At 39.2% G+C, this 288358-nt stretch overlaps 2 protein-coding genes and 1 non-coding gene across 4 annotated transcripts; 1 reads left to right on the top strand and 2 right to left on the bottom strand.

Moving 5' to 3' along the window:
• Window positions 1-64457: 64457 nt before the first annotated feature.
• Window positions 64458-64671, bottom strand: LOC137766856 (small nucleolar RNA U3). Its single transcript, XR_011074390.1, has one exon. It is a non-coding gene; the product is annotated as a small nucleolar RNA U3 (small nucleolar RNA).
• Window positions 64672-73136: 8465 nt separating this feature from the next.
• Window positions 73137-188207, top strand: COL6A6 (collagen type VI alpha 6 chain). Its single transcript, XM_068545896.1, has 36 exons — window positions 73137-73214; window positions 75534-76121; window positions 77396-78016; window positions 79103-79663; window positions 80820-81377; window positions 84371-84946; window positions 86781-87350; window positions 94614-94957; window positions 95041-95119; window positions 99875-100029; window positions 102732-102824; window positions 104270-104323; window positions 106153-106224; window positions 106311-106337; window positions 106669-106713; window positions 106804-106857; window positions 107939-108001; window positions 113628-113693; window positions 115285-115338; window positions 123056-123091; window positions 124704-124766; window positions 126799-126861; window positions 134532-134594; window positions 138698-138760; window positions 139540-139590; window positions 141239-141274; window positions 141985-142047; window positions 146791-146853; window positions 147916-147951; window positions 148065-148101; window positions 150339-150350; window positions 153813-154306; window positions 161686-161782; window positions 164532-165203; window positions 167854-167947; window positions 187736-188207. The coding sequence occupies exons 1-36, from the start codon at window positions 73148-73150 to the stop codon at window positions 187986-187988; spliced, it is 6843 nt and encodes a 2280-aa protein (XP_068401997.1). The 5' UTR covers window positions 73137-73147; the 3' UTR covers window positions 187989-188207.
• Window positions 188208-191579: 3372 nt separating this feature from the next.
• Window positions 191580-265151, bottom strand: PIK3R4 (phosphoinositide-3-kinase regulatory subunit 4). 2 transcript variants are annotated; one of them, XM_068545897.1, is made up of 21 exons: window positions 265032-265151; window positions 264644-264770; window positions 263149-263919; window positions 255727-255860; window positions 253997-254579; window positions 249916-250050; window positions 248082-248303; window positions 243138-243311; window positions 235117-235262; window positions 232983-233186; window positions 226076-226277; window positions 224147-224334; window positions 223160-223370; window positions 220690-220855; window positions 202468-202632; window positions 198548-198759; window positions 196785-196916; window positions 193819-193919; window positions 193107-193195; window positions 192693-192801; window positions 191580-191825 (listed from the first exon to the last, which is right to left on the bottom strand). In XM_068545897.1, the coding sequence occupies exons 3-21, from the start codon at window positions 263879-263881 to the stop codon at window positions 191655-191657; spliced, it is 4077 nt and encodes a 1358-aa protein (XP_068401998.1). In that variant the 5' UTR covers window positions 263882-263919; window positions 264644-264770; window positions 265032-265151; the 3' UTR covers window positions 191580-191654. The 2 variants fall into 2 exon arrangements, with proteins under 2 accessions (XP_068401998.1, XP_068401999.1); XM_068545898.1 differs by lacking the exons at window positions 224147-224334; window positions 226076-226277 and having other exon boundaries at window positions 264644-265151.
• Window positions 265152-288358: the final 23207 nt, after the last annotated feature.

Genomic DNA, 288358 nt, shown 5'->3' on the forward strand with positions numbered 1-288358 from the left:
CAGTTTTACCCCAAAACCAATAGGGGATGGATGCGACTAACATAGAATCAGATTTGCTTGGTTTCTACCAGAAACCAGCTGGAGCTGATGTCCCAGCAATATTGTGGCTATTTTCCAGACATGTGTTTCTCAAAGTGGGGTCCAAGACCACTCCCATCAGAATTTCATAGGTCTTGTTAAAATAAAGAGTTCCAAGGCTCCCCCAATTCTATTAACTTGGAATCTCTGGGTGTAAACATCAAAGCTTCATTTTAACACATTTTTAGGTGATTCTTATGCATGTTGTATTATATTTTTTAAATTTGAATTGCTATAAAAGTATTACTAGCTCAAACTTTTAAAAAATCAGATAACACTAAAATATTCATAATTAAAGTCAGCCATCACTTCCTTTCCCCCGCCCAGATCCACTTCCCAGAGATTACTATATAAACTTTTCTTTCTTCTTTTATTTTTTACCTAGTTCTAAATAATGTGCTAATACTGCAACTGTATGTCATATTGATTTTAGACATTATCTGCTGACTTCCTATAATGATTGATGAATATTTAGCAATTTATCCAACATAATCATCCATCCTTACCTTCTTCATATAGTCCCTTAAGTTAAACAAAGAGTTAGAATTGTTAGTTTATGACTATGTAAAGATCACTTAGTATTGAGCCAAGAAGGGACCATGAATATCTCTTTCTTACTCGACTTCTGTTTTATCTTAGACTTTCAGAGCTGTCAAAAAACTGTCAATTTTATTTTACAAATATTCAAATATATCACATACTTAGCATTTTCTTTTCCTTGCCCTGGGAGACATCACCCCCAGAGTACCCCATTCTTCTGCTATGTGTGGACTCTTAATTCTGCTTTCCTTGTTAGATTTCCTTTTACCAGGTTCCATGCCTTCTACTTTCTTAGTCTACTTACTGATTTTGAAAAAGCACATCCTCCAGTAACTTCCCTAAGAACCAATGCACTGGAGATACAATTTTTCAGTCCTTACATGACCCCAAATGTCTTTATTCTGACCTCATACTTGGTTCATGGTTTGCACTGGGTTGAAAAGTGTCCCCCTCAAAGTTCATGTCCATGTCCACCTGGAACCTCAGAATGTGACTCTATTTATAAATAGGGTCTTCACAAACGTAATGTAATTAGTCAAGATGAGGTCATACCGGATTAAAGTGGGCCCTAAACCTAAAGACTGGTGTCCTTATAAGAAGGTCATGGGAAGACACAGAAACACACACAGAGGAAAGAAGTCCATGTGAAGACAGAGGCAGAGACTAGAGTGATGCATCTATAGGCCAAGGAATACTTGCGATTGCTGACAACCATGGAAGCCAGGAAAGAAACATGGAACAGACCTCTCTCAGAGCCTCCAGAAGAAATCAACCTGCCAACACCTTGATTTTGGACAGCTGGTCTCCATAACTGTGAGAGAATAAATTTCTATTGTTTTAAGGTACCCAGTTTGTGGTGCCTTGTTATGGAAGTACTAGGAAACTAATCCATGGTTTATCTGGGTGTAAAATTCTATGTTGGGCATAGAATTGAACATAATTTACCTCCAAATTATGACAGCACTATTCCATGGCATTATAACTTCCAGTATTGGTTTAAGGAGTCGAGTGCCACTTTAATTCCCATTTCTTTGTATGTGTAAGTGTTCTCTGACCACAAGCTTTTAGGATGTTTCTTTATCACTGGTGTCCTAAAATTCATAAAGATCTTTCTTAGGTATTTCTTTTTTTAATTAATTGAGGTGGGTACACAACGAGCCTATCAATCTGGCAAGTCAAGTCTTTCAGTCCTGGGGAATTTTCTTGTGTGATTTCCTTGCAAATTTCCTCTTCTCTATTTGTTGAAGATTAAAATCTTCCAGATTGACCTCCCCAAATTTCTTATCCCATTTCCTAGTCTCTACTTCTCTTAGAGGTTTTCTTGGCTTTATGCATCTATAAGCCAAGAAATACTTGGAATTACTCTGCTTTCTTAGAGCAAGTTCTACTTTCTTAGAGATTTCCTTGGCTTTATGTCCTCTATTTTCTCCATGTTTCTTTTTCTGTTTGTTTGGGTCTTTGCCATACTGGGAACTTCCCTCAGATGCCCAATGATCCTTGGCTGTCTGTTTGTATTTAAGAGTGCAGCAGCAAATAAGTGATTGAAAATTTGTTGTGAGGGAGAGGTTTGTCAACCAACTCACTCTTTCTCTCTTTCTTTCTCTCATATAAAGTGTTTGTAAGAACAGAAGTGTGTGTGTGTTCATCCACCATGATGAGCCAGAAGTTATTTTCTAATGTACAACACACAGCAAATATGTCTATTATAATGTTGTATTTAGTGAGAAACCTCTAGTTAAATTAGAACACTGGCATTGGAATTAGAGAGATATAAATAGACACCAGTTCTGTTATTTACTACACACTTAAAGTTCCTGAAACTCAGCTTCCTTGTCTTTGAACCACCTGTGAGTAGTCAATGCTAGTGCATTGTGTTCATGATTTCCACTTTGGAGATTACTTACAGTTGACGGGATCACCAGTAGGAAGAAAGTCACAATTAGTTTAGGCTAATTCCTGCAATCCCTGCAGACCCTCAGCATTCCCCCCACCCCCCGGTGTGGAATAAAAGAATGACGATGGGGAGTGATCGTTTAACTAACATAACAAAATCATCCTGTCTCAGAAATCTTATGATGGAGAACAATCCTCATAGATAACTCACAAACTGTTACAATGCAAAGGAAAGGAAGAAAAATGTCAATGAAAATTGTAAGCTCTCTCTTCTTTTGGTCCAAATATGACTTCTTCACAAGAATAAGGCTGACTGAAAAGTTAGTCTTTTACATAGTTTCCAGTGACAGTTTATATTTTTCAAAATCTAACTATAAAATCCCTCAGGAATTTGAAAACATTAACTCAGAGTCAAAATTCAGAAAGATAGTAACAAATCATTCATGGCTCAAGAAAAGAGTTTAACAATAAAATGTGTTGTGTAGTTGTATTTGAAATATTAACAAATGTTCTCAAATTCCGACATGTACATTCAGACTGACTGATTTCCTCAAAACTTAGGTACTGCCTGATGATGTATTACTCCGCCAACAGTCTAGAGACTCTTATTCCTGAAAAGCAGAATATTTGTATTGTGATACAAGCCGCTCATGCAGCTCAATATCAAAAAAAATCAACCCAATCTAAAAATGGGCAGAAAACCTAAATAGACATTTCTCAAAAGAAGATACACAGATTGCCAACAAACACATGAAAGGATGCTCAACATCACTAATCATTAGAGAAATACAAATCAAAACTGCAATGAAGTATCACCTCACACCCGTCAGAATGGCCATCATCAAAAAATCTACAAACAAGAAATGCTGGAGAGGATGTGGAGAAAAGGGAACCCTCTTGCACTGTTGGTGGGAATTTAAATTGATACAGCCACTATGGAGAACAGTATGGAGGTTCCTCAAAAAACTAATAATAGAACTACCATATGACCCAGCAATCCCACTACTGGACATATACCCTGAGAAAACCATAATCCAAAAAGAGTCATGCACCACAATATTCATTGCAGCACTATTTACAATAGCCAGGACATGGAAGCAACCTAAGTTTCCATCAAAAGATGAATGGATAAAGAAGATGTGGCACATATATACAATGGAATATTACTCAGCCATATAAAGAAATTGAGTTATTTGTAGTGAAGGGGATGAACCTAGAGACTGTTATACAGAGTGAAGTTAAGTCAGAAAGAGAAAAACAAATACCGTATGCTAACACATATATATGGAATCTAAAAAAAAAAAAAAAAAAGGTTATGAAGAACCTAGGGACCAGACAGGAATAAAGACACAGATGTAGAGAATGGACTTGAGGACACGGGAAGGGGGAAGTGTAAACTGGGACAAAGTGAGAGAGTGGCATGGACATATATACACTACCAAATGTAAAATAGCTAGCTAGTGGGAAGCAGCCACATAGAACAGGGAGATCAGCTCGGTGCTTTGTGACCACCTAGAGGGGTGGGATAGGGAGGGTGGGGAGGGAGACACAAGAGGGAGGGGATATGGTGATATATGTATACATATAGCTGATTCACTTTATTATACAGCAGAAACTAACACACTGTTGTAAAGCAATCATACTCCAATAAAGATGTTAAAAAAAAAAGAATATCTGTACTGTGAATGTCTTGAAAGGCACATTGGAAATATTGTCATTATTTCTTGCTGCTAAAGATGACCTTACTTTTTCTTTTTGAACTAATATTCTTCTGATTATAAAAATAATGTGTCCATTATAGAAAATTTAAAAAACGCAACTTACACTAAAATCTGCCATTACAGTTAAAGCTTATCTCAATTTGGATGCTCAATTTTCATTTAAAATAGTTATAAGTATTTAAATCTAATAAAATTCAAAGTTAAGAAAAGTAGATTGAGTCAGGGAGGGATGAATAGATGGAGAGAGATTTTTAGAGCAGCGAAAATATTTTGTATGATACCATAATGATGGATACATATTATATATTTGTCCAAACCTATGGAATGTACAATATCAAGAATGAACCCTATATATGGAATCTAAAAAAAAAAAAAAAAAATGGTTCTGAAGAACCTAGGAGCAGGACAGGAATACAGACACAGACATAGAGAATGGACTTGAGGACACGGCAGAGAGGAAGGGTAAATTGGGACGAAGTGAGAGAGTGGTATGGACATATATACACTACCAAATGTAAAATAGATAGCTAGTGGGAAGCAGCCACATATCACAGGGAGATCAGCTCGGTGCTTTGTGACCACCTAGAGGGGCGGGATAGGTAGGGTGGGAGGGAGACGCAAGAGGGAGGAGATATGGGGATATATGTATACGTATAGCTGATTCACTTTGTTATAGAGCAGAAACTAACACACCATTGTAAAGCAACTATACTCCATTAAACATGTTTAAAAAAAAATGAACCCTAATGTAATTTATGGATTTTGGGAGATTCTGATGTGTCAGTGTAGGTTCATCGATTGCCATTCTAGTGAAGGATGCTGATAATGGGAGAGGCTATGCATGTATGGGGCAGGGCAAATGTGAAATCTCTGTACCTTCCTATTAATTTTGCTGTGAACCTAAAACTACTCTAAAAGATAGTCTTACGTTTTTAAAAGGGAGATAGAAATACCCAAGTTGTTTCAAACATGTAAAAGTTTTCCAATACCTGAATCGGACTTTTTTTTATATTTAAATTTAAAGTAATTAAAGTTAAATGAAATTCAAATTTAACTTTAAATTTAAAATTTAAAGTTTAAAAAATTTAAAATTTTTTAATTTTAAATTTAAAAATTCAGTTTCTCATTCTTACTAGCCACATATGAAGGGCTTGAAAGCCACATGTGGTTGGTGGTGACTGTATTGGACAGCACAGATATGGAAGGATAGGTACATAGATATATAGATATAGGGATAAGTGTAGGGATGTGGATATGTCACAGATGAGCATTTCCCCATATCAATATCATATCAGTTCTTCCTAACTTGATTTAGGTTCAACACAATCCCAATCAAAATCCCAGCAAGTTGTTTTGTAGATACTGACAAACTGATTCTAAAGTTTATATGGAGAGGCAAAAGATCCAGAATAACCAACACAATATTAAATGAGAAGAGCAAAGTTGGTGACTGACACTATCCAACTTCAAGACTATACTTACTATAAAGCTACAATAATCAAGACAATGTGGTACAGGCACACCTCACAGATATTGTGGGTTTGGTTCTAGACTAACGCAAAGTGAATATCTCAATAAAGCGAGTCACACAAATTATTTGGTTTCCCAGTGCATTTAAAAGTTATGTTTAGGCTATACTGTTGCCTAAGTGTGCAATGGTATCATACCTAATATATATATATACCATAATTTAAGAATACCTTGTTGCTAAAACATGCTAACCATCATCTGAGCCTTTGGCAAGTCATAAACTTCTTGCTGGTGGAGGATCTTGCCTCGATGTTGATGGCTGCCAACTGATCAGTGTCGTGGCTGCTGAGGTGGGGGTGGCTGTAGCAGTTTCTTAAAATAAGCCAGCGGTGAAGTGTGCCACATCAACTGACTCTTCCTTTCATGAAAAATTCCTCTGTAGCATGCAGTGCTGTCTGATAGCATTTTACCCACAGTAGAACTTCTTTCAAAATTGGAGTCAATCTTCTCAAACCCTGATGCTGCTTTATCAACTAAATTTAATATTCTAAATCCTTTGTTGCCATTTCAACAAACTTCACAGCATCTTCACCAGGAGTAGTTTCCGTCTCAAGAAATCACCCTCTTTGGTTATCCATAAGAAGCAACTTCTCATCCATTCAAGTTTTATCATGAGATTGCAGTAATTCAGTCACATCTTTAGGCTCCACTTCTAATACTAATTTCTTTGCTATTTCCACCACAACTGCAGTTACTTCCTCCACTGAAGTCTTGAACCCCCCAAGGTCATCCATGAGGGTTGGAATTCAAATTCCTGTTAATGTTGATATTTTGACCTCTTCCCATGAATGACAAATGTTCTTCATGGCATCTAGAATCGTGAATCCTTTCCAGAAGTTTGTCAATTTACTTCACCCAGATCCATCAGAGGAATCACTATCTATGGCAGCTATAGCCTTACAAAATGTATTTCTTAAAGAATAAGACTTGAAAGTCAAAATTACTCCTTGGTTCATGGGTTGCAGAATGGATGTTGTGTTGGTAGTCATGAAAACAACATGAATCTTGTGGTACATCTCCATCAGAGCTCTTGGATGATTAGGTGTGTTGTCAAAGTACAGTCATATTTTGAAAGGAATCTTTTCTTCTAAGCAATAGGTCTCAACAATGGGATAAAAATATTCAGTAAACCATGTTGTAAATAGATGTGCTGTCATCCAAGCTTTGTTCTTCCATTTATAGAAAACAGGCAGAGTAAATTTAGCATAATTCTTAGGGGCCTTGGATTTTAGGAATGGTAAATTAACACTGGCTTCAACTTCAAGTCACCAGCTGCATTAGCCCCAAACAAGAGAGTCAGCCCGTCCTTTGAAGCTTTGAAGCCAGGCATTGACTTCTCCTCTCTAGCTATGAAAGTCTTAGATGGCATCTTCTTCCAATACAAGGCTGTTTCATCTACATTGAAAATCTGCTGTTTAACTTTCATTAATGATCTTAGCTAAATCTTCTGGATAACTTGCTGCTATTTCTTCATCAGCACTTGCTGCTTCACTTTGCACTTTTATGTATGGAGATGGCTTCTTTCCTTAAACCTCATGAACCAACTTCTGCTAGCTTCAAATTTTTCTTCTGCTGTTTCTTCACTTCTCTCAGTCTGAAGAGAGTTAGGACCTTACTCTGGATTAGGCTTTGGCTTAAGGGAATGTGGTAGCTGGTTTGATCCTCTATTCAGACCACTCAGAGTTCTCCATACCAGCAATAAGGCTGTTTAACTTTCTTATCATCAGCGTTTTCACTGGAGTAGCACTTTTAATTTCTTTCAAGAACTTTTCCTTTGCATTCACAACTTGACTTACTGTTTGTCACAAGAGGCCTAGATTTCAGCCTATTTCAGCTTTTGGCGTGCCTTCCTCACTAAACTTAATCATTTCTAGCTTTTGATTTAAAGTGAGGGATGTGCAATTCTCCCTCTCACTCGAACACTTAGAAGCCATTATAGAGTTTTAATAGGCCTAAATGCAGTATTATTGTGTCTCAGGGAATCGGGAGGCCCAAAGAGAGGGAGAGAGATGGGGGAACAGCTAGTCGGTGGAGCAGTCAAAACACACACAACACAGGAGGAGATCATGATGTTAGAGTAGGAAGACATTGGGCTCACCTCCCCTCACAAACACATCAAAACTACAACTATCAATACATATAGAGAGACACTCACCGAAACTGACCTGGGAACTGGCAGTATAGCTCCTCTACAACCAAGGCTGTGAAGAAGGATCCACATGGAGTCTGGTAAGAAAGGAGAAAAAGCAACCTGGCCAGGACCCACTTTTCTAGCAGGGGACCCAGAAGAGGAGGGGATATCACAGGCTCAGGGATCCTCCCTGGGGGCGAGGTGTTCCATACTGTATTTCCATATTAGGCACCCCAGCCCTGGAGTCTGACATCAGGAACATGAGCCCTCTAAGCTGGTTTGAAAACCAGTGGGCCTTGCTGGAGGACTGTAAGAGACCAAGGTTGTGCTGTTGAAGAGCATTTGCATAGACTTACTGACTACCAGTCAGAACATGGAGGCAGCAGACTGAAAACTGCCTGGGGCTCTGGCTGGCTTGCCAGGACCACCCTAGCCTGCCCCTCAACCTGCACCAGACCCCTGCCTCAGCCCCTCTGGCTCCAACACTGCTCTGCACTAAGGCAGAGGCTGCCATGGCCAACAAGAGTGCACACAGTTGGAGGCAACAGAGCCAACTTGGACCCCAGCCCTGCCTCTGACCAGAGTGAAGGCAGCCATTGCAGTGTGCATTTTGGTGCACATACTCAGAAGGGAGAGAGACTAGCTCCAGGGTAGAGCCTGTCACCTCCAGAGTGCCTGTCCCTGTGCACATGTGGGAGGGGTTGGGGACAACTTGGTGGTGTGGCACCAACACCTCTGGCCACAACCCAGTCTCTAACTAAGGCTTGCACACTGGGGTAAAAAGTAAAAGCAGCATAGAAGTGCAGCCCCAAGCTCTCAGGTCCCAGTCATGCCCCAAGCCAAAGAAGAGACTGCCATCACACCCAAGAGAAACCCAAAACTCTCAGGGCTCCAGGGCTCCTCTTCCAGCCCCATGGACCCCAACCTCACCCCTGATAGGATGGGGTTGGCCAGTGAGCATAAGAGAAACCCCAGATTGCACCTGGCTCTGGCTCTAGCCCCTCAAACGCCATCCCTACCTCCTACCAAGGCAGTGACTGCCAGCACACCCTGGAGAAAGACACAGCGTGTGCTCGCTTCAGTTCTAGCTCTCCTACCAAGCCTACCAGAGCACATTCTCACTGTATAGGGATGCTCCCATACAAGGACACACCTTCAGGACTGGGGTAGATAACTTTGCATCTAATTTCATAGAGACAGAGAAAGTTAATTCTGTGTTTCTAGGAATGATCTATTTCTTCTAGATTGTCCAGTTTGCTGACATATAATTGTTCATAGTGGTCTCTTATGACTCTTTGTATTTCTGTGGTATCAGTGGTAACTTCTCTTACATTTCTAATTTTATTTATTTGGGCTTCATTTTTTTCTTGATGAGTCTGACTAAAGGTTTGTCAATTTTGTTTCTTTCCGAAGAGCCAGCTCTAGTTTCATTGATCTTTTCTTTTGTCTCTATTTCCTTTATTTCCACTCTGATTTTTATAATTTCTTCCTCCTACAACTTTGGACTTCATTTGTTCTTCTTTTTCTAGGTCCTTTAGGTATAAAGTTAGACTGTTTGTTTGAGAATTTTTGTTTGTTTTTTTCTTGGGGTATTGCTATGAACTTCCCTCTTAGAACTGCTTTTGTTGCATCCTATAGGTTTTGTAATGTTGTATTTCCATTTTTGTTGTCTCAAAAGTATTATTGTTGTCTCAAGGTATTATTTGATTTCCGCTTTGATTTCTTTATTGATCCATTGGTTGTTTAGTAGCATGTTGTTTACTCGCCACATGTTTTTGATTTTTGCAGTTTTCTTCTTATAACTGATTTCTAGTTTCATACCATTGTAGTTGGAAAAGATGCTTGATATGATTTCAATCTCCTTAAATTCATTGAGACTTTTTTCGAGGCCTAACATTTGATCTATCCTGGAGAATGTTCCATGTACACTTGAGAAGAATGTGTATGTTGCTTCTTTTAGATGGAATGTTTTGTAGATATCTATTAAGTCCATCTGGTCTAAAGTGTCATTTAAGGTCAATGTTTCCTTACTAATTTTCTGTCTGGATTATCTATCCATTGATATAAGTGGGGTATTAAAGTCCCCTACTATTATTGCATTGCTGTTAATTTCTCCATTTAGTTCTGTTAATATTTGCTTCATATATATTTATGTGCTCTTATGTTGGGTGCATAAATATTTACAAAAGTTATATCCTCTTGTTGGATTGACCTGTTTATCATTATGTAATCCCCTTCTTTGTCTTTTGTTAGTCTTTCTTTCAAAGTCTATTTTGTCTGATATAAGTATTGCTACCCCAGCTTTCTTTCTGTTTCCATTCGTATGAAATATATTTTTCCATTGCTTCATTTTCAGCCTGTGTGTGTTTTTAGATCTGAAGTAAGTCTCTTGTAGGCAATATATAGATGAATCTTGATCTTGTATTCATTCAGCCACCTTATGTCTTTTGACTGGAGAATTTAGTCCATTTACATTTAAAGTAATCATGATAGTATGTATTTATTGCCATTTTGTTAATTGTTTTCTGGTTGTTTTTGTAGTTCCTCTCTGTTTCTTTCTTCTCTTGCCTTGTGATTTGATGACTTTCACTAGTGTTACGTTTAAATTTCTTTCCCATATGTTTTTATGTATCTATTATAGGTTTTTGCTTGCAATTACTGTGAGGTTCACATATAACAGCCTATATATATAACAGTCTATTTTAAGTTGATAGTCACAAGTTCAAGTGCATTCTAAAAGCACTAACTTTTTACTCCCCTTTCCCATATTTTACGTTTCTGACATCATATTTTACATCTTTTTATATTGTATATTCCTTAACTAATTATTATAGTCTCAGTTAATTTTACTACCTTTCTCTTTTAGCCTTCTTACTAGCTTTATAAGTGGTTGATCCTCTGCCTTTACTATATATTTGCCAATACCATTGAGTTTTTCTTTCATATATTTTCTTATTTCTATTTAGGGCCTTTTCTTTTCAGCTTAAAGAAGTCCCTTTAAAATTTCTTGTAAGGCTGGCTTAGTGGTAAAAAACCCCTTTCACTTTTGCTTCTCTGGAAAACTGTCTATCTCTCCTTCAATTCTGAATGAAAACTTTGCCATGTAGAGAATTTGGGGTTGGAAGTTTTTTTCTTTCAGCACTTTTGAATAAATTGTACCACTCCCTTCTGGCCTGGAAAGTTTCTGCTGAAAAATAAGCTCATAGTCTTATGGGTGTTCCCTTGTGTATAATGAGTTCTTTTTTTCTTGCTGCTTTTAATGTTCTCTGTCTTTAACTTTTGACATTTCATTTATAATGTGTCTTGGTGTGGATCTCTTTGGTTCATCTTGTTTGGGACTCTCTGTGCTTCCTGGACCTGGATGTGTTTTCTTCCCCAGGTTAGGGTAGTTTTCAGCCATTATTTCTTCAAATATGTGTTCTGCCCCTTTCTCTTCCTCTTCCCCTTCTGGGACCTCTGTAATGCAAATTAGTACACTTGCTGTTGTTCCACAGGTCCCTTAAGCTATCATCATTTTTAAAATTCTTTTATTCTTTCTGCTGTTCTATTTGGGTGATTTCCGCTACTCTGTCTTTCAGGTTGCTGATCTGTTCTTCTGCTTCATCCTGTCTGTTGTTGAATCCTTCTAGTGTATTTTTCAATTCAGTTATTGTATTCTTCAGTTCTGTGACTTCTGTTTGGTACTTTCTTATGTTTTCTATCTCTTTGTTGAAGTTCTCACTCTGTTCATTCATCCTCCTCCTGAGTCAGTGAGCATCTTTGTGACCATTTTGAACTCTTTAACAGGTGAACTACTTATCTTCATTTCATTAAGGTATTTTTTCTGGGTTTTTTTGTGTTGTGTTTTTTTTTTTAACTTTTTGGCTGCACTGTAAAGCATGCAGGATCTTAGTTCCCTGACCAGGGATTGGACATGCACCCCCTGCAGTGGAAGCATGGAGTCTTAAACACTGGACCACCAAGGAAGTCCCTTTTCTGGGGTTTTATCCTTTTTCTTCATTAAGAAAATGTTTGTTTCCTCATTTTGTTTGAGTCTCTAAATTTGTTTCTATGTATTATGCAAAGCATCTGTCTCTCCCTGTCTTCCAGGAGTGTACCTAGGTAGGAGATGAACCTTATCATTTAACCTCGTCCTAGTTCTTTGTTGTCTCTTGAACAGTCCCTTTAATTGTTTCAGACTTATAGTGCCCAGAAATGCAATCCCTTTGGGGCACCTGAGTCTAACACTCAACGGGCATTCCCTGTGTAGCCTACATGTGCCTGCTGATACTGTTGGGCCACGCAAGCAGCATAAGGGAGCAGGGCTGCTCTCCTGCAATGTCTGGCCATGTGAAAATCCAACTATTACTAAACTCCATTCAGGAAATACTGACAAATGCAATGAGCCAATAAAACAAAATGAGAAAGGAAGAAGAAAAATTGTTATTATTTTCAGATAATGTGGTTATCTATCTAGAAAACCCAAGAAAAATATAATGTAATGCTATTAAATTGAAAAGGATGTTCAGTAGGATGACTGGTTATACAGACGTACAAAAATCTATAGTCTTTTTTATACAAATAATGAGGGGATAACATTTACAATAACAACAACAATATAAAATACCTAGGCATAAATATAACAAGAAATATAGAGGAACTATAAAATCCCACTGAGCAATAAGAAAGAAAGCAAAAGTAGATACATTCTATATTATTAAAAGATAGAATATGTTAAAATGTCATTTCTCCCCAAAGTATGATATAATTTAAAATTTTAGGAAGGGTGGGCAAGGAACTTGAGATAATTATTGTAGATTTCATCTGGAAGAATTGTTTTAAAAACTAACGTTGGGCGATTTGTTTACCATATAGTAAAACATACTATAAAACCATAAAATTTTTAAATAGGTACACAAAGACAAAAGTGAATCAATGGAGTGAAACAAAGTTCCAGAAAAAGATCTAAATAAATATATAATTTTAATATACCATCACTTTTAATAGCTTGCCTGAATTCTGTTATGTGGATGTAGAGTACCCTCAAGGTACTACCCCCTGACCATTGGTTATATATAAGGTGACTATGATCATACTGATTTGCCTCTTGGTTTATGCCTCTTGTCTTGGTATAATTTTAATAGTGCCCTATTTCACTCAAAATTGTCCCCTTTTGGATAATACATTGTATGGTCACCCAAGTTATGAATATTGTTTCTAATTTTTCCCAATTATAAATGGCACTTTTATAAATATCTTAGCAGCTAAGTCTTTATACAGAATTTTTAAATGACTCAACCAAGGAATGTAAACATTTATAAGTTTTTTCATATATATTGCCTTGTCTTCCAGAAGGATTGCACCAATTTACACTCCAACCAGCAATCATGAGCAGTCATTCTTCCCAAATCTTAACAAAAGTGGGTAGTACCATTCATTTCAAAAAATCTTTGCCAGTTTAATAAGTGAAATTGTGTCATTGCTTTAGTATAGATCTATTTCATTACTGTTGTGAGCAAACATGTATATAGTTGAATGTTCTTTCATTGCAAGCAACAGAAAATAATCCTGGATGGGTTAAATCAAGAAGAATGGAGAGGAAAGACATTAGAAGCCCATAGAATTTTGTGGGGGCCACCTCACGTGGCTTGTGAGATCCTAGTTCCCTGAAGAGGGATGAAACCTGGGACCCCTGCAGTGAAAGCATGGAATCTTATCCACTGGACCGCCGGGGAATTCCCTAGAGGCCCATAGAATTGATGGGAGGCTGGAAAACCAGGCTTAGAAATGGACACAGGCATTTCTGGAGGTGAGAAAGCAGGAGATCATAGAGAGATCAGGGGAACAGTAGGTTGGGGCTTATGCCACCAACTGCTATGTGACCTTGAATGCCTTCTCTGCACCTCCATTACTTCTCGAGGAAAAAGAAGAGGTTGGACTAGATAATCTCGAAGTATTTTTTTAAGTTCATCATCTGTGAGTCTGAGCACAGACATAGAAAAAGCTTCATTACTGGAAAAAAATGGAAATAATGCCATGATATATACTTCTGATTGCTAATTAATATTCTCCTCTATTCAGTAATCCACTCCTCAAGACAGTTACAGTGGGAACTGTGAATTTTTTCCACCTTTGAGTAGTGTTTCCTTAGTAACAACAGTAACAGAAACTGCTCTGAACTTTAATACTGATAAAGAGACATAGTTTAGAATTCTCCCCAAGGAATAGAAAATCACTCCCAGCTTAGAATTCATGAGAGTCCACAATTTCAACAGAAAAAAAATGTACTTATATAATTTCCTCCTCACCTTCCTAATTTTAACTTGAAGAGATCAGCTGAAAAGGGGAGAAGGGCATAGTGTGTGTGTAGGAGGGAATTACACTTGCAAGTTCTGCATCTCTTCTCAAAGTTTTAATTAAGAAGAGAAAGTTTTCTGAGGCCCTGCTCTTGGCAAAATACTGACCAGATAAACCCCAAGTTTAAGTCATAGGAAATAAATCTTGCACTTTGGATGCATTTACTGAGTGTTCCATTTCTTTAGAAAAATTTTAATTTTATATATGGCAATAAATATTTTTCACCCGTCATTCCTGCAACTACTGAAGAGAGAAATTTTGGTTTTGTCCCGAGAAACTGCAGCCTCTGAAAACTGAATCTCTATAGGGAGTGTGTGTGTACATGTGCGTGTGTGTGTGTACTTGTGTGTGTCTATGAATATGTGTAATTCTGCACCCAGAGAATGGGTGACTAATCACAATACATCTAAACTTCTTCAAAATCTGGGGGAAAAGAGTGGGAGAAGAACACCATATCCAAAGTTTAATAACAACAAAATCTAACACAAGAGATCTTGGGATGAAAATAATATACAAGAAGGAGTGCATTTTGTGAGACTTTGGGGTGAAATGCAGATTATTCCTTAAAAGAGCTTTGCTGAAAAGAAATTTTAAACTGAGATGTTTATTTATTTATTCACTCTTTCTTACAGAAAAATTACCAGTTGCAGTAATGTCAATTGCTGTTGCTCCTCTAACAAAGTTCATTGAAGTTCTCCATTTACTAATTGCCTTCTGGATCTCATTCCAGTCTGTTATTAAGGTATTAAAAACTGCTAGAAACATAGAATTGCTATATACTTTACACTAAAAGACTCAAAATGTATGCCAAAACTTGGCCTTCTCTTTCCCATCTCACTCCCTTAGCAGTGTTTCCCAACATCATCTCCCAAACAAACACCGTGCACATGATTCCTATCTCAGAGGTCTGCTTTTGAGAGGAAGGAGGAGGGCAAACCAGGACAGTATTCACGCTTGCATAGAGGAGACAGTGCAATGGTGTCTACTCGAATTGCAGAGACAAAAACGTGAGAGGTATGGCTGAAACCACCTTTAGAAACACAATCTACTCCCACACCTCATATGTCGGGTTGCTTGGTTGTTTGTACATTGTGCCCAAATTCACTTCCTGACTCATTTCCTGAATTGCAGTCTTGGCTTCAACAATCTGTACTCGCACAAGTAAGCCTTGGCTTTCCATGTCTGTCTCCCCCTCTGTAAAGGATCCTTACCACCTGGGGTTGACTACTTGTTGATGTTATTTTTACTTCTCCTGAGTCTTTAGACAGCCCCAAAGGGCTGTCTTGACCTTTCTTGAATGTGATCCAGAAATTAATTTGGCCCTCCTCCTGGGCCAAAGGGTTAAGATGAGGCACTTGGTGGTGACAGCTACATCTATAAGGGAAAGTTGCCACAAGATAAACGTTGGGGTGAGTGGTCAGATTCACAAAGCCCAGCTGCTCCTCCCTTGCCATCCTTGGAGAATTATGGTTTGTCTTGATTAGAGGAGATACTGGGTTTTCTTCAGGAAGATGAGAGAAATTTTCCTCCATCATGGGTTTTATTTTCTATTCCTGTAAAGATGAATAACATACCATTCAGTCTTGGGAAGAGGATTTAGAAAATTTCTGCTGAATCCTTTTTCTATCCTAATGGCCTATAAGAGGGAAATCACATCTCACAGAATTGTACCAGAGGAGGAAATCAAACAATGAGAGAATCTGGCTTAATGGTTCCAGCTTCTAAGCATTGAGACTGAATGAGGAGAAAAGTCTTCCTCTAGTGTGACTTCACAGCTGATTCAAAACCTCCAGGCTTGTAAAAAAAATCTCTCTCTTTGTCTGGTTCAACACACACCCTAAGTAAGTAATCATACCAGTAAACACCTGTGGGGTCTGAAAACCAACTGCATAAAATTCAGGGTTACATTATGGTGAAGTTAATGAAAACCAGTGTTTATAGGCATTCTATGTGGTCTCAGAGGGCACAAAAGTAAAGACAGTGAAAATGATACGGTTTTCAACTGACCATGTAACTGGAAAATTCCCCAGTGACCACAAAACAGTCATTTCCAACTGGCTTCTCCCTCCCTCTCATCCCCATCAAGAGAATCTGAGCCTGCACTTGTCCGAGAGTCAGGATGGGTGGGGGACAAGAGCCAATCACCAATGATGATAGACCCAAATTTGCCTACCCTACTTGGGGTTTTACTGTACGGCTTTAGAATCCCTGAGGTACAATTAGAGATTGCCTTAGAATTCACCCCACTTCCTGACTGTTTGCTGTAAGCCTATTTAGTGTCCTTATTCTTAAATTTCATTTGAAAGATTAAAAAAAAAAAAAAAGGTAGCAAACTCTGAAAAGTGTGGACCCAAAATGCCTGTAACGTGATCCCATCCCTGGTCCCTTTGATGAACACAAAAATTCTCCTCCACTTGTCTCCAGGTGAGAAAAGCCATGCTACCATCAACAAGATGAACATTCCCTCAGTACCAGGCCTTGGTGAAGTTACTGCCCTAGCTCTTCTTTTGCCGCCATCTTCTTGAAAGATTCCACTCTCCTGCAACCCCTTGTCTCCCATTCACTCTATGGACCACCAAGTTCTGACTCCACCCCCACCCACGTTGCTATGGCAGCAGTCACAGGGCTCCCTGCACTGCCAAATCCCAGAGATGCTCCTAAGCCTTCTCTTTCCTGACCTCTCTGACCCACGGCACCATCCACAAGTCTCTTCCTACACAGCTATCCTCTCCTGGCTTTGAGAGACAGCTCCTCCCTGGTCCCCTCTTGCCTTGTTGGCCATTCTTCCACAACTAGTCACCTTTTCCTGAAGAGTCTTAAGATCTTAACATCCTTAAGCTCACCTGAATTTGACCCTTCAACAACATTCCCACTGCCCCAAACAACCTTTGCTTCTGCTCATCCCTTCAATGTCAGTTATTTCCCAGGGCTCTGCTCTCAATCCCTGTACCCTTACAGTCTATCACCCTTCATAAACAGGAATTATACTATGTCACTCCTCTGCTCAAAACCCTCCATTGTTCCCCAATAACTGTCCCCCTCCCATTACCTTTCTGACATCATCCTCGTTCTCCTCCTCTTACTAACCCTGTTTCATCCACACTGGTTCCTTCCCTTTGCTCCAATGCACCAGCCATGCTCCTGCCTCACGATCTTTGCATTGCCTGTTCCTTCTGTGTGGAACACCCTTCCTTCAGATATCACACAGGACTTATTTCTCATCTTCATTCAAGGCCCAAAGTCACCTTCTCACTTTATTAAAATTGTAATCTTCCCCTGCCATCCAATAAGGTGCTCCCAATCTTCTTTTCTCAAACACCAGGACAGCAGGAATCTTTTTTGCTTTGGTCCCTGGTGTATCCTTAGGTAGAACAGGGCCTCCCGCATAATAGGTACTCAATGGATCTTTCTGCAATGAGTGATGAATGAATGAACTGTTCATATATCACCTCATACACTCCTGTGGCTTCAACTACCGATTTTATGATGAACCCAAATCCATGTCTCCAGTTGAGGCCTCACTTCTAAGCTCCAGACCTATATGTATCCATCTGGCCGTTGAGCCTCACCACTGGTACAGCTCTCAGGCATCTCAAACTCAAAATACCAAAAATAGAATTATTCCCCCCCCCCCCGCCACTCAAGCCTCCTCCTCCTCCTGTGTTCACTATCTCAGTAAATGGTGTTGGCCCCATATATTTGCAAGTCAGAAACCTGAGAGTTGTCCTAGACTCCTCGTGCACTCACCCATATCCAGTCCATCACCTGCCCCACCTCCTTCTCCATCCTCACTTCATACCAGGCCCCTCCATTATCCAGCCACCACTGACTTCTGTGCTTTCATACATGCTGCTCCCTCCATCTTCCTCACTCAACCCCAGGTCCAATATTTATCCCAAGTATCACCTTCTTCCCAGGATTCCTCCTGTAGTGCCCAGTGCATACAAACCCCTATCACACTAATAATTAGCTTAGTTATTCATCTCCAATACTAGGCTCTGAGGTCCTAAGTTTGGAGACCATGGCTAATTGCATCCTGGTGACTAATACAGTATCTACCACATACTAGGTATTTCAAACATGTTTGGGAATTCCCTGGTGGTCCAGTGATTAGACCTCTGTGCTTTCACTGCCAAGGGGCCACGTTCAATCCCTGGTCAGGGAACTAAGATCCCACAAGCCACACAGTGCAGCCAAAAAAACAAACAAACAAACAAAAAACCCAAAACAAAAACAAAAAATGTTTCATAAATAAATAGATCTTAGTAAACCAAGTAAGATGCCTGCATTAAGTATATTATTTTAATGTATGATGAAAAAATACAGATTATCATTACAAAACTGATTCCAATCCTTCACAGTGCCAGACCCATAGTAAATATTCAATACATATTTTGCTGAATGAATGGGGAAATAAAAGCAGAGCAAACAGCCTTGGCAATGGCAAGGAAACAGGAAAGCAGCATGAGATCAAGCAATGGGGATCATTTCTAGGGCACCGAAGTTCATAGTTAGTGGTGGGAGTGGGGCAGGAGGACAGGAGAGGAAGCCAGATAGGAAGAGAGATAAAGGGCCTTGAATTTGGTTTCAGATCTGCAAGCAGTGGGGAGCCCCTTACGGTATTAAGTCAGCAGTGATTGATCAGATGTGTGGTTTAGAAAGGTCCCTCTGTCAGAAGAATGAAAGATGAATTGGGTGGGGTGGAGTGGTGAAGGAGAAGATCGGACTTTGGAAGATCAAATAGAAGGCAACTTTAGTACTTGAGGGTTTAAGCTGTGAAAGTCTAGCTGGACTGAGTTCTGGAGACATGTGAGAAGTCAACAAGGATCTTCCCAGGCTAAGGGGAAAGTCATTGACCTTCTCCCAAAGACTGAACTATAAATGGACAAGGGCCCCATGGTCCCAGCACTGTCATGGTAGACCACTCATGTCTATGGGTTAGGTGAAGTGTTGTCCATGTCTTCTAATGAAATTCCTGACCAGTTTGATGAGGTAGTCATGGGTTCCAAAAACCCATTCAAGCACATATGCTACCCACACTTCCACTAAGTTACTTAAAAAGCTCTGGAAATCCAGCAAAGAACACCGGCTACTTGCCCATCATTTCTCTGGTTCAGAAATCAAGGGTTGCACAATGGGAAAAACTGGGGTCATTTTCAGCAACCACTTGCATTTACAAGATCCAAGGACCTTTCTTCTTTCTCTGTCTTTTTGCTCTAGTCTATGTGAAAGGAAGCCTTATTCTTTGGGTGCTGGTCAAAGTTTGATCCAGTTGTGAAAACTGTTTGGGCATCAAAAGATCCAGGATATAAGATAGTGTTTTGAGATACCCCAAAACAATATGTTGGGGGAACTTGACTTTTTGTTAAGGCAATGCTATCAAGTCTTCACATTATTGAACAGACATGATCATTGGTTCTGGCTGGGCCATAAGTCAGAGGCTTATGAATCCCAGAAACCATTCTATCAGACTGGTATTTCCTACGGGGCTATAATAAAATGGGTACTGTTTGTATGTGTGGTACACTTTTACAACTAGCTCTGGGTGAGCTAGCAACTGGCTAGAAACCCTGCTAGCTGGAATCACATCTGCCTCTTTCAATAATGATCCTGGGATGAGGAAAGTATACTTGTGTTTTGAAGAGTATTTTAAACAATATTAATGCTATATGAGAATATGAAAAGTTGAATTACTGAATCTTAGTAATTTTAGGTAAAAGAAGCAGTAATTTGAGATGTTCCAAAGTTTGCTTGCATGGGGGTGGGGGTGGGGGCTTCCAATGTTATCGCACTCTCCCTTGTACCAAAGCCAAGGGACCCAGAGAAGAGTCACCATTCTGAAGCCACCTGCTGTACCAAGCCTATGGACCAGAACATGAACACTCAATGGGGGGCATAAGAAGTGTCTTTATTATTTACATTCCACTGGGGCAGAAACTAAAATTAACGACCTGGCCAAAATTACAGTTGGTAATGGTCTAACTGAGTCTTGAAGTTACGCCTCAGATTCCAGAGGAATCCCCACTCTATGGGAACCATCTCTGTTTTGAACTTGTCAACTTGCCAAGTTGACACTCCATGCTGTAAAAGCACCCTCCTGGGCTAGACTGCCTGCATTCAGTCCCAGTTCTGCCAGTTAGAAGTTTGTCTTTCTTTGCATTTAAAACTTTTTTCCTTTACTTAGGATGACAGTAAATAGCAAGTTTTTAAAAACAAACACTCAGTTCCCGTGAAGAGGGACAGTGCTTCCTCTGTCTTCCCAGTCTTTGCAGCTGCTGTTCCATTTGTCTGGGACCCTCTTTTCCCCACTTTCCTGCCTATCTCACTCTTTAGATTTTAGTTTGAATTTAATTTCCGCAGGGAAGCTTCTTTTGGCCTTCCAAGGTTGAATTAGGATCCCTTCTTCTGTGTTCTCATGGCCGCGCTTACCCTATCTAGCAATTACCACCCTGGTTCCTGTTTCCACGTTTCCCCAATGAGACTGCGAGCTGAGAGGCCGACTTGCATCCCAAGCACCTAATTAGTAGCACATACTAAGTGCTCAGATATTTGTGAAACAAGTACACGGACAGACAAATGAATGGACAGTCAGCGAAAAAAGGTCAGTGGACGATAGAGTCAAGAATACTCTCCTGTGGACCCTGAATTCCAAGTGGGGACCCCGATGGCGCTTGGCCTCCATCCTGAGGCGTGCAGTTCCTGGGGCGTTCACAGGCAAGAGGGAGCAGTTCCCACCACCGAGGACTCTCAGGCTCCCTTGCACGAAGATCCTAGAACACAGGCAAAGCCGCCAAGAGACTGCAGTTCCAACAGTCGGAGCACAGCTTGATCTTCGCTACGACTCAGAGCGCGCGCCCTGCCCGTCGTCTGTTGGGCGCAGAGAAGGCGCGCACCTCGAATGCCCCAATTTCCCCGCCCTCAGTTTCCTCCCTAGTCCGCAGCCGTAGGCACAGGTTCCATATAGGGAAGAAGCTGGCAGGGCAGTGACAGCCCCAAGAACCCGCCATCCCGCTTCCGTCACCTCCCTGCCGCTGCGCCCCCTTCCCGGGGGACGCGCGCTGCGAGGGGGCCGACGGGGCGGGGAAGGGTCGGCGCGGGGCGGGGAGAAGCGTTTATATAGCGGCGAGGAGGGTTGGGAGTTGCCGCCCGCCTGCAGGACACCAGGAGGCCAGAGTCTGCCCTCGCCGCCTCACGTCCCTCCCACGGTCGCCTTTGGCTCCACGGTCTCTCCGGTCGGCGGCACTCGGCGCTGCGCTCCCAGCGGTGCGCTGCGCTCTGGTCAGTGCGCTGCGAGGAGACCCGCCGGGGGCTTGGGAAGTGCGGGGCCGGGAGCTGCATGGACTTTTCCCCGAGGTAAGTGCTAGAGCCGCTGTTGGCTGGGCCGGCCAGAGCCAGAACTAGGTTTGCAAGTGGTGAGTGACTGCCCGGGAAGGACGTGCTGGATGGACGGGGCTGCGTGAGGATCCCGGTAAAGGGAAGAAGGGATGTCAGGAGCTCAAAACCGCCTCGTTCTGTTTTTCACCTCCTCCGGGCAGGGTTAGCTGACCTCACTGCGTCTTTCTATAAGTTCCCCGCATTCTCCCCTTGGCGAGCTCAGAGTACACTCTGGTCACTCTCTGCTCCGGGCTCCGTGTCCCCCACCGCACTCCTGAGAGCTTCGAAGGCTGAGAGGTGCCTCACTCAGCACCGTGTCCCCACGCCCAGCACAGGGCCTGGAGGGTGGCAGGCACCCAGGATGGCATGGGGAGCGAATGAATGAGGTTAACCAGCCGGGGTCAGGAGAAGTCCCTGCCAGGCCGGTCCAGACCCAGCCTATACTTTTGCTACTGCAATCACCCAAATTTATTAAAGATGGTTGGAGTTTTATTGTTAGCTGAAGGGAGGGGAGAAGGCAGAAAAAAACCCACCCCTTTATGAATGCCCAGTAACATTCTGCAATGAGTAGAACCCCAGCTACCTGGCTGAGTGTCACCTGTGCAAATAATTTCGATGAGCCGGGGAGGCCGGTAGGAAGAGGAAAAACAACTGGCACTAGGAAGTGATTTCTTCTCTTCTGTGTCCTTTAGTGATAAAGATTTCTCATTTCTCTTTTTAGAAGTCTACTCTATGGAGATATTTAAAGATGATCTTTGCCAGTTGGGGGAAATTTTTCCATAGGGGAAAAGGGTGGTGATTGTTGATTGGGAATAACTGAGATGTCTATGAAAATCATAAGACTTAAGATAGGAAAGATATTAGAAGTCTTTTGTTAAGAATTTCTACAGTTACAGAATCTGCAATCACACTGCTTTTTAAAAGAAGGATCTATTTGATGAGTACTATTTTTAATATAAAACTTTCCAGTATGGCCTTGTCTAAATAAAGTGTTCCCAGTAGCTATCTATTTTATGTTTGGTAGTATATATTAGTCTATGCCACTCTCTCACTTCATCCCAGCTTACCCTTCCCCCTCCCTGTGTCCTCAAGCCCATTCTCTATATCTGCGACTTTATTCCTGTCCTGCCCCTAGGTTCTTCATAACCTTTTTCTTTTTAGATTCCATACATATGTGTCAGCATACAATATTTGTTTTTCTCTTTCTGACTTACTTCACTCTGTATGACAGTATCTAGGTCCATCCACCTCACTACAAATAACTCAATTTCATTTCTTTTTATGGCTGAGTAATATTCCATTGTATATATGTGCCACATGTTCTTTATCCATTCATCTGTCGATGGACACTTAGGCTGCTTCCATGTCCTGGCTATTGTAAATAGAGCTGCAATGAACATTTTGGTACGTGACTCTTTTTAAATTATGGTTTTCTCAGGGTATATGCCCAGTAGTGGGATTGCTGGGTCGTATGGTAGTTCTATTTTTAGTTTTTTGAGGAACCTCCATACTGTTCTCCATAGTGGCTGTATCAGTTTACATCCCCACCAGCAATGCAAGAGGGTTCCCTTTTCCCCACACCCTCTCCAGCATTTATTGTTTGTAGATTTTTTGATGATGGCCATTCTGACTGGTGGGAGGTGGTGCCTCATTGTAGTTGTGATTTGAGCATCCTTTCATGTGTTTGCTGGCTATCTGTGTATCTTCCTTGGAGACATGTGTATTTAGGTCTTCTGCCCATTTTTGGATTGGGTTGTTTATTTTTTTGATATTGAGCTGCATGAGCTGCTTGTAAATTTTGGAGATTAATCCTTTGTCAGTTGCTTCATTTGCAAATATTTTCTCCCATTCTGAGGGTTATCTTTTTGTCTTGTTTATGGTTTCCTTAGCTGTGCAAAAGCTTTTAACTTTCATTAGGTCCCATTTGTTTATTTTTGTTTTTATTTCCATTTCTCTAGGAGGTGGGTCAAAAAGGACCTGGTTGTGATTTATGTCATAGAGAGTTCTGCCTATGTTTTCCTCTGAGAGTTTTATACTGTCTGGCCGTACATATAGGTCTTTAATCCATTTTGAGTTTATTTTTGTGTATGGTATTTGGCAGTGTTCTAATTTCATTCTTTTCCATGTAGATGTCCAGTTTTCCCAGCACCACTTATTAAAGAGGCTGTCTTTTCTCCATTGTATATTCTTGCCTCCTTTATCAAAACTAAGGTGAACATATGTGCATGGGTTTATCTCTGGGCTTTCTATCCTGTTCCATTGATCTATATTTCTGTTTTTGTGCCAGTACCATACTGTCTTGATTACTGTAGCTCTGTAGTATAGTGTGAAGTCAGGGAGCCTGATTCCTCCAGCTCCATTTTTCTTTCTCAAGATTGCTTTGGCTATTCGGAGTCTTTTGTGTTTCCATACAAATTGTGGAATATTTTGTTCTAGTTCTGTGAAAAATGCCATTGGTAGTTTGATAGGGATTGCATTGAATTTGTAGATTGCTTTGGGTAATAGAGTCATTTTCACAATGTTGATTCTTCCAATCCAAGAACATGGTATATCTCTCCATCTGTTTGTATCATCTTTAATTTCTTTCATCAGTGTCTTACAGTTTTCTGCATACAGGTCTTTTGTCTCCTTAGGTAGGTTTATTCCTAGGTATTTTATTCCTTTTCTTGCAATAGTAAATGGGAGTGTTTCCCAATTTCTCTTTCTGATTTTTCATCAGTAATGTATAGGAATGTAAGAGATTTCTGTGCATTAATTTTGTATCCTGCTACTTTACCATATTCATTGATTAGCTCTAGTCGTTTTCTGGTAGCATCTTTAGGATTCTCTATGTATAGTATCATATCATCTGCAAACAGTGACAGCTTTACTTCTTCTTTTCTGATTCGGATTCCTTTATTTCGTTTTCTTCTCTGATTGCTGTGGCTACAACTTCCAAAACTATGTTGAATAATAGTGGTGAGAGTGGGCAACCTTGTCTTGTTCCTGATCTTATTGGAAATGGTTTCAGTTTTTCACCATTGAGAACGATGTTGGCTGTGGGTTTGTCATATATGGTCTTTATTATGTTGAGGTAAGTTCCCTCTATGCCTACTTTCTGCAGGGTTTTTATCATAAATCGGTGTTGAATTTTGTCAAAAGCTTTTTCTGCATCTATTGAGATGATCATATGGTATTTATCCTTCAGTTTGTTAATATGGTGTATCACATTGATTGATTTGCATATATTGAAGAATCCTTGCATTCTTGGAATAAATACCACTTGATCATGGTGTATGATCCTTTTAATGTGCTGTTGAATTCTGTTTGCTAGTATTTTGTTGAGGATTTTTGCATCTATGTTCATCAGTGATATTGGCCTGTAGTTTTCTTTCTTTGTGACATCTTTAACTGGTTTTGGTATCAGGGTGATGGTGGCATCCTAGAATGAGTTTGGGAGAATTCCCCCCTCTGCTATATTTTGGAAGAATTTGATAAGGATAGGTGTTAGCTCTTCTCTCAATGTTTGATAGAATTCACCTGTGAAGCCATCTGGTCCTGGGCTTTTGTTTGTTGGAAGGTTTTTAATCACAGTTTCAATTTCAGTGCTTGTGATTGGTCTGTTCATATTTTCTATTTCTTCCTGGTTCAGTCTCGGAAGGTTGTGCTTTTCTAAGAATTTGTCCATTTCTTCCAGGTTGTCCATTTTATTGGCATAGAGTTGCTTGTAGTAATCTCTCATGATCGTTTGTATTTCTGCAGTGTCAGTGGTTACTTCTCTGTTTTCATTTCTAATTCTATTGATTTGAGTCTTCTTCCTGTTTTTCTTGATGAGTCTGGCTAATGGTTTATCAATTTTGTTTATCTTCTCAAAGAACCAGCTTTTAGTTTTATTTACCTTTGCTATTGTTTCCTTCTTTTCTTTTCCTCATTTATTTCTGATCTGTTCTGCTAACTTTGGGGATTTTCTGCTTACTTTGGGGGTTTTTTGTTCTTTTTCCTTCTGCTAACTTTGGGGGTTTTTTGTTCTGCTAACTTTGGGGGTTTTTGTTCTTTTTTCCCTAATTGCTTTAGGTGTAAGGTGAGGTTGTTTATTTGAGATGTTTCTTGTTTCTTGAGGTAGGATTGTTTTGCTATAAACTTCCCTATTAGAACTGCTTTTGCTGCTTCCCATAGGTTTTGGGTCATTGTGTTTTCACTGTCACTTGTTTCTAGGTATTTTTTTATTTCCTCTTTGATTTCTTCAGTGATCTCTTGGTTATTAAGTAGTGTATTGTTTAGCCTCCATGTATTTGTATTTTTTACAGATTTTTTCCTGTAATTGATATCTAGTCTCATAGTGTTGTGGTCGGAAGAGATACTTGATGTAATTTCAATTTTCTTAAATTTACCAAGGCTTGATTTGTGACCCAAGATATGATCTATCCTGGAGAATGTTCCATGAGCACTTGAGAAGAAAGTGTATTCTGTTGTTTTTGGATGGAATGTTCTATAAATATCAATTAAGTCCATCTTCTTTAATGTATCATTTAAAGCTTGTGTTTCTTTATTAATTTTCATTTTGGATGATCTGTCCATTGGTGAAAGTGGGGTGTTAAAGTCCCCTGCTATGATTGTGTTACTGTTGATTTCCCCTTTTATGGCTGTTAGTATTTGCCTTATGTATTGAGGTGCTCCTATGTTGGGTGCATAAGTATTTACAATTGTTATATCTTCTTCTTGGATTGATCCCTTGGTCATTATATACTGTCCTTCTTTGTCTCTTGTAATAGTCTTTATTTTAAAGTCTATTTTGTCTGATATGAGAATTGCTACTCCAGGTTTCTTTTGATTTCCGTTTGCATGACATGTCTTTTTCCATCCCCTCATTTTCAGTCTGTATGTGTCGCTAGGTCTGAAGTGGGTCTCTTCTAGACAGCATATATATGGGTCCTGTTTTTGTATCCATTCAGCCAGTCTGTGTCTTTTGGTTGGAGTTTTTAATCCATTTACATTTAAGGTAATTATCAATATGTATGTTCCTATTGTCATTTTCTTAATTGTTTTGGGTTTGTTATTGTAGGTCTTTTTCTTCTCAGTGTTTCCCACCTAGAGAACTTCCTTTAGCATTTGTTGTAGAGCTGGTTTGGTGACACTGAATTCTCTTGGCTTTTGCTTATCTGTAAAGGTTTTAATTTCTCTGTCGAATCTGAATGAGATCCTTGCTGTGTAGAGTAATCTTGGTTTTAGGTTTTTCCCTTTCATCACTTTAAATATGTCCTGCCACTCCCTTCTGGTTTGCAGAGTTTCTGCTGAAAGATCAGCTGTTAACCTTATGGGGAGTCCCTTGTATATTATTTGTTGTTTTTTCCTTGCTGCTTTCAATATTTTTTCGTTGTATTTAATTTTATAGTTTGATTAATATGTGTCTTTTCATGTGTCTCCTTGCATTTATCCTGTATGGAATTCTCTGTGCTTCCTGGACTTGATTGACTATTTCCTTTCCCATATTAGGGAAGTTTTCAATTATAATCTCTTCAAATATTTTCTCATTTCCTTTGTTTTTCTCTTCTTCTTCTGGGACACCTATAATTCGAATTTTGGTGTGTTTAATGTTGTCCCAGAGGTCTTTGAGACTGTCCTCAATTCTTTTCATTCTTTTTTCTTTATTCTGCTCTGCAGTAGTTATTTCCACTATTTTATCTTCCAGGTCACTTATCCATTCTTCTGCCTCAGTTATTCTGCTGTTGATTCCTTCTAGAGAATATTTACTCTCATTTATTGTGTTGTTCATCATTGTTTGTTTGCTCTTTAGTTCTTCTAGGTACTTGTTAAACATTTCTTTTATTTTCTCCATTCTCTTTCCAAGATTTTGGATCATCTTTACTATCATTACTCTGAATTGTTTTTCAGGTAGACTGCCTATTTCCTCGTCATTTGTTTGGTCTCAGGGGTGTTTACCTTGCTCCTTCATCAACTATGTGTTTGTCTGTCTTCTCATTTTGCTTAACTTACTGTGTTTGTGGTCTCCTTTTCGCAGGCTGCATGTTCGTAGTTCCTGTTGGTTTTGGTGTCTGCCCCCAGTGGCTAGGGTTGGATCAGTGGGTTGTGTAGGCTTCCTGGTAGAGGGGGCTGGTGCCTGTGTTCTGGTGGATGAAGCTGGATCTTGTCTTTCTAGTGGGCAGGACCACATCTGGTGGTGTGTTCTGTGGGGTCTCTGTGATCTTATTATGATTTTAGGCAGCCTCTCTGCTAATGGGTGGGTTTGTGTTCCTGTCTTCTAGTTGTTTGGCATAGGGTGTCCAGCACTGTAGCTTGCTGGTTGTTGAGTGGAGCTGAGTCTTAGTGTTGAGATGGAGATCTCTGGGAGAGCTTTTGCCATTTGATATTACATGGAGCTGGGAGGTCTCTGGTGGACCAATGTCCTCAACTTGGCTCTCCCACCTCAGAGGCACAGGCCTCACACCTGGGCAGAGCACCAAGACCCTGTCAGCCACACAGCTCAGAAGAAAAGGGAGATGAAAAGAAAGAAAGAAAACAATAAAATAAAGTTATTAAGATAAAAAATAAAAAATAATTATTTTAATAAAACAATTAAAAAGTAATTTTAAAAAGGAAGAAAGAAGAGAGCAACCAAACCAAAAAACAAATCCACCAATGATAACAAGTGCAAAAAACTATACAAAAAAAAAGAAAGAAAAAAAAAAAAATGGACAGACAGAACCCTAGGACAAATGGTAAAAGCAAAGCTATACAGACAAATCACACAAAGAAGCATACACATACACACTCACAAAAAGAGAAAAAGGAAAAAAATATATATATATAATTGCTCCTGAAGTCCACCACCTCAATTTTGGGATGATTCGTTGTCTATTCAGGTATTCCACAAATGCAGGGTACATCAAGTTGATTGTGGAGATTTAATCCTCTGCTCCTGAGGCTGCTGGGAGAGATTTCCCTTTCTCTTCTTTGTTCGCACAGCTCCTGGGGTTCAGCTTTGGATTTGGCCCCACCTCTGTGTGTAGGGCGCCTGAGGGCATCTGTTCTTCGCTCAGACAGGACGGGGTTAAAGGAGCAGCTGATTAAGGGGCTCTGGCTCACTCAGGCCAGGGGGAGGGAGGGATACGGAATGCTGGGCGAGCCTGCAGCGGCAGAGGCCAGTGTGACATTGCAACCTGAGGTGCGCCATGTGTTCTCCCAGGGAAGTTGTCCCTGGATCACGGCACCCTGGCAGTGGCGGGCTGCACAGGTTCCTGGGAGGGGAGGTGTGGATAGTGACCTGTGCTTGCACACAAGCTTCTTGGTGGCGGCAGCAGCAGCCTTAGCATTTCATGCCCGTCTCTGGTGTCCAGGCTGATAGCCGCGGCTCATGCCTGTCTCTAGAGCTCATTTAGGCGGCGCTCTGAATCCCCTCTCCTCGCGCACCCCGAAACAATGGTCTCTGGCCTCTTCAGCAGTTCCAGACTTTTTCCCAGACTCCCTCCCAGCTAGCTGTGGCACACTAGCCCCCTTCAGGCTGTGTTCACGCAGCCAACCCCAGTCCTCTCCCTGGGGTCTGACCTCCGAAGCCCGAGCCTCAGCTCCCAGCCCCAACCCACCCTGGCAGATGAGCAGACAAGCCTCTCAGGCTGGTAAGTGCTGGTCGGCACTGATCCTCTGTGCAGGAATCTCTCCGCTTTGCCCTCCACACCCCCGCTGCTGCGCTCTCCTCCGTGTCTCCGAAGCTTCCCCCCTCCCCCCTGCCACCCTGTCTCCACCAGTGAAGGGGCTTCTTAGTGTGTGGAAACTTATCCTCCTTCACAGCTCCCTCCCAGTGGTGCAAGTCCCGTCCCTATTCTTTTGTCTCTGTTTTTTCTTTTTTCTTTTCCCCTACCCAGGTATGTGGGGAGTTTCTTGCCTTTTGGGAAATCTGAGGTCTTCTTCCAGCATTTAGTAGGTGTTCTGTAGGAGTTGTTCTACATGTAGATGTATTTCTGATGTATTTTGGGGGAGGAAGGTGATCTCCACGTCTCACTCCTTCACCATCTTGAAGGTCTCCATCATAGAGTCCAATTTTAGTCCATGTTTTGACCTCACTGAAATACCTTGTCTCCATGGAGTAGAACATGATTCCAAGAAATGTATAACTCGCCCAATGTTGTAATCTCCCTTTTCGCCTGGAAGTGTTCCAGTTCGTAGAGATCATTTAAGGAAAGACCCATCACTCAGGCATGCTGCCATCCTGGAAGAGATGTTTGGGAGTTATGGCTATTCTGATTTCACTCTGTGTCTCTTCATATCTTCTGTTTTACAGTTTGGGGAGAATATTTTGTACACATGCTGTCCATTATGATGATCACAATGACAACCATACATACCTACTGAGTTTTTGTACTGGTGCTAATGTGCTTCTCATTCTAGAGAAGTCAAATGGTTACTTCAGGTCAAAGGCTTTGAAAAGTGAGCTCAGGGTTTCAGTTTCTTTGTATAATGGTTTTGTGATAATGAAAATATGTTTCTGCCTTCAGCAGAAAGGTAATAAATTTGTGTTTTCAGAATTTTAAAATAAAGGCCGGCAAAGCAAACTTCAGTTCTTCAAGGGAATGGAGAATTTAGAAAACATAGAGAATACTTTACAGAACAGTAAAGGCCAAACTTTTTAAATGAAGAAATAGTAGTAGTTAGAGACTTGGTGTCACTTGCTCTCCAGATTCCTCACCCTCTTTCCAAACTTGTCTTTTCTTGGGGTGACCCCAAGGCACTGACAGGAAAATTTGGACGAGGTTACCATGAATAAAAATGGATACTGTTTGGCTAACATAAACCATGTGCAGAAGAAAAGATCTCCTGTGGCTCTTGTATCCCTAGTGTTTCCCATAGTACCTGGCACTTAGTAGGTACTCAATAAATATTTGATAAATGAATGACTTAAAATTGCAAAAGTCTGGCTGAAGTATGCTTTTCATGTAAATCTGGAGCAGTTGCACTTAGAAAATCCAGACAAGATAAAAGAGGTAGTATCACCTCTTGCTTGCTTTTGCTAAAGGAAGAAATAGAGTCTAAATCTTACCTTTATGACTCATCTTGATTGACTGAGACAACCCTAAAAGCTAACACTTTTTATGATTCTAAATAACAAGCCCCAGGAAATTTGCTGATTTAATTTTGCCAGGAAGAGAAAGTTTTCCCCCAAATGTTCAAAAGGTGGAGTGGAGGGAAGAAAAATAAAGCATACAAACTAACTCCATCTTAAGCCTCAGCATTCCCCTCAAGGCACAAAGAGATAATAAATATACATTTAACCATTTATAATTAAGGATGGGGTATTGATTTGACATGAACATGTTTTTGTAATGCTTTAAGTACTGTATCCTAAACTTTAGAGGGGAAAGATTTTGCCAGAGTTAGTTGGCAAAGGCATTTGTGTTGGCTTGAAAACCCATAAGCTAATCACGTATCGAGTCCTTTAAAAACATGATTAACGTCTGGCAAGACATTGTGACTGAAATTCTCCATTGCATGAGTCCAAATACAATAGAACTTTGAAGATCATGAGCGAGTCAGAGTCACATTTGGCTATTTTTGTTTGGTGGAAAATATTTCCACAATGTATCAAATGGCCCATATACCATCTTTTGGTACCCTTAACTCACCATAAGCCAGCAGGTGTGGATAATGCTATAATCAATCACATTTACTTACATATTTCTCTGGGGCTATAATACAGGGCAAATGGTGTTATATGTTGTAACAGATTTCCCTAATGCCCAGGCTTTTTTCTTCTCTGCTGGCTAGCAGAGGATATCAGAGCCCTGTCTGCATCCCTTCTGCATTCAGTTTCAGTTCTCACTGCAGGCTTCTTACTTCAAGCACCAGTGTAGGCCTGAGGGCTTTCTCTGGCCTTGGGAGCATGGGTGACTCACGTGGAGTAGGCCAGAGGGACCTGAGAGTTAACACCACTGGGAGCAACCCCTCGCTCAATAACAGATGAAAGCCGGTGAATAAGTATCCTCAGCCTTCTCACACCTTGGTGGAGGCCACTCTTGAGGTCTGATCTTTACATTCTTCCAGAGGTGCCCAAGGGGATGAGCTCCAGCTGCCCAGAATGCTAACCCACTTGCTCATTAACAATTCTACCTGGTTCCCTGTCTCACTTCCCTGCCCCTCTACTAGTGCTTCCAGGAATCCTCTCCTCAGTAATCTGGTTGCACAAATTCTTGTCTAGAGTCTGCTTTGGGGGAACCCAATCTACCATGAGCTTGTTAACTATTTCAGTTAAGGCAGTGCTTTAGCTCTAAGTATCCTGTAGATTCCGTTCTGGCCAAAAAGTGAATCAAAAATGGAATTCTTGCTTTCCACACTGGAGAACAGAATTTTGTCCCCAGCCAGTGCTGTTTCACTTGTGTCTGGGTCAGTTGGCTTGTTGGTTATGACCTGATCCTGAATTCCCATCAGCTCTCTGAGAATGTATCAGGAGCACGGGGAGGGAGGTATCGGGGAGGGCTCAGTTGCGACTCCATCGTTAGAGAAATAGCACCTTCCGCAGGTTATGAGAAGTGGCTCAAACACATGCTCCGTAAGGATGGAATCAGCCTCACAATATTTCTGGTGGGTGTTCCTATCCCCCCACTGCTTTGATCACCATTTCTTTTACTGTAGTAGGGTTCTCCAATAGGCTATAGAGAGATATGTATAAGAGGATATTATTATAGGAATTGACTCACATGATTATGGGGGCTGAGAAGTCCTCTGATCTGCCACTTGCAAGCCAGGGGACCAGAAAAGCCAGTGGTGTCATCAATCGGAGTCTGAAGGCCTGACAATCAAGAACCCCAGTGTCAAAGGGCAGAAGTAAACGGTCTTTCCAGCTTAAGCAGAGAAAGCAGATTCACCTTTCCTTTGCCTTTGTGCTCCAATCAGGCCATCAATGGACTGGATGATGCCTACTTGCCTTGGTGAAGGTCATCTTCTTTATTCATTCTGTCAATTCAAATACTAATCTCTTCCAGAAACACCCTCACAGGCACACCCAGAAATAATGTTTTACCATCCCTTAGCTCAGTCAAGTTGACACAAAATTTACCATCACATTTACCAATTACTTCCTAATCCACCCCTCACCCCAAACCAGACCTCTCCTCGGAACTCAGACCCAGACATCTAACTGCCCACAAGGCACCTGAACATCTTCCACCAACGTAGCCTTGAAGCCCTGTCCTCCCCAGCCCTTATCAAGAATCCTATCTAATCGGTCTCCACATCCTATGATTATATTTCCTATTGATTTCTGCAAACTCCTCTCCATCATCTCTGCTCCTGGTCCCCAAACACCATTCTCTTTTTCACCCAGACAACAGCTGCGACCTAGACCACCTCCCTGCTCTAGTCTTGCTCTTCTTCTAGCATTTTCCATAGTTCAGCTTTGAGTGAGCTCCCTAAAACTGTCTGCTCATACTTTCCTCTGCTTAAAATTCTCCAGTGCCGGGACTTCCCAGGTGGCATAGTGGTTAAGAATCTGCCTGCCAATGCAGGGGACACGGGTTCGAGCCCTGGTCCGGGAAGATCCCACGTGCTGCTGAACAACTAAGCCCATGTGCCACAACTACTGAGCCGGTGCTCTAGAGCTTGCAAGCCACAACTACTGAGCCCATGTGCCACAAATACTGAAGCCTGCATGCCTAGAGCCCATGCTCTGCAACAAGAGAAGCCACCACAATGAGAAGCCCGTGCACTACAATGAAGAGTAGCCCCCGCTCTCCGCAACTAGAGAAAGCCTTTGCACAGCAACAAAGACCCAACACAGCCATTAATTAATTAATTAATTAATTAATTAATTAATTAATTATTCTCCAATACCTTTGGGTAAAATCCAAAATCCTTATCATGGTTGAAAATCCTCCCACGATCCAATCTTTATCCACCTCTCCTGCTTTTCTATTTCTTTGTCACCACTGCCAATCCTTTGGGTCTTTAAGCAGACCTTGCTCTCTCCCTCCTGCCATTTGCATTTGGAATTTCCTCTACCTAGAATAGTATTCTCTGGACTCTCAATCTGGCTGATTCTTTCTCTCCCTTTAGGGCTCAGCTAACATGTCCATTCCTTGGGAAATTATTACTGAGCCCTGCCTACTAGGTAAGGTACTTTACCCTGAGTCCCCACTCTACCCTGGGCTCCCACAGTTCCCACTGAAGCATGGTTGCTTTGTCTTTCATGTTCACCAGGCATCTTCAGTGCTAATCATTTAGTAGATGCTCAATAAATATCTGCTGTAGAATAAATGAACTGAAATCAGCTTCCTTACTAGCTGATGACCAAGGGCAAGTCACATAAGCTCTCTGAACTTTCATTTTCACATCTGAAGTAGAAATCATATCCAAACACAGAGATTGAGAGGTTTTGGTTAGTTGGTGCTGAATAAATGATTTTTCTTTTAGAGTCATCAAAATGAGTATTATGCTTGACTTGACCCTGTGATATTATGAGATAGTAAAGCCCACATTCCAGGATGTCTAAGTTTAAAGGGCACTCTAATAGAGGGGCTTTGGGCAGAACCCAGAGGGAGGAAAGTGCCATGTAGCTAGAAGTATCCTGCTTTCAAACCTTGCGTGGAGTGTGTGTTTGGAAATGTAAGTGGTATAATAACATATAATGGTGTCTAATTTCCTCACACAGTTTCTTTCAAATAATCCTCCAGCTTCAACATCTGCATTTCCTGGGTTAATGCCATGAATCCAGTTTCTAAACTGAGGAGATTTTTCCAAGAGTTTTGCCTTAAATTATTCTCAACTGCAATTCCTGCTCAGTTTCCCCCCTTCTACAGGATTGCTGTCATCGTTCTGAAACACACCATTAAGCACCTCATTCTTGGGCTTCCAGGAACTTGTCGTGAAAATGCTGACAAACCCAGAGACACATTTGCAGGTGATTTAACTGGGTGGAGGCAAGCACTAAACAAATTAACAGACCTGCACTGGTCAATGATTAAGGCAAAAAACTTTTTAGATTTTAGTAATGGGGAGCGGGTTAAGTACATAATTTGGGTGAAAATTAGGATAATAGCACCTCCAAGAGCTGTCTGCACACGTTCAAGACGTTTATTATTTTTAATTTTTATTTTTTAAATTTTTATTGAAATATAGTTGATTTACAATGTTGTGTTAGTTTCAGGTGTACAGCAAAGTGATTCAGTCATGCATGCATATATATAGATTTTTTAGATTCTTTTCCATTATAGGTTATTACAGGATATTGAATATAGTTCCCTGTGCTATACAGTAGGTCCTTGGTTTTTTATCTATTTTAAAATATAGTTTGTATATTTTAATCCCAAACTCCTAATTTATCCCTCCACCCCACCCCCCACTTTCCCCTTTGGTAACCATACATATGTTTTCTATGTCCTTATTTCTGTTTTGTAAATAAATTCATTTGTATCATTTTTTTTTAGATTCCACATATAAACAATATCATACAATATTTGTCTTTGGCTTACTTCACTTAGCATGATAATCTCTAGGTCCATCCATGTAGCTACAAATGGCATTATTTCATTCTTTTTTATGGCTGCATAGTATTCCATTGTATATATGTACCACATCTTCTTTATCCATTCATCTATCAATGAACATTTAGGTTGCTTCCATGTCTTGGCTATTGTAAATAGTGCTGCTATGAACATAGAGGCGCATGTATCTTTTCAAATTATAGTTTTCTCCAGATATATACCCAGGAGTGGGATCCTATAGTCCCACTCCTGGGTATATATCTGGAGAAAACTATAATTTGAAATACATATATATTATGGTACCTATATTTTTAGTTTTTTGGGAAAGACTTTTAGGTATTATTTGGTAAGTTACTGCTTTGGCACACCTACCTAAGTTTATGGCAATCCAGTTTTCAAGTTCACTGGGCCAGGGATGCCCACCCCACTCTGATACACAAAGTTTGTTGCCCTTTGTTTCTACATATCCCCCAAATTTGGGCACACTTAGTCATCTGTAATTAACAATCATTGTACTAAGAAAAATAGGTAAATTGGTAGTTGACAGCATTGCCTATGTTCGAGACCCACCTCATAAATCCATAGTTATGTAGCCCTAGATGCAAAATACTTTAGATAGATGATTGTTTTCTCCCCAAAGCTTGAGGGTTTTCATTTATCTCTTCATTTATTTTATTTGTTTATTGCTCCATCAGTTCTTTCAATTTCTTCATGGAGAAAGTTGCAATTAGGCATAGATATTCCACTGTCATCTCAATCAGCAGCTAGCAAAGGGATTGAGTAGAGTAGCACAGTGGACACCAAAGGAGAAGTTGTGATTCCGTATTTGCAGATCTGTAACTCCCCATGGAGAAAGGAGATTGTGCCCTGTGTGCAGAGCGGTAGCCATGCCACCAGCTTCAGCCAGGAGCAATAGGTGACCGGGCTAGAACCACCCAGGTAGAAAGAGATGGTTGACTCCAGATTTTTTTCACACAGTGGATCTTTGAATACTCCAATACTCTATGTCAATTACCTCATCACTTATTAAGCACTTTATATATATCATCACATTTAATCCACAACAACCCAGTGAGGAAAGTGGTACTATCATTATCCCCTTTTCACAGATGAGAGTCTGAGGTTTCAATATGCATCAAGTGCTCAAAATCACCGCTGGCCCATGGGGGATTTGAATTCATAATGTGGTAAAACCCAGGCCTTGACACTGCTACCTGTCTATTCTGCTTGGGTCAGCTAGAAAGTGTGTGCTTCTAAAGCCTAAAAGCTTCTAATGCTGATGCTCAACTTAGATCCCTGCATGGTCAGAATAATTGTACAGAAGTCAGGTTTCTCAGAGTAAAAGGAAATTTTGACTCACTATTATTTGGGGGAGGGAAGAAAGGGAGAGTACTAAACTCAGCATGAACATAAAGTCTCAAAGTAGTGATGTGGACTTGCTACAAAACTCAAGGGACTGAATCTCTGTCACTGAAATTGACTTTGATTAATATTTTCAAAATTTCATTCTCCTTTTACTGTTTGACTTTTTGTAGGGTTCAAGAATTTCAGAGCAAAAATGGGTCTTACGAATCATTTCAAGTATGTTTTATAAACAAAAGTGATTGATTCTTCCCCCCATCCTTCTCCACAATTAAAATCTTTTAATGACTTCCCACTAATCTTGGAATAAAGACAGAAATCATTAATAGATCCTACAAAGCCATTCATGGCCTGGCTACTTCTTTTCCAGCCTAAACAAGTGCCATGCTCCCCTTCGCTCTGTGTTCTAGTCATACTGGACTTTCTTTGCTTCCAGGACCACTCTGCTCTCCTTCCTGCCACAGGACCTTGACAAGAGCTCTCCTCCCTCCTGGCACTCCACACTCCTTTTGGCCTGGTTAACTCTCACCATTCTTCCAAATATCACCTTAAATAGCAGTCCCTTAAGGGAAACTGTCCTGACCTCTGGGTTAATCAGTTTTCTGTATTACATGTCATCCCAGTATATAATAATTCAACAAATAGTTATTGAGTATCTTTTTATGTGTAAGCCTTATTTTAGGTGCTGGGAAACAAGATGGGAAAAGTTCCCACCTCCAGGGAGGACATAAATAATAAAGTCAACAAATGTGTGTTAAATGCTAGGGAAAAAAACAGAGGTATTTAATGGGGCAGTGGCTGACGGTAAGGAAGCGGGAAGTTATTTTGGATGGAGTGGTCAGGAAGGCATCTCTGAGGAGCTGACATTTGAGCAGAAACCTGAGTGAACTTGGGAGCAAAACGAGGCTGCTTGGGGGGAAAGGACATTTCCAGGCAGGAGCAATGTTGGCATGAGAAAATCAAGGAGGCCAGTATGGCTGGAGTGGGGGAGTGAGAGGGAGTATAAAGAAGATGAGATCAGATCATGGGGCATGGCCGGTGGCCTAGAGAGGCTTGTGGGCCATGCACACGATATTGGAATTTAATCTAAGTCCGATGGAAAGTCATTGGAGATTTTGAACATGGGGATATTGATCTAATGTATGGTCTTCAAAGATCAGTCTGACTAATGCCTGAAGAATATATTAAGAAGGGCAAGAGTCAAAACGTGGAGATCTGTTAGTGGCATAATCCAGGCAAGAGGCAGTGGTGGCTTGGACGTGGGTGGGAAGTGGTGAGAAGTGGTTAGATTAGCAGGTACTGTTGCCCAGACTCACTGATGGATGGCCTGGGGAGCCTTAGAGAAACCTTTTCTTTACAGCCTGTGACACTGCTTATTGTCACACTTATTGATGTCATTCTTTCGAAAATATGTTGCTCCCTCAGTGGATTGGAAGATCCATAAGGACGAAGACCACATCTGATTTTACTCTTCATTGCCCACCTGCTGCCTACACAGGGCCTCGGATAAATATATGAATGGATAAATACGTATTTTAAAACCACCTAGTTTACGGATGAGGAAAATGAGTCTCTGAGAGTTTAAGTTAAAAGAGTGGCCTAAGGCCTCTCAGTCTGGACTAGAACCCTTGTCTCCACACTCTTCATACAAGCTACTTTCTCTTTTGCAGTGGAGCCTCATTTATTTGAGAGAGGAGGGGATTACCAAATGTACCTCAAATACTCCTAATGGGAGACGCGATACAAACAACAGCCAGCATTGTTCTAATCCCCTTGGTGAGGCTCTGTTGAGGTAACCTGAGTCTGTGACATTTCTTCTTTCTTTCTTTGAGCTTGTTTTCTTCTCCAGAAAAAAACATTGATCTTATCTCACTATGTTTCTGTTTTTATTTATTTTATTTTATTTTATTTTATTTTCATTGAAGTATAGTTGATTTACAATGTTGTGTTAGTTTCAGGTGTACAGCAAAGTGATTCAGATATATGTATGTATATTCATTTTCAGATTCTTTTCACTTATAGGTTATTACAAAATATTGAGTATATTTCCCTGGGCTATACAGTAGGTCCTTGTTGGTTATCTATGTTATATGTAGTGGTGTGTGTATGTTCATCCCAACTTCCTAATTTACCCCCCCCTTCCCCTTTGGTAACCACAGATTTGTTTTCTATGTCTGCAAGTCTATTTCTGTTCTGTAAATAAGTTCATTTGTATCTTTTTATCTCACTGTTGGTGAGTGTTATGCCTAGGACCCGAAGGAGGTCAGCCTAAGCCATCTGATTTATGCTCTGTTTTAGAAAACGCTACAGCTTCAGACAAGAGCAGCTGGTGTGCTTAATCTTCATACAAGAAGTTTGCCATTCAAAAATGTTCACTCCCCAAGGGCATTTTGGAAAAAAAAGTCAGTTGAGGCAAGCTGTGATTAAGAGGGAAAAAAAGAATAAAATGCAATTAAGAGTTTCCTTGGTTCACTTGGAAGGGAAAAGCTGCCTGAAATGTAACTTTCTCAAGCAATGATGACATGCTTGGACCTCTGCCTTTCTAATTAAATTCCTGAGATTATATATATATATATATATATATATATATATATATATATATATATATATATATATATATATATGTGTGTGTGTGTGATTTAATGAACAACTGGTAAAATGGATCCTTACTCTGCGGAGCTTTACCAAAGCACTTCAGTGTTTCTGTGTGATTGCATACTAATATTTAACCCTGGAATACAAAAAGAGGAAATTAGATCCTACCTAACTGCTCATCATCTGGGAGCTTCTACACTGCACCCTTCCTGATCTGCATAGTGATTGGTTCTGTTTCCATGTTGACTGGAAAACACACACACACACACACACACACACACACACACACACACAGAGTAAGAACTGAGAGTTGAGTTTTATTCAGTGTCTTACTGAGGACTGTAGCCTGGGAGGTAGCCTCTCAGTAGCTCTGAGAAACTGCTCTGAAGAGGTGGGCGTTGAGGTGGAGGCCAGTATATGTGTGATTTTGGCTAAAGAATATGTGCAATCCAGCGTGCACTTTGGTAGAAGGTCACTGCTAGTCACAAGGAACAGATATTTCAGTTAAGGATCTTAGTGCTTTTCTAAGTATGGGACGATGCAAGGATCTGGGTTCATAAAAATTCCTCCTGAAATATATCTAATATCTAAGGGCCTGTTTGGCCTGTTTTCCCAAAGCACAGAGTGCCTTATTCTATTCTTCGTTCTTGAACTCCTTTCAGAGTGTACTGTAGGTCAGCGAGTGCAGTGGCTAACGGCTTAACCCTTATAGAACCAGATGGTGAGCGACATTCCTCTGGTTTACACCCACCAGGTCACTTCCAACGTTGTCTGCATTCCTCTTTCCATTGCCACCACCCAGAGTGATTTGTACCTTTCTGAGCTCTTTCTCATGCCCTGAGGCCCAGCTTCCACCCTTGGGAGGCTTCCAGTCTAGCAGAGGGATAGACATTAATGAGATAAACACTCAAATGAAGGTTTAATCACAGACTTGTGACATGCTATGAAGAAAAATAATAAGGTGCCATGGGAGAAAAATCTAATTTGTGAGGACAGGAGAGGACCTCCCTGAGAAAAGAGCATTGCAGTAAGACCTGGAGGATGAGGACTGAGCAGGAGGAAGGGTAGGGGGCAAGAAAGTGGCCAGAGAGAATAGCAGTGGTCAGAGGGCACCAGGCAGGGCTTCTCAAACTTTGATGTGCACACACACCACCTAGAGATCTTGTTACACTGCAGACTGATTCACTAAGGCTGAGGATTCTGCATTTCCAGCAGGCTTTGATGGTGCTCTGCTGGTGCTGCAGGTGCTGAGCTGAGAACGACACTGAGTAGCAACGGTATCTGGCAAAGTTTGGCAACGTTTTTCTGTAGAGTCAGATGATGAAATTGTTAGACTTTGTGGGTCCTACTGTCTCTGCTGCAACTACTCCACTGTACCATTGTGATGAAAAAGCAGCCATAGATAGTATGTAGATGTATGGGTGTGGCTGTGTTTCAGTAAAACTTTATCTAACAAAATAGAGTCAGATTTGGCTCACAGGTGGTAGTGTTCTGACCCCTGCTTCAGGATCAGGTGGTATCAGTTGTCAACCTTGGCTGTGCATTAGAATCACCTAGGCTTCCAAAAAATCCCACCAGTTTCCTCCTCCAGATCAATGACATCAGAATCTCTGGGGATGGAGCCAAGGAACTGATAGAGTTGAAAAGCTCCCAAGGTGATGCTGAGAGCCAGTATGGGCCTTAATCTTATTTGATAGTCCCATATTCTTGTGACCCTAGGAGAAAGGTAAGGCAAAAGTGGTTTCAATTTCCTTAATTCCAGAACACCATCAGTTGCCCAATAGCTTTCAAGGAAGGGAAAAAAAAAAAAAACAGCAGGAAAAGTACAAATCTATAGTAACACCCATCCTGATTATACGAATGTTAAAATGGGGGGAGGGGGTAAGTGCGGTTTGAATCCAGGGAATATGGTATTTTCATTCCTGTTATTCAGATGAGGAAGATGAGGCCCCTGAAGATGTATTGTGCAGATTGTATGATGATGTGCCAAGGAGCTACAGGCAAAATACTGTGACAGCTTCTGAACTGCCTTCAGTTCCCCAAATGTGAAGCCCCTCCTTCCCCTCTGGGCCCTTGCAGGTACCTGGTAGTCTCCCTGCCCTGGACATGCTTCCTCTCCTCAGAATCCTCTGTCTAATTCCTGCTTCTCCCTCAGGTCTCAGTTTAGCCCTCTGCCTCTTCTGGGGTGTCTTCCCTGGCCCATGCCCAGGGGAGGGGCCCCTGCTGGGAGCACCTCCCATCCCTAGTGGTTCCCCATCACAGCCTGGTCTCTTTCTTTTTAACAGACTTATTCTCCAGGCCCTGGAGAATTCAGGAGGGCAGGACCATGACTACCTGGTCATCATTTTATCTCTATCACCTGGTGTGATACTGTGATTTATAATGGATATATATTTTGGTCCATGGTTCCTGGCTCACAGCTACCAAAACTCTGGGCATTTCCTGAGAAATAAGATCAATGGGAGAATCTTTGGTTACAGTATTTGGTCTCTGGTCCTCAGTTCCTGAAATGGCTTTGGAGCCATCAATGTGAGATGGGTGTCTTGTTATTCATAATAAGTCCCTTTCCACCACAAATGGGTTTACGTTAATGAGGTGACTTTTGGAAAACACCTAAAGATGAGGGCTGGTTGCCAGGGGAACCAACTGCAAATAGAGAGTTGGAAATTTCAGTCCCACCCCCTGATTTCCTGGGAGAGGAAAGGGGACTGGAGGTTGAATCAATCAGCCCTGGCCAATGACTTAATCCATCATGCCTGTATAATGAAGCCTCCATAAAAACCCCAAAGGACTGGGTTTGGAGAGCTTCCGGGTTGGTGACCAGGTGGAGATGCTGGGAGAGTGATGTGCACATGCTTGGGGAAGACATGGAAGCTCCACGCCCTTTCCCTACACCTTGCCCTGTGCATCTCTTCCATCTGGCTGTTCCTGAGTTATATACTTTTATAATAAGCCAGTCATCTAGTAAGTAAAATGTTCCTCTGAACTCTGCCACTCTAGAAAATTCATCAAACCTGAGGAGAGGGTAGTGAGAACCTCTGATTTGTAGCTGTTCAGTCACAAGCACAGGTGACAACCTGGAATTGTGATTGGGCTTTGAAGTAGGAGTGGAGGGTTGAGGGACTGAGCCCTTAACCTGTGGGACCTGACACATCTACAATTAGATGGTGTCAGAACTGAGTTGGATTGTAGGCCACCCAGTGGTGTTAGATCATTGTTTGGAGATGTAGAACCCCTGACACACCAGAATCGGTGACTAGAACCACTACATCTGATTTATTGAAGGGGCTCAGGAATATCTGCACTTGGAATGTATGCACTTTGGCCCAGTTCTGCTCATAGATACTTGAAGCAGAGAGCAGTACAGTGGTTTAGAGCACGGATTCTCAAAGTGTGGTCCCCAGGCCTGTCACATTAGCATCACCTGGGAGATTGTTAGAAATGCAAATCCTTGGGCCCATCCCCAGCTTACCAGATGGGGCCCAGCAATTGGTTTCAGTTAGCCCTCCTGATGATTCTGTGTGAGGACCACAGGTTAGGGTATGGGGTCTGAGACAGCCTGCCTGGCTTCAAATTCTGGCTCTGTTGCTTAAAAATTGTTTGGCTCTGGGATATTTACAATGCCTTTCTGTGTCTCAGTGCTCTCATCTATAAAATGGAGATAATAAAAATAATGTTAGCTGCCTCAACTGGATTAACAACATAGAGCTGTTAACACAGCGTCTGCTCACAGTAAGTGCTCCAAATAAGTTAACTGTTAGTAGTGTTAGCTGTACAACCATGGGAAAATTCATTAACTTCTCTGAATTTTACTTCCCTTATCTTTGAAGTAAGAATAAAATCTTTGCCTCTCATGGTTTTGAAAGTTAAATGTCTGTCATGATGAATTGTATGTGTCAACTTGGCTGATCTATGGCGTCCTTTATTTGGACAACCAACCAATCAAGATGTTGCTGTGAAGGAATTTTTAATAAGTGACTAGAATTTAAATCAGTAGACGTTGAGTAAAGCAGATCACCCTCCATAATGTGGGGGGCCTCATCCAGCCACTCAAAGACTATAATGTAACAGGGAAGAACAAAATATGACTCCGTGTTGGATCTGTTTCTTTTACTTTCACCTTTGCTTTCCATTGCTTTTGTTCTGTCTATAGCTATAGGCATACATAATGGCCTGCCTCCGGTAACTCTGCCCCTCTGCCTGAATGTTAAAGTGCCTTTGTTCAGCTCACAGGGAAACACCCTGACCCTGCCCACCTGTGAATGGCTGCAGAAAAGAAGAAATTAACACATCCCTCCCTGAGGCTGGCCAAAACGAGGAGATATTTTGCAAAACTTATGGCCTTTTTGCTTTACTTCCTCACCTCCTCCCCCTCTCCGTTCTATAAAAGAAACTGGCATCCAGACCCCGATAAGATGGGACTCTACAATGCTAGTCCATCATCTTCTCGGATGCCCGGCTTCCTGAATAAAATCACTATTCCTTGCCTCAACACCTTATCTCCCGATTATTGGCCTGTCGTGCGGCGAGCAGACCGAGCTTGGATTTGGTAACTGTAAGACAGGACTGAGGTCTCCCAAGTCTCCAGAGAAGACTGCCTTCAGTCTCAAGACTGCAACCAGAATTTCCAGCCTGCCTCACAATCAAAGGAGCCTGTTCTTTACATCTCTCAATCTCTCTCCTTCTCCTTCTCCCTCTCTCTCTCTCTCTCTCTCTCTCTCTCTCTCTCTGTCTAGATATACAGATACACACACACACACACCCTATTTGTTGTATTTCTTTTGAAAGTTCTAGTACAATGTGTTATATATGTGTAGGTCAGGAATTCTCAACCTATATAGTTTCCCAACTATTGACATTTGAGCCAGATGATTCTTCGTTGTGGAGGACTGTCCTGTGTATTGTAGGATGTTTAGCAGTATCCCCGGCCTCTACCCACTAGATGCCAGAAGCACTGCCCCCTCTCCTATCAGTAAAAAGAAAAAATCTCTTTAGACATGGCTAAATGTCCCCTGGGGACAAAATCTCCTTCAGTTGAGAACCACTGGTATAAATAACTGTGAAATGCAGGCACCATTGCTCCAACTAAACCAGTGCCGCACTATTGCCCATGTAGCCGCCATCAAAACAAGTTAATCACTTCCCACAAAATCAGGCTCAAAACCCACTGCCACCAAAGGTGGCCCTAATGTCCTCCCTCCTCCTGCAGATCCCACTTCTGTGCCTGTCTTTCCCTTGTGCACATTTCACTTGATCACACTATTTTCCAGTGGTCTTTTCGTAGCCTCACATATGTGTACTTCGCCCACTTCCACCAAACCTCCTCGAAAGAAGGGGCAGCCCTGGTAAGAGGAGTAAATAATTGTATCCAAGTCCAAATCCTGCTGTTTGTCACCTTATGACCTTGGGATAGCCACTCATTCTTCCTGAGTTTCAGTATTAGTATCTATAAAACTGGAAGAGTTGTGTCTCCTTCATAGAGTGGTTATAAAGTACAAGCACTTTTGAACTATAAAAATACAGGCTTTTCTTTCAAAAAAGCAAAACCATGGCTTTTATATTTTTTTGTAAGAGAACAGCCAGTTCAGGGGGGTTTAGGATGAAATATGACCTTGAAAAATGCTAAATGAACAAATAAATACATGAATTTGCATGTCATATTTTGCTTTTGTTTTATTTTCTTCTTCTGATAGCCTTTAAAGTAATGTAGGCAGGGTCCTTTCTGTGTCCTTCTGAGATTAATATATAAATTACCTAATTGGGCAGTTGCCAAGGCAATGCAATTTGCCTAGTTATTGACCTCAAGTCCCTGGAAATGATGGCACTCATCCATAATTCTACCTACCCCCATTGTCTATGTCTTTATTTCCTTAGGGAGCACCCATACTTGAGACCAAATATTTGTCCATCAGAACGACTGAAGCAGTCCTCTTCCAGAAAAATCATCTCTGCACCCTTCAGCCTTCTCCCCTGCCAAGGCATCCAGATGATGCTTTTCTGACTTCCCACAGCCTTTGGGGCTTGCTCACCTGCATCATAGCACAGATCTGCCTCCCTGCTTCCCCTATCAGACTATGAGCTCACAAGGTGGAAGGCTGCGCTTACTGGATTATGCATTCCCAGAGGCTGGTGCACTGTGTGCCAAAGCAGGTGACCACACTCATGAGTATGACGATGACTCATTAGGTTCCAATACCATGTGCCCACTGCCTGCAGGATGTCTCCACGTCCACGATTTGCGGACAACGGCAGCTCAGCTTCTCAAAAAAGCTAAGCCTAGATCTTCCTTCCTAAACCAGTTATTTAATTTTGCAAAACAAGCCATTCCAAAACACTGTGGCCTAAAAACGACAATTTATCTCTCATGGTTCTCTGGGTTGACTGGGCTCTCCCGGGCAGTTCTTGCTCAGGGTCTCAGTCAGGTGGTGGTTGGAGCTAGAGCCATCAGAAAGCTTTTTCAATCACGCATCTGACACCTGGGCTGGGGCAGCTGGATCATCTGAGGGCTGGCCAGGTGTCTCTTTTTTATTCCCCACTTAACACCTCCATGGGGCTAGCTTTGGCTTCCTCATAACATGGTGGTCCCAGATTAGCAGAACTTCTTACATGGTGATTGGTGGCTGCTTCTCCAAGAGCTCCATGAGCCTGGATGGAAGCTGCAAGCTTCTTAGACATAGTACTGAAAGTCTCAAGACATCACTTCTGCCACATTCTACTGATCAAATAAGTCATAAGGCCAACCCAGATTCAAGGGGAGGGAAATTAGACCCCCCTCTCAGTGGGAGTAATAGCAAAGAATTCTACCATGTTTCTAACAAGTGCAGTTTCTTGTCCCTGGCAATGATTTATTTTGTATTCTTACATCTCAGGAATTTTTTAACAGAACATATAGTGGAATGAAAATAGAAATTCATTTATTCACTATTTTGGGATACTAAATGTTCTTACCAGACTGGTTTTCATAAGACATGAACAGTCCCTTTTCAAGAGCCTGCTGGTTCCTTCTTAATTCCTGCGTTCTATTGTTAAGCATTCTTTTTTCCTTTCTTATTTGTGATTTCTTTGAAATATACAGAAAAGAATAATGTAATAAATATTCCCGATCCAGATTTAATACTAACACCATGCAATGTTTGTTTCAGCTGGATTGGTGTGGGGAGAGGGGGTAAGAAGGAGTTGGGGTCAAAGGATTTATAGGACTCAGACACTGTAGGGCCTTGATGGACATGGTAAGGATTTTGAGTAGATGTATGATGTGATCTCATTTTTTAGTTTAAAATAAATCACTCTAGAAGAATCTGTAGTTCGGCAGAAGTGGAAGCAGGGAATCCAATTAGGAGGCTTTTGCTATAATCCAGGTGAGACGATGGGATCTTAGATTAGGGTAGAAGTAAAAATGGTGTTGAAACATGGCTGGATCTGAGACCTACTTTTTAAAATAAAAACACTCTTGCTATGGGTGTGAAAGAGAGGAATCAATGATAACTCCCATGGTTCTAGCCTGGGCAACTTTGTGGAAGTCGTGCCCTTTACAGAGATGGCAGCTATAGTCAATGTGCATCATTTAACAGTTAATTGTTCTTTAATTATTGTACTTGTTAGAGCTCAGCAATCAGATTGTAGGCCTGTGTCCCTCAACATAGGCAAATACCGTATTCACATTTGATAGATTAGTTGATTCCACTTCTATTAGTTAATTGCAGTGTGACTTTTGGCAAGCTTCATAACCCTCTGACTCAATCTCATCTGTAAAATGAGTGTAGTATTTATTGATGCTCATTGGGTTATTGAGAGAGTTAAGTGTAGCCCTTAGAACATGCCTGGCACATAGTAAGTGCTCAGTAAATACTAGCTCTTCTTATTCATTCTGGGAATCCTCTCACCAACTATAGTCAGTCAAACCAGGATCTTATGAGTTACTCTTTACTGTATTTGCTCAGTGCAAGGTCAGAATATTTTTCAAAGGTACCTAATATTTTGCAGAGCTGATAGAGAAAATCCATGCCAACTTTAGAACGTTACTGTGTCTGAATCTCTTTGGTTACCTCTTGATTTTCAAAACCTCAAACTTAGGAGGCCAAAAATGCATAGATATTTAACTGCTAGGATATTAAAGAGGACCAGTTAGGCCTAATCCCTACTTCCTGCCATCCTAAGCCATGCATGCTTTTGATTTAGCTGCAATGAATAAAAATATTTTATCAGTGACCCAATATATTTCATTGCCTCTCTGGTCCTTCTGGGTATTGCTGGACAGATCTCCAACTAGCTGATGTCATTGTTGGCTTTTGTGAATTGTGTCAGTGTGGCTGCCCTTTTGCAGCTTTAGCCAAAGAGAGAAAAACAGCAACTTGGAGATGAAGAGCCCTTATTCAGAGTTAATGGGATCAGCTGTAAACAGCAGAAATTCACAGCAGTTGATATTCATTGAGAAAGAAGATAATGTAAAGAAATAATTTTTGGTAAAAAATAATTACAAACAGATGATCTGGTACATTCTAACACGCGAGATAAAATTCCTCCATCCTTAGAGAACTGGATAGCATGCAAGGCTTTGACTCAAGGAAAGCACTGTGAGGTAGTGGAAAAAGTCCTGGACTTAGAACACAGGGACTGGCTGGGACCTGGAGATGTTTCCTTTGTAAAGTGGGAATATAATTCCTATCAACCTCACCGGGTTGCTATCAAGATTCATGGAGATAATGGCTATGACAGGACTTGAAAAGGTGCAGAATATTATTCCTCAGCAATTGTTACACCTATACAAGCCTATACAAGTGTTAAGATTTGAAAATATGTGGGGGAGAAGGGAGAGGAAGTAAATACAGTTCCCTTCCAGGGTATTCCTTAGCCAGTGTCTTTTCTAGATTGCTCTACTTACAAGCCATTGTAAAGATGGCAATAACAAGAGTAAAAATAATGACAACAGCTAACATTTATTTAATCTCGACAGCAAAGCAGTGCTACGCCAACTGCTTTACACGTATCAGTTCATTTAACGGCAACAACAGTTCCTTGAAGTGGGTGTGGCTACAAACACCGTTTTATGGATGAGAAACGGGTTCACAGGGATTAAATTACCTGCCTGTCGTGCAGTTAGTGGGTCACACGAGCAGGATTTTAATCGAGCAGCCTGATGCCAGAACCTGCAAGTGTAACTACTAGGCTACACAGTCTACAGCTGAGTCGTGGTGTAACTGGACTGTGACCTCAGTGTTGGGGGTGCTGAGTCATCTTTAGTGGCATGAGTCCCTCTGTGCCTCAGGAATTTGTTCTTGTCCTCCTATGCCCTGGTCACACCCTCTCCAGTCCCTGCTGTTTCCTGCACACAGGAAATAGGTGTGGGGCTGCATTGGTTTGGGTGATACTCGCTGCTGTAGCAAATACACCCCAAAAATGTATACTGGAGAACACAATGATAAGTTACACTATTACTGATGTAACAAAAGCAAGTGGATACACACAATCATGGGGCAGCCCCTCTCCACAGTCATTCCGTCCCCGGGCTGAGCATAGCTCCGCCATCTTCAGCATTTGACTTTGAGGTTGTCTCCATTCCAGCCGACTGGAAGGGGAAATGGGGCGGAGGGCCACCCTGTGGGAGGCATAAGGCCAGCCGGAAGTTGGTGACGTCACTTCTGCTCACATTCCACCGGCCAGGACTCCGTCGTTCGCTACTGCAAATGGGTCTGAGACATGCAGATCCCAGCGGGCAGCCGTAGCTCGGTGACATCTCTGCAATGCAGAGCGGGCAGCACAGATTTTTGGTGAACAGCTAGAGGTGTCTGCTACCAGAATCATGATGATGCTAGACGGTTTATCATGGGTGAAAGTTTATTGATTTCAGTTCCTTTAATTGGGTCCTGCAGGATGCCAGGGGGAGTTATGAATTTGGGGAAAGGTTTTTGGTCAAAACATGTTCTTGTTTCCCTGTTTCTCATACCACTAATATAAAACTTATCACAGATGACAGTCTCAGGGGGAGAAATTTCTCCCTGCAACTGTTCCATATCTGCCCTCAACATTGTCACTGAGCTCTTGGCTTAATTGCCTGATTTTTTTTCTTTCCTCTAACTGTATTTAATTTTAAAACTTGGTTATTCTTTTTCTATACATTTATTGGATCTCAGGTACCCAGAATTAGATTAATTCTAAACTGTAGTTCATTACACACATTCATCCATGGTTCCTTGTACGACTTTCTATTTATTTGCTTGCTTACTGATAATACAACAAACCCATGAAACTCTACGCATATGAAAACTGGAATATTAACAATAACTTATATCTGCAATAAGTTCCCTGTCAATCCCATTACTCTTCCTCCTATATCCTATGTAACCACTATCCTGGATCTTATGTTTATTATTCCTTTGCTTTTTCTTTTAATAGACTCTATTTTTTTAGAGCAGTTTTAGATTCACAGCAAAATTGAGCAGAAGGTACAGAGATTTCTCATATGCTCCCTGCTGCCCCTGCCACACACGCATACATAGGCTCTCCCGTTATCAACATCCCCGACCAGAGTGGTACATTGGTTACAACTGATGAATCTACATGGACACATTATTACCACCCAAAGTCTATAGTTTACATTATGGTTCACTCTGATGTTGAACATTCTATGGATTTGGATAAATGTATAATGATAGGTATCCCCCATTATCGTATCATAGAGAGTATTTTCACTGCCCTAAAAATCATCTGTGCTCTGCCAATTCATCCCTTCTTCCCCCGTACCCCTTGGCAACCACTGATCTTTTTACTGTCTTCATAGTTTTGCCTTTTCCAGAATGTTATATAGTTGGAATCATAAAGTATGTAGCCATTTCAGATTGGCTTCATTCACTTAATAATATGTATCTAAGTTTTCTCCATGGTTTTTCGTGGCTTGATAGCTCATTCTTTATTGTGCTGAATGATATTCCATTGTCTGGATGTCCCACAGTTTACTTATTCATTCACCTGCTGATGGACATCTTGGTTGCTTCCAGGTTATGGTAATTATAAAGCTGCTATAAACATCCATTTGCAGGCTTTTGTACGGACATAAGTTTTCAATTCCTTTGGGTAAACACCAAGGAACAGGATTGCTGGATTGTTTGGTAAGGGTATGTTTAGTTTTGTCAGAAACCACCAAACCGTCTTCCAAAGAGACTGTGCCATTTTGCATTCCCACTAACAGTTTGTGAGAGTTCCTGCTGCTCCACATCCTCACCAGGATTTGGTGTTGTCACTGTTTTGGATTTTGGCTATTTTAATAAACAGCTAGTAGTATCTAGTTATTTTCATTTGCAATTCCCTGATGATAGGTGATGGGGAGCATCTTTTCATATGCTTGTCATCTGTAAATCTTCTTTGAGGTGTCTGTTAAGGTCTTTGTACTACTTTTTAATCAAGTTGTTAGTTTCTTTACTGTTGAGTTTTAAGAGTTCTTTGTATACTTTGGATAACAGTCCTTTATCAAATATGTCTTTTGCAAATATTTTCTATCAGTCTTCAGCTTGTCTTATTCTCTTGATATTGTCTTTAACAGATCAGAAGTTTTTATTCTAAGAAAGTCCAGCCTCTCCATTATTTCTTTCATGGGTCATACTTTTGGTGTTGTATCTAATAAGTCATTGCCAAATCCAAGGTCATCTCAATTTTATTCTATGTTGTCTTCTAGTGTTTTATAGTTTTGCATTTACATTTAAATTTGTGATTCACAAAACTATAATGCGGTATCACCTCAAACCAGTCAGAATGGCCATCATCAAAAAATCTACAAACAATAAATGCTCTAGAGGGTGTGGAGAAAAGGGAACCCTCTTGCACTGCTGGTGAGAATGTAAATTGATACAGCAACTATGGAGAACACTATGGAGATTCCTTAAAAAACTAAAAATAGAACTACCATATGACCCAGCAATCCCACTACTGGGCATATACCCTGAGAAAACCATAATTCAAAAAGAGTCATGTACCACAATGTTCATTGCAGCTCTATTTGCCAGGACATGGAAGCAACCTAATTGTCCATAGACAGATGAATGGATAAAGAAGATGTGGCACTTATATACAATGGAATATTACTCAGCCATAAAAAGAAACGAAATTGAGTTATTTGTAGTGAGGTGGATGGACCTAGAGTCTGTCATACAGAGTGAAGGAAGTCAGAAAGAGAAAAACAAATACTGTATGCTAACACATATACATGGAACTAAAAGGGAAAAAAAATGGTTCTGATGAACCTAGGGGCAGAACAGGAATAAAGACGCAGGCGTAGAGAATGGACTTGAGAAAACAGGGAAGGGGAAGGGGAAGCTGGGATGAAATGAGAGAGTAACGTTGACATATATACACTATCAAATGTATAATAGATAGCTAGTGGGAAGCAGCTGCATAGCATAGGGAGATCAGCTCGGTGCTTTGCAACCACCTAGAGGGGTGGGATAAGGAGGGTGGGAGGGAGACGCAAGAGGGTGGGAATATGGGGATATATGTATGCATATAGCTGATTCACCTTGTTATACAGCAGAAACTAACACAACATTGTAAAGCAATTATACTCCAATAAAGATGTTAATAAATAAATAAATAAATAAATAAATAAGTAAATTTGTGATTCATTTTGAGTTACTTTTTTGTGAAGGGTAAAAAGTCTGTGTCTAGATTTTTTTTTAAACTTTTTTTGTGTGTGTGAATGTCCAGTTGTCCCAGCACCATTTGTTAAAAAGATTATCTTTTCTCCATTGTATTGCTTTTGATCCTTTGCTAAAGATCAGTTGACAATATTTATGTGGGTCTATTTCTGAGCTCTATACTCTGTGCCATGGATCTGTTTATCTTTTCACCAGTACAGGCAAACCTCATTTTGTTGCACTTCACTTTATTGTGCGTCACAGATACTATGTTTTTCACAAATTTTGAAAGTCTGTGGCAACCCTGTATCAAGCAAGCCCATCAGCTATTTTTCTAGGAGCATTTGCTCACGTCATGTCTCTGTGTCACATTGTGATAATTCTCACAATATTTCAAATCCTCCAGCAGCAAAAAGATTATGACTCCCTGAAGGTTCAGATGATGGTTAGCATTTTTCAGCAATAAAATGGTTTTTATTAAGGTACTTACATTGTTTTTTTAGACATAATGCTATTGCACACTTTACAGACTACAGGACAGTGTAAATACAAAATTTATATGCACTGGGAAACCAGAAAATTTACGTGACTTTCTTTATTGTGGTATTCACTTTATTGTGGTGGTCTGGAATTGAACACATGATATCTCTGAGGTATGCTTGTACCACATTGTCTTGATTATTGTAGTTTTATAGTAAGTCTTGAAGTCACACGGTGTCAGTCATGTAACTCTGTTCTTCTCCTTCAGTATTGTATTGGCTGTTCTGGATCTTTTGCCTTTCCATATAAACTTTAGAATCAGTTTGTCAATGTCCACAAAATAACTTGCTGGGGTTTTCATTGCGGCTGTGTTGAATTTATGAATCAATTTAGGAAGAACTGATGTCTTGACAATATTGAATCTTCCTATCCCTGAACATGAAACATCTCTCCATTTATTTAGTTCTTCTGAGATTTCTTTCATCATAATTTTGACATTTTCCTCATATAGATCTTGTACATATTTTGTTAGACTTATTACTAAGTATTTAATTTTGGGGGGTGCTAATGTAAATGGTATCATGTTTTTAATTTCAAATTTCACTTATTCATTGCTGGTTATATAGGAAAGTGACTTTTGTATATTAACCTTGTATCCTGCAACCTTGCTATAATTGCTTATTAGTTTCAGAAATGTTTTGTTGATTCTTTTAGATTTTCTACATAGATGATTATTTCATGTATGAACAAAGACAGTTGATTTCTTCCTTCCCAATATTTATATTTAAAATTTTTTTTTCTTTGATTAGTTTTTAAAATTCTTAAAAGATAATACCCATTTCTCCAAACCCTCACCCCTGAACTCTTGCAACCACCAATCTTTCTCTGTATGAGGTTGGTTATTTTTTGTTTGGGTTTTGTTTGTTTGTTTGGCTGGTTGGTTTTTTTGTTTTTGTTTTTTTTAGATACCTCATATAGGAGAGATCATACAGTATTTGTCTGTCTGTATCTGACTTCTTTCAGTTAGTATAATGCCCTCAAGTTTCATCCATATTATTGCTGCAAATGGCAAGATTTTACTCTTTTTTTAATGACTGAATAATATTCCATTGTGTGTGTGTGTGTGTGTGTGTGTGTGTGTGTGTGTACTCCAAAATTTCTCATTCATTCCTCCATCAATGGACACTTAGGTTGTTTCCATATCTTGGCTATTGTGAATAGTGCTGCAATGAACACAGGGGTGCGTATATCTTTTCAAGTTAGTGTTTTCATTGTCTTCAGTTAAATACCCAAAAGTGGAATTGCTGGATTGTATGGTAGTTCTATGTTTAATGTTTTGAGGAACCTCCATACTGTTTTCCATAGTGGCTACACCAATTTATATTCCCACCAACAGTGCACAAGGGTTCCCTTTTCTCCACATCAACAATTTGTCATTTCTTGTCTTTTTGATAATAGCCATTCTGACAGGAGTGAGGTGATCTCATTGTGGCTTTGATTTTCATTTCCCTGATGATTAATAATATTAATAATATTGAACATCTTTTCACATGCATTTTGGCCATCTGTATGTCTTCTTTGGAAAAATGTCTATTCAGATCTTCTGACCATTTTTAAACTGAATTGTTTGGTTTTTTGGTGTTGCATGAGTTCTTTATATGTTTTGGATATTAACCCCTTATTAGATACATGATTTGCAAATATTTTCTCCCATTGGGTAAGTTGCCTTTTCATTTTGTTGATGGTTTCTAAATACATCACCTCACACATATGTGCAAGAGCTTCCGCAGGAGTAGAATTGCCAGGTTATAGGGCTTGAGAATATTCAATTTTATAAGATAATGCCAAACTGTTTTCCAAAGTGGTAGTACCAATTTGCACTTCCACCAACAGTGTAAACTGAGGCCCTGCTCATCCACATCCTCTTTGGTACTTGATTTTGTCAGACTTTTTAATTTTTGCTGACTGTAAAATTATATTTCAATGTGATCCTGATTTGTATATCCCTGAGCACAAATGAATTTTAATATTTCTTCATATGGTTAGTGCCCATATGTTTTTGAGTTATATGTTTTTCATTCATGTTTTTTGCCCATTTTCTTTTGGATTATTTAGTTCTAGAAATTCTAGGAATATTATATATTTTTGATATCAATTCTCTGTCAGTATTGTGAATATCTTTTTCCAATATGTAAACTATCTTTCCATTTTCTTTCAGATATCTTTGATCAGAAGTTCTCATAATAATATAATTTATTCTTTTTTTTTTGGTATTTTCTGTGTCTTGTTTAAGAAATGCTTCCCTAACCCTAACCAAGGTGGAAATATATCCACCTATGGCTTTTATTTAATATTTTAAAGTTCTGCTTTTAACATTTAAGAACTTTAACCCTCTGTAGTTGACTTTTGTGTACAGTGTGAAAGAGAGATCCAATTTCACCTATTTCCATGTGAATAACCATTCCCCTCCCACCCCACTGGTCTACCAAGGAAATGATGCATGGGCATTTCTGGGCTGTCTATTCTATTCCCTTGGTGTATTGTACTTCAATAAAGTTTTATAAACTTTGGTATCAGTCTTTTACATATTTTAATGTTTATTTTTTGGTATTTGACATGTTGATGCTATGTTAACGTGACTCTTCTAAGAAGATGGTTAAGTTTTCTAGTTGCTTGTTGTGTACATATGGAAATGCAATTGACTTTTTTTTTTAACACCTTTCTTGGATTATAATTGTTTTACAATGGTGTGTTAGTTTCTGCTTTATAACAAAGTGAGTCACTTATACATATACATATATCCCCATATCTCTTCCCTCTTGCGTTTCCCTCCCTCCCACCCTCCCTATCTCACCTCTCTAGGTGGTCACAAAGCACTGAGCTGATCTACCTGTGCTATGCGGCTGCTTCCCACTAGCTATCTATTTTACATTTGGTAGTGTATATATGTCCATGCCACTCTCTCACTTTGTCCCAGCTTACCCTTCCCCCCCACATATCCTGAAGTCCATTCTCTAGTAGGTCTGTGTCTTTATTCCCGTCTTGCCCCTAGGCTCTTCATGAACATTTTTTTTTTTTTTTTTTAGATTCCGTATATATGTGTTAGCATACAGTATTTGTTTTTCTCTTTCTGACTTACTTCACTCTGTATGACAGATTCTAGGTCCATCCACCTCACTACAAATAACTCAATTTTGTTTCTTTTTATGGCTGAGTAATATTCCATTGTATATATGTGCTACATCTTCTTTATCCATTCATCTGTTGATGGACACTTAGGTTGCTTCCATGCCCTGACTATTGTAAATAGAGCTGCAATGAACATTGTGCTACATGACTCTTTTTGAATTATGGTTTTCTCAGAGTATATGCCCAGTAGTGGTATTGCTGGGTCGCATGGTAGTTCTACTTTTAATTTTTTGAGACACCTCCATAGTGTTCTCCATAGTGCCTGCATCAATTTACATTCCCACCAATAGTGCAAGAGAGTTCCCATTTCGCCACACCCTCTCCAGCATTTATTGTTTGTAGATTTTTGGATGATGGCCATTTTGACCAGTGTGAGGTGATACCCCATTGTAGTTGTGATTTGCATTTCTCTAAAGATTAGTGATGTTCAGCATCCTTTCATGTATTTGTTGCCAATCTGTATATCTTCTTTGGAGAAATTTCTATTTAGGTCTTCTGCCCATTTTTGGATTAGGTAGTTTGTTTGTTTGATATTGAGCTGCATGGAGCTGCTTGTAAATTTTGGAGACTAACCCTTTGTCAGTTGCTTCATTTGCAAATATTTTCTCCCATTCTGAGGGTTGTCTTTTGGTTTTGTTTATGGTGTCCTTTGCTGTGCAAAACGTTTGAAGTTTCATTAGGTCCCATTTGTATATTTTTGTTTATATTTCCATTTCTCTAGGAGGTGGGTCAAAAAGGATCTTTCTGTGATTTATGTGATGGAGTGTTCTGCCTGTGTTTTCCTCTAAGAGTTTGATAGTGTCTGCCCTTACATTTAGGTCTTTAATCCATTTTGAGTTTATTTTTGTGTATTGTATTAGGCAGCGTTCTAATTTCATTCTTTTCCATGTAGATGTCCAGTTTTCCCAGCGCCACTTATTAAGGAGGCTGTCTTTTCTCCATTGTGTATTCTTGCCTCCTTTATCAAAGATAAGGTGACCATATGTGTGTGGGTTTATCGCTGGGCTTTCTATCCTGTTCCATTCATCTATATTTCTGTTTTTGTGCCAATACCATACTGTCTTGATTACTGTAGCTTTGTAGTATAGTCTGAAGTCAGGGAGCATGATTCCTCCGGCTCTGTTTTTCTTTCTTAAGATTGCTTTGGCTATTCGGGGTCTTTTGTGTTTCCATACAAATTGTGAAATTTTTTGTTCTAGTTCTGTGGAAAATGCCAGTGGTAGTTTTATAGGGATTGCATTGAATCTGTAGATTGCTTTGGGTAGTAGAGTCATTTTTCACAATGTTGATTCTTTCAATCCAAGAACATGGTATATCTCTCCATGTATTTGTATCATCTTTAATTTCTTTCATCAGTGTCTTACACTTTTCTGCATACAGGTCTTTTGTCTCCTTAGGTAGGTTTATTCCTAGATATTTTATTCTTTTTGTTGCAATGGTGAATGGGAGTGTTTCCTTAATTTCACTTTCAGATTTTTCATCATTAGTGTATAGGAATGCAAGAGACTTCTGTGCATTAATTTTGTATCCTGCTACTTTACCAAATTCATTGATTAGCTCTAGTAGTTTTCTGGTAGCATCTTTAGGATTCTCTATGTATAGTATCATGTCGTCTGCAAACAGTGACAGCTTTACTTCTTCTTTTCCGATTTGGATTCCTTTTATTTCTTTTTCTTCCCAAATTGCTGTGGCTAAAACGTCCAAAACTATGTTGAATAATAGTGGTGAGAGTGGGCAACCTTGTCTTGTTCCTGATCTTAGTGGAAATGGTGTCAGTTTTTCACCATTGAGGATGATGCTGGCTGTGGGTTTGTCATATATGGTCTTTACTATGTTGAGGTAGGTTCCCTCTATCCCGACTTTCTGCAGGGTTTTTATCATAAATAGGTGTTGAATTTTGTCGAAAGCTTTGTCTGCATCTATTGAGATGATCATATGGTTTTTATCCTTCAATTTGTTAATATGGTGTATCACATTGATTGATTTGCATATATTGAAGAATTCTTTCATTCCTGGGATAAACCGCACTGGATCATGGTGTATGACCCTTTTAATACGCTGTTGGATTCTGTTTGCTAGTATTTTGTTGAGGATTTTTGCATCTATGTTCATCAGTGATATCGGCCTGTAGTTTTCTTTCTTTGTGGCTTCTTGGTCTGGTTTTGGAATCAGGGTGATGGTGGCATCCTAGAATGAGTTTGGGAGAATTCCCCCCTCTGCTATATTTTGGAAGAATTTGATAAGGATAGGTGTTAGCTCTTCTCTAAATGTTTGATAGACTTCACCTGTGAAGCCATCTGGTCCTGGGCTTTTGTTTGTTGGAAGATTTTTAATCACAGTTTCAATTTCAGTGCTTGTGATTGGTCTGTTCATATTTTCTATTTCTTCCTGGTTCAGTCTCAGCAGGTTGTGCATTTCTAAGAATTTGTCCATTTCTTCCAGGTTGTCCATTTTATTGACATATAGTTGCTTGTATTAATCTCTCATGATCCTTTGTATTTCTGCAGTGTCAGTTGTTACTTCTCATTTTTCATTTCTAATTCTATTGATTTGAGTCTTCTCCCTTTTTTTTTTTTTGATGAGCCTGGCTAATGGTTTATCAATTTTGTTTATCTTCTCAAAGAACCAGCTTTTAGTTTTATTGATCTTTGCTATCGTTTCCTTTATTTCTTTTTCATTTATTTCTGATCTGATCTTTATTATTTTTTCCTTCTGCTAACTTTGGGGTTTTTTGTTCTTCTTTCTCTAATTGCTTTAGGTGTACGGTTAGGTTCTTTATTTGAGATGTTTCTTCTTTCTTAAGGTAGGATTGTATTGCTATTAACTTCCCTATTAGAACTGCTTTTGCTCCATCCCATAGGTTTTGGGTCATTGTGTTTTCATTGTCATTGTTTCTAGGTATTTTATGATTTCCTCTTTTATTTTTTCAGTGATCTCTTGGTTATTAAGTAGTGTATTGTTTAGGCTCCATGTGTTTGTATTTTTTACAGATTTTTTCCTGTAATTGATATCTAGTCTCATAGCGTTCTGGTTGGAAAAGATACTTGAAAGGATTTCAGTTTTCTTAAATTTACCAAGGCTTGATTTGTGACCCAAGATATGATATTTCCTGGAGAATGTCCCATGAGCACTTGAGAAGAAAGTGTCTTCTGCTGTTTTTGGTTGGAATGTCCTATAAATATCAATTAAGTCCATCTTTTTAATGTATCATTTAAACTTAGGTTTCCTTGTTTATTTTCATTTTGGATGATCTGTCCATTGGTGAAAGTGGGGTGTTAAAGTCCCCTATGATGACTGTGTTACTGTCAATTTCCCCTTTTATGGCTGTTAGTATTTGCCTTATGTATTGAGGTGCTCCTATGTTGGGTGCATAAATATTTACAATTGTTATATCTTCTTCTTGGATTGATCCCTTGATCATTGTGTAATATCCTTCTGTGCCTCTTGTAATAGTCTTTGTTTTAAAGTCTATTTTGTCTGATATGAGAATTGCTACTCCAGCTTTCTTTTGATTTCCATTTGCATGGAATGTCTTTTTCCATCCCCTCATTTTCAGTCTGTATGTGTCCCTAGGTCTGAAGTGGGTCTCTTGCAGACAGCATATATACGGGTCATGTTTTTGTATCCATTCAGCCAGTCTATGTCTTTTGGTTGGAGCATTTAATCCATTTACATTTGAAGTAATTATCAATATGTATGTTCCTATTACCATTTTCTTAATTGTTTTGGGTTTGTTATTGTAGGTCTTTTCCTTCTCTTGTGTTTCCTTCCTAGACAAGTTCCTTTAGCATTTGTTGTAAAGCTGGTTTGGTGGTGCTGAATTCTCGTAGTGTTTGCTTGTCTGTAAAGCTTTTAATTTCTCCGTCAAATCTGAATGAGATCCTTGCTGGGTTGAGTAATCTTGGTTGTAGGTTTTTCCCCTTCATCACTTTAAATATGTCCTGCCACTTCCTTCTGGCTTGCAGAGTTTCTGCTGACAGATCAGCTGTTAATGTTATGGGGATTCCCTTGTATGTTATTTGTTGTTTTTCCTTTGCTGCTTTTAATATTTTTTCTTTGTATTTAATTTTTGATAGTTTGATTAATATGTGTCTTGGCGTGTTTCTCCTTGTATTTATCCTATGTGGGACTCTCTGTGCTTCCTGGACTTGATTAACTATTTCCTTTCCCATATTAGGGAAGTTTTCAACTATAAGCTCTTCAAATACTTTCTCAGTCCCTTTCTTTTTCTCTTCTTCTTCTGGGACCCCTATAATTCGAATGTTGGTGTGTTTAATGTTGTCCCAGAGGTCTCTGAGACTGTCCTCAATTCTTTTCTTTCTTTTTTCTTTATTCTGCTCTGCAGTAGTTTTTTCCACTATTTTTTCTTCCAGGTCACTTATAAGTTCTTCTGCCTCAGTTATTCTGCTATTGATCCCTTCTAGAGAATTTTTAATTTCATTTATTGTGTTGTTCATCACTGTTTATTTGCTCTTTAGTTCTTCTAGATCCATGTTAAACGTTTCTTGTATTTTCTCCATTCTATTTCCAAGATTTTGGATCATCTTTACTATCATTATTCTGAATTCTTTTTCTGGTAGACTGCCTATTTCCTCTTCATTTGTTAGGTCTGGTGCATTTTTACCTTCCTCCTTCATTTGCTGTGTGTTTCTCTGTCTTCTCATTTGCTTAACTTACTGTGTTTGGGGTCTCCTTTTCACAGGCTGCATGTCCGTAATTCCCATTGTTTTTGGTGTCTGCCCCCAGTGGCTTAGGTTGGTTCAGTGGGTTGTGTAGGCTTCCTGGTGGAGGGGACTAGTGCCTGTGTTCTGGTGGATGAGGCTGGATCTTGTCTTTCTGGTAGGCAGGACCTCGTCTGGTGGTGTGTTTTGGGGTGTCTGTGACCTTATTGTGATTTTAGGCAGCCTCTCTGCTAATGGGTGGGGTTGTGTTCCTGTCTTGCTAGTTGTTTGGCATGGAGTGTCCAGCACTGTAGCTTGCTGGTAGTTGAGTGGAGCTGGGGCTTGGCATTGAGATGGAGATCTCTGCGAGATTTTTGCCATTTGATATTACGTGGACCTGGGAGGTCTCTTGTAGGCCAATGTCCTGTACTTGGCTCTCCCACCTCAGAGGCAGAGTCCTGACGCCAAGAACCTGTCATCCACACGGCTCAGAATAAAAGGGAGAAAAAGAAGAAAGAAAGAAGAAAATAAAATAAATTAAAATAAAGTTATTAAAATAAAAAATAAGTATTAACAAAAATTTTTTTAAGTAATTAAAAAAAAGAAAGATAGAATAGAGCAACCGAACCAGAAAACAAATCCACCAATGATAACAAGCGCTAAAAACTATACTAAAAAAAAAAAAAGAAAGAAAAACAAAAAAACCCGGACAGACAGAACCCTAGGACGAATGGTAAAGGCAAAGCTATACAGACAAAATCACACACAGAAGCATACACATACACACTCACAAAAACAGAAAAAGGGGAAAAAATATATATATATCATTGCTCCCAAAGTCTACCTCCTCAATTTGGGGTGATTCATTGTCTATTCAGGTATTCCACAGATGCAGGGTACATCAAGTTGACTGTGGAGATTTAATCCGCTGCTCCTTAGGCTGCTGGGAGAGATTTCCCTTTCTCTTCTTTGTCCGCACAGCTCCCGGGGTTCAGCTTTGGATTTGGCCCCTCCTCTGTGTGTAGGTCGCCTGAGGGCATCTGTTCTTCGCTCAGACAGGGCGGGGTTAAAGGGGCAGCTGATTCGGGGGCTCTGGCTCACTCAGGCCAGGAGGAGGGAGGGGTACGGAGTGCGGGGTGAGCCTGCAGCGGCAGAGGCCAGCGTGACGTTGCACCAGCGTGAGGCACACCGTGTGTTCTCCTGGGGAAGTTGTCCCTGGATCACGGGACCCTGGCAGTGGCGAGTTGCACAGGCTCCCTGGAGGGGAGGTGTGGATAGTGACCTGTGCTTGCACACAGGCTTCTTGGTGGCTGCAGCAGCTGCCTTAGCATCTCATGCCCATGTCTGGGGTCCATGCTGATAGCCCCGGCTCACACCCATGTCTGGAGCTCCTTTAAGTGGCGCTCTTAATCCCCTCTCCTCACGCACCAGGAAACACAGAGGCAAAAAGAAGTCTCTTGCCTCTTCGGCAGCTCCAGACTTTTTCCTGGACTCCCTCCCGGCTAGCTGTGGTGCACTAGCCCCCTTCAGGCTGTGTTCACGCTGCCAACCCCAGTCCTCTCCCTGGGATCCGACCGAAGCCTGAGCCTAAGCTCCCAGCCCCCACCCGCCCTGGCAGGTGAGCACACAAGCCTCTGGGGCTGGTGAGTGCTGTTCGGCACTGATCCTCTGTGCGGGAATCTCTCTGCTTTGCCCTCCGCACCCCTGTTACTGAGCTCTCCTCTGTTGCTCCAAAGCTTCCCCTCTGCCACCCACAGTCTCCCCCTGTGAAGGGGCTTCCTAGTGTGTGGAAACCTTTCCTCCTTCACAGCTCCCTCCCACTGGTGCAGGTCCCACCCTTATTCTTCTGTCTCTGTTTTTTCTTTTTTCTTTTGCCCTACCCAGGTACGTGGGGAGTTTCTTTCCTTTTGGGAAGTCTGAGGTCTTCTGCCAGCATTCAGTAGGTGTTCTGTAGGAGTTGTTCCACATGTAGATGTATTTCTGATGTATCTGTGGGGAGGAAGGTGATCTCCACGTCTTACTCTTCCGCCATCTTAAAGCTCCTCTGCAATTGACTTTTATATCTTGATGTTATATGAAGACATCTTGAATATTTGTTCCTTTTAATAATTTGTCTATAGATGTAGACAGTCATATCACTTGCAAACAGTGATAATTTTATTTGTTCTTATGCTTTTTTTTTTATCCTCGTTGCTTTAATTTTGCCAGAACCTCAGAATGAAAGAGGACCACCTTTCTGATTCTTCATTTTAAAGAGCACTTCTAATATTTTCCTATTAGGATGGTATATATTGCAGATTTTAAAAATATAGCCTTGGGGCTTCCCTGGTGGCGCAGTGGTTGAGAATCTGCCTGCCAATGCAGGGGACACGGGTTCGATCCCTGGTCTGGGAAGATCCCACATGCCGCGGAGCGACTAGGCCCGTGAGCCACAGTTGCTGAGCCTGCGTGTCTGGAGCCTGTTCTCTGCAACAAGAGAGGCTGCGATAGTGAGAGGCCCGCGCACTGCGATGAAGAGTGGCCCCCACTTGCCGCAACTAGAGAAAGCCCTTGCACAGAAACGAAGACCCAACACAGCCATAAATAAATAAATAAATAAATAAATAAATAAATAAATAAATAAATAAAAATTTAAAAAAATATATATATCCTTTACCAAGTTAAGTTTCCTTCTACTCCCAGTTTGCTAAGTTTTTTTAAAAATTATGAATTAATGGAGTGCTTTTCCTTTCATATTTATAGTATATCTCTTTTAGTGTGTTGATGTGGTAATATTTATGTATTTTCTAATTTTTTTGACCATATTCATTTCTTTAATCTTTAAATTTATTTTCCCTCAATACTGTATTTTTTATACAATTTTAAAGGTTACTTTCATTTACAGTCATTACAAAATGTTGACTCTATTCCCGTGTTGTATAACACATCCTTGAGCCTGTCTTATACCCAATAGCTTGTGCCTCCCACTCCCCCATCCATATATTGCCCCCCTGCCACTGGTAACCACTAGTTTATTCTGTGAGTCTGCATCTTTTTCTGTTATATTCACTATTTTGTTGTATTTTTTAGATTCCACATACAAGTGATATCATACGGTATTTATCTTTCTCTGTCTGACTTATTTCACTTATCATAATGCCCTCCAAGTCCATCCATGTTGCTGCAAATGGCAAAATTTCATTCTTTCTTATGGCTGAGTAGTATTCCATTGTATATATACACCACATCTTCTTTATCCATTCATCTGTTGATGGACACTTAGGTTGCTTCCACGTCTTGACAATTGTAAATAATTCTGCCATGAACATTGGGGTGCATGTATCTTTTTGAATTAGTGTTTTTGTTTTTTTGGTTTTTTGTTTTTTGGATATATATCCAGGACTGGAATTGCTGGGTCATATGGTAGCTCTATTTATAGTGTTTTGAGAAACCTCCATACTGTTTTCCATAGTGGCTGAACCAATTTACCTTCCTACCAACAGTGTACAAGGGTTCCCTTTTCTCCACATCCTCACCAATATTTGTTATTTGTGTTCTCTTGGATGATAGCTGTTCTAAACGAGTGTGAGGTGATATATCATTGTGGTTTTGATTTGCATTTCCTTGATGATTAGTAATGTTGAGCATCTTTTCATATGCCTGTTGGCCATCTGCATTTTTTCTTTGGAAAAATATATTTTCTAATTTTAAAACATCCTTGCATACCTGAGATAAACCCAGCTTGATAATGGTGTATTATCTTTTTTATACACTAAAGGAGTTGAGTTGCTAATGTTTTATTTAGGATTTTTTTGTATTTATATTCATGAGTAAAATGGGCCTTTAATTTCCCTTTCTCATACAGCCCTTAACTGGTTTACATATCAAGATTTTACTGGTTCCATATAAATGAAAAGGCTAATATTCATCTTTTTCTAGTCTCTGAAATAATTTGTAAAAGATTCAGATGATCTGTTCCTTAAAAGTTTGGTGGAACTTGCAATAAATCCATCTTGTCCTGGGGTTTTCTTCCTGTGAATATTTTAAACTACTGCTTCAATTTTTTAAAAGTCTTTGCCTTATGTATAGTTATGTCTTCTTTTATACAGTTACCAACTTATGTCTTCTCTCTCTCTCTCTTTTTCTTTTTTTGATCAGTCTATTGTGAGGTTGGTGTTTTCAAAACTTAATTTTCTTTATCTTTCTCTTTTTAATTGAAGTATAGTTGATTTACAATGTTGTGTTTGTTTCAGGTGTACAGCAAAGTGATTCATATATATATATATATATATATATATATATATATATATATATATATATATATATATATATATATTTGTTTTTCAGATTCTTTCCCATTATAGGTTATTACAAGATATTGAGTAGAGTTCCCTGTGCTATACAGTTGGTCCTTGTTGTTTATTTTATATATATAGTAGAGTGTTTATGTTAATCCCAAACTCCTAATTTATCCCTCCCTCTTTATCTTTGTTTTTTGTTTGTTTGTTTTCTCATTCAAATCCACTCAGACAGCGTTCTCTCCCTCTTACTCTCCCAAAGGAAGAGAAGAAGGATTATCACTGGCTAATGGCAGTTGCAGAAGCAACACCTAGAGCCGGCTTCACGCTCAGGAGAGAATGCTATACCTCTTCCTTGTGGTTTCGGGTGCTCTACACATTCAGAGAAACTTGTCTAGTAACGAAATACACAAATGATTCCAAAAGTATTTTACCTTTGTGTTTTAATTTGCTGATTTCTGCTCAAAGTTTTAGTACTTCAGTATCCCTAAAGTACTTTTAGATTTATTCTGTAATTTTTCTAACTTCTAAATTGGGCACTCCGTTCCTAGTAGATTTGCCTTGTTGGAATTTTAGTTCTCTTAAGTTTATGTCGTGGGGTCTGGGAGGATTCCAGCAGTTTCAGACATGGAAAGGATCAATAGTCAAGACAGGCTCCTTCTGTGGCTGCTATGGGCCCCTCCTATGGAGGACCGGCAGGGGCTCTGTCTGGGGGCAGCTTCTTCTATGGGATTGTTTCAAAATGTGAGTTCAGTATTTCAGTGTGCTTTTGGCTAAATTATTCATGTTTGTTTGTTTTTCTTCTAGTACTATTTGTTAGATCACATAACTGTTAACGTGTGTGGAGCTGCTAGAATTTAGAGAGAATGTAGTCCTTGGGCTTTAGATGAGAATCATACAGAAGTGAAGTGGTGTTACCTAAAGTCACACAACAGTTTAGGAACCACGTGAAAGCCAGGTCATGAGACTGTATAGCCTGTGCTCTTCCTGCTGAGCCAAGCACCCCTCAACACAGAAGAGTGTGCATTTTACAGTGTCAAGGTCACCTGCATGAACTTGTTCAAATATGATCCTCATACAGCCTCTTTTTGTGGTTCCAGAAAATGCATTTGGGGGAAAGTGTGACATGAACAGTAAAACTATGAAACTGGCTTGGCTGGCGAGTGCTTGCTCATGTGTTTTGTTTTGCTCACCATCATTGATCCAATGTTTATTTGTTACCATTGTGTGCCAAGGATTTATCCCGCAGCATTTCAATATGAAATGAAGTCTCACTTTGAACATTTTTCTTTTTACCTTTTGACTTCCGAGAAGGGAGGAAGGGAAACAGTAAAGAGATGAGGGGTTTACTAAGCAAAAAACCATTTATCTTGAACTTTGTGGCTCAGATTCCGTGTTGCTTCTTACAATACAAAAGCTGACAATATTCATGTTTCTGAAGAAACGTAAAATCGGTACTTAGAAATGATGTTTCCTGCATGCTTATTTTAAAGGAAAGAAATAGTGTTTATCTTAATTCTGCTGAAGTCATTTTTGTATCCCTTCTGGGCTTTTAATATTTTTTCAAAGACATGTCCTAGATTATGAATTGGCTCATAGGGGCAGAGGTCTCCCCGAAGCCCCTGGTTGTTAATAGCCTTAAGAGAGGTGTTGCACAAGTTCTAAACATTCTGGGGTTGAAGCCAAGTATTGGGTGCCTGTATTGCTTTTGCAGCTGTAGCTTAAATTAGAAACATTCTTCCTTCTTGACAGAAAGTTTACAGAGATCCAGATATTTTTCACTTTCTTTTTTTAATTGGATTATTATTAACATACAATATTATGTTATTTTCAGGTGTACAACATAGTGATTTGATATTTTTTATACATTATGAAATGATCACCACTGTACCAAAGTTGTTACAATATTATTGACTATATTCCCTATGTGTGTGTACATTACATCCCTGGAAGTTTGTACCTCTTAATCCACTTCACCTGTGTCATCCATTCCCCACCCCCCAGGTCCCCTCTGGCAATAACCAGTTTGCTCTCTGTACCTATGAGTCTGTTTCAATTTTGTTTTGTTTGTTCATTTGTTTTGTTGTTTATATTCCACATATAAGTGAAATCAGACAGTATTTGTTTTTCTCTGTCTTATTCCATCCATAGACGAATGGATAAACAAGATGTATATATACAATGAAATATTACTAAGCCATAAAAAAAATAATGAAATCTTGACATTTGGAACAACATGGATGGACCTTGAGGGTATTGTGCTAAGAGATTCAAATTTTTTAAAAGGCTTTTTATAGCGTATAACTTCTGGGAAAAGTGTATTAGCCTCAGCTTGCTTGAATCAGAATGAATGGAGTACTAAAAATTCTGATTAAAGAGATCTGTACCATTGAGAGTGAGAGTGTTTCTATAATAAGAAGCAATCAATCTGACTGTTGTTATATTAAGCTGAGGTGTGCCATGAATTAAAGTTTTATGTTGTTACTTTATATATGTATCTCCTTCATTCTCCCCTCATGTCTTTGAGTATTTACAATTTTTATTTTAAATATTGAGATATTTAAAAAATTTTAGTATGTAAATCCATAGGCAATCCATCCATGTTTTGATGTGGTAAAATTGAACCAAAGCCTCCCCAGCATCAACTTAGAGATTTATTCCCCCCTCTCTCCATACTAGTCCTTTGTGTGGTTTGGCACACACACAAAACAAGGCACATAAGAACTTCAAGAGCCCCTTCCACTGGGCTTCCACATTGTATAGCCATATAGCACACCAGATTTTGCATTCCATTTAAAGGCTTCAAGAAAATTTTTTTACAAAGTTAGCAGAAGGAAAGAAATCATAAAGATCAGATCAGAAATAAATAAATGAAAAACAAATGAAGGAAATGATAGCAAAGATCAATAAAACTAAAATCTTGTTCTTTGAGAAGATAAACAAAATTGATAAACCATTAGCCAGACTCATCCAGAAAAAAAGGAGAAGACTCAAATCAATAGAATTAGAAATGAAAAAGAAGTAACAACTGAAACTGCATATTACTATATGCCAATAAAATGGACAACCTGGAAAAAATGGACAAGTTCTTAGAAAAACACAACCTTCTGAGACTGAACCAGGAAGAAATAGAAAATATAAACAGACCAATCACAAGCACTGAAATTGAAACTGTGATTAAAAATCTTCGAAAAAACAAAAGCCCAGGACCAGATGGCTTCACAGGTGAAGTCTATCAAACATTTAGAGAAGAGCTAACACCTACCCTTCTAAAACTCTTCCAAAATATAGCAGAGGGAAGAATTCTCCCAAACTCATTCTACGAGGCCACCATCACCCTGATACCAAAACCAGACAAAGATGCCACAAAAAAAGAAAACTACAGGCCAGTATCACTGATGAACATAGATGCAAAAATCCTCAACAAAATACTAGCAAACAGAATCCAACAGCACATTAAAAGATTCATACACAATGATCAAGTGGGATTTATCCCAGGAATGCAAGGATTCTTCACTATACGCAGATAAATCAATGTGATATACCATATTAACAAACTGAAGGAGAAAAACCATATGATCATCTCAGTAGATTCAGAAAAAGATTTTGAAAAAATTCAATGCCCATTTATGATAAAAACCCTCCAGAAAGTAGGCATAGCGGGAACTTACCTCAACATAATAAAGACCATATATGACAAATCCACAGCCAACATCGTTCTCAGTGGTGAGAAACTGAAATCATTCCCATTAAGATCAGGAACAAGACAAGCTTACCCACTCTTACCACTATTACTCAACATAGTTTTGGAAGTTTTAGCCACAGAAATCAGAGAAGAAAAAGAAATAAAAGGAATCCAAATTTCAATAGAAGAAGTAAACCTGTCACTGTTTGCAGATGACATGATACTATACACAGAGAATCCTAAAGATGCTACCAGAAAACTACTAGAGCTAATCAATGAATTTGGTAAAGTAGCAGGATACAAAATTAATGCACAGAAATCTCTTGCATTCCTATACACTAATGATGAAAAATCTGAAAGAGAAATTAAGGAAACACTCCCATTTACTATTGGAACAAAAAGAATAAAATGCCTAGGAATAAACCTAACTAAGGAGTCAAAAGACCTGTATGCAGAAAACTATAAGACACTGATGAAAGAAATTAAAGATGATACAAACAGATGGAGAGATACCATGTTCTTGGATTATCAACATTGTGAAAATGACTCTGTTACCCAAAGCAATCTACAGATTCAATGCAATCCCTATAAAACTACCACTGGCATTTTTCACAGAACTAGAATAAAAAATTTCACAATTTGTATGGAAACACAAAAGACCCTGAATAGCCAAAGCAATCCTGAGAAAGAAAAACGGAGCTGGAGGAATCAGGCTCTTGGACTTCCGACTATACTACAAAGCTACAGTAATCAAGACAGTATAGTACTGGCACAAAAACAGAAATATAGATCAATGGAACAGGATAGAAAGCCCAGAGATAAACCCACACACATATGGTCACCTTATCTTTGATAAAGGAGTCAAGAATATACAATGGAGAAAAGACAGCCTCTTCAATAAGTGGTGCTGGGAAAACTGGACAGCTACATGGAAAAGAATGAAATTAGAACACTCCCTAACACCATACACAAAAATAAACTCAAAATGGATTAAAGACCTAAATGTAAGACCAGACACTATCAAACTCTTAGAGGAAAACATAGGCAGAACATTCCATCACATAAATCACAGAAAGATCCTTTTTGACCCACCTCCTAGAGAAATGGAAATATAAACAAATGGGACCTAATAAAACTTAAAACGTTTTGCACAGCAAAGGAAACCATAAACAAGACGAAAAGGCAACCCTCAGAATGGGAGAACATATTTGCAAATGAAGCAACTGACAAAGGGTTAATCTCCAAAATTTACAAGCAGCTCCATGCAGCTCAATATCAAAAAAACAAACAACCCAATCCAAAAATGGACAGAAGACCTAAATAGAAATTTCTCCAAAGAAAATATACAGATTGGCAACAAACACATGAAAGGATGCTCAACATCACTAATCTTTAGAGAAATGCAAATCAAAACTACAATGAGGTATCACCTCACATTGGTCAAAATGGCCATCATCCAAAAATCTACAAACAATAAATGCTGGAGAGGGTGTGGAGAAAAGGGAACCCTCTTGCACTGTTGGTGAAAATGTAAATTGATACAGGCACTGTGGAGAACAATATGGAGGTGTCTCAAAAAACTAAAAATGGAACTACCATACGACCCAGCAATCCCCCTACTGGGCATATACCCTGAGAAAACCATAATTCAAAAAGAGTCATGTAGCACAATGTTCATTGTAGTTCTATTTACAATAGCCAGGACGTGGAAGCAACCTAAGTGTCCATCGACAGATGAACGGATAAAGAAGATGTGGCACATATATACAATGGAATACTATTCAGCCATAAAAAGAAACAAAATTGAGTTATTTATAGTGAGGTGGATGGACCTAGATACTGTCATACAGAGTGACGTAAGTCAGAAAGAGAAAAACAAATACCGTGTGCTAACACAAATATGTGGAATCTAAAAAAAAAAAAAAAAAAAAAAGGTTCTGAAGAACATAGGGGCAGGACAGGAATAAAGACACAGACGTAGAGAATGGACTTGAGGACATGGGGAGGGGGAAGAGTAAGCTGGGACGAATTGAGAGAGTGGCATGGACATATATACGCTACCAAATGTAAAATAGCTAGTGGGAAGCAGCCACATAGCACAGGGAGATCAGCTCGGTGCTTTGTGACCACCTAGAGGGGTGGGTTAGGGAGGGTAGGAGGGAGACGCAAGAGGGAGGAGATATGGGTATATATGTATATGTATAGCTGATTCACTTTGTTATTAAGCAGAAACTAACACAGTATTTTAAAGCAATTATACTCAAATAAAGTTGTTTAAAAAAAAAACTACATAGGATTTGATAAGTAATTAAATACAGAAAGTATTATTATAAAGAAAAAGAAGATGTGGCACATATATACAATGGAATATTACTCAGCCATAAAAAGAAACGAAATTGAGTTATTTGTTGTGTGGTGGATGGATATAGAGACTGTCATACAGAGTGAAGTAAGTCAGAAAGTTCAAAACAAATGCCGTACACTAACACATATATATGGAATCTAAAAACAAAAAAAAAGGTTCTGAAGAACCTAGAGGCAGGACATGAATAAAGATGCAGACATAGAGAATGGACTTGAGGACACAGGGAGGGGGAAGGGGAAGCTGGGACGAAGTGAGAGAGTGGCATGGACATATATACACTACCAAATATAAAATAGATAGCTAGTGGGAAGCAGCCGCATAGCACAGGGAGATCAGCTCAGTGCGTTTTGACCACCTAGAGCGGTGGCATAGGGAGGGTGGGAGGGAGACGCAAGAGGGAGAGGATATGGGGATGTATGTATATGTATAGTTGATTCACTTTGTTATACAGCAGAAACTAACACACCATTGTATAGCAATTATACTCCAGTAAAGATGTTAAAAAAATTGTTTTACAAAATGCTATCCCAAAGAACTCAACTCTTAATGTACCAGTAGTATTGACCACCTGCATGGGGAAATTTCTGGATGCTGCATACTGTTTGGGACTATTGTGGCCTTACGTAACCCTCACTTTTCTTTCCAGGTTTTAACTTCCATTCAGTACTATTTCTTCCCATCTTTGGCGTTTATCCTATGGAGTAACCTAAAGTCTCTTATCTCTCATAACTCCTAAAGATAACACTCATTTATAAAGTTCATAATATAAACAGAAAAGAAGTGAAGAGCATAAAGCCCTGGTTTGAAAAGCAAAAATAAAAAGGCATGAAAACAAATACCAGTAACCCCTAATACTTAGAAAAAAAGACATAGAACCAAAAAACTTGGAGACACTTTTTGTGTTCATAATGTTGAGTTTGGTATTATGTATAGAATGGATAAACAACAAGGTCCTACTGTATAACATAGGGAAATATATTCAATATCCTGTAATAAACCGTAATGGAAAAGAATATGAAAAAGAATATATATGTATAACTGAATCACTTTGCTATATAGCAGAAATTAACACAACTTTATAAATCAGCTATACTTCAATAAAATAAATTTTAAAAATAATACTGAGTTTGGGATGCAGAGGAACTAAGTTTGAGAGTCCAGATTTTAGAATTGGATAGATGTGGGCTCTAATCTGAACTGTGGCCCATTTTATCCGTGTGACCTTGAATCACATTCCCCTTTATGAATCTGTTTCCTTATCTGCAGAATAGGAACAATAATATGACCTGCTTCTAGGTTTCCTATCGATATCAAACAGGAGAACAAGTATAAAGCTGCTAGCACAGGGCATGGAACATGGTCAAGACTGACCAAATGGTAGACTTTGTTATTATTGTTATACACATTAGTAGAAAATTTGTACACATAGTATGACTTGGTTTTCACTTTGGACAATCCACTTTGGGACCAAAGTTCCTCTAAAATGAAAGGTTGGACTAAAAACAACCTCTTAAAGGCCCCTTCCAGCTTACTGATTTCCTCTGAAATAGGATGGATAAATTGACTGAAAAGCCTGAAAAGTTTAAATCATCTAGGCTTCCTATGAAGGAATAGAACAAGTCCCAAATTCCAGAATGTCAGAGGGACGATGGAGTAGATGAGGAAATGGGGATGGAATTTTCATGGCAAAGGTCCCTTTTCTGAAAGGGTGAAATATTACACAATAGGAGGCTGCCTGACAAAGAATGAGACAGCCATTTGTATCAAATACACGTTTGGGTACGAATTAAGCAAGAAAGAGAAATAGTAGTTTATTAACACGGATCAATTCATTTTTTATTCAATGGATGAATGAGTGAATGAATGAGCCCAACCTGCTTAATTGAAATATTTATTGTCAATATCTTCAATATCCTATTTTATCCCATGAAATGAATAATTCAAGGTGGCTGAAAATGCTTTAGGCCAAACCAGAATTGGAAAACTTTGCTTCATGCAGTTCTAGATTGTTGGAATAAAAATGGTACCAATTGCGTCATTCTGAGGACCAAGACATCGTATGCAATATGGAGGGTCACTACTTTTTTTTTTTTTTTTAATTTTATTTATTATTATTTATTTACTTTTGGCTGTGTTGGGTCTTCGTTTCTGTGCGAGGGCCTTCTCCAGTCGCGGCAAGTGGGGGCCACTCTTCATCGCGGTGCGCGGGCCTCTCACTATCGTGGCCTCTCCTGTTGCAGAGCACAGGCTCCAGACGCGCAGGCTCAGCAATAGAGGGTCACTACTTATTTCTTTATGTCTTCTCCCAAATTTAAGAATAAAGGGAAATATTTACCTTTCTAATCATGTAGGAAAAGGAGAAAAGAGAATTTTGACCACATCTAGAAATACTTCTCAAGTATGAAACACACCTACATGTTCATGATGGAAGAATTACAAATCAGCTCTTAGACTGTGTCCCAACTGTGAACTCTGAATTGTCTTGGCAATGAGTAGACAGAGGGTGACACGAGGCTATAGGAAAATTGATTAGTAGGAACACATAATATTGGTGGAACTAGAATGCATCTGGCTGCTTCCATTGACAATCTAAAATCTCATGTTTCTACAGGGTCTGGGGACCAGGAGAAGCTTTTGTGATTCTGTAAATGTTGACGGTTCATTTTTCTCCAAGGCACTTCACAGAGCCGAAGGTCAGGGAACCTCAGAAATTCCTTGTCTTCTGTTGCACCCAATTTACTATATAATTTTGTGTGCTCATATGTGTTTGAGTCTTGATTTCCAAATAATATCCACAATAATTTTAGATGTTTATATTTTTGCCTTTTCAGATTTCAAGTTGGTGATTTTTCAGGTTATAATATGAAAATGCTGCTCACTTTGCTCCTTATGATAATTTGTTCCCACGTTTCTGTCAACCAACATTCTGGTAAGGAAAAAAATGAAAAGAATTCTTTTCCTTAATTTTCATTATGGAAAATAATATATGGGTTTGACTTGCTTAAAAGTTAAGAGTTTTGTTTTGCTTTGTTTTGATTTTGATGATGGTAAGGGTGGGAGTGGCAGCTCAATTTCTTTTGATGTCACCCTGTGTTCCTTTGAAGATCATTTGTTTCTGGATCTTATTCCTTGTTCACAATAGGAAGATATGAGAGCTATTTTCTTGTCCTCAGTTTCAACTCCTTCTAGGTCTTCTGGGAGGTTGCATGAAAATTCTCTTTTAACATTAGGTTCAGGCCTGGAAAATTTGAAATGTCTCTTTCTAATTCGTTTGTGGCGAAACATTTGTCTTGGTTAAGCATCCAGATTTTGCTCCAATTTAAACTGAGTGTCTGATTATTGTAAAGAAAGTGCTTTTACCCTGAAGAGAGAGCCTCAGAGCCATCCACTGTCAGCAATCTATGTCCAGTGGACTTGAAGTCAAAACACTGGCCAAGCCTTCACAGCCTCTACCACCTCCTAAATAATCAGTTCTTATATTGGTCGCTTCATGTCCAGGGCCACCTAGATTGACTTTTACAGTTTTCTCAAGGACTCTGACCTTGGAAGCAAGTTTTCTGGAGAGACAGATTAGACTTTGCCCTGCAAACATCTTCCTTTGATGTCTCACTAGGCCTGTTATTAAGCTTTCTAAAGAAAGGCAATGCTTTTTCCCCAGTTGTTCTGTGGTTCAGATATAGTGATGGGCCTGGTTAGAATCTAAATATGCCTCCTGTGCCAGTGGCTACATTTCTTTTCTCCATACAAAATGTGGGGATTTGTCCATGAATAGAAAGGTCACTTTTGGTCACAAGTCAAGCCATCCTAGGCAGTACTCACCTGACAGTCCTCAGAGGGGTTACAGCCTTCTCTTGGAGGAAGATGTTGATCCCCCCTCAATTAGTTTTTCCCCTGAGATGCTGCTGGCTATATGATCATCGAAGCAATCTCAAACTGGTTGAAATCAGGTTGTTTAGAAGAAAAGAAAGAATGATTTTGTCCACTATGCCTCGATCAGACTGCTCTAAAGAGAATGAAGTAACATGCTGGGGTGCCAAAGCTGATTTCCTCGCAGTTGTAGACAGGAAAAGATCGAAGTTCTTTTAATTTGATTAGAATTTATCTTGTGACTATTTCAGATAATCAGAAACTCAGAGTGAGGAGAGACCTTAGATGTTTTCTAGTTGAATCTACTCATTTTAAATATGAGGAAACTGAGGCCCAAGTATACTGAATGGCTTGACAGAGCTGGAAGAATTAGCTGATAACAAAGTCAGGACTCACATTGCTTGTTCAATTACACTGTATTTTCTTAAACATACACCATCCAGACACACACAAATATTTCCCTCCCTTCCCTGGACTAGAAATGGATCTTACAGAACAGTGGTAAGAGCTCTGAATTCAAACCAGCAGACAGACCATGAGTGAATGATATTTTGTGCTTGAACCAAATAACTCTCTATCACATAAAAATATAATTTTACATACCTAGCATTGAATCTGGCATCGAATGAAGCCTTAAAAGCTCAGCAAAGTATTGTATTCCTCTATAAAAATTATATTCTTAATAGAAATTAAAAGTTTCATCCTATTCCTAGCTTAAGGTAGGAATGTTAATGTTAATGTTTCTATCACATTTTACATTTGTGAGAATAAATTTACCAATTATAATGCCCACTCATCAAAAAATATTGTAAATAACTTTAAGATAGATTAATGCAATCTCATATTTATGATTTTTAGGATTTTTTTTAAACTTCACCAATTTGACACTTTGAATACAAAACTAATATGTTTATAAGTTAATCAGATCACTTGTTGTGTTGCTTAAGTGGAAATCACAATGAAAGGCTATTTTTTAGATTTCTCCATTCACACAAATTTGATTAGATTCTCAATGAAAATGTTTATCCTGTTGATATAAATTGAGGTCAAATTCTGAAAGAAAAAAAAAGACACGGGGACATTATCCGCTAAACATATAAAAACCCATGATTTTTTACTTCTTTATATTTACCTATTTCTACTTAATTCCTTACAAAAGTGATGCTTAATTTCATGATCAGTTCAAACGAGAGGGTGTATAAAGAATCAGCCCAAGAAACAATATTTTTCTTGAGAGAATGTGTATTATTTTCAGTGCATTGGAAAGATATTACAAATACAAGCAAAAGAGGGAAGTAATGTTTTTCCCATATGGTTGGCATTAAACTTGGTAGTAAATTTTTGAAGTTTGCTTTGTTTGTGTTTGTCTATGGGTTTGTAGGCCCTGAGTATGCCGATGTGGTGTTTCTGGTGGACAGCTCTGACCACGTGGGAATTAAATCCTTCCCGTTTGTAAAGACGTTCATCAACAAAGTGATTACCAGCCTCCCCATAGAGGCCCACAAGTACCATGTGGGCCTGGCCCAGTACAGCGACGGGCTCCACGGAGAATTCCAGCTCAGCACCTTCAAGAGCAGAGGCCCCATGTTGAACCACCTCAAGAAGAACTTCATGTTCCTGGGTGGCTCCCTGCGGATTGGGAATGCTCTCCGGGAGGTGCACACGACCTACTTCTCAAACGGGAGGGACAGGAGACAGTTTCCCCCGATCCTGGTGGTCCTGGCTTCGGCCGAGTCCGAGGATGCCGTGGAAGAGGCCTCCGAGGTGCTGCGTAACAAAGGGGTGAGGATCATCTCTGTGGGGATGCAGGGGGCATCCGAGGAGACCCTGAAGGCCATGGCCACAGGCCAGTTCCACTACAGCCTCCGGACGGTCCGAGACCTCAGCACGTTCTCCCAAAACATGACGCAGATTCTCAAGGATGCGGCTCAGTACAAGGAAGGAGCAGTCAATGACATTCTTGTGGAAGGTGGGTTCAGGGTGCCTGTGTAGGCATGATGATAAAATGCTTTTGGAAGATCAACAAGAAGAGAGGATGGAGACTCTATGAACATCCCCTTCCCCAAAAGCTGGGCTGCATTTTCAGATGTTAAATTCTGCATGTGGAATGATTGTGGCCTTTTTAAATCCAGTGAACTTGGTGAGCCTTGGTTTTCCATGTTTCACTTATTGCTCATCATTCACAGGCTGCCTCCACCCTGCTACCCAGCTGCCTGAGCTTTCTTCCTGGGCTTCAGTTGCTATGTAGTTTTATTCCTGGTTCATTTAAAAGGTCGATTTGCTCCTAAAGAAATCCTTGGCTCCAGAAGCCATATAATGTCATCAAAGGATGTTAGAGCTCGAAACAACTTCAGGAAGTCCAAAACCTCTGTTCTGCAGAGAGGAACTTGCGGGCACTCTTAGAGGTGATGTGACCTGGCCCTGGACGAGGCTGCAGTCTGGAGTCAGAGCCACGCCTGTGTGGTTTCAGTCCTGCTCTGCCCCTTCCTGCAGCTGTGTTCTAAATTAGCTTCCCTGTGTTCTGCTCCAACTCCAACCTGCTGTCCTGGTCTGTCCCCTTGTACTCTCCTATTAGCAAGAAGGGCCAAGAGTTTATGAACATCATTCAAGAGAGGGGCAGGAGAGAGCCAGTAAAAAACAATTTGCTCAAAGTGTACAAGTCCAAACAAGTGATGTAAGAAACTCACATTATGTCTGGTTAAGTCAGTTTGAGTGAGATGACATATATAACTGTCTATTGATACTGGAGAACGCTGCTTTTCCTGTAGCAATCTATGAAAATATGGGAATCCTATTAATAGCATCTTTCCCAAATAAAATATTGGAATGTCAATTGCTATTCCATTACCATCCTTTAAGAATGTTTGGACTATAACTACTGATTTTATTAGTGATTTTAATACAATAGCAGTAGCTTCTGTTCACTGAGTGACTTTTATGTGCCAGGCCCCATGCTAAACACATGATCTCATTTAATCCCCATAACAACTCTATGAGATCAATATTATGGTTACCTATATTTTACAGGTATGGAAATTGGAGCTGGAAGATTAGCTAAGCTACCACCTTTGAACCCAGGAGCCTCTGATCTCAGCTTCATAATCATTTTGTACACCTTCTTCCATCTTTAAGGGCATAACTAAGTTTAAGGGCATAACTAAGTTCTGGTTGAGTTCTATGTGTATTTTAATGCTGAGCAGAGATGCTGAATTGAAACTCTGCCTGTTCATTCCTTGCCCACAGTTTGCCAAGGCCCTTCTGTGGCAGATGTTGTGTTCCTGTTGGATATGTCCGTCAACGGCAGCTGGGAGGACTTTGACTATCTTAAAGAATTCCTGGAAGGAAGTGTATCTGCTCTGGACATCAAGGAAAACTGCATGAGGGTTGGCCTTGTGGCCTATAGCAATGAGACGAAGGTGATTCACGCACTGAGCAGTGGCATAAACAAGTCAGAGGTTCTCCAGGATATACAGAGCCTCTCTCCCCAGGCCGGGAAGGCCTACACTGGAGCTGCCTTGAGAAAGATCAGGAAGGAGGTCTTCAGCGTGCAGCACGGCAGTCGGAAGAATCAGGGGGTACCACAGATAGCTGTGCTGGTGACCCACAGCCCGTCTGAGGACAACGTGACCAAGGCTGCTGTGAACCTCCGGCGCCAGGGGGTGACCATCTTCACCATGGGCATAGAGGGGGCCAGCGACACCCAGCTGGAGAAGATCGCATCTCACCCTGCCGAGCAGTACGTCTCCAAACTGAAAACCTTCTCCGACCTGGCTGCCCACAACCAGACGTTTCTAAAGAAATTGCGGAACCATATCACACACACAGTCTCTGTCATTTCCGAAAGGACTGAAACCCTCAAATCTGGTAAAGCCTTTTGCTGAGAGAAGGATTATTCCCATTGTTTCGCTTTTTTCTTGTCTTGCAAGTGTTCTGTCTACAAAAGGGCTTGGCAGGCATGATGTAGGGAGGGAGAGTGAGTTCCTGACTTTTTAATTTAACTTGATAATAGGAAATGTAAATTGGAGGAGAATAAAAGCTATTGAGGTGTTGGAATGGGAAGAAGGGATTTCTTTTTTTATTTGCTCTTTTGCACAGCTTTACTTGGATTCTTTGTTACTTCTCAACACTCCAGAATACCTTCCTTTGTTATTTCCCCCTCTGCACTTTTTCCTTTTTCACCTTTGCCTCTCATGTTTCCTTGCTCTTTCCTTTCTTTTTTTTTTTTTTTGTGTGTGTGTGTGTACTTTTCTCTCCCTCCTCTTCTTCCCTCAGCTTCAAATTCCAATCTAGCGAATAAACAGGAAGCATGATTTGGATTGAGGACAGAGTAATGAATTTATTGGGAGGTGCTATTCTAGTATCAGTGAGTTTAGAGAGAGACAGAGAGCAATGTATTTCATATATTTCATACATACACATGTATTTTTCATAAATTATGTGTGTGCATGCAATACGTATATATATCTGCATCCTTCAACAAATATTTAGAGCATGTCGACTACAGAAGTGTCACTGCCTGACATAAATAAGGCCACTGACAATACCCCTGGTTGTGTTAACTGACCAGGAGTGGATGAAGAGTAAACACTTTGTTCAAGATTTCAAGAAAGACAGCGCTTTGTCCACCATGTCCAGTTAAATGCTACCTTCTCTAGCTCGCAAATCACCACTTAACATTTTGCTAAGCAGTTACTCCCTGCTAAGAGAAGTGACTTGTAAAAAACATCTTCATGTTTTCTTTCTGATCTTTTACTACATCCAGATTGACTCTGATTCCTGATGTAAATCATCTCAAACTGTCACAGACAATTCATTTGGGTCTTTAACACGGAGAAACTGTTTCCCATTTTTCTGTCTGACAAGGCTGGTGTTTGCCCTTCCTCCCACCTGCCCCTGTGTCTCTGTCCCACTTGCCCCAATGCCACACTCAGTTTTTGTGTTGCATTTTAGGTTGTGTGGACACTGAGGAAGCAGACATCTATCTGCTCATCGATGGCTCTGGGAACACCCAGGCCACGGACTTCCAGGAAATGAAGACCTTCCTTTCAGAGGTTGTAGGGATGTTCAACATCGCTCCCCAGAAGGTGCGAGTTGGGGCTGTCCAGTATGCTGACCGCTGGGACTTGGAATTTGAGATCAATAAATACACCAACAAGCATGATGTGGGAAACGCCATCAAGAACATCAGGCAGCTGGGCGGGAACACAAACACAGGCGCAGCCTTGAACTTCACCCTGGGGCTGCTGCAGAAAGCAAAGAGGCAGCGGGAAAACAGAGTGCCATGCCACCTTGTTGTCCTGACCAACGGCGTGTCCCAGGACAGCATCTTGGGGCCCGCAAACAGACTGAGAGAGGAGCTCATCCATGTCTATGCCATCGGGGTCAAGGAGGCCAACAAGACACAGCTGCGAGAAATCGCAGGCGAGGAGAAGAGGGTGTACTATGTGCATGACTTTGATGCCTTGAAAGACATAAGAAACCAGGTTGTTCAAGAAATCTGTGCCGAAGAAGGTAGGACTCCTTGCCTTTGGACTTCAGCTCCCAAATTGCTTTCCTGCAGTATTTTTTTTTTTAATTGAAATATAGTTGATTTACAATGCTGTGTAACTTCTGCTGTACAGTTATATGTATATACACATTCTTTTTCATATTCTTTTCCATTATGGTTTACCACAGGATATTGAATATAGTTTCCTGTGCTGTACAGTAGGACCTTTTTGTTTATCCATCCTATACGTAACAATTTGCATCTGTTTCCTGCAGTGTTTGATGCTGCAGGTGTGCAGAAACAGCATAAATGACCAAGCTGAGATTCATTGACTCGTGGAGCTGTTTATTATCCAGAACAAAATGAAGGGCCCGTTATAGTGTTGCTCTAATTATTATTATCTGAAGCATAAAAAGAATATTTCAGATTTATTTAAGTTGCTTTTTAATAAAATTTGTATGAAATCTTCTAGAGCTAGGTAAGTAATTTTCAACTAGGGGTGATTTTTCCCCCTCAGGGGATGGTTGGCAATGTCTAGAGACAATTTTGGTGGTGATAACTAGGGGGTGCTAATTAATTAGCTTCTAATAAGTATTAATTAGCTTCTCCCCACAAATCCCTGTGAGGATAGATCTATGATTAGACACTGCCTGTGTAATATGATCGAATGATTTCTGATTTTAAGGAGTACTACAGGTTTATTTAAACTGCGTTTTGATAAAACGTGTATGAAATCTTCTAGAGTTAGATCAGTAGTTTTCAACCAGGGGTGATTTTGCCCCCTTAGGGAATAGTTGGCAATGTCTAGAGACATTTTTGGTGGTCATAACTGGGGCAGCACTACTGGCATCTAACAGGTAGAGGGCAGGGATACTGCTAAACATCCTACAGTATCCTACAGTGCATGGATTGCCCTCCACAATACAAATTTTCCAGCCTACAATGTCAGTAGTGCTGAGGTTGAGAAACCCTGAGTTACATATTAAAGCAAATTACTAAATAACAAAGAGAATAGGCTCCCTCTCATTGCCTTCAATGCATTATTTACCTGATAACAGCCCTTACTAAGTACATGCTTAACTTACATATAGAATTATTTGTGTTTTGGGTTTTCCTGTTCACTCTTAATGTTTTTACACGAAGCCAACTTGAATAACCCATCTCCTTTCTCTTGTGTAGCCTGCAAAGAGATGAAGGCCGACATCATGTTTCTGGTGGACAGTTCTGGCAGTATAGGACTTGAAAACTTCATCAAAATGAAAACATTTATGAAAAACCTGGTGAGCAAATCTCAGATTGGGGCAGATAGGGTGCAAATCGGTGTAGTCCAGTTCAGTGACATCAATAAGGAGGAGTTTCAGCTCAACAGATATATGTCCCAGGGGGAAATTTCAGATGCAATAGACCGAATGGCTCACATTGGAGAAACTACCTTGACCGGTAGCGCCCTGACCTTCGTGTCTCAGTACTTCAGCCCTGCCAAGGGGGCCCGGCCCAACGTCAGGAAGTTCCTCATCCTCATCACGGACGGTGAGGCTCAGGACATAGTCAAGGACCCAGCAGTGGCACTTCGGCAAGAAGGCGTAATTATCTACTCCGTGGGGGTGTTTGGCTCCAATGTCACCCAGCTTGAGGAGATCAGTGGGAGGCCAGAGATGGTTTTTTATGTTAAGAATTTTGACATTCTGCAGCACATTGAAGACGACCTTGTTTTTGGAATATGCAGCCCCCGTGAAGGTAGGCGTGGGCATGTTCACTATAGGGGGATTATCCAAATGCCACACATACATGTTAGTCGTTGTTTCTTGAACTAAGCAGACTACTATTTGAACATTGTATCCTAGTGGCTTTTGACCTGCTTATAGAAAGGAAAGTTTCCTCAACAGAACTGTTAAATTAAACCGTAAGGAACAATTCTGATCCACCTAGATTCTTTCCCTTTTGTAGACAAAGCACTAGGGTGATGAATCCTCCATTTAAGGAAAATAGTATCATACTGGATTTTAGGTCTGGTTCCCTAGAAGCAGAAGCTGAGTCAGGGGTTCTTGTGGAAGCGATTTATTTATTTATTTATCTATTGCTTTTCCTTTTTAAAAAATTTTATTGAAGTATAGTTGATTTACAATGTCGTGTTAGTTTCAGGTGTACAGCAAAGTGATTCAGTTATACATACATACATATATATGTTCTTTTTCAGTTTATTTTCCCATATAGGTTATTATAAAATATTGAGTATAGTTCCCTGTGCTATACCGTAGGTCCTTGTTGGTTATCTATTTTATATATAGTAGTGCGTATATTTAATCCCAACCTCTTAATTTATCCCTTCCCCCCCCCCCCCATCTTTGGTGACCATAAGTTTGTTTTCTGTCTCTGAGTTTGTTTTGTAAATAAGTTCATTTGTATCTTTTTCTTTTTAAATTCCACGTATAAGTGATATCATATTATATTTGTCTTTCTCTGTCTGGCTTACTTCACTTAGTATGATAATCTCTAGGTCCATCCATGTTGCTGCAAATGGTATTATTTCATTCTTTTTATGGCTGAGTAATATTCCATTATATATATGGACATTTAGGTTGTTCCTTGCCTCAACTATTGTAAACAGTGCTGCTATGAACATTGGGGTGCATGTATCTTTTCGAATTATGGTTACCTCTGGATTTATGCCCAGGAGTGGGATTGCAGCATCATACGGTAGCTCTATTTTTAGTTTTTTAAGGACTCTCCACACTGTTCTCCATAGTGGCTTCACCAATTTACATTGCCACCAACAATGTAGGAGGGTTCCCTTTTCTCCACACTTCTCCAGCATTCATTATTTGTAGACTTTTTGATTTATTGAGGAGGTGTTTTCAGAAGAGAAGTAAGGAAGGCAGCATAGGGCATGGGTAAGAGTTAAGCAAGGAGGTGGTCTCAGCTGGAGTCCAGCTTCAGCCTCATCCCACGGGGAGCACTGAAGCATGAATTACATCACAGAGTCGGTTCCACCTTGAGGCAGGGGCTCAGCCTTGTATAATCTGAGTTTAGGGGCTATGTGTGGTCCACTGAGACAGGCAATAGAGGGGTATAACCTCCTGGGCAAGGTGTCTCCCCTTTGACCTAACATCCACTATACATGTTTGTTCATTTTGCAATTTTTAAAAATCAATACTTACATAAAATGAGATAATCTTTGTAAAAACATGTTGATATTTATTAAATCCTATAAAGGAGGAATAAAATATATGAACTTGAGCAATGGATGCTTCCAAGGAAATAAGTAGGGTAGTCACCAATGTGTTCCTAGGAGACTGCAGAGTAAGGGAGGTGATAAAACTTAGGTTCAGCAGAAATAAGAGACTGATTTATACTGCGACCCATGGGACTTGACGACAGGGGCATTCTGAAAAACCTCTATGAAGGAGATGGATCTTAATGGAATTTTGAAGGAAAAGAGGGACATTGTTCTGTTGTTCAAATAACAGTTCTGGTCAACCCCCACTGGAAGTCTTGGTGACTGCGGTCTATGTTTTGTGGCAAGAGGAATACACCTGGATTGCATGTCCTGGTAACTCCACCCAGAACAAATCTGACCTTTTTGAAGGGTGCCAGCTACTGAGCAGTCTACCCCCCAGCCCCCTGGGTAATCCAAGCAGGTCCCCTGGGCAGCCGAAGGCCAGAGGGACATAGTTTCTTCTTGTGTGGACCCAGACTTTCTGGAGAATTTGGTTACGGCTCTGTACACATGGTCTCTAGTTAGGGGAAAAGTGCATTGGCTTTAGGGTTTGCAACAGCCCTACCACGGAGCAATAAAGAGGCTGTCAAGGAAGGGAATGTGGTGAGCCTTGGAGGGGGTGGGGGGAATCCTCTCACAAGTCCATTTCTCCAGAATGGATGAGTTAACATTTGGAACACACCTTCCTAAAGCCTGTAGAGAGATGGTGCTACATAGAGACTAAATCATTCACCATCTTACAATTCCACTTCTCCAGAATGAGTGAGTTGGAGTTTGGAACTCTGTACCTTGAGTTAGAATGTGATACACACATGGACTAACTGGGTCTTTCCTGCTTTACTTTTCCATGGCATTGACCCCACATTCAAAAAGTTAACGCGAAGTCATGCTAGGACCACTTGGTTGGGCCAAGTGTGAAATGGGCTTATTTTTATGACGAGGCCCAATCATGAAAACAGATAATGTCTTAAGAAAGTCAAAAAGGGAGAAAATGTAACCTTGAAAAGTTAATCATGAAAAAGTTATACAGTGTTGCCAAATTCATTTTCATCTGGTCATTTCCCCAAGGTTCATCTTAAGAATAAAATCTCATGATCCCTGTGGCTTAAAAAAAATAAACAAATTAACGTAAATGAAAGCACATGTTGAATGTACCACTTACACAGGAAAATTCCCTCGGAATTTTGATTTTTTTTTTTTTTTTGGTCCAAAAGCACTTGACATGTTTATCCCTGATGATCCTGTGACCCACCTTCCCACTCCCTTCCCAACCCCTGCAGTAGGCTTCACGTCACATCTGCCTTGTCCTAAAAGCCACCTACATGAGCATTACCATGTACTGGCAGCACAAATGCATGTGTGTTGTGTCTGTTGTCCAGGGAGCGGACATGCCAATGTACAGCTTGATCCTATGGAGAGGAGACACTGGCATTTAAAAAACAGATGGGGGAGGGGAGTCCTGCATGATGTGCAAGCTAATCTCGTCCAGTTTTCCTTTCTCCTCCTCCTTCAGAATGCAAGCGCATTGAAGTTTTAGACATCGTGTTTGTAATTGACAACTCTGGCAGCATTGACCATGATGAGTATAATATCATGAAGGACTTCATGATTGACTTGGTGAAAAAAGCTGATGTGGACAAGAATCATGTCCGGTTTGGGGCTCTGAAGTACGCGGATGACCCAGAGGTGCTGTTTTATCTGGATAAGCTTGGCACAAAATGGGAGGTGATCTCGGAGCTCCAAAATGACCAGCCCATGGGGGGCAACACTTACACCGCCAAGGCCCTGGGCTTCTCAGACCACATGTTCACTGAAGCCCGGGGCAGCCGCCTGCACAAGGGGGTCCCCCAGGTCCTCATCGTAATCACCGATGGGGAATCCCATGATGCCGATAAGCTCAATGCCACAGCCAAGGCCTTGCGGGACAAGGGCATCCTTGTCCTGGCCGTGGGGATCGCTGGTGCCAACCCCGTGGAGCTGCTGGCCATGGCAGGATCGAGTGACAAGTACTTCTTCGTGGAAACTTTTGGAGGTCTGAAGGGGATATTTTCAGATGTGTCCGCCAGTGTGTGTAACTCTTCAAAAGTAGGTAAGATTCGTCCATTAAGTATTTAATTATCAGCAGAGGTCCAAATAAGGGAGAAACCAAAGAGAAGGGGCACTGAGGGTTCTGCAGAAGTTCCCACATTGTGGAATCTCAGGTTGGAAAGACATCAAGGATGTTTCATTTGGCCTTCCACAACATTCCCACTCACTTCTGCTAAAACTCTTCCAACGATGGAAAATTCGCCATTTCGAACAGGCTTTATTTATTGGAACACAAATGTGTTTACATGCACTTTCACCCACTAGTTCTTCTTCTTGTTCTTTACACAAGAAATCAAATCCCTCTCTTCCTAAGAACCAGCGACCACTGCTAGAAGTCCTCTCTCCTCCATTCTGGAAGTCCCCTGTGCCTTCACCCATTTCTGTTATGGCACAAGGTCATTTGCAATATGGAGCCCAATGTTAAGCACTCGGTTTTAGCCTCAGATGTTTCCAGAGAAGAGTGTGAGCAGGACTTCTTTTGCCCTGGATGCTGTGTTTCTATTCCAGCAGCTGGAAATTGCATTGCTGTATGTATGTGTGTATGTATGCATTCATTCATTCATTAAGCTGCCACTTTACACTTTTGTTTCGAAGGGAGACTGTGGTTTATTAAAATTCCTTAGTATTTCTATTAGGATGTGCTTTACTAAAAATACCAAGTATTTTTTATTAGGTGAATAAATATTAATCAAGGATTTCAATATCTTGGTGCAGTTCCTTTTAAAATTTATTTAACTTTCCTGTTTTTCACATGCCTTGCCTCCTGAGAATGCAGCTACTGTCTTTTTCTTTCACAAAACTAACAAAATCCATCTGGATCTCACTGAAAACTGGGATGAATCTCTTACTTTCTGTTGGCCAATGTCTAAAAATCAATCTGCCCTTTTCAGGTCCACTGTAGAAGTTGAAATTGAATTTTTATACTGAAGGTTTTCCCTTGGGCACTGAAACAAAGGAATTTAATGAACTAACCAATTCCCGAAGGATCTGTTTACTCTATATTTTATCTCTTCCTTGCTTATCTCGGCTACAGGAATCTCAGACACCTTTAACATTTTCTGAGGTTAAAATGAGAATTAATAAAGTTAGGTCAATGGTGAGCTCTCTGGGGAATTCAAGGAAATGATAATGCTTTCCAGAAGACTAAGGAACACACATGAGCTCGTGCCAAGCATAACTCATTCACTGGCAATGGCCTTTCACATTCTTTTTGTTAATTTGCTGTGTTAAGACAAGGGAAGCCTCTCTAAACCACAGTGCATTGTTCAAAAACATTTTTCTCAAGTAGACATTTTTGCCTGTATACACCAGAAAGTGGGCTGATTAAGAAACAAAACTGACTAGATATAGTCTGGAAGTCATGATTCTCAAAGCTCAATTTGCCCTAAGAAACTAGAAAAGCACTTATTGGCTCAACTGGCCAGCAAGGCCAAGCCAATGATACAGACCATCTCTCTCTTGTTTGCATCCCTAAATGGAGGTGTGTTTTTTCTTGCTATGCTGCTACTGTCACTGAGCTTTCTGGAAGAGTTAAAGCTAGATTGCAGGTGAGAACAATATTTCTGTGACACCACACCCATTTCTCTGACATCTCGGTGTGAGACCAAATGGAGAAGCCAAGAGAAGCCTAAAAGGACGTGGGGATTGTATATGCCTCATGCTGCCTTTATAACCAATTGTTTGTTTTTGTTTCCTCTCCAATTAATGGGACCACAGGGTGGCTTAAGCTAAGAAACCACCTTCAGAAATAGCATTTCTCTGTAGCTGGAAACGTTTGACTTCTGCTGGGTTAGAGAAAGAATAAAAATCTGATTTTGTTGCTGTGTACTTTGTAGATTGTGAAATTGAAAAAGTAGACCTCGTGTTCCTCATGGATGGTTCGAATAGCATTCATCCAGATGACTTCAAGAAGATGAAGAAATTCTTGGCATCTGTCGTTCAAGACTTCGATGTCAGTGTCAACAGAGTGCGTATAGGAGCTGCCCAGTTCAGCCACACTTACCGGCCAGAGTTTCCACTGGGAACTTTCATCGGCAAAAAGGAGATCTCCTTTCAGATTGAAAACATCCAGCAGATCTTTGGATACACGTACATTGGCTCTGCTCTCCAGCAGGTAGGGCACTACTTCCAGCCGGACATGGGCAGCCGGATCAACACAGGTACCCCGCAGGTGCTGCTGGTCCTCACAGATGGCCAGTCCCAAGACGAAGTGGCGCAGGCCGCCGAAGAGCTGAGACACAAAGGGATCAACATTTACTCCGTGGGCATAGGGGATGTGGATGACCAGCAGCTCGTTCAGATCACCGGGACCGCCGATAAAAAACTGACAGTTCACAACTTTGACGAACTGAAAAAGGTCAAGAAGAGGATCGTTCGCAACATCTGTACCTCGGGGGGTGAGAGCAGTGAGTATTGAAAGTGTCCTTCGTGTTTGTTCCTTCCCTCGGGCTGGTGGGAAAATGTAGATTTGTGCCTCTGGATTTCAAATGAAACTTTTCACTGTTATCAAGTATTTTGTGTGACTTGTGGATTAAGAAACAGGATATTGGAGAGACTCTGTCCTTTTTTCTCCCCGTCTCCTGGGAGTATAAGCCCCTTCTGTGAATGGGAATGCCTCAGCTTCCGAAGGTGTGAGGAGAAGGCCGTTGTTTACACTCTGGTTGGTTTCAGAGGCTGCGGAATGTGTTCCAAAGAAATGAACTATTTGACAGACTTGGGTTGCCTGGCAACGGGGCTGCCAAGTGCTGCCACAGGTAGGGAGGGAACATACGTAGAGGTTTAGAGCTTTGTTATGAAACTTTACTGCAGGAGTTGGTGAATATCTTCTTAAAAATTAGCACATTTTGACATTTTTCCAATAGATGGAAAGAAAGGTCTTCAAGGATAAATAACTGTTTCTATTTTTATAAAAGTTCTGACTGAAAAAAAAAAAAAAAAAGTTCTGACTGGGTTAGCTGTGATTCTGTATAACTACCTGTGGATTATAACTAACCCTGGATTTCCACCCGGGAGAGGAAGGCTACACGGTTGCTAAGAGGCAGCTCTGGAAATGGTCAGTTAACTGGGCTGCAAATCCCCACTCCATGGCCATTTTTTCTTGGACAAGTGGCTTAACTTTTCTAAGTTTAAAATTTTCTCCTCTGTAAAATGTGAATGACAGAACACCTAGTTCAGAAGATCACTGTGAAGATGAAACGAGAAAATGCATATGTAACGTTACTTTGAATAAGCATGACACCTGGGATGCCATTATAGAGTTACTTCACTTTTGTCTACCGTTGACCCATTCAGTTTATTCATGGGGGTCAGCTCTTCCCTTGCCCTCAGTCACTTTCAGGAAATAAGTGAACCTCTTCTTGGTGATGAATGTGTCCATCCCCGTGGGACTATTCAAACTTCACGCTCCATGAAGTTTACTGCGCTTTCCCTGCCACAGGCCACTCACCATGACAGAAGCGACTACACACGGTTGGCATTTTATCCATTGTTCCCCACCTCCCACTTCTGCCCCCTTCTCCCAGGCCCTGCCTTCTTCTTACTGACCATGGTTTTTGGCCTCTCCAGAATGGGCTGGGGAAGGGAGAGGAGCCAAAGAGATTCAGGAAAGTTCCTACTTGATGGCACTTTTCAGGACTTCGTTTTCTCAGTAACCCATGTCTAAAGCTGGGCCCATTCATGAATGTTTCAATGACTTCCCCTCCTGCCCCCCCACCAAAGCACATTTGTCAGGGCATCACTGTCTCTCCACCATAGCTCCCTTAAGGACGGTGAGCATCTCTCAATTCCAGATGTTCCCTTATGCTTTTCTCAGCCTCTGGGCATCTAGTGATGCCTCCAGCTTTATCTGCTGCCAGCTCTTTGCCCCTCCAGGTGGCCTTCTTGGATGGGAGATCAGAGGAGCCCAACACAGCTCTTTCTTACATACAGCCATATCACCTCCATGGGAAACAATTATATGTCAATTTCCCCAGTAAAGACTGGAAGTTCCAGCCCCCCGGTGTGGGTGCCTCTCCTTTGCAGAGAACAGCGTGCCATCGTGTCTCATTCTTTAGAATTTCTAGGCCGTGTCATCTCCAAGTTACCTCTCAAATCTCCTCTCTCTTGACTTAAAGAGGACGTTACCTCCTCTCCTTGTGTGTGTGTGTGCTTGCGGGGAGAGACCTCATGGCACACCAACCATCCTCTCCAAAAGTGCTCCTCTAAACTCCAAGCTCAAACCTTTTATAAGACCCAGTGTGTGAGCCAAAGGTTAAGAGTCCTGTCATTGGTCAGGAACTATTGCTTTTGTAAATCCCACTCTACTTTCCCCCCATACTTTGGAATGTGCCTGGTGACCTCAGCCAAACCTTCCACATGACTTTCCGTTTTCACATGAAATACCCATTTCCAATTATTAGGCAGAAAATGATCCTGGAACCATCTAGTCTGTCCTAGAGAGGGTGAAAGAAAACCATGTGGAAAGTCAAAACAGCAGTCATGAATGTATAAATAAATAAATAAACAAATAAGGAAAGTACCCTATAAAGATAAACTTGAAGTGATTACTGTAGCAAACAAGAATGTGTGAGGCCTTTGTAGCCAAGCCTGGGCTGAGGACTAATGAGGCTAGAGTGATAAAGCTGATAAAGCTTCAAAAGGCTGTGCAGACATAGCAGAGGATACTAGCTCCTCTTAAACGATAAACCCCTAAATCAAGGAAATCAGACAGTAGCTTGGTGTGTCTCAAAGCAAACCAGTTTCAGAGCCTGAACATCCAGCTTTGCTTCTTATTAAAATATGCACCACTTTGGAGAGGTCACTAGCCTTTCTTACTTTTCTCATTTGTGCAGTTAAATCATCTCTGTTTCTCTGATTGTGCTTAGGATTCAATTTATGGGAAAGAATGGTCAGCTGCATGGAGATATGAGGGAAGAATCAGTATTTCTTGTGCATCTGTGTAGGCTCAAGCATTTTAAAGTGTTTTAAATGCATTATCTCATTAAACTCCCAAACCCTCTGTGGTTTGGTTTCATTCCCATTTATAAATGAGAAACTAGGGCTCTAAGGAATATTGGTAACCTGACCCAGATCATACAGGAGGCAACAAAGTAAGCAAATTTTGAAACCTAGGTCTGTCTGATTCCAATCCATTTGTGGGTTGTTAAATAAGCTGCCAGTTCTCTTGATATAATTGCTGTCTAGGTTATCTGATGCTTACATTATAAATGATGTGCTTCAACAGTTAATAGCTGAAACTTATTAAGACATCATGGGTTTATATCTCAAAAGCTGCTGCTCCCTAAGGAAGCCACTCGCTGCTAAGCTGTCACTTCCAACAGCACAATCTAACACTTGTAACCTGCATGATCTGGCATCACTAGACACCCTGGAGGTGGTGAAATAAGGTCGTTCAGCGTAGGAGCTCCAGACAGGCCTGGATCTGATTCCCACATGCGAGATCCACCATAATAACTATGAGACCTCGGGCCAGCTTCTCTAAGTCACAGCTTCCCCTTCTGCAAAATGAGAATTAGAAGCACTTCTACTTATTCTGTGTTTCATAAGGACACGTGAGGAATGCATGGGAAGTGTGTATAAATGTTCAGCATGTCTTGTTTACTCTCACAGCGTATTACAGAGGGTATCTTGAAGTGATCTCATTAATACAGGTACATGGAGTGATGGGGTAGTTTAGTTCACAGAAGGACAGTGTACCAAGAGTTCCTTGGTTCAGGAGCTTTAATAGTTTAGCAACATTTCAGAGCCATATTCCAATTTAATGCCTCAACATGCATCAAATTCCCCTAAACAACTAAACTCCAAAGTCTGTTTTCTTATCTTCATTCATGCTTATTCTGATTTTTCTTGGAGTCTGCCTATTCTGACCACCCAAAGGAGACCCCAGGCAGTTTTCAGGATATGGACTTGCTGCCTTTTCTGGTGTGGAGCCATGACTGGGTAGCAAAAGAATCGAGAGTACCTCTCATCTTTTACATCATCATGGAAGATGAGTCAAAAAGGAGATTCAGCAAAAGGCCAGTCTGATGAAGATGAAGTAGACACACCCTCAGGAACTGACTCAAGGAATGTGGGAAATATAAGGAAAAAATAGATGGTCATTTCCAACTTTTCTTGACAACTCTCTTTATGTTCCTGTCTTAATAGCGTTCTCTAGAAAGCAGAGCTTAAAACACAGTTTATGTGCTAATACTCCAGTGGGAGTACAGTCCCAGGGAAGTAAGAGTGAGTGGAGGGAAGTGATACAGGAAAAAGAAAAGTACATACAAGATGTACATTACCAAGATAGCTACAGCTTTTGAGAAAGCATCACTGGTACATTGGTCCTGCAGAACATCACCCAGGGAAGCCTCAGAACCACTGCACAGACCAGCCCATCAGGGGGAATAAAGGCTGGTTATCGGCCGGTTCCTTCCTATCTACTGCCTCTCACTGGTCAGAGTTCACCCCATGGAGACTTACTCTCCCACCCTACTGCATCGCACTACCAGCCCTTTAGAAAACCAGATATGGGGCCAGCAGTGTGTTGTATCTGTGGCTGAAGTAGTGGAAGGGGCCAGAGCTCCCGTGAGTTCAGTTGGGTTGGACGTGGGCACCAGAGTCATTGAGGACCTACAGCAGTGAGAATGATGGAGGCCGTGTCAAAGCCTGCCCACCCCCCATAGTGTGGGAGACCCAGCGATGGCGGCTGCCGAGGCTCTCCAGTGGACAAATGTCCAACTCCTGGGTGTGTGTGCGGCCGGGGCCGGGGGAGGGGTAAGGCAGAAGCAATCTGGGAGGTATATAAACTAGGTCTTGACCTAACTATATTTTCTAGATCATTCTATCTCTTTTTTTCATCTAAGATATCCCCTTCTTTCAAATCTCCAAAGAAATTTTTCTCTTATCCCAAGTAATAACAGTCAACAGCCCGACTTTGCCCTTTTCTCAAAAATCTTTTGAGAAAAGGGCAAAAATCTCAAAAATCTGTCTTCTAATCTTATAAATATACCCTACCATCTTGACAGTATTTCTTTCTTTTCTTAAAAATTTTATTGAAGTATAGTTGCTTTGCAATGTTGTGTTAATTTCTGCTATACAGCAAAGTGATTCAGTTATACATACATATATATATATATTCTTTTTCATATTCTTTTCCATTATGGTTTATTACAGGACATTGAATATAGTTCCCTGTGCTGTACAGTAGGTCCTTGTTGTTTATCTACTTTATATATAGTAGTTTGTATCTGCTAATCCAATTTATCCCTCCCCTATCCCCTTCCCCCTTTGGTAACCATAAGTTTGTTCTCTGTGTCTGTGAGTCTGTTTCATAAATATGTTCATTTGTTTGACAGTATTTCTTAATACTAAAAATCTGCCATCATTAATTCCAATTAAGGACTTTCTTTATAAGTCAGATAATTAAAATCAGCTTTGGGGTTTAGCAGGAGACCATTACTGTCTAGTTCAATCCTTTTTTTTTCTGTTCTTTTGTATTTTTATTTTGAAATATATAATCTTCTTATTTTTATAGACAAGAAAATTAATGCCCGGAGAGGTTAAGAGATTTGGCAGAAGTTATTTGGTAGTAACACAGCAGTGACCTGTACAGGACTAAAACTAAACTCTGCCTCCCCAATCCAGGGTTCCACACTGCTATTTGGCAAATTCTCAGAGTACTGGTTTACTTGTGTTTATCACCCTCTGTAGCCAGTCCCATGGATTACCTTCTTAATTTCCCTTGCATTTATTATCCCCTTTTGATTCCCACTCCTGCTATTCTATTGATACTACAATCCTTCATTATTTCTCTTTGGAAATCCACTTTTAGCCTTCTTCCTAGCCCACTTCCAAAATCATCCCTGCCTCTTCAAAGGCCTCTTAATTTGAGGGCAGATGTCCTGCAGAGTCTGCAAAGCCATTCCATGATTTGCATGGCCCACTCTCTCTAATTGTATGTACTTGTAGACATATGACTGCCACCTCTGGACTTGTTCCCCAAATTCCATTCCTTTGATCACATTATCATGGACTCATTTGTCAATTTGAATTAGTTAAATAAACACCAGGAACTTGTTTACTAGAGTTTATAATCTCAGTAAACTAAACAAAAAGTTAAAACACTTTATTTTTAAAGGGGACAGTTCCCAGGAACACTCAATGACATTTTGGCATATTTGCCAATGTTTGTTTTTTCACAAGAGACTGTTCTCCTTGAAGGCAGTAATGTGTTTTGGTAAATGAATGGTTTTCTGTTCAGGGATTAAAACAATGTTCATCCAAGAGTGAAACTTTCAATCTCAAAATAGAAATGAAAGGATATAGATTTAAGAGGAAGCTTGGAAAGGACATATTCTAGTGCTCCCTTCTGACTAGTTTCTTTTTTTTATCTCACTTTCTGAATATTGGAGAAGACATTTTCCAATTAAGTACAGTAAAATAAGAACACTCACCTTTCAGATGTTTTGGTGACTTTGATTTACCTCAAATGTCATGGTGAAAATTGATTATCAAATAAGGTTTCTTCTCCCTCACCCAACTCTTTTATCATTAAAAGTGAATCAAGTTCCTGTCCGTTGTTTTAAGAACTGAAACTGATATTTTGGTTTCAAAGACTTGCAAATGCCCAACTGACCAGTGTGTCTGGAAGGCAGGCATTTGTCTACACAACAAATATCTGAAAAACTGCTTCTCTAAATAATGCAAATTAAAAATAAACATCCCTATGCCTTATTTTACCAAGCAAGCTGTGTGTGTGTGGAATTTGCTGGAAAAGGTTGAAGTTTCTAGTCAACCTAAAAGTTCTTGAAAAAAGAGTATATATGTCATAGGATTTTACCCTTCTCATTATCTTCCTGTTAGGAGGCTCAGCTTAAAATTTCAAGCCCTTGTAGTTTCTCCGGTGCTTAAATGTCTCTAGAGTTAATAAGGATGAGAGCAAAGCACTTTAAACGCAATGCTTCTCTAAGTATTTCTTAAACTCCAAAATAGCAGTGGCTTTGGCTTCCTGAGTGGCTGAGCTCTGAACACAAAGCTTTCTTTGACATGGTTGAATATGGGTAATTCGGTACCCAGTTTCTTCACTTGAAGGACTCCAACCAAGCAAGATCTCAAAGGATCTCACGGGGTCTCTGTTTTTCTTTTTACTTTTTCTTTTCTGAGTGGATGTTAGGAGACAAAAAGAGGAATCAAAGATTCTTTTCAGAATGATAAATCATCAAAATCATTCCTTTAGGAGTCTTTTGTGTTTTATTTTTTCTAAATTACTTTCTCTATTCAAGTGTTTTAATATTTCCCTTATAATTATAATTTAATATTTGTTGAATGACCTCAGTTATAAATAGCATGATATGAATTTCCTATTTTAGACTGTTAACATTTCCACAACATATTTCAGCTATTTAAGTGACTACATAGCTTTTTCAATGGACACAATGAAATCTTTCAGAACTTCATTATAGAATCATCTAGATTTTATAGATGCTAAAAAAATAACACTTTTTTTATGAAAAAAAAGTGAAAGAGTGATTCTGAGCCTCTTCCATTATTCACTCATGCTCTTTCTTTTTTTCCAACTTTATAACTGGGACAGAAACAAGAATTCCAAGTCCTGTGATTCAGACATGACATCCAAGTCAAATAAAGCTATTTGTTAGTCTAATAAGATATGCTTTTCCCTTGAATCCTAGATTGCTTTGTGGACATTGTGGTGGGATTTGACATCTCAACTCAGCAGGATGAGCAGACTTTGCTTGAAGGTCAGCCTTGGATGGAAACTTACCTTCCAGACATCTTACGTGCCATCAGTTCCCTCAGTGGGGTAAGCTGTGAGGTGGGCACGGAGACTCAGGTTAGTGTGGCTTTTCAAGTGACCAATGCCATGGAAAAATATTCCCCCAAGTTTGAGATCTACAGTGAAAACATACTGAACAGCTTGAAGGATGTAACAGTTAAAAGACCATCTCTTCTCAACACAAACCTCTTGAGTTCTCTGTGGGGTGCATTTCAGAATAAATCAGCTGCTCGGGGAAAGGTAACTTGGCTTTATTTTATTTATTGGCCTTTGGTGCAATGACTTCCTTTTTACTCATTTTTCTTTTTTGAATACTTTCCTAGGTGGTTCTCTTATTTTCAGATGGATTGGATGATGATGTTGAAAAACTTGAACAAAAATCTGATGAACTTAGAAAAGAAGGTACCAAGCCTGGGGAGGACTGGGAAAGGAGTGTTGATGAACGTTATAATCTCAAAACTCATTTCTAACTCTTACATTTCCAGACACTCAAATAGCACTGAATTTGCCAGCCTCTCCACTCTGGATGCACTTGGCAGAGCAAATGAGCTCTCACAGCATTTTGGCATCTACTTTTTCCTCTCCCCATATGAAACAGCACTGAATACAGTGTTCTATCCTTTCTCTCATATCACTTTATTTCTTCTTCCTAAGCTTTCCTGGAGGATGTTCCTGTCTCCCTTGCCCCGCATTGTCTAATATTGCTATGTCTGTAGTGTCAGCAGAAGTGAGCCAGGTATATTTCTCCTTGACTAAGGAATGGGAGAGTTGGATTATTTTCTTCTAACACTCTTAAAGTTTCCAGAGTTACAAGCAGTGTTGGACAAGTTTACTTATGTTTCGGGACTTCATAATCAGTTCCTTCCTTCAGATAACAGATGGACCAACTATGGTGTTTATGAGTTTGTAAAGCTCTGGCACCAGGCTTTCGGCTTTAGAAACCAATGCCCATTCTGACTCATTGTCAGTTCATACTAAAATATGGATCAGTGGAAGAAAAATGCATTCACATGTTCCAGTTTGACTGAAAATAGAAATACTTTTTTATAAGTGGATGTAATTGGTACTCCACCCAGACCCCTTTACAGACAGGTTTCCCCATCCTCCAGCTGCTAACACGTTACCCACAGGTTCCACTTTCTCTGAGGAACTGCCCTTTGCCAGTGGGAGCCACCTTACCTGGAATGTTACTCCCCATCCCACCCCTGGGCAGCAGGTAGAGTACAGAGACTTGGACCTTTGCCTCAAAGTGGCGCCAGTTGTGTAGTGTAACTCATGCTCCAGAGTTCCCAAGGGATCAGGATGAAGCTAGATGTCAGCTGAAACACTGTCTTGCTCAGATCCTTCCCCAGCCTTACCCTGCTTACCTTTTGCCCCTTTCTTTCAGAGAGTGCTTCAATAAATTGTGTGTGTCCAAATTGTTATCTCAGGCTCTGCTTCTAAGGAATTTAGCCTAAGACATCTGTCTCCCAGGTTAACTATTAGAGGCTGATTAGATTTTGTCTTTTCTGTCTGGTTCTCTTTCCTCCATCTTAAACAAATTGCTGAATTCACTGAATTCACAACTGAAGAGTAAGGATTTTTATTTTATTTACTAAATCTGCTTCTCTTTATTCTGTCAAGTCTTGACCTTTTTTCCTGATCTGAGGTGGAGATATTAATGAAGACTGAGAACAGGACCCTAGAGTGGGTGGGTAGGGTTTTTTCAATTTCAGCTTTTCTTTCATGGGGGAAAGATGTTTCTCTTGCAGACAACATCAGAGTTTTCTCCAGGAAGTTTCTCTCAGAACACCCAGATTTCTAAGACCAATCTTCTTTCTTCCAACTCCCAAGGAAAAACTAATAAATGAGTTTCAACTTCAGAAGCTAGATTTTGAATATCCTCAGAAATTTAGAATCTTTTTTCAATATTCAAAAATCAATTATATTTCCAAATGCTAACGAAAAACTGGAAAACAAAATTTAAAAAGCCATTTACAATGTACACACAACGTGAAATACCGACATATACATTTAACAAAATATACTTGTTTGCTTGCTGAACATTACTAAACAATGATAAAAAGACTCAATATGGTTAAATTTCAATTCTCTCCAAACAAATCTATAGATTCAATTAAATCACAGTCAAAATCATAGCAGGATATTTGTTAATATAGAAAAGCTGGTTCAAAATGTATGTGGAAATGCAAAGGAGCCAAAATAGCCAAAACAACTTTGAAAAAGAGGCAAAAGTTGGAGGACTCACACTAGCTACAATTTTTGAAAGGGAAAGGTAGAGGGGTGTGGGTCATAATGTTCTTTGAAAAGTGTCGAATGTCTCTTAATAGGAACAAAGAGCACCTCTGGTTCTGGCTTCCCTTATTTAAATATAGATGATTTCAGTTGATGCTGGGCCCTATGATCTGTTAACCCAGGAGAGCCTCCCTAACTTGAGGCCCAGAATCTATACACGTAAACTGTACCATCACCGTGGAACAAGAGGAGACCAGGAGAAAAGTATCCTCAATGATGGATATCACTTTAATCCATGTGGATTGGGGTATGAATCAGTTTCTTCATTTTAAAAAATCCAGTACTCTAGAATCTTCTCAGTGATTCTTTATTCTCCCAATTTTTGAAAACTTTTCTTCTTAATTCATTTTTTAGGAATTGAAGACACTGTATTTAAGATCATATGACTCATGTACTGGATGAGTCTGAAAGGATCAAGTCCTCCATCCTGAGAAAAGCAGTTACAAATTATAGTTATATGCATATTTTCTGCAAATAAACAATCCCATGGTTCTAATAACTCTTAAACTTTTACATTTCCTGGAACTTATAAGAAAAATCAGATGTGAGATCTTTTCCCCTTATAGATAGACCCACTGGCATGCTTTCTTTTGATCATTAAATGCCAGTTGATGAACTCAGCATTCCTCATTGCCTCTCCCAGCCCTCATCACTCTGCTCCCCATCCTTCTCACTCTTGGAAGAGTGACAAGCTGTCTTTGTTTGCTTGAGACAAGCCAGAGACTGTCAGCACTAAAACCAGGAAAGTTCGGGCAAACCAGGACAAGTTGGTCACCTTACTCTTTGGTGATTCTTCCTTTATTCTACTTCAGCAACCACACTGTTTGTATCTCGTAGAACTTGAGCCTCCCCACTCTGTCCCTGAAACTGTGTTCTCTTCCTTCTCCTCTTCCTCTCAGAGTCATATAAGAAGGCACTCTTAACTCTGCCAAGTCCTTGAACATGCTTTATCTATTCTGGGTCATTGGTTTTTAAGTCCCATCCAAAGAATTCTTCACCTATCCCTAATAAAATGAGAAAAGTTATGCTAATATAGTCATGTTTTCATAAAACTAAATTTCTTCAACTTTAGGACTGCTCTTTATGATTATGTCCTTAGTACATTTTTGTTATTAAAATGTACTTTGAGTGTAGGCTTTGGAGTCAGGCTCTCTGGGGAAAACCTTTGCTTGTTTGTAAAATAGAGCTATAATCACACTTATCTATAACATTGTGCTTGTATCTTACAAATAAGATAATACATGTAAAGTACTTAGGCAACTTCCAGGCACAAGGTAATTACTAATAAACAAGAGCACAGTTGTTGCTATGGTTACCTCCACCCTAATGATTGCCAGGTTTATTACTATCATCATTTAATGTCCTTATTTTGCAAAATAAGTCAACCCTTTGTCAGTCTCTAAAAGTTTTATTTGAAATATTCTATAAACTTCCAAGCCTATGAGCCACAGCTCTGGTTGGTTATATGACATTTGTTCCTGATTGCCTGACAAGAGGTCTTTTACCGTCTCTTGTACCTATAATTCCAACTGGATTGTCATTTAGAGCTATGCTTCTCAAACTTTAATGTGCATATGAATCACCTGGGGATTTTATTAAAATACAGATTCTGATTCTGTGGGTCTAGGGTGGGGCCTGAGATTCTGCACTTCTGATAAGCTTCCGGGTGAAAACTGTGCTGCTGCTCCAAGGATCTCCCATTCAAGTGGCAAAAATTTAGAACACTTACTTTCTTGACATATGAATTCCTCTGTGCTTTAGCATGCTCTATGGACTCTTTATTATTATTATTATTATTATTATTATTATTATTATTATTATTACTGAAGTGTAGTTGATTTAAAATGTGTTAGTCTCTGGTGTACAGCAAAGTGATTAGATATATATAGATACAGATATATAGATATATTCTTTTTCAGATTCTTTTCCATCATTGTTTATTACAGGGTATTAGATATAATTCCCTGTGCTATACAGTAGGACCTTGATGTTTATCTATTTTATATATAGAAGTTTTACCTGCTAATCCCAATCTCCTAATTTATCCCTCCCCCACCCCCTTTCCCCTTTGGTAACCGTAAATTTGTTCTCTATGTCTGTGAGTCTGTTTCTGTTTTGTAAATAAGTTCATTTGTGTCATATTTTAGATTCCACATATAAGTGATATCATATGGTATTTGCCTTTCTCTTTCTGACTTCACTTAGTATGATAATCTCTAGGTCCATCCATGTTGCTGCAAATGGCATTACTTCATTCTTTTTTATGGCTGAATAATATTCCACTGTATATATATATACCACATCTTCTTTATATCCATTCATCTGTTGATGGACATTTACGTTGCTTCCATGTCTTGGCTATTGTGAATAGTGCTGCTATGAACATTGGGGTGCACATATCTTTTTGAATTAGAGTTTTCTCCAGATATATGCCCAGGAGTGGGATTGTTGGATCATATGGTAGCTCTATTTTTAGTTTTTTGAGGAAACTCCGTACTGTTTTCCATAGTGGCTGCATCAATGTACATTCCAACCAACAATGTAGGAGGGTTCCCTTTTCTCTGTGGACTTTTTTAAACTCACTGTCTTACTTCATATCATCAGAGGGCTCAAGGATCTGTTATAATTTATTATATAAATTATTCTCCAATTCAGTTTGTTTTGAAAAATGGAATTCCTTTTGTTCTCTGATGATGGTCTTGTCACTTGTCAGTTTTACAGTGTGTGGTTGGGGGAAGTGGACAGTAAAATGAGTGTTCCTCTTGCAACTGGCTTCCTGGAATAACAACTTAGATACATATGCAAAAAGATTAAAGTAACCAAACTCCCCTCACCTGGAGAATTGTCAACTGTGTTGGCTAGGCCTGAATGCCCTCATCACAGTTGCTCTGGATGGAGCCACCAATTCCAATGACCTGGCTGACCTTCTCTACATTGAATTTGGGAAAGGATTTGAGTACAGGATACAGCTCACTCTTGGGATGAGGGATCTTGGGAGCCGATTGTCTAAGCACCTGGTAAGTTATTCAGAAAAAGCTGGTGAGTTTAAACTTTCTATTTGTTTTGTATATAGGCTTCATATTTAGGCTTATGAATTTGAACTAATTTTGTTCATTTGGGAGTGAAGTCAGGCTTTTCTGATTTCGTGCAAAGACCAAATAAGAGGGTGTTTTGAAAGAAATGTACTATAGTAGAGAGATGTCAAAGCATGTTTCTTTTTGTTGTTGTTATTTATTTATTGAAATATAATTTATGTACAATGTCGTATTAATTTCACGTTACAGCAAAGTGATTCAGTTATATATATATATATTCTTTTCAGATTCTTTTCCCTTATAGGTTATTACAAAGTATTGAGTATAGTTCCCTGTGCTATACAGTAGGTCCTTGTTGGTTATCTATTTTATATATAGTATGTATATGTTAATCTCAAACTCATAATTTATCCTTCCCCCCCACTTTCCCCTTTGGTAATTATAAGTTTGTTTCCTATGTCTGAAAACATGTTTAATTTATATGCTTGGGGAAAAAAAAGAAGAAGAAGAAACTAAATAGCACCTACAATCCTGCCCAAATTACAGTCAATAAACATAAGCGCCCAAGAGTGTCTGACCAGTAAGGGTGACTCGGCTGCTCCTTCAGCCAGCCAGTTTTCACGTCCCTTGCAGATCCTAGGTGCCATGACTCACCACACTGAATATCATTCTGCTGTTTAAGATGTGTGTTTTCTATATAAAATAGATACCTAATAAGGACCTGCTGTATAGCGCAGGGAACTCTACTCTGAAGATTCTTTTCTATGGGAAAAGAATCTTAAAAAGAATGGATATATGTATATGTATAACTGATTCACTTTGCTGTACACCTGAAACTAACACAACATTGTATGTAAATCAACTATACTCCAATAAAAATTAAAAAAAAAAAAAAAGATGTGTGTTTTCTCTGCAACATGGCCTGTGAACGAGAGCCGAATCCATTGAGAGTTCAACTAAGAGAAGAGCATCTCATCCAATCTTGGAAGAAAAACTAGTGATGTGATGATAGACCTCCCGTGATGTACTTCAGAATGGAAAGTTTTTTAAAGGTTGTCTTGACTGACAGAGATTTTTGTTTTATGGAGATTTTTGCTTTATGATCCATTTTTAGAACCTAACACCTAGATAAAATGCATTGCAATCCTATTTCTTTCAGAAATGTACAAGAGTTCAACTAGCTTGGTGAAATGTTACCAAGATATCTATCACTACTTTCACCTTTAACGAGTGGCTGATAATTTGTAATTTGCTTATAATTTATAAAATCTGTAATCAGCATATCAAGACACTTTCCAATAAGGTGCTAGCTCCTCCTACTTTCTGCCTATAGAGTTTGTATATAGATATGTGAACAGTGTGTTCAGTGTAGTAATTATGTAAAAATAATTACTTAGAGAATTTGGAAGTTTTGTTGTAATTCCTTTCTACATGGGAAGAGGGTGTCTACTTTACAAAAAAAAATTTTGTGTCTCCTACTCTTTGAAATGTGTAATTTCAAATTCGTAATTCATAGAGGGAGGAAGTTATTCTTCAAACAAGCCTATCACTTTTTAGATATTACATAAATGCAACACTGTATAAGAAAATTTTAATTTTAGAAATTACAGTTTTAATGTTAATAGTAAAAGAGTTGATGCTGTAGGGTTTTAGTGATGCAAAGAAAATTGATATCATCTAACATGAAATCACAGAATCCATTTTGTTGTTGTTATTTGGTTTCACACATTTCAAGTTTTATTGGGTTTTCTGAGGTTTTCAGGGGGAAAAAACAGAGTTTTCTAATGTCAGAAAAGAAACATTATATAATAAGAAACAACTAAAGAGGGGAAGTTGCTAAGTGGTTATAACAAAAGATTTTCACTTTTCATCACACTAGAATTTTGACGGGAAACTTCTCAACACAAAGATTGATTCTACCCCACTAAGGCAAAGCATAATATTTATTTCAAGCAGAATTTTCCTAAAAATACATCTTGTGGGTTAATTGTAAAAATGCAATGGAATATGTCAATTTTTTAGGGGATGACTAACTAGGTGCAGGATGAAATTCACTCAAATTTTTTTGCCAAAAAAACATTTTTTTTGGCCTGACTATAAAATGTGACCAGAGTATAAAATCTCTTCACGTGCTCACCCTCTACAACAAGTGCTTCTGAAATGTTGAACATGTAATTGGTGTCTTTGAAACCCTGTCCCACACAAACTGTTCTGGAAGTGTTGACCATTGAACTCCATGCCAAGCAGTGTGATATTGGACACTGTCTATATCCTCCAGCATACAAAGATTTCACAAAACAGGAAAAGGAGAAAACAGCATGTATTCATTTTACTGAACAAAATATTAGGGGCAGAATTATATAGGGTAATTAACAATATCGTGGTCAGTGCTGGGATGATGTGGGCACAGGAGATCTCATTAATAACTCAGTGTGCAATGAATTGGCCATGGCTAAACTGATGCCTTTTTGAGAACACAAAACGTCTTTGAGTTGATTCTGAATTCCTTGTATGGTGCAGATCACAGAAGGAAAGATGGAAGGTAAAGAATGTCTCCTGCATCCTCTCCAGAGCACTGTCACTTGAGTGGTGAACAGCCTTCTCAGATCACATCCCTGAGCTTGTGTGGTGTGTGATTTGGGAAGCGATGCCACCAAATGTAATGTATTCCTACCCTTCCCAAGGTCAGTGTTGCAGAAAGGACATGCTGCTGTTTATTCTGCAAGTGCATTGGAGGAGATGGCACAGTGGGAGACCCTGGACCAGCAGGGAAAAAGGTGATTTTAGTTACGATCATGGCTTACTTTATTTGAATACAATATGTTTTTCAGATCCAAGTTTAGGTAGAAATAAGGGATGTTTTTAGCTTCTAGGTAGAAGCTCCTCTTCTTATGTGTCATACTCGTCTTCTTATCGTCCTCCTCTTCTTATATGTCAAATTAGATAGCTTTTTCTTGGCTTTCTAAATTGGATACTTTTAAAAACCTTTCTATACAAGTATCAAGAGAAAAACTGCAGAGATCATTGATTATCCAGTGTTCTGGCAGTGATGACCATGATGCGGAAAAACAAACTGTGATCTCTCATGTTGAATAATGAAAACCTCCTGAATACTGACGAGTTATTTCAATTTCCACTTTTAATGGAAGCAGAGTAATTTAAATAAAGTAGGAAATAGGTTGTGCAGTCTGCTGAAAAGCTAGATCAGATCACCCGGTCATAGCAAGAGACACTAAGATGTTTCATTCAGCTGTAGCCAGACCAAAATGTTGCCAAGTAAAACAGGCCAGGCATAAAAACGATAACTAACAACAGATTCGTGTATTTCCTAACCCAAAGAAGTTGATGTATCCTTATATAAAAATATGATTTGCGGCTTGAGGAAATGTTTAAATATGTATAAACATACTATGGGTGTGTTTAACAATTTCAATACTGCTTATTTACATATGTGTTTGATTTTTGAGTAATTTATAGATAGCACTATAACTTTCAAATCACCATGGCTGTCTCTCTGAAGAAAGTTTTTGGACTAATTATTTCCTGAGTGCTTTGATTTCATGTAAAGAGAATGATAGAATTTTTAACTTTTTTATTTATCTATTTATTTAATATTTATTTATTTATTTGTTTGCACCGGGTCTTAGTTGCGACATGCATGTGGGATCTAGTTCCCTGACCAGGGATCAAACCCGGGCCCCCTTACATTGGGAGCAAGCAATCTTACCCACTGCACCAACAGGGAAGTCCCAAGAATGGTAGAACTTTTTTTAAACAGGTCTCAGAAAAAAAAAACTGGAAAGAAATGTGTGTGGTCTATTTTATGTGTAGTATAAATCCTCAAAAAGAACTTTTTAAAGAAAAGAGGATAATTCTAGTCTGTCAGAGGCAAATATAGCTGTATTCATTTGAATGTTTGTCTAGAAAAAAAAAAAAAACTCCAGCTCTATATATAACATCTGTGAGAGTTATGGAAAATATTATGATACACACACACACACACACACACACACACACACCCTTGAGTTATCTGGATACTTGTCTCAAAATTCCATTTATTTTTATGTGTATAAGTGCAACTTAGGTTGTGGAGGGGGAACGTTTTTTTCAAACTCATACTATTCTACATAAAGTAAAACTGTAAAGTTGAAGAATTTTGCTTGATTACCTCTGGGTTTTGGTCTATGGAGTGCTAACGTATCCTTCCTTTCCTTATTTCCAGGGACCCCCAGGTTTTAAAGGCAGTGATGGCTACCTGGGAGAGGAGGGCATTGCTGTAAGTCAAGGTTTTTTCCAGCTCCATTTATTCCTAAGAACATATCTACAGTATGAAATCATTTGTGTCAATTCAGAAGGAAGCAAGAAAAGTCAAGTTCTAAGGATTCGTAGGCAAAGTCTGAGGTCTTTTAATCTTTATCAGGCTTCTGGTGGTCACGAGTGTTTTATTAACCTACTGTCTCCTCTTTGACTATCCACCAACACTGTATAATAAACTCAATGCAAAAGTTATCTTTTTCACTGAAGGAGTCAAATCACTGCCATTTCCCCCTTTCTGATCCATTTTGCATGAGTAAACCAACTCACCACACTGCTTATCAAAGACTTCGCCCTTTCTTGCATCTGTTCATCCATTTATCTTTCCTTCCTTCCTTCCTTCCTTCCTTCCTTCCTTCCTTCCTTCCTTCCTTCCTTCCTTCATTCCTTCCTTCCATCCATCCATTTAACAAGTGTATATTAAACATCTTACAATTTACCACATTATTTATCAAAGACCTCACTCATAAATGTACTCATCATTCATTTAACAAATATATATTAAGGTGCACTCATCATTCATTTAACAAATATATATTAAGGTGCCTTACCAAGTGCCAGGCACAGTGCCAGGCCCTAGAAATAAAAATAAAGAAAGAGAAGAAAAACTATGGCTCCTATCTCAGGTAATTTCCAGACTAGTGGAAAGGCAAAAGAGACAACAGTAGTTACAGTTGTTATACACAAGGACTCTACTAGACTGTACTAGAGGTATAATGTGGTGCAATGTGATAGAGTGTGGCTGTGCAAATACCTAACAGCATCAGGTAACAGCCCTGGTGACAGTTAGGGCTTGGGAGAGGAAGACTGTAGACAGGGGTTGATGCTTGGACAGGCATCTGAAGGACAGATAGAACTTTCTCCAGGCAAATTTTGTGGGAAGAACATTCTACTACAGGGAGAACAGTGTGATCAAGAGTGTGTAACTGAGAACTGTATATTTGCAGAATAACATATGATCAACATGGCCAGAACCCAGGACCATGAGAGGAGGTTATATGGCAAGCAAGACCCAGAGTACTGGGTGTCTTGAATACCCTGTGGAAGACTTAGAAGGTGTCTTCCAATTGACGGGCATCATTCAATGATGTTAAGCACAGGACTAAACATGGTTAGGGTATGGGTTTAGAAAGCATGATCAGGCAACATCATGGAGGATGATAAGGTAAGGATTACAGGTAGAAGTCTTGCAGTAGTAGGTGCAAGACAAAGAGGTCCCAATCTTAGTTTAGGGCAGTATGAATAGATATGTTAAGGAGGTTGAATGGACGTAACTTGGTGACCACTTGGTGAGAGAGATGCTGAGGATGACATCTTTGTTTCCAGCTCACAAGACTGCACAGACTGGTGGGGTTACCAAGACAAGGATTGCAGGAGCAATTCTTGGTTTAAGAGAGAAAGAGAGAAGGGAGATGGAATTTGGTCTAGAAATCTGCCTCTTGCTTAGACCATACCTAGAGCATCCTGCTCTGATGTCTCACCAATTATTCATCATCTGTTCCTGGAATATCTCCTAAAATCTTGAGAATGCATTTTAGCAGCCAGTTGTTTGCATGTCTGTTTCATTTAGCTACTACCCCACGCTGGGAAGTATCCAGGTGGGATCCAACACAAACAGCTGTCATCAGAGTGGCTCTAATTCACTTGCATTCTCAGTTTTTATACGCATGAATTCTGGGTTGTAAACCATGAGTAGTTGCAAATTTTTTTCCAGCACAGATGTTGTCAAATTTCCAAGACAGATTCCAGATGACAATAGAAAAGCTTGTCTGAATATATGCTCTTTCTCAGGGGGAAAGAGGAACCACCGGACCAATGGGAGAGCAAGGTACTAAAGGATGCTATGGTGCCAAAGGTCCTAAGGTAAGGGTCACGTAAGACACTGTGAAGTCTTCCCAACATTAATTCCTTCTTCCTACACTAACCCCTACTGTCCTTTCTATTTTCAGGGAAACAGGGGACTAAATGGACAGGAGGTATGGTACCAAACATCATTTATCTGCACATCTGTTATCTAGAAATGTTTTTATTTTTGAGATGATTGACCAGTAGATTGTACAAATGAAGTTTCTGTTGACCTTCCTTTTTTACTGCTAACCATTTCATTTTGTTTACTCTTGCCTTTTATTGCAGGCAATGTATATTATTTGTTGACAGTTTCTGTGACTCAGTAATCTTTGATAGGACCCAGGGCCAGCCTAGCAAAGAGCCTGTATATGGAACACAAAATTAGACTTTTTGTTTGGTGTCTGGCTTCTTTCCACATAAATGCAATGCACTCTATTCTGATCACATCTATCTTTTCAGGGAGAAGTTGGGGAAAGTGGAATTGATGGGCTAAATGGAGAACAGGTAGAGCCTTCTCTTTGTACCATGAAGACCCTTCTGAGCTATTTCTCTCTAAGAAAATGGGAATTTGAGTTTATTCTTCTCTGTTTTTAGGGTGACAGTGGTCTTCCAGGAGCAAAAGGAGAAAAAGGCGATGAAGGAGCCCAGGTAGGTATTCAATAAAAGGACAACATGAAAAATGTGCTGGGAATTAAAGGTGTGATTAACAGTAAAACAGCTACCCCAGGTATTTCAGTCAGCTAGGGCCACAAAATTGCTTTGTGATGATCACAAGACCTCAATCACATGCAACAATAAACATTTATTTCTTATGTGTCTGAGAAGTTCAGCTGATCAAGGCTGAGCATGGCTGACCTTGGCTCATGTGTCTGTAGGTTGGCTGGGGGCTTTGTTTCACTTGTCTCTTATCCTCCTTCTGGGACTGGAGAGCTGCCTGGCCATGTTGACCATGACCTTTTCATGGCTGTGGCAGAAGAACAAGGGAGCAAGTAGAAACACACAAGCTCTCTCAAGGCTTCTTGGGGCCTAGGCTTGGAGCTCTCATGGCGACACTTGCATCTCTCTCTTTTGGCCAGATCAAGTCACAGCCAAACTCAGAGGTAGGGAATATTGCCCCACCACAGTTGGAAGGCACTGTAGAGTTTCACGGCAAAGGGAATAGATACAGAGAAAAGTGAAGAACTGGGGGAAATCTTGAAAAGCAGCTACCATACTAAGAACAGTCACAGGGTGTTGGTGAGAGCCTTAGGGTCGGCAGCACTCTGAAGGTGCCTCTCACTCCTTTCCATCTGGAACAAATCCCAGCAGCAGCCATACTTCCACCATCCACTTTATCTGTCTTGGGAGTGTGAACTGCTGAGTCAAGAACCCACTTTCTAGCTGACGCAACCCCTTTGGGGAAAATGGATAATCTCTCTGAATCTCAGCTGCCTCATCAAAAGAAAGATAAAAAAAAACAATACCTGGTGCATAAAGTAGTTGTAAAAACTGAACAAGACAACAAATGTGTCTGGAACACAGCATTCACCACTGTGGCAAATACTTGAGGTCACTTTTAAATTATTTGTACAATGCCTGAAACTATCAGTTGTTCCTCTTTCTAGTTTCAAAGTAACTTTAGCAGGAAAATATTTAATAATTCAAATCAGGGAGAAGATAAGCTCTTCGTTTTTATTAATGTTATTTAAAATTCTTATCTTGTCCTTCTTCTGATTTGTGTTAACTTTAGGGAATCCCAGGAGAGAGAGGGATTCCTGGTGACCATGGAGCAAAGGGCCTGTGCGGAGACCATGTAAGTGCTGGGACTGCGGGGCTGCAAACTAACGTCACATCAGGGCTTGTTTCCCATCAGCACTTCTGATAGGGAAAGAAAACCCACTTGAAGGTACTACAATAGCAGTCCTGAAACGAAATCATCATGAGCACAACTGTTTAGAATTTTAAAAGTAGGTCTCTTGTGCCTGATCCTATTTATATACAGGATGAGTATGGATGGTGAGAAGGCCTTGCACATTGTTTGCACATGTATTTTTTGAGACTACATATTCAGAACTGTCCTTGTGCTTCAGAGCTATGAAGGAATTCTCCATTCCATTATCTTCCTCTGGGTATCTCAAAATATGGACAGAATGAAAGAAACAAAGCCATCTCTTTTTTCTATTCCCCAAGAGTCTTTCTCAATTAAGAATATTAGCTTCATTTCCTTGAGTCCAAGCCAGCTAAAAGTACATTAAGCAAAACTTATGACCCAGAAACATCTGGTCTCATGGGGACGCAACCCAGTTGAGTAGGCATGACCTACACCAAAAGAAGCAGGACCCACACCAACCTAGGGGATATGCCGAGTCCAATTAGACCTCAGTACTACAGGACTTTGATCACCATGCCCACACATCAGTCTCCAAAACCTTAATGAATTAGGATTTAGCATTTTTAAAAACATTTATTAAAGTTTTAGAAATTGAGATATATTTGTGTGGACAATGTTATATACATGTAACATTGTGTAAGTTTATGTATATAACGGGTTGGTTTGATACATTTATATATTAGGATTATCACCATAGTGTTAGCTAAGTCCTCTAACATGTCATACAATTATCATGTCTTTTTTCTGGTGAGAACATGTCAGATCTAGTCTCTTAGCAGCTTTGAAGTATATGATACAGTATTGCTGTCTCTAATCACCATGTTATTTGTTAAATCTCTCAAAATTATTGTTAAGCTGTAACATGCATCAGAAAAGTACACAAATTATAAATGCACAGCTTGATGAATATAAATACACCTGTGCACTCACCACTCAGGTAAAGAAATAGAACATTAGACAACAGTAGAACATCCCAGAAACCCCCTCAGGTCTACTCCAATCACTACCAGCCCTCCCTAAGGTAATCACTATCCCAGGACCATAAATTAGTTTTGCCTGCTATTGAACTTTTCAGTGGAATCATATAAGATACACTCTTCAGTTTCTGGCTTTTTTGCTCAAGTATATGCTTGTGAGATGAATCCATGTTGTGAATATCAGTAGTTCATTCAATCTCATTGCTGTATTATATTCCATTGTGTGAATATATCATGATCTATTTCTCCATTCTGCTATTGATGGATATTTGAGTTGTTCCCAGATTTTGCTTTTATAAATAGTGCTGCTATGAACATTCTTGTACATGTCTTCTGTACACATTTCTGTTGGGTCTATACTTTAAGAGTAGAACGTCTGGATGATAACTTGTACGCCTATATTCAGCTTCTTTACAGCCAAACAGTTTTCCAAAAATTTTGTACTAATTTACACTCTCGCCATCAATGTACCAGAGCAGTGTACCACACTCATCAGAAAGCCTAAAATTTTTAAAACTGACAATACCAAGTGCTGATAATGATGTAAGGCAACTGGGAATGTCACAGGACTTTGTCTTTAATAACTCCTCCTCCAGTATACAGTGGGTTGATCAGAGAAAGAATTTGGTACAGTATATATTGACAAATATAAATGTTATGCAAGCATTGAAGATAACTTTATTTAAAAAGCAGAGGAATTTGCACGTGAAGACAACATTGTTTACTAAGTGACATCTGATAATAATCTGGTGACCTGAGAGTTTCAAACAACTTCAAAGTGTCTAATCAGAAACAAAAATCTATCCACAAATAAGGATAATTTAGAAATAGTAGTTCAAACACAAAGACATTTCAGTCATTGGTATATGGTGGCTAAAAATTCACTTGGAGTATTGCCATAAAATTGTAATTCACTTTAATCAGAATTCCCCCTAATTGTCTGGATGATTGTGTAACACCTTTAAAAGAATCTGAATAATGTAAAAGTATTTTTATCTAAAGAGAAGTGTTCTATGACTTTGAGATGGCTGAAAATTCAACCCACTGGATCTTCCTTGTGATGTGTTGTCACTATATATTGACTTCAGATGGTTTTTCAATACATAATAACTCTTCCCAGACACTTGGGAATATACATCTCAAATCAAGGACAAATCTGTGCTTTCTTCTGTGTGTTTTTTGGTGGGTTACCATTGTGGAAAAAAATTGGGGACAAAGCTGATAGAATAAATAGAACACACACAAACGGCACAAATTCCTGAAAATCTGTGCTTATTCAGAGAGAATTTTTGATCACGTAAAAGCTAGTTTGTTTGTTTGAAATTTCCCATTTTGATCTAAATTTTTAAATTTATTTTTAAAATTTATTTTATTGAATTATAGTTGATTTATAATGTTGTGTTACTTTCTGCTGTATAGAAAAGTGATTTATATATATATTATTTTATCTGTCTATCTATCTATATATATATATATACACACACACATTATTTTTCATATTTGTTTCCATTATGGTTTGTCACAGGATATTGAATATAGTTCCCTGTGCTATACAGTAGAACCCTGTTGTTTATCCATTCTATATATAATAGTTTGCATCTGCTAATCCCAAACTCCCAATCCATCCCTCCCCCAGCACCGCCCCCCCGCCACTTGGCAAGCACAAGTCTGTTCTCTATGTCTGTAAGTCTGTTTCTGTTTCATAGATAAGTTCATTTGTATCATATTTTAGATCCCACATATAAGTGATATCATATGGTATTTGTCTTTTTCTTTCTGACTTACTTAGTATGATAACCTCTAGGTCTATCCATGTTGCTGCAAATGGCATTATTTCATTCTCTTTTATGACTGAGTGGTTATTCCATTGTGTATATATATACTACATCTTCTTTATCCATTCATCTGTCGATAGACATTTAGGTTACTTCCATATCTTGGCTATTATAAAGAGTGCCACAATGAACATTGGGGTGCATGTATCTTTTTGAATTATGCCTGATTTACGCCCAGGAGTGGGATTTCAGGATCACATGGCAACTGTATTTTTAGTTTCTGTGGAGCCTCCACACTGTTCTCCATAGTGGCTGCACCAATTTACATTCCCACCAACAGTGTAGGAGGGTTCCCTTTTCTCCACACCCTCTCCAGCATTTGTTATTTGTAGACTTTTTAATGATGGTCATTCTGACCAGTGTGAGGTGGTACCTCATTGTATTTTTGATTTGCATTTCTCTGATAATTAGAAATGTTGAACATCTTTTCATGTGCCTGTTGGCCATCTGTATGTCTTCTTTGGAGAAATGTCTATTTAGGTCTTCTGCCCATTTCCTGATTAGGTTGTTTGTTTCTTTGTTATTGAGTTGTATGAGCTGTTGGTATATTTTGGAAATTAAGCCTTTGTCAGTTGCATCATTTGCAAATATTTTCTCCCAGTCCATAGGTTTTCTTCTCATTTTGTCAATAGTTTCCTTTGCTATGCAAAAGCTTATAAGCTTGATTAGGTCCCATTTGTTTATTTTTGCTGTTATTTCTATCGCCTTGGGAGCTGACCTAAGAAAGCATTGGTATGGTTAAATCTCATGTAATTTGGGGGGAAAACTGAGCTAGCTCATTTGTCTGAGCTACAGAGCTTAGTAAGGTTCATAATTCTAAAGCATATTATTATTAGAAGCCCGTGTTTAATCATAAATTTGTATTAGATGATGCTCTTTTGTCCAATTTCATAAAATAGGCCAGATCATATTCAGACTGACCACACAGCTGGTCCATATAGAAAGTGAGACATTCTGTTCTGTACAATGTGCTGCTATATGATTTTTTATGTCATCTCTTCAATTAAATAGTGCAGAGTTGGACTATAGTAATAAGAAGTGTATACACCCAGTGAAAGAAAATTTTGGACTTTACCTCCCTTTTTCTTCCTCACTTTTCTCATGAAAATACAAGTCTCTAATATTGTAATTTAGGTATACCTGCCTGGAAAACTTAACAAATATTTAAACTTAAGAGTAAAACAGAAGACATAAGAAAATAATCTTTGGCTTTGGTATGTGAGGGAGAGAAATAATTATTCATGTAAGTTTTAGTGCTATCAGTTATAAGGTAAATTCTAAGCCCATCTTTTTCACTCAGTTAGCCTATAAGCTCTGTGAGTGTAGAAACTGCTTGTTTAAAAAGCTTCTGAAGTATCTGGAACGATGCTGTGTCCCTGTTGGTGATCTCAAATTACTTATTGATTGATGAAGATCATCTAGTCTGCTATCAGTCAAACAGCCAGGCGGCTGGCTCTCAGCAGGACTGGATAATTGCCATTCTCTCTCCATTTACTAGAGCTTTGACGAGTTGACTGGCTCAATTGATCGTCCAGACATCATGGCTGCTCTGTTTGTGGTCCTAACTACCCAAGATAGAAAGCTTTCAGTTTGGCCTGCCAAGGATAACATTCCATAACGTGTGCCTGTTTTCAATGAGTTCCTGCTGGAACATTTCTATAAATATTGAGAAAAAGTCAAGATTCCAGGATTTTCTGAAAACCAGAAAAGTAGGAATGAGCAAATGGGGTTAGAAGGCAGCCAAGGACCCAGGAGGAGAAAGACAGAGTGGGCGGCAGGTACAGTCCTCAGCGCTGTTCAGGGTCCTCTTGTTCTTGTGGTGGAACCCGTTACAGACCTTTGCCTTCAATATTACTCAGCCACAAAAAAGAATAAAATAATGCCATTTGCAGCAACACGGATGGACCTAGAGATGATCATACTAAGTGAAGTAAGTCAGAAAGAGAAAGACAAATGTCATATGATATCACTTATATGTGGAATCTTAAAAAAAAATGATACAATTGAATTTAGTTACATTTGACCCACAGACATAGAAAACAAACTTATGGCTACCAAAGGAGAAAGGTGGGGGACGGACATATTAAGAGTTTGGGATTAACATATATACACCACTATATATAAAATCGATAAACAACAAAGACCTACTGTATAGCACAGAGAACTCTACTCAATATTTTGTAATAATCTATAAGGGAAAAGAATCTGAAAAAGAATAGATATATATGTATATATAACTGAATCACTTTGCTGTACACCTGAAACTAACACACCATTGTAAATCAACTATACTTCAATAAAAATAAAACAAAACAAAAAATCTTTCCCTTCTCCCAAGGGCTGGGGAGAGTAATCTACCAACCCTCGAGTATAAACTTGCCGAGGCCCCAAGAAAGAAGACCAGAAGTTAAGAGAAAGATGGTAGTAGCAAGAAAGAAATACCTAAACACAAGTCATGTCACCGTTGCTTCCCTTGGCTCTGCCTTCCATCATGAGCTCTCACTTCAACCCCACACACTCATCTTAGGTCTTCTCTCTCCTCTGATAATGCAAAGCATGGGAGGAAAAGAAAACATTTGTAAACCATCTATAATTTAGCCTATTTCTGCTTTCAAATGGGTTGACCTTCTCTTGTCACCTTCTTTGGGGGTGACCAGGTGTATTACACACAAATTACATTTTTAAGGAAAAAATTTCAAAGCCTATCAATTTTGCTCTTTATTTTCTATTTTTTAGGGAGTTCCTGGATTTGACAATGGCATAGAAGGACCCAAGGGCTTGAAAGGAGAACACGGAAGACAGGTAACTGTGTGGGCTTTTGGAAGTAAACATGTAATGATATGACAACTGTGGGGCTCAGAGTTTTAGTGGTATAATATGAAATGCATATAAAGAATTTGGAATCAGAGTGAATATACTTGATACAGAAAAACTATTTTTAGGAGCAGAATGATCTTTTATTCCTCCTTATCTACTACCCTGGGATTTAAGACACATTCTCTTCTGAATTTGGGGTGACTTTCTTCACCAAGCCATACCCCTGAGGTCTCAATTTATGAATGCAAACATCTAAACTCTAACTTAAAATGTAAGGTAGCTGATAGAAAGCACTAGCAAAAAAGTTGTTGGCCTTCCCAGGATCCAGAGGACACATAGCCTAAAAAGATGTCATGTTATACATAGTACATGATAAAAAAAGAAAAAGATCAGGACTTCCCTGGTGGCACAGTGGATAAGAATCCGCCTGCCAATGCAGGGAACACAGGTTCGATCCCTGTCCTGGGAAGATCCCACGTGCTGCGAAGCAACTAAGCCCGTGCACCACAACTACTGAGCCTGCACTCTAGACCCCACGAGCCACAAGTACTGAAGCCTGTGAGCCACAAGTACTGAAGCCCGTGTGCCTAGAGCCCATGCTCCACAGCAAGAGAAGCCACCACAAGGAGAAGCCTGTGCACCGCAACGAAGAGTAACCCCCCACGCCACAACTAGAGAAAGCACGCGTGCAGCAACAAAGACCCAACACAGCCAAAAATAAATAAAATTAAATCTTTAAAAAAAAAGAACAAGAACAAGATCTGGTAGATCTATTAATCTCATGAAATATGAGATTTTTCAGAATTTTAAAAAATAATTATCTGGAAAATGTGTGTCTCTGGATCTTCTTGGTAAGGAAGTTCTTTGGTGACTCCACCTGTGGGAGAGGTCTGATATGGTGGAAAGATCTTTGCTTTGGGAAAAGGCCTAGGTCATATTTCATGCTCTGTTCCTTACCAGCTCAGTGACCTCAAGGTACTCTCTGTAAACCTCAATTTTCTCATCTTCAAAATAGGACAAATAGCCTACTTTTGAAGGGGATGGTGGGAATTCGATGACAGACCCTGCCACATCATAAACCTTCAGTAAATGTTACCTGCCATTTTTATTAAGTGATAAATGTAAGTCTTGTTATAGACTCATAATCATTCCCCCCTTTTCTACCTTGGGAAGACTTGTGTGTATTGTGAGATTTTACTCACATTAGGGTGTTAATCTACACAGGTTAACCAGACAGAGCAAGGAGTCCAAAGGTAGAAATCCAAACGAGTTGTAGCCATCCCTGACACACGGATGCTTCAATTATCCACTCTGTGGCAACACAGTGGGGATAGTTTGATTTAAATACTCTAACTTATAGCCCAAACACAAGTTAGACAGTGGTGATGAACAGATGAAGTCATACCCACAGAGAGATATGATTTGTGACCAGTGGATTAAGGCCACATCCCATAGGGAGGGTAACTCTAATTGGTGTGTCCCCATCCACCCTCCCAGGAGCACAACAAGCCAATGTTGGAGCGCACATGTCAATGTTGTGTCATTATTGTCATACATCTGTCTGTTCCTTTGACAGGGAAGAAGAGGCTGGCCAGGCCCCCCTGGAACCCCAGGCTCCAGAAAAAAGACAGTAAGAACCCCCATAGACAAGTCAGCCCACTGCAGAGGAGCCTGTATTGGGATGAAATGGCTGATGGTGGGAGTGGGCAGGATGGTTCCGCTGGGACTCACTACCTTAGGGAAACTGACCTGGGACAGAGCTGGCAAAGGACTCCGGAAGGGCCCTGAAGCTGAGGCAGGAAGGTGCTGGCTGCAGGGGAAGTTACCAATCAGAGGAAAGAGCTGGGCAAAGAGAACACAAGAGCAGCCAACTAGGGGAAGAGTGGTCAAAGTTTGGCCTATTCACTAGGCCAGCTGAGGCTTAAAGTCCAAGACTCCATTCCGCTGCCCAATGTTATGACTGCTTAGAACAGTCAGTCCTGGTGTGAGTTCTCTGTTCTTACTTCCATTTTCTCTGCCTTACAAAGTGTGTTCCAAGATATAAAAATATTTTCTTGGATGGACTACAATATATGGTTCTGTGAGCTCCTGCTCAGAAAATAGAATGCATAATAAATGCAATATATTAAATTGGTTTTTATTTGTGCTAAATTTTAAAATATATATATTTTACTGAGATATAATTGATAGATAATACTGTATTAGTTTCAGATGTACAACATAATGCTTCCATATATATATATATATATATATATATATATATATATATATATATATACATATATATATATATATATATATATATATATATATATATATATATATATATATTACAAGATGACCACCATTCAGCTAGTAAGTCTGGTCAACATCCATCACCACACGTAGTTATGAATTTTTTTTCTTGTGATGAAAACCTTTTAAGATCTACTCTCTTAGCAACTTTTAAATATACGATATAGTATTATTAACTATAGTTGCCATGCTGTATATTCCATCCCATGATATTTATTTTATAACTGGAAGTTTATACCTTTTGATCCCCTCCACCCATTTCACCTCCACCCCCATCCCTCACCTCTGACAACCACTAATCTAGTCTCTGTATCTATGAGTTTGGTTTTTTGGGTTTTTTGGGTTTTTTAAGATTCCACATATAAGTGAGCTCATAGGGTATTTGTCTTTCTCTGACTTATTTCACTTAGCATAATGCCTTCAAGGTCCAACTATGTTGTCACAAATGGCAAGATTTCCATCTTTTTAATGGCTGAATAATATTCCATTGTGTGTGTGTGTGTGTGCGTGTGTGTTTGTGTGTATCACGTTTTCTTTATTCATTCATACATCAGTGGAGACCTAGGTTGCTTCCATGTCTTGGCTATTGTAAATAATGCTGCAATGAACATGGGGGTATATCTTTTTGAGTTAGTGTTTTTGTTTCTTTGGATAAATACCCAGAAATGGAATTTCTGGATGATATGGTAGTTCTATGTTTAAATTGTTTTGAGGAACCTCCATACTGCTAAAAAGATTATATGTAATGTATGCCTATAAAAATATATCTGACAGCAAAATTAAGTCACTTGCTTATGAAACCTTTTGGGGTCTTTTTCATTTGTTGTTACTTTTTTCACTAAGTACTTTTTAAAAAAGATTCTGTGCTTGACTTCTTGGAAAAGTACTGACATTATAAAAGAAACTCTTTATCCATTAAGAAGAGATAACTTTAATAAAATATACTTAAATGCCTGCATTGGGTTCTAAATTAGACCTGTCTCTTCTCATTGTGCAACATTTTCTTTCCATTCTTTATTTAGTTATCCAGCCTTTACCAACTTCCTCCACCCCTCCCAAAATATAAATATATATATATATATATAATGTTTTAAAATTGAGCACAAATAAAGAGTAGTTTAATACATTTCATTTATTATGCATTGTATTTTCAAAGCAGAAGTTCATAGAACCAGCTATTATACTCCATCGGGAAAATATTTTTATGTCTTGGAACACACTCTTCTTCTTTGCAAGGCAGAGAAATAGGAAATAAGAACAGGGATTATGTTTAAAACGTGTAGAATTTAATTGTTGGGAAAGCCCTTTTTAATGCATCTAAAGATTTAAATACATTTGCTATTTATTTTACTTTCTGAAAGGGTGTAGCCAGTTTACATACCCCAGGAAAATATTTTGAACTTAAAGAATGTCATCCAAAAAATCCTGGCATGGGAGATGTACTTTTCTTGTTTCATAGAGGCTATAATCTCTCTACAGGCTAAGGCAGTATCACCATGTATTATTTAAATCACACAACTCCTGAGAAATATGGCCCGTTCTTGGGTTATAGATTCAACAGTGTCATTGAGTAAAAGTAGAATTCCAGCTAAAGATGGCACAGTCAAGGGGTTTTTTAATACTACTCCCCTTCTGTGCAACTCACCAAAAACAACAAAAGAAATTTAAAATAAATTAACAAAGAATGACCACAGCTTCAAGCCACGCATGATGACGGTATTGGCCAACTATTTTATTTTATTTTATTTTTTAGAGGTTTTATTTTACTTTATTTTATTGAAATATAGTTGACTTACAATGTTGTGTTAATTTCTGCTGTACAGCAAAGTGATTCAGTTATACATATATACACATTCTTTTTCATATTCTTTTCCATTATGGTTTATTACAGGATATTGAATATAGTCCCCTGTGCTATACATTAGCACCTTGTTGTTTACCCATTCTATATATAATAGTTTTCATCTGCTAACCCCAAACTCCCAATCCATTCCTTCCCCACCCACCCTTCCCCTTAGCAATCACAAGTCTATTCTCTATGTCTGAGTCTGTTTCTGTTTCATAGATAAGTTCATTTATGTCCTATTTTAGATTCCACATATAAGTGATACCCTATGGTATTTTTCTCTTTCTGATTTACTTTACTTAATATGATAATCTCTAGGTCCATCCATGTAGTTGCAAATGGCATTACTTCATTCTTTTTTATGACTGAGTAATATTCCATTGTAAATATATACCACATCTTCTTTATCCATTCATCTGTCGATGGGTGTTTAGGTTGCTTCCATGTCTTGGCTATTATGAACGGTGCTGCTATGAACATAGAGGTGCATGTGTCTTTTCTTTTGTCTGGATATATGCCCAGGAGTGGGGTTGCTGGATCATATATGGCAACTATATTTCTAATTTTCTGAGGAACCTCCATACTGTTCTCCATAGTGGCTGCACCAACTTACATTCCCACCAACAGTGTAGGAGGGTTCCCTTTTCTCCACACCCTCTTTAGCATTTGTTATTTGTAGACTTTTTAATGATGGCCATTCTGACCTGTGTGAAGTGATACATCATTGTAGCTTTGATTTGACTTTCTCTAATGATTAATGATGTTGAGCATCTTTTCATGTTTGGCCAACTGTTTTAAAATCTGGATCCTAATAAGGCAGGCTTTGGAAGCTGACACATACCAACTCAAACCTGAATCAGGGATCAGATGTATCTAAAAGTAGCTGCTCTAGTCCTGAAAAAGCTGATGAACAAAATCCAGGGGTACTGTAGATTTTGCGAAAATCTGGGAATATACTGATACAAATACGGTTTATCAGAGGAGGCAGAAATAATGAGAAACTGAAGACTACTCCATTTTTAAAATTACAACTTAGTAGCCTAGGCCAGGGAGGCTGCAAAGACAGAAGAAACAGTGACGGTTACAACTCAAAGAAACTATGACTTAAGGGGCTTGGTATGAGTTCATGTCTCTTAAAGTCCAAAATTTGAAGGAAGAGGTAGCCATAAGTAAAAGAAATAATTCACAATGACAAAGTGTTTGAAACAACATATCTATATCAAGTTTACTGTCACAAGCCTGGCTACACCCCCATACAGTTATTCAGTAAATGGGTGGCCCTATTCAAAAGTGATTAGTAATCAGAAATATTAATAGGCTTTATTATGAATTAATTGGATGATTATTAATCAGGACCTATGCATAGAAATTGCAAGAGAAGAGGAGGAAAACTACATGAGCAAAGGACAGATAAACCCTCATTAGAAAAGGAAGTATTCAAGGAAAAAGAAGAATAACTCTGGCAAATAGTTCTCCAAAAAAATTAAGACAAATGATTGCTCTAAGAGTCTAAAGATCTGACAAGACAATAGAAAGTGAAGAAAGCAAACTGGTAGTGCTTGGGGAGCAATGGAAAAGGAAATACATGTAGAACTATGATATATTAGAAGCAACAAAAAATTAGAACAAGGATGACTGAAAATATATCCAGGCATATGGTAATCAGGAAGCCACAAAAGCAGTGCTAGAGGTGGAATATTGACAATGGAGACCCAATAAATGTACAATTTGCGTTATTAAATTAAACACACCAAATGTAATATAAAAGATAACTTCTTGAAACAAAGACTCAAATACGCAAAAAGAAAAGGCATACTCTGACTCAGAAAAAAACACTGATACAAAAATATCAACACTGAGACACATTGCAGTGAAATTCCCAAACTTATTATGGAAAAGAAGAATCGAGAATTTCCAAGCAATAAAGATAGAAAACTCAGTCTGTCTTCAACCTTCTCAACATTCAGGGCCAATAGGGAGCAGTACAATGGCTACAGAGTTCTGATGGAAATAAAGTGGTCCAAGATCTTTATACCTACCCAAGATGTCCTTTAAGCATATAAGTAATCAATATGATCAAGCCTTCAAAAACTCAAGCAATATAACCCCCATGATCCTTTGTGTAGAAATAAGACTAAACCATAGAAATAATGATTACAGGACAAAATGTAAATGTTATACATTTGACCATCTAAAAACCATATGCAAATAGAAAAGTGGGAAAAGGTATGGGGAAAGTTCCAAAATACTACGTCCTCATCTTTCATTGCAGGGAGTCAATATCTAAACATCATCATAAGCTAAAATATGTATCACAAACATACCCTAACCTCCTAATTTTTAAATTTTTTTAATAATCATTCTTTCCTCTTTGAGAATTTTATATCTCTTACTGTCAAGAAATATTACCACCTCACATTTCCAGTTCTTTGTTTTGTTTTTTCTTTTATTAAATACAAGTGAAAGACACAGAGGACAAACGTTTATTGATAGTGTTTCAAACACTGTGACAGTGAACCAGAGAAAGATTTTGGATGTAAAAACAAGTTCCATATCCCTTACTTTGCCTGAATATAGGGTTGCATTCAGTTTCTCCTACCACAACTGGATGTATCCACCTAAAGCCCAAGTCTAAGCACATACACGTCCTGCTCCAAGACGCCCCATGGTTTCTGTTAAATGGAGTATGAACCCTTCAGCCTACTATTTTCAGCCTAGTAACCCTGTTACTCCCCTTTTCTCTCACCTTTGACCCAGACTATCAAATACTCTTCCTAGTTTCCAGCCTCTACTTCATTACTTAGGCTGTAGTCTCTGTTAGAAAGACTTCTTTCATCCTCTACCTGTAAAACTCCTACACATCCTGTGAAACCCATCTCAAAAATCTCTTTCTCTAGGAAGATTTTCCTGATTTGACCAAGTGGATATGATTGCTGTTTTTGAAACCCATATTTATTTGTTTTTTAATTTATTTTATTGAAGTATAGTTGATTTACAATGTTATGTTAATTTCTGCTGTGCAGAAAAGTGATTCAGATATATATATATATATACATATATATATATATATACATATATATATATATATATATATATATATATATATATATATATATATATATATATATATATATATGGTCTTTTCCCTTATGGTTTATAACAGGATATTGAATATAGTTCCCCATGCTATACAGTAGGACCTTGTTGTCTATCAATTCGATATATAATAGTTTGCATCTGCTAATCCCAAACTTCCTATCCATCCTTCCCCCACCTGCCCTCCCTCTTGGCAACCACAAGTCTGTTCTCTATGTCTGTGAGTCTGCTTGTTTCATAGATATGTTCATTTGTCTCCAATTTTAGATTCCACATGTGATATCATATGGTATTTGTCTTTCTCTTTCTGACTTACTTTACTTAGTATGATAATATCTAGGTCCATCCATGTTGCTGAAAATGGCATTATTTCATTCTTTTTTATGGTTGAGTAATATTCTATCATATATATGTGCTACAGCTTCTTTATTCATTCATCTGTTGATAGACATTTAGGTTGCTTCCATGTCTTGGCTATTATGAACAGTACTGCTATGAACTTAGGGGTGCATGTATCTTTTTGAATTATAGTTTTGTCTGGATATATGCCCAGGAGTGGGATTGCTGGATCATATGACAACTCTATTTTTAGTTTTTTGAGAAACCTCTCCATAGTGGCTGCACCAATTTACATTCCCACCAACAGTGTAGGATGGTAGCCTTTTCTTCACACCCTCTCCAGCATTTGTTATTTGTAGATTTTTTAATGATGGCCTTTCTGACCAGTGTTAGGTGGTACCTCATTGTAATTTTGATTTGCATTCTCTAATAATTAGCAATGTTGAGCATCTTTTCATGTGCCTGTTGGCCATCTGGATGTCTTTGGAGAAATGTCTATTTAGGTCTTCTGCCCATTTTTCGATTGGGAGAAACCCATAATTCTGTCTTCCCCTTTCTTATGGTGTTTGACATATTCTGCCTCGTAAATATTTGTAATATTTTTCTCCTCCCCACTAACCCAGAGAGTGAGGGTCTTCTGAGGTCAAGAGCTGTGTGTCATATTTATGCTCCTATGGTTCCCATCCTATATGCTTTGTGGATAGTAGATCTTGGGTATATATTTCTCTGAATGAAACTGCAGTGAATTGAACCAGAAAAGATAAACGCTTGTGTGAAAAGAGTAGAGAGAGCTGCTCTTCATCCCTCTGATAGGGAGGTTTAGACTTTCATCTCAAGATAACTCTTCAGGTTTTAAAGAAATAGGCCTCCAACCATTTCCCCAGACACATAGTCTATTTCCTAAATAACAATAGATTTTGACTGAAATATGATTAGAAGAATTTAAAGTCTGCAATACTGACCTCACATAGAAATTTGACCTGAATATCTCAAATTTCCATCAAGAAAACGTTGTCTGATATTTATTGAATTTTGTAAATCCTGGATGTTATAACCTTACTGAGAGATCCTAAGTTAGACAATAAAATATCTTTGTCTCTTGATTCCCAGATTTATGAAATATTGATCTAGAATATACTCAGACCTTAACCTTATATATGAGAGTAGTAGGAAAAATCCATTTGGTCTAACCATTTTTTTGATTGAATATTTTATTAACATATTGAATTGAGTAACTCTTGAATGCTTAAGATGATTCTTTCATTTTTGACAGGTAAGCATATGTGGCTTCTTGAAGGGGAGGGGGATAAAATTAGTTTGGCTATCGTTAGCTTCTGAAATTAATCTATAATAAAGTTCATAAAGTTAATTCTCTCAGTGTTTCCTCTGACTTCCTGCCTTTTGGCCACTTCTACTCCTGATTTCTGGTTTACTTCATAGTACTTTGGAAAAATGAAAAGAAATACAATTCAAATCAGCCAATTTTGGTGCTTGTGACCAGTTCTAGTAGTAGTTTAGTGGAGGATAAATTATTGACCACAGTTTATTCTCACAAGTATTTATAGATTACATTATCTATAGTTTTAATTACCTATAGAAATTCAGAGTTGGCAACATTTTGCTTTCATGGTGAAGTGGATAATTTAAAGCAATATGTGGGAATTTTTCTTTTAATGTCAGTGCCTTAAGGTGTCCATTACTAATTTAAATTAAACATAAACAAGCATTTTTTTCAGAGTTAAAGCTATCTACCTTTTTTTTCCTATTGTAGGCAGTTCATGGCCAGAGGGGACATACAGGCCCACAGGTACAGTGATTTTTTTTTTTTTTTTCTTAACTGCAAATGATAAATATTCTGTGTCCAGTCAAAGAGCCTGAATAAAGACTCTGGAAAGTCTCTTCCAAGCCTAAATTTCTTTCACTTTTTGATAATAATGGTTGTGGAATCAAATTTGGGAAACTTTTAGGCTACAATTTAAAGAATTCAAACCTTAAAAGAAAATTAAAATTTGGGCACTTTAATCAAAAACTCTAAAAATTAAAGATAAGAGACAATACTTGGCCCAATTATCATTAAATTTAAATTTGTCTGGATTCCAAGTATTGATACAAACTCTAGTAATTCAGTGGGTGATCTTTCTTTTAGATTTTTGTTCAGTTAACTCTGAACCTTACTTATAATTTGCGCAAACCCCTTTTTAACCGAGAGTACAATAAAACCTTAATACAAATTAGATAATCTGAATGTTTTGTTCAAAAGTTGACCATAGCAACTGTCATATCATATCCCCTTTGTACATATTGGTGATAAATATATCATGAATAAATAAATAATAAGTAAATACATGAAACTGCAGTATTTTTGAAAGAGCAGTGACTAAGAATTTTACAAAATTGAGGAACCACACATCCTCAGATTGAAAATACAATGAGGATAAATAACAAATCCACTCACAATCATATCACGGTAAAACTCCAGAATGTTAAGAAAACATCTTAAACACTACCAGAGAGAAAAGACACTTGTACCCGTGAGAGGAATAACCAATTAGATTGCAGCAAGCTTCTGTTCAACAATAATACATGCCAAAAAACAACAAAGTAATGTTTTGCAGGTGCAGAAGAAAAATAACTGTTAACCTGGAATTTTATACCTAGTTAAACTATGAATGAATGTAAAACATTTTCCAATTTACCATCCACAGATGTTACACACACACACACACACACACTCGCACACACTTTTTTCAAGGTTAGACTGCAACAAAATGGAGAGCGAATCCAGAAAAATGGCGTGAAATGAATGAAATGAGATTGGGAAGAGAAAGTGTTGAGAAATTTCCTCTTTATGATTTCTAGGAAAAGCATCAGTGAGGGACATTTAATCTCATCTAACTGTGTAACAACTGAGATGTAAACTTAGGCTATCCAATAGTCTAAATTAAACTCTTTAATCTTATTTGGAATTCTTATCTGTGGCAGAGTTCAAGGGCAATATGAAGGGAATGCTCAACTTTTGGTCCCTAGATATTCAATCTATTTGAATATAAATACAGTGTAAGATGCCTGGAGATTTTTTAAGAAAATGTGGAGTAAATTGTAAGTTTTATCAGGCCAACACCCAAGTTTGATACAGTATATAACAAGTATTATAGGAAAAGAAGGGATGTGTGTGTGTGCACATGCATGTGTATAAAGAATGAAAGCAAATACACCAACATATTAGCTGTGGTTATCTCAGTTTGATGAGATTATAGAAGATTTTTATTTCCCTTCTTGTATTTACCTTTATTTTTCATATTTTTTGCAAAGATTCTGCACTGCCATTGTGATTGGAAAAATATTTAGAATCTTGCACATAAAGAAGACAAAATTTCTCAAGAAACGATGTTAACAGTTTGATTTCTCTCTCCCCACAGGGGAAAACAGGCATCCCAGGCCCAGATGGACTTGCGGGGTCACTGGGACTTAAGGGTCCTCAGGTACATATCAAGACTAATCAGGCTTTGAAGAAATGGTTCTGAAGAACCTAGAGGCAGGACAGGAATAAAGACACAGATGTAGAGAATGGACTTGAGGACACTGGGAGGGGGAAGGGTAAGCTGGGAATGAAGTGAGAGAGAAATATTGACATGTATACACTACCAAATGTAAAATAGATAGCTAGTGGGAAGCAGCCGCATAGCACAGGGAGATCAGCTTGGTGCCTTGTGACCACCTAGAGGAGTGGGATAGGGAGAGTGGGAGGGAGACACAAGAGGGAGGAGATATGGGGATATATGTATACGTATAGCTCATTCACTTTGTTATATAGCAGAAACTAACACACCATTGTAAAACAATTATACTCCAATAAAGATGTTAAAAAAAAAAAAAAAGACTAGTCAGGCTTTGAGAATGGAAAGAAGAATCTGAAGCCTTGATAGAATACCTCCAACCCCCTTGCAGAAGTACAGATGTTTCAAGTGTTTTCAGGGTAATAAAGTAAGGAAGCAATACAGTCTTGACTTGTACAGCATTTGGTCTCCTTTATCTGAGTTTTGTCCCAGTCAAGAGGTGGAAAGGGAATGAACACGCTGGGTAGTGGTCCCTGTGCTGGCTAGTCCAGGACAGGGTCCAGGCTGGCTAGTGTATCCTAGGGAGACGAGCCAAGGAAAATACTGAGCCTCAAAACTGGAAATTTTGGTCAATTTAGCACAGTAAGAGCTCAGTGTTATATATCTGGATGCCTGTGATGTAGAAAAAGTGACTCTAGCCTAGGAAAGAATTGTTCCAAATAGAGCTGAGGTCTTCAGCGGGGTTATCTATAGTCATCTTTCTAGCTCACTTCTCCAAGGAGCTGCCTTGAGCACTTCTTCCTTTGCAAGGAACAAGCCATGGTTGACTCTTACCTTGATTACATGAGGGGAAAGGAAGCATGTGCCAGAAAGAGCAAAATGTAGCCTAAAATAATCATGAGAAGGGAAGGGAAGTCCTCAAAAATGCTGAGATGAAAAAAAGGTCAGATATAAGAAAGTTAGAACTTTTTTTTTTCTCTCCAAACTTTTACTTTTGAAATCTTGAGAAGTAAATTTGCTCTCTGGCAAATGCAGGACAAACAATGGTCCTGCAATTTTCAAAGTTTTAGTTCACGTAGCTAAAAAAAATTGAAGTAACTATTATATGTTAACAGCCTGCTGCACTGAAGTTGGGCAAAATATCCTTAGACATCAGAGGAGAAATTTAATCCACATTTTACCAAGATTTCAGAGCAGTAAACAGTCTGCCCCTGGGACCTCTGTCTCTTTCTGACTCAATGGCTTTTCTTTGTCTTACTTGGCAGCCGAGGAATGTTCACTTTTCTTACCTTCAAGTGAGAAATATTTGCCACTGGGATCATGGGGAAACATTTCAATAGATTGGCTGGCTTTACTTCATACTAAGCAAGTAATACTACATCTCTTCTTCCATTTTATAGACTCTTACTTTTTTATGACATAATTTTAAAGGAGATGCAAAAACCAAACACAGCATGAAGGTTCCTCTACATAACATATGAAGCCAAAGTTAATAGGCAACATAATATTACAGAAGTAGAATTATCTAAATTTCATCTTACCATGTGCCATGTCTTATTTATGACCAGTATTCAGTGTGGTCATTAAATAGAAAATCCACTTAATTATCCCAGTTTCAGATTTACATAAGTAAGGATTATTTTTTTAACGTAAGAAATACATTTATTTTGAGTACAAACATGCTTAGGATAATTAGAAAGCAGTACTGGAAAATTCAGCTGTTCAGTATTTCTTCACTTTGACTACAAATGCCCAACCATTTAAGGGCTAGATTGGACCCTGTATCCTTTCAGAGAGGGAGAGCTCGACCGATCAAGACAGAACCAAAACCATGAGTGAAGTTCTCTTTCCAATTTCTGTCTACGTTACTGACTTAGCATTTCCATTTTTAATATTCAAGTTAATAATCTAGTATTCTCTTTTAGGGAGAGAATAATGCTTTAATTCTCTGTTGTAGGGCCCAAGAGGAGAGGCTGGTATGAAAGGAGAAAAAGGAGGTCTAGGAAGTAAAGGTCCCCAGGTATGTAATGAGAGACAGTGACTGCATCTGGCTTTGATCTGGGCTTGAATGTGGATGTCCTTATGGTTTCCTCCCTGCAGATGGAGTTATCCACTGCCTGTGAACCAGCAAAGTGTATGAAGTTTGACTTTGGGGGTCGATGTGGTGGCCACATCACATTCTGTTCCCTACCTTGCAGAGTGGTTGTCGTTATGTCAGAATCAGACACAGAGGTAGAAGATGGCAGCTCAGCCATTACTATAAGGTTAAGAATTCCTCCTCTATATAAATCAGGTCACATGACTTCCTTATCCCCGTCCTCAGGGGCTTCCCTTTGCCCTCAGAATACAACCTACTTCAGTGGTTCTCAACTAACCACACATGAGAATCTCCCAGGATGACTGTAAAACACACTACCACCTGGAACCCTCCCCAGACCACTTAAATCTTAATTCTCTCCAGGTGGTTCTAATATACACACCCAGCATTGGGAATGAACTGTCCAATATCAGCACTTCTCTACCTTCAAAGTGCATAATAATCACATAGAGAACTTGTTAAAATGCAGATTCTGTGGACTTCCCTGGTGGCACAGTGGTTAAGAATCTGCCTGCCAATGCAGGGGACATGGGTTCGAGCCCTGGTCTGGGAAGATCCCACATGCCGTGGAGCAACTAAGCCCATGCACCACACCTACTGGGCCTGCACTCTAGAGCCCATGGGCCACAACTACTGAGCCCACGTGCCACAACTACTGAAGCCCAAGCACCTAGGGCCCGTGCTCCGCAACAAGGGAAGCCACCACAATGAAAAGCCCACACACCACAACGAAGACGCAACATGGCCATAAATAAATAAATATAATAATTGTTTTTAAAATGCAGATTCTGATTGAGTAGTTGTGGGATGGGGCTTGAGGTGCTACACTTCCATCAAGCTCCTAGGTGATGCTGATGCTGCTGGTCCCCAGACCACACTCTGAGTAGCAAGTCCCTATACATGATCTGGTCCTTGACTACCTGCTATCATAGAATATATTTATTTGCTTAGCTGTGTGTCTTCCCTTCTAGACTGTAAGCTCTGTGAGGGCTAGGACTTTGTCCCAGAGCCCAGAATAAGAGTGCTTCCACACACATTTGTATGATGAATTAATCAGTAAATGAATGAATGAGTCTCAGTTGGGACTTGTGCTCTGGGCTAACATGAAGATAAAGGGAATCCATTACTTTGTGTCCATTAGTTAAACTGGGCAGTGGTCCAATGTTTAAGTGGATATGTTCATCACCAAATTTTTTAGAAGCTATTTGCATGAACTTGTATCTCATGACACAATATTTTAAAGCATATTAATTCCTGCTCATAATGATATTTGTTCCTAATTTTGATGAATGTGCCCCTTCAAAAAGCATGAAAACTTTAAAATTTCATGTAGGACTAAACTGATGAAATGTAGCTATTTTGGATTCACATCCTTGAATCATTGCTGGCACCACAAATCGGGATTTAAAAAAAAAAAAAAAAGTAAGTGCCAAGGGAAACATATATGTGGTGATTATCTCATCTGTTTATATGAAATATTGAGATGTAAAATGTTTGAAATCCAAAGAGCTTGGTAATTCCCTTGCTCTAGAATCCAAAATTGTATCCAAGTGGCTATTACTCAAATAAGGTATTCCATTTGCCCTGTAGCATACTTCTATGAGAGGGTCCCCTTTAATCTCACCTTGGCAGGAATGGTCATAGTCATAAATCATCCAGCCTCTTGGCATCACCAGAGTTACTCAAAAGGCACCACTTCCCTGTAGCCTAGCTCTTCCGTTTAACTGGCTGGAAAGTGTGTTTCTTTCTTTTATTGCTTTTCTGGAAATACCCTTGTCAAAACAGTGAAAGTGCCATTTCAAAGATGTATAGAATTTTCTGTGCTCAGGAGGTGATGAATTAGATCTCAAAATTGTTGTTTTCAAAGGAAAACCATGGGAGACAAACACAATCAGATAGACAAGGGAGTATTATTCTTTATTAGCTCTATAAATACACTGACATAGGCTTCATAATGTTTTACAGCACAAGGACCAGCCTCTCGAATGGAATTACATGGGTGTTTTCTAACTACAGGCTTTAAAGTGTTTCTTAGGATGTACAAGTAGAAAAAGGGATGTGATTTCTGTTGACAGTGTTCTGAAGACTTATTAATTTATGCACTGTTGGGGAATTCTGCTTAGATCAAACGTGCTAATCCAGCCAAGTATATAGCTATGAGATAAAAGAAGTACAGTCCATGGTACAATGAGAAAGAAGAACTTTGAAAGGAATGGCATATTCTTTTGTACCTTCCTTTGTTCCCTTCTTGTTTGGTTTACCTTCAAGTCCTACACTAATATAACCAATGCCTAGAAAAGAAATGGAAAATCAGATGTAAAATACTAATTCCAGTTACAGCTGGAATTATTCTTTAAATACTTAGAAATATCATGTGAAATATCAAGCATCATATGAAATATCAAGGAAGGTTGAAATTATTCAGTGCAAATTTTGGATACAAAGTATAATTTCTGTTGTTATTTTTCTAAAGCATAGCATAGTAGTCAAGGGCACAGAGTCTGGAGCCAGCCTGCCTGGGTTAGATTGCCAGGTTTGTATCTTCCTAGCCATGTGGCCTTGGGCAAATTATTTAACCTCTCTGTGCCTCAGTTTTCCCTGCTGTAAACTGACAATAGTAATAATAGCTACCACATTGAATTGTTGCAAAAATTAAATGTTTTAATATATATAAGAGCTTAGAACAGTGCCTGCAATATAATACACATCATATAAGTGTTTTTGCTACTATACTGCATCAACATTACCTAAGTTAACAGGCTCATTTTATGCCCAAAGCATGCTAATGCCAATCCAAGGAAGGCCATAATAATAGTAACACTATAACAATATATAATCTATATTGCAGTCATTGAATTTCATCATTCTGCATAATCCAGATTGGATGATCCATCAACCATTTCTTTTACTCACTTGACAAACATGTACTGAGCACTTCCTGTGTGTCAGGCCCTGTAGTAAAATAAAAGGGTGAATGAAACATAGACCCTAGCCTCAAGTGCTCCCAGTCTCATAAAGGAAACTCATGCAAACAAATAATTGAGATGTGACGTACTGAATGTTAAAATAGAATTATACCCAAGGTAGAGTGGTGGGAGAATGGATGGAGTTAAAGGAGGAAGAGAGTGGCTTAGCTTTTGCAGGATAAGGAGGTGTTTTCCAGGTGACCAAGGGAGAGGCAGGCACAGGAAAGGAACCAGGTTGTCTAAAAAGAGATCAAGGTGAGTTTGGGAAACCATAAATGGTTCAATGTGGATGGAGTGTAGGGTGCATGAAAAAGGTTCAGAAGTTGAGGTTGGGGGCCATCTCCTACACTAGCACCATCCAGGTCAGCATCTTCTCAGGTGTCTTGTGGTTTGCTCTTGCATTAGCCCACCCCTTGCTGGTCTCTTGATTTTTATTTCTCAGACTTTGCTCATATCTGACTCTTACAGAAGCTGAGCATTTAATCTCCTTGAGTTGTTCCATCCCAGCGTGATATTTGCTGGTTGTGAGTGTAGAAAAGATTTTACCCCCATAAAACTAATGAGACAGATTCCTTTTAAGTATGGGAAGAAGCCACACCTCTTGCCCCTGCCCTGCCATATCCTATCCAAAGTCAAAGTGTTCTTGGCAGTGCCCCAGCCATTTATCCCAAACTCCTAGTACAATCCCTTGTGATAAGACGCTACCTGAGGACATTTTAAAAACATTTACACCTCCTCTAAACACCTCCTTTCTATCCTCACTTAAGCAGTTGTGATTGCCAAGGACTCTGTGTCAGAGTCACAAAGTGAACATGATCCCCAGCCCAAGTCCCCATGTTGGAGGTTAGATCTGGCCCCAGCTTCCTGCATCAAGCTTGGAGATTCACATTTTTAAAACTCCAGTCTCAGCTGGTGCACAGATGGTAAGAGTTTTGGAATCCTGTCCCAGACATGGGCCTCAGAACAGCAGACAGAGTGGCTGGGAGTTCAGTCTTTAGAGTCAGAATCAGGTTGCATTCCCATCTCATCCTCTTATCAACTGAGTGATTTGTGGTTAAATGCTTTGAGAATCTGTTTTTGACTGGTAAAATGGTGTTAAGAATATGTATCTGAACTACCAAATGTAAAATAGATAGCTAGTGGGAAGCAGCCTCATGGCTCAGTGCTTTGTGTCCACCTAGAGGGGTGGGATAGGGAGGGTGGGAGGGAGATGCAAGAGGGAGGAGAAATAGGTATAACTGTATATGTATAGCTGATTCACTTTGTTATACAGCAGAAACTAACACACCATTGTGAAGCAGTTATACTCCAATAAAGATGTTAAAAAAAAAGAATATGTATCTCATTGTGTTGTTGTAAGGATTGAAGAAGCCTATATATAAATATATACCTCTTAGTACAGTGCCTTCCACAAAATAAATGCTCAATAAAAGGCTGCCATTACAACAAAGCCAATGGAGATTTGCCTAACTCTCTTTCCCTTTAGATGACCTGAGCTCCTCTTTATACTCCACAGCTGCTCTTGATCTCAGATCCAGGCAAATTTTCGACTCTTGATATCTTAGGGGTAGCAGGGAATTTTCCTTCTTTCCTTTACCAACATAGTCCCTTTTACAACCAGCTGTATTTGAGTAGGTAATATATCTGGGTAACAATACACTGAAGTTTAAGCCCCATTCAAGCAGTCACAAACCCTGGTTTGGTACTTTGTGTGATTCTGCACAGGAAACAGGATCAGGTTTTCTGATGTTCTAATTACAAGACTGTCCATTTCCATCCTTCTATCCAAGAAATCTTTTATTTTGAAGGACTTTCAAACAGGATAATCTCTCATTGTGCTTGTGTGTGTTTGTGGGGACTATACATGAAGTAATCTCTGAGAAATCTCCTTCATCTCATAGAGCTCATTATGTCTGAAGGAAGCACAAAAAGTGAGCTCTTAAGCAAGATTTCCAATATACCCCTTATTGTCAAAGACAATTAAAATCTCTCTACTTCAGAAGTACGTTTCGTGTACATGTGAAGTACATGAAAATTTCATATGGAAAACCAACAAGTTAAACACACTATTTCATCCCTCTTGGGGACCATTCCTGGATAGGTGGATAGATAAATAAAGAAATGGATGGGTGGATTGATTGGTTCTACATACAATACTAAGTTCCAGAGATATGAAGTCAATAAGATGTGCCCCTTCTTTCAAGGAGTGTACAGGCTGGCATCTAGTGGATGAGAGAAATAAATGAACAACTACCTACAGAGTAGAGGAATCTGTGGGACAATTATGTGGCCCAATTCAGCCAGGGAGTTCAGGTCTTCTTCTTGAAACAGTGATGCTAAAAGTAAGATTTTCAAGAAAGGGAGATTGTACCTCTCCCTAGATGGGAAAATGGAACAGCTAAGGGAACATCTTGCATAAGTGTGGAGACATAAGACAATGGGAAGAATTTGGGGACTTCAGATGGTTTGATGAGCATGACCATAGAGTGATTGATGACTGCAGAGGCATGCAATACCCACATTTTGAGGGATTTTACATATCAATAAAGACCTTCAATTTTATTCTGAAATCTACTCAGAATTCAGAATTTCAGACAAAGCGATAACGTCATCAGCCTGACATTTTAAATCAAAAGGGAAAAAGAAAGGAGAATGGATTAGAGTGAGGCCAGGCTACATTCAGGGAAGCCTGGAATTTAGGCAAGAATGCAAGAAGGGCCTGAACGTAGGTGATGGCCATGGGAATGGAAGAGCGATGGATACAGAAAGGGGATAGAACCTGTAGGACTTGTAGCTGATTGATTTTGAGAGATGAGCTAGAGGGAGGGGTCTAGGATGATTCTTAGGTTTCTGGATTGGGTTTCAAGGGAAGTAAAGGGTGGCACCATTCCTTATGAAAAGAATAGGACTGAGCATGACTGGTGGCAAATATGATTTTCTTTGGTAATCAGTTCCGATGAAATACCCAATAGGCATTTTAATAGATGATTCTGCTGTTCAGTTGAGTGGTTTGGAATAGAGTCATATATTTAGGAATCATTTTGTGGAAGTGGTATGTGAAAATATATGGGGTGTCACTCAGAAAGAGGGGATGAAGTGAGAAAATAAGGTTAGAGGAGCCCTGGGGTACATGGAGATTTAACAGGCAAATAGAAGACAGAGAATCTTCAAAGTTTACTGAGAAAAGACCAGAAAGGGGCCAGGAAGACCATGGTAACTTGGTGTTACAGAAGTTAATGGAAAAGTTTCGAAGAATACATGATCAAATTCAAATAAGGTAAGAACAGAAAAAAGTCAACTGGATTGAACACGCAGGTCATGGTAACTCCATGCAGTGATGGAAGTAAAAGTTAGAAGGGAAAGAGTTAAGAGCTTTGGAGGATGAAGAAATTGAGACTTCTTTTTTAAGATGAAGAAGAGGGGAAAGTGGAAGGTTGTGGGAAGATCATTATTATCTTTCCTAGTAACTAATTCATTGTTCAACAATCTTTCCTATTAGGAAATTTTTTATGTCCAACTTATTACATCTTTAATTCTTTAAAAGACGAAAAGGTTAACGTTAATTTTTTTCTCATAAAATTAATTTACTAACTATCATGCTTATTACACAGATTTGGCTTATTTATTTTTAAATTATAGTAACCATGGCAAAAAAATGTGAAAATGATTTCAATTCACTGGTGTTTGGACTATTTACAAGTACCTGTAAACAGTTTAACCAAAAGAGATTTCTGTTGCCATATGTTTGGATATCCCAAAGGAAAAATCCGATCCCAAGTGTCAATAGCATAGAAAGGCAGTTGGGCTGCCTCTGAATTGGAATTTTTTAATGTTCAGCTCTAAAGCTGTTCCAAGAAAGCATGCTTTCTAGAATATTAGAGAGACTTCTATTATATCAAATAGACTTTCCATATTGATGCACGGTATATTTATCCATTTGTTTAAATTTTGTTATTATGTTCTTCAGTAAAATCTTAAAGCTTTCTTTATGTAAGTCTTTTATCTTTCTTGTTAAATTTATTCTGAGTATTTCACAGTTTTTTTTCTTATATTGATAAATGGAAATTTATTTACATTTACTTTTCTAACTTTTCTAGGAAAGAGAAAATGATGTCAGAATATTTATCTTGTACCACCTGAACATATCTTATGAGTGCTAATTATTTTTAGTAAAGTTTCTTGAGTTTTCTATTGTATTAATCATATTATTTGCAAATAAAGATAAGCTAACCTTAACAACAACAACAACATGCTTTTTCAAAATGAGGAACCGGGAATAATATAGTTCAAGGCAAACGTCATCTGAAATGCCTTCTTCAAATTTTAGACATTTTAGCAACATCTGCTATAACAGCAAAACAGTGAGAAACTAAAATCTCTTTGGAAGAGAAGACTCATAGGGAAACACAATCATTTAGTCAACATCTGGCCTGAATTACTTTATTAATTTTCTTTTATTTACTAGTCTTCATTTGACAGCTGTGATACTTTTTTCCAGAGCAGGCGTCCATAAAGCCATAACTCTTTTCTCATCTGTGGTTCATTTTCCTCTTAGAAGAGACACAAAATGTTTCAAGGAAACCTGCTTTATGTTCAGCTATATTTGCAATCCTTGTTTTGTTTCAGGGGCTTCCAGGACCAGCAGGAGAGGCAGGGAGTCAAGGCCGTGTGGGAAGCCAAGGAAATAAAGTAAGTCACATTCTTTTATACACACCAAAGCTGAGGTTTTCTCCTCAAGGGAAGTGTGTCTGGTTATATTAGCCAGAGCCCTTTCAACACAGAAGAGAACATATCTCATTGCCCCTATACCCTGGCTTGGTTCTTAGAGAGCCAGCAACACCTAAGGATGTGGGTGTGGACCCAGATGAAGTCAGGGAATCCAGCTCAGCATCTCACAAGGGGCTACACCCAATCTGAGCTGAGGATCTCATGGAAGGGGGACTGTTCTAGGGCAGGCCTTCCTTTCTTCCCCCCCACTTCCACCCTTCCTTCTCTTCTTTTATTCTTCCTTTATTTCTTTCCTCCATTAATACAAACTCTTGCTGAATACCTTTAAAGACAAAGACACTACACTGCCCTTCAGCTGGACTAAAGTCAGCTCCAGGAGAGCAGAGATCTTTGTCTGTTTTGCTCACCGATGTATCCCTAGAGCTTCGAACAGTACCTGGCATGTCATAAGTGCTTAGAAAATATTTGTTTCATGAAAGAATTTCTGGGTTGTGTAATGATAAATATGACATAGAATCAACCCCACAGAATTGAGAATATTTTCAAGACAAGAATCTATGACATAAAACACTAGTCAGGGATAGTGGACTGAAATGGAGGTTTAAGCATAGTGTTAATAGAAGTATTTCTGGGCTGGGAAAAGAGGCATCATAAAGATATAGACTTTGAGTAGACTTTGGAAGGTAAGAAGTTATTTGGCAAGCAGAGGGGGCATGAGGAATTTAGGTTGAATAAATAATGTGAAGGAAAGCACAGGATTGGAAAAACCCCATGAGCCGGTATTTGGGGGAAGAAAAATGATGCTGTTTGGGGGACCATAAAGAACAAGAAAGTCTGTGGTGACTGACTTGACTAGGTAGCCAGCACAGTGTTATTTACAATTTGTGATTGGCGTGTACAAGCGCAGCCAGACTTTGGAAGGTTTTAAATAGGCAACTCAATGTGGGACTATTTTGAAGGCTGAGAGATTAGAAGCTAGGAGGCAGGTTGGTGTCCTCTCACAGTCTCCAAGACAAGCGGTGATTGGATGACTTAACAGGGTGAGGATAGGAGGGACCCATGATGACCCTGTAGGGCTCTCCCAAGAGGGAACTGAGGCAGAGAGAAGAGGGCTGGATGACTCTGGGCTTCCAGCATGAGCAGGAACCCCATCACAGAAGTGGGAAAGTCAGAGTGAGGAATAAGAGTGAGGAAAAATGCTTGGTTTGGGGAATAGAGGAGAGGGTCTAGGACTGGTTGCAGATGGAGGTTTCAGAATCATCTGGAGTTTAAAAGGACTCTTGGTGATGACCATTTGTAAGAAGGGTAAGTGGAGGATGGGAAAGAAGCAGAAAAGTACACTGGATGCTGAGAAGGAGAGTCCTAGAAAGGGAGGTCAGGAGTCTCAGCTGGCACTGAGCAAGTAAGAAAGAGAGGACTGGAGAAGCCACCACATCTGGTGGCTAAATGAGCCAAAGAATAGATTCCAAAACGTAGCAATTGACTGGCTGAAGAGGACTGAACAATGTGTTCATGAGGAGGAAATGGATGCTGGGCTGTAAACTACTCTTTGGAGAAACTAGGCTTTGGGGGTGAGGTGGGACATTAACTGCTAGTACTGGCAAGGTCTAGAACAGATTGGAGCAGGCTATTTATTCGTTTTCAATGATAGAAGAGGTTGTAGTTTACTTTTATAAACAGAGAAAAGAAAAACAGAGAGAAAAGAGGAAGTTGAAGATGTGAGAAAGTGTAGATAATTAATGGAGAAATTTCTTGAGGGCATAAGAAGAGGGGCGAGCATTGGAATGGAGAACTGCTAAGAAGGGAGGACATGATGGAGCCAGCAGCCGAGTGTTACAAAGACAGCTGATTGCAGGATGAAATGCGATCCATGGATGACAAGGATAATCAGCTCCAAAAGGAAGGGATTACTAGAGCATGTGGCATAGCAATAATGGTCTGGAAAGGAAAGTTTAGAACAGATACATTGCTGCCTTCTTGCCCTGGAGAGGGCTGCAGGGGAAGTGGTGTCACTGGTAAGAACACAGTTTATCTTACAGTGAAGATGTGTGTGTACAGACATCATGGGTGTATAGGGAAGGTTTTCATGTGAAATGAAGGCACTCCATGGGGTGTGTTGGAAGGGACCAAGACAGGGATGGAGGGACCCTAGAGGGGGATGTAGCTGAGCGTGTAGAAAGAAGTGTGGAAGGAGATAGACAGGAGCAGGGTAGTTGTGCCCAAGAATATCATCATTAATAAGAGGGACTTTTGAATGGGAGGGGCAAGAATTTGGGGGGTAAGTGCCCTCAAAGCAAACCCAAACCCTTTGGGCAGCCCCAAGGTAGACCAAGTCTTTTACAGTCATAATTAACTGAGATGAGCCCCAGGCACTTACTCCTGCCTTACTCCATTAAGCTCAAGTTCCCAGGGAGGCAAGCAACCCAGCAATTAATACTGAGCTCAACACCTGGCTGTAACCAATAATAAAGTGTTTGACCCTGGACAAGCCTCATGGCTTCCCTTGTCTTCCTACCTTAAAGCAGATGTTCTCAAATTTCAGTGTGCATAAGAATCCGCTGAGAAGCTTATTATAAAGGCATATCCTTGGGCTCCACCACCAGAGACTGATACCGATGGGGTCCTGGTATTTCCTTTTGCCCGTGGACCCCAGGTAATTGGGAGGCAGGTGGCCCCCAGAGCACACTGTGGGGGACACTGCCCTGAAAGAAAGGCTTCAGGGCAGATGATCTTCTGCCTCCCTTCCATGGAACCCTATTCTCTTCCCACCGCCCGCCCCCCAGGGTCAGTCAATGCTGGTGGACATTTGTTCATTTGGACTCCTCACACATACTGTGCTGTCATTCTGTCCTTAACAATGAGTAAACCACTCCCACTCCTTCAGCATGGGCTGGGCACCCTTCCACACTCTTTCTCCCAGAGAGAGCTTTGTGGAAAGGGCAGGGGGAATAACTAGACAGTGGAGAAACTTAGCCAAGCCTCCCTCAGTCAGATGGTCAAGGTTACCATCAATAGTGCCAGCCACGTTGATAAGATATAATCTTGATACAATGTGATAAAAAGGGCAATTCACCTCTGTGGTCTTTTCTCCGCAAACTCATAAAACACAGCATGATCATGAGCACAACATCAGGCAAACTCCAACTGAGGGACATTCTACAAAATATCCGATCAATACTTCTCAAAACTGTCAAGGTCATCAGAAACCAGAAAACCAGATAAACTGTCCCAGTCTAGAGGAGCCTACAGAGACATGGGGTCCTGGAACAGGAAAAGGAGATTAAGTGGTAAAAGCTAAGGAAATCTGAATAAAATATGGGCTTTAGTTAATGAGTTAATATCCATGTATTTGTTGTGACAAATGTTCCTACTAATGTAACTAATGTGATATTAACAATAGAGGCAGCTAAATGTGGAATGTATAAGAACTCTCTGTACTGTCTTCACAACATTTTGTACATTTAAAATCTAAACTTTAAAAGCTTTTTTTTTTTAAGAAGAGGAGTTAACCTTCTTTTGTAAACCTATATTAACTTTCCCAAGTAGCTGGATTTCCTCACCGTAATACTGAGATTGATTTATAACCCACCGTAGGTGTTCTATTAGTCAGAAGTCAGAAACTATTGCCAGGGATGTCGTGCTACCTTGGCTATCTTGATTAAAAGTAGATTAATAGGCCTCTGTTTCTGCAGCAGCCAGAAGATTTGCATGGATTATCATGGAAAACTGTTTTGTTAATTTTTTAAGACAGTACAGAGCCTCCTCTTTGACTCATGGTAAGACATTTCCAAGGGTGCGGCTCATAGCACTGAGCTGCTAAGATGGCAGCTTGCACTAAACAATACGTCAGACTTGCTGGGGCTTCATTTATCAATGGAGGAGACTTCACTCACCAACAACAGCAGTTCCTCTTGTATTGCTTACAGACACAGTCCTGGCCACTAACTCATTGTCACTGTGATACACATGGATGCAGTTGAAAATTCTTGTCTTAGTGCCATCATTTCTAATTCCCTTTACAAAAGCAACCTAATAAGGACACATTTCATTGTTCTGTTTGACAGGGAGAACCTGGCGATGTGGGAGAAAAGGGACCCATTGGCCTTCGGGGTCCTCGAGGCTTGCGGGTTTGTGTTTTATTCCTACTTTTGATCTGACTCTTGGAATCCTTTTAGTTCAATAGATATTAGGTGTGGTTCTCTGAAGAGCGTGTTGAAGATAACATCCCAATCTAGCTGTAGAGCTTTCTAGTGATTGAGATTTCATCCTCATCTTGACCAGCTTTTCCAAGGTAGCAACTTCCCAGGTACCAAGCATCCTGGCTGGGATGCTCTTGAAGCCAAATGATAAAATGGACAAAACTTGTGTTTAACAACCCCATAACCTTTCTTGCATTCTTTCCTCTCATCCAAACCCGTTCATGGGAAACTGAGCCCACCCTTCCCCCAGTGCTCGGGGCTTCTCACTAAGACCTCTACAAGGATCCAAGAGTAGCCAGTGCCCAGACATTTAGGAGATCTTACTTTTATCCAGAAAACTGAAAATGGTTTAGAGCTAAGGTATTAAAATACAAATGTTATCCAGGAGAGATAACACTTCTACCTTCTTTTTTAAGATTACTATACACCTGAAATTTTCTCATTTAATCCTCATAACATAATGAGCAGGTACAATTATTATTCGTCTTTACAGATGAGACAAGTGAGATTAAGGGACAGTGCATTGTCTGTGCCTGTTACTGAGAGTTTCCTTTAGTGCCACTATGTCAGTGGGCTGCCCCGGAGGGAGAATCCTGCTGCCTAATTTTTCCTAATCAAACCAAAAAACTGGTTGTCTAGTTCTCTTGTGAATAAGCCTGCCTCTGTCTGCAGTAGGGGATGTTTGTAAATAATTGCTTTGTTTACAGGGTTATGATGGCAACCCAGGTTATGGTAGTGTTGGAAGTAAAGGAACAAAGGTAAGACACATCGACTGAAAGCTGGTCATTTTCCATTTATTTTCTGTTGCTCTTTATGGCTACATTTAAGAGAAAAAAGCAAGTAGTGAATGAGGTAGACTTGGACCTTTATAGATAGATTTTGATCATTTATTTGCTGATATCTTGTAGGGAATATGGTAGAAAAAAGAAAACAACTTAAACATAAGGGCCAGGCAACAAGTGAAACCTGAAATTAATTTTCTGTTCTTTGCAGAGATGCACAGCCAGGGCCTGACTGCTTCCAGCTTGAACAGTACATCTAATCTAGAGCCTTAGGGAGGCATTCCAAAATTTGTCCTCTGACTATGTTTACTCTAATCATTAGTGAGAAGTTTTACAGGGCCTTTCCAAATGCATTGGGCCAAGCAGTAACTTCAAAATTAAACCTTGTAACTTTATATCAGAATTATAACTTTATACTGTCACTGAATATTTAAGTGTCTGGAAGTAAGATAAATTTATCAAAAGCAGTGATTGCTATATACCAACAATAACCACTTAGAAATCATAATAACATCCACAAAAACATAATATAGTTAAGAACATCCTTTCTACAAAAATGTTCAAGACCTATGACAAAAATTACTGAGGTAAAAAATTTCAATAAATGGAGATATACCAAGTTCTTGTTGGAAAGTCTAAAACATTATAAAGGATCAATGCAATTCTAAATGAAATCCCAATGGGAATGATGCAAGAGGCTGTCTGGAAGAATAAACAAACCCCAAACAGCTAAAATTTCTTTTAAAAAAAACCCTAATGAATGAAGGATTTCCAGTGAAATTTTCATTAGAATAGAGAATAATTGAAAACAACCTTAATATTTGTTAAAAATGGAACTGTTAAGTAGCTTATAGCATTGAAATATTAGCCACTCTTTAAAATGTTCATACATAATTGTATAGAACTTCTGTGACAATGTCAAGTAAAAATCAGAATGTAATAAGAAAAAACATTTATCCCAATTGTGCTAAAATGCATTTTAGAAATGCATTTAGAAAGATTAAAGAAACTATGACAAAATATTTATAGTACCAGTTCTGGGAAGTGAGATTTGGGTGATTTTTCTTCTTTCTATCCTTTTATATTTTAACTATATTTGAGGAGATCTTACTTTTAATGATCAGAAAATAAACTTTATCTTAAATAAAATATGTTTTTAATCAAATGAGGATTATCATACCTCTTCAACTATAGTCTGTGGCCAAAGAAGGTAAACAGAGGACCAGAAAACAAATGGTCAAATTTAGACGGCAGGCTTCCCCAATTTCTTCCCCAAAATTGAAATCCATTTAAGAAGACTGTTTCAGAAACACATGGCCAGATGGCCAGCTATCCTGTTGAATGTCTACATTTGAAAGAGAGCTGGTGTGTAATTCCTCAGATGTGTGCATTTACCCATTTGTCTTAGGTTGTCATGATATTTTGGTGAGACCAGTAAATAGTTTAATTTAGAAATTGGAGTTAGTTTCTCAAATCGTGCCATACAGTTTCATTTTCAATTGTTCTGGCCCTTCCTTGGTTCAGAGGCACTTAAACTAAATAAGGCAGCAGGCAAAATTAAAGTCAATATAAGCCTACCCTGGTGATATGTGCATATATTAATTTTCTCCACTGTCGATTATAGGGGCAAGAAGGATTCCCTGGAGAAATTGGACCTAAGGTACCGTGTACTTCATACTAACTAGGGATCAATCAGAGATACTCCTGGGCTTATGAAATGTATTATAGGATAATAGAAGGATAGTTAATTATAAATGAATAAAAAGAAAACTTTATGGGGAAAGGGGAGAACGAAGAAGCAGACTTTTAAAAATAATATTTCATTTCTCGTTTTTAATTCATAAGTAAAGGAAGAAATCATCCTTATTTTTCTCCTCACGTGTACTCCTTCCCCTCTACCATATGTATTTTCCTCTTTGCTCGAAGGGAAGTAAAATGTAAGGAAAACCAAAATTACCTGATCTCACCTGCCTCAGTTCTCCCAACATGTTTATAAGGCACCTTCAGATAATGTTAGCGATGCTGTCCTCTACCTTAAGGCTTTCACTTCTGCTGGAAAGATTGACTGAGCTCAGTAAATGCTAGGTCCTGTGATTGCATCAGGGGACAAAATGAAAAGCACAGTTCATATCTCCAAGAAGGCTGTGTTCTGGCTGGAGAGACAGAGAAATAAAACAGTGAGGCTCCAGTGTACTGTGTTGAGAATTTAAAAATGAGAGGTTATTGGGGGGAAGACTCTTCAAAGAAGACGATTAAAGATAAAAATATATGTGAAAAATGTCTTCGTGTTGGAATCAGTATAAAAATACAATGAGATATACCCCTTTGATTTTACTAACCATTTTATTTTATTTCTCTGAATTTATTTAGGGTGAGGTTGGGGACCCTGGTGGTCCAGGAGAAACTGGACCCAAGGGCACTAGAGGCAAGACAGTAAGTTTCTCAGGCTGCAAAGCCTTACAACCTCAGCTACTTCGGGAAGGCCTTTTTTGTTTATTTATTTATTTATTTATTTTATTATTTTTGGCTGTGTTGGGTCTTCATTGCTGTGCACGGGCTTTCTCTAGTTGCGGCGAGTGGGGCCTACTCTTTGTTGCGGTGCACGGGCTTCTCATTGTGGTGGCTTCTCTTGTTGCAGAGCACGGGCTCTAGGCGTGTAGGCTTCAGTAGTTGTGGCACGCGGGCTCTAGAGCGCAGGCTCAGTAGTTGTAGCACACGGACTTAGTTGCTCCGTGGCATGTGGGATCTTCCCGGACCAGGGCTTGAACCCGTGTGCCCTGCATTGGCAGGCAGACTCTTAACCACTGCGCCACCAGGGAACTCCTTTTTCATGCTTTTACAGTCATTTGAGTTGTCATTTGGTCCCAAAGACTTGTAAAACGTGTGGTTTTTGTTAAGGCAAACTTGGGGAAGGGAAATGGATATTTTACTCATCCTTCATTGCCAGCAATAAGGCTCGTAGTGACCAAGTTCACCTGATCTGGCTGACAAGGTACCATTCTTAACACTGGAAATAAGTTGTGTGTTGTTTCTTAAGGAATCCTTGTGGTCAAAACTGTTTTTGCACCACAAAATATGTCCAGTTTAATCCCATCCCCCCCGGCAGATCTCGTGTAATTTAATGCCCACTGGCATCTTGTCTCCCCTGTTAAGTTCTCGTTAAACTACTTTAATGAGGTGGTCCTCTCCCAATTTAGCTCAAGAAAGTATCTCTTGAGCTCTAGGAGAAAGTTTCCGTTTATTATGTAAAATAATGTACTGTAATGAATGTGTCCTTTTTATTCCCTGGAGGACCTAGACATTGCCTAATGCTTTGGACCACTCAGAATAAACACCCGCCTCCGGCACCCTCAGAAGCATCAGCATCCCGAGCTTGCCTTGGGTTCTCGTGTGCTAAGAATGGATTTTGCCTTCGCTGACTCTTTATATATCATAAGCTGCAAAACTGAGATGGTGGCTTTATAAAAGGCAAATCTTATGACAGTTATCTCCTGAGGCCATTTTTATCTCTTTTCTTCAGAACAGCACTGATCAGGCAAACTGATCTTGATACCATGTCAATTGCTGGACAAGAAAAACACAAAGTCTGATAAAAACTGTTACTTGAGGTGGTTTTCCAGTTTTGTCACCATAGTTAGTTTTACTCTGATCTGTTGTTTTCCTGAAAAGTATAACAAAAACTTTATATGAAGAGATTATTTATGTGGTTTTTAGGGGTACAAAATAAAGAAACTTCTTTCCCTCCATCCTGCTTTTCCCAAGAGGACTATTTCCTGGCTATAATGCTTTTCTTCATACATGTTTTTGGATGACTATCCTTTAACATTTTTGTTCTCAAAAAAAAAAAAGAAGAAGAAGAAGAAGACCGATAAAAGAAAGATAATTTGAAAAGACTTTCAAATTAATCCAGATCTCTGGATCTTTTCCCTCTGCTTGTTAATGAGGTAGTTTACCCGCGAACATTGGAGGCATGGAAACACGGTCAGCAGTTTCTTGGGTTCCCTTGCTGCCCAATGGCACATTAATCATTTTTAAAAAGCAATAAACTAATGGGGAATTAATATATCATCTTTTTGTCTTGGCCTTTGGTTACTTGAATTTTTTTCCCACATTGGACAATTCATCACAGTTTTTTTTTAATATAAATTTACTTTTTATTTTTATTTATTTTTGGCTATGTTGGGTCTTTGTTGCGGTGTGTGGGCTTCTCATTGTGGCGGCTTCTCTTGTTGCAGAGCACAGGCTCTAGGCACGCGGGCTCAGTAGTTTTGGCTCACGGGCTCTAGAGTGCAGGCTCAGTAGTTGTGGCACATGGGCTCAGTAGTTGTGGCGCACAGGCTTAGTTGCTCCACGGCATGTGAGATCTTCCCAGACCAGGGCTTGAACCCGTGTCCCCTGCATTGGCAGGTGGATTCTTAACCACTGCGCCACCAGGGAAGCCCTTCATCACTGTTTTTTAACTTGCTTATTTCACCTGCCATGCTGCTTTCTCTACATCTCTGTGAGTATTTTTGAATTTGAAGTTTAGACACTGAAAACTTCCAGGTTTTCCCTTTGAAAGATCGGAAGTTCCCATTGGAAGCTTTTAGTGATAAAGCTTTGAGTGTCTCTTTAGTTCTCTTGGAATGATTACATTCCTAGTTTCAGTTTTCTAGGTCTTCACCTTTTTCTCCCAACTGAAGCATTTTTTTAAAAATTTGCCATGATTTTTAGCCTATCTTATTTTGGGTATACAGGTATGTTTGTATGTATTTACACTTTTTATCAACTGACACACATGCACATACTTCAAGGCAGGGTTCCTCAGCCACAGCACTGCTGACATTTGTGCTGGATAATTGCTGTGGGGCTGCTCCGTGCGTTGCAGGATGTTTAGCAGCGTCGCTGGCCTCTACCCACTAGATCAGCATCATCCGCCTGTCCCCCACCATTATGACAGCCAAAAATGTCTCCAGACATTACCAAATGTCCCCACAGGAGTCGGGGTTGAGGGATACAAAATACCCCCACCCCCCAGTTAAGGACCACTGGTTTAGAGAGTCAACTAATTTCACAAGGTTTGTTAGGAAAACCTGGCAATCCCTCTGCCACTTAGCTCCTATTTCTCTGCAAGTTGTCTTTTTGCTCTACTTTCTGGGAGATTTCTTTGACTTTATCTTACAATGCTTCTCTCATAGTTTAATTTTCAAGCACTCATTTTTTTGCTGTCAGAATATTCCTTTTTTATACTATCCTGCTCTTGTTTCATGGTTGAAACATCTCATCTCCCTGAGGATATAAATTAGTATTTTTGGAGTCTTCTTTGCCCAACATAGTCTGTTCTCTGCCGTGTGTTTTTTTTCTGTCCTGCTCTCTATTTCTCATGTTTCCGGGGAATGGGCTAACTCTCTCTATTGAAGAGTTGAGGACAAAAATTCTGATTGGAAACCCCGAGGAGATGGGTGGGGCTCGTCAACTACAAGTGTCACTGAAGAGTGATCTGGCTGAGTTGTTACTTAGCAAACGTCTGATATCAGCATGTTTGGGTCTTTCTTCTCAAATCTAGTCAGATTCCCCTGAGAAGATTCTTTCAGTCTCCTGCCTGAGGGTGAAGTTCTGGCTGCCAGCTTTCTGGGAACCCCAGCTTTCTAAGGGTCTCAAATCTATTCCACACCTTCATTTGATCACCCTATTTTCTGGATGGTACCACTGGCCCTCAGCTCTGTCTGGGGTTTCCTAGTGCAGACACCTTGGTTTTACCTCTGTCACTGAGGAGGAAGAAGGGACATTCACCCAATGGTAGAGAATGGGGAGAAGGCTTGGGGATTCCTAAAATGATCTTCAACCAATCTGCCTTATTAAGCCTCTCCTTTACCTCCACTTCTGGAGGTACCTTCTGAGAGTGTGTTATAAAACACGCAGATTCTTGGCTTTCCCTGCTGCTGGCCTAAGCTTCAGCTTTTTCAGCTCTGAGTCATTTAACACTGGTACTTCTGCTTTCCAGCATCTGAAGTTTGATGGCTATTGTCTCCTTTCTCATTCTCCCCATGCTTGTCATATTTTTGCCTTTAAAAAAAATCTGCTTACTATTATTTTAGTAAGACATCGGAGGGAGCAAAAGTAAATGCCAATGTTCAATCTGCCTTTTTTTGCCCTGGAGGTTAATCTATATCTTCTAAATAAAATATGATCAGTAAGGTTGTTGTTTTGTTTTGTTTTTTTTACTCAACCCAGCATGCTGTAAATATCATTGGAAGACCCAAAGGACATCAATAATTATTTGCTGTTCCATAGGCAATGCTTTTACAAATTAAGTTGATTTTAGACAACTTTGTTTTTTATTCTTATAAAAAACATGACATCGTGAATGAACAAAGGAATATTTTCCTAATTCTTAAACTAAATTCTAGCTTTCTTTATGATAAATTATACTGTTCAATGCACATGAATAAAGTAAGTAGTCAACAAATGTTGTTTTTATTTACTGCTGTTATTCCCCATTTTACTACAAATGTTTCCAGCCAACTGCTAAATATTTTCTTGTTTTAGTTCTTCAAAGGTTTTTATATTTAAATTTTTATTTTTCTGGGGTTTTGTTCATGTGTTTGTTTTTCAGTTTAGTCACCTGCTAAATTTAGATAAGTTGAGATAAAAATTTATTTAGATACAAATTTCTCCCTTGACCCAGCAATTCTAGTTCTAACAATGTTCCCTAAGGAAATAATCAGAATTGCACATATGACTTTATAGTGGCATGCTCATTACAACAACAGCAAACTTAAATGCCAACCATAATGGACTGATTAAATAAATCATGGTATATCCATGTAATAGAATACTATGGCAGCCATGAAAGGTGATTTTTGTGAAAGAATATTTAGTAACATGAAAATGCTCCAAGATGTATATTTAGTTTAAAAGGCAACAGGAAAAAGTATAAAAATATATTAAAATATGTATAGATTAATACCAAAAGGATAAACAAATAAAAGAGCAGAGGAAAAGACACCAAAATGTCAACAAGGATTATTTGGGGGAGAAGAGTTTGCTGAGGATGTTTTTCCTTCTGTGTGCCTTTTGGAAATCTCTCAATTTTCTAAAATGAAAAGTGTATTGCTTTTGAAATGTAAAACACCCACACCCACAAACACACAAACATGTATGTATAATTCTAAAGTAAATAAATTCTGCTTTGAGGTGTCTGCTGGGCTTCCAGGAGAACCGGGATCCCCTGGGGAGCTGGGACCTCCTGGACGCAAGGTAAATTGAAAACCAATAAATCACATCAGATCCTTTTCCAAATAAAAAGTCAGTGCCCGAAGTCTTCATTATCCAAATATGTGTGCTTTCAGTCTTTGCAGTTTGGCAACGATTTTCACTATTTTTCCACCTTTAATGTGCTCAGAGAGAGGAGGGGAAAAAATGCCGATTAAATATCAGTTGCCATTTCTTGGGTGGTGGGGGGAATTGAGGGAGGAAATGAAAAGGGATTTCTCATTTCATCTAGAATGAGATTTCTCAATGATCAGTGAATTTTATTTATCTGGCCAATCCTTGCCCTTTTCTCACAGTCAGTAAGTGATCAGTGAATGAAAGAAAGTGAGAGGAAATTAATAAATAAGTTACCAACGCTGCATTCACATGGAACTTATTTTCTTCGGGAGTTTGGGTGGGGCGCCATCGCATTTTTCCCTGTCTCTGTGTGAGAGCAGCCAGACTCTTCCTGTTCCAAAGATGACACCGAACACATGAAATTCAAACGAATTCCACTTTGTTCTTTCTATCCCCAACCCAGAGATATATCTAGTCATTTTGGGAAGACAATGGGGATAACCTTTCCAGAAGTTCAGTTTGAGTCTGGTCCTTTTGTCATCCAACCAGTGACGGGAATAGATTTAGGTTCTGCTCAGCGGCTGCCCAGTGGCCAAGGCAAAGCATTGGGGAACTCTCTACCTCTGCCTTAAGGAGGGGCAGGCACAGGGGATGGTTCAGGCTTATTTAGTTCTAGGCTGAGGACCTGCTCCAGAGTCTCCCTGCCAGTGTCTCATTGTCAGCTCCATCCTTAGCTTCTGGACAACCCTTATCATCCAGAGATGCAGCTGGGGGAAAGTGGCCATTGGACACTCACTGCTTACAGTTTCTTCCCCTTAGAATGTTATTGTTAATTAGGTGATGAGTATCCTACATGAATTCTTTTCTCCTTTGAACTTAGAATAAAAACGTTAAGAAGTTTTTTTTTTTCTTAGAGTAATGTTGATGCACATTCTGGCTCCTGATGTGTGTGTCCAAAGCCCTGAAACCACACGCTTTTTGTTTCCCTAGGGTGTGAAAGGGGCCAAAGGATTGCCTTCCTTCTCCGTACGTATCTGCTAACTCCAAAGGAGCCTGAGCGCCCTGTGACACTTACTTATTTCTCAACTCTAGGACCTGGCAGTCTGTTAGTTAATTCTTTCTGTTTTATTTTTGAGCAGACATGTGAGCTCATCCAGCATGTACAGGACCACAGTCGTAAGTACCCCACTTAGAATGATCACCCGGGGTGTCAGCATTCATAGAGGAAAAGCAGCAAATTCTGCACTCAAAATTGAGACAATTTACCAGCCAATTTCTTAAAATTAGAGATGTCACTGTGTATATTTTGAGGCAGCATACACTGGTGACTATTGACTCCCTCTCTGGCTGCCAACATGTCTACTGAAATGTTTCCAAGCACTAAGTCAGGCTATATCTGGTGCTTTTAATCAGGGGAAAATGGAGACACAAAGTCAGAACTCCCCTGATGGTGAAATCAATCAATGGGGAGTCACATTAAACTATTTAAAATGATTAACCCCTGACAATAACTAAGTGTTGAATTCAGCTGGTGTAAAAGAGCCAGCCATGCCAAGGGGGTGTCCTAGTGGGTGGGAGCCCTGACTTCTGTTTATCATTTGTTACTCCTTCCCTGAGAAGGTGTGCTTGACTACCTTGAGTTAGACTCATTTGCTTTTAAAATTATTCATTCTGCCTGTATTTTCTTTACTCTCAAAATTTTAAAAGCAAAAAGGCATTTTGATTTGGCAAATGCTCTTTTGAATTTGCTTTGAGACCCTTATAGCAGCATCTTCTATCAAAATACGTGTTAGCAGCATCAAAAGAATGCCATGGACAAGATGAGGAGAGAGTCGGCTATTTAATGTTCACCTACAAATGCGTAACAACTTCCCAGATAAACACTAGGACTCAAAAGAATGTCACAGTTCCCTCCAGGCTTTTTGGAAATCTCTCAATTTTCTAAAATGAAAGTGTATTTGAAGGGAGAAGTTAGACAAATTAGAGCCCATTTCTGTAGAGAGCATCAGTCTCAAAGACACAGACTTTTCAAAGCTTTGAATGCAGTGCTGATCTTAACTCTGCCTTTTTATAGCAGAATGGAACCATCCGTATGTGGGAATCAAAATCTATGCATTGGGTCATGAAGACTGGTTGCTCTGGGGCTGGATTAGCAGAGTGGGCTTTCTGACATGGGAGCCATATGAACTACGATGACTCAAGGATAAATCCAAGTATGATGAGGCCTGATCTTTTAAAATTTGAGGGGCTCAATACAAAATTGTAAATCCAAAAGTAGGTACAAAACTACTTCAAAAGTGTCCTTTAGGACAAGAAAGGAAATCACAACCACTGACTTCTGTCTATTATAAAATCACATGATCATGTGAACATGTGGCTAGGGCCCTTCTCAAGGCCTTGCAAGGGGCCCCGTGGGTGAGAGGTCGAGAGCAGTGCTGTCCAGAACTTTCTGCAATGATGGAAGTATCCACCACACTGTTCAATATGTAGCCACTAGCCTCATGGGACTTTGAGTCTTGATAGATGGTTAATGTAACTGAGAAGCTGAATTTATTTCTTTTTTTTTAATTTTTTTATTTTGGATGCGTCGTGTCTTAGTTGCAGGATACAGGATCTCTCGTTGCAGTGCACGGGCTTCTCTCTAGTTGTGGCTCACAGGCTCCAGAGCATGTGGGCTCTGTAGTTGCAGCACGCAGTCTCTCTAGTTGTGGCGCACAGGCTCAGTAGTTGTGGCACGCAAGCTTAGTTGCCCCGCAGCATGTGGGATCTTAGTTCCCCAACCAGGGATCGAACCGGCGTCCCCTGCATTGCAAGACAGATTCTTAACCACTGGACCATGAGGGAAGTCCCTCATTTAATTTTAATTGATTCAAATGTAAATAGTCACATGAGGCTAGTGGCTTTCATATTGGACAGTACGGTCCTAAAGTTTAAGCTTCATTTACTTAAGAGTAAATCCATCTCTGATGTTTATATATATATACACACACACATATTACATATATGTACACATATATGTATACATATATGTAATTGATGGCTATAGATATCTACATGGGGGAAATCTAGAGTAAAGAGCGGTTAGGACCTTTTAACTTTCCAAATTCAGTGCACCTCTCTGCAACATAATGTTCCCTCCCAGGCAGAAATCCTTTCCCTCTGACAGCTGGCTGCGCGCCACTGATTTATGACCCTCCTATTTCTCCCATCCCGTTCCCTGCGGAAAGACCTGTGCTTTTACCAACATGTTGGATCTGTCTGCATTTCTCCAAACCCTATTTGTTGCCTTGGTTTTTGAGTCATCTACAAAAAGCTCACAAGGCGGAGCCTTGGCTGCCATGATTTCTTACACAATACAGAACACTGTTCCCCTACCAAATAATAACCTAACCTCCTTTGTTCTTCTTCCCCAGCTGGCAGACATGGTGAGTAATCTTTATTTACAGCATATTATAATCAAGCTCCAAAATGTGGTACATCTGGAAAGATGAGTTAGAACAATGTGCTGCCTGCCAAATGATAAAAATTTTATCTGGACTTCTTTGCTGCCTCATACTGGTAGCACAGCTCTGCCTCCAATAAATCACCTGAGTTTAAGCTGAGTCTCACAGCTCTTTGCCAACCAAGTGATTTGGTTTTTTAAGTATTTATATTTTAATGACTAACATTGCCATTTACCTTACCAATAGATTTTTTTGTAATTTCAAAAACATTTCTCCCTCCCTCCATTTTCTCTCTCCATTTGTCATCCTGTCTCTGTAGTCTGGTGGTTAGGGATCAAGATGCGAAGGGCAGAAGTGTGTGGAACAAAGGTAGGGATGATCAGATAGCAAATAAGCTGCATGTGCAGCTCAGATAGTGCTAAAATCTGTGGAGCTCTTGGCTGATGTTAATTACCAAGTTGGCTTAATATCTTTCTGGGCCAGCTTTCAGGAATATTACAAAAGCTTATTACATGATGTTTCTGTATAAACCCATCATCACCCTCTTATACTTTTATACCCTTATACCTTTTGTATAAATCCATCAATCCATGCCCTCTGATTGCTTGTTCACTCATTCAACAAATGTGTTTTGGAAGCCTGTTATGTTCTAGTCTCTGTCCCAGACACTGGGGACAGAGGGCTGAATAAGATGGACATAATTCCTGTCTTCAGAAGCTTCCATTTTAGTGGAGGGATCCAAGTAAACAAAGGAAAGAATAACAGAGTACTTTAGTTGCTGTGAAAGAGATAAAAAATGGAAGGTCCTGTCACAAAATTACACTAGGGGAGGGGAGAAATGCCTTTGAATGGAGGGCTCCTCTTTGAGACAATGACATTGAAGTTTGGATGAAGAATAAAAAGAAGCCAGCTTTGCAAGATCCAGGCAGGGAATCCTGCAAGTGCAAAGGCCATGGTACAAAACAGACCCAGGTGTTTTCTAGCCGCTGACGGAAGCCCAGTGTGACTGAGACACGGTGAGGAGGGGGACATGGCATGTACAAAAATGGAGAAGGAAGTGGGACCAGATCGCACTAAGTTTTGTAGGTTATAATCAGGAGGCTAGATTTTATTCAGATTGGAATGGAAGGGTATTAAAGAGCTTATTAAAAGTATTGAAGGTATAAACGTGAACTGATGAACAATTTTTTAAAACTTATTTGGGCCACTGTGGGAGAGTGGATTGTAGGGAAGAGAAGCATAAAAGCCAGAGGACTAGTGTTGTGGGGAGGGGGCCACGTGGAGCTATTCCAGGCAAACATGGCGGCGGCCTGGATGGGCCGCCACTGCTGGGTGGTAGTCACGTGGTGGGTGTTGGGTTTGCCTTCCTCATTACTCACTGTCACCTGCTCTGGTCAGTAAGTTGGGTCTCCATGTGGGGGTCCACGTCTGAGGGGGGGTCTCCTCGGTGTCTCCACAGTCCAGCCCAGCCTTCCTCAAGATCCTCGGGGTCCTGGCAACAAGCTGAGTTAGCCCTTAGGTGTTTTTTTTCCTGAAAACTTGATAACAGTCAGTGCTTATATCTTTTTTTCCCTTTACCTCTAAATTACAGCTGAAGCTGCATTGCTGTTATCACTGCTGTTGTTCCCATATGAAATAGCAGCCCAAGCAAAGAGCTAGAAGACCACTGTCATGTTTGGTCATAATTTTACCCATTTTTTATTGTAAAATTGATGTGACCTTGATTTTTTTAATATCTGCTCAGCCCACTGAATTAGACTCAGAGGCTAATAAATCCTGTCCTGTCTCCACTGAGATACACAGTTTGATTGGGTTTGAACATTTATTCTTACTGGTCCTTTTGCCTGTGAAGGTCAGAGTCTAGGACCAGAGGAGATGATAATCTAGCACTAAGGTGATGAGGCCCAGTTGAGAGGGGGAGCCCTCCTGGGTCAGCCTGGCCAACCTAGCCAGTCCCGGCGGGTCTGAGTCCTGAGCTCGCCTGGAAAGAGCTGAGTTGCTGGCCTCTGAATGAGAGGAGACAGCCCACTCCAAGGAGAGCGCACCAGGCATCTCACCCATCCAGAAAGTTCTGTTCTTCCTGTACCTGTTGCAAAGAACTGTCCTTTGTTTGGTTCTTTTTCATTCAACATTTATGAGATCCCAGCTATATGGCAGGGACTAAGAATCTGTCAGTCAAGAGAGAGATCATCCCTGTCTCCACACTTCATAAAGTAGTGGGAGAGGCAAGCATTAATCAGATAATTAGACATATATAAATCTCCGACTGTGATAAGTGCAGGATACTGGGATTAGAATGAGTGAATTGGGATCAATGAATAAATCTTAACACTTACATTCGTGTTTAACAATCCTAATTCAGAGTTTCTCTAAGTAATAAGGCATATTTATTGGTTAAACTTGCATTTCTAACTGTTAAATAAAAATTTATCAGTTGAAGGTTTCCTCATTCTTTTAAGTAATATAGCTGTTCTCTCTCACAATGAGTAAGTAAGTCTGTAATAATAACAGTAATGGCGAATATTAATTGAGCACCTGCTGTGTACCAGGCACTGTGGTCCTAAGTGCTTTCTTTACCTGTGTTGATTCACTTAATCCCCAACACAGGCCTAGGCAGTGGGTGCGGTTAGGACTGTCATTTTACAGATGAGCAAACTGAGTCACAGAGAGGGTAAATCCTAATCTGCCCGAAATTATCAACAGACCTTTCACATCCATCCCTTTTTAACCCCTGTTAAATTTCCTCATTAAGTAAAGAATGTATGTTTTAGTTTATTTAACAAAGTTCCAAAGAACCATGGATCCAATCTCTGTAGGTAAAAGGGCATGTCCATGAGCTCTTTATTATTTAGGAGTTTTAGTAATGAACTTACAAATTTCATTAAAACTCAAATTGAATTATAGACTTTTTTGTATTTTTTTTTTAATTGAAGTATAGTTGATTTACAATGTTGTGTTAGTTTCTGGTGTACAACAGAAACTAACACACACACACCCACATACTCTTTTTCAGATTCTTTTCCATTATGGTTTATTACAGGATATTGAATATAGTGCCCTGTGCTATACAGTAGGACCTTGTTGTTTATCTATTCTATATATAATATCGTGTATCTGCTAATCCCAAACTCCTAATATATCCCCACCCCACCCCCTTTGGTAACGTAAGTTTGTTTTCTGTCTGTGAGTCTGTTTCTGTCTCATAAATGAGTTCATCTTTTGCTTTATTTAAAAGATCAAAGTCAGTTTTTAGAATACCATTTTAATTATTAAAGATTTAAATATTTAAGTGTTTGTTTTACTATTTAAGTTATTTATATTTAATGATTGTGTTTCCATATTTTAATATTTAACATCTAAAATTACTTCGCCTTCTATGTGCATATCTCTTTTTCCTTTTTAAGCGAGTGTTCTCGTGGTAAGGCACATGTTCTGGCCTTTTAGGAGCCCCGCGGTGCCCTGTGCATCCCACGGAGCTGGTGTTCGCGCTGGACCAGTCCCGGGGCGTCACGGAGCCAGAGTTCGCACGGATGAAGGAGATGATGACCTCCCTACTGGGTGGTCTCCGGGTCCGGGAGGACCACTGCCCTGCGGGTGCGCGCGTGGCCGTGCTCACCTACGACTCCCACGCCAGGCTCCTCATCCGCTTCTCCGACGCCTACAGGAAGGACAGACTCCTCAGAGAGATCGAGGCCCTTCCTTACGAGCGGTCCGCATCCAGCAGGGACATTGGCAAGGCCATGAGGTTTGTCTCCAGGAATGTCTTCAAGCGGATGCTCCCAGGGGCTCATACCAGAAGAATCGCCACGTTCTTCAGTGGCGGCCCATCTGCGGATGCCCAGACCATCACGACGGCCGGCCTGGAGTTCAGTGCCCTGGACATTATCCCGGTGGTGATCGCCTTCAGCCAGGTGCCCGCCATCAAGCGCTCGTTTGCGGTAAGAAAGGCAAGCTGCCTCATAACTCTTCTGTCTCTTTTTTGCCTGCATTCAGGGGCATTTACAAGAAAGCATGGAGCTGTACTAAGTGTTTATCATTATGGTATGTACCAGGAACATGCCAAGCCCTTGATATGCATCATCCTGTTTAGTTCCCACAAGTGGTGTGTATGAGATGGGAATCACTGTTATTCCTGTTGTACGGGTAAGAACACTGAGTCTGGAGAAGTGAACTCTATGCCCAGGTTCACACAGCTGACAAGTGGCAATGTCAGGGCTTGAATCCAGGCCTCTATTCTAGTGCTTCTCCAAGGGACTCTCTGAGTTGGCTCCGGATGTGAAGATACTAAATCTGGGTAGCCAGTAAATATTCGTGGATGTCACTGATGTGGTCATGGAATGGAAGGCAAAGGACTGATTTTATAACTTCACCAATCATGTAAATATCCACACTTTGTAAAGGAAAAGCCATTCCAGTTATAGCTTCTTAGGTTGAAGATTAAAATCTTACTGTGGGGGGGGGGGACTTCCCTGGTGGCGCAGTGGTTGAGAGTCTGCCTGCTAATGCAGGGGACACAGGTTCTAGCCCTGGTCTGGGAGGATCCCACATGCCGTGGAGCGACTGGGCCCGTGAGCCACAACTGCTGAGCCTGCGCGTCCGGAGCCTGTGCTCCGCAACAAGAGAGGCCAAGATGGTGGGAGGCCCGCACACCGTGATGAGGAGTGGCCCCCACTTGCCGCAACTGGAGAAGGCCCTTGCACAGAAGCGAAGACCCAACACAGCCAAAAATAAATAAATAAATAAATTTATTAAAAAAAAAAAAAAATCTTACTGTGGGGACATCCCGGGTGGCACAGTGGTTAAGAATCCACCTGCCAACGCAGGGGACATGGGTTCGAGCCCTGGTTCCGGAAGATCCCACATGCCATGGAGCAACTAAGCCCGCGCACCACAACTACTGAAGCCAGCGCGCCTAGAGCCCGTGCTCCGCAACAAAGACAAGCCATAGCAATGAGAAGCCCATGCACCGCAGCAAAGAGTAGCCCCTGCTCGCTGCAACTAGAGAAAGCCCACGCACAGCAACAAAGACCCAACGCAATGAATAATTAATTAATTAATTTTAAAAAAATTCTTACTGTGTAGCATTTCTAAATATACCACCTGGGATCACGGCGACCTTTAAAACACTCTATCAATAGAGCCTCAGTGGCAGGGGTTCCTTACAAAACACCTGCTGGACCTGGCCGAGTGTCCTTCTGGTCACCTGTGTCCACCCAACATGCTGTTTTGTTCTCCATTCATGGGGAAGCCATGAGGAGGGACCCCATGCATCTGCAAAGGGTATTGGAAAATGCAACCTGAACCAGGAGGACAAGCGTTTAAAAATCAATTCATATAGAGAAAGGAAAGTGAGAAGTGGCCGAGTCACTGCCTTCAGGTGTGTGGAGGATTATTACTGGAGAAAACTAGCCAGCCAACTCCAAGTTAGCAAAATCTCTTATTAGAGAAACTGGGAAACATAGCAGTGGAAACTCCAGTTTAGATTTGAGTAAGAGCTTTCTGAAGGCAAGATTGACTAACGTTGCCATGGGCCAGATGGCTAAATGTAGGTGGTCAAGACACCACCTTTCTCTGAAGGCCTTTTGTAGGGGCGGTCACTCACCTGGCAAGGGTGACTTCTGTCTTTCCTGGAGAACTAGGATTAAGTGGCTTTTTTGAGACCCTCTCCGGCTCCCTAATTTTCTGTGAAAGTGCTAAACTAAGCAGACCAGAATTGAAATATAGTACTCCTCTGTAAAATGCAGAAAGCAGTGCTTGTTTCCTAGCATTGGTGTGAAGAAGAAATGATGTAACTCCATGCACCAGTGCCTAGGACATAGCAAACACTCAAGAATGGTAGCTCTTGCTTTAATTATTATTGTTATCAGTTTCTTGACGGTGAAATAAAATCTGTTTAACTGTATTAAAGTCTGGGTTGTAAAGAAGCTGAAACTGCTATTAGCATCATTGAAACTAACTCAGAATTATGCAAATGAGCAGCCTGATCTATGAGGCTCAGAAAAGAAAATGCACATAAATTAGAAGACTGGGGCCAGCCTATGCTAATGAAGCTGCTTTGAGAGGCAGCGGCTCAAAGATTCTGTAAGTGTATTTGGTTACACACAGAGTCCTCCTAATTCCCTCTGTTTATTGGGAGCGCCCATTGTCCCTTGGCTTTACTTAGTCACAAAATAGGAGACAGCTTAATATCCTGACACAAATGATTGATGGTACTTGCGATACAAATTTAAACAGACGCAATTCCACCTACCCTCTCAAAGGTATGTGCATGGCGTATAACTTTAGAAAAGATATTTTGTTGAGTTTTTCTTTTAAACTTTGGAGTGTTAACAGTCCCACTTAGAGATTCTACCCACATCACCTAGAGACTGCTTGTTCCTTTCTTGAAGGAATTTATCTCAAAAGAGCACCAATGAAGGTTCAGATTCTTGACAATGACCCTCACAGATTGGAGCAGTGTTGGCCCCAACATCCCTTGGGTAGGAAAAGAGTTAGAGTTGCAGACAGAAGTCAGACTTGGTCCCAAGGTTCATTCATCCAACAGATGTTAAGTGAGCAGCTCATATATACCAGGTGCCATCCTAGGCTCTGAGGACACAAGAGTAAGTAGAAAACCAAAAAACCTCACCTATTAGAGGGTGGAGCTATGCAGGGTTGTCTAGAAGGTCTCAAAACAAGTTGATGAGAAGCCAATACCTGACATTGCAGAAGAGAGATGATGTTACTACTTCTCCATTTCCCTCTGTTTCTTTCTTCTATCCATTCTCTTCACTTGCTCTTAAACTGTCATTTATTAGTACTTTAAGAACAGAGCTCAAAATTTTAATGACACAATAAATTTTTATTTGGAGGCCATATCACAAAACCCCTCTTTCGTTTCATAACCATTGTGACTTTTCTGTATCTTGATTCGTCTGAGAGTTCAGTAGAATCCAACTGAAATTTGGAACCTGTGTAGACACGTGTGGCAGGTCTCAGAAGCAGCTGCTCTGAAAACATGGACTCATTTCCCTATGTTTCTGAGCAAATGGGTTGTGTGATCACCATCTTGGAAATTTTTCATGATGGTCTGAAGCCGAGTGATGAGCTGGTCATCCTTCTGGAATGGAAGACCATTTTTGATTGGAAAAACCTCAATCTCAGCTCTGTTTTGTCTGTAGGGTTTTTCCTTTAAATTTGTTGGGCAATTACCTCTTAATTCTGGTGAAACTTTATTTGCTGCCCGTGAAGAATTCTAATGTGGGCTGGGTCTCCCTTTCTAATATATGTATAAGAAATGTCCCCTTTATAGCTAGCCTTATTTTCTTCCCTTTACTCTGCTGTTTAGCGTTGCAGGCGAGAGAAACATTAGGTGTAATAGTTGACATTACAGATTATTCTAGTGCTGAAACAGAGCTGAAATTGGGGGGAGAGAGGGTTAAATGGGAAACTTTAGCACTCTGAGCACCCTGCCCTTTTATTTTTAAAAGGATTTCCTTTGTTAATAGAGAATTGTCTAAAGAGTGTTAATGGTATCTTTTTTGAATGCACCAATTCATGGAGCCCCATGATGTTGAGAAAGTAAAGAGCAGGGTATCATCCAGAACGATGTACTGAAGGCTCATATTACCCATCTGTGGATCATCCAAGCTGGTGCATCTTTGAATCCACAAGAAAGTCAGCAATAAGAAAAGTGACCCATAGGACCCTTTTATTTTAAATCCCCAACCCACATTCATCTTGGGGAATTTTTCTGTAATATGCTAATTACAGTTGCTCCAATGACGTGTGGTAGGATGAGTGATCTCTAAGACCACATCTGCCGAACTTTATTGATTAGGAGATTACTTGGAGGAAGGGGAGTGGAGAGCACAGACCCCCTGAGGTCTCTCCCAGAAAAAAAAAAAAAAAAAAAAAAAGACGCACTAGAATCAATGAGTGGAAAGTATGGCTTTAGGTTGACACCAACATGTTGATACACAGTTAAATGTGAAGCCTAAGTTATCAACTAGTGCCACTGCCAGAAGGATGGAGGTTGCCACATGGTAGACATGCAGAACACAAACTAGTGAACAAAGGGCAGCAATCTCTGGGTGACATGGTGATAACACTGTTCCAAATCAAGTTAGAACCCCCTGATGCAAAACTACAGTCAAAGTAGCTCAGGCAGAGGGTGGAAGGTAGGTCTTAGGTGGGGAGAGCAAAGTTTTTGTTTTGTTTTGTTTTGTTTTTTTAATACACCTTTATTGGAGTATAATTGCTTCACAGTACTGTGTTAGTTTCTGTTTACAACAAAGTGAATCAGCTATATGTGTACATATATCCCCATATCTCCTCCCTCTTGCGTCTCCCTCCCACCCTCCTTTTCCCACCCCTCTAGGTCGTCGCAAAGCACGGAGCTGATCTCCCTGTGCTATGTTGCTGCTTCCCACTATCTATCTATTTTACATTTGGTAGTGTATATATGTCGATGTTACTCTCACTTCACCCAAGCTTCCCCTTCCATCCCTTGTGTCCTCAAGTCCATTCTCTATGTCTGCGCCTTTATTCCTGCCCTGCCAATAGGTTCATTAGTACCATTTTTTTTTTTTGATTCCATATATATGTGTTAGCATACGGTATTTGTTTTTCTCTTTCTGACTTACTTCACTCTGTATGACAGACTCTAGGTCCATCCACCTCACTACAAATAACTCAATTTCATTTCTTTTTATGGCTAAGTAATATTCCATTGTATATATGTGCCACATGTTCTTTATCCATTCATCTGTTGATGGACACTTAAGTTGTTTCCATGTCCTAGCTATTGTAAATAGAGCTGCAATGAACATTGTGGTACATGACTCTTTTTGAATTATGGTTTTCTCAGGGTATATGCCCAGTAGTGGGATTGCTGGGTCATATGGTAGTTCTATTTTTAGTTTTTTAAGGAACCTCCATACTGTTCTCCATAGTGGCTGTATCAGTTTACATTCCCACCAACAGTGCAGGAGGCAAAGTTTCAACTGGAGGCATCTGTATTCCTCCCCACTCTGGGCTCACTTTCCTCATCTATGAAATGGTGAGATTGGATTCTAAGATTTCTTCTAGGTCAAGCCTTCTGTGACTTTTTTTTCCCGGACCCTGATAGTTGGCAATAAGAAATTACTTTGCCCCTATCAGATGGACTGATCCATGCTCTCTGGATTTGGTTTCCTGGTCCCTCATCACAGTCCAGATGAAGCGATGGCATGATTCACTGGAAATATTGCCCAGACACCTATTAAAAGACGTTAATAATTCAGGCTAATTGTGTCTTCTGGTGGACAAGAATCAAGAGTCAAGACTGTGTTTACAGGTCCCCATTCACAAAATGTCCCCATTTATGTCCCCACCACCTGTCCCTTTTCTGCCACCCGACTATCACAGGATCTTTTCTTTTTTTAATTAATTTTTATTGGAGTATAGTTGCTTTACAATGTTGTTAGTTTCAGGTGTACAGCAAAGTGAATCAGTTATACATATACATATATCCACTCTTTTTTAGATTCTTTTCCCATATAGGTCATTACAGAGTACTGAGTAGAGTTCCCTGTGCTATACAGTAGGTTCTTATTAGTTATCTATTTTATATACAGTAATGTGTGTATGTAAATCCCAATCTCCCAATTTATCCCTCCTACCCCTTGGTAATTATAAGTTTGTTTTCCACATCTGTAACTCTACTTCTGTTTTGTAAATAAGTTCATTTGTACCATTTTTTAAAACTTGCTTATATGTGGAATTTCATCACAGGGTCTTTTCTTTTTCTCTCTTCTCTTAAACCACACGATGCTCACTCTCACTCTGTTTCTTCCCTCTCAGTCTTTGTCAGACACCATACCTTCCTTTCTCTATACATTTGTGCCTAGAAATTTAGCTAAAAGCTTCAGTTACCGCTTATTCCCTCCGAGCCTCCCCCTCTCACCCAGATGGCTTAGGAAGGCAAACACAGTGGTCTCCCAGAGAGGAATTCAGGGGAGTGCTGATTTCTCCATCTCTTATACGTGGGAGAATAAAAGATGGGCAGAAGCAGAGATAACTCTCAGGAAAGCCCCCACCCCCCCTTCCCATGTCCCTTGCTCCTCAGTGAACAACATAGAAGATGACCAGCCTGCAGCCCTGTCCGTGCTCACCACTAAGACGGGGAGACGCACTGCCCTCAGGACCCCAGTTCTGGGTTTCTGATCGGCTCAGGTGTCCATCCCTGATGCAATCTGCTCTGCTGAGAGATGGGGTCACCCCACACCAACACAGCTGCCTGAGTCGCACCTCTGTGGATCAAGTATGGGAAGGAAACTTCCCTGAGAATGAGGGGAAGGGGTTAGCCAGATGGGCTGTGGATAAAGTATGGGAAGGAAGCTTCCCTGAGAAGGAGGGGAAGGGGTTAGCCAGATGGGCTGTGGATAAAGTATGGGAAGGAAGCTTCCCTGAGAAGGAGGGGAGGGGGTTAGCTAGATGTGTTCACAGGGGAGACTAAATGTTGCGTGACACATCTCTGAGGCATTGGGTAGGATCACACCCACAATACGCCTTCAACTGTCAGTGATCTCTGGGTCAATTAACTGGCAAGCTAATTATTCTTCATTATTTGGAGGCTCCATATTGTCTGCTTCTCTCCAGCCTCAAATTCCTCGGGGAGGTTACTAATAATAGGGCCAAATTGGAAAGAGTGGGAAGTTGTTCAGAGGAGAGCTGCCTGGACATGAATCTGGGTCTGCACTTCAAAGCCAGGGTCAATGCCTAGTTCATGGTGGGAACTCAAAGCCAGTTCTAAAGCACATCTGTGATTTCACACAGTTGTCTGGACTTGGGAAGAGGGGTGTCTCTGGTCCTTTTCCTTAAATGGTTTCCATGTCCAGTGTCTTTTGATCAGTACTTTAACCTTTCTCTGAGCTTCAGTTTCCTCGTCTGTAAAATAGGAATGATGAACTTAAGAACGAACTCACTGGGCTGTGAGTGGAAGTGCTTTGTGGTCTCTGATGACCCACGTGGCACCTACCTGGTGCCAGTAAGTGCTTTACAATTATGAATTCATTTAGTGCCCACGGTAGCCCTGTTAGGGAGTAGTATGACTATTCTGTTCACAGATGTGGAAAGAGAGGCAAAGCCACTTGTCATCCAGCTAAAGAGAAAGTCGTGGGTTAAACCCAGACAGTGCTCTTAGCCCCTCTGCCCTTCAGCCTCCCCGGGACCCTCTTAGAAGGAGACACCCCCCCCCCCCCACTTCTCTCTGCAGATCAGCTCTCTGGACCATCCTGGGAGGTTCCTGCAGCCCCACCCATGAAGCTCTTCTTTCTCTTGCTTCTGCTTCTTGCAGATTGACGACACTGGCAGATTCCAAGTCATCATGGTTCCACACAGGACTGACTCTGCGCCAGCACTAGAGGGACTCCAGCGGTGCACTTTCTGCTACGGTGAGACCCACAGGGAGAACATAACTTGATCAGGCCCGTCAAGCAGTGCAGTGAGTCACCATTGGCAGGAGCGGCTGGAACTTGGCAGCAGAGGCGCTAGTGGCCTTGGGAGGATCTCTGGGGCTCCGGCCTCACTTCGCCACACAACCTCATCCACAGATGGAGCCTCTCAGCTCATGCAGCTTCTAGGAAACAGGAATCATTTTTAGAAAAACTTAGCCTGTCCCGTTGCCAACTTTTTCATGCTGTATATTTATGAGTTTTCTAAATCTCAAATGTTCACAACCCCAAAGAAATGCTTTACAGTGGGAGTGGAAATTAGCAGAAATTCATACATTTCTCTTTGGAAAGAGGTTTTCTCAGACTCCCAAATGTTAAGCATCAGAAAGATTTGCAATGCTGGTTTGTCTGTGGTTGTGTTTTATACACAATCTATAGGTCTAGCTGGAGAACTGGATAGACCTGTATTTGAGTATTCTAAAATTTGAATGTTCTAATAATTACAAACAGAGTGGGACCCACTGAGGTTACTGGTGGGTGTGATAGCTTACAGTTATCAGACATTCATTATTAGCCACACACTGCTCTAATTGCTTTATGTAACACTGATGGTGATGATGATGATACTTAACGCTTAGGCTATTGGGTTTATTGTGTTCTAAGCACTCTTCTCATTGTTTCATTCGATCCTTATAATCACCCTAAAATGTTTGAAAGGTTATTAGCTCCATTTTACAGATGAGATGAAATAGTTTGCTCACAGCCAGATCAAACCCGAGAAAGCTGGCGTTAAGACACCTGCAATTTATGAGAAACACAGATCCTATTATGCTGTTCCCTGAAACTCTGTATTTGGCCTTGAAGAAAATGCTTAATTCCTCTCCTTCTGCATGTGTGTCAATGAGATGCTCATTCTGGTCATGTGAGTGACTTCATAGGGAGGTGACAACTCCAAGAGAGAAGTGGGATTTCTCCTAATAACCCTCTCTTCCTTCTGTCTTCCCCTCTGCTGCCCTCTGATCATTTCCTCCCCCAGCCACCTGAAGAGCTCACCACACCACGGGCAGATACATCCCCCTCGAGCTCTCAGCTGTGCATAGACACATCAGTGATGCATGTGCTGGTCTGATGCATGGTCAGAAGTTGCCAGTGTGTGTCTGGGGATATATTTTGGCTCCATTTCTTGGCTTAAATCCTTGTTTTGTCTCTGAGGCATATAATGGAAGGTATTTTGGCTGTTGTTTCCTGCAATTAAGAAACCCCACAAAATTGAGTAAATGGGCAGGCTACTGTCCCTGATTTTAGAAACTGCCTTGCACACAGGTGACTGTGCTGTCATCTGACTGTTAAACAGCATCATCAAATTTTATTGAATTTTAAGAAGGGAATCATAACTTGTTCAGAGCTTATATCTTTATTGAGTCCATGAGTAAGACTGAAGTTCTGAAGTTTGCTCCATCCCCTTAGGATCTGCACTCTAGTTATTAACCTTTCATCTGATAGCTTTTGTTCATGGCCAGGCCCATATCTAAGTACTGGCTGTCCGCACGTGTGTTTTTCCATTTCTCTTTAGTTTTTAAAGAGAAAATTCTCTTTAATTCTCATCCTTAACCATCAACTGTTATTGGAAATCTAGGACTGCAGAATATCAACCCTGAAAGGGCTCTCTGGGTGAATCTAATCCAAGCACCTAGTTGTGCAGAATTAAGGCCCAGTCTTGGCTTGGACAGGGGCGCACAGCATGTTTGTTACTGGGGGCAGCTAGACCAGAACACAGGCACCCTGGCTCTCAGGCCAAGGGGCCTCCCCTCTGCTGTACTATGTGGCCTTGCTTCAAACAGTACCACACTGACTTCATACGCAGACCCTTCTAGAAATGCTGGTGTCTCCTTTGGCAAAATAACTCTATTCTCCCACCCTCAGACTTCAGTAAAATTAGAAGATTAGGTGACCTCTAAGATCCTTTCATTTCCAAGTTATTTTTTATTCCTCTGAATATTCATTGTGGTCAGGTTCAATAAATTAATGCACGCTCTGTTTTTATTACTATACCTTTTTTTAAATGAGATATGCATAATTATTAAAATGACCTCATATTTTATGAAAGTCCGTTAACATGTAGTATTTATATTCGTTTATTTAACAAACACATACTGAGCTTTCAACTAATAGGTACTTTGGACATAAGACATGAGTGGTAGTTTTGTCCTTAATGTCTCTGCATAGATAGACTTAGAGTTATAAACCTTTATTTAAATTGAAATGAAAGATGCATTGCTTTTTTCACTCTTACTTTTTAAGCAGGTTACTTTGCATAGTAAAGCAGTGTGCGTGGGATGATAGGGGTCATTGGTTTAATCTGTATATTGTCAATTAGAGAGATCATTAGTTTTTATGTCATGATACAGTATATCATGTACAATCATGAGATGAATTGTCCACTTCAATCTTTATAAACTTAAAGCAGAGCCAAGATGAAACTTCTGTTGAAAGCAACCTAGTTTTAAAAAGTCAGATAATATTAGTGAATGGAACTCAAGACACGGGCTGTGTATAAAAATCTGTATTTTGGGAATCAAAATGAAAACCACGTACTAAGAAATCTTCCTGTTGCTAACCTCAAAGTCATTTAGTTACTACTTTAACATCAAAGATTATGCAGCTTCCAAATGTTGAAAGGTTTGAGATGCTATCTCTTCCTTTTCTGTCCGTTTCTGTTTAGTAACCCTAAGTGACTTTTGGTCTGCAGATGTATGCAAGCCGGATGCTTCTTGCGACCAAGCCAGACCACTCGCCGTGCAATCTTACATGGACGCTGCTTTCCTTCTGGATGGCTCCCGGCATGTGGGAAATGCAGAATTTGAAGAGATAAGAGGCTTCCTGGGAGCACTGTTAGATCACTTTGAAATCACCCCAGAGCCTGAGACCTCTGTCACTGGGGACCGGGTGGCCCTATTAAGCCACGCTCCCCCCCACTTCCTACCCAACACTCAGAGGAGTCCCGTTAGAAGTGAATTTAACCTTACCACCTACAAGAGTAAACGCCTCATGAAGAGGCACGTGGAAGAATCAGTTCAGCAGCTCAATGGAGATGCTTTTATTGGTCATGCCTTACAGTGGACTCTGAACAACGTCTTCTTGAGTACACCCAATCTGAGAAGAAATAAAGTCATTTTTGTGATATCTGCTGGGGAAACCAGTCACTTGGATAGGGAAACCTTAAAGAAAGAATCCTTGAGAGCCAAGTGTCAAGGTTATGCCTTATTTGTGTTTTCCCTTGGCCCTTCTTGGAACGACCAGGAACTGGAAGATCTAGCCAGCTACCCTTTGGATCACCACTTGGTCCAGCTTGGCCGCATTCATAAGCCTGACCATAGATATGGTGTGAAGTTTGTGAAGGCCTTTATAAGCTCAGTCAGGCGTAAGTCATAAAATCTGTTCTTTCTTACACATTAAGAGTATACTTGATATTCCCCAAAGAAGGGCTGATGTGTTGACATGGATTCTTGGAAACCTCTATCTTCAAGACAGAGTTGCTGTCTGCAGGGTCAGCAAGGAAAATATGTAATGATGGATGTGGAGGGAGGAAGCCTCTGATTTCTAAGCATTGAATTTTCTGACTCATTTTTTTTATGCTTCTGGTTCCTATGGAGAAACAATCATAACAAGCAGTTGCTCGCATATCTGTCTACATGGAGCAGCACAGTCTGGGGGTGTGATGTCACAGCCTGGATGTTAGCTACAAAGTAGAAACCCTTGGCATGTAACATTATCACGCTGCCCTTTGATGGAAAGTTTGACCGGTTAACACCCCAAAAGAGAGAGCCAGAGAAAAATTCAACAATCCTTGGCTTTGCTTTTACAAGTTCCAAAGGCAGAGTTTGAAGTATTAGGAGATACCATTTTACCTGTCAGAATAAAAGATACATCCTTGCAAAACTTTCTTAGCTTTGTTAATGAGTTTTTATGATGCCAGTAATTAGTGTAACTGGTGCCCATGAAAAAGAAAAGTGGGCTGTATTTCTTGGAGTGAGCTTGCCTTGAAAGTATGCAATTCATTTTGAATGCAACAGGATGGATTAAGAGAAGCTATGTCCTGATATGACTCTGGAGGTTGAAGAAAAGCACTGTCAGATTTCTGATCATTTTTGTGGTGAATTTCCTTTTGGAGTACAGATAAAGGAAAGTGAACACACAGGCTAAAGGGCACCCAGTGTAGCTTAAGGAAAATTCTGACTGTGTCTCAAACTTGTCACTGACATTCATGGTGAGACCAGTTAAGGCTGCAAAGACACGGACTAGTCAGGGTCAGGGAGGTCTGAGGAGCCTTGGGAAATGGTTGGCGGGACTAATGTCATGTCCTCTGGTCCTCTGCTACTCTAGGTGTGAGTCTAGGACCAACATCCCAGCATCACCTGGGAACTTGTGAAAAATGCAGAATTGCAGGCCCCACCCCAGACATTTTGTTCCAGAATCTGCATTTTATCAAGATCCCCATGCGATTCATATGTACATTATAGATTGAGAAATACTGGTATAGGAGCAGGTCCTCCCAGAATGAAATTTGTGTGGATGGGTTCTGGAATAGGATCCAGAAAGAGGAGCTGGAAATAAATAAGGGAAAAAATAAATGAAGGCCAGGGGTCATTCTGAAAAAAGAAATCACAAGGCATTTGTAAGGGTAAAACAAAAGAACACCGTGAAAGATGCTCAGCAACTTGTAAAGAAATACTCCTTATGAGGCAGAAAGTTGAAAGGAAGTTAAGATGGAATTTCTTTCCCCAACTCAGCAAAATTCTCAGTGGTGTTTCATGGTAACTAGTCAAACTATATGATTAGATAAATGACACCCACTCCATAACCCACGGAAAGAGGAGGAGATGTTTTAAGAAGAATTATTTGGGGTTTAAAGTTTTCTAAGACTTTAACTATCTAGAAATCTCCAATCTTTAAACTATAGCTGTGAAAGTACAAAAAGTTGAAAAGACTTTAACATAATCATATTCAATCCTACATGCTCCATTCAATAGCAGGCCCCCAGACCCACACTCACCCCTCAACATTAACATGTATGTATTAGGTACCTACTCTGAGCCACTCACTGTTGAGGTATGGGGTATCAAGGAGGGACCAAAACAGATGTGGTCCTTACCCTCCTAGGCATCCCAGTCTAGCTCCCTCTCTAAGTGACTCTTTTTTATCACACTACTGTGACAGATTTGGCTATCAGACACAGTTCACATCAGAATCGACATATTTTCTATGCAAAACTACTGACTGACAACCTTAGAGTTAAGACAGATAATTAAAAATCAGATATACATAAAGGAAACATCACAGTCTTGGCCACTCAGTCTAGAAACACACAGCCCAATCTACAATAGCAGCTCAGAAGGTAGTGCTGGATCACAGCCCAGGACCAACTTGCTACTTATGACGACCTGGGACCACCAGGAAAAGATTTAATCGTGTTTAACACACAAATTAAATGCTTCAAGGAAATAATAATGCATTTTTTAAAGTTTCTCATCAAAAAATGGTTTTTTAATGTTTAAATGGTGTGGGAAGAGGCATGCTTTCATATTATGAAAAATTAATATACTTCAGATGAAATGAATTATAATGAATTAAACCCAAGATGGCACTGTGGTTACTGTTGTTGTTAATGATATGGAGACCATAAAGGAAATATCCTTTTCCCTTTGCATTTTAATATTCCAAAGGAGCAAGTAAAAAATAACTATTCTGATTAGTTCATGTCAGAGGCTAGACTGTTAGGATGGGCTTGTGATTTCTCCTCTAACGTTTGATGGACTTTAGCAGCTAAGGGCATCTTATGGAAAAGTAAGTTGACTTTTCCACCTATAAATTTGACAGTCATGCATTTTCTAAACCCTATTTTAGAGACTACCCTGAGAAATCTGCTTTCATCTCATATGGCCACCTTAGTTGGTGTCTTCCTTTGATGGATGTTGAAAACAGTGAAGGGACAATTTGCATGCAGAGCAGATTGCTGTAATGTTAATTGCTGTGAATAAGAGTCCCCTCACATATTTTTTTTTTCTTCCTAGGTGCAATCAACAAATATCCACCAATAAACATCAAAGCAAAGTGCTACAGACTCAGCTCTGCAGATCCGCAGCAGCCCCTGCGCCAGTTGCAAAGGTATTACCTGCTTGGTATTACTTGATAAATGAATGTGCCCCCTTCCTCCTCCTCCTTATCTCCCTCTTCTCTATCCTATTTGGACAAAATCTACCACTACATGATAATAAAATATAATTTGAGGGAACGAGAGATAATAAAAAATGACCAGGTTGATCTGAAAACAATCAAATAAGAGTTTTTTTAAATAGAAAATCTAAGTGTTGAACTAAAATAACCAATGGGACACCCCAGTGGCAATGAGCGGACCTGATAACCAGATCTTGGTTTCTAAGAAGTATCATTCCCCACTAAAAGGAACCAGGTTTCTTGGAGAAATAACTAATCCTAGGCTGTAACAGGGAAAGTACAATGTGAGCCTGGAACATTTGTTATGCCAGAAAGCAAGAAAGTAGCAAAAACTGTCATGTCAAAAGGACAAAGGAGTTGTCTTGAAAGGGTTCCCACTGGCCCAATTTTGAACAATTTGAACATCAGAAAGACTAATGATGGTAATTGATTACAACACTGAATTTTAAAAATCCACAAATCTATCTAGAGACCCAAAAAGAGAGGAAGGGAGGAAAAGTTCTTTTTTATAGACGTATACTAGCTAATAAATACAGAAAAAGTGGTAGAATTAGAAAATTACCAATTTGTAATCCCTATTGTAATAACTGAGTCAGGCAAGGATCAAGGAATGCTAAAACCAGTGGGTGACAAGTTGGGGGGGCAGGCTATTTACAGTCCCACAGAACCCCTCACATATTTATTAATGACAGAGGGGAAATGTGCCTTTACATGGTGAGGTCTGGCCGTAGCCACTGTAACCAGGATCTGACACTATGTGTCTCCTGAGGGGAGGCAGGGGGAGATACAGTATCACCCATGTGGGATTCTGGCTGGAGATGTTTGACCCAAGTCTAATAATGAGGAAACCATTGGACAATCCAGAATATGGGATGTTCTTCAGAACAGCCGGCCTATATTCTTCCTAGGTTTCAATGACATGAACAGCAGAGGGATGTGAGGTAGTGTCCTAGAATTGGAGAAACTACAGAGACATAACAGCCAAATGTAGTGGTGTGAACCTTGATTGGATCCTAGATTAGGAAAAAAAGCTTATATTAATGACATTTGGGGGATAATTGGGGAAATTTGAGTATGAACAATATGTTGGGTAATATTATTGATTCATGTGAATTTCCTTATGTGTGGTAATAGTATCATGTTTGTGTGAGAGAATGTCTTTTTTCTTGAGAGCGGTATGCTGAAGTACTTAAGAGTAACATGGACCCACCACCAGAGCCTCCCATCAAGCCTCTTAGATAGCCTCAACCACCAGAGGACAGACAGCAGAAGCAAGAAAAACTACAATCCTGCAGCCTGTGGAACAAAACCCACAGTTACAGAAAGATAGACAAGATGAAAAGGCAGAGGGCTATATATCAGATGAAGGAACAAGAAAAAACCCCAGAAAAACAACTAAATGAAGTGGAGACAGGCAACCTTCCAGAAAAAGAATTCAGAATAATGATAGTGAAGATGATCCAGGACCTCGGAATAAGAATGGAGGCAAAGATTGAGAAGATGCAAGAAATGATTAACAAAGACCTAGAAGAATTAAAGAACAAACAAACAGAGATGACCAATACAATAACTGAAATGAAAACTACACTAGAAGGAATCAACAGCAGAATAACTGAGGCAGAAGAACGGATAAGTGACCTGGAAGACAGAATGGTGGAATTCACTGCTGCAGAACAGACTAAAGAAAAAAGAATGAAAAGAAATGAAGACAGCCTAAGAGACGTCTGGGACAACATTAAACGCAACAACATTCACATTATAGGGGTCCCAGAAGGAGAAGAGAGAGAGAAAAAGCCAGAGAAAATATTTGAAGAGATTATAGTCGAAAACTTCCCTAACATGGGAAAGGAAATAGCCACCCAGGTCCAGGAAGCGCAGAGAGTCCCATACAGGATAAACCCAAGGAGAAACACGCCGAGACACATAGTAATCAAAATGGCAAAAATTAAAGACAAAGAAAAATTATTGAAAGCAGCAAGGGAAAAACGACAAATAACATACAAGGGAACTCCCATAAGTTTAACAGTTGATTTCTCAGCAGAAACTCTACAAGCCAGAAGGGAGTGGCATGATATACTTAAAGTGATGAAAGGGAAGAAGCTACAACCAAGATTACTCTACCCGGCAAGGATCTCATTTAGATTTGATGGAGAAATCAAAAGCTTTACAGACAAGCAAAAGCTAAGAGAATTCAGCACCACCAAACCAGCTCTACAACAAATGCTCAAGGAACTTCTCTAAGTGGGAAACACAAGAGAAGAAAAGGACCTACAAAAACAAACCCAAAACAATTAAGAAAATGGTCATAGGAACATACATATCGATAATTACCTTAAACGTGAATGGATTAAATGCTCCAACCGAAAGACACAGGCTTGCTGAATGGATACAAAAACAAGACCCATATATATGCTGTCTACAAGAGACCCACTTTAGACCTAGGGACACATACAGACTGAAAGTGAGGGGATGGAAAAAGATATTCCATGCAAATGGAAATCAAAAGAAAGCTGGAGTAGCTATACTCATATCAGATAAAATAGACTTTAAAGTAAAGAATGTTACAAGAGACAAAGAAGGACACTACATAATGATCAAGGGATCAATCCAAGAAGAAGATATAACAATTATAAATATATATGCACCCAACATAGGAGCACCTCAATACATAAGGCAACTGCTAACAGCCATAAAAGAGGAAATTGACAGTAACACAATAATAGTGGGGGACTTTAACACCTCACTTACACCAATGGACAGATCATCCAAAATGAAAATAAATAAGGAAACAGTAGCTTTAAATGACACAACAGACCAGATAGATTTAGTTGATATTTATAGGACATTCCATCCAAAAACAGCAGATTACACTTTCTTCTCAAGTGCGCATGGAACATTCTCCAGGATAGATCACATCTTGGGTCACAAATCAAGCCTCAGTAAATTTAAGAAAATTGAAATCATATCAAGCATCTTTTCTGACCACAATGCTATGAAATTAGAAATGAATTACAGGGAAAAAAACGTAAAAAAGGCAAACACATGGAGGCTAAACAATACGTTACTAAATAACCAAGAGATCACTGAAGAAATCAAAGAGGAAATCAAAAAATACCTAGAGACAAATGACAATGAAAACACGACGACCCAAAACCTATGGGATGCAGCAAAAGCAGTTCTAAGAGGGAAGTTTATAGCTATACAAGCCTACCTAAAGAAACAAGAAAAATCTCAAGTAAACAATCTAACCTTACACCTAAAGAAACTAGAGAAAGAAGGACAAACAAAACCCAAAGTTAGCAGAAGGAAAGAAATCATAAAGATCAGAGCAGAAATAAATGAAATAGAAACAAAGAAAACAATAGCAAAGATCAATAAAACTAAAAGCTGGTTCTTTGAGAAGATAAACAAAATTGATAAGCCATTAGCCAGACTCATCAAGAAGAAGAGGGAGAGGACTCAAATCAATAAAATCAGAAATGAAAAAGGAGAAGTTACAACACACACTGCAGAAATACCAAGCATCCTAAGAGACTACTACATGCAACTTTATGCCAATAAAATGGACAACCTGGAAGAAATGGACAAATTCTTAGAAAGGTATAACCTTCCAAGACCGAACCAGGAAGAAACAGAAAATATGAACAGACCAATCACAAGCAATGAAATTGAAACTGTGATTAAAAATCTTCCAACAAACAAAAGTCCAGGACCAGATGGCTTCACAGGTGAATTCTATCAAACATTTAGAGAAGAGCTAACACCTATCCTTCTCAAACTCTTCCAAAAAATTGCAGAGGAAGGAACACTCCCAAACTCATTCTATGAGGCCACCATCACCCTGATACCAAAACCAGACAAAGACACTACAAAAAAAGAAAATTACAGCCCAATATCACTGATGAATATAGATGCAAAAATCCTCAACAAAATACTAGCAAACAGAATCCAACAACACATTAAAAGGATCATACACCACGATCAAGTGAGATTTATCCCAGGGATGCAAGGATTCTTCAATATACGCAAATCAATCAATGTGATACACCATATTAACAAAGTGAAGAATAAAAACCATATGATCATCTCAATAGATGCAGAAAAAGCTTCTGACAAAATTCAACACCCATTTATGATAAAAACTCTCCAGAAAGTGGGCATAGAGGGAACCTACCTCAACATAATAAAGGCCATATATGACAAACCCACAGCAAACATCATTCTCAACGGTGAAAAACTGAAAGCATTTCCTCTAAGATCAGGAACGAGACAAGGATATCCACTCTCACCACTATTATTCAACATAGTTCTGGAAGTCCTAGCCACGGCAATCAGAGAAGAAAAAGAAATAAAAGGAATACAAATTGGAAAAGAAGAAGGAAAACTGTCACTGTTTGCGGATGACATGATATTATACATAGAGAATCCTAAAACTGCCACCAGAAAACTGCTAGAGCTAATTAATGAATATGGTAAAGTTGCAGGATACAAAATTAATGCACAGAAATCTCTTGCATTCCTATACACTAATGATGAAAAACCTGAAAGAGAAATTATGGAAACACTCCCATTTACCATTGCAACAAAAAGAATAAAATACCTAGGAATAAACCTACCTAGGGAGACAAAAGACCTGTATGCAGAAAACTATAAGACACTGATGAAAGAAATTAAAGATGATACCAACAGATGGAGAGATATACCATGTTCTTGGATTGGAAGAATCAACATTGTGAAAATGACTCTACTACCCAAAGCAATCTACAGATTCAATGCAATCCCTATCCAATTACCAATGGCATTTTTTACGGAGCTAGAACAAATCATCTTAAAATTTGTATGGAGACACAAAAGACCCCGAATAGCCAAAGCAGTCTTGAGGGAAAAAAACGGAGCTGGAGGAATCAGATTCCCTGACTTCAGACTATACTACAAAGCTACAGTAATCAAGACAATATGGTACTGGCACCAAAACAGAAACATAGATCAATGGAACAAGATAGAAAGCCCAGAGATTAACCCACGCACCTATGGTCAACTAATCTATGACAAAGGAGGCAAAGATATACAATGGAGAAAAGACAGTCTCTTCAATAATTGGTGTTGGGAAAACTGGACAGCTACATGTAAAAGAATGAAATTAGAATACTCTCTAACACCATACACAAAAATAAACTCAAAATGGATTCGAGACCTAAGTGTAAGACTGGACACTATAAAACTCTTAGAGGAAAACATAAGAAGAACACTCTTTGACATAAATCACAGCAAGATCTTTTTTGATCCACCTCCTAGAGTAATGGAAATAAAAACAAAAATAAACAAATGGGACCTAATGAAACTTCAAAGCTTTTGCACAGCAAAGGAAACCATAAACAAGACGAAAAGACAACCCTCAGAATGGGAGAAAATATTTGCAAACGAATCAACGGACAAAGGATTAATCTCCAAAATATATAAACAGCTCATTCAGCTCAATATTAAAGAAACAAACACCCCAATCCAAAAATGGGCAGAAGACCTAAATAGACAGTTCTCCAAAGAAGACATACAGACGGCCACGAAGCACATGAAAAGATGCTCAACATCACTAATTATTAGAGAAATGCAAATCAAAACTACAATGAGGTATCACCTCACACCAGTTAGAATGGGCATCATCAGAAAATCTACAAACAACAAATACTGGAGAGGGTGTGGAGAAAAGGGAACCCTCTTGCACTGTTGGTGGGAATGTAAATTGATACAGCCACTATGGAGAACAGTATGGAGGTTCCTTAAAAAACTAAAAATAGAATTACCATATGACCCAGCAATCCCACTACTGGGCATATACCCAGAGAAAACCGTAATTCAAAAGGACACATGCACCCGAATGTTCATTGCAGCACTATTTACAATAGTCAGGTCATGGAAGCAACCTAAATGCCCATCAACAGACGAATGGATAAAGAAGTTGTGGTACAGATATACAATGGAATATTACTCAGCCTTAAAAAGGAACGAAATTGAGTCATTTGTTGAGACGTGGATGGATCTAGAGACTGTCATACAGAGTGAAGTAAGTCAGAAAGAGAAAAACAAATATCGTATATTAACGCATGTGTGTGGAACCTAGAAAAGTGGTACAGATGAGCCGGTTTGCAGGGCAGAAGTTGAGACACAGAAGTAGAGAATGGACATATGGACACCAAGGGGGGAAAACTGCGGTGGGGTGGGGATGGTATTGTGCTGAATTGGGTGACTGGAATTGACATGTATACACTGATGTGTATAAAATTGATGACTAATAAGAACCTGCAGTATAAAAAAACAAACAAACAAAACAAAACAAAAAAAACAAAACAACAACAAAAAAAATTAGAGTGGAATGTGCCTGAATAAACCCACAAAAAAAAAAAAAAGAGTAACATGCATGGTGGCTGCAACCTACTTTCAGATGGTTTCCTAAAAGGAAGTAAAGTGTGTGTGTATGCATATATATGTGTGTATATAGATATATATATGTATATATGTGTACACTCATACAGAGTAGTGAGATGGTAACAGGTGGAGAACCATCTAGATCAGGGGTCCCTCACCCCTGGGCCAAGGACCAGTACCTGTTAGGAACAGGGCTGCACAGCAGGAGGTGAGCCGCGGGAGAGCCTGCAAAGCTTCATCTGCTGCTCCCCATCGCTCACGTTACCACCTGAACCATTGCCCCACACCCCCCGTCCATGGAAAAATTGTCTTCCACGAAACCAGTCCCTGGTGAAAAGTTGGGGACCACTGATCTAGATGAAAGATATACCAGTATTTATTCATGGTTCTCTGATCTTTATAATATTCTGTGAATTTGACAATTTTCAAAGTAAAAAGATAACTTGTAAAACTCAGTGGATGGATTAAACAGATCAACAGACACATCTGAAGAGAAACATAATGAACTGGAAAAATAAAGCTGAAGAAATTACTCAGAATGCAAAGAAGATAAATAAATATAAGAAGTTTAGAGACAGAACAGATTGGAAAGATCTAACCTATAGCTAAGTGGAATTCTAGAAAGATGAAATAGAAATAACAAATGAGAGACAGTATTCAAAGACATAAAGGTAAGATCATTTTCAAGAACTTATGAGAGACATGAATTAAAAGATGAAGAAAAGACAAGGTATAACAGTCAGGATAAATAGAAAGAAACAGCAGTTGGAATGGTGTAGGGGAATGCAGAACACCAGGATGAAGAAAACTTAAAAGCAGCCAGAAATAAAGAGTAGGACATCTGTAGAGAAACTATAATTAGGCTGGCAGCTGAATAATCAGTAGCAGTAGTAGAAGCCACAAAACTATTGAGAACATTTTAAATAGTGGGAATAAAATTTTGCCAACTTAGCAGAACTGTCTTTCAAAAATAATGGGGGTTTCCCTGGTGGTGCAGTGGTTAAGAATCTGCCTACCAATGCAGGGGACACAGGTTCGAGCCCTGGTCCAGGAAGATCCCACATGCCATGGAGCAACTAAGCCCACATGCCGCTACTGAGCCCATGCACCACAACTACTGAAGCCCTCGCACCTAGAGCCCATGCTCCACAATAAGAGAAGCCACCGCAATGAGAAGCCTGCACACCACAACGAAGAGTAGCCCCAGCTCACCACAACTAAAGAAAGCCTGTGTGCAGCAACAAAGACCCAATGCAGCCAAAAATAAATAAATAAATTTAAAAAAAATAAAAATGGTGAAACAAAGGCAATTTAGAAAGACAAAAACAATAGTTCATCACAAAAAGACCTTTGCTAAAGGAACTTCTAAAGTATGTACTTCAGGGACTTCCCTGGTGGTCCAGTGGTTAAGAATTGCCTTCCAATGCAGAGGACATGGGTTAGGTCCCTGGTAGGGGAACTAAGATCCCATGCCCCAGGACAACTAAGCCCACACACCACAACTACTGAGCCCACACGCTCTGGAGCCTGTGCACCACAACTAGAGAGAAGCCCATGCACCACAACAAAGGTCCCTCATGCTGCAACTAAGACCCAAGGCAGCCTAATTAATTAATTAATTAATTAATTTTTAAAAAGACTCTGTGCTCCTAATGCAGGGGGTCCAGGATAAAAAAAAAAAAAAAAAAAAAAGTATGTGCATTAAGGAAAATAAAGACCACAGAAGGAAGGCTGTGATGCAAGAATAGTAGATGATTAAAAAATTGTCAATATTTAGGTAAATCTAAATAAGTGTTGTACTTTTAAATAATAGTAACATCAAATTTGTGGGGTTACCAAAAAGCTGTACTTGTTAACAAAGCTATGAAAATAAAACATTTGGCCATTGGTGGCTTTAACAGAAAAAACAAGTTATACTAAGACTATAAATATAAGTATTAATAAATATTAATTATTTAAACATGAGAAAAGACATTGAACAATAACATTATCTTTTGTTATTAAAAAACGAAGCCTTGAGCTTTAAAGCGAAAAAAAAACAGCACTGAAAAAAGGGGCAATAATATGTCATGGGGAAGTGAATGGAATTAAAGTGTTCTGGGAATTTGTGTTGTTTGGGCTGGTGGTTAGGCTATTGAAGACTCTTTTAAAAATACATTAAGAACATGCATATCAATAACTACCTTAAATGTAAATGGATTAAATGATTTAACCAAAAGACATAGACTGGCTGAATGGATACAAAAACAAGACCTGTATACATGCTGTCTGCAAGAGACACACTTCAGACCTAGGGACACATGCAGACTGAAAGTGAGGGGATGGAAAAGATATTCATGAAAATGGAAATCAAAAGAAAGCTGGGGTGGCAATTCTCATATGAGAAAAAATAGACTTTAAAATAATGACTATTACAAGAGACAAAGAAGGACACTACATAATGATCAAGGGATCAATCCAAGAAGAAGATATAACAATTGTAAATATTTATGCACCCAACATAAGAGCACCTCAACACATAAGGCAAATGCGAACAGCCATAAAAGGGGAAATCGACAGTAACACAATCATACTAGGGGACTTTAACACCCCACTTTCACCAATGGACAGATCATCCAAAATGAAAATAAATAAGGAAACACAAGCTTTAAATGATACATTAAACAAGATGGACTTAATTGACATTTATAAGACATTCCACCAAAAACAACAGAATACACTTTCCTCTCAAGTGCTCATGGAACATTCCCCAGGATAGATCATATCTTGGGTCACAAATCAAACCTTGGTAAATTTAAGAAAATTGAAATCCTTTCAAGTATCTTTTCTGACCACAATGCTATGAGACTAGATATCAGTTACAGGAAAAAATCTGTAAAAAATACAAACACATGGAGGCTAAACAGTACACTACTAAATAACCAAGAGATCACTGAAGAAATCAAAGAGGAAATCAAAAAATACCTAGAAACAAATGACAATGAAAACACGGCAACCCAAAACCTATGGGATGCAGCAAAAGCAGTTCTAAGAGGGAAGTTTATAGCAAGAAACAAGAAAAATCTCAAATAAAGAACATAACCTTACACCTAAAGCAATTAGAGAAAGAAGGACAAAAACAAACCCCAAAGTTAGCAGAAGGAAAGAAATCATAAACATCAGATCAGAAATAAATAAAAAGAAATGAAGAAACCTATAGCAAAGATCAATAAAACTAAAAGCTGGTTCTTTAAGAAGATAAACAAAATTGATAAACCATTAGCCAGACTCATCAAAAAAAGAAAAAAAAGAAGACTCAAACCAATAGAATTAGATATGAAAAGGGAGAAGTAACAACTGACACTGCAGAAATACAAAGGATCATGAGAGATTACTACAAGCAACTCTTTGCCAATAAAATGGACAATTTTGAAGAAATGGACACATTCTTAGAAAAGCACAACCTTCCGGGACTGAACCAGGAAGAAATAGAAAATATCAACAGACCAATCACAAGCACAGAAATTAAAACTGTGATTAAAAATCTTCCAACAAACAAAACCCAGGACCAGATGGCTTCGCAGGCGAATTCTATCAAACATTTAGAGAAGAGCTAACACCTATCCTTATCAAATTCTTCCAAAATATAGCAGAGGGGGGAATTCTCCCAAACTCATTCTAGGATGCCACCATCACCCTGATACCAAGACCAGACCAAGAAGCCACAAAGAAAGAAAACTACAGGCCGATATCACTGATGAACATAGATGCAAAAATCCTCAACAAAATACTAGCAAACAGAATCCAACAGCGTATTAAAAGGGTCATACACCATGATCCAGTGGGGTTTATCCCAGGAATGAAAGAATTCTTCAGTATATGCAAATCAATCAATGTGATACACCATATTAACAAATTGAAGGTGCAAAACCATATGATCATCTCAGTAGATGCAGAAAAAGCTTTTGACAAAATTCAACACCCATCTATGATAAAAACTCTCCAGAAAGCAGGTATAGAGGGAACCTACCTCAACATAATAAAGGCCATATATGACAAACCCACAGCCAACATCTTTCTCAATGGTGAAAAACTGAAACCAATTCCTCCAAGATCAGGAACAAGAGAAGGTTGCCCACTCTTACCACTATTATTCAACATAGTTTTGGAAGTTTTAGCCACAGTAATCAGAGAAGAAAAAGAAACAAAAGGAATCAAAATTGGAAAAGAAGAAGTAAAGTCTGTCACTGTTTGCAGATGACATGATACTATACATAGAGAATCCTAAAGATGCCACCAGAAAACTACTAGAGCTAATCAATGAATTTGGTAAAACAGCAGGATACAAAATTAACACACAGAAATCTCTTGCATTCCTATACAGTAATGATGAAAAATCTGAAAGCGAAATTAAGGAAACACTCCCATTTACTATTGCAATAAAAAGAATAAAATACCTAGGAATAAACCTACCTAGGGAGACAAAAGACCTGTATGCAGCAAAATATAAGACACTGATGAAAGAAATTAAAGATGATACAACAGATGGAGAGATATACCATGTTCTTGGATTGGAAGAATCAACATTGTGAAAATGACTATACTACCCCGAGCAACCTACAGATTCAATGCAATCCCTATCAAACTACCACTGGCATTTTCCACAGAACTAGAACAAAAAATTTCACAATTTGTATGGAAACACAAAAGACCCCAAATAGAAAAAGCAATCTTGAGAAAGAAAACCGGAGCTGGAAGAATCAGGCTCCCAGACTTCAGACTATACTACAGAGCTGAAGTAATCAAGATAGCATGGTATTGGCACAAAAACATAAATATAGATCAATGGGACAGGATAAAAAGCACAGAGGTAAACCCACACACATATGGTCACCTTATCTTTGATAAAGGAGGCAAGACTATACAATGGAGAAAAGACAGCCTCTTCAATAAGTGGTTCTGGGAAAACTGGACAGCTACATGTAAAAGAATGAAATTCGAACACTCCCTAACACCATAACAAAAATAAACTCAAAATGGATTAAAGACCTAAATGTAAGGCCAGACACTCTAAAACTCTTAGAGAAAAACATAGGTAGAACACGCTATGACATAAATCACAGCAAGATCCTTTTTGACCCACCTCCTAGAGAAACTGAAATAAAAACAAAAATAAACAGATGGGACCTAATGAAACTTAAAAGCTTTTGCACAGCAAAGAAAAACATAAACAAGGTGAAAAGACAACCTTCAGAATGGGAGAAAACATTTGCAAATGAAGCAACTGACAAAGGACTAATCTCCAAAATTTACAAGAAGCTCATGCAGCTCAATATCAGAAAAACAAAAAACCCAATCCAAAAATGGACAGAAGACCTAAATAGACATTTCTCCAAAGAAGATATACAGATTGCCAGCAAACACATGAAAGGATGCTCAACATCACTAATCTTTAGAGAAATGCAAATCAAAACTACAATGAGGTGTCATCTCACACCAAACAGAATGGCCATCATCAAAAAATCTACAAACAATAAATGCTGGAGAGGGTGTGGAGAAAAGGGAACCCTCTTGCACTGTTGGTGGGAATGTAAATTGATACAGCCACTATGGAGAACAGTATGGAGGTTCCTCAAAAAACTAAAAATAGAACTACCATACGACCTAGCAATCCCACTAATGGGCATATACCCTGAGAAAACCATAATTCAAAAAGAGTCATGTACCATAATGTTCATTGCAGCACTAGTTACAATAGGCAGGACATGGAAGCAACCTAAGTGTCTATCGACAGATGAATGGATAAGGAACATGTGGCACATATATACAATGGAATATTACTCAGCCATAAAAAGAAACGAAATTAAGTTATTTGTAGTGAGGTGGATGGACCTAGAGTCTGTCATACAGAGTGAAGTAAGTCAGAAAGAGAAAAACAAATACCGTACACTAATACATATATATGGAATCTAAAAAAAAAAAAAAAAAAAACGGTTCTGAAGAACCTAGGGGCAGGACAGGATTAAAGACGCAGACATAGAGAATGGACTTGAGGACACGGGGAGAGGGAAGGGTAAGATGGGACGAAGTGACAGAGTGTCATGGACATATATATACTACCAAATGTGAAATAGATAGCTAGTGGGAAGCAGCCGCATAGCACAGGGAGATCAGCTCGGTGCTTTGTGATCACCCAGAGGGGTGGGTTAGGGAAGGTGGGAGGGAGACGCAAGAGGGAAGAGATATGGGGATATATGCATATGTATAACTGATTCACTTTGTTATAAAGCAGAAACTAACACACCATTGTAAAGCAATTATACTCTAATAAAGATGTTTAAAAAAAATACATTAAAATTTTGGGGGGCACACATGAAAAAAAATAAAAAGTAGCTAACTACACAAAATGTAGTGAGGGAAAATGGAATAAAAACAAACAACAACATAATATTTTTTAAATAAAAAAGCAAGAAAGGAAAAAAAGGACAAGTAGTAGGCACAAAGTAAGACAGCAGAATCCAATCCACTTCTATATATCAGTAATTATAACAAAAATGTACGACTAAGCATGCCAGTTCCAGTTAGAGAGTGACGGATTTAAGAAAACAAAATAAAATCCAGGTATAACTGTTTTCAAGAGACACAGCTACAAAAGGAGGACATGGAAAAGTTGAAAGTAAAATCATGGGAAAAAGTATAACAGGCAAATATTTTAAAAAGAAAACTGGAAAAGCTATATTAATATCAGATAAAATATACTTAAAAACATTTTATTTTATTGAAGTATAGTTGATTTACAATGTTGTATTAGTTTCTAAGTGAAGTGAGTCCTATAAAATATGCTCTTAAACAAAACCATTTTGTAGAGATAAAGAGGGTCAGTACATGATACAACAATTCTAAATTTATAAGAGGGTTGTAAAATAATTTTGAAATATACAATATGGAAATTGAAAAGGGAGAAATTGGCATTAAAATATCATCAGAGTTGGAGATTTCGCTACATCAGTTTGAATACTGTTAGGTCAAGCAGACAAAAATTAAAGATATAAAGATTTAATCAAAAGTAACAAGCTTAAAAAAAATAAAATAAAAAAAAAAAAATAAAAAAAGTAACAAGCTTGATTTAATAGACTCGTATAGAATCCTGCACAGAAGAATGAGACATTCTGAACACACGGAACATTAACAACTGTTGCATCAGCGTGGAGGGTGTACAGGTGTTCATTGTGCAGTTTTTAACTTATAAAGCAAGTGTCAACAAATCTCTAAGAACTGGTTTCATACAGTCCAAATTGATCACAGTGCAATTAAGTTAGAAATTAATAAACAATATTTTTAAGCCCATATGTTTTTTAATCAAAATCACATTTCTAAATAACTAATAAGACAAAAATCATGGTGAAAACTTAAAACTACTTAGAACTGTATAATAATCAAAATATTACATGCCAAAACTTGTGGGATGCTTCAGAATTCATATTTTAGGAAAGTTTATAGTTTTATTTCTTATGTTAGGGAAATTTTTTTAATTGGCATACAATGTTATATTAGTTTCAAGTGTACAACATAGTGAGTCAACATTTATATACATTATTAGATGATCACCATAAGTCTAGTTACCATCTGTCCCCATTTAAAATTGTTACACTGTTACTGACTATATTCCCTATTCTGTATATTTCATCCCCGTGACTTATTTATTTTATAACTGGAAGTGTGTGCCTCTTAATCCCCTTCACCTGTTTCGCCCATCCTCCCTCCCCTTCCTCTCTAGCAACCACCAGTTTGTTCTCGGTATCAAGGAATCTGTTTCTGCGGGTTTTGTTTGTTTTTTTTGATTCCACATATAAGTGAAATCATATGGTGTTTGTCTGACATATTTCACTTAGCATAATACCCTCTAGGTCCATCCATATTATAAATGGCATTATTTCATTCTTTTTTGTGGCTGAGTAGTATTCCATTGTGTCTATATACACCACGTCTTCTTTATCCATTCATCTGTCGATGGATACATAGTTTGCTTCCATATCTTGGTTATTATTAATTTTTCTGCAAGGAACATAGGGGTGCATGTATCTTTTCAAATTAGTGTTTTTACTTTCTTCAGGCAAACACCCAGAAGTGGAATTGCTGGATCATATGGCAGTTCTATTTTTAATTTTTTGAGGAACCTCCATAGTGTTTTCCATAGTCCGTTAGGGAAATTTTTTTAAACTCTAAAAGCTAATGAGCTAAACATTGCTCTTAAGGTGTAATAGAAAAAAATATATACTAGGGCTTCCCTGGTGGCGCAGTGGTTGAGAATCTGTCTGCCAATGCAGGGGACACGGGTTCGAGCCCTGGTCTGGGAGGATCCCACGTGCCGCAGAGCAGCTGAGCCCGTGAGCCACAGTTGCTGAGCCTGTGCTCTCCGACAGAAGAGGCCGCGACAGTGAGAGGCCCGTGCACCGTGATGAAGAGTGGCCCCCGCTTGCCACAACTACAGAAAGCCCTCGCACAGAAACGAAGACCCAACACAGCCATAAATAAAATTAAATTAAATTAAATTTTTAAAAAAAGGTGAATGTTAACTTTATAAAAAAAATATATATATATATATACTAAAATTTTTAAAATACTTCAATAAAAAATACAGTTAAAAAAAACAGAAATTAACACAACATTGTAAATTAACTATACTTCAATTTTTTTAAAAGATGTAAAAGCTGCTTTTTAATTTAAAAAATATATATATTTTAAAGCGATGTTATAGAAAAAAATAGAATATACCCAAAGAATGGAATAAGAGTAGAATTTACTTTTTAAAATATCTTAATTAAAAAAAAATTTATCAGCAACAAAGGCAAAAGTTATTTTAAAATAATAATATACATATATATCATAGCCTTTGCATGTATGAATATTACTTATTTTTTAATTAAAAATCATTGAAATCAAGCAGTTAAGAGAGTGGGGATTTTTGGTGGTTGTTTGTTTCAGCGTAAATCATGCTAACACACGCATACGTGCCCCACATCTGACTGAAATCAGAGTGCCCCAACCCCTGAGAATCACACTTAGACAGGTGCCTCTGACAGTGTGGCTTCTCCTACTGTGCAGTGTGTGCATTCCTGTGTGGCGATGGGGCCCAAGGCCCTCCCCCCCACCCCACCCCCGGCCCGGAAGCCCCAGCTCCAGAAGCTCCAAGAAGCCTCTCACCTCTCACCTGCTGGGAAGCAGGGGAACTGTCCAGCAGCAAATGCTTCTGAAGTCAGGTCTAAACAGGCCTGTGCGGTCAGTCCAGGAGGAGCAGGGCTCCCCCTGCTGCAGGTGTCTGGCAGTGTGGAAAGGGGCTTCGTATTTGCACGTGGATCAGGCTCCACATATTATAGATAATTGCAAGGGCAGGTGCGGGAGCCAGCCTATACAAATTAAAGACGTTTTTGGGAACCATTCCCACCCTGTGTTTCTTCCCGCTTCTGCACATTGCCCTAAGATACACTGGAGGCTCAGATTCTCCCACATACCTGGAATGGTGAAATGTCAGGAAATGCTGGGGCATAAGGAATTGAGACATGAAATCCACACTGCCATCAGTGACGCCCTGACCCTGTGTTAGGCTGGGACTCCCCGGGCCTTCTCTAAGTAACCAAAGACTATAATAAAAGGTAACAAGCACACGGCTGCTTCTGAAACTGCCTGCCTGAGCTCTTCAACAGAAGGGGTGCACAGGATTGAGGGAGATGAGAACACCTGGAGGCAAGAGGCCTGGACACAGGATGACTTGCCACGTGAGAATTAGATCATTCTGCTGTCAGATTCTGAGAAATACAGGTAAAAGCTTGTTCTTCTCTGGTAAAAGACACTGAACCAAACCACAAGCAAGAGACAGATGCCCACGAAGGAGAGATTGCAGGGCGGCCTCTGTGTAAGCACTTAGATCCACTCAGAGACAGTGAAAGACTGAAAGCCACCTGCCTATTCATCCAGGCAGGCAAGCACTCATGCCAGACTTGAAAGCGATGACAGGCCAGAACCGGAACAATTGAATTGTAAAAATGGACACAGTCGCCAGTGCCATATGAATATACATCTGTTGTAATTCTGCTTTCCAAAGTGTGTTTTCTAGACACACAAAAATGTGTATTAAGTTAAAAAGAATTCTCGAAATAAAAGTAATCTTGTCTGCATTTTCCACTCCAGTGTATCCAGTCAACAAATAAATGCAGCTGGGCTGACTCCTGGTTATCTGCATGGTTGAAGGAATCTGTGATCACAGAGGATTGAAATCTACAATTAGATCCACCCACCACATTTTACCGAGTTGCCACATCTTTCTTTCTAGAAGCTTTACTGGTGCTGGGCACACGTTGTAAAATGAATGGACGGTATTTCACTCCTGTTTCTTTATCTTGATTACGTATTGTCGAAGTTACCCATCAGCAAACAAGTATCTGAACAATATAGAATGGGAGAAAGAAAAGCAGAAAGTCTGTATGATTCCCAGAGTAATCAAATGATTCTTATCAAATGCTTCTCCAATACCAACTCCACGTATGACACAGTGGAAAAGGTGGAATTCAGAGATGTGGTGTTTATCATGTTCAACCCTTTTAAGAATAAAAATATTTGGGCTTCCCTGGTGGCACAGTGGTTGAGAATCTGCCTGCCAATGCAGGGGACACGGGTTCGTGCCCTGGTCTGGGAAGATCCCACATGCCGCGGAGCAACTAGGCCCGTGAGCCACAATTGCTGAGCCTGCGCGTCTGGAGCCTGTGCTCCGCAACAAGAGAGGCCGAGATGGTGAGAGGTCCGCGCACCGCGATGAGGAGTGGCCCCCACTTGCCGCAGCTGGAGGAAGCCCTCGCACAGAAGCGAAGACCCAACACAGCCAAAAATAAATAAATAAATAATTCCCCAAAGAACTGAATGTTAAAAAAAGAAAAAAAGAACAAAAATATTTGAGGGGAAAAAATAGCAACGCAATGCTATAGAAGCAATTACCAATTTAACAACTTTTTCTTAACAAAGAGGGAGGAAGACAGCAAAGATAACTAAATTTACTATAAAAAGGATCCAATGCAAAGGGAAAGAGAATGAGGGTGGAGGGGAGACACCAGTATAGACAAGATAAACTCAAGCCATGGAAACAGTATGTTCCAGACCTGAAAGAATGTCCCCTCACGATCTGTGGGGCTGTAGTTTGTGCATACAGACAGTTACAACTTTGGAGGATTTGAGTTCATAAGATTTAGTCTGGAAATTAACAAGAAAATATAGAGAAGAGCAAAATGGGGGAAGGTGTAAGGAAACTGTATTTGCACTGGAATTTAGCCGTGGCCGCTGTTCTTGGTGATGGGGAGGAGTTTGTTGATCAATGTAGTACATCCCTGGTAGCACTGACACAAGCCCAGACATACAGTATATAAGGTGTGGAGGCCTCAGGGTCTGTGTGACGTGAATGGTAGGCTTCTCGGTTGGTTTGATGTCTCCCTTACCCTCAGCTCTCATTATAGATGAAAGAAGACTATGCAGTGAGTGTTTGCGAGAGAGAGACAAAGACAGAGAAAGGGGAAAGCAAAATAACTTTAAATTCTTTTTACATCCTCTACTTACTCATTTTCCAAATAGTGATGTTTTTGTGAGACAGATCAGATTTATAGCTGGATAAAGCAGAAAAATCCAAATGCAAAGGAATGGATCATGGTGGATATGGTGAATGTTGCCACTGTCCTCCTGGTCTCAACATTTTGGAGTTCTCATGACTCTTCCCGTGACCACAATTCAGTTAGTTTCTCTTATGCCACCAGGCTCTCACTTATTCTAAAAATTTTATGAAGAGCACATGTGCCAGGCTCCACATAGCTTCTTAACTTCTGCCCCAGGCCACCTGCCCTCCTGTGGTTCTGCACCCATATCCAGGTGCTTCTGACAGCATGACATTTATCATTTCACTTTCTTATTCCAAATATCTTGATAGGTCTCCATAGTGTCCTGGATAAAAACCTAGTTGAGTGGAAGTCACACGGGACTCTATCAGAAGAGTTGATTATAGCCTCAGCTCTGCCTCTCCTGCAGCCTCACACTCAGTCTCCTCATCTGTAACCAGCAGACACCATGGGACTTCGATTGTCGCTCACAACAACATGGGTGGTTTTCGTCCTCATTTTACACCCGAAGAAACAAGGTTCCCTCTAGTTAAGTGATCCGCTCAGAGCTGCTCAGCTAGTAACTGGAGGACCCAGAATGTAAGAATGTTCCAGGACCCAAGGCTCTTTCCACTGCCTCCCTGTGAGATGAGGTCTGAAATGGCTCCTTTTCCGTGCTGTCCACTACAGTAGCCACTAGCTTTCAGCTAAATGAAACTAAAACTTCAGCTTCTTGGTCACACTAACCACATTTCAAGTGCTCGATAGCCACATGTGACCAGTGACTGCCATACTGGCCAGTGCAGATCATAGGACATTTCCGTCAGCACAGAAAGTTTGATTGGACAGGCTAGGACTTCTGGTCAGCACTTGGCTTCTGATTCCCTGTCGTCAGTCTGGCATTCAAGGCCTCCCAGAGTCTGACCCCAGCTCCCCTTTATTGTTGGGTTACTCTTGACTCCCAACCAAACGCCTTGTGTGCCTGCCAAACTGGGCGCTATTTCTGCGTCCCCCACTGTACCTAACACAGTGCCTTCCATAAAGCATGAACATTTGGATGGATGGATGGATGGATGGATGGATGGATGGGAGGAAGGGAGGGAAGAAGGGGCATTCATTCATGCTTTCACTAGACAAATACTTATAACTACCATGTGCTAAGCACTCCACTAGGTTCCTGGGGTTACTATGGTGACAAGACATGGTCTCATGACACTTTCTGTCTGGGATGGTGGAAGAGTGGGGAATAAATCACAAAGTTTACAAGTAAATAAAAATCAGATAGTGATAAGTGTTAGGAAAAAAATAAGAGCGTGTTGTGCTGCGTGACTGGGACAGGGAAAACTATACATCTGGTGGTCTCTAAGGAGCTACCATTTGAACCAACATCTGAATAAACAGGAGCCAACCATATGAATTTCTGAGTGGAATATACTCCATGAAGAAGAAACTTTGCTGTTAAAATTATACTTTTGCATACTTTGACAAGATATCTTATTTGTCAGCTTCTAATATACCTGTTCAGTGTAAATCCCCAATTGAATCATCTCAATAAACTTACCCTGAAGGAAGGATGCAACAAGGAATGGGTGCATAATTATTTAGGAAGATGGGTTAACATAGACTCTGTTGCAGTTGAAATGGTATTTATCTTCTATGGGGTTTCTCTTCTTTCATTGTATAGCTTTCTTCCTGGACCACGTAAAGCTACCCTCAAAGAAGATGTATTACAGAAGGCAAAATTCTTTCCACATAAAAAATATCTGTCAAGAATAGCAAGAGGCAGCAGAGATGATACTGTTCAAAATTTTACGAGAAACACATCCCATAAAAGTGAGAAAGGGGTGATAAAAACGGCTCCCAAACAACATGATAAAGAAGTGCTCGAAGAGTTTAGCCTCAGGAAGCATGGTAAGACTCTGGGCTTAAATAACTAAATTCATGAACACAACGTTGGATGACTTTTACTTGGATTTCTGTCTGCATCCGAGGTCCGCTTTGGAGGGCAGAACAGGCCATAGGTGGTGGGTCATCAGGGAACTTGACCCCTTGCACTCTCTGGTATTAAGATATATCTTGTCCATTTATTTGACCATTCCTGAGAATCCCTGATAATTCCGAGACTGGTATGTTCAAGAACTGTTACCATTAAAAGATGGAAGAATAAAAGGAGTCTTTGGAAAAGTCTAATGGAGATGTAATTTGAAGCTAAATGTTATAACGTGTATACGTGTACATACATGGGCCAACACTCATGAGTTTTAAATTGTAGGTCTCTGTCCAGTCCACCTTCTATAAACCAAGCCTTCTTTCTCAGCTTAGGACTGATTAATGCTCATCTATTTAACCAAAGGTTAATGTTTCGGGAGATCCCAACATTAACCCTAGAAATTGATGCCGTTTGTATGTCGTAACTTTGAAAATTTGACCTTCCTCGACGATTCCATTTCAACACACCCCAGTCTCTGTCTGGACTGACTGGATCGCCAATGGGCTTGTGCGGGAAGCTTTCCTTCACCTTGTGCAGTTGTTTGTTTGCTTGGACAGGTGAGAAACAGAAGGTAATTTTTCCCAGCTCCAAATCCTCCTTAACTCACTGAGAAACTCATATTTCCCCAGAACATAAATTATGTAGAGCCTCCTGCCTGGCCATTTCGATAGACTTTTATTCTTTCTTTCCCATTATTATTATTATTATTATTACTAATCCATGTATTCTTTAGACAAGAATAGTAAAGACACACATGTCGTGGGTGAAGCTCTGAGTTACCCATCAGGTAGCTCTTTAGTAAATAGTGAGCAGCACCAAAGAGGACGGGCAGAGCTCTAAAAAGCTTAAGTGCACACCGAGTTTGGAAAAGATAAAGGTGTCCATGTCTTAATCTATAAATCCTTATTGGTGGGGGCGCGGGGGCGCCAGAGATGCAAAACGAGATCAGAGTGAAACCAGGAAAGGTCTTCAAAGTGCATCTCTGGTGGCTCTTTCTCCTCACTCCCATCCAGACCACATAACTGATTTTTAATCTTAGGATAGGGCTAATGTTTTCAACAACTAGACACCAAAGTAGCAATACTTAATTTAGACATAATGTCAAATTTTAAGAGCTGGCTCCACAGTTGGTGGTAGTGGCCTGGCTGCACAGATGGCCATACTCTCCAGGAAGGGAGGGAGGCCCTGCGCGGATGCATGGGGCACAGGGTTACGGACACCAAAGACCAGCAGGTATCATCGGACTTCCTTTTCTACACCTCTCTTCATAAAACCTGGGAAAGAAGAGCCATCTGCAGTGTTTTTACAAATCACTTCTGCCATCCTTACCCAGGCAACTCCACAGAAATAGCTCCCAATGTCTCCAAAGAGCAAGGATTTAAAAGGTTGTATCCATACTCAGGTAACACAGAAGCATAAAGCACATCAGCTTTCTTCATGTATCCTAAATGGTGCTTAGGAGTTCAGGAAAAATTTGTTTCAAGTACAGGAAATTGATGAGCAATATTTAAGAGGTATTTTAATAAAAGGGATTTTTCTGGTTAACTTTGGATTAAGCAAAAATTCCTTTCTTCTGTTTATTTTTGGAAATACCTTTAAAATGTTATTTGTCTATCTTTTTGGCATTGGTAAGTAAAGTACACCAAACAAATATTTCCTTGGTGATTGAGATTATTTTAGCATTTTGGGTCATCTTTTTAATCATTAGTAGGTGAGGGGTCTGAAGCATAGTGTAAATATTAAGTTCCTTTTAAAAATATTAATCCCTAATATTAGCATTTTCCATGATTTACCTCTTTCTCTTAAAGGGGAAAGTACCACAAACTGAGTGTAAATTAAACAAAACCCTATTTAAACCAAGAATCACACAAATAAGCAGTGATGTTCTTGATATAGAATTATAAATTAACTGACTATAAAGGACAATTTCTTCTATTATCTCTGCACTGAACTATGAATCAAATGTGTTAAAGAAAACCCCTGGAAGTCAAAAAAGAAATGCAAACTCAATGTGGCGTCAGATTGTAATACTCAGTAACAATTCAACCAAATGACCTTTATAAAGTTGGGGGGTGGATTTTTTAAGTGGGGAGAATGAGTGGTAGGAAGATAGCGGGGAAAAGGATTACAGCTCCATAAGCATACTCCATCTCTTCCCTCAGCATTCCCCACGTTTATCAGTCTGTGGCTTATCTAATGGCTCCAGGCTTGGGGCCCATTTTCAGAACAAGTTTATGTCTCAAAAAACTTCCCCCAACCTCTGCAGACTCTAAATCTGACCTAGTGGCTAGAACCTCTATAAATATGGTCTTAGCACACATTAAGGGAAACAGAGGCACTACAACATGACAACGCCAATGTCAAATTTGCATATTCTGTGGATCCACTGAGCTCCCCGGCCCATCAGAGCCCATCACTCCTGACCTGGACCTCTCTGAATGATGGGGTTTTCTGATAGTTTTATTGTTTACTTGTCTAAACACTAAGTGTGTTGAATCCTATGCACTGCAACTGTCATGTCCCATACTAAGTTATATAATTATACAAATTAAATTTTTGGAGTATTTCTTAAACAAGTATTTTCCCTAGACTCAAGATTATCTGTTCAACTTCTTTGTTTTACAGACTCCTGTAGCTAATTTCAAACTAAAATATTTTGAACACCATAAACCCTTCTGCAAGTGGATGACAATTAAATGTGGATGGAGAAGTTCCTGTGTGAATAATAATCGATAATTCTGAAGGGTTTATTTTAGTGGGAAAGACCAAATTTTGGTCTTTTAAAAATATAAATTTGGGGCATGTTTTTAACAGCTTAATCTTTTTATTTTTCTCTTTTCATGCATTTAATAAATAATATACACTGGATAAAAGCAAGCTGATGGGCCAAGTTTCAGAATTTATAGTAGAGCCTACAAAAAACAGTAATGATGACCAAGAAGAGACACACCACTCTGGAGCTGACACACAGGAGATCAAGTCTACAGGGTTAAACATCTAATAAGGCCAGCTCTGAAACTGGAAGAAAGATAGATGGGCTAGAGCAGGAAGCATGATACTGAGAATCCAGAGACCTGGACATAAGGCCTAGTTCTTTCACTGAGTCCCTGCAACACCGGGTCCATGTCTTCAGAACACGTGCTGCTGGAGAGGTTATTCTTCTGCTAATGTTTACTGTTAAAAACACCAACAAAAACAAACAAAAACCCCTTAAGATGCTTGAATACAGTTTATTGGCGGTTTGAATAGCATTTTTAATAGCAAAAAAAATGTGTTTACATTATAATAGCTTACAACCAACTTTCAGTCATCTTTTTTAATACAAAGTAAACTGAGATCACCTAAGTCTTAGCATTTTAAATTCCTCACCTCTGTGATATATACAATAAGAAAGTCCCAGATACTATTGTCTGGCTAATTCCAGCTGAGATATACACAAGTATGCCAGCAACTTCCTTAACCACCTTGCATGGGATTTGTTTAATCATGAAACAGACATGATTCTGAAAACTAAGCAAATGAATCTGTGTTCACTCTGTTCTCTAAAAATACTTTTTCTCTTGAGTTATAGTATATTTATATATTTTTACAAATTATACAAATCACCCAGTTTTCATTTCCAAACCTTAACAATCCCATCTCTAGAAGCAGTCACGATGAAGCCCTGTGTTGTCTGGAACGTGGCGACATCTGTGATGATGTCGTGGTGACCCACAGGCAGAGACTCTGGGCCCTTCCGAGGGGCGTCATCACTCGGTCCCACCTTCTGCTTATTCTGAATTTCCTGTTTGGTGGTTAAAAGTCGAGGAGAAAGCCAGAAGTTAAAGGCTGTAGCACATTCTACTGCCTGTCCGTCCTCCTGCTTCTGAGGAATACTGTTCTTTTTTAGGCTAGCCCTCCCGTGAAGGAGTCACACTTTCACAAAGACACTGAGCAGAGAGAGTTCAAAGTGATGTTCTAGGTTTCCGGTCACTGGACTCCACAAGTAGCCACTTACAAATACGGAAAACTTACAAATAGGCCAATAATCTGTGCATATTACCTCTGTCAACATCAAAGAACAAAGGGAAAGAACAGAGAGGCAGAGACAACCGGGATGTGGATATAAACACCTGTCAGACACTCCAGCCCTTCTGAAGCTCACTGTTACTTGTGACAAAGGAAGCTCCTCATTTACTGAGCACGTACCCGGCCCAGCACTGGCAAGTACGTCATCTCCTCTGCAGCCTCTGCAGCCTCTGCCTGACTCAAGAACACAAGCTCTTGAGCCCCACCAGCCAGGTGTGAATCCCAGCGCTGCTGCTTACTAGCTGGGTGACCTTAGACGTGTTCAATTTCGCTGTGCTTAACTTTCTCATTTGCAGAAGGAAAATAATAAAGGCACTTCCTTATAAAGTTGTTTTAAGGACTTGGCAAGTGTTTAAAGTGCTTATTTTGAGCAGTGTACTTACACATGCACTTTCTATGTTTATTCTACTTTAATAAAAGTTAATTTAAAAAATACAGAAAAGTCAAGACAAAATAAAACATATTTTTTAAATTCAAAGAAGTAGTGCCACTCTTGGCCATGCCATTTATTTGAATCAACATGATATTTATGAAAGCCGTTTTTGTTCCTACAAAAGTTGAAAGAAAGAAAGACTGCTTATACCTGGACGACTTCGGTGCCTTCAATGATTTTCCTGTAGTAGGACACAGATGAAGAACTAGTGCTTCCTGCAATGACATAGGACCTCTCTGGGTAAGCCAGGTCCCAAAACCTGGGGTAAAGGAAACAACTGGTGATAATCTCAAAGGAGATGGGGAGGGACTAATGATTACTGGCTGACACTCATCAATGCTAGCTTGTTCTCTTCTGCATTAGGAAAAGACAATCTTCTAGAAGAGCCTAAAATTAGTTACAAATGAAGTATTAACAGCTGTCCCTGCAAGAAGTAGATGATGTTAAACGTCACACTATTGCTGGTATCTATAATAAACAACACCTAGTGGTAACCGCAGTATCCATACACATTTTATTACCTTTCCCCTTTCAAGCGTTGAATATGAAGTGTCTTTACTCTACCTTATTTTCATGTCTGAGCCAGCTGTTAGCAGGATGGGGTTCCCATCTGCAGGACTACAGTAGAGACCGTGGACACTGTGAGGAGAAGGCTTAAAGGAAATAAAGAAATAAAGAGTCAAATAACAGACACCAGTGTAGCCCATAAAGGATGTAGCCATTTCTAGAGACAAGTCAGCTGTCTGTGGTTAACTGAAGAGACTAGAAACAGATCATGTATGTCTCAGATCTTCTTTCTTTGGGAAATTAAAATGCATTTGCTCTATATCATCCTGAATGAAGAAGCAAAGCCTGTTCAGCTTCCTAAAATTCTCTATTTGGGATGAGAAGGACCCCAACTAAAGGAGAAAAAAAATCTTTCCTACCTTCTGCCCCAACAAAGCACCGTTTAAAAAGTGTGTATGAGTGGTCATGTTCCATTTTTTTAATGATCTAAGCTTTAATCTGTGCTTTTCCTAATTAACCCATATTTTACTGGGGTTCCAAAGAGACATCAGAAACCTTATGGAGCTGGCAACCAAAACACCCACAGAAGCAGACACCAGTAAGCGGGAACTGGAAAGCACACGGTAGCAATGCCCACCTAATACTTAGTAAAAACCCAAATTTAAAACATAACCCAAAAGCCCAACAAATATCATGTTTGGCAAAATGCCTGAAAGTGCTTGGGATGTGGGAGATTATGTTGGCCTTTATAATAAAAACTGGAGCAAACCTGTAACTCAGACAGTGGTGGTGCACCACTGGCCCAGAGCGTGAACCTTCTGTCGCCCGTCTCCATGTCCCACATGGATACTTCATTGTTGCCCTGGACAGCTGAGGGAAACAGGCCAGAACGTTACTCAGACAAGGTCTCCGCTCTTAGGGATTCATGTCTTGGTAGAGGTAGTCAGCCTACAGCCATTTCCATTTTTTCCCATCCTGCAAGAAACACTCACGAATACTTTTAAATAACACTGTGACCCTGCCACCACACTGGAGTGCAAAAAAGAAATGTTTTTTATAGCCTACTAGTCAATATTTACTGGTGTCCAGCCAAGTGGAGAGAAGTGGAGGGTGGAAAAGCAAAGCATAAACAGACTCTGCCCTCAAGAAACCTACAGTCTAGGACTTCCCTGGTGGTGTAGTGGTTAAGAATCCGCCTGCCAATGCAGGGGACACAGGTTCGAGCCCTGGTCCGGGAAGATCCCACATGCCATGGAGCAACTAAGCCCATCTGCCACAAGTAATGAGCCTGCGCTCTAGAGCCCGCAAACCACAACTACTGAGCCCACGTGCCACAACTACTGAAGCCCGTGTGCCTAGAGCCTGTGCTATGCAACAAGAGAAGTCACTGCAATGAGAAGCCTGTGCACTGCAACGAAGAGTAGCCCCCTCTCGCCACAACTAGAGAAAGCCCGCGCGCAGCAACGAAGACCCAACACAGCCAAATAAATAAATTAAATAAATAAATTTATTAAAAAAAAAAAATAAGAAAAGAAACCTACAGTCTAGAAGGAAAGAAAAAAATATAAAGTATACGACAATGAGCACAAAAAGAGAGAATGCAGAGTTCCACCTGCACTCAGGAAGACAAAGATCACATCCAGTGGGTGAGAATCAAGGCCGCCTCGTGGAGGTGTCGTCACTGGGACGGAAAGAGTAAGTGAGGCTGGAGACACAGGTGGCACATGGATCACTTCAGGCAGAAAGGATGGAAGGAGTAAAGCACACACACCCATGTCTGGGTGCTGTGGTCTGACTGGAGCACATCTGTGACAGGAAGAGTGGAAGGAAGATTCTAGGGAAGGGAAGCTGCAGGCCTGAGAGAGGCTTTCTCGAAAGTAATTTGGAGCAGGAGAGTGACAGTACCCCAGGCTTCACTCCTTCATTAATATTTATTGAACCAACAATGTTTACTATGAACCAGTCACTGTCCTAGGCACTGAGGAAAAGAAGGCAAATAATGCAAAAAAAATCCCTTTTTCACAGAACTTACATCCTAGTGGTGACAACCCCCCAAAAATGCAGAGGCCCCAGAGCAGGAATGTGCTTAGTTCAAGGAAAAGGCCAGGAAGTCCCTGTGGCTGGAGCCCCATTTTACTGCACTGTGTTCTACGATGTCTCACACCCACACCTTTGTAAATAGTTCCTCTGACAATAAGTCCTCCTCAAATTATCCTACCTTGGGTATGCCATGTGTTTCCTGTTGGAACCCTGACTGATCAAGAGTGTCAGTGAGGTAGCAGGGACAGATCCCATAAAGCCTCTGGGCCATGGTGAGGAGTTTGGCTGTTACTTGAGAGCCACTGGAAGGTACTGAGCAGAAGAAAGAACAGTCTTAGGTAAGAATAAAAGCAGGGAGTTACAAGGATGTTGCACTAATAGGGACAAGAGATTATGGCTGTTGGGACTAGGGGGACAGTGATGGAAATAGTAAAAGGTGCTCAATTCTGGACATATTTTAAGACAGAACATGTACAACTGGCTGATGGACTGGAAGTGGGATGAGAGAGAAAGAAGAACCAAGGACAACGCCAGGCTTCCTCCTGAGCTTCGCGCCTGAACGCTGCCATTTCCTGGGACAACACTGCGGGGAGAGCAGGCTTGTCTCAGGGGAGGAGGTGGTGCGGGGCGGGCGGCTGGTGGAGAGGAGCCAGGTGTTCAGCTTGGACAGGTCAAGTTTCAGTCGGCTATCAGACATCTTAGGGAAAACTTTAAATAGGCACATATAAAAATCTGAATAAATTTGGTACTATTTTGCGGGTTGACTGGATGTGCTCACACAGGGAGCCAGGGCAGAAGGAGAAGAGGTTCAGACCAAGACTGAGCCCTGAGGCCAGCTACGGCTTATAAGTAGGAAGAGGAGGAAGAACAAACAAATCAATCAACACAAGAACCAACAGAGTGATGTCCTCAAAGTCAGGTGAGGAAAGTGTTTCAGACAGAGGAAGTGATCAACCAACCAAGTGACAAATCACGTAAGATGCAGGCTGAGTCATGGCCATTGAACCTGGCAGCACGATGACCTTGACACAGCAGCGCACGAGGTGCACTGTGCGGATGAGAAGGGACCAGGAAGAGCCTAGAGGCACGGGGACCAGCGAGGAAACATAAGAATAACGAGAGCTACCACTTATCAAGCACTCCTTGCATGCCAGGCTATGTGCGGTACATGTGCTTTCTGAAATTCTTACAACCTCTGCTAGCTAAGTATTTTTAACCACGTTTTACCATTGAGGAAAATGAGTTTCAAAGACTTGCCCAAGTGTCTTGCCCGAGAATCCATACAAGAAAATTTGAATGCCCAACAAGAGAAAGGGAGGGAAGCTTGCAAGAAACCCAACAGAAATGGCAGCTGAGAAGGATGACTCAAGGCTTCTAACTTAAGATTTCCAGGAAGACGGTGACAACTTTAGCAAAAATAGGGGACACAGGAGAAAGAAAATAAATGGAAAGGAAATGGTGGTAGACAGGAATGGAAGGTGGTAGTGTGATTGATGAGATCATTCTGAAACATGATAAATAAGAAATGACAATGAGATATCAGTGGTGGGAACTTATTCCATAATCGGAACTGAACAAAAGCAAGCATTTGGCTCATATGTAAAATAAAACTCTAAGGACATGAGTCTAAGCAGCAGGGGGTTCTGCACTTTCCAAGAAAGGCCCCCAACCCCGAGAGCCAGCCCTCCCTCTTACCTGCGATCACCCAGGACTGGTACAGCGGGTGCATGGAGAGGCGCCGGATGCGGGCCCTGGAAGGGTGGCAGTGACTGGAAATGGGCAGCTGGAACCGCATGTCCCAACACGCCATGGTGCCACTGCTTGTCCCTGAGGGGAGGAGAAGTCCAGAAGGTGACCACCCATGGTAAAGCACAGCAGGCTACAGTCATCAAGTGGTAATTCGCGAGCTTCGTACGGATGCACGTTCAACGTGGCTTAGCCACTTGGAGACAAGGCTTTGTTTTCACTAAGCTGCCCTCCCCAACCCCAGTGTCAAACAGTGCCTTACGCCAAAGATACAAAGCACTGGCACAATGCTACTACAAAACGGCCTAACAGATGTGAAGTGAAAACGAGTGATTCATTAATTACTGACTCTTACTAACTGCCAGAAGTGCCCACAAAAAAACCAGAAGGCCTAGAGAAGACATGAAGTGAATCTGATGACTCAAAATGTTCAGGCTGCCTTAAATAAGGTGGTTTACTGGCATTCAGTGATCACTTTACCAATCCCAAAGTGGTAGCAGCTTTGCAGCTATCATCAGTTTCAATCATTTCCATGTGCCCTTTTCTCTGAAACATTCTGGAGACAGGCACGGGTGTCCAATCACAGTAGAAACTGGGGTGAATGCGTGCATATCTGCCCATGGCACCTTAAACCCCATAGAGAGAAGGCCCCCCCCATCCCAAAGAATAATGCCCACCCTAACACCGAGATTGGTCTCCAGTTCCAGTGGAGAGATGGGGGTGGGAAAAGACAAAAGGGGCAGCGGGTCCCTCTGTCACCCTGCCCCTCTCCAGGACAATGGTTCAAATAGCCACAGCAGTACTGGCTGCCCTCCTGAGAGCCACCAGTACCATTTGCTAATTTGCTTGGTGTGTAATAGCTACTCTTCTAGGCCTGGCATTACATCTTCCTAAACCAGTGCAGTTTAGTCACACAAAAGGCAAAAAAATAATGCATTTCATATAAACTATATAAAAATAAAGATACTTAATGCCACAAATGCAAGTTAGGGAATCTAGAAACCAATATTCAAGCGCAGCAGATTATAATTCTTCTGAAAAAGAGTGCCAAGTGGGAATGAATAAGCTCTAGTACCTTCTAAAGGGGCAGGTTCAAAGCCCTAGGAGAGAAAAAGGTGAAACTAAAACAGAGGAAAGCAGCAAGCAAGAGCACAGGGTACATCTTCAGCATTTGAGGAAAGGCGGGCGGGGAGGAATCACAAGGCAAGAAACCACTGTTTAGCTCTTCTCCTGTGCTGGATGCTTTTACCTCACTGAATCCTCAAAGCAGCCCTTGAAAGGATGAGCCCCATTTGAAGATGAGGATACTAAGACCCAAAAGAGTTATAATAAGCAGCTTGCCAGTGGTTAATGGAATTTAAAACCGAGTGTGCCCAAATTCAGATGCTCTCATCCATAAACTAAGCCTGCTGCTTCCCTGGCAGAATAAGAAAATGCCAGCAAATCTGATCACTATAGTGATTATAAAGAGGCTCATTTAAGAACGAAGAGAAAGAGGAAATTGTTTTATGCGTTGGAATATTGATTTCACTCTTTCAGATCTGTTTTTTAATGAAAAAAATAAAATGCAAGTGATTATAACATAATAATTACGGGGAACAAAAAGGAGATGGGGGAAAATTACCAATGAAGAAAAAGGAAAGAGCTTTCCTAAGAAGGCCACTCCAGACAGTAGCATCCAGACCCAGTCAAGGACTTGAAAGGCAGCTCACCGATGCAGAGCCAGCACTGGTGGATGTCCACAGCAAAGGAAGTGATGAGGCCTGACTTAAGATCGTGCCTCAGCGTCCAGGCATTGCTGGAAGACCTGAGGTCCCAGCCCACCAGAGCGCCGTTCACAGTGGCGTAGGCCAGCACAGACTGCGCCCCGGAGTTGAAGTGATGCATGTCCACCACACAGCCGTCCTCCTTCTGGTCTAGGACTCTAAGGAGACACACATCAAAAGGCAAAGACTTCTCCAGTCACTAAAAACACCGTACCCTTCTCCACTGAAGATGAATCTATATTCTAACCATGGTCAAGAAATAAAAACTCTGTGACCCATAAGACAATGATAGCTGACCATTTTTTAAAAATTATTTTAGAACTACAGAAGAGTTGCAAAAATAGTACACAGACTTCCGTATATCCTTCGCTCACCTTCCCCTCGTGCTAACACTTTACATAAACATAGACCATTTATCAAAACTAAGAAATTGACCTTGGTACAGTACCCATAAGGTACAAAACATGGTTGGATTTCACCAGTTTTCCCACTGGTGACCTAACCGCTCCAGACCAAGACACCGCCTGGCATCTAGCTGCCACGTTTCCTTCGTCTCCTCCACCTATGACAGCGCCTCAGTCTGTCCTTTCACGACCTTGACATTTCTGAATGTCATGTCACGTGTTCTCACAGAGTTGGTGCCTTACTGGGAGGGAGCCCACACGTGTGACGTGCCCGTCTCAGTGCACAGACGGGAGCACCTGACGTCAGCACGTGATGCCGGTGATGTCCACCTGGATCATGTGGCTAAGGTGGCGCCTGGCAGGACCCTCCACTGTAAACTTATTATTTTTTATTTTTCCATTTATAACTACTCTATACTTAGGGGAAATGCTTTTCAGACTATGCAAAAACCTGTTTCTGTGTAAACCTTTGTCCACTAATTTTAGGATCTGTGGACAAATCATGCCTGTGGTGTTCTATTTCCCTTGGTCCTTCTACGCTTATTAGAATTCTTCTCTACGGAAAAGCTGTCACTGCTCTGTCAGCTCGTCTCCGTCAGTATGGACTTGTGGACATTTATTTTATCCTCTGAGTTATGACCCAACACGGTCGTTGCCTCTTGTTGTTCAGCTTGCTCCAAGTCTGGCCATGGGACACTCTGTCAGGCTGGCTCAAATGCCCTTGCAATGTGCTCTTACTGACCAATTCCTAACCTTCTGGCATCACAGGATGCTCCAGACGCATCTTGTGTCTTCCCTGCCCAGGCTCTGGAATCAACGAGTTTTTCAAGGAGTCCTGGTTCCTTTTATTAGAGAATGGCATTTAAAACCTAGGTCTGTGAGCTAAGTGTTCATCGCTATGGGGGTGCCCCTGTGTCTAGTCCCTCTCAACGCCCAGAGCTAGGAAATATATTCTGTATACTACCCTCATGCACACAGACCCATCTCTATTTCTGTATCTATTTGTGTGTGTCTACATGTACGTGTGTGTATATATACATGTGTGTATACACATACACAAAGATGTCATGAGTCATACTGATATCGAGTCCATATCGATACCTATCCAGCACCAGGCTTCATTCCAGCCAGCCCCCTTTCCTTGTTTGTAATTCCTTTCCTCCAGTGAGAAACCTGGCTCACATTATCTACAATACGTTTACTTATTTATTCAACCCTAGTGTACAAATAAAGTCATTTTGGAATTATTAAACCATACCCCTGTGAAAAACAACCAACTAGAATACAACGTTTGAGCTCAGCTCCTTTTGTCATTAGCCTGCAGTTTTCCCAAGTTGTTCAGCTGCCTCCTTTATTCCCCTTACTCTTCCACGTGACTATGTGATTCACCTGTACAACAGTTAGACTGACTGCCATAGGCTGCACTCTACCTCTCCCTCAATATCCTGGTTGCTTTGGGTTTTTTTTTAATCTTATATACAGTAAAATTCATTTTGTGGTATACAGTTCTATGCATTATGACAAATCCATTTCATGTATCTTCTACCACAGAACCATACAGTACAATTCCACACCCCAAAATGTATCTTGTGCAGCCCCTTTGTAGTCACCCCCTACCCCTATCCCCAAGCTGTGGTAACCATGGATCTGTTTTCCTCCCTATAATTTCATGTTTTCCAGAATAGCATATAATTGGAAACATACTATAGCCTTTTAGGTCTGACTTCTTTCATTACAAAAAAGGATTTAAGATTTATCAATGTTGCTGCATGAATCCATAGTTTGCTCCCTTTTATTACTAATAATAGTGTAAAAAAACATTATTGATTCCTTTTTAAGTACTATTCCAATCCTTGGATATACCTATTTTTTTTAAGCGGAGGCATTTTAAAACTAAAAAGAATACCATAAACATACTGGCCAGCCTCCTTGATCAGTACATATCATGCTTTTGCACATGCTACTCTTTCAGCTTTATCAAGGGTCAGCAAACATTTTCTAACACTGACTATATTCCCTAAAGTGATGGTGAAAAGTCCAAATGCCAAATAAATTGTGAAAAGGTGTCATAGATTCTAATTATTCAGAGTCATGGCAACAGCTGACCAGACTGAATGAAGGGCCCGTGCCTGGTTTCTTGGGAGCACCCCGCCGTCAGGCAGTGAAAGCTGAGCATCCTGGCACAATCTCCCACTCTAGGGAGTCGGTGTTGCTTACAGTAAAAACTGAACATTCGCAATGAAAAGTGCTGTCAGCTTAGCTGTTCTCCTGCACAAAATGTACACACTGCTGCCAGGGGTCACCACGCCACACATTTTGCCAACAGGTCTTTGTTAATTTACACGGAACTCCATAGGAATGCTGCTCTACAGCCACTCGCTGCTGAAATGACTTTAATTAAAGGTTATTATAATATGTCCTGGACAAAAGCTACCCAAGTCTGTTTAGTGAATGTGTTAAAAATAACATATTTTAATTTGCAAAGGCAAAACAAAGTAATGAACAAACAATAAAACAATACAAATAATAAAATGCCAGGTGACCCAACAATCACCCTTTTCTGCCTTAGCTACCCAATAGACGTGACTTATAATCCACTTAAACTGTAAGCATCTGTTCATTCTGCTTGCTTCCTGTGGGTCCACCACTATGTCTGCCCCACGCTACTCAACTACTCTGCTTTGGCTACATCTGGTGTCACCCCCTCCAGGCCTTCTTCCTTATCCACCTGCAAGCTGGCCCCCCATCCCTGTCACAGGGCACACTGTCACACTGCACTGAAATCATCTGTTCACTGGTCTGTCTCTCCCACTAGACTATGGTTTCTTAGAGAGTACAACACATCTTATTCGTTTCTGGAATTTTCATTGTGCAGCACATACTAGTCAGTTGAAAAATTATTCTGCTTGATCTTAAATATCTTACCTTGCATGTGTTTAATCTACAGGCAACCACAATTTATAAGAAATGGAGGAAATTCTCAAATAAAACCAGCCAGGACCTTGTTTTTAAAATGATAAGCAAATCATCTGACTAAAACCTCTGCTCTGTGTTCCCTTCACCTCCAGAGGTTTTAATGCCAAGTAACAAAATGCTGACAACACTTGAATTTTCTTTAATGAAGAACGCTCACATTTTGAAATCAGCCAGCCAGAGTTGAGACAGAAGATGTAACTGATAATTAGGTTATTCAGACAGATTCCAGACTGGGATGGGCCACAAGTTCAAAGCTGCCCTTCTGACCTTTTGACAAATTGGCAGAAAGTAATAGGCAGACATAGTTTCCTGAAACTATGTGTGATAGATTTGAGTTGGAAAAACAATTTTATTTATTTCATGTGCTTAAAAAAAGAAGTACATTCTCATAGGTCCTCAGTTGATCCAAACTGTATTAGAGAGGGAGGGTTAAATTATCACAGTACACTAAATGCAGTTTAAAAAACACAAAAGATAGACAGATACCTGCTTTGTAGAGGATGAACTTTAGGAGACTTGGGCAGCTTAGAGGCCTCAATTCCAAGAAGCTGGACAGCACCATTATCAGACGCTATGGCTAAGTAGTGGGAACCCTGGCAGAATGTGAGTGTCTTGACACGTCCCCCTATTCGGCTATACGTAAGAATAGACCTGCACAAAAGAAAAGTAAGACTGCATTTCTGAAAAGCCACAAGAGTATTATTATTGCTGATATTAAATAGCCACATGACTATTAACAAACAAAAAGTACTACTCTGAGGTCTGTTTCACGCCTTGACCTCATAACAAAAACAATAATCCCCCTCAAAAGCACTGGTACAAAATCACCTTTTCTTCTGATATTTTTTAATGGCCATCTTCACACACTTCTCTCTGATCACAGAAAGACTGTCCATCCTCCTTTCCAGCTGGAACTCCCATACTTGTGGCCCTGACCCAGTTCTCCTTCCTCTCTGCAATTCCTAAGCCCTACTCTTACCCCTGCAGTTATATGATCCCTCAGATGCAGCTTGGCACAGCAGGAAAGGCACTGGCTTTGGAATCAAAGGGCTGAGTTCTACTTCTGACAACCCATATGATCTAAGTCAAGCCATTAACCTGTTCTGCATCTCAGTTCACTCATTTACAAAACAAAGACTGCCCAATTTATGCAACTGGGACATAGTGTAAATAACATATAAGTCATAAAACATTCATTAATGCACAATATTATTATAATATTCAGTCTCTCTCACACACGTTGACCTCTCAAGCTGCCTATCCTCCTTCTTTAAGTTCACTGCCAAACTTCTTGACCATGACCTACACGGGGTGCCTGCCTCCCATCACCACAAAGTCCCTCCTTCACTGCCCTCCGCAAGGGTTGCATACTCAGCCTTCTAAGGGGCCATTCCCCCAAAAGGTCACAAGCCCCTAATCACCAAATTTATTCATCTCTATCTTTTGTAATTTATTTAATTTTATTATACAAATTAACACAAATTAAATATACAAAAATTATTGAAATACAGAAAATACAGAAAAGTAAAACCATAATTCTACCAGAGAGGAACACTATTGACATTTTCTTATATATCCTTCCAAAGAGTTTTCTATGCATATTACAATATATTCATATTTGCTTTTCAAATTAATATGGAATCATATTTTATATATTTTTCATTAATCATGCCTCTCTAGTTCTTTTTGTTAATAGCAGCTTTGCTGAAATACAATTTGTATACCATAAAGTATAACATTTTAAAGTGTATAATTCAGTGACTTGTGTAGCATTCATCAGTATTTCATCCCTTTTTGTGGCTAAATAATATTCCAGTGTATGGATACACCACATTTGTTTATCTGTTCAATAGCTGATAGACATTCTGGTTTCCACTTTTTGGGTTTTATGAATAATGCTACTATGAACACTCGTTTATAGATTTTCATGTGAACAAATGTTTTCAGTTCTCTTGGGTTAATACCTAGGAATGAAACTGCAGGGTCATAAGGTAAATCTATGTTTAGCATTTGAGAAACTGCCAACTTTTTTCCAAAGTTGCTGCATCATTTTACATTCCTACCAGCAATGTACAAATGTGCCAATTTCTCCACATCCTCTCCAGCACTGTTATTGTCTTTTTGACTATAGCATTCTAGTGGGTGTGACGTGGTAACTCACTGTGGTTTTGATTTCCCTAATGACGTGGAATATCTTTTTTGTATACATATTGGTCCTATTTGGAGAGAAATCTACAATTACCCCTTCGTATTCTTGGAGGAGTGGTTCCAGGACCCCCAGTGGATTCGAAAATCAGTGAATGCTCTAGTCCCTTACAGTCAGCCCTCTGTATCCAAGGGTTCCATATCCACAGAAAATATTCTATCCATGGCTGACTGAATCTACAGAACCCACAGGTATGAAGGACCGACACTATCTGAATCCTCTGCTTTTTGTTTTTTTTTTATTGTTGAGTTAAAAGAGTTCTTTATATATTCAGGGTACTTAAACATATGATTTTAAAATATTTATCTCATTCTGTGGGTTTTCCTTTTGCTTTCTTGACAGTGTCCTTTGAAGCACAAATGTTTATAACTTTGATGAAGTCACATCTATTTTTTGCCACTTGTGCTTTTTGATGGTATATTTCAGAAACTCTTGCCTAATCCAAGGTCATGAAGAACAACATGCTTATGTTTTCTTCAGTTTTATAGTTTAGCTCTTACATTTAGGTCTATGATCCATTTTGAAAAATTCTCTGCAAACTCATTCTTTTGCATGTGGCTGCCCAGTAATCCCTGCACCATCTTTTCAGGCTATTCTATCCCCCATACAACTGTCCTGGCACCCTTCTCAGAAAACAATGACCATAAATGCACTTCTGCATGTCAGTTCTAGCCCACTGATTAATATATTTATCCTTATGCCAGTAATACAGTGTCCTGACTGCTGTAGCTTCGTAGTAAATCTGGAAGTGTGAGTTCTCAAACTTGGTTCTTTCCTAAATTTTAAGACTGTTTTGGCTATTTAAGTCCTTTGCATTTCTTTATGAATTGTAGGATCAGAATGTCAATTTCTGCAGAACGAGGCAGCTGGAAATTTCATACGGATTTCATAGAATCTGAAGATCAATTGGGATGCCTTTCCACTTATTTAGGTCTTCTATAATTTCTTTTTTTTATATATCACTTCTTTCAATGATGTTTTGCAGCTTTCACTATTCAAGTCTTGTACTATTTTGTTAAATTGATTTCTCAGTACTTTATTCTTTCTGGTGCTAGAGTAAATGGACTTGTTTCTTTTATTTCATCTTTGGATTGTTCACTTAGCAAACAGAAATCCAACTGAGTTTTGTACACATAAATACAACATAATCTTCTGCAACTTTGTGGAACTCATGTTAGTTCAAATTGGTTTTTCTTTTTTTTTTTAACATCTTTATTGGAGTGTAATTGCTTTACAATGTTGTGTTAGTTTCTGCTGTATAACAAAGTTAATCAGCTATATATATACATATATCCCCATATCCTCTCCCTCTTGCATCTCCCTCCCACCCTCCATATTCCACCCCTGTAGGTGGTCACAAAGCACAGAGCTCATTTCCCTGTGCTATGCAGCTGCTTCCCACTAGCTATCTATTTTACATTTTGTAGTGTATATATGTCAATGCTACTCTCTCACTTCGTCCCAGCTTACCTTTCACCCTCCCCGTGTCCTCAAGACCATTCTCTACGTCTGAGTCCTTATTCCTGTCCTGACCCTAGGTTCGTCAGAACCATTTTTTTTTTTTTAAGATTCCATATATATGTGTTAGTATACAGTATCTGTTTTTCTCTTTCTGACTTACTTCACTCTGTATGACAGACTCTAGGTCCATTCACCTCACTACAAATAACTCAATTTCATTTCTTTTTATGGCTGAGTAATATTCCACTGTATATGTGCCACATCTTCTTTATCCATCTGTCGATGGACACTTAGGTTGCTTGCATGTCCTGGCTATTGTAAATAGTGCTGCAACAAACATTGTGGTTTTGGATTATGGTTTTATCAGGGTATATGCCCAGTAGAGGCACTGCTGGGTCATATGGTAGTTCTACTTTTAGTTTTTTAAGAAACCACCATACTGTTCTCCATAGTGGCTATATCAATTTACATTCCCACCAACAGTGCAAGAGGGTTCCTTTTTCTCCACACCCTCTCCAGCATTTATTGTTTGTAGATTTTTTTGATGATGGCCATTCTGACTGGTGTGAGGTAATACCTCACTGTAGTTTTGATTTTCATTTCTCTAATGATTAGTGATGTTGAACATCCTTTCATGTGTTTGTTGGCAATCTGTATATCTTCTTTGGAGAAATGTCTATTTAGGTCTTCTGCCCATTTTTGGATTGGGTTGTTCGCTTTTTTGATATTGAGCTGCATGAGCTGCTTGTACATTTTGGAGATTAGTCCTTTGTCAGTTGCTTCATTTGCAAATATTTTCTCCCATTCTGAGGGTTGTCTTTTCACCTTCTTTATGGTTTCCTATGCTGTGCGAAAGCTTTTAACTTTCATTAGGTCCCATTTGTTTAATTTTGTTTTTATTTCCATTTCTCTAGGAGGTGGGTTAGAAAGGATCTTGCTGTGATTTATGTCATAGGGTGTTCTGCCTATGTTTTCCTCTAAGAGTTTGATAATGTCTGGCCTTACATTTATGTCTTTAATCCATGTTGAGTTTATTTTTCTATACGGTGTTAGGGAGTGTTCTAACTTCATTCTTTTACATGTAGCTGTCCAGTTTTCCCAGCACAACTTATTGAAGAGGGTGTCTTTTCTTCACTGTACATTCTTGCCTCCTCTATTAAAGATAAGGTGACCATGTGCATGGGTTTATCTCTGGGCTTTCTATCCTCTTCCATTGATCTACATTTCTATTTTTGTGCCAGTACCATGTTGCCTTGATTACTTTAGCTTTGAACTATAGTCTGAAGTCAGGGAGCCTGATTCCTCCAGCTCCATTTTTCGTTCTCAAGATTGCTTTGGCTATTTGGGGTCTTTTGTGTTTCCACACAAATTGCAAAATTTTTTGTTCTAGTTCTGTGAAAAATGCCGTTGGTACTTTGATAGGGATTGCATTCAATCTGTACACTGCTTTGGGTAGTATAGTCATTTTCACAATGTTGATTCTTCCAACCCAAGAACATGGTATATCTCTCCATCTGTTGGTATCATCTTTAATTTCTTTCATCAGTGTCCATTTTTTCTGCATACAGGTCTTTTGTCTCCTTAGGTAGGTTTATTCCCAGGTATTTTATTCTTTTTGTTGCAATGGTAAATGGGAGTGTTTCCTTAATTTCTCTTTCAGATTTTTCATTAGTATATAGGGATGCAAGAGATTTCTCTGCATTAACTTTGTATCCTGCTACTTTACCAAATTCATTGATTAGCTATAGTAGTTTCCTGGTGGCATCTTTAGGATTCTCTATGTACAGTATCATGTCATCCGCAAACAGTGACAATTTTACTTCTTCTATTCCAATTTGGATTCCTTTTATTTCTTTTTCTTCTCTGATTGCTGTGGCTAAAACTTCCAAAACTATGTTGAATAACAGTGGTGAGAGTGGGCAACCTTGTCTTGTTCCTGATCTTAGAGGAAATGGTTTCAGTTTTTCACCATTGAGAACAATGTTGGCTGTGGGTTTGTCATATACGGCCTTTATTATGTTGAGGTAGGTTCCCTTTATGCCTACTTTTTGGAGAGTTTTTATCATAAATGGGTGTTGAATTTTGTCAAAAGATTTTTCTTCACCTACTGAGATTATCATATAGTTTTGCTCATTCAATTTGTTAATATGGTTTATCACATTGATTTTCGTATACTGAAGAATCCTTACATTCCTGGGATGATAAACCCCACTTGATCATGGTGTATGATCCTTTTAATGTACTGTTGGATTCTGTTTGCCAGTATTTTGTTGAGGATTTTTGCATCTATGTTTATCAGTGATATTGGCCTGTAGTTTTCTTTTTTTGTGACATCTTTGTCTGGTTTTGGTATCAGGGTGATGGTGGCCTTGTAGAATGAGTTTGGGAGAATTCCTCCCTCTGCTATATTTTGGAAGAGTTTGAGAAAGACAGATGTTAGCTCTTCTCTAAATATTTGATAGAATTCGCCTGTGAAGTCATCTGGTCCTGGGCTTTTGTTTGTTGGAATATTTTTAATCACAGTCTCAATTTCAGTGCTTGAGATTGGTCTGTTGATATTTTCTATTTCTTCCTGGTTCAGTCTCAGAAGGTTGTGCTTTTCTAAGAATTTGTCCATTTCTTCCAGGTTATCCATTTTATTGGCATATAGTTGCTTATAGTAATCTCTCATGCCCCTTCGTATTTCTGCAGTGTCAGTTGTTACTTCTCCTTTTTCGTTTCTAATTCTGTTGATTTGAGTCCTCTCCCTTTTTTTCCTGATGAGTCTGGCTAATGGTATATCAATTTTGTTTATCTTCTCAAAGAACCAGCATTTAGTTTTACTGATCTTAGCTACTGTTTCCTTCATTTCTTTTTCATTTATTTCTGAACTGATCTTTATGATTTCTTTCCTTCTGCTAACTTTGGGGGTTTTTTTGTTCTTCTTTCTCTAGTTCCTTTAGGTGTAAGGTCAGGTTGTTTATTTGAGATGTTTCTTGTTTCTTGAGGTAGGATTGTATTGCTATAAACGTCTCTCTTAGAACTGCTTTTGTTGCGTTCCATAGGTTTTGGGTGGTCGTGTTTTCATTGTCATTTGTTTCTAGGTGTTTTTTGATTTCTTCTTTGAGTTCTTCAGTGATCTCTTGGTTATTTAGTAGTGTACTGTTTAGCCTCCATGTGTTTGTATTTTTTACAGATTTTTTCCTGTAACTGGTATCTAGCCTCATAGCATTGTGGTCGGAAAAGGTACTTGATATGATTTCAATTTTCTTAAATTTACCAAGGCTTGATTTGCGACCCAATATATGATCTATCCTGGAAAATGTTCCATGAGCACTTGAGAAGAAAGTGTATTCTGTAGTTTTTCGATGGAATGTCCTATAAATATCAACTAAGTCCATCTTGTTTAATGTATCATTTAAAGCTTGTGTTTCCTTATTTATTTTCATTTTGGATGATCTGTCCATTGGTGAAAGTAGGGTGTTAAAGTCCACTACTATGATTGTGTTACTGTTGATTTCCCCTTTTATGGCTGTTAGGATGTGCCTTATGTATTGAGGTGCTCCTATGTTGGGTGCATAAATATTTACAATTGTTATATATTCTTCTTGGATTGATCCCTTGATCATTATGTAGTGTCCTTCTTTGTCTCTTGTAATAGTCTTTATTTTAAAGTCTGTTTTGTCTGATATGAGAATTGCCACTCCAGCTTTCTTTTGATTTCCATTTGCATGGAATATCTTTTTCCATCCCCTCACTTTCAGTCTGTATGTGTTCATAGGTCTGAAGTGGGTCTCCTGCAGACAGCATATATACAGGTTGTGTTTTTGTATCCATTCAGCCAGTCTATGTCTTTTGGTTGGAGCATTTAATCCATTTATATTTAAGGTAATTATCGATATGTATGTTCCTATTACCATTTTCGTAATTGTTCTGGGTTTCTTTTTGTAGGTCTTTTCCTTTCCTTGTGTTTCCTGCCTAGAGAACTTCCTTTAGCATTTGTTGTAAAGCTGGTTTGGTGGTGCTGTATTCTCTTAACGTTTGCTTGTCTGTAAAGCTTTTAATTTCTCCAACGAATCTGAATGAGACCCTTGCTGGGTAGAGTAATCTTGGTTGTAGGTTTTTCCCTTTCATCATTTTAAATATGTCCTGCCACTCCCTTCTGGCTTGCAGAGTTTCAACTGACAGATCAGCTATTAACTTTATGGGGAGTCCCCCTTGTATGTTATCTGTTGCTTTTCCCTTGCTGCTTTTAATATTTTTTCTTTGTATTTAATTTTTATTTATTTATTTTTTTATATATTTATTTTTGGCTGTGTTGGGTCTTCATTGCTGCGCGTGGGCTTTCTCTAGTTGCAGTGAGCAGGGGCTACTCTTCCTTGCTGTGCACAGGCTTCTCATTACGGTGGTTTCTCTTGTTGCGGAGCACGGGCTCTAGGTGCATGGGCTTCAGTAGTTGTGGCTCACAGGCTTAGTTGTGGCTCACGGGCTTAGTTGCTCCACGGCATGTGGGATCTTCCCAGACCAGGGCTCGAACCCATGTCCCTTGCATCAGCAGGCGGATTCTTAACCACTGCACCACCAGGGAAGCCCTGTATTTAATTTTTGGCAGTTTGATTAATATGTGTCTTGGCATGTTTCTCCTTGGATTTATCCAAGGGGAAGTATGGGACTATCTGTTCTTCCTGGACTTGACTATTTCCTTTCCCATGTTAGGGAAGTTTCCAACTATAATCTCTTCAAATATTTTCTCAGTCCCTTTCTTTTTCTCTTCTTCTTCTGGGACCCCTAGAATTCGAATGTTGGTGCGTTTAATGTTGTCCTAGAGGTCTCTGAGACTGTCCTCAATTCTTTTCATTCTTTTTTCTTTATTCTGCTCTGAAGTAGTTATTTCCACTCTTTTATCTTCCAGGTCACTTATGCGTTCTTATGCCTCAGTTATTCTGCTATTGAGTCCTTCCAGAGAATTTTTAATCTCATGTATTGTGTTGTTCATCATTGTTTGTTTGCTCTTTAGTTCTTCTAGGTCCTTGTTAAACATTTCTTGTATTTTCTCCATTCTATTTCCAAGATTTTGGATCATCTTTACTATCATTACTCTGAATTCTTTTTCAGGTAGACTGCCTATTTCGTTTTCATTTGTTTGGTCTGGTGGGTTTTTACCTTGCTCCTTCATCTGCTGCATATTTGTCTGTCTTCTCATTTTGTCTAACTTACTGTGTCTGCGGTTTCCTTTTCACAGGCTGCAAGTTCGTAGTTCCCATTGTTTTTGGTGTCTGCCCCCAGTGGGTGAGGTTGGTTCAGTGGCTTGTGTAGGCCTCCTGGTGGAGGGGACTGGTGCCTGTGTTCTGGTGGATGGGGCTGGATCTTGTCTTTCTGGTGGGCAGGGCTGCATCCAGTGGTGTGTTTTGGGGTGTCTGTGAACTTAGTATGATTTTAGGCAGCCTCTCTGCTAATGGGTGGTGCTGTGTTCCTGTCTTGCTAGTTGTTTGGTATGGGGTGTCCAGCACTGGAGCTTGCTGGCCATTGGGTGGAGCTGGGTCTTAGTGTTGCGATGGAGATCTCTGGGAGAGCTCTCGCTGATTGATATTACATGGGGCCGGGAGGTCTGTGGTGGTCCAATGTCCTGAACTCAGCTCTCCCACCTCAGAGGCTAAGGCCTGACACCAGGCTGTAGCACCAAAACCCTGTCAGCCACATGGTTCAGAAGAAAAGGGAGAAAAAAAGAAAGAAAAAAAAATTAAAAATAAATTTTAAAATTAAAATTAAAATATTTTTTAAAAATACAAAAAATAGAGCAACCAAACCAATAACCAAATCCACCAATGATAACAAGCGCTAAAGACTAAACTAAGATAAATGTAAGAATCAGAAACAAATCACTCACAGAAAGCAAACCCCAAGTCTACAGTTGCTCACAAAGTCCACCGATTTTTGGATGATTTGTTGTCTATTCAGGTATTCCACGGATGCAGGGTACATCAAGTTGATTGTGGGCATTTAATCCGCTGCTCCTGAGGCTGCACAGAGAAATCTCCCTTTCCCTTCTTTGTTCACACAGCTCCTGGGTTTCAGCTTTGGTTTTGGCCCCACCTCTGTGTGTAGGTCGCCCTCACGCATGTGTTCCCACCCAGAGAGAAAGGGGTTAAAGCAGTGGCTGATTAGGGGACACTTGCTCATTCAGGCCAGGGGGAGGGAGGGGTACAGTAGTTATAACTGGAATGCGGGGCGAGCCTGTGGCAGCAGAGACCAGGATGACGTTGCAACATCCTGAGGCGCACCATGTGTTCTCCTGGGGACGTTGTCCCTGGATCACGGGACCCTGGCAGTGGCGTGCTGCACAGGCTCCCCGGAAGGTGTGGATAGTGACACACTGACACAGCATATATACAGGTTGTGTTTTTGTATACATTCAGCCAGTCTATGTCTTTTGGTTGGAGCAAATCCTGCTTGCACACAGGATTCTTGGTGGCTGCAGCAGCAGCGTCAGCATTTCATGCCTGTCTCTGGGGTCCCAGCTGATAGCTGTGGCTCAAGCCCATCTCTGGAGCTCACTTAAGTGGTGCTCTGCCTTCTGTGGGCAGACAGGGAAGGAATGCCCTCTCCTCCCGCACCCCGAAACAATGGTCTCTTACCTCTTAGGCAGGTCCAGACTTTTTCTCGGACTCCCTCCCGGCTAGCTGTGGCACACAAGGCCCCTTCAGGTTGTCTTCACGCAGCCAACCCCAGTCCTCTCCCTGGTATCTGACCTCCAAAGCCGGAGCCTCAGCTCCCAGCCCCACCCGCCCTGGCGGGTGAGCAGACAAGTCTCTCAGGCTGGTGATTACTGGTCGGCACCAATCCTCTGTGGGAATCTCTCCGCTTTGACGTCTGCACCCCTATTGCTGCGCTCTCCTCCGTAGCTACGAAGCTTCCCCCCCTCCCAGCCCCCATCTCCGCCAGTGAAGGGTCTTCCTAGTGTGTGGCAACTTTTCCTCCTTAACAGCTCCCTCCCAGTGGTGCAGGTCTCGACCCTATTCTTTTGTCTCTGTTTTTTCTTTTTTCTTTTGCCCTACGCAGGTACATGGGGATTTTCTTGCCTTTTGGGAAGTCTGAGGTCTTCTGCCAGCGTTCAGTAGGTGTTCTGTAGGAGTTGTTCCACATGTAGATGTATCTTTGTATTTGTGGGGAGGAAGGTGATCTCCACATCTTACTCCTCCGCCATCTTGAAGGTCCCTCCGTTTTTTCTTTTTATTGCTTAAGACAGTCTACATACAGGATCATACTGTCAGCTAATAGTTTTACTTCTTCCTTTCCAATCTGCATGCCTTATATTTCTTTTCCTTATCTAACTGCCCCACCGAGAACCTCCAGTACAATGCTGAATGAAAGCAGTGAGAGTGGACATTCTTATCTGGCTCACCTTAGGGGAAAGCTTTCAGTCTTTCACCATCAAGTATGATGTTAGCGGGCTTTTCATAGATGTCCTTATCAGTACTCGTCTATAACTAGTTTGTTGAATTGTTTTTAATCATAAAATGGTGTTAGATTTTATCAAATGTTTTCTGAGAGTCTTTTGAGATCATATGTGGTCTTCATCCTTTACTCTATTAATATGATATATTCATTGAGTGATTTTCATATGTTGAAAAGGGTTTGTTTCTTGGGATAAACTGCACTTGGTCGTGGTATATAATCCTTTATTATGTTGAATTCAGTTTACTAGTATTTTGTTGAGGATTTTAATGCCCATATTAACTGTGGGTCTTGGTCTGCTGTTTTCTTGTGATATATTTGTCTGGCTGTGGTATCAGGGTAACACTGGCCTTATAGAATGAGTTAGGAAATGTTCCCTCATCTATTTTTTGTAAAAGTTTTTGAAGGATGGGTGTTAATTCATGAAGCATTTGGTAGAATTCACCATGAAGCCATCTCAGCCTGGGTTTTTCTTTGTGGGAAGTTTTTCTTTTACTTACTAATTTAATCTTTTGTTTTAGGTCTATCCAGATTTTCTATTTGTTCTTGATTCACTTTTGACAGGTTGTATCTCTCTAGGAATCTAATCTGTCCATTTCATCTAGGTCATTTAATTTGTTGGCATACAGCTGTTCATAATATTCCTCGGTACTCCACAGTAGTGTACTCAACAGTAACATCCCCTCTTCCATTCCTAATTCTAATAATTTGAGTCCTCTCCCTGTTTTTAATTGGTTATTGTAGAAAAGTTTTGCTAATTTTGATCTTCCCAAAGAACTGACTTCTGCTTTTGTTGGTTTTTCATCTTTATTTTCTATTCCCTATTTCATTTGTTTCCTCTTTAGTCTTTATGATTTCCTTCCTTCTATTTGCTTTGGGTTTACTTTGCTCTTGTTTTTCTAGATTTTTAAGGTTAAGGCTAAGTTACTGATTTATGATCTTTCTTCTCTTTAAATACAGATGTGTACAGATATAAATTTCTCTTTGAACACTCCTTTAACTGCATCCCTAAGTTTTGGTATGCTGTGTTTTCATTTTCAATCATCTCAAAATATTCTCTAGTTTCCCTTTGAACCACTGCTTATTTTGCCATGTGTTGCTTAATCTCCACATACCTGTGAATTTTCCAAACTGCTGTTACTGATACCTAGTTTCATTCCACTGTGGTTAAAGAACATATATGTTGATATGGCTCAGTGCCTTTAAATTTACTGAAGCTTGTTTTCTGTCCTAGATATGATTTAACCTGGAAGTGTTCCATGTGCCCCTGAGAAGAATATGTATTCTGCTGTAGTTGGGTGGAGCGTTCTATAGTTGTATGTTAGAGCTGGTGGGTCTGCAGTGTTGTTCAAGTCTTCTACTGCCTTGTTGATCCAACTATAATGAAAGCAGAGTACTGAAGTCTCCAACTATTACTGTTGAATTGTCTATTTTCCCCTTCAATTCTGTCAGTTTTTTCTCCATTCGGGGGCTCTGCTGTTGGTGGCATTTGTTTGTAATTGCTATGTTTTCCTGATGCGCTGACGCTTTTGTCATTATAAAATGTCCTTGTCTGTCTCTAGTATCAATTTTTGTGTTAAAATATATTCTGTCTGATATTAGCATAGCCGCTCCAGTTCTCTTTTAGGAACTGTCTGCATGAAGTATCTTTTTCTTCAGTCATTTTACTCTCACACTGTGTCTTTGAATCTAAAGTGTTGTCTCTTGTGGAAAACACATAGTCATATCATATTTTGTCATACTTTCTGCCAACTCTGCTTTTTGACTACATTTAATGGAATTACCAATAAGGTAGGACTTATGTTTGACATTTTGCTATTTGTTTTCTGTGTCTTACATGGGTTTTTTTTTTTATCTGGTTGTTGTTGCTCTTCTATTCCACCACTGCTGCCTTCTTTTGTGTTAAAAAGATATTTTCTAGTACACCATTTTAATTCCCTAGTTTCTTTTACTATGTGTTTTTGTGTTTTACTAAATGTTTTTAAGTGTTTCTTTTAGTGGTTTCCCTGGGAAATACAATTAACATCTAAAAACAATCAGATTAATACCAACTTTGCTCCAATATATCTGTTCCCTTCTCCCTTGTCTGTACTATTAATGTAATACAAATTACACCTTTATATATTATAAGCCCATCAACACAGTTTTATAATTATTTCTTTATATAGTCTTCTCTCAAATCAGATGGCAGGTAAAAACAGTTACAGAAAAAAATAATTTGTACTGTCTTATGTTCACTCATGTATCTACCTTTACCCCATGCTCTTTATTTCTTCATGTGGTTTAAGTTAGTCTCATGTCCTTTCCTTTCAGCACAACAGACTCTTTTTAGTATTTCTTTTAGAGAAAATCTGCTAACAATAAATTCCCTATTTTTATTTAACTTGGAATGTCTTAATTTCTCCTTTGTTTCTGAAAGACAATTCTGCTGGATATAGAATTATTGATTGACAGTCTTTTTCTTTCAAGACTCTGAATACATCATCCCACTGACTTCCAGGCTCCATCATTTTCTGATGAAATGTCAGCTGTTAACCTTACTGAAGACCCCTTGTATGAGATGAGTCACATTTCTCTGCTGCTTCAAAATTTTCTCTGTGTCTTTCATCAATTTACCTATAATGTCTCTAGTATGGCTCTCTTTGATCTTTACCCTACTTGGAGTTCGTTGGGCTTCTCAGATGTGCAGATTAATTTTTTGTGGTCAAATCTGGGGGAGTTTCAAACGACTTTTTCTTCAAATATTCTTTCTGCTCCTTTTTCTCTCTCCTTGCCTTCTGGGACTCCTATCATGTGTATGTTGGTTCCACAGGTCTCTGAGGCTCTGTTCAGTTTTCTTTATTCTTTTTTAGTTTTTATACCTCTGAATGGATGTCAAACTGATCTATCGTCAAGTCCCTGGTTTTTTCTCTTGCCAGTTGAAATCTGCTGTTCAGCCCTGAATTTTTCGTTTCAGTTATTATACTTTTCAACTCCAGGATTTCTGTTTATCATTTCTATCCCTTTGACATTATCTATTTGTTGAGACATTTTCCTCATACTTTCCTTTCAACCCTTTAGACATGGTTTCTTCTAATTCTTTGAACATATTTTTAGTCACTAATTTAAAGTCATTGTCTAGTAAGTACAAAGTCTGGGATCAGTGAGGTACTGTTTCTATTACCTGCATTTTTTCCTGTGTATAGGACACACTTTCTGATTTCTTTGCCTGACCTGCAATTTTTGTCCAAAACTGGATATTCTAATTGATATGTATCAACTTCAGAAATAATATACCAATGTTGTTGCTGTTTGTTTAGTGACTTGCCTGGACTAATTCTACAAAGTCTGTATTCTTTCTCATGTGTGGCCACTGAACCCTTTGTTCAGTTAGATTAGTGGTCAGCTAATGACATTTCCTTACATCTCATGAACTGATAAGGGCTCCAGCCTTTGTTGAGGCTCTCTGTGCTCGCTGTGGCACACCTTCAGCAAAGCAGTTTACAACTTGGCCTTATCCTTCATTTCCTGCTTGCAGAGAGTCTCAAGGTCAGCCAGAGGTGAGAACCTGGGGTCTCCTCAGTTCTTCCTTGGGCTTGTGCACAACCGTTCAAGTGCATGTGGTCTTACAGATACCCATGAATACATCCAAACTTTTCAAAATGCCCCTACTGATATCTCACTCTTGCTTTAAAGTTTTTTGTCAGCCTCTTATGAGCTACAACTGGGAATGCCACCTCAGGCAGCTGCAATGTTAAATAAATACCACCAATAATTTCAACAAATGCCCTATGGGTAGAGTTTTTCTCAAAGAACAAGGTAATAGTCAGGTCAAATAAAGATAGGCCCTGATTATGGAGCTTTTCAGCAAGCTGGTCAAATAGTGACAATTCTCTGGAGATGGGGCTTTGGGGGAGTTCCAAAGCCATTACGACCCTGCCAGTGGCTACTTAGCTGTTGGTTTTCATAGTTACTCTAGTTGTGGGACTTAGTCTTCAAAGCCATCACAGAGCTTGGTAGTGAGGGATGAAACTGGGGACCACATACATGGCACACTGTTCTGAGAGTCAGCTGTTTTTCTTGAATAACAATTTTCAGATTGATGTAGGACTTTAATTTCTAGAATTCTGAAAAAGTTGATTTTGACAGTTTTTGCCAGTGTTCTCATTGTTTTTATAGAGGAACAGATTTTTTAAAGTCCTCACTCTGTCATTCTAAAAACAGAAACCCTACCTGGGTTCTTAAACCTACTTCTCAAACCTATATTTCCACACACTATATCGATATATTCCATATCAAAAAAATGTACTTCCACAACAATCACTTATTTATCCATTTTCACCCCTACTGGTGAACTTTTGGTTTGCTTCCAGTTTTTTACAATTAAAAAGAAAGCCAATCTGAACAACCTTAAAACTAAATCTCTCAGTTTGTTCTTAGTATCTCCTTAGGATATGTACATCATAAAAGCTTGTAATATATAATGCCCAAAAGCCCTCCAGGGATTATCGATGTATGAACTATACTTCACCAAAGGGCACTGTGTGAGAACACCCAAATGCTTTACTAGGCTTTCATGCCACTTGGCTTTTTTACTGCATTTGAGAGCTGTTTATAAGTCCCTTTCTTAAACCCTCTCTTCTATTGCAGTATGACATAACTTAAATGGTTTCTTCTCCCTTCTTTTCTGACTACTCGCTTCCTGTCCCCAAAATTCAATTTTGTAAAATTCAGGCCTCAGGCCTCCTCAGGGCTTTATAGCCCTTTAGTTTAGGGTAGCGATACCACTCAAAAATTTCAGCTTCCAACACTATCTGTGACTCTAAAATATGTAATCTTAACACTGATAACTTTCTTGCACACGCTTCATATTGTTTCAGCTCTTCATTGGGACAAAACTCCTCTTAGATGTTTTACCATCAAATTCAGCAAGTACCAAATACATCAATATTCCCTAAAATTGAGAAGCTAAATGAGCCAAAAATGGGGTTGCACAAAAAGCGTATATGGAAAATACAGTTTAGAATACTACGAAGGATTAATTTGAAAAAAATCTATGTAAAAGTGTAAAAAAACAGCAATTTTTCAAGAATTAGTCCCCAAGGGACAAACTAAAAGTTTAACTCAAATAAGAAAGAAGAAAGTGGCAGAGCCAAGATCCAGATGGCCTAAATCACCAATCCAAATTCAATGAGAAAGTCAGAACTGGAAACTGGGTGGTCAGCCAACATAATGCAAAGGGGAAAAGCCTCAGTAGTCAGAATGTACTAGTAGATTTCCTAAGAAAATATAATATCACTTTTGCTGCTCTTTCCCAGCCACCAGCTGCTCCCCACACGGTTCTAGCAATAATAATGGGCTCCTTCTCCCTCATCAGTTCACAAAGGCATGTGATGAGAGCAACACTTTCTATTCCCTTTCCCCCTTCCCCTCCCTGGACCTAGAATGAAGCACCTCCAAGCCAAGGCCTACTGCAGTCCACAAACAAGAAAGCAGGTGTTACAGCAAAGCAAGAGAGCAGCTGTGGCCAGAGGGAACCCAATCTCCTAATCATCATACAAACTTCCCAAAGACTACAGTTACTGTCAGCTAAATTGCCACATTTTCTGGTATACCACTGCCTAAAATATGACACTGGGATACAGAAGGCATGGCTCTGTGATAAAGATCATTTGGAATTAACAAGAGAGGTTTTTGCAAAGTTAAGTTTACTCAAGTTAATTAAACTCGCCCTCCTAATAAAAGCAATAATGAATGCAACTAATGATGACAGTAACAAAGAACCATTTGGAAAATAATTATCAGAAGAGGTTTTTAAAATATTAATCAAAATGCTAATAATGGTGGGGGAAAATCAAAAGAATGGTTGTAGGCAGGGAGGAGGCAGGGATTTTATGCAAAGGAACATGAGGGTTCGTCCTGGTTACGCCTGTATCTTGAGTGTGGTTTAAGTTGCACAGGTGTGTGTATTTGCTGGAACTCATGGAACATTTAAGATCTGTGTACTTCACAGCATATGAATTTTATAGCAAAAAAGAAAAGGAGAAATATAAACAAATATTAACAATATGCATGCTGAAGTTTTTAGGGGAAGTCTCCTCATGTCTGCAACTCTCTTTGAAACACATTTTTAAAAGATGAATTGATAGGAGGATGGATAATTATATGACATAGCAAATACAGTAAAATTATTAATTATTTAGAATCTTGCAGCAAGCATATGCTTGTTCACTGCAAAACTCAACTTTACTTGAGGTTTGAAAATTTTGTAATAAAATATGGACAAAAAATTGCTACATGGAGCCAGGATTCTTTTACTGGTTTTCGATTTATGTTCTTACCAATGCAATGCCAAGGCAGAATGAACATGAAAAAGAATTAAGCATGTTGTAAAAATATAGAGCTCTTTTAAAAAAATAAACAGAACAAAATCATATCAGGTTGGTAAGGGGTAAACTTTTGAATTATTTTAGTTTATCAAAGATATTTTGTTGTTTGACCATTTTGTGGTTAACTCTGGTCAATGAAATGATAAGGAGAAAAGCACCAAAGGTTCCCCACATCTTTTCATGTAAGATTCAATTTTGATTTCTAGTAGCTTTTCAGACCCAGACCAAACTAGGCACAGAACAAATATGAATATCAAGTAGGGAGATAACTATAAAGTTGTACAAACCTAAAATAATTCTTATAATCCCACTTATCATAATCACATCATGCATATATGAAGAGTCTTAAAGATTTCAATAATTACCTCTCTCTTGACTACTCCAGTGGGTCATCTTACAATACGTGTTGTCCTTACACAGCTGGCCACTCCATCATCTTCCGACTTTTCCCATGCTCATACTCCCTCTAACCCATTCAGCAAATCTTGATGGCTCTACCATCAAAACATACCCAGAATCTGATCATTTCCCACTACTTCCCCCTCTCGCTCAATTACAGAAAAAGCCTCATAATACTTCTGCCCTGCACCTCTTCAGTCTATTCTCAACACAACAGCCAGAGTAATTCTGTGGAAGTTTAATTCAGATCATGTCTCTCCACCACTCGGGACCGTCCAAAGGCTCCCATCTCACTCAGAGTCAAAGTCCAAGTCCTTCACAATAGCCTGCAAGGCCCTGTATAATTCGGGCCCTCTGACCCTCTTTCCCACTCACACAGACCTTTCTGCTCTTCCTCAAACGTGCCAAACATCCTTCTGCCTCAGAACCTCTGAAGCCCCTGTGTCTGCTGCCTAGAATGCTCTTCCCCAAGACATCCACATGGCATTTTCTCTCACCTTTGTCAGGTGTCTCTTTAAATGACATCTTCTCCGTGAGGCAGCAGATGAGTTCTTTAAACTCTACTCTACCCCACCTACTGCATTCTCTCTCTCTTTTTTTGCTATATTTTTCTCCATAATGTATTTTACCACCTAATACACTGTATGTTTTACTTATTTACACTGTTTATTGTCTGTCACCTCCCACTAGAAGGAAAGCTCCACAGAACATGTATTTGTGTCCATTATCATTACTGTATCGCTGGTACCTAAAATAGCACCTGTCACGGAATGAGCACTCAATAAATACTTGCGGACTGAATGGATGGATGGTTGGACTCTCCGCCTATGCATAGGTTACCTGGTGGTGGTAGTCTTCCCCTCCATCTTCTGACTGTTCCAGATTTTCACTGTGCCATCATTTGAACATGTGGCAAAAAGTGAATGTTCATCAGAGACTCTAATGCGATTCACAGCAGATTTGTGTTCATGAAGATGTGCAACTAGTAGCCCCTTAGGCCGCCACCCTAAGGAAAAGCAAAGGAGTGTGTCTTAAGTTGCAGTTTACAAACACAATCTTTCCTTCACTCCCAGCTACAAGCACCAACAGCCAACAGGAGAACAATCGTAAGAACTAAACAAGGGGTCCCAACAGCTAGCCAATTCAGAGTGGCCTACTGGACTATGACAGATACAATCGCCCATGGAGAAAGACACCCATGTTCACATAGCCTTAGAAAGACTGCACTGGGCCCTTCTCCAGAGTCTGAGAAGGCACAATAGTCACCTGCTACCTGGAAAAACCCTGACTACTTGCTTAATAGCAAGAGGTAATGACTACCCTGACCTAGAGAAATCAGGCACTAGGGAGGCAGCCCAGTCCTGAAAGCCTCGAAGACCCACCACACCTTCATGTGTGACCTTGGGGTACTTATTTAAACTCTGTGAGCTTCAATTTACTCAAACGTAAAATGAGGGGGAAATTACTTAACCCAAAGGATGACTGTATTGGTAAATGAGATATAAAGAGTCTAATACTGTCCCAGGGCCACAGTAAACACCCAAATGTTGATTTATTTCTTCTCTACCTGCAATCATTTATTCTGTGATATCAACAGGTTGGTATAAACAGTACTATAAATTATAGCCTCAGAATGCCCAAGGATTTTCTAGTACTTTCTTTATGACATCTATACACTTCTGTTTATGTATATTCTTTTTGTGTATAATTAATTTCCTCTAATAAATTATAAATTCCCTGAGGCCAGAGAACTGACTATGCCTTATCCATTCTGAATCATTCACAATACCTAGCATAGGTCTTTGCATATAACAATCTTCAATGTTTGATGAATAAACTTTTATATTAGGCATAACATTTAATAATATTTAATATTAATCAATTTTAAAATAAAACAAAACAGAAAGCTATGCTGAAGATTATACTGTATTGGGAGCAGCACTGTGCCTAATTAAGTAATAATAAAGTCATTTTAAAATCAACTTCTTTTACTAAGAAACAAAAATGAAACCAAGACCATTGCCAAACCTGGCATACTCAATGATAGAAAAATGTTTCCCTTGGATCTCTAGCTCAAATGTGTGGAAAGAACAGCTGAATGCAATTTCTAAGGAGGATATGCTGGATTTGAGAATAATCAAAAACACTTTGCCATGAAGTCTAGATAATCTAGCAGGCTAGGTTGAACATTTCCCCCTAGAGAAAATCAATTTCACACAACCACTCATGTGTGGAAAGAAAAAATCAGAAGTCCAACAGTCACTGCACATTTCCTGAGCCACAAAATCTGACACCTTTTCTGGGATTACTGAATAAAATGTATAGCTCCACTTTAAAATGCCACTTATAAAGACAGATTCTATCGTAAAATAGTGTGTGGTCAACTTTTTTTGTTTTTAAAGCAGGGCTGGTAAATCATATTGAACTATATTACAGAAACAACTTAAACATTCCAGGATATTCATTTTCATAAAAAAAATTTGTGACTAAAGATGCCACTTACCACTTAATAATATTTCTAAAATCTTTAAATCATTGCTCTCCACCAGAGTTTTCCCTGAGTTCACAATGGAAGCCCGTGGGAATTCACATGATTTTTCAGTCTCTACACATAAGCACACTATACATTTCTTCTGTTTTCAAGCTACATTTTTATTATTAAAATCTATACAGAAACCCATTAAAAATGTTTTTAAAAATCTGCCAATCCAATATCAAAGACTAGCTCCACCACATAACACTAGGCATGTCTGTTAACACAGTGAGCTACAATTTTCACCTGAAATACCTCTAAGTTTCTTCTAAATCTTCTCAGAATACAGAAGTGCTTTCCCCAAAATCTTAATGTTGATGATTGCTGAGTGATGGTTATAGGTGATTTTGTTTTTTTTCTAAAGCACCCATTATTTTCTAAATGTTTTTACCTTTTTTTAAAAAATAAAATTAATAGTTATTAAACCCTTCAGAAATAAAAAGCCAGAGTTTACTCTAAGAAGCCTGACATTCAGTGAGAAAGTGGCATGACACTAAGCAGGTAGGTAAAACCTAGTACTCTAAATGGGGAACATGGACCACAGACAGGACAAAACAGTAGGTTACTGGCCTAAAAGGCACTGCCACAGCTAAGAAGATCCAAATTTCACAAATAATGACTTGGGATTTCTCACTTATTGGTTCTTCCTGTGGGCTTTCAAAGTGACAGTTTTGTTCCCACTTCCTTTGCCTGGTAACTGATTATCAGTTTCTTCCATCAGATTCCAGGCTCTGGCACCTGGGCTGGAATACAACTACCTATCAATGGCACATTTACCAGGTGGTGGCGGTTTACTCTCCCACTCAGCATTTTCCATCATCTGCTTAGCTATCCTCTCGGCATTACACTGCTCCCGCTTCTGTTGTATGAGTTGCTGAAGCTCAGTTTTACACGTTGTGATCCGAATCTGGTAGGTGGATGGTAAAATTGTACTACTTAAAACCTGTATTGTTGGTTTTCTATTTTGGACATTTGTCGCTTCTGGAACCTGCAAAACAAAAGAATATACGTATTTGTGTCACAAGCAAAGTGTATTTGATGAGAAAAATGTACCCATGTTCTCTCTATTCATTACTGCAGCCTTCTGTCCTTATTAATGTACCAATTTTTAAATCCATTTAAATACAATGACATTGTTTTCAATGAAAGCCTAGTTTAAATGCAGTTTAACCACAAGTTCCAGGGCTCTATATTTTTAAAAAATTATCAGTGTAGCAATAACGTTAAACAAAAATCCTCATTAATTTAACTGAAGAGAATTTTAATTTATCAGTTGGTTCAATTCGTATTTTTCAATTAAAATATAATTGGCTAGGGAAAAGTTACCTCAAATTACAAACTTACTTCAAATATATCAAAATCATGATGACATTTCTCACACAGAGCAAACTTGGGACTTTTCTTCCCAGAAGTATTTTTGCTACTTTACAGATATAATTATGTTATATTAGAAGAAGAATAAGAAGATTTTAAAGGTTCACTGCAGCCTAATTAGAATCACAGTTCATAATGACATCTTCAACCCACAATTTCAGACCACTTTATTGGTGAGTACTCTAAAATGAGACCTTTTTGGTGCTTCCAATACTAGATTTCTCCTTAGCTATAAAGTTAAAGATAAACCTCTCTTAGAAAGAAACATATCCTCCCTAAAGGACAAGTCACTGTATTGATTTTTCCAGTACAGTACACAGCCTTTAAACATCCAAAACAGTAGAACGGGATCCAAAAACAAAAGGCGCTCTACTGCCTGGATGATGATACCTGTGGAGAAGTCGACAAAGGGACACAAATGCCAGCAGAGGACTCGGAACGAGGCGGCTTCCCAGCCTGAATCACCTCCTGGTCACTCCCTTTAGGTAGGGCCTGTGGGATGCTTGGTGGTTCCAGTGACCCAAACATGCTTTTCCACTCTTCATTTACATTTGAGTCTTGTTTTACATGTTTTCTAGCTATGAAAAAAGATTCAGAATAATCTACAACAAATATGTGCTTTTATTGCTCTTTGTGGGGGAAGGGGGACAGCAATGGACTTCATGTGCTATTTGTTCTTTATGATGGCCAATTTATTTATATTTACATATAAACTTGTTAGCTCTCATTTCATCTCTGGGACAGATGAACAGATGCACTATTTCAACAGCATCAATAATTAGACCTAATTGCTTCCTAATTTCCCAAGGCTAGCTCAATTTCAAGTAACCACTTTATGTGAAGAACCAACAACAAAAACAACTTTTTCAAATGTCACTGACTACACTGCTAAATATGACCTCTCTATATCCAGTATCAGTTACATGGGGGGAAGAAAAGAATAAAAAGTTAATTGCAATACGGTCACCTCCTGACTACAGATAGATGAGAAACGCTTTTTTCAAAAACTTTAATTATAAAAAGTACACTAAGTAACAAAGTTTTGGCATTCCAATATGTAACATGAATTGCTCCCACAACTTTGTAAACCTCATAAACTATAAAGTTGAATGATATATTACTATATTATTTTGCAAAAATTAAATAATACATACTGTTTCACAACTTGCTTTTTCTCCTACTTAACTAAATACAGCTGAACATTTAACCATTATCCTATTAATGGACATTTCAATTATTTCCTTTTTCACTGAGAACATTCTTATACATATTTCTTCACATGTCTGTCAGCGTTTCTATGAGAAATTTCCAATAGTAAGTCAAATAGTAAAAAAAAAAGAATATGTTCAATTTATAATCTCACCAACAGTGAGTGAAAACGCCCATTTCCCTGCCCCCTTGCTAACGCAGGCATCATTAGTCTTTGCTAATCACACAGGCAGAGAATGGCATCTCATTTCTATTTGCATTCATTTAATTGTTGACCTTTCAAACGTGTATTTCTATTCTATCACTTGTATGTTCAAATCCTTCCTTATTTTTCTTTTGGATGCTTGCAGTTTTTCTTATTAACCTGTACGAATACTTTACATTTTATGGCTGCAAACCGTTAATAATTAAGTTGCAAATACTTTATTCCAAGTTCAGCAGTTAGAAGGTTTTTTTAAATGTAATTCGTCAGCTGCCCTCAAAATCTGATACTGGAATAGAGGGATCTTAAAAGGCATGTGCTTGGAAGTGAGTGTATCTCCAAAAAGGGTTAAAGGAAGAATGCATGAGATCTTAAAACCCTCACACAATCAGAGTCAATGTCACTGTCACAAGAGCCAGACAGTTTTAAATCTCAAGACTTCAAGTGGTATAGGTGTCTCTAGTCTCTCCTTTGCAAGACTATTCTTTTCAATTCACTGGGCGTTACCTACTAGCAGCAAGCTAGGAAACTTTACCTCATTTCATATAGACTATTGGCCTTTCGCTGGTGTTTAAAGGACTAAAAAACAGAATTTCACCTTCAATCATATACTTCCACAGAAGCAAGAGGAGGGCTTTGGGGTCAGGCTTTGGTTTGAATTCTGACTCCGACACATACAGACCTGTGAATTTGGAAGGTTACTTAATTTCTTAACTGTTAGTCCACTTCTCCACTTTTCCTCCCCCAAATCTTCCTGCTATGTAATGGAGTCACTCACTCACTATATTTGAAAGTTCTATATCTGGGAAATGTGACTTTTTATAGTTTTACTACTAATCAGCTAAAACTAGCCTTATGAAATAACTAATAATAACAAGCTAAACATACATACACATAAATGTACTAACCTCGCTTGTCATCTGGTTCCTGTTTGGTTTTAACAAGATCAACTTGTCTCCCAGTTATGCCTAAGGCTGCCAAGTCAATTACACCTTTCTGACTACTATCATGGAGATGGCTCTGGTCCACTATATTGGCCTTTGCTTTGTTAGATTTCATCATGAAGTCTTTCAGTGCCAAGAGTTTGTCTTCCTCTTCCTCCGTCATTCCCTAAAACCAAATGAAACCATATGTCCTGGGGGTTTTTTTTGCAAGTAATAACAGGCCTCAAAATGACTAACAGCTGAAGGGTCAAACCACTCAGTTTAAAATTTCAGAGTCAGAATGGTAAAATGAAGCAAGCAAAGGCAAGAGAAACAGAAATTTATCAATAAAGAACAACATCTCATAACTGATCTCCCAGAACACTCTCCCTCTATTGTGGCATCTTCCACCTTGTATCATGATTTATATCTTAACGTTCTTTCTAAAAGGCGACATTCAAATATAATTCATCTTTGAAATCTCCAAAGAACTTAATACAGTGCCTGGTACCTAGCAGATCTTTAATATATAACTTTGAATAAACAAACATTTAGTATCTGAACAAAAATTCTGGAAATATAATATGAAGCAAAAGAAAGTGTATGTACTTCAACTTGGTCCCTAGATGCGTTGAGAATACGCAGTGGGACACTGTTGTGAAGGCACTCTGATATATAAAGCATTCTGCACACCTCAGGGACTGACAGGCAAATGTAAGCAACACACCCACCAGCATTCCAGGGTAACAGGATGACTGGAGTCGGGCTACCTCGGTTCAAATTCCAGCCCCATTACTTACAATCTGTATGACCATGGGCAAGCTACCCACTTTCTCTGGACCTCTATTTATCTATAATGAGGATAATTACTGGCACCCATCTCATAAGGTTATTATCAAATTTTAATAAGTTAATCCACCCAAGACACTTCAAATTGTCTGACAGCTAAAGAATACTAATTAATTTAAATAACGAATTCAATGTGCAACTTAAATATTCTGCTACATGGAACAGTTCTGCATTTTCTTAACTTTCCAACCATCCACAGACTCCTCTAGAATGTTTTTATTATGCACATGAAAAAAAATAAAATGACAATTCCCTAAGGCCTCGATCTAAAATCCCTCTAAAACTGGAGTTTAAGGTAACAGTCACAATCTGCTGGCACAAGAGGACACAAACTCTAGAAAGTCAGAAAGCTAAGAAATTCCTTGTTTCTTAAAATAACATTAAAGTAGTGATATAATAATTATAAGGGATCCTTGACTGAATATTTTCCAATATTAACCTGAAATTCATTTATTTACACTTCTCCTAAAATTTGCCTAGACAATCTTACAGCTGTGGTAAGAGTTCTACTCTTTTTTTAGTCTATGTTTCAGCTCACAAGGAGGCTCTGCTTTAGTCCACACAAGGGAAGGCCATCATAAGGCCATAATGAAGGCTGAAGTGGAGAGATACCCCAACCATGGAGGAGCTCTGAACATATTTTGCAGAGCAAAAGCAGCCAGACACAAAAGTCACATATCATACGATCCCATTTACGTGAAATATCCAAAACAGGCAAATTCATAGAAACACAAAGTAGATTTACTGGTTGCCAGGGGGAGAAGCAAATGCGGAAATGACAACTAACTGGAATGGGGTTTCTTTTTAGGCTGATGAAAATGCTCTGGAATTAGACAGTGGTGATGGTTTCACAACTTTGGGAATACACTAAAAACCACTGAATTGTACACTTTAAAAGAGGGAATTTTATTGTGTGTGAATTATATCTCAATAAAAAATGTTAGAAGTGCACCATCAAAAAAAGAAAAAACCCTGACAAGGACAATTACAAGGAAGGAAAAGTCATTCATGAGTCTAAATAAAAAAATATTTTAAAAAAATAAGTATCAGCAAATGAAATCCAGACTGCATAAAAACATTTTGCATAATATTTATATTACTTTATATTATTTAAATTGAGTTTATATTTATTATTTTTATGTATTTTACAATAAAAATGTATTTAAATATAATATGCTAAAGTTGTGATTAGTCCAAAAATCTAGGTTAAAAGGTTGATATGACATAGGAAAATCAGTATAGTTAACCACATTAACAGAATATAAAAGAAAAACCATGCAATGATCTCAATAGATAAAGAAAAGACATTTGATAAAATTTAACATTCTTCCACAATAATCCTCTTAGCAAGCCAGAAATAGAAGAGAATTTCCTTAATCTAATAAAAAGATTGTACCAAAAAAACTATTAACAAACATCACACTAAATAGTATAATGTTGAGAGTTTTCCCACTGAGATGAGAAACAAGACAAGAATGCCCACTATCACAAACTCCATTTACACTACACTGAAGATCCTCCTCATTTAAATAAGGCAAGGAAAACAAAAGGATTCACTCACACAGGGGAAAAATGAATAATATTGTTACTACTATCCACACATGGTAGGACTGTGAATGTACAAACTCAAAAGAAGCACATAAGCAAGTTATTAGAATTGCTAAGTCAGACAAGGTTGCTGGATACAAGATCAGTAAACAAATTTTTTTCTATATACCAGCTGCAAAAACAGTTTTTTAATATACCAATTATAATAGCATTAAAAGTCAAATACCCAAAATATTTATAATAAAAGATGCATAAAGCTCTACAAAGTAAACCATAAAACATCATTGCGATAAATTAAAGATCTAATTAAATGAAGACACGTACCATGTTCATGGACTGGAGGCCTCACTGTCAAGATCTGATTCTCTCCTATAGGTTCCAATGCAATCTCAATCAACATACCAACAATTTTTTTATTAAAGTGACAAGATGAAATATTTCGAAAATGTATATGGAAATGCAAAGGACAAAGGACAGCCAAGACAACCTTGAAAAAGCAAAACAAGCTGGGAGATTCTGCTCTAACCGGAGGTCAAGCCCAGCAAACTGCAATACTAGTGTGAGTCCATTAACATGCCCTCAGACTTCTGCTTCCGGCCATGATGTATAACAGGGACAAGATTTACCCTCCCATTTTAAACAACTTTAAAACCAGAGAAAAAACTATGAAACAACACTTTCAGACACTGGAAAACAGGAAGCACATGGCTGTGATTCCCCAAGATAAAGGTGAGTCCTACGACTGTCCCAGCTTACTCTGTGAAGAGTTTCCAGGCCATGGAACTCAAATAGGGTTCAATAAAGCCACGTTCAAGAGACAAATCAGAGTTCCAGGAAGCCAAAAGGCTAAATGTGTGGGGCAGAGACCTGGAGAAGAGGGATCCGGCACAGAGCAAGAGCTATGGTCAGGGCTCCTCCAATCCTCCACTGAGTGCTGAACTACATGTGTGTGAACCGAATCACCTGGGACCAGGGAAAGGCAACCAGAAAGCAGTAAGCCAAACAATCCCAGAGCTCACACAGGGCTGGGGATCACTCATGTTCCTACCAGCCAGAGGTGAGAGACCTCACCAGACAGAGCATCATGTCCTCACAAGTCCTTAGGAGTCAAGCTAAATTGGCCACTGACCCAAGGTTGCTCTGGATCTGCCCTAACAAAGCTCAATAACAAGGCTTAACAGGATCAAACCAATTCCAAGTAACTTTAACTGTAGAACAAATCCAACACTATACAGCCATCCCCAGGACCCCCATGGATAACAAAATACACAGATGTTCAAGTCGCTTATATAAAATGGCAGCGTAGTATTTGCATGGAACCTACAAACATACTCCTGTATACTTTAAATCATCTCTAGATAACTTATAATACCTAAAACAATGTAAATGCTATGTAAACAGTTGTAAATATAACTATGTAAATAGTTACCAGCATGAGGCAAATTCAAGCTTTGCTTTTTGGAACTTCCTGGAGTTTTTGTTTTTTTTTAATATTTTCAATCCACAGTTGGTTGAATTCATGGATGTGGAACACATGGATACAGAGGGCCAACTGTATAAAGGGATTCAGCACCCAACAGCATAAAAGTCACAATCAACAGAGAATGAAAAATGGATGGCCAGGAGTCAGAGGTTAGAGGAAAAGTTACATTTTATTATATATACATTTTATTATATTTACATTTTATTATATATCTTCTTATATACCTTTTCAATTTTACACCTTGTGTCTATACTACCCAGTCAAAAAAAATTTTAATTAAAAGTATTTAAAAGTTTAAAATGTAAAGTATTTGTCATTTTTTAAAGTAAGGAGTGAAATCATTTTGTACTCTGTATTAGTGTCTGATTAAATAAATAAGAAAAAAAAAAACAGGGAGCTCTCATAGATGAGATCAATCTAAAACAGCCCTGCCATTTGTCATCTCCAGATGGTAAGTCCTATTGAAAATCTGGAGTATAGGCAGATTCCAACTCCCACATGTTCCAAAAGTGTTCTTTAAGTCTATTATCTGGTGCTCTGAACGTACCACAGAAACAATGCTAGGCTGCTCTGGAAAGGCCTATTTTACTCACACTGTATCTCAAGCGTCCTCAAGTGGTCCTACACAAAAGAGCACCGCAGAACCCCAAGTAAAAAAAAATTCTGCAGGAGGTTTCAGAATTCCCACTTGCGGAGGTTAAAAACATGTCTCTTCCCTCTGTATCCCTGACTTTAGGAAAAGGACTCAATTCCTACCTCCAAAGCGCCCCCTGGCTCCAAGCCTCTTCTAGTAATCCCAAGAAACTGTAGTGCAGGGACCAAAAAGAAGGAAAGGCAGAGAAAGGGCTCGCAAAGGGCTGGAAGAGATGAGCCGCCCAAGGACTTCTTCCTAAGTCCACATAAAACTCAAGCAAGCCTTTCAGCTTTAGCTCCCTGTCCTCTGTTTATTTTGAGAGGCAAGATGGCACAGTGGGGGGGGGGCGTGTGGAGTAAAGACAGGTTCAGGTTCCAATGTTACTTTTGAAACTTACTGAACAGTGTGCGCGCACAGGAAGTTAACTACACTCACTGAGCCTCAGTGTTCTTATCTAATAAAATGGTGCTAACTATTGTTCAAGCTTATTTCAAGGACAGTCACACAATATAGAAGGTATAGACTCACTGTACGTCCTCAAACAACGGAAGCCAGTGTTGTGCTGTTACTTCTGAGGACCTCAGAGACTCTGGCCTGCTGTTCCTTCCACCAGCAGCAACTACACCTTGATAAAGAGTATTCCTGCCCCTGAGGAGTCTCCTAAGATTATTATTCACAGAAACAACATAAAACAGGGGATTCCATATTCCCCTTTTCCACTCATACAAATGAGAGATGAATGAAATACATCAAGCACTGACACGTAGAGGAATACAAGTCAGTGGGTTTAGTGATTTCATCATGGCACCAGTGATGGGGGCTGGCACTGAGGGAGCAGCAATGGTGGGAGGGTTTGGGAGAAGAGCAGCAGGAAGCAGGAAGTAGAAAGACTATAGAAATTGCCCCTTCCCTCTCCCTCCTTTTACCCATGGCAGTGGAAAACTGACACCCGCGGCAAGGTGAAAAGCAAGTATTAGGAATTACAGTGGCTCCCTGAAGTAACTAATGACTTACAAAGAAGAGAAAACTTCAGTATAGAAGCTTTCAACTTAACATACAGGATTTGCAGGAGAGAGAGAAATACAAAGAATCGCACCATCCAAGCTCAAAGAAACATCTAAATTGGGGTGGTTTTTACTGCATGCTGAAATCTTGTTAAGGACTACTTACTCAGGAGAAACAACTGAAAAATGTGATTCAATACCCAATTTTCCATAAACTGGAAAATACATCTAATGTACAAGCCAATGTTAAAAGAAAACTCAAAGAAAAAGCTCTCTGGCAATTCAAGTCACATCAAAGGGAAGTCTTCTGAAATATAGGAAATAGAACCACTGGCCTAGAAGGGACATTCAGAGGCAGCTCTAGTTTCCAGATAAACTTAGACCTAAAAGAACCAAGATGGTTATTGACCAGCCTCCCACAGAAGCCTATTCCAACATTCAATCACCCAAACCAATGTCTGGGCATCAAACAGCACTGTACATTCAGTGACAAGTACAATACATGAAAGGATTTACAGCCCAAAGCTGACCAATTCTCTCTCTGCGACGGAAGTATTTTCTCTTCTTTTCTCTTAAACAAGACAATGACTGATACTCATTCTCTTAACCAAGACGTCCTGCAGACTTAAAGACAGTCAGGTGTCCCTCAGTATTCGCTTTAAGGCTCATAGAACATTTATTCAGAAACCATAGCCTTTATTTCTAACCAGTTTCACTCCTACCTTGTCTTCTCCAAGATCCACACATCCCTCCTAACACAGGATGCTGAATCTAGATTTAATACTTCTAAAGAGGACTTACTAATGCCAAGCATAATAAAAAGATTACTTCCTAGTTCTAAAGAGATTTGTTAAAAGGATCCAAATTCACAGACTTTTAAGATACAGCAGTAAACTGCTGGTTTATTCAATCTAAGACGCATTATAAATCCCAGTTATTTTAGCTGTTTGCATGTAGTGAAGACTCTCTAAATTTGAATTGAAATAAACCAGGATTTTTCTGCATTGCATCTGTGTTTTGTACTATTCCTTCTAACTGAATTTCATTATATTTTTGATGAAATATGAAATGCAATCAAGGATATTACTTAAATCTAAGGTTATACCTACTCTTTCCCTCATTTACATAGCCAGTAATCACAAAAAAACTTACTAGGTCTCCCATGATTCCTTATTTAGCTCAACCCAATGCCTTATCATCATCATAATATGTCTTAGATACCAAAGCAAATGCATATTTGCCAGATTTATTTACTCATTTGTTATGATACAACTTAATCAAAATATTTTTAAATATTTTTAAGAGTGACATGGATACCTCAATGTTTTTATAAAATTTGCATTTAAATGTAAGATTTCAGAAAGATGATACAACCTGTGAGAGCAATTTCTTCAGAAGTTGTGCTATGGCAGGGTCCTCAGGTGGAGGGCAGTCAGGAAGAGACCCATTTCGTTTCTTCTGACGCATGTGAAGATGTCTGAACAAGCTAGTAATATCTTTAGACCTCAAAGCATAATCAAATATAGAACGACTTACTGGCTCTTTTAAAACACTGAGTAGAACAAGTTTTCTTTCAATCTATATTAGAAAAATAAGAAGAATCAGCCAAAGATACAACATAGAGTACATCTGTTTTCAAATTCAATAAATACATAACCTGTGTAAAGTTAACATAGATATTCATTTTCTAAGAAAATGGGAGATATCAATATCTGCAATTTTTGCTTAGAAGAAAAAAGAATACCAGTGACCTTTAGAGAGCTACGGTATTTCTTCATTCATTGTTAGCATCTGAGTACACATCTGTGTCTATCATACTTGAATACTACTAATAAATACTCAGACTAGGAAAGTTTAGATCCCAAGTTTTATAGATCCCAAAATGTCAGATGACTTCCTAGATCTAAAAAGTACCTGCAGTTCACAGGTCAAGTAGCCAAAAGTACTGATCCAGAGAAGATGCTCAACAGCCACCCTTCAGCCATCAGGTTTTCCCAATAGCTTCAACCACTTCCAAAAAACATTACTGTCTCCACAGAGTTCATAAAATCCCTCCTTTTTTAATCCCCAAGAATACTCTCCTCGCCAATGCACTTATAATAAAAAGGATGAGCATTACTAAACAGTAACCAAGAGGACTTTCTTTAGACATATTTAACTACCTGGTAAGTAGGCCAGTAGAAACCAGCATAAAAAGGTATCTTTTGTCTAATCCAAACTGCAGAAAGGTAAAAATTATGAAGCATATAGATAATCAGTCTCTCAACTCCTGAGCCTGGCCTTTCAAAATATAAAACAATGATACAAGCAAAAAGTAATAATAATTTCTGAGAAAACAAAGAGAATGGTGATTTCTAACAAACCACTTACATATCAGATTTATTTTAGTAAGCCACAACTAAAAGTTATTACAAACACATGCAATTTTCAATCCCAGAAACACTTTCTCTTTCTTTCATTATGAGTTTAAGAGCCAAACTTCTAAATACAATAAGTAGTCAAAGTAGTAGGAATCTCTAGACCTGATTTCCAAGGAAGTTAATAAACTTCAAAAAGGGGGGACATTTTCTAGCACTATTATCCATCTTTCACGGATATATAAATTTTCCTTGGGATAAAAATTTTAAAATCTACAAACTCTATGAAATAGAGAATGATGATTTCCCAAATTGGATTAATCTATTATGAAAAGTAAGGACTGAAGGCAGTCAAAGCCACTTGTTTGCAGAGGATATCCAAGGCCATTTTCTCCAACCACAGGGAAGGCGCACTGGGGCTTATACAAGTAAGAGAAAGCTAGAGAGGAATGGGAATTTGCAAAAGAAAAATAGAGTTTTAGTAAAAAAATAGGACATTTTAGGATGTTTTAACAGCCAGAATCATCTCTCAACAGTCCATTCAATTTAAATATCTATTTTGATAGTTGGCTGTCCAGCAAAATGAAGGGTATAAACACTGACAAACTGGTAAATAACTGCTTTGTACAAACCAAAGACCCAAAGTTTATCATCAAGTGCTACACTGCTTGGTAAGCGGGGGTAGGGAGGGAGCAAGAGGGGTGGGGTAGTCATTAGATTTAAAAAAAAAAAAAAAACAGAACCAGTTAGTGCTCCAAAAACAAACTTTTGAAAAAGACTTTTTCAAATTTATTATAAATGTGGACTTGGACTGAAATCAGTTATACTTTTATAACAAAAGCAGGTCCATTAATATACGTTTCTGCTATATTTACTTAATAGCAGATGCTTTACAACACTGCACAAAAGGAAAAAGGATGAACTACTGAGTGCTGCATTACGTACAACATGATGTACACGTAAGTCTCTTGAACTTCTCTCACCTTCCAAAGTGTCTGTTCCATTAACATTAACTAGCTTGAAAGGAATGTGAAAATGCTGTAGCCCAATTTAAATCTTTAAAATTTTAAATAAAAATAGGACTCTCTAAACCTTTCTTTAAAGGGGCACAGTTTGGAGGGAAGATTGATTCCAAGTTGGAACATGCATACCTGTATTATTGGTTGAGTAATATACGGGTCAAGGTAAGGCATCAGTTTGCAGTAGACATCAGCTGTGCTTATTTGGTGAGCTACCACTGTGATAAATCCCACAGCACCATAGCGTATCCACAGATTGGGATGACACAGAAAGGGGGCTAAGAGGGAAAAAAAGGTATGGATTAAACGATGTTCATAAACAGTCTCACACCATCGAGATAAACAAAATTTCACCTTATAACACAATTGATAAAGAGATTATACCAAATGTTACTATCAGGTTGCCTTCGTATACTAAATTATCCTGGGACTTAAACTGAACCAAGTGAACATACTGCTATTATAATATTTCCTACCATAAATATCAGCAATACCATAGAAGAGTAAAAATAGCTACCTCTTTTCTTGGGATTTAAATTGTTATATTTTTAGTCAGGGCTGAAGATCAGTGGGCATATACTCAGTTACAAGACTGGGTTAAAAACTATTGGAGAGAGACATAAAAAGTCCCAACAGTATATAGCAAACTATTACTCCCCCACCCAATACCTCCACAAAGTCCAAGGACATACCATTTACCACATAAAGGACAAAGAAACTGAGTCGTTTCTCCTCCAAGCCACAGCTTAAATTAAGGGAATGATTTCGCCTGACTGACATTCTTTTTAATGCAAAGATTTGATGACATCAAATACAGTACTCATAAATTCATTCACAAGGCGTTATGAATGGAAACTAAAAGCGAGAAAACATATGATGCCCATTCTTAAAGAGTTTAAGATACAAGAAAATTAAATGAATATTTTTTCACACCTTTTATTTTAACTATTTTCTGTACTACACCTAAAGTCAATGATTCAACTAACTGAAGTAAGATTTAGAATAAAATTCAAACATCCAAACTAACCTGATTTAGAATAAAATTCAAACTTCTAAAAGCAAAAAAAAAGTATTTGTTCTGAGGATGTAAAAGCATCAGCATTTAGAGAATACTAATTTTATAAGAAATTCAGGCTAATAGAGAAATAAGAATATTATCACAGTGATGTCAACATCATGGTGGAGTGAGATGCTCCCTTTGTGTCTCCCCTTTAATCTACAACCAGTAAAACATCCACAGCTCAACAAAGGTGCCTCTGCCCAACACAGCAGATGCAGGAGAATTCCACTTATCTGTACATCTAGAGGTGGGTGGACTGGCACAAACAGAGGAGGTAGAACCAGGAGAACAGCACAGGTGGTGACTGCAGTCCTGGACCTCTGACCATGGCAGCTGAGCCTGCAGCTCCAGAAAACATGGTAGCAGCAGGGGAGGTGGTACACACGACTCTGCCCTTCCCCCACAGCAGCAGCCACAGGTAACTGGGCAGCAACAGCAGTGGGGCCTGGGACCCCATCCCTCCAGCCACAGAGGGACCCACAACTCTGGACCCCCACACCTCCACCCACAGCAGCAAAGTCCTCGAACCTTACAATACCAGACACGGCAGAGATGTCCATGCAATCCCAGCTCCACTCCATCTTCCCCCTCATCCTGTGACAGTGGAGCCTGGGACTCAGAGGATCCTGGGCGTGGCAGGAGAGCTCACTATCCTGGTGCCCCAGGCAATGACACCAGCAACACTGGCAGCAGCAAGGCACCAACAACACCAGAGGCACAAGAAGCAATAATGAGGTCACAGGGCGACACCTCTAACAGAGGCAGTGGAGGGTGGAAACTGTAGACTCTCAAATATAACCAGAGGCAGCTCAGGTAAAAGAAATTAAAAACCTGTGCTGTCGGTCCACTTACTGGAAAACAAAGAGAAAGACCTCTAACTTCCAACCTGCTGAATCATTAGAATCAAGTAGAAAGGTTTTTACTACTTCAAAGGCACAGGAAGAGGAACAACTCATCAAGCACCATGAAGAACCACAGTAACATTGTACCACCAAAAAGGAAATGAAAATTCTCCAGAAACTAAAGTCAAAGAATACTGAGATCTGACAGAGAATTCCAAATAGCTGTCACGAAGAAACTCAACGAGCTACAAGAAAACTCACAGAGACAGTTCAATGAGCTCAGGAATAAAACTAATGAACAGAAGGTACACTTTACCAAAGAGACTAAAACTCAAAAAAAGAACCAAACAAATCTGAAGCTGAAGAACTCAATAAACGAGTTGGAGAATGCAATTAGAAAGCACTGGAAATGGAGCAGACCATATGGAAGAGAGAATTAGTGAGCTCGAAGATAGAAAACTAGAAATCTAAAAGTAGAAGAAGAAAGAGAAATAAGATATTTAAAAACAGGAAATTCTACAAGAGCTATCAGACTCCTTTAGGAAGGACAACATTAGGCTAATAGGTATCCCAGGAGAAGAGAAGGAGAAAGAAACAGAGTTTATTTAAAGAAATAATAGCTGAGAACTTCCCAAGCCTGGGGAAGGAACCAGATATACAAGTCCATGAAGCTAAGAGAACACCTAATTACCTCGATGCAAAAAGACCTTCTCCAAGACATATTATACTAAAATTGTCAAAAATCAATGACAAAGAAAGAATTTTAAAGGTAACCAACAAAGGAACCCCACTCAGGCTACCAGCAGATTTCTCAGCAGAAACTCTACAGGCAGGAAGGAATGGAATGACATTCTCAAAACACTGAAAGATAAAAACTGTCACCCAAGAATACTCTAGCCAGCAAAGTTATCATTCACATATGAAGGAGAAATAAAGACTTTCCCAGACAAACAAAAGCTGAGGGAGTTCATCAACACTAGACCTGCCATCTACCAGAAACAAAAAGGCAGAAGTACACAGAACTTTGAGTAAGGTGATAAATAGACAGACTCAGAAAATAGCAACTCTTTATGAGAACAGGTTTTTAAACACTTTATTACAGCATAATAAAGGAGGTTAAAGGGGGAAAGAAAGCAGAAAAAATAACTATAGCTACTTCAATTTGGTAACAAACTCACAACATAAAAAGGGATCATTTGAGACAACAAAAAGACAAAGAGGGAAGCAGAAAAGGACAGAACCCACAGAGGTAAATGAAGATGCCATCAGTAGAAAAAGGATTATTTTACCTATGCAATGTTTTATACAAACCTCATGGTAACCACAAAACATAAATCTAGAGCAGAGAGAGGAAACATTAAAAAAATGATGAAACTGAGAAAAAAAAATCACAGAAAACCACCAAACCAAAATGGCAAACAGAAACACAAGGAAAAAGAAACAATGAAGATATAGAGCAACCAGAAAACAAAAGATTAAATGGCAGTACTAAGTCCTCATCTATCAATAATCACCCTAAATTTAAATTGATTGACTTCACCAATCAAAAGACACAGAGAGGACAGATGGATTAAAAACAAGACCCAACTATATGCTGCCTCCAGGAGACTCACCTCAGCTCTGCAGACAGACACAGGATCAAAGTGAAGGGATGGAAGATGAGACTCCAAATTACAGCCTAAAGAGAGGGAATGTAGCCAAACTCATATCAAGTAAAATAGACTTCAAGCCAAAAAAAGGTAACAAAAGACAAAGATGGACAATATATAATGATAAACAGGGCAACTCATTGAAAAGATATAACAGTGATTAATATACATATATACACCTAACATAGGAGCATCAAAGTATACAAAACAATTATTAACAGACCTAAAGGGAGAAACTGACAGCAACACAGTAACAGTAAGGGCTTTAACACCCCACTTACATAAATGGGTAAATCATCATCCAGACAGAAATAAACCCATACATGTGGACAACAAAAGAGCACAGAACATACAATGGAGAAAGGACAGTCTCTTAAATGGTATTGGGAAAACTGGACAACTACATGCAAAAAAGTGAAACTAGACCACTATCTCTCACCATACACAAAAATTAACTCAAAATGGATTAAAGACCTGGAAGCACACAACCACTAGAAGAAAATATAAGCAGCATGCTCTCTGACATCAGTCTTAGCAAAAATCTTTCTAGCTATGTCTCCTTGGGCAAGAGAAACAAAAGCAAAAATAAATAAATGGGACTACACCAAACTAAAAAGCTTCTGCACAGCAAAAGGAACCATCAACAAAACAAACAGACAACCTACTGAGTGGGAGAAGATATATGCAAGTCATATATCTGATAAGGGGTTAATGTCCAATATATATAAAGAACTCATACAACTCAACAACAAAAAAACAAACAACCTAAACAAAAAACGGGCAGAGGAGCTGAACAAACATCTTTCCAAAGAAGACATACAGTTGGCTGGCAGACACATGAAAAGATGTTCACCATCACTAATTATAAGGGAAATGCAAATCAAAACTACAATGAGCCATCACATCACATCCGTCAGAATGGCTACTATCAAAAAGAGGAGAAATAGTAAGTGTTGGAAAGGATGTGTAGAAAAGGAAACCTCATATACTGTGGGAATGTAAATTGGTACAGCCACTATGGAAAACAGAGTGGAAATTCCTCAAAACATTTAGACCTACCATAAGATCCAGCTATTTTGGGGTATTTATCCAAAGAATAAGAAAATACTAATTCAAAAAGATACATGCACCCCTATGTTCATCATAGCTTTATTTACAATAGCCAAGATATAGGAGCAACCTAAGTGCCCATCAATGGATGAAGAAGATGTGGTATAAATATGCAATGCAACATTACTCAGCCATAAAAAAAAGGTGAAATCTTGCCATTTGCAACAATGTGGACGGACCCTGAGTGTATTATGCTAAGTTAAATATGTCAGACTGACAAAGAAAAATACCATATGATTTCACTCATATGTGGAATATAAAAAACAAACAAACAAAAAAAGTAAAATAAATGAACTAAACCAAACAAAAGCAAGCATATAGATACAGAGGACAGAGTAATAGTTACCAGACGGGGAGGGGCAGGGAGGAGGGCAAAATGGGTAAAGGGGATCAACTGAATGATGATGGACAGAAACTAAATTTTTGGTGGTAAGCACACTGTAGTGTGTACAGAAGTAGAAATATAATGTTGTACACATGAAACTTAAATGATGTTATAAACCAATGTTACCTCAATAAAAAGTAAATTTAAAAAATAAATGATAAAAAAAATACTATTTCATGCTAATATTACTTATATAAATAGGGGAAGAGAAGAAAATTGTTCAAGATATCTGTCTCCAAAGTTCTCCCATTTCCAATTCTTGTAACTACACATGGAGGTGATTTTGATTATTTCATAAACACCCTGCAGCCTCTGAGACAGCCAACAAGGGAGGGCTGGTAGTTTCCCTCTGACAACAGAGAAAATGAGGACTGGAAAAACATTGAAAAACCTCCAAAAAATAAATAAACTCAAGATGACCTGGCAGAGCTAGGCACTAGATGAGGCTGCATTAGTGGTCCCAATTCTTTGTGTTATCTCTGTTTATACAGTCACTTGCCTGGTGCTCATGGTGTACAAAGGGTACTTCTCTGTCCCTCCCTCTTGTCTCAGTCACAGTACCTGCTCTAGCCAATGGAATGTCAACAGATGTAACACAAACAGAGGCTTGAAATGTGTGGCATAGCTAGGCTTCTGCCATCACCCAGAACATAACCTGGGTGGTTGCTGCCCCTCCAACCTGGGCCCCAGAATGAGACAGATAAACCACAATCACCACAGGCGTCTGGGAGATGCAAGGCCTAAAGAAGAGCCGCTCACCGAGCTCGCAGATGCATGCTGAGAACTTGACCAAAGGATTTACTGGGATTTTGTGGTTGGTTGTTATACAGCATTATTATATCAGTCAGTAGCTGATACAAAGAACCTCCAAGACTCCAAATACAAGAAACCAGAATCAAGGATTTCCTATAAAACATCCAATACATTTCCAATTATCTGGGGACAAGCAGACGGAAAGGTGAGTTTTCATAATGTCTAAGTGGGAAGAGTATAGTTTTTAATCATGATAATCACCACCACCACCCTAATTCCCTTTAAGAATCACTACAACAGGCTAACCACGCATAAAGACAGAATAGAGAGATGCGTACAGTTTATCACTTGTTTTAAGTAAGTAGGTGTTTCTACGTTATTAAAAACTTTCTTCTTTTAAATAGTTCAAAATGTCAACAAATGACTATTTGCTTGATTTTTCTCAGCAAGGGTTTTTTTTCTCCCCATAGCTGGTACCAAATTCAGTTCCAGTTCTAAGGGAGAATCACACCCAAAAAGTTGTACCACATTGGGTTTATTCTATACCTAAAGATAATAATTTATTTTGATACTAAACTTAAGATACATGAGGACCCCATATGTTCATCCTATGACCAATGACTAAAACCCATAGGACTCAGAAAAATTTCTGCAAAATTTGACAGGAGGGGTAAAAAACTATCTTTTATGATAATTTTTGCTTAAAAATTGATGGACATCCATTTTGCAGATAAATAAAATGCTAATTATATGCCATATTAAATCTCAAAAATAATTTCCAAATAATTAGGCAACAGAAGGAATGTATTATGTGAAATTAGAATATACAAGTACATATTTTTATACAAAGAATTTTCATTAGAATGAAGAAGATCAAAGTCGAAAGCAAGAAAAACTCGACCCTTAGGAGGTAATGCCACTTTCACAGGAGTAAAAAAGAAAACACTGATGTGAGAATTCACACAATGAGAATGAGCAGGAAAATATTCCAGGCAGCAAGATATGTGCGTTAAGATGATACATTTTCTCTTTAATATTATTATGAAAAGGGGTGTTTTCTACGTCTGCCTTACACTACACAGGATCAGAAATTCAAAAAACATTCTAACACCTTTCATTATATTAATAATTTTTGTTTCCCAAGCTATTAGCTCTTTTAAAAATTAGGAAGAAAACAGAGATGACTCCCTCAAGGCTTAGCACTCTGCAGCTTACACAAAAAATCAAAAGCATTTCAGTGTAACAGATTTTTATCATGATTATGTTGACAATACTCAAAACTTTTCTATTAAATTTGTCATTATTTTTAACATAATCATCAAAAAAATTCAAACCAAATTAGTGTTACAAACTAAATGATTATAAATATTAAGAGTGCAAAATAAGAAACCTACATATACTCAGATTTCCACAAAACTTTTCTTTTAAAAAGCTACATTCATGGCTAAAAACTTCCAGACATTTTATACCTCTCTACTATCTAACCATATAATTTCAACTATCAAAATAAAAACTCCTTTGTCTTTTTTCTCTGAGGATTGCCTCAAGAAAAATCTATTAACCAAATCTAACTAATTTTGGCTTTCTATAAATTTTCTTGGCAAAGCACTCAGCAGCAATAAAGTATTTTATCTAAAAAGGCAATTTCCTAAGATTTCATGTCTTCTCAGTACAAAGCCAACTTGCAATCTTATCAATACATTGGTTACTTTCTTAAAATGAAGTGTTAAGAAGACTAAGAGCTTCTAATATTTTTAATTTTACAATGTGTCACATGTACCTGTTTGCTCTTATTCTGAATTTTAAGTTGATGGACCTAGATAACTGTTATAAAGGTCAAGGAATTAATTCCTTTCATTGGTTAATAAAATTACTAACAGTAGTAACGTCAATACTATGAATGCTTAACTGGCGATCAGTGCAATGACAGAAGTCACAGACAATCCTCCACATCCAGTTTCAACTTGGTTAATGGTCAAGTGGCCAAAAACATAAGCTGACTCTTCAGAGCAGTTGAAGACTTAATCCACATTGTGTTTTAAAAAAAAAAAAAAAATCTTCATTTTTCAAGGATCATCAAGACTTAACTACAGATTAAAACAAAGGTGTATTTCCCAACCTGGGCTGGAGGGCCAGTGTTCCTGTGTGTGCGCCTATGTGTCGCTCACATACATACAAGCATGCAGGCATAATCATGCACATGGGTGTGCACACACAGACACACACACAACAGGGACAATGAAGCTGAAAATCTCACTCTAGATTGCCTAGAAACTTTACAATGCCCTATCAGTTGTTATTTCTTTTACCACTCCCTAATTTTCCCATCCTAATTTTGGGAAACAAAAACTTACCAATATCACTGGCAAATTCATAGACATGGGGTTTTTGCAGCAGCCCTAACTGGCACATACAGGTAAGGGCATTAAGAGCTTTCACAATAACAAATTCCTCAGCATCACTAAGACCTTGTTGCAGCAGGGGTTTGAGAATTGAGGAGCTTTGCCAGCCAACATAGGCGGCAACACCTGAAAAAGAGAAGCAACATTACATGATTGTTTTATACTGAAAGTACAAATGCCATTAAGTAAAACAATAAAATTAATCAAAAGTCAAATATATTAAGCAACAATCCAGGCAGGGACACTGCATTTCCTACCCAGCATAATAGATGAAAAAGACCCACACCAATGCAAATCTTCAAAAAATTCTGCGACACCAAGGGAAAAAAAAAGATGCTATGAGCTTACAGAAAGAAAAATACAGATTCCCTAAAAAGGAAGTAGAATCAGACTGGCATCAGATGATCTTCAGCAGCAATGTAGGCTAGAACACAACAGGGCAAGACCTTCAAGGTTATGGAAGAAATTTTATACCCAAACTGTCAATAAAATAAGAAAACAAAAATAAGTCATTTTGGGACATGCCAGGACTATATGTGTTTACCTCCCATGCAAACATTTCTAAGAAAGTTCTTAGGGATGTACTCCAGAAAAATAAAGAAAATGTAGAATGTACAAAATGGTAGATATAACCCAGGAATTCAATGGGGAAAAAAGGATAATAGCTAGTAAAGATCTAGAAATTAATCAGCCCAAATTAAAACTAAAAGTCAATAAACTTCGAAAATGTTATCAAGAAGAAAAATGGAACAGACTACAAGCAATAGATAAAACTGGTAAGAAAGAAGCTATATAATATAAAGTGAGGAAGGTATATTACTTTTCTCTCTAAAAGGAAAACAAGAAACTCTGAAACTCCATGACAAACAAAAAAATTGTTCAAGAAAGTCATAGTGTAAAAATGAAATAAATTAAAATGTGCATTTAGTAGTTTGCAGAGGATAGATAAAGAATCCACTGACCTTGATGCTATAAACATTCTCATCAAGTGATAAAGGAGTTATGGCATTAGAATTGTGGTGAAGCAGTTATAAATATAGTGCACTACTTGGCTCTAAAGTCAATAAAAGTTACACATTCTTAATCATGTAAATTGTTTTGAATTTTCAGAATCAGTCTATACAAGCACAAAAGACTTTATTACAATTACATAACAGAATGTAAATATTATCAACTATGAAAATGCAATTGTTTAGTTGAACTGTCAATTAACAATTAGTTGAATTATCAACCAACAAAAGAATTAGAATGGAAGAAAAACGAAAAGAAGGAAGGGAGGAAGGGAGGAAGGGAGGAAGGGAGGAAGGGAGGAAGGGAGGAAGGGAGGAAGGGAGGAAGGCAGGCACTAAATTCCTTGTAGTGCAAGTCAGAAGTAGACCAATAAGAAACAGGTTGAACTATTTAAAGTTATAAAAACAACAAACTAAAGATCTACATCTCAAAACAGAGAGGCGAAAGGGGATTGGGGTATATGAGTGAGTTAAATCTTCGTGTGGCATAGAAAAAAGTCAAGAGACAAAGTGTAAAGTTGATAATCCTAAAGAGTAATATGAAAATACTATTTAGAAACGTGGCAATAATCACCTGAAGATATCAAACCAAAACCACAAACCAGAGTCGGTGCCTCTGGAAAGTGCAACTATTGCCTTTCATACTTACTTCATATATTTTGAGTAATTTGCAAAAGCATATTTCCACTGTATTGAGAAATAATTTTAGAATTTTTTTTCTGTAATAAAAGAAAAAATGCTGTCTAAAATTCCAGTGGATTATATTTAAAAACTTTACAAACTGAAATGTATAATGAGCTAAAATAGCTCAAAATATTTTGGAAAAGAAGATTGACATCTGGGGAGCTTATTCTACCAGATACTAAAGTTGCTTATAAATATATAATAATTAAAATATAATATAACTATAAAGAGTATAATATTGAGTACAGAAGTGAAAAAAATCGATGGAATAGGATATCTAGAAAAGTAACCCTAAAAGATATATGCATGCAACAGGTGATAATAGAAGCTTCACAAGTCAATGGAAAATAAATGAAATGTTTAGTAAATAGTGTTAGGAAAATTGGTTATATTTCTGAGAAAAATTTAGATTTCACCTCATACCACAGCCCAAAATAAAGATCAATTAAACAGTTCATATTTTTATGTGAAAAAATAAAGCATTAAAACAAAGCAAAACAAAACAGACATGTGCCCAACAGATTATTAACCTAATTCTGAAATGGGAAAATATTTAAGCACAAAAGTAAAAAAAAAAAATCACAAAGGAAAAGATCAAATAAATTGACAACACTAAAATTATTTTAAAAGACATAAAAAATAACAGTCAAGTTATTTGAGAAAAGTGCCATAGAAAAGATAAAAAGTTATTGTTTTTAATGTATATATAAAAGGCTCAGAAAAAATCAATAAGAAAAGCATAACACCATCAAAAAAGGGGCCAAAATAATAAATTAAAAATTCAAAGAGTAAGAAATATGAATAAGTAATCAACATGAGATATTTTTTTCACCTTCACTGATAAGCAAATAAATATACACTAAAACAAGTCATTGCTTTAAGCTACCAACAGACAAAGGTTGATTGAAGCCCATTCCACACTGGAAGGCTGTGCAGTAATATCAAACAATGCTGATCAGAGTAGTAAATGATATAATCTTTTTGAAAAGCTTATAAAATGTGTCAAGTTTTAAAAATATGTTCATATTATTTAACTCAGTAATTAAAATTTCAGACTTCTAGCCTGAGAAAATAATCAGGCAAATATTTATGTAAATGATTATGTGTATAATATATGGTTGACAAAAGTTAGAACAATTTAAACATTCAAAAGAAGAGTTAAATAAATTTTGATAAAACTGTATAATGAAATATTTCTATCTATTAAATTACGGTTTCAAAGAATTTTTACTGACATGAGAAAATGCTTAGAATATACATATGTTCCTAGAAAAAAGTTTAAAAAATAACAAGACTAAGAAGTAATACAATACATACATAGCACTTATGTGCCAGGCACTATTACATATGTTAATTCATTTTATCTTCCCAACAACCAGTGAGTTAGGTAATATTATTATTCCCATTTTACAGATAGGGAAACTAAGACACACAAAAGATTAAATGATTTCCCCTAGAACCACAACCAGTAGGTGACAAAGCCAGAACTTGAACCCCGAAGTCTGTCGCCAAGAGTGCCTGCTCTTAGCCAGCACACAACAGTGCCTCACAGATGGCAGAACGGGACGATGGGTGGAAGGAGAAGGCGAGGATGACCCACAGGAAGGAAAAAAACAGAATATTAACAGAGGCTGTACATGGGCTAGAGGATTGGAGGGGATTTGTTTTCTTCACGAATTTTCCAATTTTTCTACAGCAAGTATGTATTACTTTTATAAACAAACAAAAAATCAATGAAAATTATTTTAAAATGAAAAAAGAACTAATATAAAGGCCATTTTTCAAAATACACATGAATTAACCAATAGATGAAATTCCAAGAACCACCTTTTCCCAAGAAAAGAAATAAAAATAAGATTATTTGAAAGAAGAGAGCATGAAAGACAGAAAGGTGTGAGAAGCAAAGCATACTGTATTTAGGAACTGAGTTACATGGAGTCCAAGATGGAAGGCTGACATGAATCAATAAACTAATGCAAAAATTAAAAACAAACTAGAGATGTCTGAAAAGAGGAGGTACAGTAATCTCCAGTTATAACAAAGCAAGAACAGCAATTTCAAGGCTTTTCAAAAGTAGAAAGTACCCTTTTCTCCAAAACATTACACATTAATATTCGCAAAAATAGGAATATTGTTGCTATATGAGTTTCTTTCCTTTTTTTATTTTTTAGGAAAAACATCCAACAGCAAACCTTTTAGCAGTTACTTTCCCAGATTATTGGAAATCAAAATCTAAACTCCATTACAGCCTTCTGCTACTACATGAGAAAGTTTGGATACCTGCAAAGCTTTCCAGTGTGCAGAACAGTCTTTAAATCTTTTGAGTTAATAGACAAGCTTTATAATCATGTGTAAAATGATATAAAAAGGGTTAGTGGGTAATTTTAATAATATGGCTTTAGCATATAACATTTCATAAATGACCAAAACTAAAATTGAAAAGGTCAGTACAATCAGGTGGAAAATGATCAGTTATTACTCCAAAAAGAAAAATATTAAATCTTGTGTCAAACATGACAATCTACCAAAATAAAGTCCATTTCTTTCTAATTTTGAATCTAAATGCAATAGGAGTCATATGCAGATAAAATACAAGATGTCTCTCTTCTTTAGATAAATCTGAAAATTAAGAATTGCAACATTTTGAAAAAACAGTAGGAAAAAAGCTGATTAATTTTTCACAAATTTTCAGTTTACAAAAAGCAAAGCCTATAAGCTTTAATTCTTTCTAATTAGATTGATTTTCAATCATAATTATACTTTGTTATTTTCTGATTGTAAAAGTGATGCATGTTTACTATAGAAAATTTGACAAATATGAGATAATCACTGTTCACATCTTAGTATATTCAGCCTTGTTAAGAAACATATGACTTGTTATTGTTACCTTTACACAACTGGGTTCAGTCATTTTAATAATATTTCATGGTACTTTCCCAGGTCATTAAATTTTCTTTTAAAACATAGTTTTTAATGACCACATGGTATCCCTTTATAAGGGTATATCAGTTTTATTAACCAATCCCTTGATCAGCTAAGATACTTCCATCAACCAAAAGCAGCATGAAGACAGAAATACCAGGAACTCATTTCATTACTAATAAAATTTGGTAGTACTGTCACCTTTCAGACTGCATGAAAGTATGTTTGAGAAGATAATTCAAATCTTAAAGATAAATTTAAAAACAAACAAAAAACATACCAACTATACTATCAAAAAAAGCTCCACGCAGATGCCAATCATTTTTATCATTGAGGAAAGTGATCATGTGGGACAATAAAACATCATTGGCTTTCTGACGTCCAAAGAATACACACAGCCGTGTTATTCCATTTTCCATTAAGGTTTGTTTCACGATATTTTCAGGGTCACTTAGCAAAGTGACAACTTTCTGCTGGACCATTTCATGTAAGGCTTGGAGCTCTAAAAAAAAAAAAAGGAAAAATACGATCAATTTTCTTTTCTCCAAACATATAGACCCAGTCTTTCTCACTCCTTGGAGAAAACAGAATGATTACAGAAGCCACCAGAGAAAGTCTGTAATTACTAAGTTTTTCCACTACTCAAAGCTCTGAAGGATAGTTGGGAAAATGAAATATAGATTGCAAAACATCCTAATAAGCAGATGCCACAGGCATGGTTACTATCTCACTAGTTAATAGCTCTATTTATAAGGCTCAAAGAAAAACTATGGGGAAGCACCAGAGGGAGATCATACTGCCCCAATGAGATCAACTTAATCAAGGACTTTAAATTACTGGACTGGTTCAGGATATAATCTGATGGTACAGGGCAATCCTTTGAGAAAGCATTTTTAAAGGTCGGTTAATTATATTTTAGAAAGCCAGAAAATACATTGCAAGTCCTGACAAGGCTTTACATGATCTAGCCACTGCCTTCTTCTCTGACCTTATCACCTACCTACCCTCCCCTTTTCATTTATTTATTTACTTAGCTGTTTGTCTTTTCCTTACTGAAACAATCTCAAGAGCAGGGATCTTTTCTGTCTTATTTACCACTATATCCCTAGTGCTTACAGCAAGCACATGAATTGCCTGATGCAAAGCTTATGTTTAGCAATTATCTGCCGACTAAAAGAATGAGGGCAGCCACTGTCAAGGGAATAGGCAGTCTGAAAGGCACAATTCTATGTTCACATTAAGAAACACTTCAGATTAACTCCCCAAAAGTTTTAATGCCTAGCTAGCTTCATTATTTAAAAGGTCCAATTACATGGTTATAGGATGTAGGACAGTATTATTTTCTAAGTAACTCCGTGAAAAAAAGTGAGGATTTCCTTTCTGATACATCCTTCTATAAGTTTAAAATTATTCCAGTGTCTTCAACTCCAAATAATATTTGCTGCATGAAATGACCCATTCTAACAAGTAACTGAGACACTACAATTGTCTACAGCATAAAAATCTGAAAAGTAGACTTCTCTAGTTTTTCTGAACTAGAAACATCTTGAAATAGATCTAAGTACATTATTTGACTTCTAAATCTTTAACATAATAAACATTCATTAAAAGCCTGTTAAAAGCTGTGTGGATGTAGAGAAACTTGAGGCAGGGACTCTAACCTCACAGAATTTACCATCACATTGTTCGTTTACAGTAAAAGGTGTGGGTTCTGATACATAAATCATAGGTAGTATGAAAGAAACACAGTTTATGACTGAGGACACTCAAAATATACTCACATAAGGAGAAAAGGTTTAGATTCTTTGGCTATGATGTTTCCAATGTTTTTTTCTTTTACCCTGTAAGAATTATATAATTCAGCTAGCTTTGCTGTTGACACAAACCAATTCTGGCTGAAAAACTACTGAGCTTAGAATCTGTGGTGACAAGTTGGTCATTTTCTGGCTATTTAACAATGTATAAGAGTAAAAGAGAACAGTCAGACAGCAGAATCCTTCCCTCTATAAATCTGGTATTCTTTCATTTTACATTAAAATTATAACTGAGAGTTTGTTGCAAGTTCACATTATCATTCTAAATAATAGAAAATCTGGAAGAGAAAATCATACTACCTGTGTCATAATTTCCACTGGGATGTGTAACTTCATCTATTTCTTCACTATTTGGGTCATTTTCCATACTGAGATTTTTCAACTGTACTAATTCCAGGAATCTCAAAGCTGTTTCTGCCAGCAGAGCTATGTTTTCTATAAAAAGGAGAAAATTCATAATAATTATAATCATAAATGTGTGTAATACTTATAACTTTTCTTCCCTAAGTCTTAATACATATAAATAATAATCATAAGACTAAAGAAAAGCAGGACTTTTCAATTTAGCACTTAACCTAATCAGACTTTTAGTAACTAATCTCATAATCTACAACTATACCCAAACTACCTGTTTCAATAATAAATCATAAGCTTCTTTAAAAAATACAGAAATGTACAACATGATAATTATAGTTAACATTGCTGTATGGTATATATGAAAGTTATTGAAGTAAATCCTGAGTTCTCATCACAAGGGAAAAATTTTTTTTTCTTTTTTTTTCTTTTTATTATATCTATGTGAGATGATGGACGCTAACTAAACTTACTGCAGTAATCATTTCACAATATATTTAAGTCAAACCATTATGCTCTACACCTTAAAATTATACAGTGATGTATGTCAATTATATCTCAATAAAACTGGAAAAAAATACCAAATAGCCCAAAATATAGCACTCAAACATCTGAGGCAAAAAAAGCTGAATCCTTCCACAAAGACCGACCTTTTAAACAGTTTTTCAGGTAAGAGATATGCAGTAGGCTAACAGAGAAACACATTTTCACATTAAAATCACAGATCAAGCTAGCCTTTGGAATCACACAGACCCTCGCTCAAACCTTGACCTTGGGGGCTTCCCTGGTGGCGCAGTGGTTAAGAATCCTCCTGCCAATGCAGGGGACACGGGTTCGAGCCCTGGTCCGGGAAGATCCCACATGCCGCAGAGCAACTAAGCCTGTGTGCCACAACTACTGAGCCTGCTCTAGAGCCCTTGAGCTACAACTACTGAAGCCCATGCGCCTAGAGCCTGTGCTCCGCAACAAGAGAAGCCACCACAATAAGAAGCCCGTGTACCGCAACGAAGAGTAGTCCCCGCTCGCCGCAACTAGAGAAAGGCCGCGAGCAGCAACAAAGACCCAATGCAGACAAAAATTAATTAATTAATTTAAAAAAAAAAAAAAAACCTTGACCTTGACACTTACTAGCTGGCTGCTTAACCAATCTGAGTCTCAGTTTCCTCATACATAACTGAGTCACATCCACCTCAAAGAACCATTACCAAAGTGCATCAACCCTTATTGGACTGCTTTACAAGTGATACTCTGAGGTTCTTGGCGAACCAAAGTGCGAGACTGTTTGTCACACTCCTGCAGTGGTCTGTATCTTCTCCTTTCTCTCTGATCATCTGTTAAGACTATTTATACTCCTCACCACTGTGAAAGTATCTACTTCTAAGTTCTGCTATCACATTTGCTGTTAACTATATCTCCTCTTTGCTTATACTTTCCTCTTCCTTCCACTTTTATTTATTCCTGTGCCCCTATCCTTCTTCTCCTCCCACTTCCATGCTTCCTAATATACGACCATACCCGCAAAGACGGCACTCTTTTCCTTCTCAGCAGTGAGTAGCACTGAACATAAACTACCTTAATTTATTGATTCTAAGACTCACTTTTTCTTCACTTTTTAACATCTCTGAAATTGAGATGCATCCCACAACAACTGACATTTTTGAGTCTATTGAATACAGTGATTCCCTTCATCCTGGAGTCCCACGCCCCACTGCTGCCAGGTTCAACACTGCTCTGAGTAGAACAAAAATTTACCTCTAAAAAGCAAATTATTAATACCCTGCAATGCCTGCTCACCCTAAAGATGGGAGAATTCTACACCATCCCCTGATGGTTCTAGATGAATATCCCCACTTTAGTGAAAATATCTTTATTAGGAAAAATCTCTTACTTTCCTGGGCACCTCTCAAGTCTGAGCAGATCTATGTTTATCTCCCCATTTAAGTTCATAAACCACAACACACTTGTCAGTTCACTTTACACAAGAAACAAATCTAGACCAGCATCTCTGAGTTTAAAAACAATGCTATAAAAGAAATTTTTTAATTGATTTTTAAACTTTTATAATTACTGACATGTGTGGTTTAATTACACTTAACCATACAAGTTCAAAGAGACTTCCTATTCTATCTAAAAAGGCAGCTTTATCATGCACTAAGCCATGGTTCACCATGGCTGGGTGGCATGGGGCACTGCAAGGTCCTGGCACTGACCCTGGGTTACCATGGACTCTTACCACTAAGACCCAGCACACCTGGGTAAAATAAAAGCAGGTGGCTTCAAAATCAAGGTCTAGACCAGCAGCTCTGAGAACTGAGAAAGAACTAGTCCAGATACACTTTGGTCGTGTCCCTTAGCCTCTCCCATTCCCAATTCCTCAGCTGGGAAATGAAGGCACTATAACATCTACTGCTCAAGGTTGTTCCAAGTGTCAGTTTCAAGAGATACACAGATCTTAAAATCTTAGAATCTAGAACCTATTTTAGAATCTCTATATCTTTTGCAACTAACCCTTGCAACCCTGAGCAGTATATACAAAGCAGATTTTTCAATAAACAGTAGCTATTGTTTTTATGCTGTGACTGCTAGAAATTGAATGTAAGTATGTTAATATGGTACCTACACATCAGAACCTTCCCTACTTACCACAATTGAGAAAAGACCAAGATACACTGGGCCAAACGTACGTCATAATAGTCTAAAAAATACAGCTTGTTTTTTAAAAATCATAAGCTTTTCTTTCATTTAATTTTATCCAGTTCAATTACAGTTGATCCTTGAACAACACTCGAATTTTTTTTCAAGAGTACATACTACAGTATAACACAATCCATGGTTGGTTGAATCCACAGATGTGGAACCATGGATAGAGGGCTAACTATAAATTATATGGGGATTTTCAACTGTGTGGAGGGTCATCGTCCCTAACCTCCACGTTGCTCAAGGGTCAACTGTATTTCTATTTATCAAGTGAATTGTAAACATGCTTTGTTCCAAATGATAAACTTGGATATGTCTTAAAGAAATCCTGAATTTTCTAAGCCTAAAATTTACACCTATACAGCTATGGAAATCAGAAACCATAAATAAATAGGCAGATGGATAAATTTTTTTAAAAAATACGTATTTTTTAAAAAGCCAACAACCACCAATCACTTTGTGGATGTGCCTAGCCATAAAGACAGAGTCCAAAGACCATTTTTCACATTCCGTTAAAATAATGACAAGTAAATCATAAAATAATGAACTAATAAGCAAGTATCTTTCAAAAAAAGAGACAATATCATCACCACACATGTTATGTACTACTTACAAAGACTTCAGAATTCCTGATTTCCAACAGATTACATTTTAAAAATAAATGATGAAATTATGTAAATGTTTCAATGACACTTTCCATGCAGAAATAAGCATTACGAAATTAATTTGGGGAGCTAACAATATGACTGTGTCACTTATTTTATGAGCAAGAATTACAAATAAAATGGGTAAGTTTGTGATATAACACACTCACCTCATCACAAAGAAGCCACACTTCTTAAGCATCATAGTAACTGAAAGGACCTTAAAATTCAGTAACCTAACAAACAGGCTAGGTCCTTTCAACACCAAATTACCCAGCAAAATTAATCTTTTTCAACAGCAATAGACTGTTATATCCTAATACTGATATTCAAACAAACGTATTTGTTCAGAGAAACTTTATAAAGGCCTAAAGACACTAGATCAGAAGCACATACTTGTGAACATTAGTCTTACTCCAAATTAAATATAATACTCCCAGTAAAATTATAAGATTCTGATATTATATATTTTTCACTTAATAATTCTGATAACCTCAAAAATAAGGGTACACACAAAGCTTGAGTTCCAGGAACAGATCGGCTATAAATATTATTAAAATGTACACAAATAGTTCAAGGACCAAAGTTCACTCTTGGAATTCCCAAAGATATCAGAGAAGCAAGAGGTATTATAGTCACTAACTTCAAAAATATGAGTGGTTATTACTTGGACAATAAGCTCTTACCAGCATAGGCTAGTCTAACAATAGTAGCATCATCCTGGGCTAAGTGGGCTATGCCTGGCAGAATATATTCCGGGTAGATGTTAACATCATTGCGAGGAACCTCTTTGACAAGAGCAAGAACTTTGGTCAACGTCCTCAAGGCTTCAGCCCTCACTCTAGGAACAGAGTCACTGCTGAAATGCAAAAGATACGGAGTAATACGATCCAAAAGAATTTCTACACTTAGTCTTGGGGCCAAATGGAGAATAAGTTCCAGGGCAGCAAGCTTGGAATCACAGTATTTAAGGGTCTGTAGGCAGGACGTTATAACTGACACCAAGATAACCAGCCCATTTTCCTTAGGCTCTCCTTCTGCTTTCTCTGGCAGATCATGGCCACAGAGATTGTGGATAATGTTGCCCAAATCCTTCCTTATAACCAGAATACGCTCATCTGCAGAAAGAAATGTTTCCTTGGCAAACTGGGCCATGTAGGGCTGAAGGAAAGTGTAAAATATTTCAGGAAAGGCATTGCCACGCTGCTGCTTTAAGTAATCTTCTGCCTCTAAACGTTTATCCGGTTCATGGTGAATCATCTGAGTTACCTATACCAAGGCAAGAAAGGGAGTGAAAAATAGATTTGAGAACAGCAAATTAAATCAGATGAAAGCTACAACAGCAACTTAACACATGATTTAAAGGATATTTGAGGTAATTCTGACGGTTTCTAATCTTTATCTTTCAAACTACTTTCAGAACCTGACTACTGAGTAATATGTGACTCTACTATCATCCTATAAAGCAACAAGAAATCAAGTATTAACATACTCCAGATGGGTCAGACACATAAAGAGGATTAGCCTTAAAAATTAGTCAAATTCACTCCTTTCACAGTTAAGAAAAGGTAGGCCCAAATTCATAAAGTTACTTAGCCAACACAACATGATAAGGAGTGCCACGCCTACAACAGCCAGGTACGCCAACTCCTAATCCAGTGTACTGTTCACTGAACGTGAGCTAAACTGGCTTCCTCTGGAGCATCTGATTTCTTAATATTTGCCATTTGTAAGAGAAATCAAAATGTATGTTTCCCTACCTTACTAAAGAACATTTTAAATATACATAACCTTTCCATGGCTCAGAGTCATCATCATATGCATCAGTTACTGTATTGACTGACTTAGAAAAGATCCCCTCAAACAGTACTGTGGATATACGGCTTACATGACCTCCCACAGAATTCCTCACATCTGTTCTGCTATACTAATGTGTGATTCTACAGCTCCCCTTCCAGACCTGCCCTCAGGGTCAAGGGAGGTACACAAAGCTAGCTGCTTTTATATGAAATGCCCCTATACTGCTGTATTCCATTCAAGTTGCTGTTTCCTGTCTCCTCATTTTAGATATTTATCCTCTTCATTTCTTGCTAGCAAGCTCTACCCTGGACAATCTCTAACCCCCAAGCACCTCCTTACTTCCTTCCAAATCTGTCCAAAGCAGAGCTAAAGATTATAATGGAAAGATGTGTGCATGTGTGTGCGCGTGTGTGTGTGTATGTGTGTGTGTGTGTGTAATATAAAGTCAAATGAGCTCTGTGCCTAAGAAGCGGAAAAAAATTGTACACTTCTGCCTAACAAAGTAAAAACAATAGGCTGGTATATGAGTCTATGGGGTTTTACTGCTTGTCCCGAATTCAGAACATTCCAGAGAACTGACTAATGCAAAAGTGAGAAATATTTGTAGCATAGTTACCAATTCTCTGATACTGCAATCTTCAATTTTATTCAGCACCTGTTCAGGGAAAAACTGTCCATTTCTGTAAGCCAAAAGTTGAGAGAGATCAAATAGTGGCACACCTTCTGTAAAAAGCTCAGCTATCACGCAACCTGGAAAATAGCAGATATAATTCCATTAAAAATGAAATGCAAGATATTAATACAGATCAAGAATTCAGAGAATTCGTAAAACTCAAGATGCAAAACTCAAAGTAAACCAAATTAAAATGTTTAATGCAACATACAACTACAATCCAGCAAGACAGGAAAAATGTCTATTGCCTAATCATCAGTTTCTAAAAGTATGAAGTCAAAAAAGGCCTATTTAAATTTTCTCCTTCTTAAAAAAAATTAAATCAAATAAAATTACTTCCTTGTTCTATAACTGAAAGCAAATATATTACACATGTTATATACACACAGACATTCAGAGATACAAAGACAGATTAAAAGCCATAAGAAAGTGTTCTTTTAAAATATGAATTTATAGATATTAAGTTCATAAGAAACTACTGGGAAGTCACATTTGACAACTCATTTATTCATCATTAAACAAAAAGTTATCAGGTGTTTACTACACACTAGACTCAGTGCATAAAACAGATAACTCTGCCCTCATGAAGCTTTCATCCTAGGAAGAAAGAAATAAAGTAAACCAGTGAACAGACACACTTATAAAATGAGAAGTGCTAAGAAGTGTGGCTGTAAGATTAGAGAGGGAAAGAGAGATACCTTTCATTTTGCACTTACATAATCTTCAAACAAGGAATAAATAAAGCAACTACATTCCCAAAAAGACAAAGCAGTTTCACTGAATCAGTATATGACGTGCATTTAACAAATCTTAAGGAGATCCTTGAACAACCTTAGTCACAGCCTTTGCATGTGTTGGTCCCTCTGCCTGGAATACTATACCCACAAGCACCCTCATGACTTACACCTAAACTTCCTTTAGACCTTGAATCAAATGTCATCTTAGCAGTAAGGCATTTCTTGACTGCCCAGTTTAAAATTCCAAGCCCCCCCACTACAACTACCCCACACTCGTCATCTAACACATTCCCTTTCCCCTTTCCCTGCTGTTTTTCCCCACATCACCAAATGCCACATTATATATTTTATGTATTTATTTCTTTGTTGTCCATATACCCACTAGAATGCAGACTCCACAAGGGATTTTTGTCTATTTTGTTCACTGAAAAATCTCCAGCAACTACGACAGCTCCTGATACATAATAAACACTCAATAAATTTCTTAATTTCTATCCATACAGTGTCAAGTTTTAGAATAAAAAACTAAAATAGCTATTAAGAACACCTTAAGCAAGAAGGAAATAGAAGAACTGAACAATACTATAAACCAGATCTAACAGACATCAAAGGAACACGCCATCTAACAACAGAATACAAAATTCTTCTCAAGTACATGTGGAACACTCTCCAGATAAAACCATATGCTAGACCATAAAACAAGCTTCAATGAATTTAAAAGGACTAAAATCATACAAATTACATCCTTCAAACCCCAATGGAATGAAAAAAATCAGTAACAGAAGAAAATCTGAAAAATTAACAAATATGTAGAAATTAAACAACACACTCATAAATAACCAATGATCAAAGGAAAATTAGAAAATACTCTGAGATGAATGAAAACAAAAGCAACATACAAAAATGTATGGGATGCAACTAAAGCAGCATTTAGAGAAAATGTATAACTATAAACACCTATTTTATAAGAGCTCAAAACAATAACCTAGGGCTTCCCTGGTGGAGCAGTGGTTGAGAATCTGCCTGCCAATGAAGGGGACACAGGTTCGAGCCCTGGTCTGGGAAGATCCCACATGCCACAGAGCAACTAAGCCTGTGCGCCACAACTACTGAGCCTGTGCTCTAGAGCCCGCGAGCCACAAGTAGAGCCCGTGTGTTGCAACTACTGAAGCCCACACGCCTAGAGCCCGTGCTCCACAACACGAGAAGCCACCACGAGAAGCCCACGCACCATAACAAAGAGTAGCCCTCACTCACCGCAATTAGAGAAAGCCCGTGCGCAGCAACGAAGACCCAACGCAGCCAAAAATAAATAAATAAAATAAATAAATTTATTTTAAAAAAAACAATAATCTTAACCTTAAGAAGCAAACTAAAACCAAAGCAAAAAGAAAGAAAGGACCAATAGACATTGGGGTGAAAATTTATGAAATAGAGAATAAAATACAATGGAGAACATCAACAAAACCAAAAGTTGGTGCTTTGAAAAACTCAACAGAATTGACAAGCTTTTCTAAGAAGAGAGATGACTCAAACTATGAAAATCAGGTACAAAAAAGGGGACACTACTACAAACCTCACAGAAATGAAAAGAATTATAAGGGAATACTTTAAACAAATGTATGCCAAAAAACAGATAAACTAAATGAAATGGAAAGATTCCTAGAAAGATAAAGATTACCAAAGGTGACTTAAAAAGAAAGAAAATCTGAATAGACCTTTTAAAGAGACTGAATTAGTAATGAAAAACTTCACACAAAGAAAAACCTAAGCCAACATGGCTTAAGAGGTGAATTCTGTCAAACATTAAAATAATTAACACCCATCCTTGACAAATTCCAAAAACAAAAGAGGAGGAACACTTCCCAAGTCATTCTATGAGGCCAATATTACCCTAGTAGCAAACCAGACAAAGACATCACAAGTAAAAAGCAAACTACAGACCAATCCCTGATGAATATAGATAAAAATCCTCCAAAAAATATTAGCAAACTGTGTGCAGGAATTAAAGAGTCCATACCAACAATAATAGATAAATGAGGGGAAAGACAGGACACTTGAGCACACAAGAATACTGAGGGCCTACTGGTAAATGTGGAGGTAGTGCTGGAGTTGGAAGATCATCATTTTGCAACCATCATAGTAAAGATCAGATCAGGCAAGAATGATCAACAGACACCAAATCAAAGAGGAAACTGTGATGACTGGCAGGATATTTGCATGGTCTTAAAGTTTCTTCCCACAGGTTGCTTATTAGTTGCAAGGGATTAAAAAAACAAAAAGTAACTACAGAGGGGAGAAATTGGGCAAGAACTTGACCACGTGATCAAAATTAACATCACCAACAGACACCATTTGACCCCAGATACGATACTGTGAAGCCATCATCACCTACACAGTATTCCTACTGAGAATGAATAACCTGAATCTAATCACAAGGAAACAGAGGATACATACAAAATGAGGACCATTCTATCGAAAAAGAAAGAGGTGAGGTCGAGCGCGTACACACAGTGCAGGTAAAAGCTGGTGAAAACTAAATAAGGTGTAAGTCTAGTTAACAGTAATGCACCAATGTCAACTCCTGATTCTGACATGGTACTACAGTCATATAAGATGGCACTGGGGGTAGCTGTGTGAAGGGTTCTTCATTATTTTTGCAACTTACTATGAGTCTATTATTTTAAATAAAGAGTATAAAAATAATTTTTAAAAATTTAAGGGGAGAGGTATTCTTCAAAAAATGTCAATGTCATAATGACAAAGAAAGACTGTGAAAATGTTCCAGATTAAAGGAAGCTAAAGAGACATGACAACTAAATGCAATACCTGACCCTAGACTGGGTCGTGTCCTGGAGGAGGAAAAATGCTATAAAGGTCGTTACTGGGTCAAATACAAAATTAGAATAAAAAGTGTAAATAATTGTATCAATGTTAAATTCACTGCAGTTGGTAACTGCAACATACAGTTACATAAGCTTTATGTAAGAGACTACTGGAGTCTTAGGAAATACTAAAGTACTTGGGGCAAAGGACCGTGGAGGGGTGGGGAGTGGGGAGGAAGGGTGGGGAGTGTGGGGTATGGAGTGCAGAGAAAAGGTATAAGTGATAAAGCAATTGGAACAAGACGTTAACAACAGGTGAATCTGGGTAAAGGATTTATGGGTGTTCTATGTACTATTTTTATTTTTGCAAGTTTTTAAGTTTGAAATTATTTCCAAATACTGTAAAAATAAAGAACATTTATTTACAACTAAATGGAGATTGTTTACAGACTGAACTACATCCCTCACCACCCCCCTAAATTCCTATGTTAAAGCCCTAACACCTTAGAATGTGACTATTTGGAGACAGAGCCTTTAAAGAGGTAATTAAGGTTAAATGAGGTCATAAAGGTGGAGCCCTAATCCATTATGACTGGTGTCCTTATATGAGGAAGGAACACCAGGGGAAAAGTGGTCACCTGGAACTCAAGGAGTGAGGGTTCAAGAGAAGTCAACCCTGCTGGCACCTTGATCTTAGACTTCCAGGCTCTGAGGGAACTTTCCAGAACTGAGGGAAAATAAATTTTTGTTTAAGCTACCCAGTCTGGAGTATTTTGTCATGTCACCCCTAGCAAACTAATACAGAGGTAAATATAGGATTTTTTTTTCTTGCAACTTTTTTTTTTTTTAATTTTTTGGATGCGTCATGCACCACGCAGGATCTTATTTCCCTGACCAGGGATGGAACCCATGCTCCCTGCAGTGGAAGCTCAGAGTCTTAACCATTGGACTGCCAGGGAAGTTCCCTTTCCTGCAACTTTTAAAATGGTATTCTGGAAGAGGTGTTACGGGGTGGCATTTCTCTATAGAACAATTTGTTCAAGTTGCCTGTATCATCACTGAGTCCTTCTTTATCATTCAGATCTCAGATCAATGTCACCTTCAAGGGAGGCCTTCATTTTATCTACCGGCCCTTGTCATCCACTTAGAAATCATAGCACTTCATCACAGCACTTATCACTAATGAAAATTAACTTTCTTATTTACTTTTTTATTCTCTCTCCCTGCCCACACTTAGAATGCAAGCTCCATGAGTGCAGAAACTCTACCAGTATTGTTCACAGCTGCGTTCCCAACACCTACACAACAGTGCCTTACACATAACAGGCACTCAAATACTTGTCAAGTGAATGAATGAAAGATCTCCAGCAAACAAGGCTCTGCCCATATATGTGACCAGAGACAGAGAATATATATACTTCTCCCAAACTAGCAGCCAGGAACCATGGATAGGCCTTAAGATGGGGAAAATTAACATGCAAACCCAGAGAGCCTAACATTCAAACCCAAAGAGCCTAAATCAAAATCAAATCTTAGGAGCAGTGGGAGGTGAACAGATCCCACCCACCCCTTTCAAAGAAATGAAATCTTCAGCCAAAACAACGTAGAGCTCTTTAGTCTGGAAAACAAATGCTGAGTAAGAATTCTGTTGAACTTCACAAAACTATAATGACTATAATGCACACAGAAAGGATAAATATAAACTCTTCATCAATCCCTGAAATTTTAAAACTATAACAAACTTCAAGTTATAAAATAAATAAGTCATGGAGATGGAATGCAGAGCAAGGTGACTATAGTTGCTAAGAGGGTAGATTTCAAAAGTTCTCACCCACAAGAAAAAAAAAATTTTTTAACTACATATGGTGACAGATGATAACTACACTTGTGGTGATCATTTCCCAACACATACAAATATCAAATCATTATGTTGTACACCTGAAACTAATGTTATATGTCAATTATACCTCAATTTTATTTTAAAAAAAGCTATAAAATGATCCGCTGAAGCTAGAAAGTGATCACATTTCTAAGCTGGAGGAGTCCTATTTACATAACAGTAAGTTTAAAAGGTAAAAATAGTTCAAGAAAAATTTAGATAAATTCACTGATCAAGTTGGGACTTTGATGGATTACATTTCTAATCTTGTTATATTTACAACGCGGAGGCTACCCCACCTCATCAAAAATACCCTCCCTCAGTATTACCTTGGGACATAGACTAGTGAGCTGAACAGACCAACAGAGAGAGGTACAATCCTGTGTAACAAAGCTCATTTGTTCCCCTAGATGAAATATATTTCTTCATTAATTATGTCACTTTTCCTAAATAATCTAAAATACAACTCAATTTATGTTTTCTTTGCAGGAAAACTACAGGTGAGAAAAAGATTAAAGCCAGCCTTTGCAAAATTTACAAAAAATGGCAGTGATGCTAGAGTTCATATGGTATTCCTCAGGATACCATCCTCAGCCCACTTCTCCTCCAGAAATTCATAGATAGCCTACAATCCATGACCAAGCTTCATGTGGTCTGTGTATGTAATGTATATGAATGTATGGTACTTTTTTCCAAAGAAGGAGGTCACTGGTTTCATCAAAGTCTTTAAGGGGAGCCAAAAACACTTAAGAATCACTTCTCCACAAACTCCCTGACTATAAACGCATTCCCTTGGCTACAGTAACTACTACGTATTTCCTGATAGCTACCAAATCTCCATCTCCACCCCACATCTCTATGTACCGAACCTTGTAACAACTGCCTGTCACACATCTTCTCCTGCATATCCCCTGACACCTTCAACTCAACATCTAATACAGACCTCAGCATCTTCCCACCCCCTATCTGTTCCTCCTCGTGTGTCTCCTAGCTCAGTGACTGGTATCACCATCCCCCTGGTTTCCCAAGCCGAGGTAATAGGAGTGTTCTTGATCCTCCGATCAATCAACAAATCCTAACAATTCTACCCACTAATTATCTCTTAAGCATTACTTTTCTCCACTCCTTCTCCAATTGTCACAACTTGAAGCCAGTCAGGACCATGTCTTACCTGAATTGTGGCAGCTGACTACTAACTGGTTTTCCCATCTCCTGCTACAGTCAGTGTTTTGTCTAAAACACGTATCTGATAATGTCCCTGTAGACTAGCATGGGCATACCAGACCCCTTCTGATCTGGGCCTTGCTTACCTCACACCCTACGTTCCAGATGTACTAAAGTACTTAAAGTCCCCTAATAAATCAATGCATCATGCTCTGGTCTTCAAGTCTTCATATAAGCAACACCCTCTGCCTGAAACAAACTACCCTTCCCATAGCTAGCTCCCAATCACCTTTCAGGTCTCAGTTTAAATACCTTCCTTCCAATAGAGATGCCTTTCCTGATCCTGCCACTCTACCCACCACCACCAGAGATTCATTTAAGTATCCATACGTTCCTGTAACAGCAGCCTAAGCTTATCACCACCACAGCAAACCACGGTGCACTGAAATGTCTTTTTTCAATATCATATCTCTCTCCCCATTAAACTGTAAGCACCTTGAAAAGAGAAACATAATTACCCATCTATGTCTCTAGCACTTAAGACAGTGCCTGACATATACAGAAGAAAGAATTCAAATATTCCTTAAACATCTGAATGAGTAGACCACTCTCTGGATTTTCTAGGTACTGAAACACGTCCAGTGAAAGAATACTGCATCTATCTGAAAAGTGTAGGAGGATTTACCAAAAAAAATTAATTTTCTATGTTCAAGAGTTAAATGCACACTCCCACCCTAGCAAAGTTGACCAACTCACATACCTGCTGAAAAGATATCCATTGCTCGCTTCAACTCTCCTCTTGTTCTCTGATTGCTATTTAAGTCCACAAGTGGAGTTGAAGGATCTCTCATATATTCTAACTCAGTGGCAAACAATCCACCATCAACAAAACGTTCCGGAGCAATATAACAAGTTCTCCTCCGTGAAGTGTCAAAAAAATAGTTGAAATCTGCTGGGTTGTCCTCTGGAAGATAAGTGGGTTTAAAACTGGCAAAATCAGTTAGAAGGACCCAATTCCAACTGGTGACCATCACATTCTCAGTCTTGATGTCCCCATGACGGACTCCAGATTTGTGTGCTTGGTCCACAGCTGTGAGGATCTGGAAAGCGATCCAGCGCTTCTCAATGTTATTTAAGAATGGACGGGTGCTGATGCGATCGTAGAGGTTGTCTCGCACATACTGCCTGAAGAGCATGGCTGCCTTCTCAGATGCTTTTTCTGCTGCTTTCTGGAAAGGCAGGCAGTTCTGTGCAGAATGAAGCCTGATTTTCAGTTCCTCAAGCTCTTGTTTATAGCTGGTTAGAGGCAACGTGGGATCCTGAATTGCAAAGACCTTCACAACCACCAGGCCTTCTCGGTGTTTCGCTCGAGCAACTTTAAAGAACCGAGTACTCCCCAGACTCTTATCATATTCAAAGTCATGGATGTCTGAGAAATAACTCTCCACAGAAAGGATCTGGGAGGGAGCAATGCCGGCAAGCTGGTTTCCCATAATGGCAGCAAGCACCTCAGTAAGTTAGGATACAACACCTATTTAAAAAAAAAAAAAAAAAAAGGGAAGGAAAGAGAAAAGGAAAAAGAAAAGAACAAGCAATGAAACACCATTATTTGTGTGGCCTCTTCCTGTAAGATAGATATACCTATTTCTCTTCCACCGAGAGCACTGTACTTAGCCTTCTGGGCAGCTTCTAAATTTCAGACATATTTATCTTAAAAGATCTTGTTATTTTATATTGTCCTTTCCAGGAGCTGACTTATATGTAAATAGGCCCCATCACTATTAAGCTGAAAATGTTAGAATGTGTATTTTATGATATTTAAATTTAAAACTTAATGAGCCTTTACTAATGTGTTCAGTACTATGCTGGGGCTATAAGAGTTACAAAAGTACTATATGACACAGTCTTTGTCCAAGAAGAACCTTTAGTCTTGAATAGAAAACCCAAACATATTAAAAACTTAAATCTAACTAAGAATCGCCTGATACAAATAGGTCGGGCTAAAAAAATCCAAACAATCGGCATACCCTGAGCCCGCCCAGCCTAATTCCAGTGTGCCTTCCCACTCAGCTAACAGAAGGCACAGAGTCGTTTGGTTTGTCATAACGACAAGGAAAAACCCCTGGTAGGGATGCTAAAAAAAGTAAACCAAAATACCGACTTGCCAAACACAGCCCAGGGTTCTCCTAGCTCAGATTTTGCAGGAAATGAAAACACACATGTACACACGGCCGTGCACACGTGCAAACATTTACCCTGGGGGACTCTGGGAAGTGTCACAAGCCGATCGCTCGCTCACACGGAGGTCATGGCAGGTCACTTCAGGGTCTGGGCGGGGAAGGGAGTCAGCAGTCCGGCGAGTCTTCTCTACGAGGGGTCCTCCTTTAAAGAGGGGGGAAGGGGATCCTGCAGGAGGGACGCAGAGGAGTCCCAGTCTCCAGGACCCCGGCGGTCCGCGGGGGAGACGCGGGAAGCTCTCGGGGCCGCAGCAGACACCGAGCCACGCTGAGGTGATCCCAGACCCCAGGGAGTCGCCCGCCAGCCCCCTCCTCCGCCCCGCCGGCCACGCGTTCCCGGGCCTCGCCTTCCTCTCGCGCAGGCCTGGACCCTCGAGACCCTCTGACTCCTTGAGGACCTCCTCACCCGCGGGAGGTGGAACCCGGGAGACAGGTAGGCAGCGAGGTCCAGTGAAACTCCGCTTCTCCAGCGGCTGCAGACGCTGCAAACGCTGAACACCCGAGAAAACTGCCGGCTCTGACCCCACTTCCTGTCGCGGAGAGGAAGTGACGGCTTGAGGAGGAGCGCGAGTCCGGGGCTGGTTGCTAGGAAACGAGGGAGGGGCGTGGCCTCGCTCCCTGAGCCTGGAAGAAGAAAACAAGATGCCCTGACAGCAGTCTGTTCCCCATCCAGGTCTTCTACCCAATCCCTAAACTCTGAGGCTTTCTGACATTCCCCAGGACCTGTTCAGATGCCCTTCACCCAAGTACACCAGAGCAGAGTCCTTTAAGAGGATTCACAGACTTAGGAAAGTTAATATATCCCAAGTTGAATTTTTTAAGAGATTTATAGAGATATAATTTACATACTATAAAGTTCACCTGTTTGAAATACACAAATCAATGGATTTTTATATATATATATATTTTTTTTTTTTACAGAATTGTGCAATCATACCTATAATCTAACTTTAGAACATCTTCCTGACCCCCAAAATGAAACCCTGTAACTATTAGCAGTCACTCCCCATTCTGCCCATTGTTTCTCCCCATCCCAGCCCTAGGCAACCACTAATTTACTTTCTGTTTCTTGCCTATTCTGGACATTTTGTGTATATGGTATACAACATGTGGGTCTTTGTGACTGACTTCTTTCACTTCATGTGTTTTTGAGGATTATCCCTGTTGTAGCTTGTATTTCATTTCCTTTTATTGCCAAATATTCTATTGCATGAATATTTCACATTTTGTTTACCATTCACTAGTTGATAGACATCTGGGTTGTTTCCACTTTTTTGGTTATTACAAATAACGCTGCTATGGACATTCGTGCATAAGGCTTTTTGTGATCATATGTTTTCACTTCTCTTGAGTAAACACCTAGGAGTGGAAGTGAAACGGAGCAGGACCCTATGGTCCTTCCCAGCCATGTCCTCTGCCTGCGTTTTGTCTGTGGAAAAACTTTAGCCAAAGAATAAGTTTAATCAGAGAAGTGAGAAAATGCAGAAACAAAGGAAAACAGTTCAACAAGACTAAATAATAATAGTTTAGTCATTAAGCATAGTCAAGGACCTTTAGCTCCTCCTCAAGTGCTATAGATAATATTCTGAGCCATATCCTGTGAGCTGTCTTGTAGATGCTGAAACCCCCACCAGGTGGAAGAAGTTAACTACGTGATGACCAGGCTGTAGCCACGACATAAGCTGCCACAATTCCAAGAACTGGCCTCAAGGAACTGGGAACAAACCAACCCTAGAACTGAAGATGAATTGTACTTAAAGCAATCAAGATGACACTGGTCAGACCACCACATGACCAATTTCAAGGTGACTGTCAGAGCTGACAGTGCTGTTTCTGCATGTAGCCCCCTCCTTCTGTCTATAAAAGCTCTTGCCCCCTGATTGTCATGGCGGGAGTCGGCCTTTGGACAGAAGTCCGCCCTCACCCCCCAGTTGCTGGCATCCAAAATAAAGCAAACTTTCCTTTCCACCAATATTGGCTTTTGAGTGGCGAGCAGCCAGACCCCACTTTCAGTTACAGAAGTGTGGAGTCACATGGTAACTCTATGTTTAACGTATTGAGAAACTGCCAAACTATTTTCCAAAATTGCTGCATCATTTTACATTCCTACCAGCAATGTATAAGGGTTCCAACTTCTCTACATCTTCACTGACACATGTTATTATTTATCTTTTTTATTATGGCCCTCCTACTAGGTGTGAAGTAGTATTTCATGTGGGTTTTATTTGCATTTTCTTAATAACTAATGATGTTGAGTATCTTTTCACGTGCTTACTGGCCATTCTTATATCTTCTTTGGAGCAATGTCTATTCAAACCCTTTGCCCATTTTTTTAATCTGGTTGTCTTTTTATTATTGAGTTTTAAGATCTCTTTATATATTATGGATACAAGTCCCTTATCAGATTTGCAAATAGTTTTTCTCTATGCTGTCTTTTTCTTTTATATTGGTGTCCTTTGAAGCACAAAATGTTTTAATCCAGAGCTGAATTTTTTTTTATTATCCCAGCAACTTCCTCTCCTCCATTCTTCCCCATTTCAGTAGGCAGCACTACTACCCACTGGGTTCCTCAAACTACAGATTTGGAATTCCTTAGGTCATCCTTGACATTTTTCTACTCTTTCCCTCTTTCACCCACCCCATTCAATAATCACCTGCTCTTGCTGATTCCACCTCCAAAATATGCTTTGAAGCCACGCACTGCCATCTCTCCAGGGCCTAAGCCAAACCACCACTATTCTTATGATGTCTGGATTTTGAAATCCACTACTCAGAAAAGGCATTCTGCACCCACAATATTATTTTTTATACTCCTTCCATGATTTCTTCTGGGTCTTTTTGTATTTTTAAACTTCTGAAGTATGGACCCAACTTTATTTTTTCTCTAGAGGGATACTGTAATATCAAAACATGTTAACACGTAATCCATTTTTCCTCCAGTTATTTGAAATGACTATTTACCATATACAAGTTTCCTATATATAGTGAGTCTTCTGATGAACTTTCTCTTCTGTCCATTGAGTTGCCATTTAATTCATCTGGGAGTACTGTTTTAATCACTACAAAATTGTTTCAACATCTAACATGGCTACTATTCCAGTAATCTTTTTTAGAATACAGCTACAGTTATAAGACATCCGTGCTTACATACTTCCAGATTCTCCCCCCTTGTTTTTAGACTGAAGTTAGAAATCTTTAGTTTGGCCTACAAGACCCTGCATGATCTGACCCCTGCCCACCCTGCCAAAATCTGCTCATCTTTCAAGTTCCAGATTAAGTGCCAGCACTTCAGGAAGGCCTTCCCTAAAACCACCCCCTGCCCGTTATATAATAATCTCATGGACCCTAAACTTTTTCTTCATAGCACTTATCATTGAAATCATTTCATTTTAGAGGGTAACTATGTGCTTAATGTCTGTTTTCCTACCAGACCATAAACTCCATGAGGACAGTGATTTTGTAATTCTTATTCACCAGGATATTTTCAACACCTAGGACAGTATCTGACACATGGTAGGCATTCAGTAGATACTTGTTAAATAAATAGATGTGGCCTTGTCAGATATGTTACCATTAACGACAAGATCATGAGTCCCAGGATGAGGAATGTCTAAAATACATATGAGAATTAGTACAAATATTACTCAGCCATTAAAAAAAAATGAAATAATGCCATTTGCAGCAAGATGGATGGACCTAGAGAATATTATACTAAGTGAAGTAAGCCAGACAGAGAAAGACAAATATCATATGATATCACTTATACGTGGAATCTAAAAAAATGATACAAATGAGCTTATTTACAGAACAGAAACAGGCTCAAAGACATAGAAAACAAACTTATGGTTACCAAAGGGGAAAGTGGGGGAGGGATAAATTAAGAATTTGGGATTAACAGATACACACTAGTATATATAAAATAGATAAACAACAAGGACCTACTGTATAGCATAGGGAACTATACTTCATATCTTGTAATAACCTATAATGGAAAACAATATATATGTATACATATACACGTATATATGTCTGAATCACTTTGCTGTACACCTGAAACTAACATTGTAAATCAACTATTCTTCAATAAAAAAATAATAAATAAAAGAATTAGCACACACATACAGTTATTTAGCAGTTAGTATAAGATTATGTTTACATTTCAGACTCTGATTACTATGTATGTAAGTGCTTTAAACATCTCTCCAATAGAGAAGTCATGGTGTAAAAATGTGATAAATCTGTCTCAGTTTAGATTACTACTGCATTTTCTCCACATCTATTTTTTCCCCACCACTACATTTTGTGAAATAACTCATGAAATATTTTTTAATGCTTTCTGTACTCGCCTCTTGGTTTTCTTTCCTTTACTTTCTTTTCTTCTGCTTTTAAATAGCAATCATGTCTACCTGTGGAGATTTTTTAAAAAGAATCTCACCTTGTGTTTTTCAGAGTAAATTAAAAAATGAAATTTCCTTGCCACTGGCAGAGTAAAAAGAAGAAACAGCCAGCAAACACTGCTCTATTCTCTGGCCAACAGCCTCTCAGCTGCATTGTGGCAGTGACAGAAAAAAATAAATGTTTCTGGAAAGTAGCTGTACCATAGAAACTATACTTTCCACCCAATTCTACCCCTTGAATATAAGTGGGGCCATTTGACTAGCTCTCACTGTGAAGTACAAGTGGAAATTATGTGTTTCACTTCTAGGTCAAGGCAGTTAAGAGGGGAATGACCTTCACTCTCTCCTTCCCTTCAGCCTAGATGCCTAGAGGCCATTGGTAATGCCACAGCCACAAAATGGTAGAAGCCTGTGTCCCTGAATAACTGTCTGAAGAAAGACCACCTGTTAAACACCAGCACCCATATAGGACCTTTACATAAGCAAAAGCAAACATCCATGAGTTAAGCCAGTGAAATGCTGATGTTTATTTGCTACGGACATTAGCCTTACCTTAACACACACTTCATCATCGTCCTGACCTCTCCTCATTCCTCCCTCCCCCAGGCTGCTTTTGCCTCACTTCCAATCCCGGGACGTGTCCACATGGACTCTCTGCAAGCCTTGCATCCTAAGGAAAAGGGGTAAAGAGAATCCCTAATGCAAACAACACCCTGCAGTTAATAGTACATCTTTTCTTTTTTTTGTAGATGATTGCAAGATGATAGATGTAAAAGGAATTGGAAATTACCAATTTGTAACCTGCAGTATAATAACTGGTTCCCACAAGGATCATCAATGGATTCTAAAATCATTGGGTGAAAGGCTGTGGGGCAACAAGATAGACTCATGGTGCCCAAAGAATACCTACAGGTTACTTTTTACATTAGAAAGGGGGAGAAATAAATCTTTTATAGTGGAAAACTCTGGCAGTAAACCCTTTATCCACATGTTCAAACGTAACATGACTAATAGTACACAGTATCACCCAATAAAGCATTCTTACCAAGAATCTTTAACCTGAATCTAATCAAGCCCCTAGACCTCACTGTCCAATATGGTAGACACTAGCCACATCTGACACATTTGAAATGTGACTACTCCAAATTGAGATGTGCTCCAAGTGTGAAAAATACACAGCATTTAAAGAACTTAATACCAAAAAAATTTTTTAAGTCTCATTGATACCTTTTCAATATTTATTATATGTTGAAATCATGTTTTAGAAATAATAGGTTAAATAAATATCTTGTATATCTTATTAAAATTAATTTATTTTTTGTTTTACTTTTTTAAATGTGTCTACCAGATAATTTTAAGTTACATATGTGGCTCAGGCTATATTTTCACTAGAAAGCCCTGCTCTAGACCTAACTTCCAGACTATAAAAAAATAAAATAGAGGAACAATTTAAGCCATACCATCAGGAAACAATCTTATGAACCTAGAAGATTGAACGTTAGCCTGGATTCTTCAAAAAAAAAGTGGAGAAACTTTTCTAGACTAAAAGACTCTAAATATACATAAAATTCAAATGCAATGTGTGAACCTCAACCTGATTCAGGATTAGAAACAGCCATAAAAGGCATTTTGTGCAAAGCTGGGGAAAGCTGAATATGGACTGAATATTTCAGATAGAAAGAAATGACCAAAATGTTTCTCAAACCACTAATTATTTCATTTTGCTATCACTATCTGGGTCTTATTTAAAAACACCTAAGCTGTCTGACCTAGAGCTGCGTCCCTTCATGCACTAAGGGACTGGCAGACAGAGTCCAGAAAGCTGGACTCCTTTGAATATGGAATTGGGTGAAACTTTGTTCTTGAATAGATGGGAATGCAAGAACGAAAGAAAGTTTTTAAAAGAAGATGAGAGTTGTCAAAAAAATAAAATGATTTTAATGATAATAAGTGCTATGAAGAAAATGTACAAGGGTCTGTTGAGGATATATAGCAGGGGGAGGGTGGCATTCAGGGAAGGCATTCCTGAAGGGTTGGCAGATGAGCAGTTGGCTACGTAAAGAGTAGGGGAAAGTGGTGTAAGCAGAGGAAAGAGTAAAAGTGAAGCCTGGTGATGGGAGAATTTTGAACCAAGGAACCAAGAGAAGTCTGGTGTAGGGGGTGGGGAGGGACAGTGAGTGGACCCAGCTACAGTGTGAGGCGGGCACACAGAATCCACTCATCAGAGCCGTCCCTCTACTCCAGCACTGTTCTTCCACTTCTGCTCCTCCACCAACTCTCTTCCACAAAGGATCTGGAGTGACTCTACAAAATTAAATCAGACAATGAAAACAGAAACAATAAATATTCATTTAAAAGAACAAAGAAGGGCTTCTCCGGTGGTGTAGTGGTTAGGAATCCACCTGCCAATGCAGGGGACACGGGTTCGAGCCCTGGTCCGGGAAGATCCCACATGCCATGGAGCAACTAAGCTCGTGCGCCACAGCTGCTGAGCCTGTGCTCTAGAGCCCGCGAGCCACAACTACTGAGCCTGCGTGCTGCAACTACTGAAGCCCGCACGCCTAGAGCCCATGCTCCACAACAAGAGAAGCCACCGCAATGAGAAGCCTGCACACCGCAACAAAGTGTGGCCCCCGCTCGCCGCAGCTAGAGAAAGCCCACATGCAGCAACGAAGACCCAACACAGCCAAAAATAAATAAATAAATAAAAGAACAAAGAACTAGTACTTAGAATCAGTGAATCGAACTGCAGATGAATTTTCAACTGAGCTTTGAAACTAATCCCTAGAGTTAAATTTGTGGTTTACACATCTCATATTGTCCAGGAAAGGGAAATAAACTAATTAACAGGGAAAGAAAACTTTTCCCTAGACCAGCTTCAAGATGGGATTTTTCCTTTGAATCTTTATAGAAAAGACATTGGTTAACACATTAAGTAAGCATCAGAAGCAAAGATTTCCTACAGAGTTAGGTAAATGATTCAGTAAATATGGTGCCTACCAGTTGGGACCTATTCAATAATATGCTTAAAGCATCTTCTGTTTTTCTAGGTACTTGATCTCCACCTAAACTCCATCTCCTGAAGTGCAAATCAAAACTACAATGAGGTACCACCTCACACCAGTCAGAATGGCCATCATTAAAAAGTCTACAAATAACAAATGCTGGTGAGGGTGTGGAGAAAAGGGAACCCTCTTGCACTGTTGGTGGGAATGTAAATTGGTGCAGCCACTATAGAGAACAGTATGGAGGTTTCTCAAAAAACTAAAAATAGAGTTGCCATATGATCCAGCAACCCCACTCCTAGGCATATATCCAGACAAAACTATAATTCGAGAAGATACATGCACCCCTATGTTCATAGTAGCACGATTTACAATAGCCAAGACATGGAAGCAACCTAAATGTCCATCGACAGATGAATGGATAAAGATGTGGTACACATATACAATGGAATACTACCCAGCCATAAAAAAAAAAAATGAAATCTTGCCATTTGCAACAACGTGGATGGACCTAGAGATTATCATACTAAGTGAAGTAAGTCAGAAAGAGAAAGACAAATACCATATGATATCACGTGTGGAATCTAAAATAAGACACAAACGAACTTCTCTATGAAACAGAAGCAGACTCACAGATATAGAGAATAAGGGTGCCAAGGGCAGGGGTAGGTGGATGAGGAATGGAGTGGGAGTTTGGGATTAGCAGATGCAAACTACTATATTCAGAATAGGTAAACAACAAGGTCCTACTGTATAGCATAGGGAACTGTACTCAGTATTCTGTAATAAACCATAATGGAAAATAAAAAAATAAAAAATAGACTTCATCATGTACCACAATGTTCATTGCAGCTCTATTTACAATAGCCAGGACATGGAAGCCACCTAAGTGTCTATCGACAGATGAATGGATAAAGAAGACATGGCACATATATACAATGGAATATTACTCAACCAGAAAAAGAAATGAAATTGGGTTATTTGTAGTGAGGTGGATGGACCTAGAGTCTGTCATACAGAGTGAAGTAACTCAGAAAGAGAAAAACAAATACCGTATGCTAACACATATACATGGAATCTAAAAAAAAAAAAAATAGTTCTGAAGAACCTAGGGGCAGGACAGGAATAAAGGCGCAGATGTAGAGAATGGACTTGAGGACACAGGGAGGGGAAGGTTAAGCTGGGACAAAGTGAGAGAGTGGCATGGACATATATACACTACCAAATGTAAAATAGATAGCTAGTGGGAAGCAGCCGCATAGCACAGGGAGATCAGCTCGGTGCTTTGTGACCACCTGGAGGGGTGGGATAGGGAGGGTGGGAGGGAGATGCAAGAGGAAGGGGATATGGGGATATATGTATATGTATAGCTGATTCACTTTGTTATAAAGCAGAAGATAACACACCATTGTAAAGCAATTATACTCCTATGAAGATGTTTAAAAAAAAAATAGACTGCTCTCAAGTTCTTTGGCTTCAAACATCATCAGTATGCTGACAGTAATTTCTTTTTCTCTCAAACCCTTACCCAGCCCCCGAGCTCATGTATCCAATATCTATTTGACCTTTATACTTAAGCATGTAATAATAATCTTAAAAGCTACCCCTTGTAGAGGGCTTAAAATGTGCCAGATATTAATCCATTTCAACTGCGCATACATTCCATGAAGTAGATTAACGCCACATCCCCATTTTTCAGATGACAAAATGGAGGCACAGAGAGATTAATATCTTACCTAAGATCAAATTCTTAGTAAGTCAAAAGTAGTAAATGAGAAACACAAAGATATGGATGTGCTAGACAAAAATATGTGCTAGTTTTTTTGAGTGAGGACAATATCTGGCTAGGCAGTAGGTTTATCAAGGGTCTGTTCATGAGTGATTATTTTTTATGACTATTGTTTTCATGTTCAGCTTTGTAACTTTGGGTATTAGATAATAAATACATGAGAAATGAAGATTCTCTGCAGTAACTTTATCACATAATATTTTGGATTAAATGAGATAACACTAATATATATTAGGATTTTGACATATCTTAAATGTTCAAAAGCGTGAGTGTGTGTGTGTTATCCATTTGAATGGATATATACCAATGTTAATAGAGATTATCTCTCATTGATTTATATTTTTAAAAATTAACATTTTATTTTATTATTTATTTATTTTATTTTATTTTTTTAATGAAAATATATTTGATTTACAAAGTTGTGTTAGTTTCAGATGTACTGCAAAGTAGTGATTCAGTTACACATATATACATTCTTTTTCATAAAAGTTAACATTTTAAATGCTAATTTTCTACATGTATTACTCATTTTTCTTATTCATAGTTAATATGTTTTATTATAAAAAAGTGAGACAATATAAAAGGGAGAAGATGCATAATTCTGTCAATATTTCAGTGTGTGTCTATTCTTCCACATTATTTTGAATGCTTATTCGTTCATGTTTGTTTTTCACAAAAATAGGATTATACGGTGTATACTAATTGATCGATGAAAAATCCATGCAGTTTTGGAAGCTACAATGTATATGTATATAGGTTATAATCAGATGGATGAGTTTATGAGTGAAAAGAAGGCCTGATATATCTATACATTCTATTGGTCAATGTTTTCAGGAATATTTGACGAAGGTAAAGTGTCATTTTTGTATTAATTTCAGATGCTGTAGGTTCATCCAACATCTAGTCCCAACCAACTTCTCCCTTGCTGCCTCTACTATAGAGGCTGTGAAAGCTGAATACTGGTTTTTTCCAGTCTCCTTTACACTAGGAGTGGCCTTGGTGTGTTTTGCCCATTGAGATGTAAGGAGAAATCTGTTGGCACTACCTTTTTCCCTTTGACCTTCTTCCAGCCCTGATCACAGATTATCCAGAGCTGCAATAGTCATAATGTGACCACAGCCTAAGACCATGAGAAAAAAGAAAAGAGAATCACAGAAATTCTGACCCTGATAATGGTCAAGCCTCTGAACCAATGTCAACAGCCCCAATCTCCAAATTTCTCATTACAGGAGCAAAATAAGCATCTGTTTAAGCCACTGTTGGTTGGATTTTCTGCTACTTTTAACCAAATAGCTCCCTTAACTGATAAATTACTGTAAAAAGTTAACAAATTTATCTTACTCTAGAATTTTCAAAGTCACTTAATTCCAGGGGACATCACTGTTCAGAGTTTGCCATTATACTGGAGCTGGCTTTTATGTTATAGTCTGACCTTTACAGGTCTCTTGTTTATAGCAGGTAGGGATGCCCATGTGGCTTGAAAAATAAAACTAAACCCATGGCCTTTAGTTCATGTGTTTCTAGCAGCTGAATGTGGTTTGCCTGTAGGAATGAAAATTCCCCAGAAATGTTAATTGATTCAGTTTGGCAGTGCTTGCCACATAATAAATCAATACCATGATGTTTTTGTGAACTACTGATAAAGGTGGTGTTATAGGGAAGAATCTGGTAGTTATAGGATAGGTATGGTTGTTTTGATTGTTTTGTTTTGTATTTAATGAAATTCAGGAAGATTGAGACTCCTTTCTCCTGATTGAGACCCTCATATATATATGGACCTACACATTTTAGTTATCTATTGTTATATAAGAAATTACCTCAAAACATAGTGGTTTAAAATAAAAAGAACTGACTATCTCTCATGGTTTCTGTGAATCTGGAATTCAGATGAGGACAGCTTGTCTCGGCTCTACTTGTCTGGGGCCTCAACTGGAGACTTAAAGTCTGGGAGTTGAAATCACCTAAGGCTCTTTTACTCACAAGTCTGGAGGTTGGTGCTGGCTGTGGTGGAGGCCTGGCTGCGTTTGTCAGCTGCAACCCCACACAGAGCCTCTCCGTGTGACCGGGGCTTCCTCACAACATGGTGGATAGGTTCCCAGGGTGGGTATCCAGAGAGAGAGCCGAGGGGAAGCTGTGTTGCCTTTTATAATCTAGCCTCAGTGTGACACAGTGTCACATCTGCCACCTTACATTGGGTGAGGCAATTACAAAGATCCACTCAGATTCAAGTGAAAGGGACATAAACCCCTTCCCTTGCCTATACACCTCTCAGTGGAGGCATGTCAAGGTCACATTATAAGAAGAGCAAGTGGGATGAAATATGTATAATATATATATATATATGTTCTTTATGGATAACAGTATGGAGGTTCCTCAAAAAAAAAACATAGAACTACCATATGATCCAGCAATCCCACTTATATGTATGTATCCAAAGGAAATGAAATCAGGATCTCGAAGAGATAGCTGCACTCCCAAATTCTTTGCAACTTTATTCACAGTAGCCAAGATATAAAAACATCCCAAGTTTCCGTCAAGGGATAAAGATGATGTGGTATGGATATACAATGGAATATTGTTCAGCCATGAGAAGAAGGAAATCCTGCCATTTGTGACAACATGGATGGGCCTTGAGAACAGTGAGCTGTGGGAAATAAGTCAGACAGAGAAAGACAAGTACTGTATGATATCATTTATATGTGGAATCAGAAAAAGCCAAACTCATTAAAAAAGAGAGTAGAGTGGTAGCTACCAGGGGCTGGGAGGTGGGGAAAATGGGGAAATGTTAGTCAAAGGTACAAAATTTTGGTTTTGAGTAAGTTTGGGGGATCTAATGTATAACATGGTGATAATAGTTAATAATACTGTATTATATACTTGAAAATTTCTAAGAAAATAGATCTTAAATGTTCCCACCACAAATAAAGAAATGGTAATTATGTGAGGTGATGGAGGAATTAGCTAGCACTATGGAGGTAGCCATTTTGCAATATAGGTATAGCAAATCAACATGCTGTACACCTTAAACTTACCCAATGTTATATGTCAGGTATAACACATGTATAACTTAAACTTACACAATGTTACATGTCAAATATATCTCAATAAAGCTGGAAAAGAAAAACGCTCAGTGAACAAAATGAGTTTACTATATATGTATATTCCATGACTTTCACATATATTTCTACATTGAGCATTTTTGTCATGGACTTTTTTACCCTTTGTGTGAGAAATTTATTTGTGTATTACTTGAGGGAGTATTTGTCTTAAAAATTGTTTGCTTCTTTTTTGTTAGGTTTTTGATCATCCCCTTCCCTACCCTGAAATCTAAGCTCAGAAGAAATCAGCAATTTTAATGGGCGGGCATGAAGAGATACAATTTCCTTAAGAACACTTGGATAACTCTTGTCTTTTATTAAACACTATACATGCCATGTAAGCCTGTCTTTGCTGCTTCTCCTTTTTCATATTGGTTATTCACTCAGCATAAAAAGACATCTAATATTTAAGATCCAGCTTGCTAATAAAGATAAAACTGGCAGGTTTCCCCCCTCCTCCTCTCCACAGTGTGTCCCACCAGCGGCACACAAAGCAATTGCAACTCACCAGTTAGCCCTTTCCTGTGTGACAGCATCAGCAATTTTGCTCAGGGCTTCTTTTTTTGATGAACAACGGCAGAAATAATGGCCTAATTCACTGAAAACAAAAACAAAAACTCATCCCTGTCACTTTCTCCAAAACAATGCAATTTTTAAAATTATAGTTGATTTACAATGTTGTGTTAATTTCTGCTGTACAGCAAAGTGATTCAGTTATATATATATATACCCTTTTTCATATTCTTTTCTATTATGGTTTATCCCAGGATATTGAATATAGTTCCCTGTGCTATACAGTACAACCTTGTTGTTTATCCATTCTATATGTAATACTTTGCATCTGTTAATCCCAGACTCCCAGTCCTTCCCTCCCCCACCCACCTTCCCCCTTGGCAACCACAAGTCTGTTTTCTATGTCTGTGAGTCTGCAAAACAATGCAATATTAACCCAAGTCCTTCCTAATTAAACCAAGTCCATGCAATTATGCATTTTAATCCAATGAAGATTTTTAGCTATATCAAAGTGAAAGAGATTCTTTACAAAAATATGAAAACTGAAGAATTAATGTGAGCTCAGAGGAAAACAAATCCTGATCTGTTTGAATTTCCTGTGTTTTGAATATATTTCCAAGTTTTTTTTATGGATCCCAGTAAAGTCTTACTTCGTCTTCCAGTGCTGGTGTTAACAGTTTGACACATCCTTGAGCCTTTCCATGCAATTTGAAGGGAGATGTTTGAAATATCCTGTTACTTCAGGGAACAGAGCAGTCATGGAGATTTCAACACCAATAACAACTAATTCTTACCTCATTCCCTGGAGGGCATTTCAGAACTTCTCTAGGGTTCACTTTATTTTCCAACTCCTCAACGCAGAAAATTGGACATAATCATCTCTCTACATTAAAGGAGCTAGGAAAAATACCTTTTAACATTTCACCATATCTAAGATAATACAGTAACGATAGACAGTAATGCAATAGAAAACCCCTCTTCATCCCAGGGGCTGGGGAGTGGGCCACAGTGTTTTGTGAACAGAATTCCACTAGAGGGCAGTGCGCCCCGAGGAGGAGCACAGCTAATGTGACCAGGGGGTTGGATTAAGAATGTAGCAAACATGGCAAATGTTTGCGATATAATGTTAAGTGGAAAAAAAAAAAAAATAGAATTCAGATACTCTAAGAATTATGTATGCTTTTGTGGACAAGCATCGCATAGTAGTTAAGAGCTTAATCTTGATCTTATTCGGAATCATCCCTGTCTTCACTTACAAGCCATGTGTCTTTGGGTGAGTTGCTTAAAAACCCTTGAGCCTCGGTTTCCTCATCTGTTAAATGGAGACAATTACAGATACCACCTAGGGCTGCTATGAGCATTCAAAGGGATCCTATATGCAAAATATCCAGCATGGTGCCAAGCATATAATATTGCTCAACAAAAAATGCAGGTTGATGACAATAATGACAAAAAATACTAAAAAGGAGCATAAGAAAATTAAAATAATTTTAGTTATTGGACTAAGTTCTTTATAGGTTTATTGAATTGCTTTATCTTATTGAAATTTATATTAGAGAGTTTGTGGTGGAATATATTTTTACTTTAAGTGAAATTATTCTCTTAGATAAATATTCTGTTTTTTCTAATATCCTATCTTCAGCACTTTTAAACTTCAGAGTAAAAACTTTTCATGTCGCTACAAAGTGTTATTTTAGTCATTTTAATGTCTGGAATATCATTATCACATTTTTGCTATTCTTTTATACTAATTTTTTTTTTTAATTTTTAATTTATTTTATTTTTGGCTGCGTTGGGTCTTTGTTGTTGTGCGTGGACTTTCTCTAGTTGCGGCAAGCAGGGGCTGCTCTTTGTTGTGGTGCGTGGGCTTCTCATTGCAGTGGCTTCTCTTGCTGTGGAGCACAGGCTCTAGGCGTGCGGGCTTCAGTAGTTGTGACACACAGGCTCAGTAGTTGTGGCTCGTAGGCTCTAGAGCACAGGCTCAGTAGTTATGGTGCGCAGGCTTAGTTGCTCCGCGGCATGTGGGATCTTCCCGGACCAGGGCTTGAACTGTGTCCCCTGCATTGGCAGGCGGATTCTTAACCACTGCACCACCAAGGAAGTCCCACATTTTTGCTACTTTTAAAAATGTCCTAACTGAATCATCTGTCAACATCCCAAGGGAAAAAAATGTAATATATAAATAATTTGTCTTCTAAGCCTTTTAAATATTATTCCTCATGAGCTCTGTAGCCTCAGGGATGGTACAGTATATTTCTCTTAGAATTCTCAGTGTAAAAAATTTTTATCTGATGGAAAATAGAAATATTTAATAGATTGTACCTATGCCAATTACTCATCACAAAATGATTCTTCAAATATGAGTTCCAATAATCATTTAGGAGTTTCTTTAGAAAGTGACTATATGTTACAGAGGCAAATAGGGCAGGGTAACTTAAGGCTAAATTTATTCCATCACTGACGGTGAATGGTCATTCAGAAATAAAGATTTAATGCCTCAGAAATTATGGTGAGTCATAGTTAAAATATTTAATTTATAAAGCTTTGATTTATATATTGTTCACTGTTCCTAGCCTTTTAAAAGTAGCTGACTCACCACCAGTCATCATGTGAAAAAGATCAAATAAAGGCTAACCCCAGGCTAGCCCCAGGCAATAGCTGCCATCTCAGACACCTAGAGTTGCCTTGATTGTAACCACCGTTCCTACATCATGTCCATCACCAGTGTCACCAAGATGACCACCATCTCCACCATCACAAACATCAACATCATCACGAACATCTCCACCATCACCATTACTTCCTCTGCCTTGACTAACTCATTGTACACTTTTTTTAAATCTCCCTACTTACTTGATCCCACATGTTTAGTTAATAGAGAGGAAGGAAATTGACTAGGGATTTCCTTTACATAGTTGTATTCTAACTTCAGGTTTGAATTACAATATATTCTTATGAAACCAAAGATGACCTCCATATCCAAACCAGGATGGAGTCTTAGAACATCAGGCTCCTGATGACCACTAAGAAACACCATTAGACCAGAAAGCTGACGTACTGTCCTCCAACATACTTGCCCATCACAAATGTACTGTGATGGATCCCAGGGAAAGTTCTCAGCACCAGGGTATATTCCAGAAAACAAGGGACTCCATAAGTATCAAGGAGAAAAATAAACAGTGTAAATAAAACATGACAGCTGCTTCAACTTACTTAGTCTCTGATCCCTGCCCTTTTGGTGGCCCTGACCTACACAGAGCCGGGCCTCCAGGGTATCAACAAGCTTGATCAGTTTAGCAAGAACAATAACTTGCTGAATTATAGGATTTGGCTCAATATTCTGGATCTAAAAGATATTGCATACAGTGGTTCCTAAACCTGGCTGATACTGAGAAACACTTGATGAAGGCTAATTTTTTGCTTCTATAAAACAAGTTCTAGAAGCTTGGGATTCTATCATTCAAAGACTCCTCCAGGTGATTCTGATGATTCTCTATGCCTGAGCACCACAGGGTACAGATGGCAGTTCCAGCTCTTCATCAGTCCTGACATCACAAAACTCCCTGATCTGAGTATTCTTTGGCTGATGACAATAGAACAGCTGTGGGACCACACCAGGAAATAAGTGCCCGAGAGCCTGAGATGGAACCCTTGGCTTCTCCTCGCCCAGCTCTGGCCCCACCAGGCAGAGAACTCAATCTACAATAGATGATAACGGGACGCCTGCAGGCCTTAGGAAAGTGTTGGGGCAAGAAATCTTTGATCATCCAGCCCCAGTTTTCAGCTGACCAAGAAGATATGGTAGCTTTTATTGGAGCTCCAGAGTTATGCAAATGAGGCCCAGGGGTCAAGGGCTTCAAAGGTCTCTAATCTAGTAGGATGATCTGCTCTGTTTCACAGCCTGAAAGACTCTCACCCAGAAACTACCCTGGATGACTCCATTTAAAACCTTAATATAATCACAAAGACTTTGGGAGTTAGGAATAGGCCAAGGTCATATATCCAAACAAAATTATAATTCAAAAAGATACATGCACCCCTATGTTCATAGCAGCACTATTCATAATAGCCAAGACATGGAAGCAACCTAAATGTCCATCGACAGATGAATGGATAAAGATGTGTTACATATATACAATGGAATATTACTCAGCCATCAAAAAAAGAATGGAATAATGCCATTTGGAGCAACATGGATGGACCTAGCGATTATCATACTGAGTGAAGTAAGTTAGAAAGAGAAAGACAAATATCATACTATGTCACTTACATGTGGAATCTAAAATAGGACACAAATGAACTTAGCTATGAAACAGAAACAGACTCACAGACATAGAGAACAGACAGGTGGTTGCCAAGAGGGGCGGGGAGGCGAGGGATGGATTCGGAGTTTGGGATTAGCAGATGCAAACTATTATATAGGGAATGGATAAACAAGGTCATAGCACAGGGAACTATATTCAGTATCCTGTAACAATGGAAAAGAATATATATATATGTATATACATATATATATATACACATACATATATATATCTGAATCATTTTGTTGTACACCAGAAACTAACACAACATTGTAAATCAACTATACTTCAATTTTAAAAAAATCATAAAAGGAAAAGGCCAAGGTGATGTAAGAATCGGATATATCCTTTCCCAGTTCTAAATCTAAATGGGGACACTTCGGCAACAAACTTCACTTAAGACTGCCCCCACCCCCATAAAAACATTCCTACTTGTATCCTCAAAAAGAATGGCTATGTCCCCTCCTCACCACTGTCTTCCTCCATCATATATTCCAGCTACTGCCTCTTTGATCAGCAAGGAAATCATCCCTCTCCATGGAAGAGTCAACCGCACAATCTCTGACTCTAGCATCCTCATTATATTTTTATTCTGTAGGATACCACTCAAAGATATCAAAAAATTCATCCGTCTTCCCACTTCCCACCCTCTATAAACCATTTACCTAATAGAGCACAACATTTGGGTTCAGAGTTCTTCCATTTCTACAGCTGCTGAGACAGAACTCCTGGAGTTAAAGGCTGATCGAGTTACCATGACATTTGAATACAATTCTCCACCCAGAATGTGGCCTTCCACAATAATTAGGAGCCAGTCTGTGCCAAGACGCCATACCTACAGTTCACGAAGGCCTGCATGACAGAGAGGCATAGAGAAACTCAAAGTGGTAGCTTCCATCTGACTCTCCTCCCACTGCTAATCCCCCACCTCTGCCGAAGACCAGAGGACCTCTGCTGGGAACACTCCTGGATAACAGAAATAGTCTGTCCATTGTGTGTATTTCAGAATCCCCCTTCCACATGCCTCCACTGCAATTCCACTCTTCTCTGCTGGCCACAAAAACCCTATCTCACTTCATACCCCAGAGTCAAGACTCACTGAACCAAGACTGAAAAGATGCAGTGGGTTCCCGAGAATATCAAAGCTTGAACCAGTGCTTGGTTTGCTAGGAAGGGAAGGGTTGCCAGAAAAATCATGGAATTCTGCGTTTCACCTTTGAAATGGAATATAGCAGACCGTGTAAAGCCAAATGAACGGAGGGAATCAAAGGAAACACATCCGGGAATTCCCTGGTGGTCCAGTGGTTAGGACTCTGCGCTTTCACTGTAGAGGGCCCAGGTTCAGTCCCTGGTCAGGGAAATAAGATCCTGCAAGCCACGCAGTGTGGCCAAAAACAAAAACAAAACAAAACAGAAACACACATAAGAAAACACATCCCATGCCAGTCCTTTAAGTGGATCTGACTTACCTACATATTGCCCTACAGAGAGCAAAGGAATGCACACGAGTGCCCACAGCCTATCCCAAGATTTGCCCATAATGTCCCTCACATACCTGCTCATATTTCCTTAGATCCTCATCTTTGGTTTTGGATTCTCATTCGATTACATTGAGTACCATACCGTGTCCTTCCATTGTCCCCATGCACAACACACTGGCCTTCATCTGTCAGGTCAGAGAGATTTAAACAAGTTGGAAGGGGCTCACTCTCCTAAGCTTTTCCACTATGGGTAGGAAGTTGAGAATATAGAATTTTAAGACTCTGCTTAGTATGTGAGCAATGTTCTTTCTGTTCAGTTTAATACCTTAGATTCAGTATAGCTTTGTACTATGTCTGACTTTGGATTCCAGGAAAGGTCCAAACCACAAAGAAGCTAATTTCCTCATATCCAGGAAAGCTGAGCTCTCTTATGGCAGCAATTGACACCATCTATGTTCTTCTGTTAATGTGGATCCAGCATGTAGGTAGGGACTTGGCAGAGTGACAGAGGATATGTTTGTCCAGGGACAAAAGTAATTTATTACGAAGATGTAAGAGAGACAGGTCTTCTTTGAATTAATGATAAGAAAGCTATCTGGGGGTTTTATTAGTAGAATTATTTTAAATGTGCTGATTTGGGTGGTTTCTGGCTTTTCAGAGGATGACCTTTGAATTCAGCCTCAAATCCTGAAGCAGAAAATAACCTTACAGTAGGCTTTCAAAGACTTCTGAGCTTCATGCCTGGGTTTAATTATCTCTCCTCACTTGTGAACTTTGGCAAAGTTACAGAACTGCTACTGCCCTGCCAGCAAGCTGACCATTCCTGTAGAGACTGATAAGTCATTCTTGATCTGGCTAGAATTCTTATCACGCTTTACCGTAATTGATCCATGGAAGGCAAATTAATAGCACAAGTAGGAAGGTAAGTCACACTATGTGGGCTATTTGCCAAGTGGGCTGCAGTTCTGGCATGCACTTGGTGATAGATGTCAGTACTGGACGTGCTTGCAGCATTTAAATCTGTCCCATGAATTCAGTAGCTGGGACATCAAGCAACTCTTTCATTTGGGCCACTCTCCACATTGAATCATCACATTTTGCTCCCCTTCTCTTAGACTCCCTCATTTAGCCTTAACTAGGATGATGTAATTTTATATCTAACACACTAGACACAATTCCATAGGACACATGTCACAGAATACAGATAATTCATGTGTTTTACTACCTGAACATGGCTCAACGGAAAAGAGACTTTTTTAAAGCAGGATTTTAACGTTTTAGGACATGTTAGCAAAAATTGTGCTAAGGATGATAGTACCCACATGAACTAGAATAAAGAGGAAAAATAGCCAGAAAACCAAACTTATGAGATGGCAAATTAGGTGGCATCTGTTCAACTTGGCATAGCTTCTTGAAATAACTTCACACCATCCCAAGGCTGGTGCTTCGCAAAGCTAAAGAGGCTTATTGATTGAACAAGCCTGAATCTGCAGCTAGCTCTGGACCACAAACCTCTTGTTTCTCTGGGCTGGACCTCCAACTTCACTGATCCTTTCCAGAGAGGGTGTGGCCCTGTCTTGAACTTGACCATGCTTCCACATTCCTGGCCATGACTTTGGTTCCTCTCAATGACTACCTTGCACCTCTGGCCTGGTAATGAGTCCATAGATTACATGGTTCAAGCACCCTCCTAGCTTGACTCTCCTCCCAATACCACCCTTCACCATGATGCTCTCCCCTGGCTCCATGCAACAGCAACTACCTCTTGCAATTTGAAAGGCATTGAGCAGGTCTCCTTCCTCATTTCTTGCTTCTCTATGGAAGCTTTCCTAATGCATTCATGTAGAATTGGCAACCTCCTCTTTGTGCTCCCACTGTACCCTTGTTGTAAAATTTATTGAATTGATTAATTTACTTATGTGGCTATTTCCCCTCCTCAACTTCTTAATTGCAGATACTAAGTATCATTTAACTTTTTAATTTCCCCATTGTCTTATACAGGGCATTCATGGCACATCATTAAGTCTTCATAAATGCTTGATGAATAAATAAATGAATGACTGCTTTCATAATACCATCATCTTTTCCCCAACACCAGGCTGAAATTCTATTATCAGCCGAATCATTTCCACTTAAATCACCCTGAAGTTACTGGTATGTCTATCAATCACAGAAAATAATACATATACTTCTAGGAAAGTCATATAAACTTTCAGAGTTCTTCACTCAAGATAAGAATTTTGGGGCTTCCCTGGTGGCGCAGTGGTTGAGAGTCTGCTTGCCAATGCAGAGGACACGGGTTCGGGCCCTGGTCTGGGAAGATCCCACATGCCGCGGAGCAACTGGGCCCGTGAGCCACAATTGCTGAGCCTGCACGTCTGGAGCCTGTGCTCCACAACAGGAGAGGCCGCGATAGTTGAGAGGCCTGCGCACCGCGGTGAAGAGTGGCCTCCGCTCGCCGCAACTAGAGAAAGCCCTTGCGCAGAAACAAAGACCCAACACAGCCATAAAAATAAATAAATAAATAAATTTTAAAAAGAAAAAGATAAGAATGTTGAATTTATATAGTATATTTTCATTTATGTGTTATTTCTTTAGATGATTAATCATAACTGACATTAAGGACTTACTGTGTCCTAGGCACTGTTCTTAGTATTTACATATATTATCTCCATAAATCATTACTACAACCCTATGAAGTAGGTACTATTGTTACCTTGAAGAAACTAAATCTAGGATGGTTAAGAAACTTTTCAAAACTGACAAAGCTAGTAAGTGAGAGAACCAGCAATGAACCTAGTCCCAGATTCCAGAGTCCCAATCTTACCCGCTGCACAGCCCACAGACAGTAAGCTGTTCGTCTACCCAAAACAGCAGACAAAGAAGATACACCTTCAAAGACTATAAAGAAGGAAGTGGAGACCTCAAAAAGCAAAGTTATGGAGTATGGCCTAAAATCTAAATTCTGTGATTCCCTTGCCAGTTCTTTAGTGAAATATTGTACTAGTGGGCTACTCAAGCCAATGGAAAAAATAGAGAGTGAGAGAACCTTACAATTCTTATGTCCAAGTAGATTTCACTGTCTCTATTATCTTTCTTTTTATTGTTAACCTCGAGCTTATTATTTTTCCTCTTTTTTCCAGTTCATTTGCCTTATATTATCTTCTCAGATACCTGATACAAGAAATGTACAGAAGAATGGGGAGACACATAGATTCAAGGTAAGGTAAATATGTAAAACAGGGAAGAAGATACGAGGACTGTCAGTGTGTAAGTACATCCCCATTACAGCCATCACACCCCAACAATTTGAAGAGTCCTGCCCTACAACCCACAGAAGAAGAAATGGCCAATAAATGAAAAAATATTCAACTTCATTAGTAATCAGGCAAATAAAAATTAAAACATCAATGAGGTATCATTTCATATCCACCAGATTGGCAAAATTTTTTAAGTCTGATAACACCAAACATGGGGAAATAGGAACTTTCAACTCCTGCTTGTGGGCATGTAAATTAATATAACGATATCAGAGAGTAATTTGGCAATACATATTGAAGTTAAAGATTTATTATACTCTGTGTCCCAGAAATTCTGCTTCTACATATATCCCTAGAGAAACTCTACCACATGCATACTCGAGGATGTTATTTGAAGCATTGTGTTGTAATAGAAAAAAAAAAAAGTGTACACTAATAACAGAATGAATAAATAAATTCGTGTATATTCAAATGATGGAATACTATGTAGCAGTGAAATCAATAAACTTGATATATCAACACAGATAGATTCCAAAAACAAAATGTTCAGTGAGGAAAGCATGTTAGTGGACAAGACGTCATACAATATGATAACTTTTATATAAACTTTGAAACACACACAGTTCTAAGTATTTTCCACAGATATGTACCTGTAAACATTAGCATAACAACAAGCACAGGAAGGATGTCCATCAACACTGGAATAGCAGCTGCCTCTACAATGAGGGAGGGAACTAGGATTAGTGAAGAGAACAAAGGTGACCATATGTTTAATATTTCCTTTCTTTTAAAAAACTGTCTGAAGCCATGGAAAGAACCTAAATGTCCATGCACAGATAAATGGATAAAGATGTGGTACATATATACAATGGAATACTAGTCAGCCATGAAAAAGAAAGAAATAATGCCATTTTTGCAACAACATGGATGGACCTAGAGATTATCATATGAAGTGAAGTCAGACAGAAAAAGACAAATATCATATGATATCACTTATATGTGGAATCTAATATATGACAAGATGAACTTGTTTACAAAACAGAAACAGACTCACAGATATAGAGAAGAGACTTGTGGTTGCCAAGAGGGAGAGGGGTTGAGGGAGGGATGAATTGGGAGTTTGGGGTTAGTACAGGCAAACTTTTATATAGAGAATGGATAAACAACAAGGTCCTACTGTATAGCACAGGGAACTGTATTCAATATCTTGTGATAAACCATAATGGAAAAGAATATGAAAAATAATGTACATATATGTATAAGTGAATCACTTTGCTGTACAGCAGAAATTAACACAACATTATAAATCAACTATACTACAATAAAATAAATTTTTAAAAATGGTCTGAAGCAAATATAACAAAATGACAACGTTTGCGAAGTCTAGATAGCCATGTTCAGTTGTTTGTAACGTTAGACTTTCTATTCCTCTGTGTGTTTAAAATATTTCAGTAAAAAACCATTTCCCTATACTAAGCACTTTCAAAGCAGTTCAGCCCAGGGTCTAGTAAGAGAAGCTGCAATTAAGGACAAAGAGTCTTGACATAAATGGATCCAGACAGCTCCAATGCTCCAGAGACTGTGAATTATTGTCAAAGCCTGGCTATGCATCCCCTAGGGCAGAGGGCAGTTCCTCCTCAAGACCAGTCATGGTCATTTCCCAGCAAGAAAGGTAGTTTGGATCTGTCAAACAGCCTTCTAATTTCTCTTAAAGTCAGGTAGAATTTCTGTGACTCACATTCTATTGTCACTTGTCTTTGATAAATGTTGCCACCCACACAGGCATGAAACTGACAATACTAAATAATATTCAGTTTCCAATAAAAATATGGGAGGCATAGATTATAAAACAAAATTCCTTAATTGAGCCAAACCAAATCTTTTCG

This window comes from Eschrichtius robustus, chromosome 6 (assembly GCF_028021215.1).
Source record: "Eschrichtius robustus isolate mEscRob2 chromosome 6, mEscRob2.pri, whole genome shotgun sequence".
Classification (NCBI taxonomy): Eukaryota; Metazoa; Chordata; class Mammalia; order Artiodactyla; family Eschrichtiidae; genus Eschrichtius; species Eschrichtius robustus.

Excerpts from the sequence above, each read along its gene's own strand:
- COL6A6 (XM_068545896.1), top strand. The coding sequence starts at position 73,148 with ATGAAAATGCTGCTCACTTTGCTCCTTATGATAATTTGTTCCCACGTT. Across the intron at positions 113,694-115,284 it reads AAGGAGAACACGGAAGACAG|GGAAGAAGAGGCTGGCCAGG; the intron begins GTAACTGTGTGG and ends TTCCTTTGACAG. Across the intron at positions 124,767-126,798 it reads TGGGACTTAAGGGTCCTCAG|GGCCCAAGAGGAGAGGCTGG; the intron begins GTACATATCAAG and ends TCTCTGTTGTAG.
- PIK3R4 (XM_068545897.1), bottom strand. The coding sequence starts at position 263,881 with ATGGGAAACCAGCTTGCCGGCATTGCTCCCTCCCAGATCCTTTCTGTG. Across the intron at positions 248,304-249,915 it reads CAGTGGAAATTATGACACAG|AGCTCCAAGCCTTACATGAA; the intron begins GTAGTATGATTT and ends TTTTTTTTTTAG. Across the intron at positions 198,760-202,467 it reads GTTCATCCTCTACAAAGCAG|AGTCCTAGACCAGAAGGAGG; the intron begins GTATCTGTCTAT and ends GTGTCTCCTTAG.